Below are 288,358 nucleotides of genomic sequence, written 5' to 3'. Positions count from 1 at the left end.
AAAAAAAAATGAACTACTGATACAAAGAACATGGATGAATCTCTCCATAAATTAATCCAGCCAACAAAGAGTGCAGAGCAGTATGTTTTCATTTCTATAAAACTAGAAAATGCAAACCAATCTAAAGTATCAATGCAGACCAGGGTTTGCTGTGAAGTTAGGAATGTGAGGCAGGAGGGGGGCAAGGGAGGGTTTCAAAGGAACAGATGGAAAATTTTGGAACTGATGGAAACATTCACTCTCTTGATTGTGGTGGTGACTTTGTGGGTATACACATTTATCAAACTCCTGAGATCGGTCAATTTAAACATGGCAGTTTATTGCATGTCAATTATACCTCAAAAAGTTCTTTAAAAATCACTGGATATATCTTTCCAATTAAACAAGAATATTACCTGTTTGATTAAACTAAGTGAGCACAGTTGCAGAGGAGCAGTAAGATTCTCATGCTCTTCAAAAAGTGAAATGGGAATCTTATTCTAATGTTAGTAACTGTTATAGCATTTCTTTGGGACTAGCACTTTACTGCTCAGACCCAATACTTGGCTAGTAGCCAAATATTAAAAGTCATCTAAGGGAAAAATCCAGAGAACACAATTAGCAAACAAGAAGAGAATAGGATGCTGGTGAGAAAATAAGGGTAGCAATTTTATCTTAATTAATTTCAGAAAGTTCCTTTTACAGACACAGACACATGCACAAGACAGAAAAGCCATGTGAGATGGGGTTACTTTTAATACACTAAAATCGTGTTCAAACTGATTATTAAATATATTTAAAATGAAATGGAAAACCTGTAGAATGGTTGCAAGTGGCAATAAAATCAGAGCTTAAACAGTTAAATAGGTAGTTCATCTATTTCAGGAGTTGAACACAAAATACTAAAAAGAGAAGCTAGAAAGATTTAGATAAAAACACACAGCTGACAAGTCACATGAAACAAATTAACTGCATTTTAATGCCAGCTCTGCTTCTGCCTGAATGCAACAGTGTTCTCAGTATGATGAACAATGCTGCTGTTCACAAGCCAACAGGCTACTGCTGGCTTCCAGATTGAAGTCTCTATTCTAACCTTCTGAGCTCAATACATTAAACTCTTCTGCTGAAAGAGATATTTATGTAAATGATAATCTTTTGGCAGTGGGCCATCAAAATCATATGTGCCTTTATTTTTCAGATATTTTTCCAAAGGTTAGCATTTAAAGAATTTAAGTAACTTCACTTTTCAATTAAGAGTGAATTTAAATTTCCAGTATTATGAATCATGTGAATTAAAGTTGCCAGCAGTTAAATGGCCCAAAGAAAGCATTATAAAACCTCAGGCACCAATGAGCTCCTAGTAAGTCTAAATGCAACTTCCTTCTATGCTACCAATCTAGCAATACTTGTTAATGCCAACATCAATGTAAGTTAAAAGCATTTTGATTATAAATGACAGTGGTTTAAACAAAGTCCATATTAATTCCTTGGCAGAAATTGCATAAACTATTCATATCACTTCCATTCAAAATGAGGTTTTAAATTACATAAAAGACTTCTATTTTAAATCAAAATATAAACAGATTCTTAGAGCAGAATTTATGAAGAAGGTATTATTTATCACATTTTATCTAAAAGTAGCTGCCTAATAATGTCATTATTTAGTAGGGTGTTAAAAAATAAGACACATTCTCTTTAAAAATTTAAAGAGAAAACTCTTAAATGCCTTATAATTTTATTACCTTGAAACAAATTTACCTTCTAATAGTCTCTCAAATACTTTCTACCAGTGAATGCCCATTTATTAAATACTATCCATGCACAGAACACTTTGGAGATTCTGGGAGGCAGACAGAACACAGACAGAAAACAGCCACTTGGCATTGCAGCCAAAAGGTCAGAAACAAAGATAAAATGGAGTCCATTTATACGCCCACTGCCATCTGTGAAAAGGCAAAAACCCGGGCCGGGCGTGGTGGCTCACGCCTGTAATCCCAGTACTCTGGGAGGCCAAAGCGGGTGGATCACGAGGTCAGGAGATCCAAACCATCCTGGCTAGCTCGGTGAAACCCCGTCTCTAATAAAAATACCAAAAATTAGCCGAGCAGGAGGTATCTTGCAATTGCATATGAACTTAAGGATCAGTTTTCTGTTTCTGCAAAAAAAGGCCACTGGAATTTTGATAGGTATAATATTAAATCTGTAGATCACTTCAGGGAGTATTGACATCCTGACGTTTAGTCTTCCTACCCACAAGCACAAGATGTCTTCCCACTTATTTAGATCTTTCATTTCTTTTGGCAATGGTTTTTAGTTGTCAGTGTACAAGTCTTTAACTTTCTTGGTTAAAGTTATTCTGAGGTATTTTATTCTTTTAGATGCTACTGTAAAATGAACTGCCTCCTTAATTTCCTTTCAGATTGTTCACTGAAGGTGTACAGAAACACAACTGATTTTTGTGTGTTCATCTGTACCTGCTGATTAATTAGCTCTAACAGCTTTCTTGTGGGCTCGTTGGGATGTTTCTATATATAGAAGAATCATCCAGTTTGGATTCTTTTATTTATTTTACTAGTCCAATTGCAATGGCTAAAGCTTCTAGTGCAATGTTGAATAGCTGTGGTGAAAGTGGGTATTTTAGTTAGCTCAGGCTGCTATAGCAGAATACCATAGGCTGGATGGCTTAAAGATCAGACATTTATTTCTTGAAGTTACAGAGGCTGGAAGTCAGAGATCAAAGTGCCAGATGGTAAGATTCTGTTAAGGGCCTTCTTTTTGGTTTGCAGATGATCCCCTTCCTATGTCCTGACATCAAGGACACTACAGAGAGAGAGAGAGAGAAGCTCTCTAGTTTCTTCTTAGAAGGGCACTAATCCCATACGAGGATTCCACCCTCATGACCTCATCTAAACCTAATTATCTCCCAAAGGTACCAATTCTAAATAATGTCATACTGGGGGTTTGGGCTTCAACATAAAAAATTTTGGCAGGACACAAGCATTTGTTCATAGCAGCAGGCATCCTTGTCCTGTTCTTGTAACTTAGGAGGGATAATTTCAGTCTTTCACTATTGAGTACGATGTTAGCCGCAGATAAAAGTTAACCACTAAAATAATGATCTCAACATCAGGCCTACATCCAAAAGCTTTTAAATCAAACAGCTTAATATAAAGTAGTCAATTAAGAAAATGAAGACTATGCTACTACCCACTCTATTTCCTAGCCTATTCTATTTACTGCAATCTTTCAAAATTCATTTAATGAAAAAAAAAGTTAAGATATTTACTAGTGTTATACAAACAAGATGCAACCATTGGTTCAAAAAATAGGGTTTGTTTTTCCCCAATAAAAGTGCATACTTTAATAGGACTATTTGAATAAAAATCACACACAGATGGAATGTGTACTTAACATTAAGAAAGCAGGGAAGCAACATGTCCCACAACACAGAACACTCAATTGGCTCAATCAAGATGAATTACCCTTTCAACCAAATATCTTTTTTTTAATATTTATTTATTACAAATGTCACAGTCAGTTCAGTAAATGCCAACAGTCATACAGCTTTAACCTTTAGTCATGAGAAGTACACTTGACTGTTTCCAAAGGGATATGTGAGGCCGTCTTCATTTCAGAAGAGCAGAAGTGACTACTGTTGTTTGCTCTTTAATGTTTCAACTAATCATTCCGTTGTCTCATGAAGGCCAGTGCCTCTGATTGCTGAAGTTCTGAATATTTGCCTTTTCAGTCCTTTGAGGCAGATAATCCAAGTGAATGTGCATCTCTGAGGGAGTCATGGCCTGTTCCATGTCCTGCTTATTTGGAAATGACCCTAAAATGGCTTTGCTCAGCTCTCCATCAACATGGCAACTAACTCTGACTTGGAAATGCCAATTCGGTCTTGGTCACAACTGTCTGCACCACAGCATCTGTGTTTGAATACACACATCTGTGTTTGAATACACACATCTTCAGTATGGCTCTGTCCTCCTAAATCCCAGACTTGGAATTCTATGTTTTCTTAGTTGGTTTTGTTTTTGTTTTAAGATGGAGTTTCGCTCTTGTTGCCCAGGCTGGAGTGCAGTGGTGCGATCTCTTAGCTCACTGCAACCTCCGCCTCCTGGGTTCAAGCAATTCTCCTGCCACAGCCTCCCGAGTAGCTGGCAGTGCAGGCATTGGCCACCACGCCTGGTTAATTTTTGTATTTTTAGTAGAGACGAGGTTTCACCATGCTGGCCAGACTGGTCTCGAACTCCTGACCTCAGGTGATCTGCCTGCCTTGGCCTCCCAGAGTGCTGGGATTACAGGCATGAGCCACTGTGCCCAGCCGTGCATGGTTTTTATAAGTTACCATCTCAACATTAAATCTGATGATAGAAACGTTAGTAATGACTTTTCCAACCTGTAATCTGCATAAAATTGTGTTTTTTTCCTGTCTGTGTAATCCCCAAATTAAAACCCTCACTTCCCAGGTTCCAAACAGACTGGAAAAAAAATACTTGAGAAAAATCTACCGTGATTAAGCCCTGTTCACCCTCACCAATCCTTAGGAACAGGTCCTGGCCTCAGTAGCAACTCCAATTCGCGGCACCTCTGCTCACCTTGGCCTCTGACTCTGCCTCTGAGCCTGGACTTCCACATTGGATCTGTCAATTTGTTGATATGTTCAAGGAAAATACTTGTGGTTTCATTGCTTTTCTCTACTGTTATTCTATTCTCGATTTTATTTCTCTCTACTCGAACCTTTATTATTTCCTTCCTTCCGCTAGCTTGCGGTATAATTTGCTCTTCTTTTTCCAGTTCCTCAAGGTGTAAAGTTAGGTTATTAATTTAGTATCTTTCTCTTTTTTTAATGTAGGCATTTACAGCCATAAATTTCCCTCTGAGCACTGCCTTTGCTGCATCTGTAAGTTTTCATCATTCCTAATATTTTTGTAAAAGTATTTTCATAACTATTCCATGAGTCACCTTTCCCACCATGTTGGAAAGAACATTAGCTGAGGGGGTCAGAAAGTAGACACTTTGTCTGCCACAGCCGAAGTAATAAGGTACCAAGAGCTGAAGCTGTCCCCATGCAGAAGTCTGCATTAAATACATGATAGCTCTCTGTGGAGAAAAGAAGTCGCTGGAAGAGAAGAGAGACATCTGTGCTCCTGTGGTGGTCACAGAATAGTCTCAAGACAACAACGCGAACAGTGCCAGGTGTTCTCACTGACACTCATTTTTCAAGGTCTACAAAAGTAAGTCTGCATTTCATAGGCATCCTATTGAGTAACTACACTAGGAAACAATGAAGCGCTTATATACTCTGCAGGCCGAATAGATCATCATGGCATGGCTTCTTCAAGTGTGTTTGTCTGTTTATTTCTGGTTTAAAAGAAGACATTTGCAAGTATCTAATTTGTCTGACTTACGTGTTTAAGGATGGTGTGATTAGGGTTAAATGGTACAAACCATAAAAGCACTCATATAAGTTGCCATGGAAAACATCGGCAGAGCTAAACAAAGTTATTATCTCACTTACCAGAAGAGACTACTCTACATTAAACAAAAATTATTCCCACTGAGGGTGTATATCTCCAAGATGATCTACTTGGCCAGAACATCAGGGCTCAAGATTACGTTTTTATATGAAGGAAGGAAACTTGTATGTATGTAACTTAAAGGATTAAAAAAACCCTTAAACTCAGTAGAATGTCATCATGTACACAAACTGTCTTTGGCATTAAGGCTGCAATTCTGGCAACTAGATGGATGAAAAAAGAATCAACAACCAGGGAGGGTAAAATATAAAAACTCAAAGGGGTATCTGCCTAGGTTCAAGCACAATACTGGTAAGGCACTGTCTTCGTTCATGTCTATTATGTCAAATGTTCTGAGGAAGGTACATTTAGGGGCTCTGTATCCCTCTTCTTATATAAACTGTAACAGGGAAACTATATTTAAAAGTTATGAAGAATTGAGAAGGAAATTTAAAAAGAACTAATTGGCTGAATACCTACTGTCTGCCATTCTCTGAGGCAGTTGCTTTACCTAGTTTATCTAACTTCTCTCTCTGCATCCCATGAGGTATTTATTATTTCCATTTTTAGAATGAGGAAAGTAAGTCTCAGAGAGGTAAGCAACGGATGCAGCCCCATCATGGATACAGCGGCACAGCAGGTACCTGCTCCTGACTGCTTCAAAAGCTGCCGACTGCTCACTGCACCAGTTCAAACAGGAGCCACAGACATGGCTCAAAATCCCTCAGGTAATGACTTACACGTTTTTACTCCTTAAAACTATAATAGAAAAGAATGCTGTTACATATTACATTTTAACACATTGAAGAAGATCAACATATAAGCTGTGCTGATAAGTCATTCTGGATTTTTCTTTTAGTTTCAGTTTTTTGCAGACTTGGAAATAAAGCTTCTCCTCCATCTTTATGGACATATTTAATTTCCTTCATCATTTTTTCCGAATCCGGATCAGCACTTTTTTGTTTACAAAATTATGCAAACCATTCACTACACTACAGACTAGAAGCCTGAGCAAAGGCTGTAAAAATCATTAAAAAATTGCATGACATGACTTTCACCGAGTCAGAGAAGCAGATAGCACCTCAAATAATTATAAGAAATGTGAACAACTCCAAGATACTATTGGTGATTCACCTATAAAACAATATTCCCAATTAATCGTTCAAGTTTCTAGATCAGATTAAATGAAAACATCCTGTCATTGCAAAGAATGTTTAAACACTGGTAACATTTGTATCTTCTCATGATTTAGGATTTTCTTACTGTTACAGTCCCAAAACTAATTACAGAAACAAATAGATGTTTAAACCAATTTAGGATTGTAAGAGTCATCCACAATTCTCCAATTTTAATATTCTTCAGAATAGCTCATTTTTCTCATGAACTGAATTTATTAGGAAATGTTATAATTTGAATCAATAAACTTATGTTAATTCTGCTTTATTTATTGGACTTCTGCATAAGATTTGGAAAAGGGCTTCCACTGGGGTAAAAGTCTAAAAACCAGTGTATTACTGCGTGGTATCTACCCAGTTACGACCACGCAAGTAATCAGATATTAGTAATTCAGGTGACAAAGCAATACTGTCACCTTGGGTAATGAGAGAAGACTTTAGTAAAGTGATAAGAGAGGCAAAATAATTCATAACTGACTCCACGTGAAAATAGTGTCTATCATTAAAAAGCAAAGCCTGTTTTTTGGCATCAAGAGTTTATACTTGATATTTTAAAATGTTCCGACAAAAGTACATGAGATCAAATTTTCATAGCTGTTTTAGGCACCACTAGTAATATCATAAATTGCTACCAAGGGATGAATTGTCTATGCAATTGTCGCCTTTAAGAAATCTAAGTGTATTACATTAATCATATGTAGAACGCAAATGTTGGGTAATAAAACTGAATAACAGGCATAGAGAAAGGAGGCTCTGAACTCAAAGTAGATCTATGAATATGTTTCAGATTAAGGCAAAATCTTTATTATACAAGTTCTCTTAAAAGATTTAATGTTTAAAAAGTATAGAACTGAAGTTCTACAATGCTTAGGATTTAATATTTTTATAACTAAAGGCAAATTTGTAAGCAGATCAATTTCTTTACGCTCCTCTTTTTTCATAGCCACTATTTTCCCAAAAGTTAATTGAAACTAATTTGAGGAGACAAAAGTAGCACAACACTTAAAAACTATGTTATATGAATAGAAAACCATTCATTTGCCTATGATAGAGATTCTCAGTGCTGAAAAATGTCCTGAAGCCATTTTTTTTAAAACAACAACGAAAAAGGAAATTCAATCTTTCATTAAACTCTCACTTGTTTTTCTACGGAAGGGGAAAGCAAAATGTATTACATCCTATTTTTGGCCGAATGTGCTAATAATGTTTGTAGTGAAATGCTCCCATCTTGTGGACTTTTTGAATATTGCTAACAGGAGCCACTTCTGCAGCATGGTTTTACACCAGCAGCTCCACATCATCTTAGCATTTGAATTAGCTAGCATTTTTGTTACAAATCACTTTTGTTTATTCTTATATTTTAAAAAGTGTTTAAATATTTTGATTTGAAATTCTGAAATCACAAACCTTTACTGAAAAAATCAACTTCTGGAAAAAGTTGGCTACTTGATCTGCCAAGGCATATGTAATTTTTTTGGTAAACTGAATTCTTTTTTTTTTTTTTTTTCCAAGGAGAGCTTCAGTTCTTTATTGATTTCATAAAATGTGGGGTGAGGAGGGAGCTGACAAGAGAATCCAGGATTGGAAAGACAGTTACCCCTCAGAAAAGCATTTCTGTGCTCCTCTCCTCCCCCAGTAAAGGGAATAAGACCCTTTCGTGGACTTCCAGCCTCACTGAAGATAGAAGCAAGCAGCAACAATGCTGGCTCAGGTGGAGTCAGATGTGTGTAGTACTTGTAAAGATGATGGATGTTGCCAAATGGTAATTTTCTCTGTGTGGTGGCTATGATTGATCTGTGGCTTGATGTGATGGTTTAAGGCTTTCATATTCAATCTTTTTTTTTTTTTTTATACTTTAAGTTCTAGGGTACATGTGCATAACGTGTAGGTTTGTTACATATGTATACTTGTGCCATGTTGCTGTGCTGCACCCATCAACTCGTCAGCACCCATCAACTCGTCATTTACATCAGGTATAACTCCCAATGCAATCCCTCACTGAATTCTTTAATAATCAGACTTGTTTGAAAAATATAACTATACATAATGCTCTTACTATATTATAAAATAAACTGTAAACCTGCAAAAGTAATAATTTTTTTTACATATTAAACATATATTTCTTACATATTAAAACACCTATTTCAAGAAATTGTCTTTGGTGTTAGTTTCCAACAATTCCAAACATGTAGAACTTGGGTTCTATACTGTTTCAATGTTAAATATTTTAAGATAACTTATATAATAAGGGTTTTGGATAATGAAGATCTGGGTTAATATACCTGAGTTTTTCATGATGACGTCAGAAACACATGACTTTCGAACACTTAACACTTTTTCTTCATTCTACATTTGCATTAAACACTAAAAATGGCATTATGAGAGTAAAGGCTAAGAAAATACATTCAAAATCAAAAGTAAAAGAAAACCTATTGGCCGGGCGCGGTGGCTCACGCCTGTAATCCCAGCACTTTGGGAGGCTGAGGCGGGTAGATCACGAGGGTCAAAAGATTGAGACCATCCTGGCTAACACGGTGAAACCCTGTCTCTACTAAAAATACAAAAAAAATTAGCCAGGAGTGGTGGCAGATGCCTGTAGTCCCAGCTACTCAGGAGGCTGAGGCAGGAGAATGGCATGAACCCAGGAGGCGGAGCTTGCAGTGAGCCGAGATCATGCCACTGCACTCCAGCCTGGGCAACAGAGCGAGACTCCATCTCAAGGAAAAAAAAAAAGAAAACCTATTGAAAAAGTTACCTAAAAAAATTATAGTCATATAGTAGACATAAAAATGGTATAAAGGCTTAAACAAACAGATGTAGCAGATGTTTAAGTGCTAAATATCAGAAGTGATTTTTCAAAGCTTTCCACCCAAAACCTAGCACGGTTACTAGACACAATTAGAACTAATTAAAGCCTTTATCCGAGATTGTATATGTTGATAAGTTGTTCACATTTTTTAATAGAAAAGATAAATTCAACACTGCAGAAAAATTTCTCCCTGCTATAACGTTCCCATTGATACGTTATTCTAAATACTCACAGATATTTCAATGAAAAGTTAAAATCTATCTGGAAATTAAAATACTTAGTTCTATATTTCTCTATCTCAGACCCACTGCCCAGCTGGCAGCGACAGAGGACAGGCTCTTGGCCCCCAGAAAGACTTGGGGAAGCGCACAGTTACAGCTGTGAGGTCTCAGGTAACTCCTGCTCTCTGCCTCTTAGGGTTAGAAGTACAGGTTGAGAATTCCTTATCCGAAATGCTTGGGACCAGAAGTGTTTCAGATGTGGGAGTGTCGGCAGTACCAGCTGAACGTTCCTAATCCAAAAATCCCAAATGCCAAATGCTCCAGTGAGCATTTCCTTTGAACATCACGTCGGCACTCAGTTTCAGATTTGGGGGCATTTCAGATTTCAGATTTTCAGACTAGGGATATGCAACCTGCATTAAATGTGTTAATCTAGGTAAAGTGCTTAATCCAATGCATTGGACAGAATGAGGGCTCACAAAATACATTAGCTACTACTATCAGACTGTGCCCCACATATAATAAATTCTATAAATATTTGTTTAATAAATGAACACAATTAAAATGTTTAGCACAACAGAACTAGAGTCATCCTTTAAAAACAATTCTGACAAGTCTCTAAGAAGAAACTGAGTCCGTAAGAAGAATCTGAAGTGAGAGGAACCTGTCTGGAAGTAGCCAATCCAAAGCAACTCCACCAGAATGTAAATTAGTACAATCTCTATGGAAAACAGTATGGAGATTCCTCAAAGAGCTAAATGTAGATCCACCATTTGATGCAGCAAGACCACTACTGGTTATCTACCCAAAGGGAAAAAAGTCATTATATGAAAAAGACACTTGCACATACATGTTTATAGCAGCACAATTCACAATTGCAAAGACGTGGAACCAACCTAAATGCCCACTGACTAAGGAGTGGATGAAGAAAATGTGGTTTATATACACGAAGGAATACTATTCAGCCATTAAAAGGAACAAAATAACATATTCTGCAGCAACTCCGATGAAGCTTGAGACCATTATTCTAAGCGAAGTAACACAAGAGTGGAAAACCAACAACCATATGTTCTTACTTATAAGCGGGAGCCAAGTTATGAGTAAGCAAAGGCACACAGAGTAAAATAATAGACGTTAGAGACTCAGAAGGGACAGGATGGGAGGAAGGCTAGGGACAAAAAACTACACACTAGGTACAACCCACACTGCTTGGGTAATGGGTGCACTAAAATCTCAGAATGCACCACTATATAATCCATCCATGCAACAAAAACCACTTGTACTCCAAAAGCTATTGAAATAAACATTTTAAAAAACACAAAACAACTCCACCAGACCATGGCATTCAAAAATGGATTATGAATGTAAGAAACCTTAGAAACGCAGCTGAACTCAGAGTTACAGGGAATGCCTTCAAAAACACTGCTGTGATTTTAGCATCACCTGACATAAGGCAGAAACCACCAAGTGTTAGGTGAAATATACAGTCATCCTTCAGTCAATGTGTACTGAGACGTTCCTATGTGTCCGGCCCAGTGACATACTGGTATATAACAAAATAAACATTTTGCCTACATTTAAGCCTAAAGAATGAAGTATTTGTATTCTCTTCAAGATAAAGTGAGGCTTTTCATCTACTACCTCCCCAGTCCATGCCTTCCTCAATCCAAAAGTTATCATCAGATTTCTTTATTCTTTCAGAAATACCCACTACTGTCTAAATACCAATCACTTGTCTAGAAGCAAAAAAAATCAGCAATGTTTAAGAAAGTTACAGTTCATGAAGTGTATTCATTCAGGAGACAAATATTAAAGAAATAGCAATGCAAATACTTATAAGAAGGTAACTATGGCCAGTGCTATTAAAGAACATATTAGCACATAAAGGACTAACCTAATAAAGCCTCAAAGGATGGGGGGGCTTGGTAACAAAAGGCTTCCTAAGGTAGTAACATTTAAGATGAGACCAGAAGAATGAGGTGGGAGGGGCCAGAGAGAGAAGCACATGGAAAGTAAACAGTAAGAGGGAGGAGCCAGAACCAGGCTGAGGACACTGGGAACTCCAGCAGAAACCTGGTGCCTGCATACAGATTTTGACCAATTATGTCTTTTGGTCTTTAGAGCCCAATTTGAGATGCACAGACCATCATTTGCACTTTATACTATCTATAAGTCAAAATCAGTATTATTCTAAAAGCAACTCATTAGTTGCTCTCCTGCCCATGATATCTTTCCTACACCTAGCAGTCTTCAATGCCACAAAAATCACCTTTCATTCACTCTCAACCCGAGGTTTGTATATCAGAGAGCCAGACCATGTAGCTGGCAAGAAAACGGAAGGAAGGCAATTTTTTAAATGATACAAAAAGTTGGCTATAAATCCATCACTAAAAAATAAAGAATAAAACGATCCTAAGAAACAAGAAAGTATTGAGACAGGGGAGACACAAAGGGAAATTAGTCTTATAAATTCTTGCAGACGTTTAGAATAACTAGTTTTCTTTCAAAACCCTGCAACAGGACTGCAGGTTTGGCTATTTACTTCCTAGCTCACATAGAAAATGCCACAATGTGCTATTTCTATAACCCATCTTTTATTATTTTTGAAAGACAAGGTTTCACTATGTCACCCAGGCTGCAGTGTGGTGGCTATTCATAGGCACAGTCATGGCACGCTGCAGCCTCCAACTCCCAGGCTCAAGTGATCCTCCTACCTCAGCCTCCCGAGTAGCTGGGATTACAGGCATACTCCGCCATGCCTGACTCTATTCATCATTTCATCTTTACTGTGGGATAGCCAACTACTTTCTGAACTTTTCATTTACCTTAATTTTTCTACCCAGGTTCATTCCTATTCCCCTCCCACTGTGACAGTCTCAAAATAAGCTCCTTAAAATCAACAGGATTCCCTAGCTCAGGCCAAGCTGCACTGACACAGCAAATAGGCCCTGAAGCATCAGGGTAATGGCTACAAATTTTTCAAGACCCTGCAATGAATCCCCATCTTACTCAGGGTAAAAGCCAAAGTCCTTACCACAGTCCTCCAAAAGGGGTCCATGAACCCCACTGGTGACCCGACCTGACCTCCTACTCACTCGCTTCACTGCACCCCATCTCACCACATCAGCTCCCTTGTTGCTGTTCCTTCAACACTGATTCCAGGTGCTCTCTGGCCCGGAACTGTTCCCTCTGCCTGGAAATGCTTTCTCAGATACCTGCCTGGAAAACTCTCTTGCCTCCTTCAACCCTTCCTCAACTCTTCCCTTCTCCATGAGGACAATCCTGATCCCCTTACTTAATGCAGAACCTGCACTACTCTTCATCTCCTTAACTCTCTTCTACCTTTTATCCTTTCCTCCACACTTGCTGCCTTTTAACATGCTAATTATGTATTAAATATGTTGTTTATTACCCATCACTCTCTGACAGACTGCAAGCTCCTCGGGGCAGGGATCTTTGCTGGTTTTGTTCATGGATACACCCAAGCTCTTAGAACTGTGCCTGGTCCATAATAGGTGTCCAGTGAAGTGTTTTCTGAATAAATGAATGAATTTTAAGTTTTCTCCCCTTAATTTCTCTCACATCTTTGGATGTTGCTAGAAGTCTAGTAACAACAACAAAATAAATAAGTAGCAAAATACACAAATAGGTAAACTAAAAAAAAGCCAAACACGTCTACTTTAATGCATTTCACTGTTTTCTCCAAACAATGAAAGTAGGCATGATTTACAGATACGTCAAAATAAGCTAAAAAATTATGCCCTTCATCTTTATCTTTAGAAATCTGAATTGTCCAATTTTCACAAAGACTTGGAGAAAAATAATGCCAATCCAGAAATGCACACTGAATGGTCAACATTACATCTGATTATGGGCATCTTTATACAAGGTCTGCAGGCTCACTCTTCACACTGAACTTGGCAAATATACAAATCTCATTTATTTCTGTCCAGAAAAAATATGATTTCTATTATAGATGACACAATCTTTATTTCAGTAAAAACCTGCTTAAGTTTCCTCTCCTATATGGGGAATTATCTTGTAATTTTGCAAATAACTAGATCAGGCTTTCTCTTTAAAAAGATAAAGAGATGGATAAAATATTGAACCTCTGCAGTCAAAGCAAGTGTGTTTTGAGAATAAAGATGGAAACAATAATTATATAAAAGATAGTAATTTAATAAATTTTGAATGACGACAACACCAATACCTACAGATAAGTAATATATCAAAAACAAAGAATTTCATTAAGATTTTAAGCTATATATAAAAAACACCAAAAGTTTTTGGAAAAAATATTGCTAGTATCTTAAAAACTAAACAGAAAAATTATCAGTACAAAGGATGGACTTTGTACTACAAAGGAGATGAAGCGACAACTTCCTCTAAACTAACTAATGTTAAATTTTCATGCTATCCACATTCATAACTTAAGTCCACATGCAAAACAAACAAGCCTGTGCATAATCCAGGCCAAATGATGGCGGGGAAGAGAGGGAAGGAGAGCTGATCATCACCCGGAAAATGATGGAGAGAGCAAGCAGGTTAGTGAGAGCTACAAGAGGTATGAGATGACTAGATGTGATAAAATGAAGCTTATTAAAGTTTTGGGTGAGTATCAGGAGGGCTTATAAAATATGACATTTTATTATGAGAATGCCCTAAATAATGTATAGAAACACCATTACTTGAATAATTTAAAAATAACAGATAGGTCTATTAAAGTCATAAATTAGATGTCCATAGTGTCTGTACAGCAAACTGCTATTTCAATGAAATGGAAAATGGCTACCATTCTGAAGCACCCTTAGAACTTATTCAACTGTTCTTTAAACATCAAAATAAAGTACCAAAATAAAGAATGTTGTTATCCTTATTGCAAAATTATTCTGACCATATCATCCTGGGTAAAAGATTGACTGAGCAGTGTCAAAACAGAAATTTAAAACACTATCTTCATGAAAACTACTTAAATTCATTTTTTTAAAAACCACTATCATTCTGCTTTAAATGCCAGAAATAAAGTTTTAGACTAAAATCTTTCAATGGTTGCCTAAAATGCTGCAATAAAAACTAGACAGAAAATTTTTAGTTTTTATTTTACTCCCTTTCTTACTAAACGTATGTTTAAAAAAAAAAAAAAAAAAAAAAAACTCTCAAATGATCCAGACAAAAGCTTTCAGCTCAACACATAATTGCAAGAAAATTACAATAATTGTACCAATTAAAACCATCTTGAATGAACAGTGTGTCATCTTAATGTTCCTGTGGTTTACAGAGGGGTCTATTTAATTCGCTGAAATTGCTTTCCAGTGTTAGTATCAAATGTCATTTGTTAAAAGTTGAACAATTTAAAAAATAATTTAACAACGCAATTTCACCAAACACCAAGAACCAACATTTTCTTTTTCACCTGAATAAAGCCAGCAGATGTGTCATCAAATTGCTATAAAAATAAATGAGGCTTTTTATGGATTAAAAAAAAAATTTCACTACTAGCATTAAAAATACTATTTTCTGATTGTTTTTGCCAAATCAGATTTAATACAATAAATGAATATCAATTACATACTGCTGCTTTTTGTCGACTGTAAATAAAATTTTCTCTTTCAAATGACAAGCAATAGCATCAAAGAACTCAACTACAGTTAACTAGAAACATAATCATCTAGATTATTCTCACATACTTTAATATCTGGCTTTTCAATATGTTGATCAAAGTGTCTTCCTATAGTTTTTCATTCCAAATCCTTATTATATGTAATTATTTTAAGCCAATTCCTACGAATTATCAAAGACTGCTTACTATACTTTTTCTCTTCCTTAGACTAGCTACAAAATATTCTTTGTAAGTAGTTGCAGGCATTTAAGACTTAAATGTACTTATTTCACCAAAAAGAGAAGAACGGCATCTCAAAATCACCCCAAATCCAGCCCAGTCACAGTAACAAGCCTGCCAAAATGCCGAAGTTTAAAGTAATGAGTTGGTTTAATGGCAAAGCAAAGTTCACATCCCTCATTCTATCCCCGTCTAACACCTCCACACTTTCCAAAGCTACATAAGGCACCTAGCAGAGCACCTGATGGGAAGGAAGGAGGTCAGGAACACTAAGTGACCCAACCTCCTTAAGTCAGAACCCATGTGAGACAACTAGTTCTCCTGTGCCCAAGTTTACAAATTTCTTGAAATCTAGAAATACATTCCTGGAGTAATATACTTCTCCTAAACAATACCAGTTCAGACAGGGTCTAAGAATCTGAGGCAGCTGCAAATTCCTTCCACTACTGTTTCTTAAGCCATCAGTCCACAGTTCCTAAACGAAGGCTTATTCTTTTTTATGACATATTTTAATTTCACACAAATGATAACAACAACAATCTCAAGGACAGATGAGAGTGTCAAGGGATTACCTGTTTATATTAAATAGGGCTTTATGTATCAATATAACATGCAAAAAATAAACCTAATTATATTGGTATGAATTATTATGAAGCACTTAAATCTTTTTAAAAGTTAAGTTTTAACCGCTTAGTAATTACTGTTACTAGCAAGCATTCATAATTATACAGCACCTGTATTATAATACAAACGTTTATTCACAAAATAAAACCTTGTATGTACAATAAAATATTGTACTACAGAACCAAGAGAAAAACGAATCATGCATCTCACAATAAGATGATTTGTAAAACCTCAAAGACCAGATGCAATGCAGTACCACTTCTCAATAGGTAGACGGTAATTATTATCACTGCATCTACTGGAACACCTACTTGATACAGCACAGGTTTAAACCACTAAACTAATTTCACATAAACTAACCAGAAAAACCCAGAAGAGCTCAAATCTGTGGACTAATACAACCACCTCTATAATTCTAAAACCAGTTATTTACTTAGAAAACATTAAATGTGTACATAAAAAATAGGAACTAGAAAAATAAGAAAACCACATACTGACAATACTCTAAGGAAATAAAAGTTATCTGAAATCTCAGAAGTTTTAATATATAAACTATACACTAAGGCTGGGCACAGTGGTTCACGCCTGTAATCCCAGCACTTTGGGAGGCCAAGACAGGAGAACTGCTTGAGCCCAGGAGTTTAAGACCAGCCTGGGCAACACTGCAAGTCCCTGCCTCTACAAAAAATAAAAAGAAAGGCCAGGCGCGGTGGCTCAAGCCTGTAATCCCAGCACTTTGGGAGGCCGAGACAGGCGGATCACGAGGTCAGGAGATCGAGATCATCCTGGCTACCACAGTGAAACCCCGTCTCTACTAAAAAATACAAAAAACTAGCCGGGCGAGGTGGCAGGCGCCTGTAGTCCCAGCTACTCGGGAGGCTGAGGCAGGAGAATGGCGTGAACCCAGGAGGCGGAGCTTGCAGTGAGCTGAGATGCAGCCACTGCACTCCAGCCTGGGCGACAGAACGAGACTCCGTCTCAAAAAAAATAAAAAGAAAAAAATAAAAAGAAAGAGCCAGGCATCTTGGTGCACACCTACAGTCCCAGCTACTTGGGAGGCTGAGATGGGAGGATGACTTGAGTCCAGGAGTTTGAGGCTACAGTGAGCTATGATTATGCTACTGTGCTCCAACCTGGGTGACAGAGAGAGATCCTGTTCTAAAAAATTTAAAAAATTTTTAAATAAACTTTATATATCTGAAAAAGGAAAAGCATGTACAAATAAAGTCATAGATTTTTACATGATGGGATATATGCCTGTGCTAATACAACTCCAAAATTATAATGGAATTAATAAGAATGATTAAATCCAGAAGTATATATTTTATACATATTATTTTGTATTGTCTGCTTTATATGACTCAATCTAAAAGTAAAATATAAAGAGGTAAAAAAAGGTACCTTTCGTAGATGGTTTTTAATGTCATTTGATCTGGAATACCTTCAGTCTCTTCCAAATATAATATGAGCCATGAAGTCCGGTATGGCCACTGCTCGGTGAGGTTGATCCAGCTAGCAAGCCTGTCCCAGTTGAAACTAATCTGATTGGCTCTCAGTAATCGCCCTTTTAAAAAAATACAAAAACATTTTAAAATTAACAGATGTGCAATAGTATGTTAAGTAAAACAGGTAGTATATTCTCAAATATTTTAAATTTCTAAAATTTACCATTTAATTTATACTACAAATTCAAATCTAGTACTGCCACGGCTTCATTTTAGAAGAGCTGCACTAAGTAAAGCTTTTAGGGCTTAAACACAATTTCAATTCTAAAGCAATTTTTGGTTGTTTGATTTGCCACTGGTGAGATATACTTCTTCGACCACATACATGCAAGCAAACATCTTTCAGAATTGTGTTACACAGTTCACCACCACCCACAATCATTGAGCAGAACATCCATTTACCCACAATGGACCCCAGTCCTCTAAAGTGCCATCTGCTGAGATCCTACTGATGGACTATAAACAGATCCAAATATGCCAGTCCTTTCTCGTTGTATTACGGATGAATGGGCAATCCTATGCGCTTTCATTTTCACATACTAAGGGTCATCTATGTAAGTAACCTACCGACTGAGTTGTAATGTTTCCAATATTTATTATTTATGTATTTTAAAACAACCTTGTCTATTGCTGGGATTTTCTGAGGACTCTAATTCGCTGTTCTACCACTAGGCATCTGTACAGGTAGACTGTCGCAATCAAACTTTCAGAACAGAGGCCTTGTTTCATTGCATCATGTTTCACCGTGATTTGGTAGGAATTCTGAGCTGCTGATACTGTTGTTAAATTTTCAAACACCGTCAATTTTACTTCATCATTATCAATTTTGTTTGTATGTAGACTAAGATACCTACTTGTTTTAGTTCCAATATGAGTTATTTCTTTTCCTACTACTAATAGACATATAGATATAGATATATAGATAGATACAGATATATAGATATATAGCTATATAAGCCCCAATCTAATTCTTCCTATATCACCAGGCCCTCACTCCCTCAGCAAATCTGCTCATACACAGAATTTATATTTTCATGGCTGGATTCCTTTTCCCTGGAAGGTAAGATGTGAGCATTTGATGGAGATACGGCTATGTTGGAGATACACACACAGTGCTGTGTGAAAAGAGAAAAAGAGCACCAAATCCAGAAGCGGCAGTTAAGGGAAGGTTTCCTTAAGAATATAACCACTAAAAAGAAAAAGACACACACAAAAAAAAGAATATAACCAACCACTAGAACTAAGCTATGAAGAATGAACCTAAGTTAGTCTGGTGGGAAGGCACGGGCTGGCAGGGAAGGGAAGCAGAGTGAGGACATTCAGACAAAAGGAAGAGCAAATGCACCACGCATGCACGCAAAGTCATGAAGGAACTGGTAGACAGAGAGAACTGGAAAACTATTTTAAAAGTATGAGTGAATAGGCCAGGCGCGGAGGCTCACACCTATAATCCCAGCACTTTCGGAGGCAGAGGTGGGAGGATCATTTGAGGTCAGGAGTTCAAGAACAGCCTGGCCAATATGGTGAAATCTTGCCTCTACTGAAAATACAAAAATTAGCCAAGCATGGTGGCAGGTGGCTGTAGTCCCAGCTACTCGAGAGGCTGACGCAGAAGAATCACTTGAACCTGGGAGGTGGAGGTTACAGTGAGCCAAGATCACACCACCACACTCCAGCCTGGTGGACAGAGCGAGACTATCTCAAAAAAAAAAAAAAAAAAAGTATGAGTGAATAAAAATAAATATTCTATCCTAAGAATCTATCTAGCCTAGAATGAGTGACTAAAATTAAATATTCTATCCTAAGAATATATCTAGCCTATAATTAGCTAAAAAATAAAGCAATATCAAAAGAAAATTCTGAACAACGAATATGTCTAAGATAATTTTTTAATCTTATCTTCCAAAACAATCCAACAAAACAAGTTTGAAATAAAGTATATTTGATAAAGCACAATTTTTAATTAGGAAACCACTCAACTAAATACTTACCAATATTTATCTGCTAAAACCTCGAATTCTTTCCTGGTATTAATCTCTCTATTGCATGACTTTCCTAATAGCAACAACTATTTGCATGGTGTTCAGCCGGTAACATACACTTTTGCATACATGAGAATTGGGGATTCAAGAGGCTAAGTAACATGCCCAGGACTCAAACCCAAGTCTTTTGCCTTCAAATTCTATCCTTTCCAATAAAATATATTTCCCTACACACTTCCAACTAATGTTACCCAACGAAATGGAAAACATCACCAAAAAAGAAATCAAAATTTCATTAAAATACACAGATTTAAATCTGTGTATTATTTTTCAACACAGCACTTTTAAGCAATGAAACTAATGGCATTAGGGGCTTTTATAAAACGAAAATTTTACTTAGAAATTTTTCGGCCGGGCGCGGTGGCTCAAGCCTGTAATCCCAGCACTTTGGGAGGCCGAGACGGGCGGATCACGAGGTCAGGAGATCAAGACCATCCTGGCTAACACAGTGAAACCCCGTCTCTACTAAAAAACGCAAAAAACTAGCCGGGCAAGGTGGTGGGCGCCTGTAGTCCCAGCTACTTGGGAGGCTGAGGCAGGAGAATGGTGTGAACCCGGGAGGCGGAGCTTGCAGTGAGCCGAGATCCGGCCACTGCACTCCAGCCTGGGCGACAGAGCGAGACTCCGTCTTAAAAAAAGAAAAAGAAAAAGAAATTTTTCATGGGCAGAGCTACATTTGATGAGACATAAAAGACAAATATCTCTCATTTAACAATTAGAAAGTCTACTGTATAGTCAAAGACTAATATTAGAAAAATTCTTACATTTGAAATGTGGCTTTAGGAAGATATTTTCTTTCTATTCTGAAATGTGTAAACATCATTATTTTTAAAAATGTGTATCTCAGTATCAACTATTAAATGATGTTAACTTGGTCCTCTTTAGAGTGTCTGAAAATGTCTAAATATAATCCAAAATCCTTTCTATGGATTTGGGGCCTGTAAGGCTCAAAGTGAACTACCCAGGGGGGCTAGTTGTTTTTGTCTTTTTGTTTTTTTTAAGATGGAGTCTCACTCTGTCACTCAGGTTGGAGTGCCGTGGCACAGTCTCGGCTCACTGCAAACTCTGCCTCCTGGGTTCAAGCAATTCTCCTTCCTCAGCCTCCTGAGTAGCTGGGATTACAGGTGTGTACCACCACACCTGCTAATTTTTGTATTTTTAGTAGAGATGGGGTTTCATCATGTTGGCCAGGCTGGTCTTGAACTCCTGACCTCAAGTAATCCACCTGCCTCAGCCTCCCAAAGTGCTGGGATTAGAGGCGTGAGCCAGCACAACCAGCCAGTGGCTAGTTCTTTGACATCACTTCCCACCATTCTCTTTTGATCCCCAAAGTGCAACCACACTGGCCTCCAGCTGTTCCTGGATTTCCACCCCAGGGCCTCCACACTTGCTCTTCCTCTTGTTAAGATGCTTTTCTCAAGACAGATATAAAACTCAGTTCCCACTTCATTCAGGTCTCTTAGTCATTCAACAACAGCATCCCAGACATTGTTCTGGGTGCTGAGAAAACAGAAATAAGAAAGATAGATAGAAGGCCGGGCGCAGTGGCTCACACCTGTAATCCCAGCACTTTGGGAGGCCGAGGTGGGCGGATCAGGAGTTCGAGACCAGCCTGACCAACAAGGAGAAACCCTGTCTCTACTAAAAATACAAAAATTAGACAGGCGTGCTGGCACGTGCCTGTAATCCCAGCTACTTGGGAGGCTGGCGCAGGAGAATCGCTTGAACCTGGGAGGCGGAGGTTGCAGTGAGCTGAGATCACGCCACTGCACTCCAGTCTGGGCGACAGGGCGAGACTGTGTCTCAAAAAAAAAAAAAAAAGAAAGAAAAGTAGACAGATAGAAAACCTTTGCCAGGTGGATTTGAAATTCTACTGAGAGGAGACAGACAAAAACCAAAGAAACAAACAAACAAAAAAGTAAATGATGTAGTGAATTAGAGGTGATTTTTTTATGTTGAGTAAAGCAGGGAAGGGTAACACAAGGCATACCGAAGAAGATGTCATTTTATACAAGATGGTGAGGGAAGATCTTGTCGAAAAGCTGACATTTAAGCAAAGATTAAAAGGAAGTGAGAAACCCCATGATGCATATATCCAAAGAACAATCTGTACAGGCAGAAGAAATAGCAATCGCAGGAGCCTTTTGATGGAAGCATGTCTGACATTTTCAAGCAACAGCAAAGAAGTCAGTAAGGGATGGAGGAGGAGAATGGTGGGAGATGAGGTCAGAAGGGGGAAGGAGATGCAGAAAGGCAGATCATAAAGGGCTTTGTAGGAAACTATAAGGACTTAGATTTTTATTTTCAGTGAAATGAGGACACATTACGGAGTTCTGAGCAGAGACATAACATGACTGGCTTCTATTTTAAAAGAATCACTGTGGCTGCCGTATGGAGAATAGGCTGTAGAGAGAAAAAGACAGGAGTAGAGACCAGTCAGACTATTTCCATAATTAATAAAGGTAGAATACGAAAATGTATCTGATGAGGGTGGTATGCTAGAAATGGTGAACAGTGCTTATATTTTGGAAATAGACTGAAGACAGTGCTACAGAATATACTAGTAGATTGGTGGTGGTATACAAAAGGAAGATCAAGATTTTCTTACTTAAGGAACTGGAAGAGTTGGATTAATAGACAGGAAAGACATGGATGAAGTTTGAGTCAGAGAATCAAAAGTTCAATTGTAGACACATTATGTGTCAGATATATGTTGACACCATTAGATGTCAAACAAGCAACTGAAGAGCTATAGGGCTGAAAATACATATTTGAGAGTCGCTGGCATATAGATGGCATTTAAGCCTTTCAGAGTAAATGCGATCACCAGGTAGCAGGTCTAGATAGAAAAGGAGAACTCCAAGAAACACACTCAAGAGCATTGCAATGCTAAATGGGAAAGGGAGATGAAGACTCACCACCAGCACAGGAGGAGGAAATCCAGTCAGGGTGGCATTCTGGAAGCCAAAGGAAGAAAAGTTTTTCAAAGAGGAAGAGTGATCAACACACTGTCAAACGCCACTAATGGGGTCAAATAAGATGTGCGCTGGCCTGACCACTGAATTTTATAACACAGAAGCCACTGGTGACCTTGAAAATGCAATTTTACTGAACCAAGAGCAAGAGATTATTGGAATAGGTTAGAGAAAACAGAGGGAGATGAATATGAGACACAGGGACAGACAAGGCTTTTGAGGAGCTTTGCTGAGAAATGGGGTAGTAGCTAGAGGCAGAGGTGCGGTCAAGAGCAGCTTTTCTTGGGAAGGGAGAAACAATCTGTGTGTTGATGGGAGTAATTTTCGAGTGAGAGGGAGGGCTATATCCTGTTTACGGTGTGGTTTTCATGACACACATCATTCTGTGACATTATATCTTTTGGTCTTCTCTATTAGGGCAGAGACTTTATCTTGTTCACTGCTTATCTCCACAAAGGACAGAAATGTTACCTGGCATAAGGTAGACACTCACTACACATCTGTTAAATGAATATATATATGTTGATAACATACTAAAACATTCCCATTGTTGAACATAAATACAGTGAGGCTTGAGAACTCACTTAAAGGAATTTAAGTACCAAAAATATTGTAAGTATATTAGATACAACCTCACTTGGAATACAGTTCACAGCATGAACCCCAATAATATAAAACACAATTCTAGTATAACTATCATAATAGAGTTAACACTAGTAAATATTACAAAGTACCAATCAATACCTTGCAAAGAGACATATATTTTACAAACTAACTTACAAGTATTGATGTGGTTGCCCTGAAGCTATGAGCAAGCAGGAATTCACAAGGCAGGGAGCAGACTTCCATGCAGGGACTTCAGGCACAGGCAATAATCCTCAATTTTATTGTCAATATTTTTTATTCAAAAATATCATTTGAAAATTAAAACAATAATAGCATATAACATCTGAGTTTCAACATTGTAAATTGTAAGCTAATTTATACTCAGTAATACGAATTAGAATTAAATTATCTTTACAGCAAAAGAAAAATTAAACTTCAGATTAAGTGAAAGATTTTTTAAATCATAAAGTTTTAAAATAATGGTATACAGCTGATGGTTGATAATATCAGTTTTGACTTTTCATTGTCAAAACTAAAACTGACTTCATTAAGTGCACTTAATACAAATAAACCCAGTATTTAGCAATGTAAACATATACACACAATACATACCTACCTTTGTTTCTGAAATTAAATGGTTTTGTGAATGTTAAAGTTTATTATCGATCATAGACAATAAGAGTCAAAAGTCACCTGTCACAGAAACAATATTAAGTAATCTTCTCATGGTCTGGGGACTGATGTCACTGAACCAGTCCTCGGTAACCAGCAGTTTTGTAAGATCAAAGGACATCTGGCGAGTGATGGTCCTCTGCATCTGCCTTCTTCGGTAAGTGTCCTGAAACAGCACATCATCAGTGAGAAGGAACCCATGCGTCCAGTCTAGGAACTTAAGGCTTTCTGAGATGTTAATAAATTTTTATAGCAACAAAAAATCCAAAGTTTTAGTCAAAGAGGAATATCATACAGTAATAAATTATTATCCGTGAGGTAGAATCTTCACAAAGCAATTGTAAAGTCATATTCACAGCAACTGCATGAAATGCTACGGTTTAGCTTCAGATGCATTTTAAGTTACAGTGGTACAATTAGAGGAAGCTCAATGCCTTTAAGATTATAAGTAAGCAGAATTGTGTAAAGAGAATGATATTCAAACTCCATGGGGTCTGGCTATTTATAGGAACCCTTAAATAATAAAGCAAATAAGCCCTTGTCTGGTTTTAAGGATTCAGCATTTTGATTTTTAGGTTATTATTATTATTATTATTATTAGACAGGGTCTCTCTCTGCTACCCAGGCTGGAGTACAGTAGGGCAATCACAGCTCACTGCCACCTGGACGTTCTGAGCTTGGGCAATCCTCCCACCTCAGCCTTCTGAGTAGTTGGGACTACAGGCATGCACAACCACACCCATCTAATTTTTTATTTCTATTTTATGTAGAGGGTGTGACTATGTTGCCCAGGCTGGTATCGAACTCCTGGTCTCAAGTGATCCTCTCACTTCATCCTCCCAAAGTGCTAGGATTACAGGCATGAGCACTGCACCTGGCCTGATGTTTAGATATTTTAAAGCATGTGAAAACTGTGTCAAAGGGACCACCTCTCTAACTATCCTCACATCTCCATATGAACGAAAGGCACTCTACAGGGTGGATGGGCTAAAGGAATTCCATCTCATAAGAGGAGGAACAGGTACAACCAAGGTGTGCTCTTGTCTAAGGTCCTGATGCACAGGAAGGATGGATGCAACCATGCGGCACCCAAGGATGCCAGGCAAGAAATTAAAAATGATAAGTTATATATGCCTCTGAATTTAGTGCTGTCGATTGTCATTCATCATATTAACTTTGCATCCGTATCTGTAAAGGGTAGAGGCATAAAATCAAAATGTCACTGAAGACTTTTTTTTTAAAAGTAAAACATCCAAACTTAATGGTAGCAAATCAGAAAAAAACACAAGGCCAATAGTAGCTCAACTTCACTGAGTGTGAGTGGCACTATCACAACTGCCCTGCAAGTGATTATCTCCCTGTCATATGCATACAGACATATAAAGAGAACATGCCCTCGTCCCGTACAAACAAGATAGGGAGGTCAGGGAAACCAGTGTGTTGAAGGAGAAACCCCCAGTGGCTGGGAAGGACACAAGTCACTGTGTGGTAGAGAACAAAGAGTGAGCATCCCACAAGCATTTAGGGAAGGACGGCCAACAGGAAGGAAGACAAAGCCAGGAGTTTTCTCACACTACAAACCTTTCTCCCCTACTGCTATGGTGGCAACAGGCATAGCTCAACCTGACCAGGAATGAATACAGTGGTTCTCAACCCTGGATGAAATCATTTGGCAAGCTTTAAGATCTGAGGGATCAGGAGCAGCACCTGGGCTGAGAACAGGCTGGGACCCCTATACGAAGTACAGTTGTGAGGGTTCTAGGTGCGGACATTCCCTGAAACACATGAAGCTGAAAGGGAATTCAATGATAATGTTTATTTGAAGAGCTTAATGCAATATTTACAAAATATTATTTAAGTGGCATCATCTTAATTTTATTTGTATTCAAATAAATAGCAATACAAACATACAGATTGAAACCAATGGCATCTTACCCGTCTATTGAGAGCTGTCTTGCTACCAAGTTTTGTCATCTCCCCAAGGCTGTTCTGTGAAACTCTTCTGTCAGCATCTTCCTGTATCCCTTAAAGAATTTATCAAGACAGCATCACTTACACCAAAATTCTGTTGTATATTTAAAGAAATGTGAAATAACAACATTTTTCAAGGTAAAAAAGAGAGTCGCCATAAAGAAACAACGAAACTATTTCAAACTCAAAGTACTTTAGGAGCCTGAGCTTTACCTGTAGTATCTGAGCATGGAACGTCCCCATTTGTTGCTGAAGTTACGAGAAATTTTCTTGCATTGCTCAGTCCACGACTATTAAGGAACACAGGCAAATGCACTATGTTGCGCATGTAGTCATGGCCATTTATATTCGAATCCCGAAGCACACTATTGAGGTTCTGGTTAATTGCCTTTATGATAATATGTGGATCACTTGCAAAAATGGCAATGAAAGGGCCTTTTGAAAACAGAACTCGGACCTGTGGTAGAAGACATGTACAGCTGTGACACACATTTTAATTGTCCAAAAGAATAAGGCATCTCTTCAAAATATGTGCTATCTTTTGGTGACTCTATTTCTAAACTACTATTTCTTGTTCATCAAAACTTATTCTGTACAGAAGCAAAGTTTATTGACAGCTCAGTCTAGGTTTGTTGTCATCTAACATGGATAAAATCTGCAAAGAAAATTTATATTGTCCTTCTTTCAGACATTTACAGTCTGCTAAAGAGATAAATCAACACACATGAGAAACATTCACGAACACACATGAGGTACTGGGCACACTGGTCTCTGCCCAAAGTCAAATCACTATTGCTCATAACATACCTTACAGAGAGCCCCACTGATGTACTTGCTTTAATTAAAAAAAAGCTACAAATTCTGTGGGCTTCCTGTGTTATCTTGGATTCTAACCATAACTATCTGCAAAGAAAAGCTTGAGCCACACTGCAGACTTAAGAGATGCTCTATTCATTTTTTTCTCACAGTGCCATTAAGCTAAATTATTTAAATCTCTTTGTGACTAAACATTTACTCTTTCTATGTTTCTGCATAAAGAATGGTTGATTTTACAAAAGAAAAATCACAAAATGAATAGGAACTACTCAAATAAAAACAAATTCCATTCTATTTTTAGATATTTGTGAAGTCACACATTCTCTCAAGTGCCACAACATAACAACAGCGACTTTTGAGGTGGCGCAAACATACAGTGTCCAGCATCTGAAGGACTTTGTCCTGCTCACAGGCATCTAATCCATCGATGATGACGACCAGCCTTGTCTGATTCTGAGTGAAGCTGTCAATGGTTTTTGCCATCCTGGCCATCAATTCTACTTCACATTTAAGAACCTGTATTGCAAAGGAAGGTATAGAAAGCACTGAAGGAAGATCCAAGAAGCTTAAACATATTTCTTAGAAAATGTGATAGAAAGTCATCTAATAGGAACAGAAGACATTCGAAGTCCGTGCTGCCAGTTGTGGTTCCACTTAAAATAAGAGCAAGTACTTCACAATTTACCAAGTGACTACACATAAATTACAGCAGTTGATCCTCAGAATGACACTGTGGGATAGACACTACCATATCTGTTCTAAAAAGAACAAACTGGGTTGAGTGACTAACTTGCCAAGGTCAGAGGCTCTGACTGTCAAAAGATTCAGATCTGGATGCAAATCCAAATGATCGAAGCACTACACTGCTGCTGGCTCTCTGATGGCATCTGACCTTGACCACAGGAATGAGCTGCAGAATTCTATAAAGTCCCTTTCACTTTGAAAAACAAAATCCTGTATTATTTATTTTGGTGGTTCAATTTGCTATTTTCAAACACAGATCTCTTTACTGGGCTCTAGAGGAACTTATATTATTAGATAGTAGTTGCTAACTCTTTCAAATAACTTATAAAAGTCTATTTTATAAAAACATGCTATTGTTATAATGTTTCTCACTCCAAATATGTATTTCCACTGGAAAAATCTGAAATAGAACTCAAAATAAATAAAAGGACTGCTGGTTTCTGGTTCTACATATATGTAAACACTTTAGAAGTGGCCACTCCTTGATTATGTATGCTTATATATGTGTGTGTGGGTGTGTGTGTGTGGGGGGGTGTGCGTATAATGTGCATATTTAATATGTATGATTGTATATGTAAATGAAATTAAGGACAACAATGATACTGGAGATGGGAGAGAGAAATTAGGATTATTTTGCTTTTATAAGATAAACTACCTGAGAAGTGATACAGTATTACTTGAAAGTGGGCTTGGATTCGTTGTAAACGCATATTGCAAACTGTAGGGCAACCACTAAAAAAAAAGTTTAAAAAAAAGTACAATTGATATGCTAAGAAAGGTGAGAAAATGAAATCATATAAAATGCTCAATAAAAGCATAAAAGACAAAAAGTAGAAGACAAAAATAGGAACAAATAGAGCAACAAATAGAAAACAGTAGCAAATACAATAGATATTAATTCATCTAAATCAATTATCCCTCTGAATGTCAGTGTTCTAAAGATACCAATTAGAAGAAAGAGATGTCAGAGATGATCAAAAAACAAGAGCTAATTTTATGTTATCTACAAGAAACCCACCTTACATAAAAAGACACATGTAGATTAAAAGTAAATGAATGGAGAAAGATATACCAGCACCAATCAAAAGACAGTGGGAGTAACTATATTAATTTCAGACAGACAGAGTAGACTTCAAAGCAAGGAAAGTAACTGGGATTAAAGAGGGGCATTACATAACAACAAAGGAGCTGATTCTCTAAGGAGACATAACAATCCTAAACATTTACATATCTAAGAACAGAGAATCAAAATATATAAAACAAAAGCTGACAGAACTGCAAGAAGAAATAGATAAATACACTATCATAGCTGGAGACCTCAACACCATTCTACAAGGACAGATGCAGCAGTCAGAAAACCAGTAAGGACGCAGTTCAGCTCAATACCACCATCAATCAACTTGGTATGACAGACATCTACAGTTACTTCATCCAGAAAAAAATAATTCACATAAAGCATTCACCAAGATGGACCACATTCTGAGCCATAAAACACACCATAACAAAATTTTTTTTTTTTTTTTGAGACGGAGTCTCGCTCTGTCGCCCAGGCTGGAGTGCAGTGGCACAATCTCGGCTCACTACAAGCTCCGCTTCCTGGGTTCACGCCATTCTCCTGCCTCGGCCTCCCAAGTAGCTGGGGCTACAGGCGCCCACCACCACGCCTGGCTAATTTTTTGTATTTTTAGTAGAGACGGGTTTTCACCATGTTGGCCAGGATGGTCTCAATCTCCTGACCTCATGATTCACCTGCCTCGGCCTCCCAAAGTGCTGGGATTACAGGCGTGAGCCACCGCGCCCAGCAACAAATTTAAAATAGAAATCATGCATACAATGTCTACCCTCGGTGGAATTAAACTAGAAATCAAAAACAGAAAGATAATTGGAAAATCCCAAAACATGTACAGATTTTAAAACACACTTCCAAATAACACATGGGTCAAAGAAAAAAAATCTCAAGAGAAATTTTAAAATATTTTGAACTAAATAAAAATGGAAACACAACTTATCAAAATTTGTGGGATGCAGCAAAAGAACTGCTAAGAAGAAAATGTATAGCACTGAATGCATGTATTAGTAACGAATAAAGATATAAAATCAATAATCTGGCTGGGTGCAGTGGCTCATGCCTGTAATCCTAGCACTTTGGGAGGTCAAGCAGGGTGGAGCACTTGAGCTCAGGAGTTCGAGACCAGTGTGGGCAACACGATGAAACCCTATCTCTACAAAAATTAGCCAGGCGTGCTGGCATGTAGCCTGTGGTCCCAACTACTCAGCAGGCTGAGGTGGGAGGATTCCTTGAGCCCAGGGGGCAGAGGTTGCAGTGAGCTGGGACTGCACCACTGCACTACAGCCTGGGCAACAGAGTGAGATTCCATCTCAAAAAATAAATAAATAAAAATAAAATAAAATTAATAATCTAAGCTTCCACCTCAGGAAAGCAGAAAAAGAAGAGCAAATTAAATCCAAAGTAATCAGAAGAAAAGAAATAATAAAAACTAAAACAGAAATAAAACAATGAAACCAAAAGCTAGTTAGGTCAAAAGGTAAACACAACCAGTAAGCCTTGGACTAACTAAGATGAAAGAAGAGGGAACACAAATTCAGAATAACAGCACATGAAAGACAGGTTATCACTTTAGACCTCATGGAAAAAATAGGATAATAAAGGGATACCACGAACAACTCTATGCCCACAAATTTGATAACTTAGATAAACGGACCAGTTCTTTGAAAGACATAATTTGCCAAAATTCATAAGAACAGGCCTGTATCTATTGAAGAAATTGCATCAATAATAATTTTTCAAAACAGAAAGCACCAGGCTCAGAAGGGTTCATGAGTGAAGTCTACCAAGCACTTACAGAAGAAATTATACTAACTCTACATAGCATCTTTCAGAAGACAGAAGCAAAGGGAATGCTTCCTAACTCATTCTATGAAGTCAGCATCACCCTAATACCAAAACCAAAGTCATGACCAGAAAAGCAAACTACAGATCAATAAATATCTCATGGACATAGATACAAAAATCCTCAACAAAGTATTAGCAAATCATATGCAAATATATAAAAAGAATTATACACCACAATCAAGTGAGATTTATGCCAGGTAGGTAGGGCTGGTTCCACATTCAAAAATCAATTAATGTAATCCATCACATCAACAGACTAAGCTGGGCACAATGGCTCACACCTGTAATCCCAGCACTTTGGGAGGCCAAGGAAGGTGGGTCGCCTGAGGTCAGGAGTTCGAGACCAGCCTGATCAACATGGTGAAACCTCGTCTCTTCTAAAAATACAAAATTAGCTGGGCGTGGTGGTACATTCCTGTAATCTCACCGACTTGGGAGGCTGAGGCAGGAGAATCGCTTGAACCCGGGAGGCGGAGGTTGTAGTGAGCTGAGATGGCACCACTGCACTCCTGCACTCCAGCCTGGGCAACAAGAGTGAAACTCAGTCTCAAAAAAAAGAAAAACAGACTGAAGAAGAAAGATCACATGATTATATAAATAGATACAGAAAAAGCCAACACCCATTCATGGTAGAAACTCTCAGTAAACTAGAAACAGAGAGAAACTTCTTCAACTTGATAAAGAATATCCATAGTTAACATCATACTTAATGGTGAGAACATGAGAACATATACTAAGATCAGGAACGAGGCAAGGATGTCCCTTTTCTTACCACTCCTTTTCAACACAGTACTGGAAGTCCTAACTAACGCAATAAAACAAACAACAACAACAACAAAGGAAAAAAAAGGTATGAAGATTGGGAAGAAAGAAAACTGTCTTAGTTCACAGGTGACTTGACTCTCTATGTAGAAAAACTGAAAGAATCAACAACAAAAAAACCTCCTGGGACTAACAATTATAGCAAGGTTTCAGATTAATATACAAAATTTGATCACTTTCCTATATATCAGCAATGAACAAGTCAAACATGAAATTAAGAACACAATTACTATCTATATTAACACTGCAAAAAATGAAATAGGTATAAATCTAACAAAATATGTATAAGATCTATATGAGAAAACTACAAAACTCTTGAAAGAAATCAAGGAAGAACTAAATAAATGAGGAGATATTCCATGTTCATGGATAGGAAGACTCAATATTTGACCTATAGATTTAATGCAATCTCAATGAAAATCCCAGCAAGTTATTTAAGGTGAATCAAAAGTTCCTATGAGGAGAAAAAGACCCAGAATAGCTATCACAATATTGAAGGAGAAGAACAAAATAGGAGGACTGACACTACCCAACTTCAAGAAAATAAAGCTAGAGTAATCAAACAGTGTGGTATGGGCAAATGAATAGACAAAGAGAAAAGAGAGCCCAGAAACAGACCTACACAAATGTAGTCAATTGGTCTTTGACAAGCGGCAAAGGCAATACAATGGAAGAAATAGTCTTTTTAACAAATGGTTCTGGAACAACTGGAAACAAAAAAAGAAAAGAAAGGGTAGAGGAGAGGAGAGGAGAGGAGAAGAGAGAGGAGAAGAGAAGAAAAGAGAAGAGAAGAGAACAGAAGAAGAAGCAAAGAAGCCAGCAAGAAAGCAAGAAAGAAGAGAATCTAGACACATTCACACTTCACAAAAATTAACTCAAAATAGCTCACAGACCTAAATGTAAAAATATAAAACACCTACAAAATAACAGAGGATAAAATCTAGATGACTACAGGTTTGGTGTTAACTTTTTAGATAGTACACCACAGCAAGATCCATGAAAGAAAGAATTAATAAGCTAGACTTCATAAAAAATGTCTGCTCTGCAAAAGACACTGTCAAGTGAATGAAAAGCAACCCAAAGAATGGGAAAAAATATTTGCAAAAAGCATGTCTGATAAAGGACCATTATCCAAAATATACAAAGAACTTTTAAAACTCAACAATAAGAAAATGAACAACCTGATTGAAAAATAAGCCAAAGACTTTAACAGCGAATTCACCAAAGAAGACATACAGATAGCAAATAAGCACATGAAAATACGCTCCACAACACGTGTCATCAGGGAAATGCAAATTCAAACAATAAGATACCACTGCACACCTATCAGAATGGCCAAAATCCAGAACACCAAAAATACCAAACGCTGGTGAGGATGTGATGTGGAGCAACAGGAGCCTCATTCATTTCTGGTGGGAATGCAAAATAGTACAGCCACCTTGGAAGACAGTTTGGTTGTTTCTAACAAAACGAAACACCATACAAGCTAGCAATCACACTCCTTGGTATTTACCCAAAGAGTTTTCAACTCCTTTATGTTCATACAAAAGCCTGTACACAAAAGTTTATAGCAGCTTTATTCATACTTGCCAAAACCTGGAAGCAATAAAGATGTCCTTCAGTAGGTAAATGTATAAATGAACTGTGATATATCCAGACAATGGAATATTAGCCATGCTAAAAAGAAATGAGCTAGCAAGCCATGAAAAGACACAAAGGGAAACTAAATGCATATGACTATGTGAAAGAAGCCAATCTGAAAAGACTACACATGTATGATTCAACTAGATGACATTCTGGAAAGGGCAAAACTATGGTGATAGGAAAAAGAAATGGTAGCCAGGGATTAGGGAGGAGGGTGGAGGGAAGGGTGAACAGGTGTGAACAGGTGAAGCACAGAAGATTTTGAAGGCAATAAATCTACTCTGTATAAGACTATAATGGTGGATACATGTTACACATTTGTCCAAGCCCATAGAATGTACCACACCAAGAGCGAACCCTAACGTAAACTATGGATGCTGGGTGATTATGATGTGTCAACCTAAGTTCGTCAGTTGTAACAAATGTACTGCTCTGGTAGTAATGGTGCTAACTGGGGAGGCTCTGTATGTGTCGGGGAAGTGGGTATATGGGATATCTTTGCACCTCCCTCTAAATTTTGCTGTGAACTTAAAACTACCTTAAATTATAGTCTTGAATGAATGAATGAACAAATTAACTAACCTAAAATAAATGCAACACTTTAACACTTAGAGAGTATACTTTCTAAAGCCCAAATGAGCATGGCAGTGGCAGCACATTCACATTACAATTGTTTCTAATAACCAGTGGGTGCTTACTTTCATGAATCCTTCGCTTTTCAATTTGTGCAGTTTGGAGGCTGCATTATGGAGGCGCTTTCTTTGGGAATTCAGGAGGGAGTCCAGCACTTGCCACCATGTACGACAGTTCAACACAAAGGCCAATCCCACTATAGATGCGATTGATATGAGGACAGCATTTACAGTCAGATGCTTTGGGTCAACTCTAAATATAGCCAGAAGAGTAATTCCAGATATAATGCAGCCAATGATAAAAAGGAAGATGACAAAAGATGGGAGACAACATGTTTTTTTCCATTTCTTTTTACCTGTAATGCAACAAATGGTTTTAATGATTACTAATATATCAAGTATCTAGAAAATCCTAACATTATAGTCACAGTACCTGATGAGTCTAATGTTCAAGGTATGTTTCATGAAAATAAATTGAACATCCATCCCACCCCGACCCCTTACACACAAAGAAGGAAGGAAAGAAATCCTACCCTGAGTATCTTCAGTCTTGAATACTCGAAAAAGCCTGGTTGCCAAAAAGCCAAACTCTCTTTCACAAGCATCCGAGAGGGTTGCAATCATTTCAGCCAGAGAAGTTTCTCCACCTACACTGGACAGTCTATTGTAATCTGTAAACAAAAACCTTGAAGAAAAGAACAAATCAAACATTACTTTGGTATCTAAAGTAACAAATAACTTAAATGTATATATGTCATCTTTGCATCATTTACCCTTTATTTTATTTCTCTTTCAAAATATTGTTTTTTAAATTCCAAGGAGGGAAAAGAATTTGTAATTAGGTAGCTTCCACTTCTAAAATCTTACATACTTTTCTTAGGAAAAAAACAGTAATAAAAGTGAAATATACAGAGTCATATGAAGTAATTCTGACTAAGGACAGTCGGGGGAAAGTTATGCCAGAACTTAGATGTGAAGTACCGGACACCCCAGCAGACCTGATGACACAGTGGTTAAAAGGTGACACCCGTGTCATGATGTGACCACCAAGAGTTGCACAAAGAAAGTTTTCTAACACCAACGAAAGAGACTCTAACCCTGAAAAAATAGTAATTACATTCATTAAAGAATTTCAAGCCCAGTAATACCATTTAAAAACTCAAGTTTTAGAAAGGCTTATTTATAGCCTCAACATCTGCCAGGGATTGAGAAATAGTTGTAAAGTATTCTCTTCACAATTGTTCTTAAAAATTAAGTGAATTATTTGTATTCTGAGTCTCTGAATCATTATTATTTCTGTATTAGTTCCTTTCTCCCTTCCATCTGTAAATTAAACTCTCATCTCAGTCCAGTAGATAAGCATTGCTCTCAGAATACAATCTGCATTATACTGTGTGGTCTTGATGATGCTATTTTAATTGTTCTAACTGAAAAAAAAAATACCACCTCATTAATTTAGACTGGTTTCCTTATTTTCTGTAAAAACATTCTCCCAATTATTTTATTCTGTTTTCCTTTTAACTTTTTCACTTTTAAATCCTTTTCTTAATACTTAATTCTATATGCTAGTTACTTAAAAGTTTTCACCTTTATTTTTCTCTTATATTCAGTTTTAATATTTTATCTGATTTGGCCTATTTATTTTCATCTTAAATTACACTTATTTTTTCTTATAATTTAAAATTGTTTCATCTTTTAATGCTTTTTATTTATTTAGAGACAGGGTCTCCCTTTGTCGCCCAGGCTGGAGTGCAGTGGCATGATCTTGGCTCACTGTACCCTCAACCTCCCAAGCTTAAGCAGTCCTCCCGCTTCAGCCTCCCATGTAGCTAGAACTACAGGCGGGCCACCACACCCAGCTAATTTTTTTATTTTTTGTAGAGATGGGGTTTCGCCATTACCCAGGCTTGTTGTGAACTCCTGAGTGCAACCAATTGCCTGCTTCGGACTCCCACAGTGCTGGGATTACAGGTGTGAGCCACCACATCTGGCCTTAATACTATTTAAATTCTTACATTGCTTACTTCCATTGACTTTCTTTTGCTTTTAATTTTCTAGCCTTTTTTTTCTTTTTTTTTTCCATTTTACCTTCTTCTGGAGTCCTCTACCTTTCCTTTATTCCTGGACTTAAACATTTTTCATCTTTTCTGTTTTCTCATACATTTCCTACTTAGTATGAATAATAATTTTAGATAGACATGTGAATATATTTCCTGAGCTGAGAAAAGCACAGCTCAGAGAGGGGAGCTGGGTTTCCCCAGGTTAACTGCTCACATAAGGAGGGGCCAGGTCTCCAACCAGGAGCTCTCTGGGAACCAAGGCCATTGGCTGGACCCTTCCTCCATCCAGTGCTCTCTTCAAAGTGTGTTCCAAAGGACAGTAACAGGTGACATAACAGGGAGAAAAGGTTTATGCTCAAATAAAATTTGGTAAATAAAGGTTAAACAGCTTTCTTTATGGAAAGGTGCCTCTGATCCTTTAACGTACAAGAGGGACACATAATCTGAAGTGTTTCCCACAGTATTTGACCAGGGCATGTTTTTATTTTTGTATGTAAAAGGTTCCAGGTACCAATGTTTTTTGGAACATACATTGAGAAATTATACTCTATAAACTTTTTTTTTGAGACAGAGTTTCGTTCTTGTCACCCAGGCTGGAGTGCAATGGCACGATCCTGGCTCACTGCAATCTCTGCCTCCCTGGTTCAAGCGATTCTCCTGCTTCATCCTTCCAAGTAGCTGGGATTACAGGAATGCACCATGATGCCCCCTCTAGTTTTGTATTTTTAGTAGAGATGGGGTTTCACCATGTTGGGCAGGCTGGTCTCGAACTCCTGACCTCAGGTGATCTGCCCACCTCGGCCTCCCAAAGTGCTGGGATTGCAAGGGTGAGTCACCGCGCCCGGCCCCTATAAATTTTTTGAAGTGAAAAATATTTTTTTCTGAATCTCACTGAAGATTTCTTCTGTCAAATGGAACAACTCACCTCACAGGTAAAGCTTTAGTAGTCTGCTCTGGCAACTCAGGTGGATTCACAAACATCAATTTAAGGAGGAGTTCCAAATATCCAATATGTCTTGCCAATCTAGTGCTGAGGACCCAGGCCCAATTCCAACTCTCTCCTTCTCTTCGTCCACCAAAGTAAATGACAACTGAAATTCACAGTTTAAAAAAGTTATCCAAAGCAGTCATCAGTCAAGCAGATCTTTTCTCCAAAGATCAAATATCAAGCAATGACAGCTAAGCTTACATAGCTTTCTATGGTCCCATACTATTTCCTAACTACTCCTCAAAGAATTCCATTAACCTCCCCTAAGATACAGTAGATACAAAAAACGAAAAGTAAACTGACTAAAATATGCCTTAAACAGAAACATAACTGCAGTTCAGATTCAAATGCAAATGACTTTGGATTTATCACTATTTGCAACTGGTAAAGTTGGTTATCAGTTCCTCTTACAGTAAATCTATTTCTTTTCTTGCAACTGAAGACATCCCCAAGAATAGGGATTATATTTTTTTACTTTGCTTTTAGATAAAATTAAAAGTACAGACATGGTCAAAATGCTCAAGAGCACGCCGTGATGGCTCAGAAGCCCTCTTTTCAGAAAAAAGATTTAAATATAAATCATTAATTAAAGGAAGTATAATAATCTAGGGTCTTACTTCAAGATTAACAAGTAGTACATTAGTTTATAAGCTACTTCCGCCAAGTTGTGAGTTATGTTTCTTTAGGAAAATTTATGAAGTAGCAAAAAGGTCAATTTTCTCACCCTATTAGTGAAAATCACATACAGGTTTTCAAAGACAGATAATTTTTTTTCTTTATCTATGAATCTTAACATTTTCTCCATTTTTGAAAAAGATAAAAAGCAAAAACTTACTAAAGAATATATATAAGAGAGCCAAGAAGCTCAATGACACTGCTATTCCAAGATTCGGATGGACCGTGAAGGCAAACAATAAACCAAGCCCTCCACAAAGTAGCAGGGTAAGAAACACTATGAGCCACGAGAACTGAAAGAGAGGCTCAATCTGTTGTCCGGCGAAGGTTTTCATTTCATCTGAAAGATAATTTAGTATGAAACCTTATTCCTGTTTAAAGAAACACAACTTTTAACACGATTTGCAGTTTTCACATTTTCAATGTAAACATTTATTGGGCACTTTACTAGGTCCCTAGATAGAATACTGCTACTTAACCATTTTAACCAGTGTTCTCTTGCCAAGATGAACATCTCACCGCCAGGACCACAGCTAGGCCTGAATCACCACCCTCTCCTGCTTCACGTGGAGGATGTACGAAATCCCTTCTCATATACTCCCACCTGTCAAGATTTTCTTGAGATTTTTTGTGGTTTGCATTAACACAAACATTACGCATATGCATATTGTTTCCACATGCAAAAATAATACTCTGTATCTTCAAACTACATGTCACCACCATTCCACTGTGATCGTCCTCATCCCTTCTCCCTCCAATCACAATTGAGAATACTGTGCTTAAAGGTACATGTTGAGCCCAAAGGAGCCCCATACAAGTTATTCTTTGTGCAAAACTCTGGGAAATTTTTACAGGCAATACTGAAACCTATCCTTGAAGAACGAGCAAGATTTTGCCAAGCAAAAGGCATACGTGTTAGGTGGGTGGTAGTGAGGCCAGCTAAGAAGCTGCTTATAGAGGGAGCAACCTGGGAAACACGTCTGGTCTGTTCTTGCAAGAGCAAACAGTCCTCTGTGACTGAAGCTGGGGCACATGCCAGAGGTGGTACTGGCAGGTGGGACCATGCAAACTGACAAGTCTGTGAAGGGCCCAAAAAAACCTGCCAGCAAGGGTTTTCATGTAGGTTTATCACACAACTGGATCTGCTTTAGAAAGAGAACTCAAATGACCATGTGAAGGACCAACCAGAGGGGAGTTCATCTCAGTAAACCGTGTAACACACATGCTCATACAGAAAGCGGTCTTCCTCTTTATTTCAGAAAAATCCCCAGAGAAAAAAACCTTGTTTTACATATAGAGACTTTGTATAAGCAAGCTCTTTACCTTCTAGTTTCTTGAGTAAGAAAGATTTCCCACTTCCCCACTGTGCATATAACCCCACACAAATAGGTGGCTGCATGGTCGGCTCACTGAGAATATCTGCTAGGGCACTGCTATATAAATCATACCCAAGCATGTCACCATCTGTTTCAGTAGGAGACAAGTGTCCTGTAATTAAAACACATCATATCTTACGTTAAACAGTGGAATTACTATTAGAAAGGAACACTATTTTCATTTATTGTTTACTTGATTAGAAAGGAAAAAATTATTTCAAATGTTTATAACCATGTAAAGACAGTTTCAGGGAGTCTCTGAGCCTACTCTGACTTGGAAGGCTACCTGATTTAAAATTTAAAAAAAAAAGTTTCAGAGATTCTTAAATTACTATCATATTTCATAGAACTTAAGATACCTATTAATTATGAGATACATCTTTTTATATATAACTAAGAAAGAACAAAATGCTGCCAAATTGTGACATCATGCTTTCTTGTCCATCACTTACAAGACACATACCAATTTCAGAGATGTTAAATTATGGGAACAGTGTGCATTTCAGAATCAGTAACATATGATGATTAACACAAATGAGTATGTAAAATAAATTTAATATGTGTAATACCGATACAAAGAAAGTTACAAAATGTTACTGAAGAGCATAATAGATAAGAGAAAAAGAAACATTCTATGATTCCAAGCAGAAAGGTTCAGCAATTCTCCCAAATTATTCTGTCACTTCAAGGTAGTTCTAATTAAAAACCCATGAGAATTTTGTTTTAATTGAAAGGAAAGAAGAACATGTAAGAATAGGAAAAAAATAATAAAGACTACTGAAGGGTAGTTGTCACTGGAGAATAAAAATGTAAAACAATAATTTGAACATTCTGGAACTCATATAGGATATTAACATAAGTGGCATTTCAAATAAGGCAGGAAAGGATGAATTAGTAAGTGGTGTTGGGAAAGTTTAATCATTCATGAAAAAAATTAAATTAAAATGCTACATACCTCATAGCCTTAACAAAATTTTCTGAAACATTAAAAAATTAAGTAGAAAAAAGTAAAACCATAGAAGTAATAGAAGAAAATACAGGAGAAACTTTAAAAATCTTTGTTTAAAAAGGCTTTTCTTTCTCAATGTAATACTAAGGCCAGAACTGCAGGAAAAGACTAATGAATTAACTACAAAAATGTAAAACTTTTGAATGCGGAATAAAAATCCATGACCATCAACCAAGAGTGTGCTGAGGAGAGGGGAATGCAGCACATAGGACACACCCAGGATCAATATCCATAACACAGAAAGACTCTTACATCAATTTTTTTTTAATATTGAAAACTAAAAAGTGGACAAAGGATACTAAAAGGAAACTGGCAAGAATACAAGTAGCCTATGAATATATTACATATTATCTAAGCCAAAAGGCTCAGAAGCAATAGCCTGTAAATATATTACAAGATCTCAATTTCACTAATAATTTTAAAACACAAATTGAAATTAGATTTTTTTTTCTTATTTATCTGATTTGCAAAGAGTAAGAGGCTGGAAATACCCAGTGCTAGCAAACTTGTGGGGAATTGTGGTATCTTACACTGCCAGAGGGAGAAGAAATTTTTACAACCATTTTGGAAAGTGTATCGAAACTACTGGCATCCATTGACTTAGGAATTCTACTTGTGGGAATTTACCCTAAGAAAATAATCCTAATTGTACCCCCTGAATCTCTAATACTATTTTCAAAAGAAAGAAAAAAAATCCTAGAAATAAGAGTCAACGAATATATGTACAAAGGTGTTCGCTGCAGCACTAATTGTTAGCAAAACTAAATATTCACCAACAGAGAACTCAATGTACTATGATGAAAAATTATGCAATAATTAAAATATGATACGTTAAGCTTTTGTAACATAGTATAACTCAATTTTTATTTTTTAAAACTATATAGTATATAACATTTTTATAAGCATAAAGAAAAGCCTGGAGGGTCATTTAAACAATTACAAGTTGGGAGATAGGGGATAATGGGGAATTTTCACTTTCTGCTATACTTACATTTTCATTCCTGAAATGTAATTAGTGCACATTACTATTATAATAAGAAAAAATATTTTAAAATACAAAAATCTTAAAAAAATAGAATCATGGCCAGGCACAGTGGCTCATGTCTGTAATCCCAGCACTTTGGGAGGCCAAGGTGGGAGGATCGCTTGGCCCCAGACTAGGGAACATGGCAAGACCTCGTCTCTACAAAAAAAAATAAAAAATTAGCTGGGTGTGGTGGCATGGGCCTGTAGTTCCAAGTACTCAGGAGGCTGAGGTGGGAGGATCGCTTGAGCCCAGGAATTTGAGGTTGCCGTGAGCTATGACTGCATCACTGTACTCCAGCCTGGGCAACAGAGGGAGACCCAGTGTAGTGGTACGATCTTGGCTTACAGCAATCTCCATCTCCCTGGCTCAAGAGATCCTCCCACCTCAGCCTCCCAAGAAGCTAGGACTACAGGCACACCACCACACTCAGCTCTTTTTTAAATTTTTTGTAGAGATGAGGCCTCACTGTACCGCCCAGGCTTGTCTCAAACTCCTGCGCTCAGGCAATCCTCCTGCCTCGGCCTCCTCAAGTGCTGGGATTACAGGCATGAGTCACCATGCCTGGCCTTATTTTCCATACTTTTTAATGGAACATTCATTATTTAAAATCTCAGTTCAGAGAAAAACTCAATACTTACTGGCTCCAAATATTTGAGTTAAAATACTCTTCTGATGGCTACAGTCAATATTGTAAGGAGTCTCGCCTGCTTTGTTGGGCCTATAAAGTAATCGCCCATCTTTGGGATTTCTTAAAAGCAGTTCTGCCAGTTTCCGGCTCCTTCCACGAATAGCAATATGCAAGGGAGTGTCTCCTTTCTGTGAAATAATAGTAGGAAGCTTGAACGTTCTTATCTTTGTATACAGTGTGCAGAGTAACAACATCCATGTTTCTGTAAAATAAACTCTGAACTTTTCTTATTTTTCACATAAAGCACATATATAATATGAATTTTTATCTCTATCTTCCCCATAATTTCTTTCTGTAGCTCCTCACCCAGCTTTGCTCAGATATTATTTCTCCCACAGCCCTCTAGAATGAAGGTCATTCTTTTCTCCTTCCCTTAACTCAGTGAAAGAGGAGAAGCAACAGGCTTTCTCCCTGCAGCTCCTCCTAGGCCTTGGGTCCACTTCATTTGTATCCCTCCATCATCCAAATATTTACTGTCCAAGGATGTCAGCTACCTTCCTCAACTAATTTAAATTCTATTTCACAGCTCTCTTCATTTGTCTAGAAAGCCTTACAATCCATGCTGATAGCCATCTAACACAAGTAATCTTGCCAGCTCCAGTAACCTTTGTCAACCATTTGCCACAGTGAACCCTTAAATCTCATCACTCTACATTCTCAACCTGAGTCCTCTAGGTACAGCTATCCTCCTCCAACTCTCTCCTCAACTCTTCCATTCTCCTCACCTTTCCACTCTCCTCACCTTTCACTTTTCCCTATCAACCCACCTTCTCTCCATATTAGGATCTCCAATCACATGAGTGTTCACATCCAACACTAAATGAAAGCTAACATGTAAATTTCAAAAGCCCTCTTCGGGCTGCAAAGTGCTCTCCTACTGGTTGCTTCACAAACACCTTAACAAATTAAATTATTGGTTCTCATCCACACTGATCTCCAGGACACTAAATGAAAATGACCTACACATTCTTCCTGTGGCTTCCAAGGCACGACCTTATCTTGATCTTTTCATCTTCTAGACTCTCCTCCCATGTCCTAAAAAGTGTGGCACCATAACTATGCACGAAGTTCACTATACGCAAGGTTCTGTGCTTTGTACTTTAGAGGATATAAAGATGAAAGACAAAACAGTTGCTGACCTTAAGTAGCTTATGTTGTAATAGGAAGAGACCGAATAAACATGCACAATTTAAAAACTGCAGTATGACACACAGCATAAGAGAAGTCCATTTTTGACTGCAGCTTTCATCTTTCTTCACACTGATCATCTTAGTCACTCCCATGCAACTCTCTATCCTAGTAACTAACTGCCAAATTTCCATCACCGGCCTTGACTTCTTGCCCAGATTCCAATACTAGATTTCCCAATGTCTACTGGCCACAGACGACTGAATGTCTTATCAGCCCTCAAACTAAACATATCCAAACCCAATTTCATCTTATTTTCACATCTCAATTCTAATTCTCATCCCCAAACCTGTGAGAAGACAAAACAGCAGCAGCGGCATTTCTGCCAGATAAAAAAATTCTATAAATGCAGGGAGGATATCAGCACACTTGGCTGACAGGCTGAAAATAATCAGAAAGCAGTGATGGGCAAGGTAAAAATAACATTAATCATCACTTTTAAAATTGTTTTTATGAAATTCTCTATGAAGATCCAGGTTCAAGACTTTCATAAGTGTGTATCCCAAATTCTAGCAGGATAGTACTTTACCCATCCTCAGTAAGATGTGTTCATGAATGAACAACTGTTCCAACTATCATGTGTATTTGTCAACAAGTATCATGTGCTGACTCTGGGCACAGCAACACACAAAAGAATACCAAGGCAGAGGCCTTCAAGAAACTTATGAATTAGTATAAAGCAATTACTTAAAATAGCATATTATATAATTAACAAGGCTATATGGAACCTTGAAGAGTCTGGTGGTTCTATATCGCAAATTGGGGGACCAGTGTCAGATAAGTCAATGGCAGATTGAGAAAAACAGGCATTATAAGAAATTTTCTAGAAAGCTACACATACTCCATTTTGAAAACTCTTCTTTGACTTTATATCTTCTAATCTTTAATATTAAAGTTTCCTTTCTTTGATATGACATTATGTTAATATGGTAATGACAGGGGAGGTGCTTTCATGTTTTAAAATAATATTGTAACTTAGCAAAATGAAACACAAATGCATTGATTCTTGACTCTCTGTTTTTGTTTAACTGCCTTATAACTAACAGAAAAACAAACTTCAATCTGTTATTAATTAGTAAAGCCCTAATCATATTATTCATCAGAGGAGAAAATTTACAATATTATTTCTTACTTCATACATCAATTAGTTTACTCTGGGGGAAAATCAGTTTAAAGTACAGAAAGAAATAAGCTTGTTTAAAACAAAAAGAAACTAAAATGAAAAATCAAATCTATATGAAGTACTAAGTCACTTAGAGCTAAACTTATTATAGAAAATACAAAAATTTCTCTAAAAGGCTAAAGCAAGGACATGCAGCAGAACAAACACATTATCTCCTGTCAGTGAACATTAATGCCGTCTGCTTTGAGAGTCGGCCTCCTCCAGCCCCTGTGCATTCTTTCCTCCTGTTTATCTGCAACAAGCTCTACCCTGATGAAGGCGGAGCCTCCTCCTCATGTGGTGGTCAATGGCAGTGCCCCACAGCTGCTGTGAGCCATAGAAGGAAAATGGGAAGCAGCTGCATTAACAGCACACTGAGCCTGCCCACTCCTCAGCGTGCTACTGTGTGGGATCCAAATCCCACACAGACATCCCCAGCAAGTCATCTCTCCCCACACAACCTAAAATCAGATCCCCATTAAAGCCCCTCCATACAGAGGTCAGTCTACCAACAGCTGTCCATACAGTGTTCTCTCTGCACAGATGTTTCACCTTATCTACAGCAGACACTTTCGCGCCTTTATCTAGTAGCAGCTCCACCACTTCAATATTTCTCATCTTGGTAGCCTTTATAAGTGGCGTCTCACCATCCTGTGGGCACAAATAAGAACATTTGCCAGATTAATAGTTTGACTCCTGTGTTTATGTCATACAAATGCACATGTCAAGAAATATCTGACTCTGGTAACAGTCTATATTTAAAACCCCCTCAAGAAAACATAAAAGCAAACAACAAAAAAATGTTTTTCCTTTACAACCACTCATTTGTATCAAAGTGACTTTAAATCACGTAGCCAGGTGTGGGACCTGCCCCACCTGCTCGTAAGCTACAGCCGGCAGCAGTGGCTGCTTCTGCCCTTCCCCAGGTTCTACCACTGACCTGGGGCAGCTCCCCTCCAGAGGCTACTTCCCGTTCTCCCCACCAGCCAACCCATAGCCCAGCCTGTCAACATCCAGGTAAGCCAGTGTCCAGAGTTTTTCAGAAATGTATACCAATATCACTTCAGTTCTCAGTGAAACCTTTGAAACAAGCAGTATGCCTTCAGAAAACCTCAAAAAAGTTCATGATTGCTTTCAAAACCAAAGGAAGGGAAGCAAGAAGAGACCACAATTCAGCACTGAGTTAGACAAAAATCTCATCAGAAGCCACAGGTAGTCACCCTGGCTGACACCAAGGTCCAAAAGAAAAAGAAAAAAGAGGATTAAGGAGCCACCTGCAAACCAGAAGGTATCTCAGAAATTTTCTACCCTGAGGTACTAGAAGTACCATCATTGAGTTAGAAATTGGCTGGTCCTGATCTACAGCAGATGACATGGGATTGTCTTATGGGTGACTCTATAATTTTGCTTTATTCATTAAGAATTCCTGTCATATCAACCCAGAATTCCAAATATATTTTCCCCATAGAAAACTATTACACATAGGCTAAACAGGAGACCACAGTATTAGATAATTTTGTATTTTTTACATGATTTGAGTAAAATAGTTGAAAGTGGCTAGTGTAGGGAACCAACCACCAGTCACAATGGTTGTTTACATATTCATTTAAAGAGACAGGGTCTCACTCTATTGCCCAGGCTGGCCTGGAACTCCTGAGCACACGCAATCTCCCCACAAAGGAATGTGTTCTGCCTCTCAGGTAACAGCAGCATAAATGAATTTGGGGGAAATGATCTGTCCAAATAATAACAACTTATGAATAGCTGATATTGCACTTTCTGAAAAGTATTTAATTGAAATAACAAATATCACACTATATTTTGCTATGAATACACAAATCCTGCAAGGATACAAAGTTATTCCTCAATTTGACAGGGAATATTACCAGTAAAATCAGTGTAACTCTAACATCAAACAAAGACGACTGAAATAAAATGAGCAGTACTAACATTCAGCATGAGGTGCTGCTAATAACAGAATAGAAATGCCACTTATACCTTGGTGCATATTTCAGTGTCAGGATTGCACTGTAAGATATCTCTCACCATTGTTGCATTTCCTTTCTCAACAGCCCAATACAAAGCAGTTTTATTGTCCTAGATAATGAAAAAAACACAATCACTTCATGTAAGATACAATATTTAAAGCTGTCACTTGTAAATACAAAACATCATTTCTGTCAGAAAGCATTCCAACAGGCAGCATGGTAGGAAGTGCTATTAATCCTTATGCTATCTTGAAGTTACTTTTGGGAATTCTTTGTGAAAGAAGTCTAGGAAAACTTCATATTACTTAATCTAAAAAGTAGTAATCCCACATAGTTAATAAAGTAAACTATACTTTTGTAATGTTATCAGATTTCAGGAACACACACTGGATTAGGAGTCATCAATACCTGCACTCCGTAAACTTGGACAAGTCTTGGACCCTTAGATTTTCATCTGTAACATGCTGTAGGTATTGCCCAATTTTTCAAAAGATAATGCACGAAAATGTACTTCACAAATATAAGGCATTATCATTTTTAGCTTTCTTAATTTCCATCCATCCCATACCCCTATATTGCCTTGATGAGATCTTTAAAATCTTATCTAGCTCAAAACCCAAAAATCAATCCATATAGACCTTGAAAGTAGAACTAGAGAACAACAAAAACCAAATTCAAACACAGAAGAGGACTCCCAGACGAAAGGTAGTTAGGTAAAAGTCCAAATAGGTGACCTAGAATCCAACTTTTAGCGGCAATGTTATTTTAACCCAGGAGATAATGAATGACTTTTTGCAGCAGCCACATTAAGTTCCTAATACCAAAATTTCCCCAACAGTGTTTCTCTTCTAAAAAATGCACACTAGCTGCCCAACTCAAACTTGTCAGGCCCTACCTCCCTTCCCATTTCATTTCTCCACCTTTCCCCACCATGCCTACCTCCCCACTGCCCAATGCCAAATGATTCATTCGCCAGCTATGAAATGCAGTCTTTCACTTTCTAATTTTCTCATCCTATTACCACTCCCCTTGCCTGAAACACCTGGCTTTCCTTTTCTTTTTTCTTTTTTCTTTTTTTTTTTTAAGAGAAAAGGTCTTACTCTGTCACCCAGACTGGAGTGCAGTGGCATGGTCACAGCTCACTATAACCTCAAACTCCTGGGCTCAAGAGATCTTCCCACCTCAGCCTGGGATTACAGGCATCAGCCACCCGGCCAGGCTCTTCACCTATCTAAATCCAACTCATCTTCAAACTTAGCTCGAGTTCTACCTTCTTCCAAAAGCCCCTGACCTTAAGGCCTTCTTTCCCCACCTCAAGACTCATACTTGAACCTTATGCTAAGCAATCAATCATATATCATCTTGTGGCTTCACTTTTTATGTTAAATAAAAGCATAAAAATAAACAAACTAAAATCTTTCAAATTAAAATATATGTGTCTTAAAGACAAGGGGCCCTTGTTAATTCCCCCATAACATTTGGCATAATGGTTATAGTTTGATCCAAAAATGGATTTGGATACAAGAGATTTTTGGCCAAATACAAGAAAAAAATGAGCAGAAATGTATACTGTCCAACAACAAAATGAGACACCAAGAACTTTTTCTAAAGTCTAAAGCTCGTGAAGTATTTGATAAATTCACAACTGTGGGCAAGGCTTTTATCTAAAATTAATAACCTTTGTGGTTCTATGAACTATGATTGCCTTAAGCAATGTCCATAGGACTACCAAGTGGTCCTAGGAAAGGCAGGCACAGTGGAGAAAAAGGAGAAGAAAATAAAACAACAACAATAGAAGAACAGCAGATGGAGGAAGAAGACAAAACAGGGAGAAAACATTAAAGAAAATAAGTAAGTACCAGATATTCAAAGGGCCACTGACTCTCTCAGTATCACTAACTACTCATTATAGTTTTGAGGACTGAATCTATATATACACATTAGTAAGGACAGTATATTCTAAAAACATGAGCTTTTTTGGTTTACCTCTATCTACATTTAACTCGACATTAATATAGAAATTTTACAATAATGGCAGTGAAATTTAGTAATAATATACACCTGTTAAACGTACTAGGGTTTACAAGTTTATCTCCATAGGAAAGTGGGAAGAATAACATTATGATCAGTCAACATTTACATCCAATTATACTCTAAGATAGCAACTGCACTGTAATCACACATACCTGTCCTCTAATGTCTATATCAGCGTATTTTTGGAGAAGCGCTCGAACAATTTCAACATGACCACCTCTGACAGCGCCAATCAATACAGTATCCCCACTCTAAGAAGACAGAAAAAAAAAAAAAGTGAATTGACAACAAATAAGCACTCTTCTGAAGTTCAAATTAATCATGTTTTCATATTTTTTTCTAAAAATTTCTTGGAAAAAGTCTATCTCTAAATAAGAGAAAAATATTACTTAACCAATATGAATACCTGATATTAACAGACATCAGAGTAAGGGACAGAGGATTTTATGCCCCAAAATGAGGACTGAAATTCCTAAACAAAGTTTAGAAAGACCTGTTACCCAGAACAATAACCTATTCTCTTTGAAGGTAACCGCCTGTTACACATGTAAATGAACTACAATAACACTGTGGCTGTCAGTGAACCAGATGAACATTTTAAAATCACATAGTAAAAATCTCTTGGAATAATGCTATACGACGAAAGCCATGAACTCTAAAAAACGAAGCTATAAAGCTAAAACTATCAATGAATCCACAGCCACATTTAATTAAGGGAGACAGTTCCCCGAGCAGCATCTATGAAAACCTAGTGGATTTGGCAGTTACAGGCCAGTAGTGCATCAGGACTGACTCATTCCCCAGCATAAGACTAAGTTCACGACCTCATGAGGACATCGCTCTCCCCAGGAACTATATTCACCAAGCAACAATCATTTTTAGTTATACCTTCCTATACTTAAAATACTGGAAACAGCTATTTTGGAAATGGGCATAAATATTTTATTATTTACTGCTAACTTAAAAATCAGTTGTAGTCTTTTGAGTTGAATGAGCCCACGAGTTGCAGCTCAATTCAATCCTGAGTGGACCTCAAAAGTACTATGATATAAATCAGGATGCAGGTCCTTAGGGGTTATTAAGCTCAGCACCATGATGTAGTGTCTTAACTACCACATTTATAGCAGAAATAAACCCAAGGCAGACAAATTTTAGTTGGAAACATTAGCATTAACATGGGTGCAGACTAGTAAACCTCTAAATGTGCCATCCGCCTTTCTAGGTACTAGGAAACAAGACAGACAGGGTCCTACCTCTGGAAGAATTTATAGCCTGGCAGAGAAGACAACATACAATAAACAAAAAAATCACACAAACACTATGCAAATAAAATAAGGTAATGTTCTAGAAAGTGACTACCAGGTAGGCTGGGCATGATGGCCTATGCCTGTAATCTTACCTCTTTGAGAGGCCAAGGCAGGAGAATCACTAGAGGCCAGGAGTTCGAGACCAGCCTGGTCAACATAGTGAGACCCTGTCTCTCAAAACAAGAATTAGCCAGGCGTGGTGGCATGCACCTATAGTCCCAGCTACTTGGGAGGCTGAGGCAAGGAGGATCGCTTGAGTCTAGGAAGTTGAGGCCACAGTGAGCTGTGATCACACCATTGCACTCCAGCCTGCGTAAAAGAACAAGATCCTGTCTCAAAAAAAGTGATGAGGTAGCTACTTTGGATTGAGTAGTTGAAGACCCTTCCAAGGAGGTAACATTGAAGCCCAGGTGGGAAGGACAAGAAGGAGCCAACCACAAGATCAGCGTTCCAGACTAAGAGCATAGGTGTGGCAAAGGACCCACAGCAGGAACAAGCTCAGGGCATTCAAGAAAGGGAAAGAAGCAAACACAGCTGCAGGCTATGAAAACTGGCAGAAGAGGGGTACAAAGTTGGGAGACAGCTTAGGCAAAAACAATGTCATGTCATGTCTATAAACTAAAAAGATAACATTCATCCTCAGTGCAACAGGAAGTCTTGGATGGCTTTAAACAAAGAAGTACACACGAGATTTATTGTTTTAAAGATCACTCCAAGATTAGAGTGGAGAACCCAGTTGCAAAGCTGCTGCTTTAACAGTAGCACCACCAGAGACAGTGGCTTCAGCTGGGAGGTGATAGTGGAATGAAGACAGGTGGACAGATAAAGGATTTGTTTTGGAGTAAAGTCAACAAGAGCCTGCTAGAGAGCAGATGAGGAAAAGAGAGAAATCAAGGCTAAGGCACAGGATTTGGGGCTTCAACAAGAGGGGAATGGTGGTACCACTTGCTGAGACAGAGAATGAGGGAAAAGCAGGTTTGGGGTGAAAAAAACAAGGCATCTGTTTTGCTGTAAGTTTAAGAGGCCAATTAGACATTCAAGTGGAGAGTTCAGGTAGAGGTGGATCAGTAAATGTGAGCGCAGAGAAGTTAGGGCACAAGAAAGCACATCTACAGTGACACATCAAGGTCAGTTACAGACTAATAGTACATGTGACATTTTCGATAACAACATTATTTGACAAAAATTAAAAAGCATATTTTTCAGAACGATCAAACAGTTTTTAACTTACTAGTTTCAAAGGCAGAAATAAACTTGTCTTAAAACAAGTTTATGTGATGCATGAGAATTTTGAAAGGTAGTAAGACACTAGGGTCATCTTTCATCCACTTCGCCACTAGGAGACAAATATGAAACAGGTGACCTACCCTGTCAGGTATGTTCACATATGTTCCAGCATCTAGCAGATCCTGCACAATCTCCGTATGTCCCTCCTTTGATGCAATCATCAAAGCTGTATTTCCGTCTTTATCTGTTAAGTTTACATTTGGATTCCTCTTCAAAATTTCTTTTACTGACTGTGTGTAGCCTCCTTTCACTGCCACAATCAGTGCGGTCATTGAATTCTAAAAACAACAACAACAAAAACAAAACAAAATACAAGCCCAAGAAATTAAGTGTATTCTAGAAAATATATGATTTATGCCATAATCACAAAACTAATGTTTTCAAATAGGTGGCCTATTATTGTCATTTCCAATAATAAAATGCCAAAATAAATAGCAAGAAACATACCAAAAATGGCTAGGAGGTATCTTTTGTTTTTGAAAATACATTAATGATCTTCAGTCATTAGTGCTATTATGAAGTTCAGTTATTTAAATGATAATCTGAAATTGGATTCATTTACAATCAACAAACAAACTCACTAATGTAATGACGGATAAAATAGTGACAGGGTGACTAAACACATTCTAAATTAAATAATCCAAAGTCAGGTGAATCAGACTTCAAGAATTCTTTGTAATAAAACCCATAAAAAACACTAAAGTCAACAATGAATTAATAGCCATAAGCTATTTCAAGAAAAGTGTAATATACTCTTTGACTTTCATAGTGATCTAGAAACTACATTTTCAAAACCTCTTATTTTAAGTAATTATTGTAAAAACTGTACATCTATTTTATAACAATAAATCAGGCCAGGTATGATGGCCCACACCTATAATCTCAAAGCTTTAGGAGGCCAAGGCAGGAGAATCATTTGAGGCCAGGAGTTCAAGACCAGCCTAGGCAACATATGAGACTCTGTCTCTAAATAAACAAACAATAAATCAACTAAGAGAAGAATGTGACTCGCTACCAGAAGTAGTATTAAAATTGCTTCTCGAGATGTTCATCTACTTCAAGCTGTCATACAATTTCCTTATAGAAATATTTTAGGTCAGCCCCCAAAATTAAGCTGTCATTTTCCCACATATTAAAATAACACAGCCTTTCAAATTCTTGAGCCATCAATCATCATAGAAACAAGCCACTTGCTCACTTGACCAACTGTCCGGAGGAGGCAGATGGAAGGTACAGCATCTGCAGCTGCCTACGGACCATGCTGCCTCCACCAGCACGAAAACAGGGTCTACACCTTGAAGACTGGCAATGAGTCAGCTCCTACCAGTATGCAAACAGGAGGAACGGGTTGACAGTGTGCCACAAAGTATGACAGAAAGAGTTTACTCTTGTTTCACTACGACCCAAGATCCGGTACTATCTCCTCTCAGAATCCTTTACGATCCACTCACGTAATATACTAATTCTATAAATAGCTGTCTGCATTATTTTAACTGTTCTTATGCATAAATATTGCTTCCTTTAACCATATTCTTATAGGCTCAAGGGAAAAGCGATATTAGGCTTCTTCATCTCCCCAACACAACTGGCACAGGCTGGGGAACGAGGAATTAAAAACCGCTAATCGGTAAGATGTATCTAACCAGTTTTTAAGCTTTCTGGGTTCTATCAGCTGATTTCTGATTTTTTAAAATCTGTTCATTGAAGAGGGAAAATAAGGCACAGCTAAAAATATCCCCAAAATTACAATATTATTTTAAATTTTTTAAGAAAAAATATTTTAATGCAGCACAATATTTTTCCACAATATTAAAAACCATTTGATTTGAACAGTTTATTAAACAATTTGTACTACGTACAGGAAAAAACAAACTCCATTTCACATAAATTCTTACAACACTAAATACTTCTATGATCAGATGCGTGGGGTTTTTCCCCACCCATCAAGCAAGCAATCAGTTCTGCAGCGGACATCAGCTGGGTATTCTCCAACTCAATTCTGACACTACCTACCTGGAGATAGCATCAGACCCCACAGGCAAGTGCTCGGTGCCCAAGACTGCCCCCGCTTCCCATGCCAATGAAAGCTCAGGTTGTTTGACTGACTGGCTATAAATCAGAACTCCCACAATCCCCTCCTTGGGTTTGATTAATTTGCTAGAGCAGTTCACACAGTTCAGGGAAGCAATATTCACCAGTTTCCAAAAGGGATATTTTAAAGGATAGAAATGAGCAGGCAAATGAAGACATACATAGGATGAGGTCTGAAAGGGTCCTGAGTACAAGAGCTTCTGTCCCCACGGAGTTGCGGTATGCCACCCTCCCAGTACAGGGATGTGCTCTTGGTCATCTTCCTGGAAGCCCCCTGAACTCAGTCCTTTTGGGTTTTTATGTAGGCTTCATTATGAAGGCATGATTTATTAAATCATTGGTCAATGATGATCAATGCAACCTTCAGCTCCTCTCCCCTCCCCAGAGGTGTTGGGTTAGGGCTGTGAGTTCCAACCCTCTAAGCACATGGTTGGTGTACCTGGCAACCAGCACCTCAACCAGTGGGGTTATCTAGAAACTTTCCAAAAATAATCTCATTAACACAAGCTCAAGTGTGGTTAAAAGGGGCTTGTGATAAGTAACAAAAGACTGTATTTCATCTTTATCACTCTAGAACTGAACCAGAGCTGTTTCAAGAACCAAGGACAAAAGGCCAAATATAACCAAAGACACTCTTACTGCTGTAGTCACTTATGATATTACATAGGTTATAGGAGCAGTCAGCCAGGAACCATGGACAAACACCAAAATAGTCATGCACAGCACATTTTGATCAATGACAGACGGCATATATGACAGAAGTTCCGTAAGATTATGATACTGGACTTTCATTGTACTTTTTCTGTGTTTAGGTATGTTTAGATAAAGAAATAACCATTGTCTCACAACTGCCTACAGTACTCAGTACAGTAACACACTGCACAGGCTACAGCCTAGAAGCAACAGGCCATACCACAGAGCCTAGGTACGGAGTAGGCTACACCAGCCAGATGTGTGTAAGTGCACTCTGTGATGCTCCCACAGTGGCGGAATCACCGAAGGACACATTTCTCTGAATGTACCCCTGTCATTAAGCGACACATAACTCTCTATATATCACACTAGGATTACTGAAAGCTGTTCTTTATACTTTTAGCCTCCCCAATTGTGTGTGCATTAGCAACAGATCCTTAAAAGCATCTATTTATAGCATATATGTTTATAATATAACATACTTAGGGTAACAGAAAATGCTTGTTTTTCTGTTACTATCATTTTAGAACTAGAGGGAAATTTCTCTAGGCATATACTAAAGACATAAATTCTCTCCAAAATAAAAAACATGTTTCTATGGCCAAGCATGAAAATATAAGATACTTACAGCTCCTTCTTGATCCACATCAGCTCCCATGGCCAGTAAATGTTTCACACATTCCAAATGACCCTTTCGTGCAGCCCAAACTAAAGGGGTGGTTCCATACTATTAAAACAAACAATAAATTTAAAATTATTATAAAAAGTATACTCAAAGAAACTAGCTCTTAACATGAATTTTAATAAAAATCTTACTTATGATTCTTAGAAAACTGTATACATTTATCATAATTTTAATCTTAGATAAATCCTATTTTTCCCATTTTATTTCTCCTGAGTAGATGATTAACCAGTCCATGAAATGTCTTTTAACCAATCTTATTCAACCTTTTCTTGAGACAGAGTCTCACTCTATCGCCCAGGCTGGAATGCAGTAGTGCAATCTCGGTTCACTGCAATCTCTGCCTCCCGGCTCAAGCAATTCTCATGCCTCAGCCTCCTGAGTAGCTGGAATTACAGGTATGCACCACCACAACTGGCTCATTTTTTTGAATTTTCAGTAGAGACCGGTTTTGCCATGTTGGTCAGGCTGGTCTTGAACTCCTGACCTCAACTGATCTGCCTGCCTCAGCCTCCCCAAGTGCTGGGATTATAGACATGAGCCACTGAGCCAGGCTCTTATTTAACTTTTATAATGAGTGACAATGTTTCCATCACAAGGTAACACAGCCCCAAATTTTCAACAAGATTTCATTGCTTCCCATATCTTGTGAAACAGAATTTAAAGTCCAGCAGTCTGACTGTGAGCGGGAATAGCAACCAAGTGCCAAACAAACTAAAGCAGCCTAACCACTTTACATGGGTCTGCGTGTGTGATCCTTATCATAAGAACAATTCACAGTATCACATTTTCACAGATGACGACACTGAGGCCCTAAGAGCTTAATTCATAGGCTAAGGTCACAAAGTTATCACGAGATGGGACAAGACCCATGAGCCCTTGAAACTGCACTCAAAAGCACCTTTCCCTGAAACATGATTCAAAAGGCATCCAGGAATATAAATCATGCATTAAGGCATTGCCTGCCTTTGAGGAGGCTAGCGATCGGCAGACACATGAATGCCCACAGTGACCTTTCAGTACATGCAGCCCACAGGTGGAAATTAACATTTAATTTAATTTAATTTAATCTACTCTCTGCGACAGCCCTGTCCAGTAGAACTTTCTGTGTTGATGGAAATACTCTATAATTCTGTGCTGTGAGATACAGTAGTCACTCGTCAAATAATGACTATGAAGCACTTGAATGCTATGTGGCTACTGTGACTGTGAACTGAGTTTTTTTTGTTTTGGTTTTTTTAATTAATGTAAGTCTAAGTAGTCCTGTGCTAGTGGCTACTGTACGGAGCAGAGTTGCTCTATAAATCATGTCGGACACCACAGCAACCACACTGTTGAGGGCTGGAGCCCTGGACGGGCTTCCCAGATGGATGAAGACTCCATGACAGCCAGAATCAAAAGGCTGCCAATACAGCACATGGGAGCCAGAGCCTCACAAAACAAGGAAGAGAATGGAGGGGAAGCAGCTGCCACAGTCACTGCCTCAAAGCAGGCTTAGGGAGAACGAGTAAGAAATACAGGAGGAGCAGGCACTATGACTCACGCCTGTAATCCCAGCACTTTGGGAGGCTAAGCCAGGTGGATCACCTGAGGTCAGGAGTTCAAGAGCAGCCTGGCCAACATGGAGAAATCCCATCTAGACTAAAAACACAAAAAAATTAGTCAAGCATGGTGGTATATGCCTGTAGTCCCAGCTACTGGGGAGGCTGATGCAGGAGGATCACTTAAACCTGAGAGGTGGAGGTTGCAATGAGTCGTGATCACGCCACCGCACTCCAGCCTGGGCGACAGAGCGAGACTCTGTCTCAAAAAGAAAAAAAAAGAAAAGAAAAGAAATTCAGGAGGAGATTCCCAACTTCACTCCTGCATCTGTGGTTTTCTCCCCTAAAAAGAACTAAATTCTCTTTTCTAGCCTCCTTCTTTGTGGATAATACTTACTCTGGGTAAAATGCCTTTCCCAACTTTACAATATCAATATCTTAGACATCTTCAAACATAATACACATAGAAAATCACCCTTCATAAAGCCTTTTAAAAATATACTAATTGTAACTGAGCTCTCATCCTTTGAATACCTATTGCATTGGATTTCTGCCCTTCTTATGGAACTGAACTATCCACGATTATATGCTATGATTTCTGCTCCTTTCCCTGCCTCATCACATGAGCCAGCTAGTCCTCACCCACTCCCATTTGGGAGACAGTCCCACTCTCAACATTACAAAGAACTCCTAACATCCAGCAAGACCTTCCCTCACCTTGCATCCTGTCTGCTTCAAAACAGCTCTGCAGCCACACTCTGAACTATCTCAATAAGTCTCTCATCTCTTTCTCAAATTCTGCTCTCTACCCCTTCTCAATCTAATCCCTTTATGTATATTCTTGATCCTATGGTCCTCTTTCACCCAGGCCCTTACTCAATAATCTCCTGCCACATCATCAGTCTTTTCTTCTTACTCCCTCTTCCTATTAGTCTCTGACTGAAGTCCTTCCAATGTGGGTCTCTCCTATCCTAACAGATTTTTCCAACAGGCTACCCTCTGAAGATAATCACTGTCCTTTAAGCTTTTCAAGATAATTTATAACCCCTTACCAAACTCCCCTAAAAAACTAGTTTCTGCTACAAACATTACAAAACCACCATTGCAGAGGTCACCCAAATAGTCACCTAAACTCCAGATCTATGTATCTTTTTTTGGTTTGTTTTTTTGTTTGTTTGTTTTTTCTTTGAGAGGGAATCTCACTCTGCTGCCCAGCTTGGAGTGCAGTGGCACGATCTCAGCTCACTGCAATCTCCACACCTCCTGGGCTCAAGTGATTCACCTACTTTAGCCTCCCAAGTAGCTGGGATTACAGGCACCCACCATCATGCCCAGCTAATTTTTGTATTTTTAGTAGAGATAGGGTTTTACCATGTTGGCAAGGGTGGTTTTGAACTCTTGACCTCAGGTGATCCACCTGCCCTGGCCTCCCAAAGTGCTGGGATTACAAACATGAGCCACCACACTCAGCCACCTATGTATCTTTTACTAAGTTCTTTCTTTTCCTCCTGAAAGCTCTGCAGTATTTTTGAACTATACTGACTGTCCCTTCCAACTTGAATTTTTGATTCATTCACCACATTTGACGCTATACCAGCCAAGTTCTCCCAGCTCTGGAGATTAATAATAATTATATAAATAACTAGGTATTATAATTAAGAAAAAATAATTACTATTATTCCTAATAATCAGCCCTTTGCTCACCATATTCTGTTACTACTGATCTCAGCTGCCAAATCCGCACTCACAGCATTTCAAGAATCACCTCTAGGCAAGCCCTTTAGCACCAGCAACCCAAATCTCTATGTCCACTACCTAGTAGGACACCTTCAACTACAAGTTCCCACCACTTCAAGGTCAACACGTCTAAACAGACTGCCTTCCTTTCTCTAACAATTCCTTCCCATAGAAGCCTCCCTACTTCTGTCAGAAATAAAAATGCTCTCAACCTCCAATCCATCCCACTGTGGGCTATTAAACGTCAATGTTTTCAAAACATCACTTTGCGACCACCTACTACTTAAAATCCCCAGTGATTCTGAGTGTCTACAGGCCAGATGTCCAAGCTCCTCAGCCAAGTATCCAAGGCTCACCCAAAGGTGGCTTCGCCTGCAGCCCAGCTTCCTCCTCCCACCCCTCTCCTCACCACTGAGGGTGCACTCAACACTAGCTCAACAGGCCACCTGAAGCCGTTCCCTGGTACCTTGTGCTCTCCTTTCCCTGTGCCCAGTTCGTTTCTGCTCCTCCTCTCTCAGGGATGTAAACTCTACCCTTTCTTCAAGGTCTAGAGGAAGTCGCATTCTTTTACCAAATCTTGACTGACTGCTGCACCATCAGTGAATTCTCCCACCTCTACACTCCTAAGTCACCTGACCCTGGGCCTTTGCATTTTACGTGGCCCACTTATCTCCCTACTTCTCTAAACAGAGATCATCTTCTTTGTTTTTATATCTTCTGTGCTAAGTGCAGGTACAGGGTACTGCATAGTGGATACTAAACATTTTCTCAAAATGCTAATGAGTGACAGATTAGGTAGCATTATTACCTGATTCTTGAGGGCCTTGAAAGCCAAGCTATATATAAACATTTTATTATAGGCAAGGAGAAAATAAAGGCTTCTCTATTATAATTAAATTACATCACAGGCTGGGCGTGGTGGCTCACGCCTGTAATCCCAGCACTTTGGGAGGCCGAGGCAGGTGAATCACCTGAGCTCAGGAGGTCGAGACCAGCCTGGGCAACATGGTGAAACCCCGTCTCTACTAAAAATACAAAAATTAGACAGGTGTGGTGGTGCGCACCTGTAATCCCAGCTACTCAGGAGGCTGACACAGGAGAATCACTTGAACCCAGGAGACAGAGGTTGCAGTGAGCCAAGATCGTACCACTGCACTCCAGCCTGGGTGACAGAGCAAGACTCCATATAAAAAAAAAAATCCGGCCGGGCGCGGTGGCTCAAGCCTGTAATCCCAGCACTTTGGGAGGCCGAGACGGGTGGATCACGAGGTCAGGAGATCGAGACCATCCTGGCTAACACGGTGAAACCCCATCTCTATTAAGAAATACAAAAAAAAAACTAGCCGGGCGAGGTGGCGGGCTCCTGTAGTCCCAGCTACTCGGGAGGCTGAGGCCGGAGAATGGCGTGAACCCGGGAGGCGGAGCTTGCAGTGAGCTGAGATCCGGCCACTGCACTCCAGCCTGGGTGACAGAGTGAGACTCCGTCTCAAAAAAAAAAAAAAAAAAAAGAAAAAAAAAAATCCATCAACAGACAAAACTGTATCCATTTTAGACATACGTCAAACCTCAGTCAATCTGAATTAGCCAACAGTACAAATGCAATATTCTTAAATGCCATATTATAATATAAATATTTACAACAGCCTCCCTATGCTCCTCATTAAGCTATTATTTTGTGTAATATTTTTAAGTGAGGCATAACATGTACAAAGTACAAAAACTATACTGATTTTCACTGTACGACTTGATGATTTTTTACATATGTATACACTGGCATAACTACTGCCCAGATCAAGAGATGAATGATTTCCAGCAGCCCCATAAGGTTAAACAATACTGTTGTACTTAAAGAAATTTATGTGCAGAATCTATTTTAATGACAAAAAACAAATCTTAAAGTAATAGCTATTTCCCTATATTTAGCTACAATAAATGTGAAAAGATTACAGTTATCCCCACAATATGCCAAATACTAAGACCACTAATGGAAATAATGGAGGTACAAAATGGGAAAAAAAAAAAAAAAGGCAGTCCTTATCTACATGAAACGTACACTCTAGTGGTAAGAAGGATGTGGAAATCAATCATTACAAGGCAATAGGTTATGTGCCCTAATGGAAATGTGCAGAGTACCCAGGAAGGGGCACCCAGGGTAAGAAGACTTAACAAAGAAGCTAACACCTCAAATAAGCCTTGAGAAATAAACAGGAGTTCATCAGGCAGAGGAAGTAATAGCATGCCTAGCAGAGGGAACAGAATAAACACAGAAACAACGTTCACAGAACGTTAGACAATCTGTTGTATCTAAAACACAGCATATATGTAAAAAATGGCAAGAAGTGAGCCTCAGAGACAGGCTGAAGCCAAACTGAAAAGCCTGGGTTTTATCCCCAAACAGTGAAAGCCAATGAAGCTTTCCAAAAGTAAAGAAGAAAAAAAGATAATTAGGTAAGTATTTATGCAATAACTGAGGTAAGTGTTAAGTATTAAAAAAAAAAAAAAGAATAGCACATGATTCTGGAATGCTTTCTGGAGGTGCCGGCAAATAGGCAGAGCCTCAGAGATGAAGAGAAGCTGAGGAGGAAGAGGCGGGCACACTGCGAAGGAGCCCTGGACCATGGGTCGTTTGGTGGCTGGCATGTGAGGAAGCATGGGGGACAAGCAGCAAGAGAAGGGGAAAAAGGAAGGCAAGGCCCATCTTCACCCACCATACCAGAGACGGTCTTCAGGAATTTAAGCCCAAGAGAAAGACAACCAAACTTCAATTTTAGAAAGATCTCTCACACAACAATACAGAGAAAGCAGATAGGACTGAAGGTAGGAAGAAGAGTTACAGTCGAAAACTTCAAACAATGAAGACAGGGACTCTATCATCCCAGTCAGTTTTCTTGGGAATGATGAATGTGACATAAGAAAACATCAGAAGGATACTTACTACATAATATACCCAGGGAATCCATCTATGAGATATATATCTATATAAAATGCATTAATATACAAAAATATAAACTACATTAGAGAAGCCTCATGATATCATATAAAAATGTTTATAACTTAGACACTGAGTGGACACAACATGGACTGGAACCTGAAATGATGCTGCTGACCTACCTTATCAGAGCAGTTGACTTTGGCACCATTTTGCAGTAAAAGATGCACTATATCTGCATGTCCTCTCCCTGCTGCCCAAATGATGGGGTAAACACTGTACTGCTAGGATAGATTGGTAGGTAGGTAGGTAGATAAGCAGGAAGGAAGGAAAGAAAGCAAGCAAGGAGGGAGGGAGGGAAGGAAAAATAAAATCTTTTAGGTAGATATTTACAACACACATTTGCTAAGTAAAGTAAATATCAAAGGAAGTAACACAAAGCAATGTTTTTTTAATCAGATTACAAACCATTCTCCATTTTAAAAACAGATGAAACACTCGTAATACATAATTGGCAACTAAGATATAACAAATCTTAAATAATCATATATTATGAATACATTTATTTTTGTAAATTCAACACATTAAAATGTGGTTATCTGGTCAAAAGGCAATACTATTAAGAAGAAAGTGAAATAAGAGGAATGTAAATATATATAACAGAATGTATAGAAAAACAGCATAATTATTTGGTAAATGTCTCTTTTCTTTAAATAAGTTCAGATTAAGGATTCACACACAGAAAACAGGAAGATGACTAAAGATTTCAAAATTTCCTTTTGCAATGTTATATAGTTATAATTAACATTTAAGCTCTAAGAGCTGCCTTTTTGCTGACAACAATTGAAAAATAAACGTAGCTTTAGATAAAAATTCTCATTACTGTGTGTGTTTTGAAATCATATTCTACATTGTTTATTTAATAAGATAAAGAATATCTCTACCCACAATGAAGCCAAGTATAATCAACCTTAAGTATTCCCTAAGAAAACTTACCACTTATAATACAAACAAATTTGTTTGTTAATGCTTACCAGACCAGTGACACTTGGATTGGCACCATGAGAAAGAAGCAAATCTACTACGTCAGTACGGCCTTTGTAACATGCCCACATGAGAGCTGTCCATCCTCCCTACATAAAAAAAGTAGGGGTAAGGGAATCAAACGTTAGATCATCTCTGAGTATAAAAAATGTCACTAATGAAATTTCTTTAGTAAATATCTTTATAAACCATTGTTTCATGATGGTAGTATTATATAGTTTTAAATTCCCAGGCTCCCCAAATACAATAGTACATGAAGTAAGTCAAATCTCTTGCATCCACAAATGGTTAGTCCAAAGTTTATGCTATATAACGAAACCTGAATTAGAGAACATTCATTATGAACTCTTCCAAATTTCTAAGATTTATTTTGCCTGTCTAAAAATATTTCTTCAGGCTGGGCGTGGTGGCTCATGCCTGTAATCCCAGCACTTTGGGAGGCCAAGGCAGGCGGCTCATGAGCTCAGAAGTTTGAGACCAGCCTGACCAATATGGTGAAACTCCATCTCTACTAAAAGAATACAAAAATTAGCCAGGCAAGATGGCGTGCACCTGTAGTCCCAGCTACTTGGGAGGCTGAGGCAGAAGTCCCACTTGAACCTGGGAGGCGGAGGTTGCAGTAAGCCGAGATTGTGCCACTGCACTCCAGCCCAGGCGACAGTGCGAGACTCCATCTCAGAAAAAAACAATTTTTTTCTTCAGAAAACTTTCTATGTTCCTAGATATTCATTTCTTTATATGAATTTAAACTTTATCCAGAGAGAGATTCTAACAATCATATTCAACTCCTGCATTTAAACACATCCTTTAAACCCCAGATCATTATAGTACCTCTTGCTAAAAGAGAGAGGATGCTAAGGCATCTCATCCATGATCAGGATTTCCAGATGTAGGCAAGGTCATCAGGTATGAATTAACACCACACTTGATGAAGTTCTACTTACTAAGCTACAGGAGCAATCTTCTCCTTAACTATGATACAATTCAATAAAAAAAGACCAATGTAATCAAATCTTACTAAGGAATTTTTTTAAGTACGGAGCATCTTAAAAGGGCACAGAGCCAGCCTGAAAGAGCTTCTAATGGATAAAGTTGGAATAACTTGAGCAGTAATATTAGTACTGGACTATAACCCAAGGAATAAATATTTATAAGTCCATACTGAAATAGAAAGATATAGATAGATATATAGATGAATGGATGAATGGATGGATGGATGGACAGACAGACGACAGACAGAGTAGGGTATGGGGAAGGGAAGCAGGCACTCTTCCCTACAGAAGAATTCTAATTAATTAATGCAGAATATGAGGGCAGCAGAAACTCATCATTATACCACCACAGTTATGGTAATAACTGTTGCAGGTAAGATTCACTGATGAATGCTAAATCAAATAGGTGAAAGTTTAGTCAGAAGAAAGGTATTTTGTTTAGTCTCAAAGTATCTTCCCCCAAATATTAAGTAATTACAAACGGAAAAATAGTACCCTTACAGTAACAGACACTACCCTAATCAAGAGATGAAGGCTGACATCACCAGTGACACCAACTGAAATCACATTCCCCAAGGAGGTACACCAAGAAAAGCACATCGCCTCTGGGACATCCTTCCCTCTAAAGCACATCTGCATGTGAACACGAGAAACATCTACAAATCCAAACTGAGGAACAACCTAAAACTACTGATGAGTACTCTTCTAAAGTGTCAAGGCCGTGAAAGACACAACATATTTAGGTCAAATTACAGAGCTGGGCATTTGGTCAAGTAAAGTCTTACATCTATATTTTAACTTGTAAAATACTTGCCCGGAACTTTTTTTTTTTTTTTTTTTGAGACGGAGTCTCACTTGTCGCCCAGGCTGGAGGGCAGTGGTGCAATCTCAGCTCACTGCAAGCTCTGCCTCCCGGGTTCACGCCATTCTCCTGCCTCAGCCTCCTGAGTAGCTGGGACTACAGGCAGCCACCACGCCCAGCTAATTTTTTTGTATTTTTAGTACAGACAGGGTTTCACCATGTTAGCCAGGATGGTCTAGATCTCCTGACCGCAGGACCTGCCCACCTCCGCCTCCCAAAGTGCTGGGATTACAGGCATGAGCCACCGCACCCAGCCTTGCCCAGAACTTTTTATCATCATGCCCTCACTTCAATTTGAATAATGTCCCAGCCGGGCATGGTGGCTCACGCCTGTAATGCCAGCACTTTGGGAGCCCAAGACAGGCAGATCACTTGAGCTCAGGAGTTCAAGACCAGCCTGGGCAACATGGCAAAACCCTGACTCTACAAAAAATACAAAAATTAGCCAGCCACGGTGGTGTGCATCTGTAGTCCCAGCTACAAGGGGGGCTGAGGTGGGAAGATCACTCAAGCCTGGGGGATGGAGGTTGTAGTGAGGTGACAGAGACCCTGTCTCAAAAAAAAAAAAAAAAAAAAAAAAAAAATGAGGCCTAGGCAGAAGGATCACTTGAGGTCAGGAGTTTAACACCAGCCTGGCCAACATGGTGAAATCCTGTCTCTACTAAAAACACAAAAAGTGAGCCAGGGCCGGGCGCGGTGGCTCAAGCCTGTAATCCCAGCACTTTGGGAGGCCGAGACGGGCGGATCACTAGGTCAGGAGGTCGAGACCATCCTGGCTAACACGGTGAAACCCCGTCTCTACTAAAAAATACAAAAAACTAGCCGGGCGAGGTGGCGGGCGCCTGTGGTCCCAGCTACTCAGGAGGCTGAGACAGGAGAATGGCCCGAACCCGGGAGGCGGAGCTTGCAGTGAGCTGAGATCCGGCCACTGCACTCCAGCCTGGGCGACAGAGCGAGACTCCGTCTCAAAAAAAAAAAAAAAAAAAAAAAAAAAAAAAGTGAGCCAGGCGTGGTGGCACATACCTGTAATCCCAGCTCCTTAGGAGGCTGAGGCAGAAGAATTGTTTGAACTTGGGAGGCGGAGGTTGCAGTGAGCCAAGATTGTGCCACTGTGCTCCAGACTGGGTAAAGAGCGAGACTCCGTCTCAGGGGGAAAAAAAAAAAAAAGAATAATGTCCCTCTGGCCCCCTACGTAAGAAACTACGAGATAAAATTTTAATCTCAAGAAAATGAAGCTAAATTGGCAAAAGACTGAGACCAATTAACTATAGTATAGCTTTATATTTCATGAACTCTTTCTTTACTTTGGTGCCAGTAAAGGTCCTCACAGGAAGAGTCCCCACTAGACTTCTGATATTAAATCCTGGAATCCTTCCTGAGCCCCACAGGACCTCAGTGGTCACTCTCCTCTCCTTAAACAAGTCCCAGGGACTCTGTCTTCCCTCAACTTGGTAGTTACTACTGCCCACCCACCCAATCCTTTGAGGTTAAGGTCCCACAATACTGGTTACTGAGAGAGACATGGTCCTCAGTTTCCCCAATTTTCAGTGTTTTAAAGCCAAAATAAAGACCCTTTAAATGTTAAAGGTTTCCTGGTCATCACTTTGAAGAAATAGGGAGAACCAACAAAGTTTAAGAAATCAGTTTTTACAAATCTTAATGCACTTTTACACATTCATAATGTATATTTTATTGTTCCTAATTCCCTTGCTGATATATGTAAAACAATGATAGAGGAGAAAGTCTTTGGAGCAGGGAGACCTGGTTCAAAACCCAGCCTAATTGCTTACTAGCTGCGTGACTTAGGATAAAGATTCACCTCTTCCAGTCTCAATTTCCTCAATTATACATTGAGAATAAAATCTACCCTTAGTCCATAGGATTGTTCTGAGAAGTCAGTTAAATGACAGAGCAGCTATAAAGCACCTAACGAGGCCAGGCATGGAATAGCTACCTACTGGTATAGTACCTATTGGTATGGTACCTATTCCACACCTGGTCTCTTTAGGTGCTTTACAGCTGCTGTGTCATTAACCCATCTGATAATCTGGTAAGGTACCTTTAATAAAGTATTGAGAACTCGATAACTCCCTGCATTTCCCTTCTACCTTTCGTACCAACAAGGCAAGAACCACACTTCACTCTCAGCTGTCATATCCATCTTTGCCTCAGTTACTGACATCATTATCTTCTCTCCCTAAACTTTCACTGCAACGTACTTAAATTCTTTTTGGAAATATATAAGATACCAGCGGTTCCCTGTATCTTCCTATAAAAATAAGGATACCACCCATTGCACTTAGTTTTGAGAACAAATATAAGATTATACAGGTTGAACTACTGTGAAATTTTAATGTGTTATTAAGTGCAAAATGGTGAAATGCTAAGGCTTCTTAAAAACTCAGACCGTCTGTACTTCAAAAACCATCATCAGCTAAGTAATAAATATTTTATATATCACAGCAGATCATTTTCTTCCTTTCTTCTACTGTTTAAATCAACTTTTAAAAGGGCTGAACATTTTACAGAATTAGCCAGAAATGACCTCTCTCTTCACCTTATGCTTTAACCAGATGCCAAGCTCAAGTAAGAGCTAAGTAATAATTAAGGATCACATCTTGTTAAACTTCTGTCATGCACGGATAGCATGTCTGAAAATAACCACATTTTAAAAATAAATCTAAAATATTATTCTGAAAAGTGTAACTTTGAATACCTGGTAACAGTTTTAAAACCATACGCTGTCCCTCCTAAAGTCCTACCTAAAGGAAACAACTGTCTCAGAAGATCCAAAATGTTGATATATTAAAGAGTAATGAGTTATTTGTAACAATATGTCAGAATTTTAAACTCTGAAATAAACGAAAAATGACTAAGAATGTACTATGAGGTATATTATAACACCTGGGTTTTAAAACATTCTTGAGGGTCATTTCAATGTCCAATCCCAAATTCTAAAAACATTATTATAATATCATTTCACACATAAAAATACAAGATTTCACACATATCTATGATTATAAACAAGATTTCAGCTAATGAAGAACATATAAAAATGTCCATACCATATCACGGTGCTCCAGGTTAACCCCACATTTCAGCAGTTCCTCTACGATGTGTATATGCCCTTCTTTGGATGCGGATATAAGTGCTGTCCAATTATCCTTGAACACATATTTTAAAAGTTATCATTTTCAAACCAAAAATAACATTTCAAAGTAAGGAAAACTAAATTTCACCTTACATACCAAATGATCATACCAAGTTGACATGACGTGACCCATACTAACTAAACTACTCTACAGTCACACTGAAGCTCTCCTAAGAATCCATCTGTCCACTTGCATCACTAAGAATGGGGTAAACATGGTTTTATAACCGCTTGTTCAGTCTTCTCACTGGACTTCTAATCATATACTGTGCTTTTTAAAAATGAGAAAAAATGATCATCAAAACCTCAAAGCTAATCCTCATGGCTAGCCACCCTGACTATAATTTAAATTCAAATTAAAGAGACTGTAATCAGATTTAAAAGCACATTCACAGGCTACCAGACTACAGAGATCTCAAATGTTTAGATACAATGTGATAAAGAAAAGAACTATTCTCCTTTATTTTTTAAATAAAGGATATAAGCATCCTATGTTAACTTTTATTCCTAACTGTAATCATTCAATTAAGAAACAAAATAGATGTAGCTATGTGACCCTCAAAAGCAATTCCAAAAATACAGGGAGAATCAGAGGAAATGTAACTGTGTGGAATGTCGATTTACCCCTCAGAGGTGGTATCAGAAGGGACCATATATTCCTGGCCATTATCATATGTAATGATATTTATAATAAGTTACCATTATGGGGAGTTACTTAACATGACTCACACGTGGATATCTTCTAGGCGGACATTTAACTGTATGTACACATGCTCTCTATTCAGCCAGTCTCATCCATATAAAAAAACCAAAGAGCTGAGATCCTTCATTGAAAGTAAAAATTTCTCTCCTGTATTACTCTTTTAAAAAAACACTGATACAGCCCACTAGGCAAAGTTGAAATATATGTAAAAGTTTTAATTATTACTTTTGAATCACCTCTGAAAAACAAAAAACATAGCAAAGAAAAGAGTGAGCAAATGATGAGTAAATTATTTAATATATACCAAATCTTCCAGATTGCAGTTAGCTCCATTCTTAATTAATTCCTTCACTATTTCCAGATTGCCTTGTTCAGCAGCTATCATCAGTGGAGTCTGGCCACACTAGAAAATATAAAGGACACAGGGAACTTATCAAGATATGCTACTTTTACTAAAACATCACAGTTAAATATACCAAACATTTTCATGAATGTATGTTAAGCACTGGTTAGTTGTGTTTACTATATTTAATTTAGAAATAGCTTTGAACTTTAAGTTGCAGTTTAGTAGTAATTTAAAAGTCAAAGAAAAAATAAAACATAATTTTTCTTCCCACAGTATTAACAATCTGTTTTTGGCCCTGCAAATTCATTTAAAGCAAGTAAATATGAATAACACTAGGATTTGGAATGCAATTACTGAAATATACATAAAATTTCAGGATACTTATGGTAGCCAAATTCTCTAACAATACAGGTAGAATACGATCTAGAATGTGTTTTTAATTACATATAGATGTTTTGTCTGAAATAGGACCATAAGAAGAAAAGTAAAATAATGAATAAAGACAACCAGGTGCTATGTATAATACACATATGTAGTTTTTTTAAAGCCTTCTCTTAGAAACTTAGTTCACTAAACTAAATAAAGCTCCTACTAGTGAAATCAGTGTCCCAGCCTTCGGGTTAAGAATGAGTCACAGGAGTACAGAGACGATGCTCCCTCAAGCCCTGGAGACAAGGGCAGGGCTCAGGCAGCTAGGCACCTGGACAAGTCACCCCTACCAGCAAGCCTCATCTACTGCAAGTGCAGTCAAAAGTTATCATTTTCTGTAAGTGCCATGACAGGAAACAGATCGGCAAGTACCAGGTTAGGCCGGGCGCAGTGGCTCAAGCCTGTAATCCCAGCACTTTGGGAGGTCAAGATGGACGGATCACGTGAGGCCAGGAGTTCAAGACCAGCCTGACCAACATGGTGAAATCCCGTCTCTACTAAAAATACAAAACTAGAGGGAGCGTCATGGTGCATTCCTGTAATCCCAGCTACCTGGGAGGCTGAGACACGAGAATCGCTGGAACCTGGGAGGCAAAGGTTGCAGTGAACCAAGATCGTACCACTGAGCTCCAGCCTGTGTGACACAGCAAGACTTGTCCCAAAAAAAAATTAAAATTAAAATTTTTCAAAAAGGAAGTACCAGGTTAAAGAGGGATGATACTAAAGGTACTAAGACACACTAAGGCATATGAGAAAAATGTACACCAAAAATTAAGTTTAATTATGCAAACACTTAAACACCTACTTACTACATGTATATTAGTATGGGGGGAAATATCTATGATTCTTTTAAATGCCCACCTGACACTATTCCTCAGCTGAAAACGCTTTGATGTTTTCCCATAGTTCTTTTGGATAAGAACCAACATCCTTACCCATGCTGACACAAACCCTGAGTGATGCGGAGCAGGGCATGTGCCTGGCTCTCAACCCAGTCTGTGCCACCTCCAGCCTCAACGTGCCCTCCTGCTCATTCCCACCTCCTTACTGATCCCCTATAATTTACTTCTCCTATACTAATCCTCGTTTGTAACCACATTTTTATTGTGTGATTAACAACTGATCATTTCTGTCTCCCCTAAAGGCCGGGAAACATGTCTGTTTTGCTTATGGGTTTAAAACTATATACCCAGTGTGAGGGACAGTGACTGCCACACAGGTATCCAAATATTTGCTGAGTAAACGAGTGAGCAAAGTCTCAAAGAATTTAAAATTCTATTAGGCACAAAATCCAAATAAGCAAACAGTTATAATGATTAGCAAAATACAACAGATGCTATTATAAGAATAATACAAGTAAGGATTTAAACACAAACACTGGTTTAAAGTTCAAATATCGGTCACATTAAATACAGACATTCCTATGTAAGGATGGATGCTAAATTATATGTGGTAGCCACATGTCATCCAACCATGGTCATTAGGGAATGACGCATTACACATAAATAGATTTTCTGGGTGAAACAATTTATCTTCTCAACATTAAAGCTGATTATAACTTTTATGATAATCATCATTCTAAAAAGCTATGCACGTACTGCTACTTGTTAAACAGATTACCTGAAACATTACGTTTATAATTCTGAGTCATAACTACCAACATCAATTACTTTGCCATGCATGCCTCTGTCAGCTCTAGGTTCTTTGGTATACATTCTATAGAACTGTTCTCCCTTCTAATCTACTGGGACACAAAGTCAGGTATCAAAGTCATTGGTAAAATATATAAATTAAAGCAACAGACTCTAAATCCACAGTCCTGAGGATACATCAATTTTACATCACAGTTTTCAAAATTATAATTCCAAAGACTCAGGGAAGTTTTCTGTTTACTCTCTGGGTCACAGTTACATTTCAGATGTTCACATAGATAAGTGTTTCTAGATAATGAGAGAAAAACATAATATAAATGTTACAAATACATACAACACAAGTAGGAAAGATGGTATAAATTTGATAGCCTAGAAACATGCCAAATGAAAGACTCGAACTGTCATTCTCTTTTCTTGCAGAAACTATCAGTTGTCTACCCAGCATGTAGAAAGACAGGGCTTGTTGGGGGTGGCAGTGAGCTCAGCTGGAAAAAAAACGCCCAGTGTTCAGCCTCACTTGCAGCTGGAAATAATCTCACAATGGTGCCCTGGCTAGCTCTCCCAGGAAAGCTCTGTCAGGGACTAATTCTGCTGGTCTGTGCCTTTTCCTTCTTCTTGGCCAAACTGAGACACAGTGCTGGGGTTTTGAACATGACGGATGTGATGCAATAGGCACACAGTGACGACTGGAGAGAAAGGAAGGAGCCTGGGTTCTTGAGGATATCCTGAAGCCATCATATTAGCCTTGAAATGGCTCATCTAGCTTGTCATAATGACAGAAAAACAAAACCTTAATTTGTCTAAATCACTGTTTTGAGAGCTGTTCCATGCAGTACAAAGCAATTCTTAACTGATGCACCTTTTGTATCTACACTATCCAAAAAGATAATGACTTTCAGGAAAGGCTGCCATAAAGTTTTACAGGATCCCCAAAAATAGAACGATTGTTACTTTAAAAGTTCGCCCTGAAAACAAAGCCTATCTTTGGATTTTCCTAGTTCTTGCTTAACCAGTCCAGTAACTACAGTTGTAGAGATAAAGTAACTTATATCATGAGAACTTTCATTTTTCTACTTGAAAATGAATCAATAAAGATCCTTTCCATACCTGACCCCACACATCCCAGCAAATTCCATGCCTATCTCCTTCCAGAAAACACAGGATTACATAATCCACATAAACCCTGCTCTACTACTTACAGTGACCTCAAGCCAAAACACACCAAAAACAAAACAGAACACTATGCACCTACTGAAATACTGGACTTTATCTCAGCTTCCCAGAAGACTACAATGCAAAAACAGCTACTATTCAAGCATCTTTTTGCTCTTCCCAATTTCCAGGTTCCCATTTCTACTTATTTAAGTGTATGAAACCTAAATAACCACGGTTTTTTGGTTTTTTTTTAAAGCAGTCCTTCTGGAGGGTTTCTACTTCTTCCAATAACTATAGTGAAACTAAAATATTTCGAAATCCTCCTTTGAAATTTCCTTTAGTCTATTTACAGACCAGGCGCAGTGACTCTCATGCCTGTAATCCTAGCACTTTGGGAGGCTGAGGCAGGAGGATCACTTGAGCCTGGCAGTTGGAGAATAGCCTGGGCAACATTGTGAAACTTCATCTCTACAAAAAAAAAAAAAAAAAAAAATTTTAATGAGCCAGGCGTGGTAGCACACGCCTGTAGTCCTAGCTACTCGGGTGGCTGAGATGGGAGGATTGCTTAAGCCCAGCAGGTCAAGGCTGCAGTGAGCTGGATCATGCCATTACACTCCAGCCTGGGCAACAGAGCAAGATCCTGTCTCAAAAAAATAAAATAAAGTTTACTCATAAACATATAGCAAATTCCATTGCTTAAAGTCTCAGTTCATTTTCTTAAACAGGAGAAAAATGACCAGCCTCAACACTATTCCCTTATACCAAGGAGAGCTGAGAGTGACTGTTTGTTCCTTTCAAAAATAAAATAAAAATAAAAACATTTTGCTACTCTACAAAGGACAAAGATTTGCCATCACTGAAAATATTCATAGGCCAAAGATGTATCTAGTTTATAAATAAAGCAATAAAAGGAAACTAGAATTCACTGTTTGTGGCCAATTATGTGCTAATAAACACAGTATCAGGCAATTTTACCCCTTTTTAAATTTGTTTATATTTCTTAGAGATAGGGTCTCAGTCTGTCACCCAGGCTGGAGTGTAGTGGTGCAATCATAGCTCACTGCAGCCTTGAACTCCTGGGGTCAAGCGATCCTCCCACCTCAGCCTCCCAAGTAGCTAGGTCTAAAAGGTGCCACACATAGCTAATTTTTTTAGAAGTAGGGTCTCACTACAGTGCCCGGGCTGGTCTCAAACTCCTAGGCTCAAGAGACTCAGCCTCTCAAAGTGCTGGGATTACAGGTGTGAGCCACTGTATACAGCCTACCCACATTATTTTAATTGATCTAATACTTAAGAATCTTTCTCAAAACTGATAACCAAAACACATTAACATGAAGTTACATAAAAATAAAACGAGAGAAAAGGGGAAAAAATACAAACAACTTTTTGTAATTCTATAAAAATTACATTTTATCAGAAGTTGTAAAAGCAAAATGCTAAAAAAAAAAAAAAAAAAAAAATACCAGCTTTTACACTGAGCCATAACTGAACAAGCCTAGGTGGTTTCAAATTATCACTTTAAAACTCCAATTTAAATTGATACAATATTAAACTGGATATGTTAATATTCATTAAATGCTTATCTAGCATGATGCTAAACTAAGCTCTATGCCACTGTGCTTTACTCCTTACAGCAATAAGATTAATTTGACGCTTACTGATGTGCTATCTTTTCCTTCCGAGTGAAGCTGTTTTCTCAGCATTCCCTAGACAAGTGTCTCTGAAGTAAAATTTAATGTTTTCAAACTATCGTATGGTTATTCCAAATATGCTAATATATGCTAACAAAATGACTAATTCTGTAATAATTTTATAACAATTAACCTCCAATGATTAGTATCTTATCTATGTATAACAATTTTTGACTATTCATTATCATAGAAGGGGGTAATGATGTTAACTAATGAAAATATATTTTGTTCAATATAGAAACAGTGAAAATATAGGCATAATCATTAAATAAACTTTATTATGAAAACTCAAAGAAAAAACATAGAGCTTAAACAGATTATAATCTGTTTAAAGTCAAATTGAGCAAAGTTCAAATATGGACTCTACCAAATAATACATTGGATAGGAAACTGAGTAATTCAGTCATTTACCCATAAATAAAGATAAATAACAGTATTAATCTTTACACAGCTGCTATGCAAGTTAAATGAGCTAAGATATAGAAAATATATACCAGAATATTTGCATAAGTATTCAATAAAAACATTAGCTAGCATAATATTATTATAATAACAACATTTTTATATCAACATTTCCTTAACAACTGAGTTAACATTAAATGAAATTAGGTACCACAAGTCAGAAAAAGTAATAATGAAGTAATTACTAAGTCAATTTAGCAGCTTTAAAAACATTTATACATCAGGCATGATGCCTCACGCCTGTAATCCCAGCACTTTGGGAGGCTCAGGCGGGCAGATAGATTGAGTCAAGGAGTTCAAGACCAGCCTGGGCAACATGGCAAAACCCCATCTCAGCTAAAATACAAAAAATTAGCCAGGTATGGTGGTGCACACCTGTGCCCCAGCTACTTGGGGGGCTGAAGCAGAAGGATCGCTTAAGCCTGAGAGGTCAAGGCTGCAGTGACCCCTGATTCTGCCACTGCACTCCAGCCTGGCCAATGGAGTGAGATCCTGTCTAAAAACAAAAAACAAAAGCAAAAACATGTATAACATTTGCACACTCATGTTTATAGCAGCATTATTCACAATAACCAACAGATGGAAGCAACCCAAATTTCTAGCCACAGAAATGTGCTATGTACATACAATGAAATATTATTCAGCCTTAAAAGGAAGGAAATCCTGTTACATGCTATAACGTGAATGAACCTTGAGGATATTATGCTAACTGAAATAAGCCAGTCACAAAAAGACAAACAGTATGTAAGTCCAATTACATGAGGTATCTAAATAGTCATATTCATATAAACAGAAAGTAAAATAGTCACTGCCAGGGTTTAGAGAGAGGGGGAAAGGCAGAGCTGTTGTTTAATAGACAGAATTTTGATTTTGCAAGATGAAAAAGTTCTGGTAGGCTGGATGGAGTGGTCACGCCTGTAATCGCAGCACTTTTGGGAGGCCGAGGCGGGCGAATCACTTGAGGTCAGGAGTTCAAGACAAGCCTGACCAACATGGTGAAACCCCATATCTACTAAAAATACAAAAAATTAGCCAGGTGTGGTGGCGCACAACTGTAGTCCCAGTTAGGAGGCTGAGGCATGAGAATCACTTGAACTCAGGGGACGGAGGTTGCAGTGAGCTGAGATCACACTACTTCACTCCAGCCTGGGCGACAGCAAGACTCCGTCTCAAAAAAAATAAAAAAATAAAAAACAGAAAAAGTTCTGGAATCTATTGCCCCACAGTGGAGAAATACTTAATACTCCTAAACTGTATCCTTAAAAATGGTTAAGATGGTAAAGATGTAAAATTTTATATTATGTGTTTATCACAATAAAAAATAAATAAAACTTTTTATATGTCTACACAAGATATATATGTAAGCAAATATATACAAACACATAAGTATATATACATACATATATAGTGTAAAATAAAAAGTCACTCCTTATTCATCTTATCTACTGGCAAGAAATATCATACTCTTGAAAACACACACAGTTCTAAGAGACAAGGTTGTTTTCCTTAAGTTTTATAAACCAAACACATACCCTGACAGTCACAAAATTTACACAAAACCGTATTAGCACCTAAAATGTCCTGCCAAATAATAATAGCTTGGCTTGCCAGGCATGGTGGCTCACACCTGTAATCCCAGCACTTAGGAGGCTGAGGCGGGCGGATCACGAGGTCAGGAGATGGAGACTCATCCTGGCTAACATGGTGAAACCCTGTCTCTCCTAAAAAAAAAAAAATTAGCCAGGAGAGGTGGCGGGCACCTGTAGTCCCAGCTACTCGGGAGGCTGAGGCAGGAGAATGGCATGAACCCAGGAGGTGGAGCTTGCAGTGAGCCGAGATCGCGCCACTGCACTCCAGCCTGGGCGACAGAGCAAGACTTCGACTCAAATAATAATAATAATAATAATAGCTTGGCTTTTCATAATGAACTAAGATCCACATTTTTTAACTCATAACATTGAGGAGAAACATCTCACTTCAGTTAATGTTTATTAATGTGTTACTAAATATAATACCTAACCTATTTAACTCTCTAATAAAGATGTAGGGTTTTTAAAATCCCACAGTGTGTGGGACAAACAATGGAGGAAGATAGTGGGGGCTCATTAAAGAAAGTATTTCAACAATCCCTGATTTTGTCTGGTTAATCAAGATCAGGTCCAGATGATCTCTAAAGTTTCATAGAAGTACGTGATTTCAGTAATCAAGCTTCCTGAATATTAATTATTCCATCAGTGGGAAAAAAATCAATACATCTAAATTCAATAGTCAATCATTTATGTAAGTTAAAATGTACTCCAAAAACATGGATTTGAAGTACTTTTAACTATAAGACATTACATCGTAAGTACAGTGCAATATTACTAAGGGTTAGAACTACCTATTTCTTACACACTTCTATCCTATACGTAGTAGGTAGTCAACAAATATTTGTGAAAGAATGTAATTTTGCAAACTTGGTCTTACCTCATTTCTCTCATCTACGTCTTTGCATTTTTCAAGAAGAGCTTTCAGAGCAGGAATGTTTTCTTCCTCTACATAATTTATTACGCTCTGTGATATCAAAACTGACATTTTCACAGAAAGCTGCCGTTAACTTTCTTTGAATACCTGTTAAATTAGACAAAATACATATAATTTACAATCAGAAAAAAATTAAGTTACTATTAAATACAATATCCTTCTTAACATTAACCACATCCAAGGACACCTCCAGTGGCAGAAGTGAAGACACGGCTTCCGACGGCTCCCATAGCTCAGGTGTCAAAACGCTGCCACGACGTGTCTTGGGTTCACACTCAGCTCCGTCTTAACCTACCCGACACCCGACTCCAGATCCACCCCGGCCCTCCCCATCACCATCTAAAACGCTTCCCTGCTCCCCCTGCTCTCACCATCCCAGTCAACGGCAGCTGCAGGTCCATCCTTCCAAGGCCAAAAACCTTGGAAATGTTCACGACTTACCTCTTCCTCTTACACCCTACACTCAATCTATTAGCAGATCCTTTGGGCTCTACTTATAAAACACATTCCACATCTGACTACTACTCACCACTTCCATCACCGCCACCCTGGACAAGCCACCGTGACTCACCTGCACCACTGTCATCGCTTCCTAACTGGCCTCCCTGCCTCCACTTGACCTAGAAGAGTGGATTTTAAATGGTCTCACTGCAAATAAATAATTAAGTATGTGAGGTGATGAATATATTAATTAGCCTCATTTGATCATTCTACAATGGATACATGTATCAAAACATCACATTGTACCCCATAAATATATAAAATGTGTCAATTAAAATTACATTACTTTTTTAAAAACTTTAACATATATCAGAATCACCTGAAGAGCTTTTAAAGCGGATTCCTGGGCCCCACCGTCAGAGATTCTGACTCAGCAGGTCTGAGTGGGGCCCCTTACTCTGCATCTTTATCCAGCTCCCTGTGACACTGACACCACTGAGGAAGAACCACAATGTGGGCAGTACTAAGTCAGAGAATGACCTCTTTTATTCGAAGCCCTCTAAGGGCTTCTCAGAGTGCTCAAGATAAAATAAAATGTTTTTACCTTGGCCAAGATAACTCTAAGTGGCAAGCCTCTCACCTGTGTTACACCTGTGACTGTAGCTCCTACCAATCCTTCTCACCCTTCTAGCTGCCTGGCCACGCTGAGCACCTGTCCCCCCTCACCAGGCCTCTGTGCTACTTTTCTGTCTGCCTAAAATTCTCTTCCACAGGACATGCACATGGCTCACCCCCTGACCTCCGTCAGGTCACCTGGTCAGAAAGTCTCACCTGATGTGGGATGTCAGGGTACCGACCCCACACAGGCTTCACTGTCGCCCTGCACTCTCAACCCTTTGCCCTGCTTTCACCACTCTCCGTAGCACTTGCCATCATCCGAAAAATTCATATTGTTCACTGACTGTCTGTCTACCGTAACTACACTTTAAGTTTCAAAGGAGTAGAAATTTTATTACTGGACATCCAAATGCAAATAAACAAACCTCAATCCATACTTTTTACCACACACAGGTGCTAACTCAAAATTCACCTAAATATAATGTCTGAAAGTACAAAACTTCTAGAAGAAAACATAGATAACCTTAGTGACCTTAGATTAAGGAAGATTTGATATAACACTAAAAGCATGGTGCATAAAAAAAGAAAACTGATAGACCAGAGTTCGTCAAAATTGAAAACTTTTGCTGTTATGAAAATGAAATTGTTTGGGACTGGTGAATCCTTTTTTCCTTCCTTTTTCTCTACCCTTGAACAGGACTGTCTGTAACTGATATCCCATGCCCATTCCCCAACTCTATGTTGGAGCAAATAACTTGTTTCTTGGGTTTCCCAGGTGGAAAGGAATCATGCCTCCATATGGACTACACCCAGAGCCTCTCATACCTGATTTAGATGATGAGATTTAAATGAGACTGTGGACTTTGGGTTGATGCTGAAATGAACTGAGACTTTTGGGGAGGCCTTGGGATGGAATGAATATGTTTTGACATGGGAAGGAAATTTATCTCTGGGGGCCAGAGGGCAGAAACTATCACACTCTATGATTCTACTTACATAGCATTCTGGAAAAGGAAAACTGCAGGGGCAGAAAAAAGATCGGGGCTGCCAGGGTCTAAGGCAGGGGAATGAGGTGGCTACAAAAGAGTACAAGAGAATCTGGTACATTAATGGCTGTTCTATATCTTGACTGTGGTGGCAGTTACACAATCATTCATTTGTCAAAATTCAAATCTGTCCATTAAAAAGGGGGAATGTTATTATATGTAAACCACAAATCAGAATACCTTACTTTCAGGGAGTATCTATTCAGAGCAACTTGAATTCATACTCTTGGGTTGAAAAACTTTTATTTTAAAACATGATGTTATTTGATCCCATAGTTTCACTTCTAGGAATTATTCTAAAAACATGAGAAACATGAACAATATTTTAAGATTTTAAGTAAAACAATTTTATCCTTAAGAACAAAAATCTTAGAAATGGATATTATATAAACTATAAAATTATAAAAATGCACAAAGTAGGATAATATACAGTCATCAAAATGTCTCAAAAAATGTGTTACAGAAAAATACTCATGATAGCAGAAGTGGGATAAAAGATTAAGAGCTATATATACAGCATCTCAGCTATTTTAAATACATACATGTTTAAATACTGGAAATAAAAAAAGAATAAATGGTGATGGGCATCAGTGTAATTTTTATTTTCCTTAAAACCTTTATTTCCTACATGTTCTGGAATGTGATGCTTCTATCATTAGAAAGCAGTGAGGGTTTTTATTAGCAGTCATCACCAACACCCACCTTCATTTGTTCCTACTCCTTCTAGGATCAAGCCTAAGGCCTCAGCAGGGCTTGCAGGATCTGGCTCTCCCTCTATATCAGTCCCAGCTCACCCCACAGCCCAGCCAAGCAGAAGAACTCAAATTCACCACACCTCCCCAGTGCTGCTCCACACGCCTGCCTATGCTCTATGTGCTCCTTCCATGTAGAACACCATTCTCATCTTTACTCTACCAAGGCATCCATGGCCCTCTGAGTCACACAGCTACCATTTTTCATCTAGTTTACCCCCTAAAGTGTGAGATCACCCAACCCCACACTCAGTGCCTTAGTTTAGGTCTACACCATCTATACTAATCAAGACCCCTAAGGTTGCAAGAAACTAATTTAAACTAGCTTAAGCAAAACAGAAAAATGTATTTGAAGAATACTGGTTTATTTCCCATAACCACACTACGGGAAGAGTGGGTGCCACTGGACCTCAAATGCCAGGAGGATTCTCTTTCTCTACTGGCTTAATCTACTTTCATTCTAGACCAACTACTTCTACACAAAGGGAAATATGGCTTTCCACAACCATCCAGCCTCAAATTAGATTGTTTATCTATTTTTTGAGACAGGGTCTCACTCTGTCACTCAGACTGGAGTGCAATAGCACGATCATGGCTTACTGCAGCCTTGACCTCTGGGGCTCAAGCGATCCTCCCACCTCAGCCTCCTTAGTTGGGACTACAGGCGCACACCACCATGTCCAGCTAATTTTTGTATTTTTTTTAGAAATGAGGTTTCACCATGTTGCCCAGGCTGGTCTCAAACTCCTGGGCTCAAGAGATCCGCCTGCCTCTGCCTCCCAAAGTGTTGGGATTATAGGCGTGAGCCACCGCACCTGGCCTAAATCAGATAGTCTCTAACACCAGAGAAAGCAGGCTATTCTTTGTTCCCAGATCCAGAAGTCCCAGAAAAGGGCTATGCCTGCCCAGGCTGGATCTGATGCACCCCCAGAACCAATCAACAAGAGACACAAAGTTGGGAAGGGGTTACGAGGTCACACGGTATTGGCACTGTTTCCAGAAAAGAGTAAACAGTTGTGATCTAGGCAGCAATCCTGAAAACGTCTACTATGCCATCTCCCGCCCAGACCAACGTGACAGGCCAGCAACTTGTGCCTCCTCTCTCCAGTCCTGCCCCTGCAATCCATTTGCCACACTGAAGCAAGACTGAACCTACAATACATTTTTCTTAAAACCAAGGTTGGGAGGACAGATGACAGCTTTACTACTTACAAGTTATTCAAGGAACTTACACCTTCTAAGGCTTTTAAAGCCATTGTAAAGATGCAAATACGCAATTCCTATGGAAAGCTTCGCTCTCCACAGAGCAGAGTGAAAACTTCTTGATTATAATGAGGGCATGCAGATCCTTCACAATCTGGCCCCATCTTACCATTCCGGCCTCATCTCTTTCTCCCCTCCCCAGCCCCATCCCTCCCACCATTTACACAGTCACATCTAACTTCCGGCTCCAGCCAGACTGATCTACTTGCAGCTCCTTCACTGCCCCCCACTTTGTTCTTTCCAGACCTTCACACTTAATGCCCCCTCTGCTTAGAAAGTCCATTCTCCACGTATGTACGCCTGGACAGCTCCTACCAATCCTTAAGAACATGGCTCTAACAGATCTTCTAGAAGCCTTCACTGACTGGCTGCTTACCCCAAGCTGGGCCAGGCCCTGGGCTCCTCCACACCTGTGTATACATCTAGTCGTAGACTGCTCACATCACACTCAACTCTCCTCTTCATCTCATTTTACTTACTCTCTCCACATCTCCCTTAGACTAGAAGTTCTGGCAGCAGGATCTGCTTTATTTCTAGCACAATGCCCACACAACAGGGGGTGAGAGAGAAAAGCAGCCCCTGACTGTCGGGAACTGACCTGGCACGCACAGCCAGACTTGGTGTTCTAACGTAAATGCAACAATTTCAAAGAATGCCAACATCAAACAAGGTCACTCTGCCACCAGGATATGAAGACAAAAATAAGACTACTCTGGAATCATATCTGAACACAGACAAAAACATGAACACCACCCAAACCACAAAATGCTCAAACATCTTCCTATCCTGGCTAATATGAAGGATTGCTGCTTCTTTATCAATTACAGCTTTAGCCTTACTCCGTACCTCTCGCTTTTTTGTTAAGATTTTAAATATCCAATTGCAGAATTCCCAGTCCTCCTGCTTCCTGAAGCACCCAAGACTAAGCAAAGCTTTGCTTCCTTGAACTCTTCCCCGAATCACCTAACATCATCTCGAATCTTCTAAGTGCTTTCTAACAACCTCTTACAGAGACCCCCATCATTCCCTAGGACAGGCATTCTCCTTCATTGCAGGGAGTTAATAAGACCAACTTTGTTCAACTAGAGGTACGGTCCTGGCAGTCTTTGACTAGAAGGCATTGACAGTGTTTAATAAATTTCACTGAATAATCTATTATTCAATGTCATGTTTGTAAGCACATACGTAAGTACCTAGAAATTACAAAATAAAATTTGAACATTAAATCCACATCTGTTGATACATACAATAGTAAAACCAAGAGCACACTGTCATGTTAAAGAGTACCTGTGAAGTATAATGCTATTTGATAAAATAAATAAGACCCCCATATATGTATCTATCCAGTGTGTACACATGAACAAAAAGAAAAGTGTGGAAGGACACACACCTGGCTGTAAAATTCGTTATCTTACCACGTAGGACTAAAAGGAGAAGATAATTAGCTTTGCCTTTACGCATCTTTGTGCTATATTGTTTTACTTGATACGTCTACATTCATTTTCATTAGAAAAAAAATGTTTCATCACAGGTGGAAAACTACAGCTTCTCATCTTTCACATTTCAGTTTCAATGTTCACTTCAAAAAGGCCTTTCGGCTTAAAACGAAGCTGTCTAGTGGTCAAAAGTATGGACACACTGCCTTGGTTTGACTCCTGACTTTATTACTGACCATTGTATCATCTGGGGCTAGTTTCTTTTTTTCTTAATTTTTTAACTAATAGATAATAATTGTACATATTTACAGGGTATGTGTAATATTTGGATTACATGCATATGATATGTGATGATCAGAGTATTTAGGATATCCATCACCTCAAACATTTATCATTTCTTGGTGCTGGGAACATCTCAAATCTTATCTTCTAGCTACTTTAAAATATACAATAAAAAATTAAATCTACAATGAACTGTTAAGCATAGTACTGTGCTGCTGAACACTAGAGCTTATTCCTTCTACCTAACTGTATGTCTGTATTCATGAACCAATCTCTCTTTATCACTCCCTGTCCCCTGGGCTACTTTCATCATCTCGGTGTCTGAGTTTCCCCATCTTCAAATAACTGCACGATTACATGCAATGGGATTAAAATAATACCTTACCCATATGAAGCCAATAAATATTAGCTGTTTTACATAATAACAGAATATGATCATTTCTTAACCACCCTTTCTTGGTAGATTCTCAATACCTGGATTGTTCTCTATTATGGAATCAGTTTTATTCCTTCATAACACTTTACTAAACTTGTAACTTACATATTTACCTTTTTTACATTTGTCTTTTTTTTTTAAGCTACACCTGCTGGAATGGGACATATTTACCTGATTAATAGTTGTCTCTCCCACTAGAATATAAGCTTATAAAAAGAATGGATTATTTTCTTTTGTTCTATACCAAATACCCAACACTTAGCTTAATAGCTGGTTCATACAAGACACTATATTTCTTGAATAAATGGACATCAGTTGAATCTAATGTCCACAGCATTTCCTGTCTAATGGGAATATAAGGCTATACATTCTTTTGCACAATTAGCAAAAAAATGAATGTCTTGCCACCCGTTTTGAAAATGACAGAGGTAGCCAACAGCAATGGCAGAACAAAAAATTTATGTTGTAGTAAGCTCATTTTTAGAACTTGCCAATTTAATAGGCAAAATCTCTAAATGTATTCAAAATGCTTTCACCAAAAGGCCAATTGGTTAATAGATGCACCCTATAACTTTTCTCCAGTTACAGACACAGTGTATGAAAGCAACAACAGTGGCCATGCTGCCCAATGCTTACTTATTTATTATCCTCCAGATACGACACAGTAAGTTCTTGAATGTGGCCCCTCCCATGGTTCTCCTATCTCCAGCCCCTCTTTTCCTCCTCCCACTTAAGTCTCCAGCAATGACCATCCCTATGCAGTCCCCAGAGCCTACCCTGGTGCTGACATTCCTGGGCCTGGGTGGCAGCCCTTTGCCCCCTCCACACAGAGGCCTAAGCGGTCCTACTCAATCGTGTCCTCTTACAACCATTCTGTGCTCAAAACACCCCAACAGTTGTCTTCTCACTCAAAATAAAATCCCAGATCCCTACCACAGCCGACAAGGCCCTGCTTGATCTATTCCACCCCTTCCCCACCTCCCTAAGCTCAACTCTTCCTGCTCCTTCTCCTTGACTCTGCTCAGGCCACAATGACTTTCTGTACATACGTCACCTGGTCAGAGCTTCTCTGACCACCGTGTATAAGTGGTGTATAAAACAGCCCTCTCCCCTCTACTATATCCCCCTTCCATGGCCGTACTTTAAAGGTCTTCTTTATAGAACACCTAGCATCACTCCACATACCACAGACTTTGTTTTTGGTCTGCTTCCCCTAGCCAAACAAATGTAGCTCAATAAGAATAAAGACTATCTCTGTTTTGTCCACTGCTGAATCTCCAGCACTTAGAGAAGTGCCTGGTACACCACAGAACCCAGGATCGGTAGAATGAATGGACATGCCCACGCTGATCCAACTACCTGGAATGACTGACCCAACTTTAAGGTTCTTAACAAGCCAAAACATATCCTTCAAAACCCCACTCGCGGGTCACCTTTAAACTAACTTATGTATATATATGTATGTATGTATGTATTTAGTTATTTTTACTGAGACAGGGTCTGGCTCTATTGCCCAGGATGGAGTGCAGTGGCACATTCACAGCTCACTGCAGCCTCAAACTCCTGGACTCAAGTGATCCTCCTGCCTCACCCTCCCTGAGTAGCTGGGACTACAGGTGCACACCAACACACCCAGATAATTGTTTGTATTTTTAATTTTTGTAGAGACAGGTCTTGCTATATTGCCGAGGCTGCTCTTGAACTCCTAGCCTCAAGTGATCCTCTTGCCTTAGCCTCCCAAAGCACTGAGATGACAGGTGTGAGCCTGCACGCCCGGCCTTGAACTAATTTATTAAGGGCTGTCTCTCTCCTTCATTCTTATATCCCCAGAACCTACTACAGATCTAGAATAGGTAGAAACTTAATAGATAACTGTCAAATTGAATAACTGCGTAGGTATGCTAAGGATACCTCTTCTGGAGGACTTTGCCCACCCACAGCCCCTGCTACCCTCAACAGCCATGTTCTCTAGCATCAGCCATACCCAGGGATGGGCATATGATCTGTGGCATGAAACTGTTGAAAAAGATAAGCTGGGCCAATCAGACTCCTATCTCTAGAACTGGGAATTAGAAACCAGAGACTGGGCCAATCAATACGGGTCACACATAAAATGATACAGTTCTGAGACATCCAATCAGCAAAGAGAGAACACAACAGATATGAACAGAAAAGAGACTCCTCCTAAGTAAGAGAACAAATGTGGCCCCTAAAAGGAGGTCAGGGCTGCAGTGAGCCAAGATCACACCACTGCACTCCAGTCTGGGCAACAGGGCCAGACCCTGTCTCCAAAAAAAACCAAAAAAACAAAAAAGTTGCCCCAGGGAGATGTAGAAAATGGAGCTACCTGGGATCCTGACTTCTGACTCTCAATCCCATAATCTCCTTTTCCTTGAAGTAAAAGATTTAAGTTTCTGTTCTTTGTCTTCTAACAGTCCTGACAAATACAGCAGCACATAAAATGGAGAAACTGACAGTTCTTGAGCAAAAGCAGGAAGAAGGGGATGGCACATTCATACATGATCCTATAAAAATTAATCTGGCAGTGTACGTGACCCAGACTGGAAAAAAACGCGAAGAATCAGGGCCCTAGATGCCAGTCTAGGAACCAGCAAACAGACAGTACACAGGAGAGGCCGTGGGAATAGAGAAGAAACGAGAGATATTAACTTGAAAAATATAAAATCCCCAATATTTGAATTTTCTGACCTACCAAAATATCCAGAAGAGATATTCTGGATACAAAGATAAAAGTAACTATGTGACTGGATGGAAAAGAAAAGAACAGGTGGAAGATGACCAGATGCCCAGCATAAGTGACTGAAGAATGGAGGTGCCCTTAACAACAACAACAACAAAAAAAAAAACACAGGAGAAAGAGTAGACTTTCCTCTACTTAGTTATGCTTCCTCCCTCCCACCACCCCAGCTGGGTGAATGGGGCTATGGGGTGCTTTGGCCAGGCTGAATTTGAAGTGTCCCAAAAGAGCTAGGTTGGAGAAATCCACCCAATACTTGGAAAAATATATCGTTCACACTCTGTGTGAATGATCTCGAAATTATTCACCTAAAGGGTGTAGAACAAGGATTCTCAAACTTGTGTGCATCAAAATTATTTGGGAAGCTGCTCAAATACACATATTCCCTGAGCTCCTCCCCGGGAGAATCCCATTCCCTAGATCTGGGGTGGTGCCCAGAAACTGACATGTTAACTAACACCCCAAAATGATTCTGATGAAAGTAGTCCATGCTAGTAAAGCTAGAAGAGAACAAAGAACACACCTGGCCACGGCATTTCCCAACCTGGGCTCTGCACTCAACACACCACGGTGGTTTAAAAACGCCTGGTCCTCAGTGTTGTCAAAATGTGGACAGGAACGAACCTGAAGGGGTGATTCCCGAGCCACACCTCAGGCCGAAGGAATGGGAATCTCTAAAACGCTAAGAAATCTACATTTTTAACAAGCGCCCATAGGGAGCAGATACGACTGCATAAATAGTAATTCAAAAAAAAATTCTTCATCGGTTTAAACCTGTCAACTTGAAAGAATAAAAATTCCAACATTACAAAGTGATGAAGAAATTATTTCCCTATAAATAAACCCTGGAGGGGTGGACATCAATGGCTTGCACTATTTTGCCAGGCGTTTAAAAGCCTGCACAGGACAATGGAGCAATGGAGCCCACGATAAAAGCAAGGGAGAAAACAACACCTCCCGGCCCGTGGAAGCCTAGGAAGAGGAACCTAGAACGATTAGCGGTACCAGCTAAGGGGGCTCTCAAGGTGGTGGATGTGCCAGAGGCTGCTTGGCAAAAGAAAAAAAACGGTTTTACCAACACCCTTCACCCCAACCCACCCGAGGGGCTCCGAGGAGACAGACCACCTGAGACTCCAAGGTCGGAGACCTTCCCGGCGCTCCAGCAAAAGCGGACTCGCCCCGAAAACCGGGGCCCGAGCGTCCCGGGCCCGCGCCTGGCCCTCCCCGGGACCCCCGGCCCGAGCGCGCCCCTCCCGCGCACTCTCCAGTTGTCCCACCTCCCCGCCCGGATGCCCCAGCCCGGCCTCGCGCCCATCTCCTCCCCAATCCCGCGGAAAAGCCCCGCGGACCGGCCTTCACACTGACCGTCTCCCAACCTGGTCCTCGGCTGCGGCGGAACGGGCCCACTCGGCTGCAGGCGATGTCAGAGGACGGGAAAGCAAGAGACGGCGACTGCAAGCGCGTCGCCCTCACCACACCCGGCGGCCATATTCTTCTCTCCACGAACTGACAGATCACGTGCCCTGGGTAGGGGCGGGACTCCGGGTTGCCACGCCCCCTGGGCGTGAAGGGGTGGGGCGTAGAGCAGGCGGGGCTGGAGGGGCCGCGGGACGGGTACACCCGGGACCAGCGCCGCAGGCAATGTTTTTCACTGTCATTGTCACTCTTATTACAGTTAATTTATTATCCCTATTTGCCATTATAATCAACCTTATTCAGAGAAATAAACATCACTTAAACTTCAGAAGACACTGCACAGACATGAGAAGTGAAAGCCGGCTCAGCAGCCTTCTTCCGGATCCAGGAGCGAGACCTCCGCCTTCCACGGGGCCTGTGGTTCACACTCCCGGCCTTCCAGGTCTCCCACCACCTCCCCTCACCTCCTTCAGCCTCCACATTCCTAGGCCTTGCTGCCAATAAGCGTCAATCTTGATTTTTGAAAAAGTCCAAGGATGATTACGACGTGCGTGGGTTGGGAACCATCGAGAAGCACCCACTGATATGTCAACCTGGCAACTCAGGAAAAAGCCGGTGGGGAGCCCGACTTCATCAGAAGTTGGTGCGGGCTGGGGACAATGCCTCACACCTGTAATCCCAGCGCTTGTGAGGCCAAGGCGGAGGATCACTTGAGCTCAGGAGTTTGAAACCAGCCTGGGCAACATGGAGAGACCTCGTCTCTACAAAAAACAAAATACAAAACTACAAAACTTAGCCAGGCGTGGTGTTGCAGGACGGCTTCATCAGAAGTTGCCAGCGAGGAGCATGGAAGGCTTCATCAGAAGTTGACGTGACCCTTGTAAGCCAAAAATAAAATCCTAAGGCCTCCCAAACGTCTGCATGGACCCCTCTTCTCTGCCAAGGGCATTCCAGAGTTAACCTTAACATCTAGTTCAGGCCATGATGGAAGAGGGAGTCAGGCCTCTTTATATCCCTCCAGCATTAACATCAATGCAGACATAAAGTCCAGTAAGAAACATTGACAGTCTATTCTCTCTGAAGCCTGATACTTGAGGCTTCACCTGCATAATAAAACCTCGGTCTTAAAAAGTAAAGTCTTAAAAAGTAGAAAGTAAACCCCTTCTATTGCTAATAATTCTTTCCACCAATTGCCAATCAGAAAAATTTTAAAGCTACCTATGACCTGGAAGCACCCCCTCCCTTCCAGCTGTCCCGCCCTTCCAGATGGAACCAATGTAAATCTTACATGTATCGATTGATGTATTATGCATCCCTAAAATGTTTAAAAGCAAGCTGGACCCTGACCCCCTCGGGCACATGTCCTTAGGACTGCCTGAGAGTATGTCACGAGTGCTCCTTAGCATTGGCAGAATAAACTTTCTTAATTGACTGAGACTGTCTCAGATATTTTGGGTTCATACCCTCATGAAACAAGGAGAGAATACTCTCACACATACAACGAAGCCCTAAATGGTGTGATTTCTTTGGTAATGGCTTTGCTAAGGGCAGCCACTGTTGTAAACAGGGTGGGGTGGGGGAGGGGGTGTTGGAGGTATGGTGAGATATAAGGATGAAGTCGACCTTAGAGTAGGGGAGAGAACAAGGACACAGGTTAAATGTACCTTCTTTAACACAGCCTTTCTGAGTCCCGACACTGTCCCAGGCACTGTGCTGTATGAAGGTAAGCACGGAGAATGAAATGGCCAACTCTGTGGGGGCCCACTAGGAACGTTCACAGAAGAGGGGACCCCCTCAGCTGTATCTTAAATAGAATTTGCCCATCACAGTCGGTTGAATGGGGTTAGGAAGAATGTCCAGGTTGGGGAACAACACTTTGGAAAAGAATGGAGATGAGAAGGAGCATGGCCCAAAGTTCCAGGAACTGTAAATATTTGCCAGCCTTGGGGTGGGAGTAGCAGTGTGGGCGGGGGCAGGAGACAGAGCAGGGCCAGCCTCTGAAAGGCCTTGCGTGTTAGTACCACTTGGGAGTTTGTTCTGGGGAAACAGAAGGCCACTGAAGAGTTTAATGAAAGAAGTGGCATTAGCTGGCAAGTTTGTGGAGGAGTGGTTAGCAGGGCCACTGGGTTAGCAGGGAGAGTTGCTGGGGACTATTGGGATAGTCCTGGTTGGGAGCTCTGAGGCCTTTAAACAGATCCCTGGGATGAAAGTGGCTACAGTCAGGTGATGGGCTGATTAAATGACGATTTAATCAGGGGGAAGATGACTTCCGACTTCCTGTTTTGGTGGTTAGGGATGGAGCCCGGGCTCTGAAACTAGTGCTGCAGGAGGAAGGGTGGGTGGGAGGGGTATGGATGAGTCCAATGGGAACAGAACTCTGCAACCTCAACAGTTCATGGGAGGTGGAATCTGAGAAGGAGCCGCCAGAAGAATAGGATAGAAGTCCAGGAGGGAGTCCTAAACTGTGCTACCAAGAGAGGGAGGGAAGAGGATGAAGGAGGACAGAAAGAGGACTAGGGGAAGCGGTGGGAGGTTTAGGGAGGCTTGGGTGGCTGGAGGAAGACAGGGGAGGACAGAGGGAGGGGTGGGAGGAAGAGGGGGGTGGGGGGAATTGGGGGGGATGTGGGGGCAGAGGGTGGAGGAGGCGGTGACAGGATAAGAGGAGGATGGAGGGGATTGAGGGAAACAGCTGGAGACTGAGGAAAGATGGGGTTGGGGGGTGGTGGGAAGGGTAGGGAATGCTGGCGGAGGCAGCCTTCTATTTCCATAAGACAAATTCGATACTCTTCTAATCCCTTCAGTGGACTTCTGTTTCCCTAAAACGAATTCCCAAATGGTACTTCACACTCAAGGCCCTTCAGAGGCTGACCCCTGCTCTGTCTACTGTCCCCTCCCATGCTGCCACCCCAGCCCCAAGGCTGGCAAATATTGACAGTTCCTGGAACTTTGGACCACCCTCCTTCTCATCTCTATTCTTTTCCAAAGCATTGTTCCCCCACCCGGACATTCTTCCTAGCCCCATCCAACTGATTGTAATGGACAAACTCTACCTCAGATACAGCTGGGGGGGGGTCCCCTCTTTTGTGAACTTTCCTAGTGGACCCCAAGCAGAGTTGGTAACTCCATCCTCCATGCTTACCTCCTTACTGCATAGTGCCTAGGATATGGTCAGGACTCAGAAAAGCTGTGATGATAACGTACATTTAACCTGTTTCCTTGTCCTCTCCCCTACTCTAAGGTTGGCTTCATCCTTATATCCTACTGATATGGTTTGGCTCTGTGTCCCCACCCAAATCTCATCTCAAATTGTATTTCCCATAATCCCTGGTGTCAAGGGAGGGACTTGGTGGGGGGTGATTGGATCATGTCAGCGGTTGCCCCCATGCTGTTCTCGTGATAGTGAGTGAATTCTCACGAGATCTGTTGGATGTATAAGGGGCTTTTGACCCTTTTGCTCGGCACCTCTCTTCCTGCAGCCATGTGATGAAGGAAGTGTTTGCTTCCCTTTCCGCCATGATTTTAAGTTTCCTGAGGCCTCCCCAACCATGCGGAACTGTGAGTCAATCAAACCTCTTTTCTTTATAAATTACCCTGTCTCAGGCAGTTCTTTATAGCAGTGTGAAAACGGGCTAATAGGCCGGGCACGGTGGCTCAAGCCTATAATCCCAGCACTTTGGGAGGCCGAGACGGGCGGATCACGAGGTCAGGAGATCGAGACCATCCTGGCGAACACGGTGAAACCCCATCTCTACTAAAAAGTACAAAACAAGTAGCTGGGCGAGGTGGCGGGTGCCTGTAGTCCCAGCTACTCGGGAGGCTGAGGCAGGAGAATGGCGTGAACCCGGGAGGTGGAGCTTGCAGTGAGCTGAGATCCAGCCACTGCACTCCAGCCTAGGCAACAGAGTGAGACTCCGTCTCAAAAAAAAAAAAAAGAAAACGGGCTAATACACCTACCATACCCCCAACTCCTGACCCACCCTGCCGTGTTTACAACAGTGGCTGGCCTTAGCAAGCCATTATTGAAGAAATCACACCATTTAGGACTTCACTGTACACATTGCGGTATCTGCTCCTTGTTTCATGGGGGGCACACCAACTTCTGTTTTTGTTTGTTTGTTTGTTTGTTTTGAGACAGGATCTTGCTCTGTTGCCCTGGCTGAAGTGCAGTGGTGTGATCTCAGCTCACTGTAGCCTCGAACTCCTGGGCTCAAGTGATCCTTTCACTTCTCTACCCCACCTCACACCCCAAACCCCCTAGTGCCTCCGCCCTGGTAATTTCTGTAACTCCATCCCTCTACAACAAGCCCAGAACACTGGCTTTAAGCAGGTCCAGCTCATGCCTAGGCCGAGCTCTGCCCACCAGGTGTGAGCCACACTGGGTGTGAGTGAACCTGCACAACCGAAACACGTCTCTTGGAGGAACTTGGAACACAACAGTAAGCAAGGCAGGAGGAGAGGGAGGGAGTGCTGGGCTCTCCAGCTTAGGTGGTCCAAGCACTGCTGAACTATACTGGGGGTTCTCAGTAAGAACTCTGCAAATGTCCATCTCAGAAGACATGGGAGGTTCAGTCCCAGACACTGATAAGAATATGCCCACGCCACCTGAACCTCCTGCTCCTCTCCCCAGCAAAGCAAAACCCCTGAGAATATGCAGCATGCAACGTGTTCTTTCTTAGGAATGTTTTGGAAAGCAATCCAGATAACAGCCTGGAAAGAAGTTATTGGAAACAGGCTTGGCTATAGCCACATTTTGATGGAGGAGAGGAGGATCAGATGCTGGGCGTCGCAGGGGGCGGATGATGGAGAGCCGGCAAGGAGAAACCCTAGCCCCTTGCCCCTCTGCAGATCTGAACTGGAGACGGGAGACCCTTGGTTTCACTACTTTTGCTATTATACCGGGCCAGGCATTTAATTACTAAAATGATAATTTGTAATGACTAAAAGTGGCAAGATAACATTTTATGATGTAAAAGTGACAAGAAAAATTATGAAAATTATGAGACCTACTCAAAATTCCTCCAGGGACGGGAGCAAGAGGTCTATAGGCCCAGGCATTCGCAGGAGCGGTCCTGAGGACAAGGCAAGTTTCTTTGCAATTCTGCTGTACTGCATTCACCTGTCTCAAATGATGGTGACATTAGCCCAGGCGTGGTGGCTCACATCTGTAATCCCAGCACTTAGGGAGGCTGAGGCAGGCGGATCACCTGAGGTCAGGAGTTCGAGACCAGCCTACATAGCAAAACCCCATCTCTACTACAAATACAAAAATTAGCCAGGAGTGGTGGCATATGCCTGTAATCCCAGCTACTCGGGAGGCTGAGGCAGGAGAATCACTTGAACCCAGGAGGTGGAGGTTGCAGTGAGCTGAGATTGTACCTCTGCACTCCAGCCTGGGTGACAGAACGAGACTCTGTCTAAAAAAAAAAAAAAAAAAAAAAAAAAATTACAGTGATGGTGACATTTAGTAAATTATATCTATTTTAATAACAAATATGTCCTCAGTCATGCCAAATGCTGTTTATTTGTTTCATACTTATGAGCTCTAAAACTCATATTTTACAAAGATATAACTGTTGCAAAGTATAACAAAAATTATTTCTCCTCAGTTTTGTTTCAAATATATCCCTCTTTCCACATTCTTTGGTTTTTCTCATGGTTCCTGGAGCCTAAATCTTTTTGGCAAATTCATCCCCAGGGTTTCACTCCAGCAGAATTACTCAAATCAGTTTAAGGGTCTGGCTTCTCGACTTGCTCTGTGGTTTTTATGTAGAGGGAAAAATAGGAGTTATCTTTCCATTCCTCACCGCTCTCCCCATCAGGACTGTAATTTAATCGCCCTTTCATCTTTTTTACCAGGATCAGCACACTGAGATGATGACTTCAGCAGGTCAGGTTCAAGTTCATGGTGATCACATTTTCCATAGAAGTCTGAAGATGTTTTGCATACCATATCGCTTTAAACATTGTTCTTCTGTGATTATAAAAGGAGTATGTGTTCATTATAAAGAATTTGGAAAATACGTAACAGTTTGAAGAGATAGCTCCCCTAATCTTATCACTCTGACTTCTTAAACAGAGATTTAAAAAATAATTTTTATTGACTGGGTGCGGTGGCTCAAGACTGTAATCCCAGCAGTTTGGGAGTCTGAGGTGGGCAGATCACTTGAGGTCTGGAGTTTGAGACCAGCTCGGGCAACATGGCAAAAACCCCATCTCTACTACAAATACAAAAATTAGCCAGGTGTGGTGGCTCATGCCTGTAATGCCAGCTACTTGGGAGGCTTAGGCAGGAGAATCACTTGAACCCAGGAGGTGGGGGTTGCAGTGAGCCAAGATTGCATCACTGCACTCCAGCCTGGGCAACAGAACGAGACTCCATCTCAAACAAAACAAAACAAAACAAAAACCATAATCATTATTAACCCAATTCATTATTTTAAAGACTCATCATTGGAAAGGGGAGGGGTGGGAAGGATGCTCCTGAGATGTTATTTTTTGCGGGGTGTGATGTTGTCAATGTCACTTCTCTTGATATCTTTGCCAGCTGCCTCCCTGACCCCTTTGATCAGTATGATCCTTCTACAGAAAAAAGACGTAGAAGGAAGTTTGCTTAACTCTAGGATGGCAGCAGAAAGAAAAGGAATACACAAGAGGACAACGTTTAGAACAACTATGAGAGGCAAGAGGAGGGGCAAATGCACGATCCTGTGTTCAAAGGCCCAGTTCAAATGAGGAGACACGGAAAGCAAGAGACAGAGACAGGGAGAGACGGTTAGAGGACAAAGAAAGTGATAAGTGAGTTACCTGTTGTCTGCAGGTCACATTCATCAGTTCATGTGAAAAGATGTCGGGTTTCAGTGGCGTTTCGCAAGCTCAACATCAGGGCAGACCATGTCCATGTTGCACACCCACTGCCTGGCCACAGCTGCTTTACACTCTAGAGCTTTTTGCTTTTATTATTATTATTATTTGAGACAGGGTCTCACTCTGTCATCCAGGATGGAGTGCAGTGGTGCTATCAGGGCTCACTGCAGCCTCAACTCCCCAGGTTCAAGAGACTCTCCCACCTCAGCCTCCTAGGTAGCTGGGACCACAGGCATGCATCACCACGCCCAGCTAAATTCTTTTTTTGTAGAGATGGGGTCTTGCTATGTTGCCAGGGCTATAAAGTTGTTCTCATCACCAAATTCTTACTCGTTAATAGAGATGGAAGACTCAGAGTCCTTCTTCTTGAGAGTACAATCTAATTAGTGAGACAGGTGATATACTAATGGAAGATATTATCAGTACAAGATAGCATAGGTAAGAACCGAGGAAGTGGCAGCTCAGAAGAATGAGTGGCCTCTGGGGTTAGGAAGAGTTGAGTAAATGCCCTCAAAGAACGGGTGAGGTCTGGCAGGGGTCAGGTGAATGATAGCAACTGTAAGGTGAAATGGGCACCACACGGCCAGCAGTTCTGCTCAGGGTGGCTGTCCAACCCCACTGGCTCACAGTCTCAAACCGAAATTATTTTTAGGGCAACATCAAGTTAGCAAGAGGTTCAGTTCCTTCCTCTCTTTTCTTGAAAATTGGGACCTTTGCTCATTTCCAGGGTCTTGGCATCTCACCCAGTGTAGGTTGGCACCTTGAATCTCCATTAACCTCCAAAGCCAGAGTTCACTCACAGCACGGATTCCCATGAAAGGGAACAAGAACTGGAATAGAGATGGTTAATATTGCATTCAGTGCACTAGTGCGTTTTTTATCCCTTCAACTCTATGAGAACTATGGGTTAATATTAATTTTATTGTGCCAGAAAAAAATTGTAATTTGGATCTGCTAGTTAGGATGTTTTGAAATTTCACCTACCTCCTATCTTCATCATAAAATTTAGCTTCATTTTATCATATGTTAAATGATCAAACCATTTTTTCTTGCTAAAGATATGTTAATAATTTAGGTCAGCATGTCATTTAGCAGCAGCAGCTTCAGTTTATCTTATTAATGATTGAGTGGGGAGGATGTGCGGCAGATGGGATGAGAGAAGGTATTAAATCTTCTTCTAGGAGAAGGGAAAGCAGAGTGAGTGACATGGCCAGAACCACCTGGCACTGCTAGGCACTACCAAGGTGAAACTAGGCAGCATGACGATGTCAGCCACCCAGGTGCAGGAGCAGGTGCAGCACCGGACGCCAGTGGATTTCAGGAGGACTGGCTTAGCTTTGTCAGGTGAAGCTGATGAAGGGAAACAGGAAGGATTGGAAGGGATATGCAACTGATGATTAGAATTTCAGACCACTGAGTCTCAGTGGGGTCCTCAGTAGGACATGAACTAAGATCAATGGCATAGAAGTATGGTGGTGAGCTGATAGAGTCTGGATACTAGAGGGGGGGAGATGGAAAGTTGGGCGGTGGTCGAGAATAGAATGCTTGGAATGAAGACTACTGCTAACAACAAGGTCTAAAGCATGTCTATTGGTGGCTTACGTAGAAAGCGGGGAAGATCACCGGAGGACTGCAAATCAGGGAACTGAGAGGCCAGGGCATTGGAAGGTTTTCTACAGGGATACTGAAATCATTAAGAATCATGTGTTGTGTTGAAGACAGTGACAATAACCAGATTCTAATATTTTCTAGTAGGGGGTAACCCAGAAAAGTCCGTAGATGGTGGTAGCAAGGAGGAATGGGAGGTTTGATGTCAGCTAGCCTAAGCTGGACTCTGGCATCTTGGGAAGGAAAAAGAGACAGTCATTTACAGATAACATGGAGGAGGAAGGAGAGTGCCTGCCTCCTCTACAGGCCCAGCGATGAGAGGGTTGAGAGAGAAACTGTCACTTCAGAGGACTACAAGAGAAGCTATGTCCTCAGGTGAGATGTGGGTTTTCATTAGACCAAAAGGTGAATGGTAGAGTCTGAGGAAATGGGGATTGTTTTTGTTTTGGTTTTACTGGTCATGTGCCATGAATTTCCCAGGACAGTGGTCGTGTTTGGGGGAGTTGGAGGCAGGGGTGGTGGATGGACTGCATAGAGCTGCATGGGGATAGCAAGGTTTCAATTTAAATTTTTCTTTTTAAGAGACAAGGTCTCACTAGCAGACGGGCCTCAAACTCCTGGGCTTAAGCAATCCTCCTGCCTCAAATTAGGCATGACCTAGGCCTCACAGATCCCTATAGCTGGGATAGATGCCACCATGCCCAGCTCAATTTGAGTATTAATAAAAGTGGAGATGATTTGGCAAACCTAGGTATATTGAATGCTATGACTACAGACAAAGAAGAAAAATAAAAAATAGTCCCCGTGTTTACAACAACAGCATTAGGCTGATTGTTGAGCCATTCACACAGCAAGTTCCAACAGAGAGCACCGCCATCGTGTACTTAAAAAGCACTAACCACATTGTAGTTTATGGGTCCAAATTCCTTATGGAATAAAATGTCAGGAACACATGATTGCTGGTGCAACATTTCCTAGTTCTTCATCATTAGTCAGTTTTTATGTGAGTAGACTGACTCAGAAAGTCAGATGATAAGTCAGACAGGCTGTTTCCTTATATTGGGTATATCCTGAATTATTCCACTGTCTACCTTTCTATTATTCTGGACAAATTCATTTTTTTCTGTTATTAGCCTGGAAAAAAATTTTTCGGGAAAATATTGTGCACCAGGGTCAAGGAAGAGAAATACATATCATGGCCCCCATATCTGGAATCTGCTTACCGCTTCAGTCTGCAAATGTAACTTGACAGCTCATTTTCTGTCTTGATGGGTTGGAGTGGGGTTCATGCACATGTGGCTTATTTAATCTGCATATTAACTGCATCTATCATTTTGCTTTTGTCTGCTGTTGTCCTTTTAATTAAACTTAGGTGCAGCCTGGGCAACATGGCAAGGCCCCATCTCTATAAACAATTAAAAAATTAGCTGGGTGTGGTGGTGCACACCTGTAGTCACAGCTACCTGGGAGGCTGGGGTGGGAGGATTGCTTGAGCATAGGAGGTTGCGGCCACAGTGAGCCGTGTTCTTGCCCACTGCACTCCAGCCTGGGTGATAGAGTGAGATCTTGTTTCTGAAGGGGTGGCCCGGCCCTCCATGCCTGTGGGCGTTTCTCGTCAGGTGGGATGAGAAACTGAGAAAAGAAAGAGACAAAGTGTAGAGAAATAAAAGTGGGCCCAGGGGACCGGAGCTCAGCATACAGAGGACCCACACGGGCACTGGTCTCTGAGTTCCCTCAGTATTTATTGATCATTATCTCTCTACAGGGGGATGTGGCAGGACAATAGGGTAATAGTGGGAAGAGGGTCAGCAGGAAAACATGTAAACAAAGGCTTCTGTGTCATAAACAAGGTTAAGAAAAGGTGCACTGTGCTTTGATGTGCATGTACACAAACATCTCAGTGCATTAAAGAGCGGTATTGCTGCTAGCATGTCTCACCTCCAGGCTTAAGGCGGTTTTCTCCTATCTCAGTAAACAGAACATAGAAACCAAGACATTCTATTGCCTAAGGACCAGCAGGAGACAGATGCCTTCCTCTTTTACTGATCCTCCTCAGCACAGACCGTTTACGGGTGTCAGGCTGGGGGATGGTCAGGTCTTTCCCTTCCTAGGAGGCCATATCTCAGGCTATTACATGGAGAGAAACCTTGGACAATACCTGGCTTTCCTAGGCAAAGGTCCCTGTGGCCTTCCGCAGTGTATTGTGTCCCTGGGTACTTGAGATTAGAGAATGGTGATGACTTTTAACAAGCATACTGCCTTGAAGCACTTTTTAAACAAAGCACATTCTGCATAGCCCTAAATCCATTAAACCTTGGGTCAACACGTTTCTGCGAGCACAGGGTTGGGGCTAGGGTTACAGATTCACAGCATCTCAAGGTAAAAGAATTTTTCTTAGTACAGAACAAAATGGAGTCTCTTATGTCTACTTCTTTCTACATAGACACAGTAACAGTCTGATCTCTCTTCTCCCCACGTTTCAAAAACAAAACAAAAAATGTTCAGTGTAACAGGAAAAGAGAGGAACAAAATATGTTCAATTCAAAATGAAGTTCACAAAATTACTTTGTAAAACATATCTCCATCTTTTTATCTATCGATAGAAAAATGATTAGAAAGCAATGTACCAAAATGTTAAAGTTGTTTATCAGTGTTAGGACAATGGATCTATTTACTTGAATGCATCTTACTGCCCAGGTCATACCTAGTATAAACATCAGGGAGGGAGTCACCAATTTGTGTGTGTGGTGAACCGATTAATTCCTGATCTGAGGGTTTAGATGAAAAATATTTAATCTTGTCTACAGGACACCTTCAGTCTTAGTATTAAGCTTTTTTTTTTTTTTGCCTTACTGCAGATTTTCTAAAATTTATCAAATTTCACAACACTTTGTGGTTTGTGTGAATATGAAATGTATTTAAGAAGTATAGGTTATTTCAGTTTAGCAACTGTTTAACAATGACTGATTTTCTAAGTGATTCTGTTTATACCCCATTCCAATGTATGTGTTTTAAGTGTTTCTCATGCTTTAAACATAGCCTCCAGGACCTACACATGTTGACAAAACAGGGCTGGCTACCATGAATCAGTGTAGAGACTTTGGGAATTATATCTGCACGTCAACTATAACTAGTGGCTAGTAATGAAGGCCCTTGGCAATGGAGGTCCCGTAGCCAAGTGAATTAGGCTGAAGTAAACATTAGATAATTCATGAATTTGTGGACTGTTCTACATTTAGTACTCTATCTCCTTCTTTGGTCATGAAGTACTCTTGGACTTTCTACAAACAGATATTATATATTAACAATGACAACACCGTGTGGTTAGTGTGAGGCGCACGAGAATATCGAGCAGAGAACTTGTGTCTGGAAGGCTCAGGAAAAGTTGCCTGGAGAAAAACACCTTCTCTTTGAATGCCTAGGATGCATCACCGTGCTTGGAGCATAGTACAAGTTCATCAAACATTTCCTCATTAGTGACAAGGAACCCGAATCCTGGTGATGAAGCTGGAGCCAGCCAGGGAGAAGGGGTGGGGAGGATGCGGGGAGCAGGGGAGTTCTGGGCAAATGGAGCAGCAGCCACACAGGCTAGGAGGCAGGAGCAAGCCAGACAGTGAGGCAGGTCCAGCTACTCCGCATGGCTGGAGGATGCGAGTGAGCATGTGTGTACCGGCAGGGCGGCAAATCAGAGGGAAACATGACGAAGCAAAGGCAAACAGCTGCCAGACCACAAGTCTTTTATGTCACACTAAAAGTTTGCATTTACCACAAGCGTTTCAGAGTTTCACCATTTTTTTTTTTTTGAGACAGGGTCTCGCTATGTTGCCCAGGCTAGAGTGCAGTGGCAAGAACACAGTTCAACCTCCTGGGCTCAAGCGATTCTCCCTGCTCACACGGCTGAGTAGCTGGGACCACAGGCACACACTGCCAGGCCTGGCTAATTTATTTTTTGTAGAGGCAAGGTCTCACTGTGTGCCCAGGCTGGTCTCAAACTCCTGGGTTCAAGTGATCCTCCTACCTCGGCCTCCCAAAGTGCTGGGATTACAAACATAAGCCACTGTGCCCAGCCCAGTTTCACTTTTGAAGCAGGAGAATAAAAAATATCTTTAGAAAGATGACCACGTCCTGTATTGTAGAGAATGGACAAGGCAGGCATGACTGGAGAATGGAAGTCCGGTTAGGAAGCTGTTCCTATAAACTAGATGAACAATTGGGAGGGCAATGAGATGGAGTCGGTTATCCAGCGGGTGAGCAAACAGGGTTGATGAGGTCAAGATGGTACACAGGTCTCTGACTTGGGTAGCCAGGGAAATATTCATAATTAATGAGATAGGGACTACAAGAGTTATCACAAGCTTTGGGGCTGATGGAATGAGATAATGGGTTTCGTTTTAGATGTGATGAGCTGGAGGTGCCTGTGAGTTGTGGACGGAGATACTTAGCAGGGAGTTGCATACATATTGATCAGATACGGGAAAGGGAGGAAGGGCTTGCGGGAGGGGAGTTAGGCAGACAGATGTGTGCTGGAGGGAGGATCAGCACAGAGGAGCTGTAACAGTAGGTGTGTATGCACTGAGAGAAGGAACAGGAGTCTCAGGAGACTGAGAATGATTATCCGGAGAGGCAGGAAGAGAAGTAAGGAAGAATCGTTACACAGAGCCAAGAAAATAACTTCAAGAAGAGCATTTGACACGTCAATATAGTCAAATGCTACAGAGATAAAGTGACGTAAAGATTGAAAACCTTGAATTCAGCAACAAAGAGGCTGAAAATGACCTTTGTAAAAATGGTTCAGGCGAGCGCTGTGGACAAAAGGAACACCGAGGTGGTGTTGCCTGCTCCTCTGAGAAGCTCCGTTGGAAAGGCTGAGGGTTGCAGAATAGGTTGCTGTTCCTTTTTAATTGGTCCTCCCCTCCCATGAAAGAAGCTTGATCCTAAGGCAATGTGAATACAGTATTCTTCTTGAGGCGACTGACACATGCATTAAAAAAGGGTGGAGTGACAATCAGGATCTCAACTCTCCGGGCTCTGGTGCTGCGCAGCCGACTTTCCCAGTAATGGCTGAAAACAGCTGGCATCTAAGCTAAAATCTCAGGCCTGTCTTTTTAGGGCAGCTCTCATGTTCACCCCTCACAAAGGGATGGCACCCAGGGAATGGTCTCCCTGTCCCGGGCCACAGGGCATCCAGCTCCGCACTGCTGACCTATCAGGACCAGGGCCCCTGCTCATGGTGAGGCTCAGCCTGTGCCAAAAGATGCCACTGGGATCACTCAGGAGGATGTACCAAAAAAGAAGACTCAAGCACAAAACAAAGCAAACTTGAACAACAGATACACAGTCAGCAAACAGAAAAGCTTTTACCAGGAAAGAGACATGCAGTATTTATAGACTTAAAATCTGAGCTGACATCTGGCTCCAGCAACAAGCTGACTGAGCCAACACAACCCATCATGCCACAAAACACCGAGAAAAGCTATCGGAAATGTAACACAAAGTTATGTTTTAAAATCACAGTTAAGCCCACAAGAAAGGCAGCCAAAGGCAAAGCCTCCCCAAAGAGGCCCATGCTGACATAGCCGGTACCCCTCGGGAGGGAGAGAAGGCCAGGCCAGGCGCAGGCTGACATAGCCGGTACCCCTCGGGAGGGAGAGAAAGCCAGGACAGGTGGGTATGCTGTCCTTATGTGCAACATCCTTCTCACGCGAAAAAAGAAAATTGACCCCAATGTGGCAAAGCGGTAACATCTGTTTAGTCTGAGGGTGGGCACACAAGTGTCTATTATTATTGTTCTGTACTGAACTACCTGCGTGAAATATTTCATTGGCGTTTTAAAACATTGGCTAATTTCCTATTACTCGTTTTCCCAGTTGAGGGAAATGTTATCAAACAGATAGACATATTGTTGGTACATAATAGATCTAAACTTGCTTAACTCATTTATTATATTTGTGTGTAATAATTTATAAAATTCTTGGCATAGCTTTTCTTTCTTCCTCTAACTCCCCACCTCCTCTTTCTCAGCCCAGGAAAAGCCTTCCCCAGGAGTCCAGGAGCCAGCTCCTCTGTGGGGCTCTCCCACACTCAGCTCTGGGTCCTCACTCCTCCTCCTATTGCCACGGCCCCTGGTGAATGCCTCCAATAAAGCACTGATGGTGGCACATGGTCACTGTTCACTAACTCCTTGAGGCCAAGGGTAATGACTATTCTCCTTACCCAGCACGTGGGTAGGAATTCTGAGTCTGTACTGCTTTTGGTCATGGCCCAATTTCAACATGGTCTTGAATCTCAAAATGGGGTAAATCTGGCATGAAATTCTAAGGTCTTCCGGAGAGAAAGCACTATGACTGTATGTTCAGCCTGGCATCTCTACACAAGAGTAAAACAGAAGACGTTTCCCTACAATTGTTCACAACGGCATAAAGGAAGAGCCCCCAGGCACGCTCCGAAGTTCTTCTAGGTCTGTGATGGCACAGAAATGGAGTGTCTCGCAGAGTCCCAGCACTCTGCTTCCCAGCAGCCACACCCACGGCCTCCCACAGGAGTGCTGGGAACTGGCTAACTGCAGGGCCTGGGAGGTGGGCGTTCCCTTTCAGCTGAGCAAAGTCAGTATCTTCTTCGCTTGACAAGTCTGTTTTAGGAGAGAATATAGATACTATACACTAATTTAAGGTTGCTTAAATTACCTTCCAAAGTGTTTATAACATGACAATAGTTTCTTTTAAATAATCTTTAAGCAGCTAAAGAGTCAATGACTCTTTAGAATATTACTACCATATTGCTGAAGAATCCTTCAATAAAAATGACCGTTAACTCTCGTAACAGAGCCAGTATTGTTCTATAAGTGGAATTAAAAGCCTAAGATATTAGCAAACACACACACGCGTATTTTTAAACTACTGTTTAATCAGTTGTAAAGACACACAAATTAGAAAAAAAAAAACACTTATATGTAAGTTAAAAACACCTTTAAAACCCAGCAATAAGCCACCAGTACAGCTCTGACGGACTAGAAATGAGTGGTTATGAAATTAGCATATCAGTTTGACTGACACAGTGGGAGTTTTAATTTCCCATACATCAGGAACTAATTTATGAATCTGTTGAAAAATAACACTTCTTTAAAAAAATATTTCAGAATAATAAAAACAGAAAGTACAGAACACCACATTCTATTCTCAACTTGGGAAGGCAAATGTAAATACTAAATTCTGGCTGCTGGAGTTGGGTCTCTCCTCATGTTTGGGCGACTGTGGGCTTAACTACTACTAGGCAGAGATCAAGACACAAGGTTTAAAGGAAGGCAGGAATGAAATCACACATTTTCACTCTGTATATGGTAGAATTTCTCACTTCCCCTGAATGATTTTTACTTTAATTCCTATTGCCTTCTATCATGCCCCTTCTGGTTCAAAGGAGCAGTCACATAAAAGTGACAAGATGGACAAGACTGGTTTGGAACACATTTGTGTTCAATGTTTGATTCCTTTTTCCTTGTGATAAAGTCAGAGGCAAATGTACTTCATTGATAAATCTATGCACACAGAACCAAAAATACTTAAAATTGGGAAAGAGGCATATTTAAGTCTGTCAAACTCTGAACATATATTTTTGTCCTATAATGCAAAAGGACAGGGAGGAATATTCAAATTGATTTCCCAAGAAAATTAACCTAAAATAGTGAACATGAAACAGCTAAGACTCTAGTGAAAGGCAGTCAGTCACCTTTTCCATTTCAAACATGTTACTAGGAAACTGGTTAGTCATTTTACTTATGTTGCTCTGTAACTTTTGGTTTTTTTTTTTTTTTTTTTTTTTTTTTGAGACGGAGTCTCGCTCTGTCGCCCGGGCTGGAGTGCAGTGGCCGGATCTCAGCTCACTGCAAGCTCCGCCTCCCGGGTTCCCGCCATTCTCCTGCCTCAGCCTCCTGAGTAGCTGGGACTGCAGGCACCCGCCACTGGGCCCGGCTAGTTTTTTGTATTTTTTAGTAGAGACGGGGTTTCACCGTGTTAGCCAGGATGGTCTCGATTTCCTGACCTCGTGATCCACCCGTCTCGGCCTCCCAAAGTGCTGGGATTACAGGCTTGAGCCACCGCGCCCGGCCAACTTTTGGTTTTTCATTGTAGTATTTCCCTTTCTTTTTAGTGTGCAATTTGATACAACATGGCTGGAGAGATGGCTATGCATCACTGAGGAAGCTTCAGACAGCGGTTCTGCATGGGTCATTACACTGTAATTTATAGAACATACAGTCTTAGTGTTGTGTTTTTTCTTTATAAAAGTTGTACTTAAAGAGTTATAATCAGTTTTAAAGGCAAGACAAATTAGTTGGTGTAAAAACTGTGTATTTAGGCTGTGTTTCACAAAATTTCCCAGTCAATGGCCTGTGCAGCGTGTCAGTTCTTTATTGGGGTTTGCATAATGTTAAAAAACCTATTAAAATAAATATTATTTTAAAACGTACAAAAACATTATTCAGCAGCCTACCAATTAAAATGTAATTGGCTGCAACCTCTGTACAAGAAAAGCCTTAAAAAGCAGCTTAAGCATTGATTATAAGAGCTTTCCTACAAAATACTTATGTGGAAAATTTCATTTTAAAATTTCTGTTGTAATCAGAGTCTCTATAAATAGATTTGACATCCTAGTGTGGCAGAAAAACACTGTAGAGACCCTCTATGTTCTAATCTTTCACACTCAAATTTCAGCATGTACTTCTTTTCTTAAACACAAATCTTTTCCTTCAGCATTGGGAGCACGCATTGATCAAGAAACCCACTTTTACAAGGGCTAGCAGAACAGAAATTTCAGCATCTAAGATGAGTGTATCAATGACCAGCCACTCATTAAATGCACACTGGGTTAAGTGCAGCAGTTTTATAAGGTATGGAGGGCAGTTAAGATTACATCTCACAGTGTTATTTAGGATTCTGCACCTATATTAAATCTGATGTATTAAGTTTCAGCCAGGAAGAACTATTCATGCCTGGATAAAACTCCACAAAATACTAGCTTATATCTAAAACTCTGGACAAATTTGTAGCTGACACAGAAATAGTAGGCACTATTCTGAAACAATCAGTCGCTCAAGTAGTTTTTCTTTCAATTATAATGTAGAACTGTTAAAACCAATTAAGTAATAATTGTGAACAGTTGATAAGGAAACAAAAAAAAGTATAAATGTCCAGATTTGTTCATGAATATATAAACTAAATATTTACAAGGCATTAATTTTAAATAGGAAAGATTTTTGTCCTAAAATTGTGATCTAGTCCTCGAGTAAAAGTATACATTTATAATTATTTTAATGTCAAAAATTTTAAAGCTATTGTTTTCTGGAGTTTAAAATAAGGTGTAACTAAAGTAAATATGCTTTAAATATCCTTGAATAACTTTGAGATGTTGTGCAGTGTTAAACGCTGTCCAGTAGTCAGTAATCTGTATAAAATATTCCAGAGCATGTATCTTCTCCAGTGTTACACAGCACACACAGAAACCAACAAAGCAGAGAAAGCAAAAGGAAAACATGTTTTCTTCAGCAGAGACATTTCATTATGAAACACTCATTGTAAGAGCTATTGCCAGTAGAAAAAGTATTTGCCACGCCTTCTGATTTAAGGGATTCAGAGGTTTCACTGTTATCATGACAACCTTTTGAAATGTCAGGGCTTTGAGCTCAAGGAGTACAAGTCAGTAACCATGACAATAGAGTGGACTGTGAATTTGCCCAACTCCTTGAATCCTACAGACCTTGCTAATGGCTCCATTCACGACACCCAACTGGTCCTGAACTCTTAGGATGACCCCACTTGCTTATGGCTGAGGAACTTGGGGTTTACAGGACAGGTGGCTCCTCCAAGTCTTAAGTCTCATGAAAGGCAGAACCAGAATGAAAATCCAGGTCCCCTCCCAGGTCAGGTAGTGCTTAAATGTGAGTTACTGTCACTTTCTAGAAACCTCCTTTCTACTGCACATTTTTCTTAAAAGTGGTATGTTTGGAAATCCTGTGTGTGTCACACATGGTGGAGACCAATAAATTTATTTTTGAATCAAATGGGCAGTAGTGGCTAATAAAAGAAGGGGTCACCAGACATTTGTGAAGCCAAATAAATCTTCTCTACCCTGCTGGATATTTCAGAAGCTAAATAAATTCCCCCAATTACCCTGAGTTCCAATAAAAATACTTATTTTAAAAACAGAACAAGCCACTTATAAAATGGTGACAGCTGAGGCATACCAAATTAAACGAACTCTGTTTCAAGAAAATGAAATTGAAGGATGAATAATTATTTTTGTTCATTTTTTCCCTGAGTAGTATATAATTAACCAAAAGTATAAATATGATGTTGATTGATCATCTCTGGAGTGATTTCATGATACCTGAATAGTGGAAAATATATAACATAAATATGCATTGAATCTTATTCTATTGATTTAAAAAAAAGCAAGCACATAATACAATGAATCCCGTTTCTATTTAACAGGAGTAGACGTACTAGTTTAAAATTCTTCTACTGTAAGTACTAAAAGCAAAATATTAATCTTTGTTATTATTACTTCTCCAAACTAGAGGAGAGCTATCCAAAAACCATTTCATAAAAATAACTAGTTGATTCAGGGGTATGAAAATCAGTCAAACTGGACATGGAATTATTATCTTCAAAGGAACCGGAAAACAAATCAAATATCTTGCTTTCTAGATGACGGTGCTAAGATTATATTCACTGAGCAAGAAATAGGTAACAGTGACTAAGGTTTACAGGCTGAGAAATAAAGTAAATTCAAGTAACAGAAATGTGATTATTTGTAAGTGGCTAGATAGGCTGAACCAAAAAAAAACAAAAAAACAAAAACAAAAAAAAAAACCACACACACAAAAACAAAACCCAACAAGTTTGTATTAAGCCTTCTTGTTTTCACTTATGACATGCCTGAACCTATCTTTTATATTCTTAATTTGTTCACTTTCTCTTAATAGCAGTTGGATTCTCTGCAACATTAATGAAAATGATCAAACATTTTACAGGGCAGGTACTTTCCGTGAATATTCTTTCTATTCTCTCACATTAAACAGCTAGCATAATTTTTTTTTCTTTCTTTTTTTTTTGTGTGTGTGTGTGAGACGGAGTCTCCCTCTGTCGCCCAGGCTGGAGTGCAGTGGTGCAATTTCAGCCCACTGCAACCTCCACTTCCCAGGTTCAAGCAATTCTCCTGCCTCAGCCTCCCAAGTAGCTGGGATTACAGGTGTGCACCACCACACCCGTCTAATTTTTGTATTTTTAGTAGAGATGGGGTTTCACCATGTTAGTCAGGCTGGTCTCGAACTCCTGACCTCAAGTGATCCACCTGCCTCGGCCTCCCAAACTGCTGGGATTACAGGTGTGAGCCACTGCGCCCAGCCAACATAATTTCAATGCATGGGAAAACACAGGAAATTTATTTAGTTATCGATCTTTTCCTGAGAAGGAATGGTAGGGTTAGCCTTATCAGCTGGAAAACACTTACTTTTAGAGAAATAAAAATAGATCAGGATATTTCTAAACTTCAAAAAAGACACATTCCCATTTTTGCTGAGACCTCAAAAGCTGCAAGTGCATTTACTTTTCCTTTCTGCTTTAAATGAAGTATTATATAGCATAAGCCAGATGGTTGCCTTGTCCTTAACTTCATTTGCAAATTTATTAGTGACCCCAACCCCGAAAAAACAGAGAGAGAAACTCATCACAGAAAATTTGCATTTCATTAAAAATGTAAGGCAAAAAGTAAAAGTAAGCTCCATACATAGATCAAATAAAGGTGAGGTCAGAAGGCTTTGCCCCCTCCCCTCCCACAGGGCAGGAGGAACCATCTGGGGCTGAGGCCGCTGCACTGCCTGGCGTCAAATCCCGCTCTCCTGCCTTCAGCTCCTGTGGCCACCACAGTCCTCTGTGGGACTGCAGGAGACACCTAGTAATCCAAGGCAAGATTAATCATGGTAAAAATGGCCCATAAAATAAAAGCACATTTTTCCACTTACAGACCTAAAACTCATTTTAGTAAGAGATCACAGCAAAGTTTTAATATGAGAAGAGTTTGAAAATGAATTTGTATTATTCTCAAAAAATGTCACCCAGACTCAATGACTTTCAGTTTTCATTTCCCTAAAAGTTTCCCAAATATGAATTAAATTGTCAAAGATAAGAAATTGATTAGCCAGATAGTAACCTACCTGGCGGTTTCTCTTTCAAAACCTTTGAGCAACCTACCGATATTATTTTCAAAGCCTCTTTCTAATTCTACATAATTTATGCCTGATAAATTTAGTTTAGAAGTCCAAAGTATCACAAAGTCATTCCACTTTTTGTTTAAGTCTCACATGATGGTGCAGAGCCCTGGCGTGGGGGAGAAGCGGCCTTGCAGAGCTGTGGCTCCACCCTGTGCATTCCACTGGAGGCCAGGCAGTGCTTCTTCATTCCTGCCTTCCTTAGTCACCTCTCTCTTTTAAGAAAAAGAATAAGCTTAAAATATCACATTACCAAACCTTTCATTATGTTTTAAGAAATTCCTTCTGGAAGTGCTCTTTGACTGCACAAGGTAATTAAACTCTCCAGCAAAATCAGCTACCTATAATTTGGCGTCCATTAAATGTTTGCAGTTTCACTAAGGATTGTAGTCATTTGACATACTTTAAGAAAACCCTTCAAATACTGAGATGTTTATTGCATTTTTAAAAATCCACATTCTTAAATATCCTGTTTCAAATTCCTCCTAAAATCCTTTACAGCACACAACATCAACTACTGCAATAGTGTTCTCACAATATTACACTTGAAAATACCATTTGGGAACAATATTTTAGGAAATAAGAGGGTTTAAGGCAAGACATTCATTTGGAAAAGTTAATTTCTATCATCCAGATTGACACGATTATTTTTCCACCTCTTCAGTGCCTTGGGATACGCAACGTACATTCAGCAACAGGGCACGCATGTGACCCTAGGACAAGTGCTGAGGCTGGGAGTACCCACTGAAATATGGAAATATTCTTACATAAGGCGTGGCCCACGGGGATATGGCATGGGAGGGCTTGTTGCACTCCATTTCCGATCTGGTGTACAGGAAATTCCTTATCTATAACTGTCCATTTCCCCCCAGTCAATCGCTTTTCCAACAAACTCAAACCCCTTGAAAAGGTGCTAAGATTGGTTTCTGTTAACATCAAAAAAAAAACAGCCCTCGGAGCCTTGCCGATCACTGCTTTAGTGATGAATGTCTCGAGGCTATTTCTTGATTCTGATTGCAAACATTGTTTGTTGTAGAAAAACTGTTCTGTCCCAAAGAATTTTCTCCTTCATCAAACTTTTTGGATTGTGAGAGCTGAATGTTTTCATGTGTATTCTTTCTTCTTTGAGTTTTTTTCACCGGCAACAACAATAATACTAAGATACCAAGAATGTGCAGGCAGTAATACCAGGAGCTAAAAGAAAAAGGGAAAAAGCTTATTCAAATGTGATAATAATCCTTAATAACTGCCCGCTTGTCAAAATGTCCCGTGGCCCACCTTAGGATGTATTTGTTTACTACATTATTCTTTTATTCTTCCCCCTCAGGAGGAGAAACCTGATAGTGTAGGCCAGTGGGTATTTATAGCACTGGATAAACCCAGGCTGATTAGAAGCCTGATTTTCTAGATAGCATATTACATTCCTTTGTAAGGGTCATAAGGCCATGGTTAAACAGAATAAAAACAAAAAGGTACATATTAATACCGGTAGCCATCTGAAAATCTCCCCAATTCACAGAATCAAAAGTTGAGTCAACAAAGAAAATGTGGAGATAGTTAAGACTTTTACCAGTCTGGCCTCACCTGCTATTTACTGTCTCTAAGTTACAAATATTCTAATGAGGGGAGTGACAGAGAAGCAATATTGCTTCTTGATGGTTACTTCCATGAAGCAAAGAAAGGCGACATTATTAAAAATATTGAAAACATCATTTCTCAAATTATATAAATCGAATGTAACCTAAACTGTATCTATAGCTGTAAGTCCAAGTAATTCTGAACAAAGTACCTGGGATAGAAAATCTAACCAACAGCCCAATCACATTTTTAAACATATACTAACATTGTTAAAATGGAAACTTTAGCAGGACTTACTTAATGTCTTCCTGTATAATTATTGCCATATTTGAGTCAGTAATTTTTTGACTATATACTCTGTGCTAAGTGATTCTAAATGCTAGAGTAATAAAGAATTTATAAAAGAATAAAGTTTTTGATCTCTAAAATATCACCATCTAATATGGGGGAGTGGAATTTGGTGGGCAGGGAGAGGAGATAAGTAGATTATAAAAATACAGAATTCAAGACAAGACAATTTCTGTAACATACAGATCACCACAGTATCAATCAAACATAAAAGACACAGTGAAAAGGAACAAACAAAATATAATTTATTTTCCTTAGGCTGGGTGTGGTGGCTCATGCCTGTAATCCCAGCACTTTGGGAGGCCAAGGCGGGTGGATCACGAGGTCAAGAGCTCAAGACCAGCCTGGCCAAGATGGTGAAACCCCGTCTCTACTAAAAAAAAAACACAAAAATTAGCCTGGAGTAGTGGCGGGCGCCTGTAATCCCAGCTACTTGGGAGGCTGAGGCAGAGAATTGCTTGAACCTGGGAGGCGGAGGTTGCAGTGACCGAGACTGTACCACTGCACTCCAGCCTGGGTGACAGAGCGAGATTCCGTCCCCCCCCCAAAAAAAAAAAAAAAAAGATAATTAATAATTCTTTGGAAATAGCTAGTTTTTTCCCTAAAGAGGTTCAGGACAATTAAGCTAAGAAGCTTTCTGTTAAATTTAGGAGAGGTTTGAGGCAGTGGTTACCTGGCTGAATCAGTCATCTGAGGGGTGAGTAGTATGAGTCATTCCACAGAGAAACGCTGAGACTGCTTGATTCAGAATTAAAAAGTAACTGATAATGCATTTATCGGTAGGAAATGTGGCTGTGGTACTATTTTTCCATTCTATCCAATAGCAAGAACCTTATTAAAGTTATTCCCACTGACAAAGTTTTAAGAGTAACACTTACCTGTAAAACATGAATGACGGTTTTATAGAAAGAAGTACGAATGGCACAACTGTGTAACTTATTGCTACTTGAGTTACTATCCATGTTATAACATCATAAAATAATTTCAGTTGGGAAGGTTCAATGAAATAATGTCTAAAGTTATTTCTCATCTGAAATAAAGAAACAAAAATATTTGCTGTATCTTTAAATTAACATTACTTATGCAATTACACTGGTGATAGCAACTGTTGGAAGGATGTGGAGTGGAGTAACTGAAACTCTCCTATGTTGCTAGTGGGAATGTACACTGCTACTATGGAAAAAGTTGGTTCTAAAAAGGCTAATACACATTGTACACACTGTGTATAAAAGAGAGGAAGTCACAGGGAAAACATAAATGACTGGTGAGTCTGGGTAAAGGGCATATAGAAGTTCTTTGCAACTTTTCTGTAGATTAGATTCTGTAAAAGTTTCAAAAAAAAAGTTTAAGACAACACTGCCTAGAGATCCTTAAATCATATTTGGTAAAATATCGTATATAAATAAAGTTTGGTTTACCTTCATCCTTAACTCTTATTTAACCTCTGCATTTGTGAAAGACAAACTTGGCTTTGCTAATGTGCAAGTGCATGGTGTATTTGGGGAATGACAAGTCAATCTAATGGAAGCAGAGAATTCATGTATGCATAGACACTGGGTAATTCTAGAGAGGCAAATGGGGGAAGGGAGGAGGGCATTGGTAGAACTTGAACACCAAGTGGGGAAGAAGCCTATCCTATTCTGTCTGCAATGGGAGGGAGTTAGGTACAGTTTTTAAGCGCAAGAATGGAATGCTGAAAGCCCGTACCTCAGGACAAATGGATTTGTCATTGGTGAACAGGATGGAATCAAAAGCAGGTGACTGCCATGGCGGTGAGCTAGGCAAGAGATAGCAGAGCCTAGCCACTAAGAATTATGGGTTTTGCTAATGTCCTTCCCATGCCTAGAATGTCATTTTCTTCCCCATTGTACTTCACTCATTATTGAAATAACTTTCATCTCTCAAAGTCCAGATCCAAACACCTTCCTAATGGGGCCATCTCTAATTAACCCAACCCAAAGAGACTTCTTCCATCTCTAAACACCTATGCGACTTAGTATTTATAACACCCACGGAATCTGTCACACATGCCTTGTGATGCACATGTGTGTACACACACGCAAGCGTAAGGTATGTACACACACATACACCTTATCCCAAATTAGACTACAAACTACCGGAAGGTACCCTTAGTCAATACTTCTTGAAATTTCCCTCATATATCCCCAAAGTACCTCAAAATGGAATATAGTAAATATCTGCTAGTTTGTTAAATGAAACCCTCTTACCTGTAAGTGCCATTAGCAGCTTGTTCAAACGTGGTTTTTGTCACGTCACTTTCCTCTAACTGCTTTTCAAGGGCTTACACTAAATTATCCTTCTCCTCACCTCTCTCACATCACCAACCTAATTTCTCAATTGTTTCCCAAAATATTACTCTAGGTTCTATCTGGGCAAATACTTTAGAGAACTGTGCCCACTTCCAGTGTGGCTCATCCACTGTCTTGGCCTCGCACAGTCTACTCTTCGTCTCAGAGAGGATTCAAAGGTTACAGCTTTCAGGAAACATTTCTAAAATAAACCTACCCATTCTGATCATCTTTATTTAACTCAGTTTTTATCTCTCCTTCAGAAAATTCTGTAAAGACAAAGTAACATTTTGTGAGTGCCTCCTACCTGCCAGGCACATAGAAACATGTTTTCTCCTCACAGGAACTGGGCATGGAGCCTAGCCCACGGTGAGTGCTCAGCAAACACGCACACAGTTACACGCTTTGCTTCTAGTGGAAAGGACAATACTGACTATGGCCAAGGAAAGAGGGTCTACCTTGTAAGAGAGATGTACTCAGCCTTTTTAACAGTTCAAGTGGACCATTGAATTGTAAAATAAAATTCTTGATACTTACAGCTCGTGCTGCTAATGTCATTAACACCCCTGTTAGAAACGTTAGATAATATCCTGGGTATACCCCGTGCCAAATGGCAGAGAGAATGAACGTCTGGATAGTTGGACTGAAGGAGGTTCGTTCATAACACACCCTAGAAACCATGAAAAACATGGAGAGCCAAGCGGAGTGAGTGACCCGAGTTTACAAAGCCTGCAATGATCATTCTTTTATTACCTGACAGGATTTAGGGTAACTAGAAAAACAAATACAACTTATCTTAGGCAATCACTTCTCTATGATCTCAGGAAGGCTATAGCTATTAAGTGTCAAACTTAGGAACATAAAGTTAATTCCTATCTTCTTACTGGTATATATAGTAACTTAAATGGTCATTTCTAGTATTTGGGAGTCTATACAATTCACAAAAAGGATAAGGTTACTTTTATCCTACATTATTTTATTTAAAAAAAAAAACATCAATAACTTTCAAATGACCTAATAACACTACTCTTTCTGGCAGATAGACTGTGTGCTTAGTCTACAGTTTTCCTATAACAGAGATAGAGAACGCAGTGAAAATAAAGTTTCCCTAAGGTATCAAATTTAAATTATAACAATAACAAAAAATAACACAACAGATTAGCTCAGAGGATCTGCAGCCACTGGGGAGACTCTGCCAGGCACTGTGAAGAGATGCTAGCGTATGCTCGCCATCTCAAGGGACAAAGATGTTTCATTTGTCATTTTAAAAAGGACACTATAAAAGAAGGCTGCTTAGCGCCCTATCATTATAGGGGCCGTTTTTAATGAAGTAAGTTCAAGATAGGGCAATGTGCTCACAGGGACGGTAAGAGAACCCCTGGGCGAGTGCGCTGTTCCCCAGCTCTGTCCTTCGCACCTGTTACTCCACCCAGCCTCTCCTGCCTCTACCTTGCCCTGTTGAGGAGACACACTCCTGACACAAACCTCTGCTCAAGCATCCACACTCCAGGAATTTCTTCCTGCATCCCTCTGTGCCCTCACTGTTCCTGCTTTCCCTCTCCTAATCCTCACAACAGGGAACAGCACGTGTCTGATTACACCACCGTGTCTTTAACAAAACTGCAAACTCTTTCACTTTCAGGAGCTGAGTCTTTTTATCTTACTCGTCTTTTTATCCCTTGCCTAACAGATAAAGATTTGTTGAATTGAAATATTTAAAACCGGGACTGTTCTGGAGTACCCAGGCATAAGTATTGTGCTTGTGCAGGCACTTGTTAATTTAAACCACATCTCTACTGAACGGGATCAGGAGCTGCAAAGGAGGATACTGGTGACCTCTGACATTGGCAGAGGCCTTTAAAGGAGGCTGAGAGGGCAGGATAGCTGCACCTGCAGGATAGCTGCACCTGCAGGATAGCTACATTCATGACTCAAGCCAAAATAGTTCTCATTCGATACTGACTTGCTTAGGAGGAGGCTAACAGTGTTTCCTGGCTGACAGTGAGGTTACAATGTCACTCAACACTGTTAATTTAATCAAGAACCTGAATTCAATGAAGCTCAACCTCAAGAACTAGACGTCGAAGCACATCTAAAGATTGTTTTTGAAGGAACGCACCTTTTGAGCCAAAGAGCTGTCTGAATATTCCAATTATCAAGAAACATCTTGAAACTTGTTGACATCTGAAAAAAAAGGAAACTTTTTTCTTTGTGTCACAAAATAATGAAGCTTTAAATCTAAGTAATAATATATTATTATGCTAAAAAATTAAAACAAAAATTACTTAACAATGTTAAGTAATTGATTACTTATACTAATTGTATACTACCATTGATTACTTATACTAATCAATGGTAGTATACTGATTTCTCTTTCCTTAATCTTGTTTTTCTAATATGGTAACATCATTCTATATAAGACAAGTTTATTTACTGTTGGGAACATCTATGAGGTAGATGGATCATCACCATTTTCTCCTGTATGTTAACATTTACAAGGGATGTCATGGAATTCTTCCAGAGAAATTCCTGAGAGTGTGTACAAATGCCTGTCGATGGCCTCCCTCTCACACTGAAGACTGGGGCGCCTACCTCATTACCTCCTTCCCACCAAGCTCCGCCATGGTTCTGGGTGAAGCAGATGTCCACCGCAACATCCTGCCCTGCCATCGTCTCTCGATGCCCTGGCTACTCTCAATTCCAGTGCTGCCTGGCTGTGCTGCCCCTGAAAGAGTGGATCTGTACACCCAGATCTCGCAGGGCGTCCCACCTTCCCAGCTTCCTCTCTCAAGTTACTCCCACTAAAGCTATTCTTTGATCTCAGAGGGGCCCTTTCATCTCCTACCCTGCTTTTATCCTATGTAACTCTCTCTTCCTCTGGTCTTCACTTCTGACCATTTTAGATTTTGTGTTCCATTATTTACTATTCTTATGTCAGAATCTTCAATGCTTTTGTTTCTTTTTCCTTTCCATTCACCTCCCTATCAAAACCCTAATTCCAGATCAACCACACTGTCCACTCTCCCACTGGTAACATTTGCGCGCTGAGTGCAGAGTATCACCACAGTTCAGACCTTTGTCTGAAGTTCATGGTTCATGGTTCTCCACCACGACTGAGCCCTCAACCCACAATCCTGTTTTCCTAGACAGTTCATTCTCCTGTTCCTGAAAACAGCTACTGGACTGAACCATTTGAAATTTTCTTTTCTCTTTTTTTTTAAATAAAGTCAAGAAGAGGTAAGTGTCAGCAGTTTCACATGATTCAACCTAATACCCCATCTATATCTCTGGTCCTATCACCTCCTTTCTCCCTCACAACAGGTAAGTTGGCCTCCTACTTTACAGAGACGATATAAAATCATCAGACTCCAATTCTCACCATCAAACTACACACTCAGCTGCACACATACTTATCCTGCCCTCCTTCCTGTCTTTATAACAGGAGAAGTGGTCCTTCTCCTTCAGGGCCAATCTCTCCACTTCCATCTTCTCAGGGACTTCAATGATCAATAGGTCTCTCTCCTTCAACTGTAGGAGAAGCTTCACACTCTCCCCTCCAAATGGTCTCCTACTCAGTAAACATGTTTTAATCTCTCCATTTTAAAACAAAATTAAACAAACAGCTCTCCTTAATTCCCTGTTCCCCTCAGCTACTGCCCTATTTCTACCCTCTTCCCTTTATGGGGAATGAACTCCTAGGAGTTGTATAATCTGGCCTTTATGACAATCCCTCTCCTGAAACTGTTGTTCATAAAACTATAAACAAGGATGGGCACGGTGGCTCATGCCGGTAATCCCAGCCCTTTGGGAGGCCGAGATGGGTGGATTGCCTGAAGTCAGGAGTTTGAGACTAGCCTGGCCAACATGGTGAAACACCCTCTCTACTACAAATACAAACACTGGCCAGGTGTAGTGGCAGGCGCCTTGAATCCCAGTTACTCAGGAGGCTGAAGCAGGAGAATCGCTTGAACCCAGGAGGCAGAGGTTGCAGTGAACCGAAATCACGCCACTGCACTCCAGCCTGGGCAACATAGTGACACTTTGTCTCAGAAAATAGATAAATAAATAAATAATTAAGGCATTTGTATCCTTCTCTTACTTGGTATCTCAGTGACACTTAGCACTGATGACCATTTTTTCCTTCAGAAAAATTAACTCCTTTCTTTACTTTTTCTTACACTATGCACTCTCAGCAGGGGTGATATCGCCCCCAGGAGACGAAAATTGGTTCTTAAGGGGCAAAAATATCTTTTTTTAATGTAAGAAGAACATATATACAAACAGTAGTATATCAATAGGTATACAGATATACAGTGTATCTGTGGTATTAAAATTTTAGGGGGTAAATTATTAGGAAAAGAGTGTCTCAAAACTCCCCTTAAGGTGTTAATAATTAAAGGTCAGAAACACCGCTATATCCACCACTCAGCTTCAACAATGATCAATTTTTTCCTCTCCTTCTCCATTTTTATTGCCAACACTGTTGTTAAGAATATTTCAAAGCAAATACCAGACTTCTTATTCCACCTGCAATTAGTTCAGAATGTGTGTCCAATAAATAAAGACTTTTTAAAAGACCATGATCCGACAAAATTAATAATAATTCCTCAACATCATCTAATCCCCCTTTGTATTAAAATATTCCTGATGTTTACAAAAGTCCTTTCCAGTTGGTTTGGTCAATCAGGATTCCAAAAAAGGTTCATCCAGTGCATTTGGCCAAAGCCTTTTAATCTGTAATAGCTTGGGTCATATGTCCCATAGCACTTCCCCTTTTGATCCGACCTGGTGTTTAACCTACTCTCTATACTCCACATCCCCCCCTAAATTTAGAAGGATCTAGAAATCCGATTCGGATTTGGGTATCTCAGCACACTTCAGTGATGGCCTGCATTTCTTACATCATCCCATCTTGGGCACTTACTGCCTGACTGCCCACTTTTAGCAACATTAGGGCTCATCAGAAGATCCAGCTTGACCTCTTCACCTCAAGTTTTGGTGTTGGATTTGGAATGTTGGAATGATCCTTTTCATAGGCTGGCAAAACAATGTTGTTGTTTTTTTTTTTTTGAGACAGGGTTTTACTGTGTCACCCAGGCTACAGGGCAAGTGGCACAATCACGGCTCACTGAAGCCTGCTGAGCAGTTGGGACTACAGGTGCTCATCACCATGCCAGCTAGTTTTTGTATTTTTTGTAGAGATGGGGTTTTGCCATGTTGCCCAGGCTGGTCTAAAACTCCTGAGCTCAAGCGATCTGCCTGCCTCGGCCTCCCAAAGTGCTGGGATTACAGGTGTGAGCCACAGTGCCCAGTTAGTTTTCTCCTTTTTTCTTTCTGGCTACTCCTGAATTCCTTTGCCCAGCCTCTCAGTACTGGTGCTCTTTTAGAGACTCTCACCTCTTCTCGTTCTCATTCCAGGGCCTGAACTGCCAGGTGCTGACAGTTTCCAGATTTTACTCTCAAGCTCGGGTGCCTCTGCTGAGTGTCTGACCATGATCTGCCTGGTAGACAACTCACTAAGTCTGTGATTTGAAGATATTACCTCTCCCTTCAAACTCACGTCTATTCTCTGTTCCTTATCTAAGTGGAAGGTATCACCATAAACCTAGTTGTTTAAATCAGGTTTCTGGGCGTGATTCATAACTCATTCTCTCTTGCTGATCCCAATTTATCACCAAGTTCTGTCGAGTCTCTTACACGGCTCTCCAATATGTTTATATGTTTCTAGCCCTACTGGCAGTATGTGCTTTAGGGCACCATCATCTTGGATTAACAAAACATCCTCCTAACAGAACTCTCTGCCTCTTGAGGGAAATACATTCTACATGCCAGATTCTTCTAAAACACCTATATGATCACCTCACTTGGCTACACATATAATCCATCCACAGTGCCCCATTGCTCTTATAAGAAAGATCAAAACTCTTAATACGGCCTGTAAGAGTGTGGCTGCCTGGCCTCCACTTCCCCAACCTCATCCTTCATGGCTCCCTCAACTATGAAGCAACATGAGCCACATGAGCCACACAGCTTCTCTCAGCCCGCAGGCTGCTCCCTCTGCTTGGAGTGTCTGCCTGTCTTTTGGGACTCAGCTTAAGCATCATTTTCTTTAGGACCTTCTTCCCCCAAATACCTAAACTAACCTGGATTCCTATTTCATGGATACCCACATGCCTTACCCCTCTCTGATCACCACCTATTTTACCTTATTCTGTAACCTCTAGGAAACTAAAGCTCCATGAGGGCCTGAATTGTACCTATCTTATTCATTGTCTTCAGTGCCCAGGGCACATAGTTGGCGACCAATATATATTGGTTAAATGAAAGAATGAATGTTAATATTAAAAAACCTTCAACACCACTCCTAGGACATCACACCATAACTTATGAAAGCAAACTTGGTATTTAAAATATATACTAACTAACTTCTTAATGATTGACTCACCTCTATTTGTTGAATTCTCAAATTGGAAATTAAGTCCCAGCGAGCTGCTCCATTTTTGTCATACCCTCTGAAACCAAAGCCTGCAGCATTATTAATGGCATCAGCTATAGAAAACAAAATTCAAAAAAAAAACTATTAAGAATCCCCACAACAATCTACCATATTCTCCCAGAAGGTATGTGTTATTCTATTTTATTCTTAAACAGTAAAAGTAGATTTATTCTAATTTTTAGGTCAGAAACAACATCACATACAATGAAAATAACACATCCAGGACAATTTGGTTAGGCAGTAATACATGACACATTATGCATGAGTTGGGGGCAGATGGAGTTTAAAAGCTGCTGCGGACCAGCAGGTAAAGGTGAAGACTTGAACAGGAAATGCTCCCCAACATTAGCTGTGCCAGTGGAACACAGCAGAGTATGCTCAACCAGCTGCCAAGAAGTTGCTAAGGGAATGTTTTTGCTCTGGGAGCACCATGTTCTTTTTAATCATATATTTGAAGTTTAGTATAAACAATAATATATAAGTGAGGCCTAATATTTTCCTTCCATTTTCTTTCTTTCTTGGTTCACCAGAACCTACTCTGTGTATATGTCTCTAGAATTTTCAAAAAATAGAGACAGGGTCTCCCTCTGTCTCTCCCCAGGCTGGAGTGGCAGGATTATAGCTCACTGCAGCCTTGAACTCTTGGGCTCAAGCAATCCTCCTGCCTCAATCCTCCTGCCTCAGCCTCCTGCCTCAATCCTCCTGCCTCAATCCTCATGCCTCAATGATCCTCCCTCAGCCTCCTGCCTCAATCCTCCTGCTTCAGCCTCCTGCCTCAATTCTCCTGCCTCAATCCTGCCTCAGCCTCCTGCCTCAATCCTCCTGCCTTAGCCTCCTGCCTCAATCCTCCTGCCTCAGCCTCCTGCCTCGGCCTCCTGCCTCAGCCTCCCACCTCAATCCTCCCGTCTCAGCCTCCCGCCTCAGCCTCCTGCCTCAATCCTCCTGCCTTGGCCTCCTACCTCAATCCTCCTGCCTCAGCCTCTTGCCTCAATCCTCGTGCCTCGACCTCCTGCCTCAATCCTCCTGCCTTGGCCTCCTGCCTCAATCCTCTTGCCTCGGCCTCTTGCCTCAGCCCCCTGCCGCAATCCTCCTGCCTCAGCCTCCTGCCTCAATCCTCCTCCCCTGGCCTCCTGAGTAGCTGAGACTGCAGGTGCATATCATCATATCTAATTTTTTTTTTTTTTTTCTGTAGAGATGGGGGTCTCACTATGTTGCCAAGGCTGGTCTTGAACTCCTGGCCTCAAGTGATCTTCCCACTTTGGCCTCCCAAAGTGCTGGCATTTCAGGCATGAGCTACCGCACCCAACCCAGAATTTGTTTTCTAATCCTTTTCACCACAATGCTTGATTAGTCATTTTTGCTTTATGTACATGCTTGATTAAGCCGCAAAGAAAATTTCTGCCTCAAATGAGCCCTTTTCCAATCAACTGGAAAACTGTTTATGCTATTTGTATCATGACCAAAGAATAAACAAACAGAAATCCATCAAAGTCCAGCAAAATAATGTGCCTATACAGACATGTATCCTTAAACTGTTTTATTGTTTATTAGTGCATTTTAGTACATCAAACAAGATCCTTTAAAAATTACACTTTGGGGAAAAGAATAAACAAGATTTACTCCTTTGTCAGGTTTAATGAGGTCAGCCACCTTTGTTCAGTTCACATAAATACGAGCCTTAAAGGTAAGCCCCAGAATTAAAAATAAAAATCTGTTACCCACATGGGCAGCATACCCATATACATGGCTGCTGGGGAACTCCTTCCCTTCCTCATGGGTGCCTCCACTTCTGATTTGTTCATGTATTCATCCTCTCCATCTTTTTTAGCCCTACTGTGATCTAAGAGCAATGAAACTCCTAACCAACTTCACACTTGACAACGAGATTGGCCCAGGGGATGGTCAACAAAACGAGAACTAGGGATATCAAACTGCAGGAGTCCACCTTCCATGTTTCCCTGCCCCCCAGTCTCCCACCACAGACCCTGCCTAATCTTTACCTCAGGTAATGTAACCCCTGAGAGAGCTTCCAAGTTGTTATTATATAGAGATATTCCAAATAACTGACCATTAACATCAATTTAAACTTTAATCTGTCCCTACATGGGCTAAATGTTTTTCAAACTTGAATTAAAGGGGAAAAAAACTGCTCAGATCCCAATACATCATTTTTTTGAGGTGTTAAGGAGAAAAGGGCAGGGCCACATGGCTGTGGAGATGAGAAGCCTGATTCCCATTTTCAGAACCCTGAATTAAGGAATTAAATATAGTCTGCCTAGCCACTAGTATCCATGAAATCATAATTTGAAAAATGTACATGTGGATACAAAAATTGGAAAGTAACTGTCCATATGATCCAGAATACATTCATACTATTTTATAAATTATTAACAAAATACAAAAAATTAAAGAATTTTGGAACTCTTGGATTTCCCAAAAAACAGATTTTTGGACCTCCAGAGATCATTAAACTCCAATTTTACAACCAAATGAACAATTTAAAAAAGGTAGTGGGGGTGGAGATGAACGTGGGCACATGCATGCTGAGCCTCAGCTGGCGACTCCACTGACAGAGTCGAAACCTGAACCTCAGGGCTGAACCATTACCAGGGACTCAACCATTACTTGTGTTAAGACAGTACAGACATAGTATAATATTTTTTGAATGGAATAACTTTACTGTCTTATAGCTAAAAATTCTTTAAATTCTTTAAATACAGTTCAATTTCAAATTGTCATTCATATATATTCTAATATGATTATTTCTTTAAGAAAGAATCAGGGAAAAGGAATTAACTCACCTTTGCTTTGGTTTGTAAATATGTAAAAATGCACAAGATTCATTTTTCAAACCAAATATTGGGGTTGGAAGATCGGAAGTACCCAAATAATCATTTTAATTGTCATAATTGCAAATAAAAAATTAATGATAATTTTTTTTTTTTTTCCTGAGGCAGGGTCTCACTCTTACCCAGGCTGGAGTGTAATGGTGCGATCACAGCTCACTGCAGCCTCAACTTCCCTGGCTAAAGCAATACTTCCACCTCAGACTTCTGAGTAGCTGGGACCACAGGCATGTAACACCACACCTGACTAATTTAAAAAAATTTTTTTGAAGAGATGGGGTCTCACCATGTTGCCAGGCTGGTCTCAAACTCCTGCCTCAGCCTCCCAACATGCTGGGATTACAGGTGTGAGCCACTGTGCCCGGCCTAATGATAAATCTTGTATATTTTTACGTATTTACAGAGATCTTGTGATTTTTCTCAAAAGCCTTATAAATTCAATGCCCTTGTTCTATTGATAAGATTTTCAACAATTAGATGTCCAACCAAATCCAAAAACATGCAGAACTCTTATATTCTATAAATCTAGTGATTCAACCAATAGGTCACAATTCTTATAAACCCCTAAAAGTACCAGGTTTGTTTGGGAAAGTTCTCAGTCTCAATTTAAAGTCAGAATTTAAGTAGTACAGGAATTTAATTTGGTATTATTGATGTCTAAATTTGGCTACAATAAAAATGTTCAATCCTTAAATCTTAGATTAAAATCCATAAAGTAACATTATATTTTAATTGGCCATTAACTTACCAGGTTAAAGCAACTTTTAATGATGCTACTGTGCACAGCTATATGATGAAAGACTGAAAATAATGATTCCAGCCCCAAACTCTATTTCATTGTAATCAAAATAAAACCGACAGTAAAATGCTAATCCTCAGAGGCCTAATTATTGGCTGGTGTTTCTTCATGCATTCATTCAAATATTTGTTGAGTAACAAATATAAGGCAAGCAGAACACAATCTTAAGAATAAAGGAGTTTATAATCTTGTGAGATAAAAAAGGCAACACATATATAAAAGAGGTTTCAATTTATCCAATGAAGCATTCTCTCTACTTCAGTCCCACCGTCAAAACATGGCCAGAATCATCTTCTTCTGCCACAGGATCAGGCTGTCAGCCTACCTGAAGCCTCTTGTGGCTCATTCAGCAGAGCAGGCAAGGTCCTGTGAAAGCCCATTTCACCTGACCAGGTCCTTCCTTCCCACATGCCCCTGCTAACATCTGCCATGCAAAGCGAGGTACCTTCATCTCTCTTTGCTCATGAGTGAAAAACTAGCCATTTTCCACTTTGTGAAATCACATTTAATCTTTTTGTTTTTGTTTTTGAGACTACCTAGGGGTTATTGCTCAACTCATACTAAAACCTCACTATGGGCCGGGCGCGGTGGCTCAAGCCTGTAATCCCAGCACTTTGGGAGGCCGAGACGGGTGGATCACGAGGTCAGGAGATCGAGACCATCCTGGCTGACACGGTGAAACCCTGTCTCTACTAAAAAATACAAAAAACTAGCCGGGCGAGGTGGCGGGCGCCTGTAGTCCCAGCTACTCGGGAGGCTGAGGCAGGAGAATGGCGTGAACCCGGGAGGCGGAGCTTGCAGTGAGCTGAGATCCGGCCACTGCACTCCAGCCTGGGTGGCAGAGCGAGACTCCGTCTCAAAAAAAAAAAAAAACAAAAACAAAAAACAAAAAACAAAAAACCTCACTATGTTGCTCAGGCTGGAGTGCAGGGGTGCAATTACAGCCTCAAACTCCTAGGCTCAAGCGGTCCTCCCACCCCAGCCTCTCAAGTAGCTGGGAATACAGGCACACGCCACCAGGCCTAGTTGATTTTTAAAAATCTTTTTGTAGAGAGAGGGATCTCACCATGTTGCCCAGGCTGGTCTTGAACTCCTGGCCTCAAGTGATCCTCCCACCTTCAACTCCCAAAGTGCTGGGATTATAGACGTGAGCTACCATAACTGGCCCACATTCAATTAAAGGCATGATTGCATGTTATCTTTTCTCTAAAATTTGCTCTACCTGCCCAGCATAACTGATGACCCCCTATCAGTGTGCCAATATCATTTTATTCACTTTGCTGATAAACTACTGATCATATTATACTAAATGGTCTATTTAACAGGTATCAAAATGGTAAGCTGAATACAATCATACTAAATTATAACCATCTGGAGGATAAGGACTATGTCTTATACATACTTATATCTATCCTGGCTAGCACTGAATCTAGAATACAATAGGCATTTAACAAATATCTGTTGTCTTTTCATTGATCCATTTACTTTTATTTTGTATTATAATAAAATTGATTCAGTTTTTAGAATATCCTTACATACGAGTTGTGAGGGCTGTTTTTTCTACACAGATGACTTAATTTTTCCAATTGGTCTTTATGTATCCTCAAGAGGGCGCACTAATAGCAATCTACCAACAAGGTAAGAAACGCTTCAACACAGACACAGGGAAGTCTATTTACATGTTACTTACCTAGCGTCCATGCAAAATAGTATTTGGGTCTGGCAGCCAAAAGAGAGATATATAGATAGATAATCTTTGTTGGCCATGAAGCTGTAGCTTGAAAATGCTCATCGATGTTGTACTCCACAGGTAATGTTGTACAGATGGTCAAGTGAAATAACAAGGACAGCCCACAAATTAAGAGCTTCTGAATAACTGCAGTCTGAAAAGTGCAAGGCGAGACTTCATCAACTTTATCCACGCTCCTTTTCATTCATTCTATGTATTATTGACAGATTAACCTTCCTGAACGATCATCAGTCCTACAATTCTCCTGGTCAAAATTCAAGAGCTGCATTGCACTTGGCATTTAAAGTCTTCCATAGTCTCATGGTATGAACTTTTCCAACTGTATCTGTAAGTACTACCTAGGGGTTATTGCTCAACTCATACTAAAACCTCCATTTTGTATTCAGAACTTTCAGGAAATAAAAAAAATCTAAAAGCAAGCATAAGTGTATTGGTGTGAATGGAAGTGAATACAAAAAAATTAACATTAATTACTTCTGGCAGTAAATTTTATACGGATATATATATTTTTCCATTGCATCTTTTCTATATTTTCCAAATTCTAGGCATCTCATGGATGTTATTTTTACAATAAACAATCTATGCATCTCTGTACATCTGAAAGTTAACACAACTTTGTTCAAGAATAATAAAAACCAAAAGAGCTATACACCTGAGAAGAATAAGAATTTGCATAAAATTGGCGAAAAGAAGACGCTTTTCTCAGCTATGCTGCGGTAAGGTCACATTACCAACTCATGGTGTTTTGTATTTTTACAACTCGTGCTGTTTTTATATTTGTAGAAGGCCAGAATATTTCAACTTCATTTGGTATGAAAGAGATTATATAGGCTATGAAGAAAAAGAAACAAGCAAAGAGAAGGCTGGATTCAGATGAAGTATGCCACAAAATACCTGGATTTAGAAATGCTCTATATAGTAACCAAACAGTACTCAAATTAACTGAAGTAATTTATCAATCAAGCTCCACATTTTAACACTTTATATAATAGTGCCAAAAGAAAAGCTCCAAGGCAAGAGCCAAAGCATATGCCAGATGCACTGCACTTCTGAGAACAGTATTTTATTATTGGTTGCTCCTGCAAGGTGGAACTCAGTGTTCAAAGACTCCTTGCAGCAGTAGTTATTCTCATTTTCCGTTGTCTTTTATCCCTTTCTTTAATAAAATAAGGCTACTCTTTCTTCAATGCCTCCCAAATATCTTACCTATACATTTGAATTATGAGATTTTAAAATGGAAGAGAAAAAAATTGTAATTATAAATGAAGCAAGATGAAATAAATGGCCCCATACTTTAATTTTAAAATGAGGCATATCATTTTAGTAATGTAATAAGAAGTACTGTGGCCACAAGACTATATGGTTCTGAAGCAGGGCAGGGATGTTTACATTAACATCCCTGCAATGAAAATGTAGAGAATACCAGGACAGCCTGTATCCTGAGAGGTGACATCCTCAGCCCCCTTTCCCTGCCTAGACCCAGAGTCCCAGCAGTCAAGTTTGTATGCCCCAGGCAGAAGACTGGAGAATCCTTCACTCAAAAAACCAAAGAGCCCCAGAGAAATGGCTACAGACATCATGACAGAGACTGCCAAGTGTTACCCAGGAGCCCTCCTCCTCTTCCTGCACAGAAAAGGAAATTTCTCTTGAGTGCTTAGAAGTCTAGCTAAAGATGACACATCATAGCCTTTGGTGCACCTGAGTGTGGCTTATGATTAGGTTCTGGCCAACAGGATGCGAGCAAAAGTAGTATGCACAGGGAAGATGGAGCTTCGATCTCTTAACACCTTGGGGCCCCCCTATTATCAATGCACTGCTTACAGGTGAGCTGTCCCACATGTAACATAAAAACAAATTTCCACCTTGTTTAATTCCTGTTATTTTGGTCCTTGTTTCAGCAGCCAAACCCATATCCTAACTGATGCAGATAGAGGAGAGGACAGTGGAGAGGTCCCCGACAGAAGAGCCAGTGGGCTCCATGAGCATCCTCCTTAGGATCCTGAGCATCTACGCACTCCACTGATGCAAAAGGAGCTTCCAAATGCCCCTTGAGGGACTTATGACTACCTACCACTATTTGACTTTCTAAAGTATATGCATGTGAAATTTAAATAAAATATATTATTAAAATGGTGGGAAAAAACATTAAGAATATTTGCCATTATCAACACCCTCTGATTTAGGATGTCTATAACCCAAAAGAGGAAAGTGACATTTTAAGAGAGTAAAACCCATAAAAACTCGGTGAAGTGACAGAATATATACATTTGTATTATTCTTTGTCAAGTTTGATTTACTACTATCACATGTTTATAACATTGGATATTTTCAAGTATTTTACAAAATCATTTGATCTTCGTATAGTCTCTAAAATGGGGAATACATTAAGATTCTCCTTTTGCAGACAAGGACTCATACACATTAAGTGATGTGCCGAAATGATGAGCCAAACTGGCCACTGACAGTCCAGCATCTTGATTCCTAGGTTTTTCTTCTCCTTCTAGCATTCCCAAATAAACTTCTAAGAAGCTGTCTACAATTGTCTTTACCTTCGCTAAAAGATTGAGTGGTCATCCTGGAGATACAAAACAGTCAATGAACAGACATCAATTTCAAGTCTGGAATCCCACTCAGTTTGATATGACATTTCTCAACACTTAACCAGTAATAGAAAATATGAAGACAAAAACACCTTTTTGGTATAAAATACAATGAGCCACATGGTAGGAAAGAGATCATATATTATCTTTTGCGAGTGCATGTACATTTCTACATTCACTCTTTGTTGCCCACACGGTAGAGGGTGGTAGATTGCAGGAGAAAGAAGGTGACCCCTTGCTCTAAGCCCTACGTTCAGAGAAAACACACTAGCCCCTTTCCTTCATCTCACAGACTTCCTGATTGGCCTATTCTTTTTCATGGAAACTATACATTTTACCAGATGAAATCTAACAGAAACTTAGCCTATACAGAGCCTCCCTGCCTTTCTTTACGAAGGAGCATCCCAGCAATTTCAAGTGCCCCAATGGCTTAAAGAAAGTAAAAATTATGTTTGGTTGTAAGGCAACTTAGCATAGACTTGAAACCAGACTGCACTGGTGTGAATTCCAGTTCTACTGCCAACCTGGGAAATCTTCATCAAATCACTTAGCCTATGAGTCTCAGTTTCCTCATCTGTTAGATGGTGAGAAAAACAGCACCTACCTTGTATGAATGCTGTGAGGGCTGAAAGAGTAACTATGTGTGAGGTCCACACCACAGTGCCTGGCACATGGTGAGCACTGTCAAAGCGTTAGCTACTATTAATATCTTTATAATATTACTAATCTCTTCATTGTGGGAATCAGGAGCTGTTTTGTGGAAAAAGGTGATATTTGAAGTAGGCTTTTAAAGAGAAGAAAGATTTCAACTGGCAATAATTAAGAAGAGGAGAGGAAAAGCAAAAAAGAAATGGAGGATACAGAGTGTTTACAATCTGCTGGAACACAAGGCCTAGGTAAGAAAGAAATAAGAAAGAAAGAAAAGGAAGGGAAGCGGGAAGCAGGAAGCGGGAAGGGGGAAGGAGGAAGGGGTAAAGAGGAAAGGGGGAAGGGGAAAGGGGGCCTGGAAAATTATTAGGCTGGCCAATTCCATGATAAGAGCTTTCTTGTAAAATCCCCTGTAACTATAAAGCATTATTCTCATTGAGGAATTCGGCACATAGTTTCTGAAGTGACCTTATTTGTGTTCTTAATCATGACTGTACTTCTACTAGGTACGGTGTGAAGAGTCATTTATCTTGAAAAGTATTTTTAAAGAAACAGATGGGTAAGTTCCCAATGTGAAAGTATTTGTATTTTTAAATAAGACTAACCAATACATGCTATAAAGGCTCCAGATAGGCCGGGCGCGGTGGCTCAAGCCTGTAATCCCAGCACTTTGGGAGGCCGAGACGGGCGGATCACGAGGTCAGGAGATTGAGACCATCCTGGCTAACCCGGTGAAACCCCGTCTCTACTAAAAAATACAAAAAACTAGCCGGGCGAGGTGGCGGGCGCCTGTAGTCCCAGCTACTCAGGAGGCTGAGGCAGGAGAATGGCGTGAACCCGGGAGGCGGAGCTTGCAGTGAGCTGAGATCCGGCCACTGCACTTCAGCCTGGGCGACAGAGCGGGACTCCGTCTCAAAAAATAAATAAATAAATAAAGGCTCCAGATAAATATCATGACCTTACATTTGGAGATGGCTCTGTTCTTTCATACTGTGTCTCTTCTTTTCCATTTTCACCAGCTTGTGTCATATGGTAAGATCTGCCTTCAATGAAAGTAATGTAGTCTTTGTAAGAGCAAAGTGGGCCTGCCAGGATCCCCATGAAGTTACAGTTGTAACTCAAATACTCCAGTAGGCTTGGCATGCGCCTGCAATGAAAAGACATGCAACCAGTGAGATGCAGCATAAGCTTCAGAACATTTGATAGAATAACAATCCACCTCACTGCTCTCCATTTCCAAAACAAGACAAGCTTTCATTTTCATTTGTACCCATACAATAGGAATTTTAAGGATCAGGATGTAGTCATGTTCAAAAGTATGTCTGAATAAGAGTTTCTACACAGATCCTTATGAGCAAATATGAAGGTTTCGACTTAGATTTCTCATGATGAGACAAATCAAAGACGGATGCACTATCCACACTGCTGTCTCCTCCTCAGCAATCATTTGCTCTTGTAACAAACACGTGCTGCGCACTGTGTGCCCCGCCTGCTGCAGGGCCTGGATACGGCAGTAAACAAAGAGGGGACAATCCTGCATCCACGGAGCTTGCACACCGGGTGCAGAAAACAATAATAAAATACATAAAACATATTTTCAGAGGTGCTAAGTGCTACAAAAAGAAGGAACTCTTTTATTCTATTAAGAAGTCAGAAAAGGCCTCTCTGGTAAGGTTACAGTTGAGCAGAGACCAGGAAGAAGTGAGAGGAGCTGTGTGGATGTTGGTGACAGGGGTTCCAGGCAGAGGGAATGATGCGTGAAGACCCCTGAGCTGGGCATAGCTGGCAGCAAGGCAGCCGTGGGGCTGGAGCAAAGTGGACCCAGGGGAAGAGGTGGGAGCAGGCAAGACAGCTGAGGTGGAATCAGACAGGGCCTGCCTTACAAGCCATGGCAGGAACTTCAGATTTTACTCTGACTGAAATGAAAAAACACAGTAGGTGTTTAAAAGACCTATGTCTCAATGCATCACTCCAGCCCATGTGTGGGGCTCCTGCAGTCTCCAGGCAGAAAGTGACAATGGCTGGAGGAGGGGGCAGATGCTCTGCATGCATCCTGGCAGTGGAGCCTGAAGGCTGCAGAGGGATTGGCTGTGAGGTGGAGGAGAAAAGGGAGTCAAGGACATCTCAAAACATTTTTAATTCCGCTCCTTAGAGGTCTGTCCAAATGATACATGGTACCTATGGGTAACACGGTGAAAATGGGTAGTTAACACAGATTATTTAGACTATTTATATTATCATATAAATGAATAAGGAGTGTATTTTTTTTTAAACAGCTCCATTAAGAAAGTCTACCGTCCACTGTCAATTATAAACCATCGCAAAGAAAGCACAACTGCACCTGGGGACAGCAGGCAGGCTTCTTGAACATGTTACAGTCCCTTCTCCTCTCTGAATATGATAAGCTGTCTCCTTAAAAAATACAAACACTCTTGTGGACAAGAGAGGTTGAGAGAACACCCTCATAAACAGTTTTTTAAAGAGCTAAGTCTTGTTATGTTGCCCAGGCTGAACTCAAAAGTCCTGAGCTCAAGCAATCCTTCTGCCTTGGCCTTCTGAGTAGCTGGGATGACAGACACACACCACCCTGCCTAGCTTAGCATATATTATTTTTCTTTGAGAAATTAAATAGAACAAAATAGTGATTCCTGTTCATCTGATACTATCTGGGTTACCACTCAGCCCAAACTATTTTTCTAACTTTTCCAGAATTATTTTTCCACTTTTAAAAATGTCTTGAACCTTAAGTATTTTCTTTTTAGGGTTTGAAATTGATGACAGAAAATGTTTCTGGCAGATTTTCTCTTTTAGTTCTTTCTACTTAATGATGAAACAGCATGCTTTCTCACTGTATCAAAGACCAGGGTAAGTACCCTGCAGTCACAAGGTTATAAAAGAACTCCTTGTACTCCAGCAGCAGAGCTCCATTCTCAATACCAATTATTTTAACACCAAGTCAAACTATGTATCACCATTAGCAAGGACAGGAGATAGTTCTAAACCATGAAACTTACTTAAGTAATTTTTGGCTCAACTGTCATATCAAACAACAAGTCATTTTAGGTACTGAAGTAAATAACTATATTTATTTATAAAATGAGAACTTAAGTCTAATTGTAGTGTATAATATCAAACAAAAGATTCATTCATTCATTCCACTGATATTTGGTATCAACTATGTGTTGCCTCAAGTTTGGGCTTCTCATCTGCAGAATTATTGACACTTTGGACCCATAATTCTCTGTTGTGGGGTCCTCGTGTGCAGTGCAGGGTGTTTAGCAGCACCCCCTAGGTGCTACCCACCAGATGCCAGTAGCACCACCTCCCTCAGCAGTAACAACCAAAAATGTCTAGACATTGTCAGCTGACTCTTGGAGGCGAAATCACTCCAAATAATGATCACAGTTTGGATGATGGGGACAATAAATGAGACAAAGTTCCTGTCCTCAATGACAGGGGCAGGGGGAAGGACAAATAAAACAAATGTCTTGTATAACATCAGACAGTAATACCTACTATGAAGAAAACAAAGCAGAGTAAAGGGATAGAAAGTGATGGCACGAAGGGAGGGTATTTGTGACAGAGTGGTCTGCACAGTTAAGAATGGACTGAGTGAGGAAGCGGGGTCGAGCTCTGGGCTCTTGCTGGGCCTTATATGCTATGGTCGGGGGTTTGTAATTCTATTCTAAATTACAGTGGAAGCCACTGGAGGATTTTCATCAGGGGACAGGAATAATATAATCCAATGCACATTAAAAGCTTCTCTGGCTGCTAGCTGAAAAGTAGGCTGCACAGGGCATGGGAGAAAATAGGGAAGCCAGGAAGGAAAGCTACCACAGCAGACCAAGTAGAAAATGAGGGTTTGTACTGGGATGTGACCAGTGGAAGCGGTGAAAATCAGTCAGATTAGAGACTAATTTTAAAGGAAGGGCTAACTTGACTTGCTGGTGAAGTGGATTTGCTGTAAGAAAATGGAAGTCCCCCCAGGCCACCAGTGATAATGGTACTGCTATTAACTAACTGGGTGATAATGGTGGAGGAACAGATGAGGTGGGAGGAAAGAAGAGGGAGACAAATCAGAAGTTCTGTTTTGAACATGTTCTGTTTGAGCTGCCTGTCACTATCCATGGAAGACCTTAAAATGGCAGTTGGATAAATGAGGCTGGAGCCGAGGGGAGTGGATTGGGCGGGAATATAAATTTAGGAGACTTCGAACATGAAGATGGCCTTTAAAGCCAACGGATGTGACCACCTGGAGAAAACGGAGAAGTCCAGGGCTGAGCCCAGGCTAGTGGTAAGGCAGAAGCAGGGGCAGAGGATTCAGCAGAAGAGACAGAGACAAAGAGCCAGTGAAGGACGAGAAAAACTGAAAGAAGGGAACGTCCTGGAAGGAAGTGAAGAAGGTATTTCAGAAGAGTGGCCAACTGGCCAGTGCTGCTGAGGTTCAGCATCATGCAAACAAGCTGACAATGAAATCGGCCAAGATTAAGGGCAATCTTGAAAGAATGATTTCAGACCAAGAATGGGCACAAAAACTTGAATGCAGGGGGCTGAGGAGAGAATGGGGGGAGACACTGAATGTCCACAAAGCCTTCAAGAAGTGCTCCTCTAAAGGAGTGTGCAGTAATGGGGTGATGGCCAGAAGGGAATGAGAGGTGTCATGAGCTTGTTCTGTTCAGGTGTGGGGACGGCCCAACAGAGAGGGAGAAATCGGTGAGTGAACAGGCAGGAGTAACTGATGCAGCAAAATCCTTGAGAAGGAAGTGAACTCTGTGCAGCAGTGAGAAGCTGGCCTTCAATTAGATTATGCACAGCTAGCACCTGACACCAGGAAAGAAAGTAGAGCACTGTGTTATAGATTCAGGCAGCATGGTAGATTTGGTGGTTGCAGAATCAAAGCAGGATTGCTTTTTTTTCTCTCCAAAAAATAAAATTTTGCTACCAACACAAGTATGGGGGACAGCGTGTTAGCAGTCTGGCAGGAAGGAGAATATATCATCTTAGAAGAGTGTGGGCAAGTGAGTGGACTGAGGAAATGCAGAACCACTGGCAATACTAAGGATCCTAATTTTAAATTTGGGGTAACAAATTTAAAATGAGTCCAGTGAGCAAGACAGTGTTTTTCCACTCAGCTTTCTTCCACTGTTCAGGTAGGTGAGAGGTGCGGTTACCTAGGTCTGGGGATTTGCTCTCGATGTGAGAGGCATAGGGGAAATGGCAGCTGAGTGTCTGTAAATGAGTAGCTACTGGGATGGTGCAAGGGCTCCTAAAGATCAAAGAACCAAGACCAAATTAACCTCTCGTCAGGAAAGCTACTCAAGTGTCTATTTATTGATACATAAAGACTGACTATAGGGGCTATCGGAATAGAACATTTTTAAAGATGGGAAAATACAAAAAGACCCCCAAGACACGCTACCTGGGATGAAAGATGAATACTTAGTTTAGTTCTAAATAATATCACAAACAATCTCATTCTTCTAGCAGCTATGCACTTATTTGTTCTAGTTTTGGAAACAAGGTAATCCATGGGAAACTTTTCTGTAAGTATAATGAGTATTCCATCTCAAATTATATTAGTTGAGATAGACCCTGTGAAATTAAGCCATTCCTTAGTCATCAGAGTGCCTTCAGTAAATGAAGTAGAAGCCTATCCCAGAATGAACTCCTCAAATAATAATGAGAATTATCTGACTAGTTCTTTATGATTTCAAAATACGGCATCGATATGCTATATTAATGTATTGTATCTTAGCCCTGTACCTGCCATCAAGTTATTGGCCTGTAAATGGTAGCTGCTATTATTACCGGTAATTACTACATGGCAGACATGAAGACAATACTATCCTCCTGTCTTCAAGGAACTCAAGAGTCTCACAGGAACGAAAACTTTAGCAGCTAACCTTGTGGCCCATAGGAGGCGCACATGTACAATCACAGAGGCAGGGTGCTACAGGAGCCAGAAGGGATGCCCAGCCCCACCCAGCAGGCTTTGGCAGGAGGGAGGTGCATGGAGGGAGGGAGGCTTGATTTTCAGAAGTAAGTACCTCTAGAAGAACTAATCAGCCTCAGTCACAGAAGGAACGTGGGTCCCAGGCAGGGGTGCAGGAAGCATGGCAGAATAGGATGCAAAGGCACGTACCTTACAGCTAAATCCCTCTGTGAGGAAGTCAGTTCTTCATCCTTCCGAAACATCCCTGAGAAACAAAAATAGGTACTCTTCTTACCAATTAAGATTTCCCCCCAAAATGGCATTTTTGCCCAGGCACACTTTCATTACTTTCCTCATTTGAAATTCATGCTATTATATTCCCAATTTTGATATAATGACTCTTCTTTTCCTTCTCATGGCAACACAGCTTCGATCATGTGAAAAGTCTCTATAAAATAACACATGGTTGGGTATCTAACTCCACTCTAAGGGGAGTTATAATTAAATAATTCCCAAATGTTGGCACTTTTTAAATTATAATGTTATTATCCTTAATTCTAAATGCTATGACTTTTCAAAAACGGGCATTACAATTTTTCTATTACTGGATGACTTAAATGACTACACATGAGTACTATAAACTAGAAGCTCAACATAAAGCAAGGAGCAATTTCCTTACTCCTCCATGACTCCAATACATGAAAACCAAACTCAAATACATCATCTTCTTTCATCTATTTACCTTTCTCTTCAAAGAGGAGGATATATTATTTAAGATTACACATCAACTTACTAGATCCATATGCTTTAAAAATATATACCTCAAATCCAATTTAAAGACGAAAGGGGAATGAAAGTAAAAAGCAAATAGCAACATTAATATTAATAAATTAATATAAGTAAAGTAGTAACATTCCCCCAAAGAACCAAAGCTAAAGCAATTAAAAAACAGTGAAATAAATAGACAAACCTAAAAACATGAAAAGACAAATCGTAGAAGAAATACATGTAGCCAACTAACATGAAATGTTAATTTCACGATTAATAACGTTATCATTATAAATCATTAAATGTACATTAAAAGAGCAAGATGCCATTTTCACCTATTATAAGTATGCAGAAATTTTAAAGGGCTCTTACTCACATAATATAAATTATGTAAAACACACATTTTATGTATTTTATATGTATATAAAACAAAGATGAGAAGAAAATAATTACCGCCTTAAAATGCCTCAGGAACTATTCTATGCACTGAGGAAAGAGCAGAGGAAAAACAAACTCCCTGGTTTTATAGCACTTATATTCTAGTACGGAGACAGAAGATAAACAAATAAATGAGGTACCAAGAGGAACTCACATCATCTTTCTGTAAACCAGTATAGCAAACACTTTAGAAATCTTTCTACCCTTTATTCCTAAAACTCTAGCCCTAAGGAAATAACTGAAGGTGCGATTCAAAATTTATGACAAGGATCATCACAACTTTATACATAATAGTTGAAAAAAAAAGTAACAGCCTATATATGCAACAATTGGGGAAAGGGAATATATTACATATTCCACTTTTGACAATTATGTAAAAAGAAAACTATACCTCATAAGATGATAAAGGAAATATTAATAAAAAAGAAGGGGCCGGGCACAGACTGGCTCATACCTGTAATACCAGTACTTCGGGAGGCCAAGGTGGGTGGATCACCTGAGGTCAGGAGTTTGAGACCAGCCTGGCCAACATGGTAAAACCTTGTCTTTACTAAAGAAAAAAAAAAATTAGTTGGGTGTGGCAGCAGGCGCCTATAATCCCAACTACTCAGGAGGCTGAAGCAGGAGAATCACTTGAATCTGGGAAGTGGAGGTTTCAGTGAGCTAAGACTCTGCCTCAAAAAAAAAAAAAAAAAGAAAGAAAGAAAGAAAGAAAAAAAAAGTCTGGCTCTGAGAAATGTCTGGGGAGGGACATGGAAGATTATTTTTCTTCATATTTCCAATTTGTATTTTTCAAATTTTCCTCAATGATCACATACCTACTTTTTATAAGCAGGAGGAAAAAAAAACACTTAAAAAAAAGATGATAGAAGAAGAGAAAACGGTAAAACATTATCAGGATTTAAACCCCCGAAAAGGATAATTCCTACTCGTGACAATTCTACTTTCTTCCCCCATATCAGATATATGCTGTCCACCCTTTCCTTAAAAAAAAAAAAAAACCCTCTTTAGAAATGAGGATAAGTATTCAATTTTTAAAAACTTCTTATCCTTTTTCCCTCATGCTTTTACCAGGCAAGTTACATGTTAACAGCCTTCTTTGTGATTTCAAGCTTTGCCATACATAAACTGTGTTGTTATGTTTAGTCAGCACGTCCAAGTGTTTGGCATAGGGTGGGCCTCTACACCAGTTCAGTCTGCCATGTTACTCAAAGAAGCAATTACTGCTTTCGAAGTATAAACTAGGCAAGAAAAGTGGACGCAGAGCTTAAAGGACAGAGTTTCATAGAACAAACTTGTGTCAAAAGTCTACATGCACAACAAGCCCAGCCTCCCTTCTCAGTTCACAACTTGGGAACTTGCCAAAATAATCACCAAAAACCAATTAAAGACAAGATACCATTTTTTTAAGCTAGAAGTCTAACCAAGTACAAGTGAGGCGGTCCAGCAAACAATGGGGTATGAGAAGATGTCTGAGCCCCGGTGCGACACCACGTTGCAGGTGGAGACGGAAAGCCTGCCACTGCTGCTGTGTCTAACAGCTGACACGGGTGGTCCAGTGATTCTACTGTGCTGCTTAGTTCCCCTGAACACACCATTTTTTCACTGAATTAATGGAATGGCGTATCTTCCACTGTTTAGTACTTATGTATGAATAGGTATAATAAAATGATTACTTATCATTTTCATGTAAATTCAGAGTCAGGAATCATGGTGATGCCAAACAACTACTGATTATCTACATGGGTGGCTGAGATAGTGGTACCTTGGTTTCTGATGGTTCAGTGTACACACATTTTGTTTTATGCACAAAATTATTAAAAATAATGTATAAATTACCTTCAGTCTATGTGTATAAGGTATATATAAAACATCAATTAATTGTGTTTAGACTTGGGTCCCAAGATATCTCATTATATGTATGCAAATATTCCAAAATCCAAATAAATCCAAAATCAGAAACACTTCTGTTCTCAAGCATTTCATATAAGAGATATTCAACCTGTACAAGCATTCCTTTAGGTTGAAGTATTTCTACCGTGAGGTGACATCAATGACGCCGCCAGCAAGACAACCAGCTACACTATCCCTACAGGCCACAATATAAGCCAGACTTCATGAGCAAACATGCCAGCAGGTTATTTTAGTCATTCATCCTCAGCCCTCAGCAATCTCATATACACAATTCAAAGCCAGAAGGGTAAGTAGGCTCTATTATATAAGGGTGATGAAATGTCTTAAAAACCATGCCTACAAATACCCAAGGATAAAATAACACCTGCTTCCTGAAGATACAAATATGAATGATGACAGTGGATTGATAGTTGAGAAACACAGTTGTAGGTAATTTATTTGGTTTCATCTAGGAGTGGTCCAGAACCAGGCTGTGCAGAAACAAATTAACACAGTTCTGAGACTGCTATCCTTAGAAAGGCCTGCTTATAAGGTGTGCCCATGGCTGCTGTGCGAGAACTTGGCTGGTTCACAGTCCCCTACACCAATAGGAAATGTCCCCTATGCCTAGCCTATTTGTGCTAAAGATGTGGTTTATTCTGAACACCTGCTTTCCTTCTAGGAGCCTGGAATTTTGGTGTGTGCTAGGGGGCCTATGTGACCAGTCCCCAATAAAAGCTTTGGGTGCTGAGAGTCTAAAGAGCTTGCCTGATGGACGCTTCACAGGTGTTGTCACAATTTGTTGCTGGGGGAATTAAGTACATTCTGTGACTCCCTTGGGAGAGGACTTCTGGAAACTTGTGCCTGGTTTCTTCCAGACTTCATGACAGGCACCTTTGTACTTTACTGACTTTGCTTGGAATCTTTTCGCTGTAATAAATGTTAGTCATGAATTCAACCACATGCTAAGTCCTGTGAATCACCAAACTGGGAGTGGTCTTGGGGTCCCCCGATACACAGATAATAAGGCCCTTCTCTGAAAGACTAGCTGATAAAATATGGGTTAGACAGGGTTCAGTCTATCCCTGGGAATAAAGGGGTGGGTGGTATGGGGTGTGGAAGACCTGCAGCAGACTGTCTCGGAGGATGTCTGAAGCAAACTGGAAGAGGAACGCAGTTTGAAAAGTTAAAGTGTATGAACTCCTCTAACACTGCTAAGACTAATCAAAATCTAAACTGTTCTAAAGAGATAATTACCATTAAATCCATTTAAAAGAACAGGTCACAAAATGAGGTTTGTTGTTCTTCTGAGTTGAATATATATTGTCATCAGATACTTCTAGACCTATAGACAAAATTATATCCCTGATCCACAGCTTCCCTATATTCTCTTTCCAGTGTCACAGGAGTAATCTGTTACTAGCATACTACAGAAGTTTCAGCACCTGAAGGTAACTGTACGCTTTTACCTCTAGTGTTTCCTAGCATAAGTTTTATAACTCCAGTCTAGTATGAGAGTCTGGTGAGTTTCACCCACTTCATTATCAGGATGCAAGAACTACAAGACACTGTGCATAAATTATAATCCACAAAAAAACCCTCCAAGCTGAATCATACTGTTAATTGACAAAGGAGAAAACTGAAGCAGTAAGAAGCTGAACTGGAATCTGAGCGTATGTTTGCCTATCCATCAAAACCCACACTCTAGCCACATCCTCATGTTCCCTCCTGTATGCAGAATTTTCCCTCAGTGGTGTTTCTTTCTCTGAAGGGCAGAAAGAGAGTTGCTGTTTAACCTGCAGACTTGATTAAACAAGTAGCAGAGATTTTTTAATCTACCTCCTTCCCTCCACCACCCACCCCAAAAAAACTAAGCGCTAATTTTGCTTGTTAGTAGCCAGAGGGAAGAAGAGGACAAATTCTCTCTCTCTCTCTCTCTCTCTCGCTCGCTCTTCACAGTACTGTTAAGGCTGGTCCTCTGACAATAATTGAGGGAAAACCTGCGCGGGGAGTGGGCACAGGATGGGTGGAGACACAGTGGGGCTCAAACTCATCTCAAAAGCTCCCCATGCTACATACAAATGACCGTTCTAACAGGGATGCTTGGCTTTTTCAGTCTTTGAAGGAATCAGAACCCAAATCTCATGACTCGGAGTCCTGTTAGGCCAGGACTAGATGTCCACTCACTGAAGACAGAAATTATTCATAATAAAAATACATGGAAACATGTAATTATGAATGTGTGTATATAAAGGAGAAGAGGTGGGGAAAACACATAAATTATAATAAAAATTTAATGAAGAGCTGAAGCAGGAAATAATAAAACTTGATCTAGACCAAACGTCTCTTTCCTTTATATGTCAAATTATCACTACTGTGGGCCACATGACTAAATCACACTATTCTACTTTCTGTCACTGCACTGAATTAAAAATGAAGATAAAACACTGAAGGAAAGCAAGCATTTTTCATAACCCTAAGCACAGTTTAGTATATTTCCCTATCTTACCTCCCTCCATTTCCTTACTCTAATAGCAGAAAGTTATGGTAATATCTCAAGCAAAATATTATTGGAATTAAATTTTTTCAGCAATAAAAATTAATTTCAGAATTCTTACCATCATGAATTTCGCAAGCCAAACTAGTGATCTTCTGAGTAATGATCATCATTGGGCTGTGACAAGATAAAAAAAATTAGTGTTTTAAAAGAAGAAAGTTAAAACAATACTTATGACATATGAGTTAAGAGTTTGTTCTGCTTTTATCACTACAAAGCCTGAAATTTTTAACATAAAAAAGACCTCCAAGGGATTTCAGCAATAACTCAGGAGTTATGTATTTGAGGACAGCATAGGAGATGGGGATCTGGGCTTTCTCCAAAGCTTCAAAAAACAAAAAAGAAAAGAAAAAGGCTCCACCCCTAAAAGAAATCTCTGGTGACCCAGTGATCTAACCTGGCCTCCTCATCTCACACATTAGAAAACAAGGCCCGGAGATTTTGAGAAGTGCGCAGGCATGAGATGTGGCCCCAGTCTCCTGCTTTCGGCTCAGTACTTTCTTCAACAAATCATGGACAGACTCTCAACTCCCTATTCTAAAAACTAGGCACCCAGGGGTTACGGACTCTACACACAGCCATCTAAGGAACCAAAATCATGATGTATTTGAAAGGAAAAATGACTTTAAAATCATTTTAAAAATGGCATTATTCTCCCATACTTTATAGTCATTATAATTGAATGAGTAACTTGGAAAGGAAAAAAATATATCCACATAAGAAAACCACTAGGATGCATCTTATCCTTTAAGGATTACATTAGCTTACAGACAGTGTTAAAAAACAGTTAAGGCTGGGCGTGGTGGCTCATGCCTATAATCCCAGCACTTTGGGAGGCTGAGGTGGGAGAATTGCTTGAACCCAGCAGTCTGAGACCACCCTGGTCAACAGAGCAAGACCCCATCTCTATAAAAATAAACAAATAAAAAAATAAAACCACCAGCAAGGCTTTTATCCTTTAACTATTACATTAGCTTACAGACTGTATTGAAGAACAATTGACAAGAAGTTATTTAACTTTTTGAAACAATAATATAATAAAACCAGGAAATTGTGTTTTGACCCAAGGTAGACTGTGCTCTATACATGCAGAGGAGAACATGTTTCACAGAACCTGAGGACACTGTGGCGCACACAGCATCACCCCATGCACCGCCAACGAAAGGGGCCAGGAGGGGAGGGGGCTCCAGGCTCCAGGCTTAGACCCCTGGGGGTCTAGTTCTGACCTGCTCTCTTCCAGCAGCCCACACCGCTCAGTGCAGAAACTCAAACTGCTGCCTCTGGCAAACAGAGGTGTCTTTCTCACAACATCAGCAAACTGGCAGCAAGGGTTTGCTTTAAACATTCCTACCACTGGAACTTTGATTCACAGACCTGGGCCCTTGAGAAGCTACAGCTCATTCTCCTCAACTAACAGGAAGGTCTTATCAATGACAAATGTTCTTAAACTGGAAGTACTTAAGGGAGGAGATTTCTCTCAGGTTCCCTTAAAAGTCAGTTCTTACATTTACATACTCACTTCTCAAGGAATCATGCTTCAACCAACCTAAATCCCCCAGGTGGCTTGAAACACCTGATTGCTATTTCTGCTTTGCAAGATACCCAGGAGGGGGCCTTGCCCAGCCTGGAGGCCGCAAGGATGAGAAGCAGTGTGTGCCCGGGAGGTCACGTGGGCACCACAGACAGAAGTGGAGCCGGGGGAGAGATGTCCTGGGATGCACCAGGCACTCGTGCAAACCAAGTGGTGAGCAGAGAGCAGCCTGAAAGAGAAGGGGGGCTGCCCCGAGTGGCTTGGGTGGCCGGGCGTGTGGGAGACCTTGGGTTTGCTGTCAGGAGGGACAATGAACGCAGGCGCCTCCGTCTCCACTTCATGTCCGTCCTCACAGACGTCCTCACAAGGGCTTTATCGTTTTCAAGTCCTTGAAAATGATAAAAATGCCCTATAATTTCCATTTCCCTGGGGGAGAGAATCACTTTTCTCATTCTGCCTAATTCTTTTCATAGTTTAGCTCACTAGTGAGTTACAACATTCTCTTCAGTTCTAAATTCTAATTTCCATGCCACCTTAAAACATAGTAACAACTGATAAAACAACTATTACATTTATTTTGTCAATTCAGTGACACAGTAAGCTGTCAGGTATATACAGACAAGATGTTAACAAAAATGTAAATAAGTGCTCTGAATGTCCTTCTTGTGCCCACTTGGGCCCCTGAACCCACATGCAACTTTTATTCCATCAGGTGCAAAGGACACAGAAGCTCCTGTGAAAGTAAGCTGTGTTGGAAGGACAGGTGATGTATGGCTGGGAGGACAGATAAGGTGTGGCTGGGAGGATGGGTGACGTATACCTGAGAGGATGGGTGACGTGTGGCTGGGAGGACAGGTGACGTGTAGCTGTACTGCTGATTCCAAGAATCATGCCCTAACAGAGCGGGAAGGAAGGCAGGAAACAGACCTGAATACTCCAGCCTCTCTCCAAATGCTACTCCCTCCACCCAGACTACTCTTCCTGGAACCGTTTCACAAGGATAAGTTATTCCTCCCTCTTCACGAATCAGCTGAAGAATCCCTTCGCACACGAAGCCCACCGGACAACTCGACCTCAAGCAGCTTCCCTCTGCCCACAAAAACACACACACATGCACGCAAATACCCTTCATTTCATCTTAGTCCTTGGTTGTTTCCTTCAAGGTGTTTTAACATTCATAGTTGTTTTCTTTATTAAATCTCAGTGGTTGTTTTAAAATCTCTCCCTTGTTTAGAAAGTCCATGAGGCAAGGAACCTAACAGTCCTGTTTGCCACTGAATCTCCAGCATGTAGCACAGTGTCTGGCACAAAATATGTGCTAAATAAATTTTTTAAAAAATTTCTTCAGGGTCTTCCTCTGTCACCCAGGCTGGAGTGCAGAGGTGCAATCTCAGCTAACTGAAGCCTCGATCTTCTGGGCTCAAGCGATCCTCCCACCTCAGCCTCCCAAGCAGCTGACACTACAGGCACGTGCCACCACACATGGGTAATTTTTAAATTTTTTGTAGACATGGGGTTTTGCCATGTTTCCCAGGCTGGTCTCAAACTCCTGGGCTCAAGCGATCCACCTGTCTCAGCCTCTCAAAGTACTGAAATTACAGGTGTGAGCCACCATGCCTGGCCAATAAATATATTTAAAATATAAAATAAACTGAATCTAAGTGTCCAGTCAAGATCTATTACTCCTTCTGTAGGTTAATTATACTCTCTCCCATTTGTTCTTTCTTATCTGTGCTTGAAAGCATTTATTATATATTGTAATGATTCATTTATTTTCCTATTACTACAAAAAACCCATGAGCTACTTAACAGGAACACTGCTTTAATTATTTCTGTGCCTTCAGTACCTGGCACCTAATACACTGTCAGTGTGCTGACGGATTTATAGAAATGCCTCGTCAAGTTTTGGTTTCATTTCCTGATGGTCATTAGCTCCATACATTCCCTTTGTTTTAAGAGGATGGCAGTCCCAATGCCTCTGGTCCAACCTGTCAGCCGGGGTGTAGCACATGGAGAAACAGAAAGACAGAAGACAAAATTATCATAGGGAACTATGCAGGAGTATGTTGTGGATGAAAATAAGAAAGGATTATAGGAAAAGTTCAGTAAGGGATGAGCAGATTAAAGAGAGCTCAGAAATGCAAACTGGAGGCCAAAACAGACAGATGAGTCCAATGCAGCAGGTACACGGCTGGAAGACAAGAAAGACTGATGGGAAAGGGCACACCTCACCCTTCTGCAGCAGGAACGACTGTGCAGGAAGCATTTACAAATGAAAACAGTGCAATGGTGCACAGGACGTAACCGCAGTGGGCTTTCTTAACAGCATATTTTGTTCATAAATATCTGTTTCAGGACAATTAGGGTGATTCACACAACTATTTCACTTACATCTTTACTGACACTTTAACTATTAAATATCTGTTGACTTTGTATTAATGGAGCCTCAGTATCTAACCACTTCCTGGGCCCTAGGAAAGTCTGGGATACCTCGACATGAATTGGAAAGAACCTCCTGTTTCCCTAGTATGGAAACGGGAACCTGGAGAAGGTAGGGGAAGCAGAAGGCTTTGGAACTTCCAGAGTGAGGTCAGGGCCTCAGGATGGAGCTTCCCTTTCCTTCTATAGGACAACATCAGTATATTTAAGTGGCATTACTGAAATTTCCTCCCAATGATCCTCTGCTAAGAATGTGGGAAAATATGAAATGTAACTGTTCATAGTAATACTTCAACTGATGTAACAGTTTCAGCTAATATTAAAAAATTCAGCTGAGGTAAAAACTCTAGACTTCCTGAAATAAAACAAAGGATGAAAAAGTTAAAAAATATATTCACACATTTTTTTTCTCTACAAAGAACAAGAATAGTAGGATTTGGTTCTATTACACAGTAAAACTCAAATGTAGTTAAACATTACAAGAGAATGAATGCTAAAAATGAACAATTACTTTCATGATCCATTATCTCTGGGAGACCACTAAGCTTAAGAGAAGTCTGTATATTAATGCTACAAATCAACTAAAAGCATCCACTAGGTAACAGCTTGCCACCAGGACATGTGTTACCCAGCAACAGAGGCAAACTGTTAACTGTTCACCTCAGTTATCCTAAGTGTACAAGTACCCTGGCATCCAAACAAAATCCACTGACACCAAGTAACCCCACTTACCTAACACCAAATGAATACAAAGTGAGAGGTAATGGAAAAGGCCATTCGTCTTAGTCATCCATTCATTCATTTTCTTACAGCTTCATTCAGAAAAAACAAGTACTTAATTAATGAGCACCTACGATTGACCAAGTACTGTTCTATGTGCCAAAGACACAGTGTGAACAAGACAGGCCAAGTCCTCGCTGTTATGAAATGTATACTGCACTGGAGAGAGACAGATTATAAACAAATAAACAGGTAAAGATACAGTGTGTCAGATGCTGCAAGTCCTGGGCAGTGAAATGAAGCAGAGTAAGGGGCCTAAGGAATACAGAACAAAGGTGGGAACCGGCCTCACCCAGAAGATGACAGTGAAATAGAGGACAAGCTCTGTGGAGGCCTGGGGTAAAAATGTTCTAGGAAGAGAGAAAAGTAAGTTCAACAGTCCCAGGAAGAAGTGTGACTGGCATGTTTGAGGATCAGTACAGAGGCCAATGTGACGAGCAAGGAGGACAGGAACAGAAGCTAAAGATGGCAAGCAGGATGCCGGATCCGGCAGGCTCTGCAGAGTGAGGACAGAGGCTTGAATCTGAGCGAGACAGGAAACTACTGGAGGATTTTAGGCAAAAGAGTGACTTTAAAGGAATATATTCTGACTCTAGGTTGAAAAAAGACTGTGGGGGCACCAGAGGTAGGGGGAGGGGTCAGGGGGAGGAGGCAGGGGAGGTGGGCAGGGGAAGACGGTGGCTCAGACTAAGGTAACAGCACAGGAGGTCTGAAGTCACCTCTAGATCTATGCTGAAGGGAAAGTCAACAGGATTTGATAATGCATCCAATGCAGGGTTTCACACCTGGCACCACCAAGGTTTTTGACCAGGATAACTAACTAGGAGGAGAAAAATGACTGAGAAGGGAAATCAGGACTGCAGCTTTAGGCACACTTGGCACAAGAGGCCCTAGACAGCAGAGTGCATAGGCAGCTGGACATACGGGTCAGAACACTTAATCCTGACCCCACTTCACATCAGTTGTGGAAGACAAGGAAGTTATTTAACTTTTCTCAAAACGGTTATCTATAAAACACGGATAATAATGCCACTGTGTGGATTAAATTTAATAGTATCTGAGACACAGCAGATGTTTAATAGGAGCTGGGTCCTTTCTCCCATTCACACCTTTGCATAGTAACTGCCAGAACTGCCATGAAGCCAATGGCGCTGAAGAGACATAATAATCAAAAGGGAAGTGCTGTTTCTGGAGAAGCTCTCTCTTGAGAACAGGAAATGAAAAATGAAAGGTATGTGAATAACTACATAACAAAGTATCCACTGCCCAGTGAGCTATTTGAAGATCTGCACAGAGACAGCTGAGGGAACGCATTTCAAACAAGAGTCATTTAGTCTGGGCCTTTAAGACTGTGGAGGTTTGGACATGTAGATATGGCTGAGACAGACATTGGGATGAGCAACAGAACTAAAACAGAAAGAACAGGTGAGAAGGCACACACCAAGGGGGCCCTGCAGGTCCGTCACCAGCTTCTCAGCCTCAGGAAAACACTGCATTTTTTTTTTTTAATACTCTTAAGTTCTGGGATCCATGTGCAGATCATGCAGGTTTGTGATATAGGTATACACGTGCCATGGTGGTTTGCTGCACCCATCAACCCCTCATCTACATTAGGTATTTCTCCTAATGCTATCCCTCCCCTAACCCTCACCCCACAACAGGCCCCAATATGTGATGTTCCCCTCCCTGTGTCCAAATGTTCTCGTTGTTCAACTTCCACTTATGAGTGAGAACAACACTGCATGTTTCTGACGAATCTTGTGCCACACTGCTTGGTGAACACACATATGTTCAGGGAGAAAGGCTTGGTTGGGTAGGGTGGGGAACAGACAAAGCAAACCACAAATGGATCCATCTCTGTTTACTCCCGGTAACTTGAATTACATTAGTGGCAGCCAAACGGAATGTTTCCTGTAATCAAACGTAGGTCAAGGGGCTGGGAGACACTCCCACAGAATGGGCCAGGATAAAGGCCCACTACTCGCAGGCAGTCTAATGATTCACATCAACCCTATTTGCAACACAGCTGCTGGGCGCCATGTGCGGGGAAGATAATGAAGGGCCAAGGGGGGCCTTCCATGACTCATTTCAGAACACAGAAACACATCTACGATTAGACTCTGAGCATGAATAATGCTTTCTAAAAAGGACTGATGGACATGACAAGCACACTTGTGGCTATCAGATCACATGCTCTATCACTTCTTCTTATACCTGAAAAAAATGCTGCCTACAAAAGTACCCAGCTCAGCCTTCAAGAACCTATCAAAACGCACAACGCATGCTTAATAAACCTTAGTGAAGGAGCACACACGACTGAGCAGTAATAAACATTTACCAAGCCTCTGATACAGTTCAGTTAGCTCTAAGATATATTCTTGACGTGAATGAAAAATTATTTCACATACATATTTTTTTGGTGGGTGCACTAAAAGCAACTCTTTCAGTACCACAGAAACAACATATTCTTTTGCCAAAAAACCTGTTCTTGCTTCCATCTACAATCTATTATCTATACGTGGGGCAAGGATTCACCTTTCTCTTCTCTTTCCAAACATCCCAATACCATTTACTGAAGAGTAGAGCCTGGCTTTCCCCACAGATTTCTGATCCCACCACTGCTGTTCTGTATTTTTATTTCTTAGATCCATGAGTCTCTTTCTCGGTCCTTCATCCTGGTTTCCTTGGTTTGTCTATTCCTGTCAGTCCAGAATATTTTAATGACTCCTGCTTTACAGACAGTAGTATGTCTTTATATCAACTTCACTACACTCAAGCATTTATTCTTCTAGAGAAAATTTTCAATTTATTTATCTAATTTCCCTCAAAACTCCAATTTTACCTGCATTACACCAACAGATTAACTTGGGGGAATCAGTATTTTTTTTTTCTTTATTTTTTATTTTTTTGAGACAGCTCTGTCGCCCAGGCTGGAGTGCAATGGTTTGATCTCAGCTCACTGCATCCTCCACCTCCTGGATTCCAGTGATTCTCATGCCTCAGTCTCCCAAGAAGCTGCAATTACAGTTGTGTACTACCATGCCTGGCTAATTTTTCTATTTTTAGTAGAGATGAGTTTTGCTATATTGGTCAGGCTGCTCTCAAATTCCTGGCCTCAAGTGATCCACTCGCCTCAGTTTCCCAAAGTGCTAAGATTGCAGGCATGAGCCACCACGCCCAGCCCCATTCGTATCTTTATAATACTGAGGGTTGTTTTCTTTTTTTCTTTTTTTTTTTTTTTTTGAGACAGGGTCTTGCTCTGTTACCCAGGCTGGAGTACAGTTGTGCGAACATGGCTTACTGCAGCCTCAACCTCCCAAGCTCATGCGATCCTCCCACTTCAGCCTCCTGAGTAGCTGGGACTACAGGCACACAGCACCATGCCCAGCTAATTTTTAAATTTTTTGTAGAGATGGGTTTCACCATGTTGCCCAGGCTGGTCTTGAACGCCTGAGCTCAAGTGATCCTCCCACCTTGGCCTCCCAAAGTGTTGGTATTATAGGTGTGAGCCACTGCACCCAGTCACAATACTGAGTTTTATTATTCAAACAAACGGGTTGAATTTTTTTCCCAATTACTCTATGTTCTACAGTAAAAATTTATAGTTTTCTGCATAGAGGTTCTGTACATTTATTTTTACACATATTACCAGATATTTCATGGTTTTTCTTGCTTTTGAAAAAGGATGCTTTTTCTATCATATTTTCTAACTGATTACTGCTGACATGAAGAAAGCTATTTAGTTGTTTTATACTTCTCTTGTATCTATTATCTGAGGCTAACATGAGATCAAACAACTTCAGTAGCTTTTCAACCTCTCTATAAATAGAAACTTGTATTATGGTATAAGTTTATCTTTACCTAATCAACATTTTAAATGTATCTTAAACCTAACAATTACACATACACCCACACGCAGTTTCTCCATACTCTTGTGCAAGTAAAACTGTCCCATACAAGCGAGATTTCAGGTTGATTCCCCAGCAGGAGTCTGGGCTTTGCTTCTTGCGCTTTCTAGCATCAGAGCAACGGGCCAGCTCAGCACGAAGGGTGAGTCACTATCCAGTTCACCTTCTTAACCATCTGACACTCTGAACAGCTACGATATTCACTCTAATTAGGATCCAGTCAGGATCTTTTCTGCTCATGTATTATAACACATTCAAGGGGTCCCTCTGCCCAAATACTTCATCAAGGGGAGAGTCTGTCTCTAGGTGGCTTTTTTCTCTCCTGTGTCCATTAAAAAACAAAAAACAAAAAACCAAGAGCCTTCAAGTTCATTCTGCCACAATGGTCTCCTTCAGCTAATTCGACTGTCTAATCTTTATCAGTTCACTGATAATGGTCAAAAGTTTTCTCCTGTACTATGCAGCCATAAAAAAAGATGAGTTCACGTCCTTTGCAGGGACATGGATAAAGCTGGAAACCACCATTCTCAGTAAACTATCAGAAGGACAGAAAACCAAACACTTTTCACTTATAGGTGGGAATTGAACAATGAGAACACTTGGACACAGGGAGGGGAACATCATACACTGGGGCCTGTCGGGAGGTGGGGGGCTGGAAGAGGGATAGCATTAGGAGATATACTAATATAAATGACAAGTTGATGGGTGCAGCAAACCAACATGGCACATGTATACCTATGTAACAAACCTGCACGGTGTGTACATGTACTCTAGAACTTAAAGTATAATAATAATAATAAAAAGTTTTCTCCTAATGGATTAAAAGGTATTCTTTAAACTTGGAGTTTTATAAACAGGTTTTCTATCTTAAAAAGGCCAGGTTGTTTTTCTCCTACATATTTAAACATTTAAAACTGCATTTAAGTGTTTAAATGGCTTTATTTTATTTTATTTTATTTTATTTTATTTTATTTTATTTCTGAGACAGGGTCTCTGTCACCTGGGCTGGAGTGCAGTGGTGCAATCTCAGCTCACTGCAACCCCTGCCCCCAGGGCTCAAGCGACTCTCCCACTTTAGCCTCCTGAGTATCTGGGGCTACAGGTATGTGCCACCATGCCTATCTAATTTTTTCTGTTTTTAGTAGATACAGGGTTTTGCCATGTTGCCCAAACTCCTGAGCTCAGGTGATCCACCTGCCTTGGCCTCCCAAAGTGCTGGGATTACAGGGGTGAGCCACCACACTCAGCCTTCAATGACATTTTAGAGGTCAGCAAAATACTTCTAAAGTCATGTCCTATACAGCTGTTTTTTAAACATGCGCTATGCTCTTAATGTCAATTGTCCTCTGATCTGTGAGGCCATGTGACTAACGCTTGCCGACAGGATGCAGGCAGAAGTGCTGCGTAGGCACACCCTCGCTTTGCTCATACTCACCACCCCGCCCTCAACTTAACCTAGAGGATTCCAGAGCCTGAAGGAGGTGGAACCACAAGAAGGAAGGAGTCTGGTTCCCTAAATGACTGTGGAGCAGAGACTCCATCCTCAATGAACTGTAATGTGAATGAGAAATAAACTCTTACTATGCTAAGCCACTGAAATAAAGTTACTGTTTTAAATGTAGTAAGCCTATCCCTAGATAATACAGAAATGTTAGGTAAAGGCCTTGAGACTGACAATAATTTGGAATAGCTGACCAGGGAAATAAAAAGGGTAATGATAATGACCAAGATCAAACTGATGGAGGGGCTGTGAGAGCCCAGCAAAGACTGGGCCACACAAATCCATACTAACACCAATCCACATGGTTGTATAATAAATTCAATTTGGCTATGTTAAATCACTATTTAAATCGAATGGTTAAAAGAGCAACAAAATATTTTTAATGAAATATTATACGGGATCCCAAAATACAAACTAGAGAAACACAGAGCAGATGTGGCTGAAGCAAGACTGGAAGACCTAGAACCTCATCTGCTGAGCTCCTAAGACACCTGCAGAACCTGCCTGCAGAGTCCCAGGACTCTAAAGGTCAATGTGAAAACTCATGATTTTATGGTATCGCTAAGCTTAAGTTGCTAATGTTAATATTTCTGTTATCAACATTAAACTAAATTATTTAAAAGTATGTTTTTTGTTTCTATTTTCTACTATGAATAAATGCTTATTTCTCACTTACTATAATTCAAGTATTCAAAGCTCTTAATTTCTCTTTCAGATGGCACAGCCTTTGCCCACATGGCTCTAGTTTCTCCATTTGTGTTGTCTGTTACTTTCCCCCATTTTTCTCACTGTATTTTCAACTTTCTTCTGTACTGAAGTATTATTCCTGACTCAATATATATTTAATGCCACCACGTGCTAAGCACTAGGATGCATGATGAACAAGACCAATATGGTTGCAAATTCTCAGGAGAATTAAATTTTCTAAGTGATTGCAATTCTTTTAAACTTATATAACTATTTCCTAATTTCATTACACTATGATGACAATGTGACCTGGGCTACTTCCTCAAGCTCATGAAGGTTTTCACAGTGGTCCAGCATCTACTGATCCTGCCCATGAGGTCATGTTCTCCAGGAATACCTACTATCCATAAACCAGATTGCCAACATCTGCTCTCCTTTTCTGCCCTTCCAGGTGTATTTCCCAATTCCATTCGACAGCTTTGATTAACTGGCTTTTTAGTGCATTTAAACTGTTTTGTTTTGACCTGGGCTTTATTTGTTTTTGATGTAATTTCCTTTCATCTGAACCTATTTTTAAGATCTGTGTAGTAAAATATACTTCAATCTCATTAGGGAGAAAAAGTTATTTCCTCTTTCTCTTCTAAAATTCTCTTGTTTCATAGAAGTGACTTTTTTCCCTGAGCTCATACAACTTTGGTCCATTTCTATCGCTGAACAATTTTTTTGTCAGAGGTACCGTGATTTTTCCAATACACGTATCCTTAAATTGGATTTATTGCTCATTACTTATGCTGTCCAGATGACTCAAGACTAGTCCAAAGCAGGCCTACTGTATCTTGTTCACTGGAGAAAGCAGTCAAGCCTGACATAAAAAAACATATATAAAGGTTTATCTTCAACTTCCCCATCTGGTACCAAAGTGTTAGCAGATGTCACTTTATAAAGATGGAAAGCAAGTTACTTTATAAGAGCTTGTGCATTTATTTCACAACAGACATATTGTTGTGGGAAGTCAGGGACCCTGAACGGAGGGATGGGCTGGAGCCACGGCAGAGGAACATAAATTGTGAAGATTTCATGGACATATATCAGTCCCCAAAATTGGTACTTTTATAATTTCTTACGCCTGTCTTTACTGCAATCTCTGAACATAAATTGTGAAGATTTCATTTTAATGTGGACATTTATCATTTCCCTAATAATACTCTTACAATTTCTTACGCCTGTCTTACTTTAATCTCTTAATCCTGTTATCTTCGTAAGCTGAGGATGTATGTCACCTCAGGACCACTACTGTACAAATTGATTGTAAAACGTGTGTTTGAACAATATGAAATCAGTGTACCTTGAAAAATATCAGAATAACAGTGATTTTAAGGAACAAGGGGAGACAACCATAAGGTCTGACTGCCTGTGGGGTTGGGCAGAATAGAGCCACATTTTCTTCAGACATGCAAGTAGGAGAGATATTGCTAAATTCTTCTCCCGGCAAGGAATATTAAATATTAAGACCCTAGGAAAAGAATTGCATTCCTGGGGAGGTCTATAAATGGCCGCTGTGGGAGTCTCTGTCTTATGTGGTTGAGATAAGGACTGAAATATGCCCTGGTCTCCTGCAGTACCCTCAGGCTTATTAGGGTGAAAAAAATCCCACCCTGGTGAATTTGAGGTCAGACCGGTTCTCTGTTCTCGAACTCTGTTTTCTGTTGTTTAACATGTTTATCAAGACAATACGTGCACAGCCGAACACAGACCCTCATCAGTAATTCTAATTTTGCCCTTGCCTTGTGATCTTGCTTTGCCCTTTGCCTTGTGATCTTTATTGGCCTCAGAAGCATGTGAACTTTGTTCTCCTTTTTTGCCCTTTGAAGCATGTGATCTTTATGACCTACTCCCTGTTCGTACACCCCCTCCCCTTTTGAAATCCCTAACAAAAACTTGCTGGTTTTGCAGCTCAGGGGGCTTCATGGACCTACCGATACGTGATGTCAACCCCAGCAGCCCAGCTGTAAAATTCCTCTCTTTGTACTCTTTCTCTTTATTTCTCAGACTGGTTGACACTTGGGGAAAATAAAAAGAACCTACATTGAAATATTGGGGGCTAGTTCCCCTGATAACATATAATCAGTTTTGTTACAGGACAAAAAGACTCATCTAGCACCAGGAAGAAAATAAATTCCCTTCGAAGGAACAAATACTAGAAGTTATTTCCACTGCTCAACTGAATACTGGTGTTGAATGGAGAACACTGCAAAGAGGTGAAATGCATAGAAGTAAAATGCATCCTTGAGCATCTTCTCTAGGAAACTCAGACTGACCTAGCCCAAGGACCTAAGAACCAAAGGAAGACCCATTAGGTAGGAAGAAGCAGAACAAGGCTCTTACTGACTTAGACAGTACTATAAAAGACTACTTACAAGAGGGAAATTCTAAATTTAGAAAGAAATTTTCAACTAAAATATTTAATAATAGCTTTTCACTTGAACTACTAAATGCAAATATATTTTGTTCTTTAACCACCTTGTTAGAATGGATAAACAGGCCACTGAATCAGTTTTCATCTTACCCTGAAAAATCAGCAGAATATTGTCCATAGTCAAAGATATAGACTCGAGTAACTTGGCACACTGTGAGGTATCCCAGAGCAAACACAAAGCAGTAACTGCAAAACAAAAATAAGCTACATTAATGAAGATAAAAGACTCATTTTGTTAAAGAGTACATTTTAAAGTAATTTATTAGCTAAATGACATGGTTCAGAAATTAAATATTACTAGATCTACTCTACAAACAGCCTTCTTTAATAAATTAGGAAAACTCTTTTCTAGCATCTGCTTCAGTTTACTTGACTATCACCTTCAATGGTAAATTCATTTTATTCATTTCCTTGTGAGAGACATACACACACTAATTTATATATCTGAAAGTCATGATCATGAACATAAATACGTGGTTAGTATGTGTTCCATTTATTCCTCCTTTCTAGGACACAAAAGTTAGCACAAAAATATTTGGCTAAGGTATACATTAAACAAATTCTTAATAGAATTTTGAAAAAAACTTGTCTTCGATAGTCTAAAAGCATACCTTCTTAGTATGAGTCGGGTGGCATTTACACACATTTCATAGCCATGAACACTTAGTGATTTCTACAAACTTAAGATGCTTGGAATATAGTTAAAATTAAAAACACAGCATGGGAAAAAGAACTTATATATCAACAGGAGAGAAGAGAAACCCAGAAACAGACTTCAGAATACTTAACATTGAATAGGATGAAGGCTGCAATGCAAATTATCAGGGAATGGATGAGTTGTTATCTAATTGGTTCAAAATCTGGGTGGGGAAAAGAAAGCTATGCCTTCATCTCACACCAAAACAATTCTATGCAGATTAATGAATTACATGTAAAATATACAAGTACAACAAATAGGAACTGTGACTAAATATTCAAATGTTCTGAAATTGGGGAAAGACTTTCTAAACATATATGATATAGAAGAAATCAAGGGGGGAAAAAACCTTTAACTAAAAAAAAAATTTGACCAAATAAAAATCTTTGTCATGTAGGCAGTTCAGGTGGTTTTATGAAAGTTGTTTCAAACTTTTGACAAATAGTTAATTATAATCTTTTGAATTATTCCTGAGCAAAGAACAGGGAAGGAGAGCTTCTTAATCCAAATGTTTAACAAAGTTAATATATTCATGATTGCTATATCTGACAAAAATAGCATATATGGATACCCATACACAAAGCGTTGAGAAATCACATTTAAAATAATTTCTAAAAATTATGTGGCTGCACTTTCCAAAGATGCCCAAAACAGTATCTCCCATTTCATACGCTCTTCTGCAGCCTGTGCTGCTCCCTGTCAAGAGGAGGAGGCTACCTCTCTGCCCACTTCGAGTGTGGGCTGGCCTTCTAACTGCACAGACCAGCGGATTACAGAAGCAGCATTTTGCTAGTTCCAGGTGCGAACCATAATTAACCTGGCAGTTTCTACTTTTTGCCTTTTAGAATTTGGTTGTCGGGAAGAAGTGTGACTATCCTGAGACCACTACATGTAGAGATTCTGGAGGATGAGAGACCATGCACAGAAAGAGAGAGAGAGAAAGAACAAGAGAGAAAAGGTGGGATAAAGGAAGGGTTGGGGATTGGGTTGGGTCTAGGCCCTAATCAAGGAACTGATCACACACATCTAGGAGAGAAGGAAGGAAGGAAAAAGGGGTGAAGGAGAGAGGAGCAGGGTGGAGATGGAGAGTGAGGCACCAAGGAGCACCAAGTGGTTAGACATGTGAGTGAGGAAGCTAATTCCACATGGAAAAAAGATGATGCTATCCAGTGGAACCCTTCCTGAACTGCTTACCCATAGTCATAAGCAACCTAATACAGAGTATCACTTTGTTTTAAGCCACTATGTTTTCATGTAATGACATAATCAAAACAGAAACTGGTAACTGAAAATGGGGTGCTACTGCAACCAAACACCTTCATGGAATATGTCAGATAAGAAGCCGTTTCTAAGAATCCTAAGGGCATGCCTCTTAGACATTCTCTTATGATAGACTTAAAAAAAGTTTTTAAGAAGCTCAAGGGTGTTGTCACACAGCACCCCGACTCTCAAAGTAGAAAGGAGGCTGTCTAAAAGAGATTTGTGGGTGTAGTTTCTGTCTAATGTAGAGGATTACAATTAGATACACAGGAAGCCCACATAGTTCTCTAATGGGCTTATAAAAGATTAGACTGAAAAGGAGAGACAGTTCAAAATGAAAAGAGAAGTTTAGGTCCCCAAATTTTACCCATAGGAAGCAGTCTAGCAAAGCTATTCAAATGCAAAACCTGGCCATTTCTTATGAAAAAGGACGACTAGTCCATGGTGTGGAGTCAAGAGCTCAGAGGATGAAGCCAAAAGCCACACAGATGCACTAAAGGGACTGGGTCTGGGCCCTAATCAAGGAACTGATCATACATATCTGTCTGGATTTCACAACCACCGTGGACTAGGGCTGAGAAGCATCTTACAGTCCGATAGTTTTCATTAACAATAGTGTCTCCTACAGCTGTCCTATTGCTGATCATCCCTGGATACTAGGTGTGTGAGGGGCAAAAAGCTTGCCTGTTAGTCCGCTGGCCTTCAGATCAAAAAGAACTGTACTTGGGGACCTACCCCAAGAAGCCTCATCCAGGCCTGACTTAGACGACAAGATCAAGAACTTGAGCTTGATGTCCTAATGAGATGAGACTTTGGGGATCCTGGGAGGAAAGTGAGTAAACTTTCATGTAGGATTCATGTGAACTGTGGGGGCCAGAGGACTGGCTGTCTTTCAAGACTGCTGCCATCAATAACATCCCTCCCTGTTGTACATGTCTAACTCTTTACATCAAGAGCTGAAAGAAAATTCTTGCTATAGTTTGGATGATTGCCTCCTCTAAAACTTCATGTAGAAATCTAATCTCTAACGCTGGAGGTGGGGTCTAATGGGAGGTGTCTGGGTCATGGGGGCAGATCCCTCATGTAGATGAATGCCTTCCCTGGGGGATGAGGAGGTGAGTGAGTTGTCACTCTGTTTATTCTCTTGAGAGCTGGTTGTTAAAAAGAGCCTGGCACCTCCCTGCTCTTTCTTCCGCTCTGGCCACATGGTCTCTGCACACACTGGCTCCCCTTCACCTTCTGCCACACGGAGAAGCAGCCTGAGGCCCTCACCAGAGGCAGATGCTCAATGTTGAACTTTCTAATCATCAGAACCATAAGCCAAATAAACTTTTTCTCTTTATAAATTACCCAGTCTCAGGTATTTCTTTATAGAAACACTAAATTAAGACACTTTCCTGTCCCACCCCCCTTGAATCTATGCTAGACTTAATAACTTGTTTTTACCAATAGAATACAGTGCAAATCATAGACAGAATTAAAAATCACATGATATCTCAACAGATGCAGAAAAAGGATTTGGCAAATATCCTGAATGCCTCTATGATTAAAACCCACAGCAAATTGGTATACAAGGGACATACCTTAATGTAATAAAAGCCATCTATGACAAACCCACAGCCAACATAACACCGAATGGGGAAAAGCTGAAAGCATTCTTGCTGAGAACAGGAACAAGACAAGGATGCCCACTCTCAGCACTCCTCTTCAACACAGTACTGGAAGTCCTAGCTAAAGCAATAAGAAAGACAGAAAGACAGAAAGAAAGAGAGAAAGAGAGAGAGAGGAGAAAAGAAAAGAAAAGGGCATCCACATCAGTAAAAAGGAAGTCAATTTACCTTGAAAACCCTAAGGACTCCTCCAGAAAGCTCCTAGAACTTATTGATAAAAGAATTCAGCAAAGTTTTCTGGATACAAGATTAATGTACAGAAATCCATAGCTCTTCCATACACCAAACAGCAACAAAGTGGATAATCAAATCAGTAATTCAACCCCTTTTACAAGAGCTACAAAAAAATAAAATACTAAGGAATACACCTAACCAAGGAGTCAAAAGATCACTACAAGGAGAACTACAAAACACTGCTGAAGGAAATCATAGATGACACAAACAAATGGAAAACACATCCTATGCTCATGGATGGGTAGAATCAGTATTATGGAAATGACCATACTGCCAAAAGCAATTTACAAATTCAATGCAATCCCCATCAAAATACCACCATCATTCTTCACAGAGTTAGAAAAAGCAGTTCTAAAATTCATATGGAACCAAAAAAGAGCCCGCATAGCCAAAGTAAGACTAAGCAAAAAGGACAAATCTGGAAGCATCACACTACCTGATTTCAAACTATACTATAAGGCCATAGTCACAAAAACAGCATGGTACTGGTATAAAAAATAGGCACACAGACCAGTGGAACAGAATACAGAACACATAAATAAACCCAAATACTTAGAGCCAACTGATCTTCAACAAAGCAAACAAAAAAGTAAAATGGGGAAAGGACACCCTTTTCAACAAATGGATAATTGGCTAGCCACATGTAGGAGAATGAAACTGGATCCTCATCTCTCACTTTATACAAAAATCAACTCAAGATGGGTTAAAGACTTAAACCTAAGACCTGAAACTATAAAAATCCTAGAAGATAACATTGGAAAAACCCTTCTAGACTTTGGCTTAGGCAAGGATTTCATGACCAAGAACCCAAAAGCAAATGCAATAAAAACGAAGATAAATAGTTGGGACCTAATTAAACTGGAGAGCTTTTGCATAGCAAAAGGAACAGTCAGCAGAGTAAACAGACAATCCACAGAGTGGGAGAAAATCTTTACAACCTGTACATCTAACAAAGGACTAATATCCAGAATCTACAACAAACTCAATCAGTAAGAAAAAAAACAAACAATCCCATCAAAAAGTGGGCTAAGGACATGAATAGACAGTTCTCAAAAGAAGATATACAAATGGCCAACAAACATATGAAAAAATGCTCACATCACTAATGATCAGGGAAATGCAAATCAAAACCACAATGCGATACCACCTCACTCCTGCAAGAATGGTCATAATAAAAAAACTGTAGATAATAGTGTGGATGCAGTCATCAGGGAACACTTCTACACTGCTGGTGGGAATGTAAACTAGTACAGTCACTATGGAAAGCAGTGTGGAGATTCCTTTAAGAATTAAAAGTAGAACTATCATTTGATCCAGCAATCCCACTACTGGGTATCTACCCAGAGGAAAAAAAAGGTCATTATTTGAAAAAGATACTTGCACATGCATGTTTATAGCGCACAATTCACGACTGCAAAACCGTGGAACCAACCCAAATGCCCATCAATCAACAAGTGAATAAAGAAACTGTGGTGTATATATATATGATGGAATACTACTCAGCCATAAAAAGGAACAGCATTTGCAGTGACCTGGATGAGACTGGAGACTATTACTGTAAGTGAAGTAACTCATGAATGGAAAACCAAACATCGTATGTTGTGATATGTGGGAACTAAGCTATGAGGATGCAAAGGCATAAGAATGATACAATGGACTTTGGGGACTTGGGAGGAAGAGTGGGAGGGGGGCAAGGGATAAAAGATTACAAATATGGTACAGTGTATACTGCTTGGGTGATGGGTGCACCTCGATACAGCGTATCATGACTGTAGCCAGTACAGCTTAAACAGAAAACAAACAAAAAACCAAAAATCTCATTAACATAAGCAAAAATATTAACCAACGTTCATATTGGAACTACATTCATTTGCCAATAATGTGAGCAACTACTTTACTAAACAGGATAGTAACCAAGCATTTATTCATAGTCATTTTGGTCAGATTACAGTTGAATTGCAGCCATAAGTTAGCTATGAGAGTTCAGAAACAAAGAAGCAAAAAAAAAATCAATGAAAGTGTTTTGTGAGAATCAACGAGCTACACAGAATTGAAAATAAAGGATATTCTATTCTCATTATTATTTGTAAATTGTGCACTGTCTGTTAAATTTGTAAAATTTACAATAAACTCACGTATGCATATTTATGCATTTTTTTCTAGAAAGCCAGTTAGTTGGTACTCACCAATATACCCCTACTAGCCACATGTAGTTACTGAGCTCTTGAAATGTGGCTAGTATAAACTAAGATAAGCTGCAATTGTAAAATACACCCCAGATTTTGAAGACTAAGTATAAAAACAAAAATTGTTTTCATTGATTATACTTTGAAACATTATTTTGGCTATATTGGGTAAAACGGAATGTTATTACTAAAATATATTAATGTGCTTTTTTTTTCAGTTTTTAAACTGTGACTACTGGAATTTTTTTTTTTCTGAGACTGAGTCTAGCTCTGCCGCCCAGGCTGGAGTGCAGTGGCACAATCTCAGCTCACTGCAACCTCTACCTCCCAGGTTCAAGCGATTCTCCTGCCTCGGCCTCTTGAGTAGCTGGGACTATAGGTACCCGCCATCACACCCAGCTAATTTTTGTAATTTTAGTAGAGATAAGGTTTCACCACATTGGCCAGGCTGGTCTTGAACTCCTGACCTCAAGTGATCCACCTGCCTCAGCCTCCCAAAGTGCTGGAATTACAAGCATGAGCCACCATGCCCAGCCAGAAACCTTTAAATTATATCTGTGGCTTGCATTGTATTTCTATCACACAGTGCTAGACGGTTTTCCTGAAAAAAGGAAAACAGACACAGCGGGTGGGGCTTTTCACATTTTTGCCACTCTCTCTACCTAGAATATGGATCTGACGGCTGCTGTAGCAGCCATCTTGCACCCATGAGGTAATAAGCTAACAGGCAGAACAAGGCGGGAAACCTGGTTCTTTAATGACACTGTTGAGCTGCTATTCCAGCTCTGGACAATCTAACTTGAGAAAGAATTCTAGGTGGTGGGGGTTTTTCTGTTTTGTTTTGTTTACTGTCTGTACTCCTCCAAAAGCACATCAAACTTTTGTTGCTATCTTGTCTTTCGAATTAGACTGCAGGGAAGGGTGTTGGGGAAAGCCTTTGATTTTTCAAGTTCACACATCAGCAGAGAAAGCAGACATATAAGCCACTATGTGCACAAATTATTTTAAGTGCAACAGTCCATTTATGAATTTCACTGAATGTCTTCAAATAGAAGAATATACATGCAAATAAAATCCAGACCGACCTGGGCTGGATTTAAATAACAGTCCCAATCACTTTTTATTATTCCTACCTGTGTGACCTTAGAAAGTGACTATCCTTCTGCATTCTGGTTCTCTCACTTCTAAAAGGTGGACGCACTATTCCAGGGATCCTGGCTACGGTAACCCCATCACTGTCATCTCACCCTCCTTGCAATTGACTGGTTTATGGGAGGCAGAAAACTTAGGTCTGGTTGATGAAGCCTGACACAGAGCTTTTGGAAAGGCCTTTCTTACTCTTAGTGTGACACTTGCTGTTGGCACGTCTGTATGTGCAGTGTCCATCTTTAGCTTACAAGGAGCTAGCCTGAGGACAAAGTCAATATGCTGAGATGGCAAAATAAGTGTTTTGATGTCCTCATCAACACTGAGCTGCTGAACTAATGAAAACGAGGTGCCTTGTCTCATGACTTCTAGCTTCGAGAGGTAACCTTTCTCTGCTGTTTACACCATTCAGATACTACTATAAGTTGGGATTTCTGCTCTTCACAGCCAAAAGAATTCAGATATGATTATTACTAATATCAAAATAAAATCAACAGCTTCTGAAGAGTTCCAGAACAGAACATTTTCTTATTAATTGAATAAGAACTGTTGAATTGCTGCCTTATTTCAAAAGGTGAAACCACATCTAAAATATCTGTTCACTTAGGTGTTAGATACAGAGTGGAAATTGCTCAGGGAAATTGCTAATTCCCATGTAGCAGCAACTATGGGAATTAATGAACTAGAAAGGCTGAAGAGAACTAAAAACGAATTGTTTTCAAAAAAGGAAAACAGGTGATGTCACCAAAAGGTTCAAAATCCTGATGGGAATGAAAACAAAAACTAACAAATGAGTGTTTGTTTTAACACGATGAAATCAAATTAAACTGTTTACTCTCCAAGGTTCTCAGGCTTAGACGGCTTTGGTTGTAGCCCAACTGCACAGAAGGCTTGCACATTTGAATACTAACTTTTTTCTCTCTATTCTGCCTTCCCCTCTGTTTATATTTTCCAAGACTGTTTACTATGTACTTTTTGTTTTATAGTGTTTTATGCATTTTTTTGAAAAGTTAGAGGAATTACATTACCTGATTTAAAGACTAAGTATGAAGCTTCAGTAACCAAGACAGTATGACATTGGCCTAAAGTTAGACACATAGATCAATGAACAGAATAAAGAGTACAGAAATAAAGCCATACGTAGATGGTAAACTGCAATTCAAAAGAAAGAAGTATTTGCAACAAACAGTGCTGGGACAAATGAACATACATATAGAAAAAATAAATTCCAACCCTTGTCTCTTAACATACACAAAAATTAACTCAATATGGATCACTGATCTAGGCACAAAAACAAGAACTGTAAAACTTCTAGGAGAAACTATTCATAAACCAAGGGCAGACACAGATTTCTCAGTAAAAGATAAAAAGCTCCTAACTAAAAAATGAAATTCACTTCATCAAAATTTAAAAGTTCTGCTCTTCAAAACTCACCACTAAGGAAATGAAAAGGCAAACATAGGTTGAAAACATTTTTTCATAATTTATCTATCTGACAAAGGACTTACATCCAAAACAGAAATAATGAATTATAACAAAAATTAAACCCAACAGTCAACAGATATGAACAAAATGTCCCAAAAGAAGATATACAATTCGTCAAACAGCACAGGAAAAAATGTTTGACATCATTAATCATCAGAGAAATCTAAATTAAAATCACAGTGAAATATCACTATATCCGTCAGACTGAGCACCATGGAAAAGGCTGAGAACACCGACTGCTGGCAGGAACGGAAAGGAACTGGCACTCGTATACATTGCCAGTGGGAGTGTAGAATGGTACAATCACTTTGGGAAGTCTGGCAATTTCTTACTGGATTAAAACATTTTTATCTGATTCCCCAGCAATTCCTCTCCTAGGTGTTTACACAAGAGAAAAGAAAATATGTATCAACAAAAAGACTTGAAGAATGTTTCAGAAGTTTTACTCCTAATAGCCCATTCTTGAATTTTTAAACGACTCAATGTCCACTAATAGGTGAAAGGATACATAAATTGAGATATATTCATACTGTGGAAGAAAAAGGAACAAACTGTGAAACACAACAACAGGGCTGAGTTTTTTAAACATTAAGCTGACTAAAAAATGCCAGACACAAAAGATTACAGAACGTATGATTCCGTTGCTATGAAATTCTAGAGCGAGCTAAATTGATCTATGGTGACAGAAAGCAGATCATTGGTTGCAGAAGACAGGATGGACTGACTGCAAAAGATCACGAAGGAACTTTCTGGGACAAGTGAAATGTGCTATATCTAGATTTAGAGTGGTAGTCACACTAGTCTATACATTTGTCCAAGCTCATGGAACAGGCAGCTTTATTTTATTTTGGATAAGTTGTACTTAAATAAAACTGATTAAGAAATTATTTGGAAACAAACAATTTTTGCACAAGCCCTTTGCAGATTCCTTCTTATCCTGGGGTCCCAGGGTTCAGTTTGCATCTTTGCTCCATTTACATTCATTTTCAAGAGGAAATGGACACAGTGTGCAGTGCCCCTAAACAATTACAATAGTAACATCAAAGATCACTGATCTCAGATCACCATAACAGAGACAATAATGTTTGACGTGTTGTCAGAACTATCAAATGTAACACAGAGTCGCTAAGTGAACACATGTTGCTGGAAACCAGCATTGATGGATTTGCTGGGTGCAGGGATGTCATAAACTTTCTGTTTGTTTAACAAAAAGAAAAAAGGCAGTATCTATGGTGCACAATAAAATGGAATGCAATAAAACAGGTGTGCCCATATTTGTTTAACCTGAATTATAGTTCCTACCGGAAAGGCAGAAGGAATACTGAATTAAGGAGCTGTTACTGCTCCAGGCCTAAAAGGCTTGCAAGCCTCACTGAAATAGGCTTTTTATTAAACAGCTTTATTGATGTATAATTTACACACTATGAAATTTACTTATTGTATGTGTACAATTCAACAATTTTTAGTAAATGTGTAGAGTTGTGTGACCATACTGCAAGACCACTGCCCCAAGAGTTCCCTTGTGGTTACTTGCCGTAATCCCTAATTGTACCCTCAACCCTAGGCAACCACCAATCATTTTCTGTCTCTAGATCTGTCTTTTCTGGGAATCTCATATAAATAAAATAATACAATATGTAGTCTTTTGTATCTGGCTTCTTCCACTTAGCATGCTCTTGAGGTTCATCCATGTTGCAGCATACCTCAGCAGTTTGTTCTTTGTAAACTGCTGAATAGTATTCCACTGCATGAACATGCCACATTTCGTTTATCCTTTCACCAGCCAGTGAATATCTGTGCTGTTTGAAGCTTTTGGCTATTAATGAATAATGCTACTTGATGTGGACATATGTTTTTACCTTGGGTAGAAACCTAACAACAGACTTTTCAGGGCATATGGTAAGTTAATGTTTAACTTTCAACCAAAATGTTTTCCAAAGTGACTATAATTTTTATGCTCCTGTAAGCAACGTATGAAGATTCCAGTTTCTTCATATCCTCACTAATGCTGGGTATTGTCAGTCTTTTAAACTACATCCATTCTAATGGATATATAGTGGTTATTATATATCATAGTTTTAATTTCATTATAGTTTTAATTTGCAATTCACTAATGACTAGTGATCTTGAGCATCTTTTAATTTGCATATTAGCCATGAAATGTCTAACCAGCAGTTTTGTCCATCTTTAAATTGGGTGGTCTTCTTGGTATTGATTGTACGAGTTCTGTACATCTTCTGGATCCAAGTCCTATATCAGACACATGTTTTGCAAGTATTTTTCTCCTGTGGCTTATCTCTTCATTTTCTTAAAGGTGTCTTTTGAATAGTAAAAGTTTTAAATTCTGAAAAACGAGTATTCAATTTTTTTATTTTATTATGATTTATTTTTAATTTTTTTTTGAGACAGGTTCTCACTGTTTCTCAGGCTGGAGCACAGTGGTACAATCATAGCTCAATGTACCTTGGACTCCTGGGTTCAAGTGATCTTCCTGCCTTAGCCTTCCAAGCAGCTAGGACTACAGGTGTGCACCACCACATTGGGGTACTTTTCTACTTAAAAACAATTGGGTCTCACTATGTTGCCCAGGCTGGTCTCAAACTCCTGGCCTCAAGTAATCCTCTTCCCTCAGCTTCCCAAAGTGCTGGGATCATAGGCATGTGCTACCACACCCAGCCAATTTTATTCTTTATGGACAATTCCTTGGTTGTCATACCTAAGAAGTCTTTGCCCAACCAAAAAGTCACAGAGAGTTTCTCCCATATTGTCTTCTGAAGTTTTAAAGGTTTAGCTGCTACATTTAGGACTACGATGCATTTTAAGTTGATTTTTATGTACGATGTGAGGTAAGGATCAGGTTCATTTCTGTGCATATAGAAACCTGAGTGTCCCAGCACTGTGTATTGAAAAAACTATCCTTTTCCAACTGCCTTGGCACTTTTGTCAAAACTCAACTGACCATAAAGGTTTATTTTGGAACTCTCAATTTTGTTGCAAAGATTTATATGTCTATCCTTATGCCAATAGCACAATGTCTTGATCACAGTAGTATTAGTTTTGAAACTCAGGAGTATAAATCCTCAAACTCTGTTGTTCTTTTTCAAAATTATCTCGGTTATTTAAGGTCCTTAGTATTTCCATATAAATTTTAGGAAAAGCTTAAAACCTGCCAGTGTTTCTGTTAGGAATTGCATTAAATCTACAGATGAATTTGTGAAGAAATTCCATCTTAACAATGTAAAGTCTTCCAACTCATAAGTATAAAATACTTCTCCATTTAATCTTCCTTCTCTCAGGCATGTTTTATAGTTTTCAAGTGCAATTGCAATTATTTTATTAAATTTATTCCTAAGTATTTTATTCTTTTTGATGTTGCTGTGATGGAATTTTTTTTTTTTTTTTTTTTTTTTTTTTTTGAGACGGAGTCTCGCTCTGTCTCCCTGGCTGGAGTGCAGTGGCGCGATCTCGGCTCACTGCAAGCTCCGCCTCCCGGGTTCCTGCCATTCTCCTGCCTCAGCCTCCTGTGTAGCTGGGACTACAGGCGCCCGCCACCTCGCCCGGCTCGTTTTTTGTATTTTTTTAGTAGAGACGGGGTTTCACCGTGTTCGCCAGGATGGTCTCGATCTCCTGACCTCGTGATCCGCCCGTCTCGGCCTCCCAAAGTGCTGGGATTACAGGCTTGAGCCACCGCGCCCGGCCTGGAATTGTTTTTATACCTGCATTTCTGGACTCTCAATTTGTAATATATAGAAATATAACTGATTTTGCACACTGGTCTTATAAACTGCAACCTTGCCAGCCTCATTTATTAGTCCCAAGAGTATTTTTCTCTGGCTATTCTAACACTCATCTGGTTTCTGTTTGCATAGCTTACATCTTTTCTACTCTTTTACCTTCAACCTATTCATGTCTTTAAAGTGTTTTTCTTGTAGACAACAAACATATGGTTAGATTTTTTTTTTCATCCAGTCTGACAACTTCTGACTTCTGATTGATATTTACTGTAAGTATTTATATGGTTAGATTTAACTGCTATTTGTTTTAGCTATGTCTCAGGCCTTTTTTGTTCCTCCTTTAGTGCCTTCTTTTGTATTAAACAAATACTTGGCAGTGAACTATTTTAATTCCTCTGTTGATTCTTTCAATGTATACTTTTTAGTTATTTAGCAATTGCTCTAGGAATTACCATGTGTCTCATTTCATCACAATCTATTTCAGATTAATACTGACTTAATTCTGATAAAATATGGCCAGCTTGCTCCAATACAGCTTCATTTTCTGTCATCCTTTGAGCTACTACTGTCATATATACGGCATCTACTAATTTTACAATACCAATAATACAGCATTATAGTTATTGCTTTAAACACTGTTTTGTCCTTTAAAAACTCAAGAAAAGAGAGATGCATACAGACTTCCACATTTACCCACCTGTTTACCATTTCTGGAGCTTCTCATTCCTTCCTATGGACTTCCTTTCAACCTTAAGGACTTCCTTTGGAATTTCTTATAAAGCAGGTCTTTGTTTCTCTTGGAATGTCTTTACTAAACCTTCATTTCTGAAGGATAATTTTGCTGGATATAGAACTTGTAATTGAAAATTTTTCCTTCAGCATTTTGAATATGTCATTCTATTTCCTTCTGGCCTCCACTGTTCTGATAAGAATTTTATCATTGCTGTCTCTAAAATGAGTTGTTTTTCCCTCACTGCTCTCAAGATATTCTCCTCATCTTTGTCTTTCAGCAGTATGACTTAGTGAAGATCTGTTTGTGTTTATCCTACTTGAGGTCTGTTGAGCTTCTTGGATCCACAGATTAATGTTTTACATCAAATTTGGGATATCAATGGCCATCATTTCCTCAAATGCTTTTTCTGTCCCTTTCTCTCTCCCCTCTCTTTTGTAACTCACATTAAACACTGTTGGTGCATAGGATATTATTCCATAGGTCTCTGAAGCTCTGTTTATTTTTCTTCAATATTTTTTATACCTTTTTTCTTCAGATTGGCTAATACCTTTGACATACCCTTAAGTTCACTGATTCTTTGGCCATTGCAAATCACTTTGTAGCACTTATCGTGAACTTTTCATTTCGGTTCATTACTTTTCAGCTCTAGGACTTTCATTTGTTTCCTTTTCAAAGTTTCTATTTCTTTATATTCCCTATTTGTTAAATCATGATCCTCCTTATCTTAGTTCTTTAAATGTATTTATAACAGTTGTTTTGTCTGGTAAACCCAACATCTGGGTCCATTTAGAGGCGGTTTCAGTTGACTGCTTTTTTCCTCATTTCTTATAATTTTTTAAACTGGACATGTTAGATAATACATGACAGTAACTCTGGATTTTAATCAACTTTTTCTTGAGCACTGCTGGGCTGTTTTTGTTTCTTAGCCTGAAGTTAATCCACTGAATCTTTCTCACTCACAGTGAGAACTGATGCAGCAGCTGATGTCTCTACTCAGTTTTTTAAAGCCTCAGTGTTATCTTTTAGCCTCACTCTAGAGGTTTCCCCCATGTCTGCATATCTGAGTGGTCAGTCAATGATTAGTCGGAGCTTATGCTCAAACACCCGAAGCAAGTAAGAGAGTTGTTCAAAGTTCCATCTTTTTCCAGTCAGCCCCAGCTTTTACTTTCCCCCAGGTCCTCTCAGGCCTCATCTGTGCTGAGATGCAGCCATCATCAGCCAGGGGTGTATGGAGATCTCATCAAGTCCCTCGATGGCTCTCTCACTTCCAAGATCTCCCTGTTAAATGATGGACCACCCTTAGGCTAGGAAAGCTGGAGGCGTTCTGTTAGCTACTGCATGGGGTTCTCTGCCTTTCACTCCAAATCAAGTCAGCTGGTTTTCACGGCCAGCCTTGCCCTTGAAACCACGTTTGCAAACATTACAGTGGTAAGGGAGGTCTGACATAACTGACTCAAGCTGGCTTCTATCAGGCTAAACTGCTTTTGGAGGGGTTATAATAAACCTTTCTTGAACTGATCCTGCCCTTGTTCAAAAGTTGAAAGGGGACTGAGATTCCGAGATGGCCGAACAGGAACAGCTCCAGGCTACATCTCCCAGCGTGAGCGACACAGAAGACGGGTGATTTCTGCATTTCCAACTGAGGTACCGGGTTCATCTCACTGGGGCATGTTGGACAGTGGGTGCGGGACAGTGGGTGCAGCCCACCAAGCGAGAACCAAAGCAGGGCAAGGCATCGCCTCACCCGGGAAGCACAAGGAGTAAGGGAATTCCCTTTCCTAGCCAAGGGAAACTGTGACACACAGTACCTGGAAAATCGAGTCACTCCCACCCTAATACTGTGCTTTTCCAAGGGTCTTAGCAAACGGTACACCAGGATATTATATCCCGCGCCAGGCTTGGAGGATCCCATGCCCACGGGGCCTCCCTCATTGCTAGCACAGCAATCTGAGGTCTAACTGCAAGATGGCAGCGAGGCTGGGGGAGGGGCATCCGCCATTGCTGAGGCTTGAGTAGGTAAACAAAGTGGCCTGGAAGCTGGAACCGGGTGGAGCCCAACGCAGCTCAAGAAGGCCTGCCTGCCTCTGTAGACTCCATCTCTGGGGACAGGGCAAAGCCAAACAAAAGGCAGCAGAAACCTCTGCAGATTTAAATGTCCCTCTCTGATAGCTTTGAAGAGAGTAGTGGTTCTCTCAGCATGGAGTTTGAGATCTGAGAACGGACAGACTGCCTCCTCAAGTGGGTCCCTGACTCCCGAGTAGCCTAACTGGGAGGCACCCCCCAGTAAGGGCAGACTGACACCTCACATGGCCAAGTACCCCTCTGAGATAAAGCTTCCAGAGGAACGATTAGGCAGCAACATTTGCTGTTCAGCAATATTCACTCTAATGCAGCCTCTGCTGCTAACACCCAGGCAAACAGGGTCTGGAGTGGACCTCTAGCAAAAACTCCAACAGACCTTCAGCTGAGGGTCCTGACTGTTAGAAGGAAAACTAACAAACAGAAAGGACATCCACACCAAAACCCCATCTGTACGTCACCATCATCAAAGACCAAAGGTAGATAAAACCACAAAGAGGGGAAAAAACAGAGCAGAAAAGCTGAAAATTCTAAAAATCAGAGCACCTCTCCCCCTTCAAAGGAATGCAGCTCCTCACCAGCAGCAGAACAAAGCTGGACGGAGAACGACTTTGACGAGTTGAGAGAAGGCTTCAGACGATCAAAATTCTCCAAGCTAAAGGAGGAAGTTTGAACACATCACAAACAAGCTAAAAACCTTGAACAAAGATTAGATGAATGGCTAACTAGAACAACCAATGTAGAGAAGTCCTTAAATGACCTGATAGAGCTGAAAACCATGGCACGAGAACTACATGACAAATGCACAAGCTTCAATAAGCGATTTGATCAACTGAAGAAAGGGTATCAGTGACTGAAGATCAAATGATGAAATGAAACTAGAAGAGAAGTTTGGAGGAAAAAAGAGTAAAAAGAAACAAACAAAGCTCCCGAGAAATATGGGACTATGGGAAAAGACCAAATCTACATCTGATTGGTATACCTGAAAGTGATAGGGAGAATGGAACCAAGCTGGAAAACACTCTGCAGGATATTATCCAGGAGAACTTCCCCAACCTAGCAAGGCAGGCCAACATTCAAATTCTGGAAATACAGAGAATGCCACAAAGATACTCCTCAAGAAGAGCAACCCCAAGACACATAATTGTCAGATTCACCAAAGTTGAAATGAAGGAAAAAATGTTAAGGACAGCCAGAGAGAAAGGTTGGGTTACCCACAAAGGGAAGCCCATCAGACTAACAGCGGATCTCTCAGCAGAAACTCTACAAGCCAGAAGAGTGTGGGGGCCAATATTCAACATTCTTAAAGAAAGGAATTTTCAACCCAGAATATCATATCCAGCCAAACTAAGTTTCATAAGTGAAGGAGAAATAAAATCCTTTACAGACAACCAAATGCTGAGAGATTTTGTCACCACCAGGCCTGCCCCACAAGAGCTCCTAAAGGAAGCACAAACATGGAAAGGAACAACTGGTACCAGCCACTGCAAAAACATACCAAAATGTAAAGACCATTGATGCTAGGAAGAAACTGCATCAACTAATGAGCAAAATAACCAGCTAACATCATAATGACAGGATCAAATGCACACATAACAATATTAACCTTAAATGTAAATGGGCTAAATGCTCCAATTAAAAGACACAGACTGGCAAATTGGATAAAGAGTCAAGACCCATCAGTGTGCTGTATTCAGGAGACCCATCTCATGTGCCGAGACACACACATAGGCTCAAAATAAAGAGATGGAGGAAGATCTACCAAGCAAATAGAAAACAAAAAAAGGCAGGGGTTGCAATCCTAGTCTCTGATAAAACAGACTTTATTTATTTATTTATTTATTTTGAGATGGAGTCTCACTCTGTTGCTCAGGCTGGAGTGCAGTGGTATGATCTCAGCTCACTGCAAACTCTGCCTCCTGGGTTCATGACATTCTCCTGCCTCAGTCTCCCCAATAGCTGGAACTACAGGAGCCTGCCACCACGCCCAGCTAATTTTTTGTATTTTTAGTAGAGACGGGGTTTCACCATGTTAGTCAGGATGGTCTCAATCTCCTAACCTTGTGATCCTCCTGCCTCAGCCTCCCAAAGTGCTGGGATTACAGGCATGAGCCACTGTGCCTGACTGATAAAACAGACTTTAAACCAACAAAGATTAAAAGAGGCAAAGAAGGCCATTACATAATGGTAAAGGGATCAATTCAACAAGAAGAGCTAATTATCCTAAATATATATGCACCTAATACAGGAGCACCCAGACTCATAAAGCAAGTCCTTAGAGATTTACAAAGAGACTTCTTAGACTGCCACACAATAATAATGGGAGACATTAACACCCCACTGTCAACATTAGACAGATCAACGAGACAGAAAGTTAACAAGGATATCCAGGAATTGAACTCAGCTCTGCACCAAGCAGACCTAATAGACATCTACAGAACACTCCACCCCAAAGCAACAGAATATACATTCTTCTCAGCACCACATCACACTTATTCCAAAACTGACCATATAGTTGGAAGTAAAGCACTCCTCAGCAAATGTACAAGTACAGAAATTATAACAAACTGTCTCTCAGACCACAGTGCAATCAAACTAGAACTCAGGATTAAGAAACTCACTCAAAACTGCTCAACGACATGGAAACTGAACAACCTGCTCCTGAATGACTACTGGGTACATAATGAAAGGAAGGCAGAAATGAAGATGTTCTTTGAAACCAATGAGAACAAAGATACAACATACCAGAATCTCTGGGACACATTTAAAGCACTGTGTAGAGGGAAATTTATAGCACTAAATGCCCACAAGAGAAAGCAGGAAAGATCTAAAATTGACACCCTAACATCACAATTAAAAGAACTAGAGAAGCAAGAGCAAACACATTCAAACGCTAGCAGAAGGCAAGAAATAACTAAGATCAGAGCAGAACTGAAGGTGATAGAGACACAAAAAATCCTTCAAAAAAATCAATGAATCCAGGAGCTGGGTTTTTGAAAAGATCAACAAAATTGATAGACCGCTAGCAAGACTAATAAAGAAGAAAAGAGAGATGAATTAAATAAAAAAATGATAAAGGGGATATCACCACCAACCCACAGAAATACAAACTACCATCAGAGAATACTATGAACACCTCCACGCAAATAAACTAGAAAACCTAGAAGAAATGGATAAATTCCTGGACACATACACTCTCCCAAGACTAAACTAGGAAGAAGTTGAATCCCTGAATAGACCAATAACAGGCTCTGAAATTGAGGCAATAATTAATAGCCTACCAACCAAAAAAAGTCCAGGACCAGATGAATTCACAGCCGAATTCTACCAGACGTACAAGGAGGAGTTTCCTTCTGAAACTATTCCAATCAATAGAAAAAGAGGGAATCCTCCCTAACTCATTTTATGAGGCCAACATGATCCTGATACCAAAGCCTGGCAGAGACACAACAACAAAAAAGAGAATTTTAGACCAATATCACTGATGAACATTGATGTAAAAATCCTCAATAAAATACTGGCAAACTGAATCCAGTAGTACATCAAAAAGCTTATCCACCATGATCAAGTGGGCTTCATCCCTGGGATGCAAGTCTGGCTCAACATATGCAAATCAATAAACATAATCCAGCATATAAACAGAACCAAAGACAAAAACCACATGATTATCTCAATAGATGCAGAAAAGGCCTTTGACAAAATTCAACAGCCCTTCATGCTAAAAACTCTCAATAAATTCGGTATTGATGGAACGTATCTCAAAATAATAAGAGCTATTTATGACAAACCCACAGTCAATATCATACTGAATGGGCAAAAACTGGAAGCATTCCCTTTGAAACTGGCACAAGACAGGGATGCCCTCTCCCACCACTCCTATTTAACATAGTGTTGGAAGTTCTGGCCAGGGCAATCAGGCAGGAGAAAGAAATAAAGGGTATTCAATTAGGAAAAGAGGAAGTCAAATTGTCCCTGTTTGCAGATGACATGATTGTATATTTAGAAAACCCCATCATCTCAGCCCAAAATCTCCTTAAGCTGATAAGAAACTTCAGCAAAATCTCAGGATACAAAATCAATGTGCAAAAATCACAAGCATTCTTACACACCAATAACAGACAAACAGAGAGCCAAATCACAAGTGAACTCCCATTCACAATTGCTTCAAAGAGAATAAAATACCTAGGAATCCAACTTACAAGGGATGTGAAGGACCTCTTCAAGGAGAACTACAAACCACTGTTCAATGAAATAAAAGAGGACACAAACAAACAGAAGAACATTCCATGCTCATGGATAGAAAGAATCAGTGTCATGAAAATGGCCATACTGCCCAAGGTAATTTACAGATTCAATGCCATCCCCATTAAGCTACCAATGACTTTCTTCACAGAATTGGAAAAAACTACTTTAGAGTTCATATGGAACCAAAAAAGAGCCCCCATTGCCAAGACAATCCTAAGCCAAAAGAACAAAGCTGGAGGCATCATGCTACCTGACTTCAAACTATACTACAAGGCTACGGTAACCAAAACAGCATGGCATTGGTACCAAAACAGAGATATAGACCAATGGAACAGAACAGAGCCCTCAGAAATAATACCACACATCTACAGCCATCTGATCTTTGACAAAACTGACAAAAACAAGAAATGGGGAAAGGATTCTCTATTTAATAAATGGTGCTGGGAAAACTGGCTAGCCATATGTGGAAAGTTGAAACTGGATCCCTTCCTTACACCTTATACAAAAATTAATTCAAGATGGATTAGAGACTTAAGTGTTAGACCTAAAACCATAAAAACCCTAGAAGAAAACCTAGGCAATACCATTCAGGTCATAGGCATGGGCAAGGACTTCATGTCTAAAACACCAAAAGCAATGGCAACAAAAGCCAAAACTGACAAATGGGATCTAATTAAACTAAAGAGCTTCCACACAGCAAAGGAAACTACCATCAGAGTGAACAGGCAACCTACAGAATGGGAGAAAATTTTTGCAATCTACTCATCTGACGAAGGGTTAATATCCAGAACCTACAAAGAACACAAACAAATTTACAAGAAAAAAACAAACAACCCCATCAGAAAGTGGGCAAAGGGTATGAACAGATACTTCTCAAAAGAAGACATTTATGCAGCCAACAGACACATGAAAAAATGCTCATCATCACTGGCCATCAGAGACATGCAAATCAAAACCACAATGAGATACCATCTTATACCAGTTAGAATGGTGATCATTAAAAACTCAGGAAACAAGAGGTGCTGGAGAGGATGTGCAGAAATAGGAACACTTTTACGCTGTTGGTGGGACTGTAAACTAGTTCAACCATTGTGGAAAACAGTGTGGCCATTCCTCAAGGATCTAGAACCAGAAATATCATTTGACCCAGCCATCCCAATACTGGGTATATACCAAAAGGATTATAAATCATGCTGCTATAAAGACACATGTACACGTATGTTTATTGCAGCACTATTCACAATGGCAAAGACTTGGAACCAACCCAAATGTCCATCAATGACAGACTGGATTAAGAAAATGTGGCACATATACACCATGGAATACTATGCAGCCATAAAAAAAGATGAGTTCATGTCCTTTGTAGGGACATGGATGCAGCTGGAAACCATCATTCTCAGCAAACGATCGCAAGAACAGAAAACCAAACACCGCATGTTCTCACTCATAGGCAGGAATTGAACGAGAACATTTGGACACAGGAAAGGGAACATCACACACCAGGGCCTGTTGTGGGGTTGGGAGAGTGGGGAGGATAGCATTAGGAGAGATACCTAATGTAAATGATGAGTTAATGGGTGCAGCACACCAACATGGCACATGGATACATATGTAACAAACCTGCATATTGTGCACATGTACCCTAGAACTTTAAGTATAATAATAATTTAAAAAAAAGAAATAATAATAGCCATGGGTAATTTACATGTGAAGGGAGACAGAGAGTTTGGGAAAAAATATTAAAATTAGAGATTTTCCAAATAATTATGCAACATTCTGCATTGTATAATTAAAATGTTGTCTGCAGGGATGGGAGGAGTCATTAAGCATTGCATTAACTATTATTAAACAAAAAACTAGCCCCTTATAAGTAATAACCTTCTTTGATTAAAAAAGTCTAAAGCCTAATGCTTTTTGAATACAAATAAAATCACATTCTTTTGTTTAAAAAAAAAAAAGTTGAAACCATATTTGTAAAGACTAACAAAAGGTCACAAGGTTAGAATTATGGTAGGGACTACATCTTTGCTAAAGAATAGGCACACCTGACCATGACCTGCCATTGCTTAGCTTGCTTTTCTCTAAATTGCTTACTGTTTCAGAGTCATGTAACCAGGGATTGCAAGATTTATAACTTCCTCAACTACTCCTACAGAAAACATCACTATTGCCAAACCTAAAGAACTGCTCTTTGAGATATTTTTCAGAGTAGCACTTTGGCAGATCAGGAGACACCACCTGAGACCTCCTCCCAGGAACTGACTCAGCTATGCAAAAACAGTTTTAGACACCCCTATGCTTTCATCCCCAGTCAATCATTACAGTTCTCCAGGCCCCTGCCAACCAAAGCACCCTTAATTTGAATTCTCAGAGAGGCAGATTTGTGAAATACCTCCTCTGTCCCTCTGTTTGGCTGACCCTGCAATTATTAAACTCTTTCTTTGCTGCAATATCTGCTGTTCTCAGTGCATTGGTTTTTCTGGGCAGTAGTCAAGAAGAACCCATCAGGCTGAGACCCTGGTAGATTTACTTTGCCAAGGAATGGGAAACAGGCTAACTGCAAGCAAGAATACCATCAATTCCCACTGTTTTTATCTAAAAGTCAGCAGTTTTTCATTAATTAATGCTTCTCAAATTGTTGTTTGCTTTTGGTCAATTTCCAGAGCCCAAAAGTGTTTCTGACAAGTTCATCCAGTTTTACAGCCATTTCAGGTGGAAGAACATTCATTGACCCCTTCACTATTCAATAGCTGGCAGGTGCATCAATTAAAATGGGTTTTTTGTAAATCAGGAGGAAACATTATTTCTGTGGGAGGTAAACTAGGATTCCAACATAGATCCAGAAAACCAGAAACATCTATACTTAGTAAAGTGCTGGTAGTAAGAACAGACAGCCAACCCTCACTAGGAAGAGTAAACTGAGTTCTTTAAATGAGAAATTGTCTCTACATTTCCTACTTGAATAGAAGAATTTTTTAAACCACCTGCCTTATCAGCACAAGATAGGCATGCCATCTTCACACAAGATTCAGAGATCCCTCCTTTTCTTCCCACTCACTTTAAAACACTTGGGGTCCTCTGTAGGGGAAATTCACCAATCCTCTAGGATCCCATTTCACTGATTAATAGCCTCACTAGGCTTTTCCTTGAATACAGACTCACCAGATTCTGGTGTCTGGCGACCAGAACACCCACTTCCTTCCTTCCTAGAGACCTGCACATAATCTTATGATCCTCAATAAAAACTCTGCTGTTCCACGAAGTGTGGGCTTGCTTGGTGATCTGCCCTGTCTCTCCTGGCCAGGTGTCCTCTTAGTTAGAACAAAGGGATCTCAATGAGTTACAGATGTAATAAAAGTCGTGAGGGATTTTGTTTGTTCTTTTACAAAGCCCTATTCATAACAAAGAGGAAAGGACCTTCGATGTATTCACTATGCCAGACACAAATAGTGACACTGAACATGAAGTCACTCGATTCTTTCCCGTTCTCACTTTGTTTACGGATGACAAAAATGAACCAACCCCCCCGCCCAGCTATTGTTCAGCTGCTTTTTTTTTTAAAACAAAATCTAACTTTTGTTCCCACACCTGGTTCAGTAAGATAATGAAGTCACTTAATTGTTCTTCACTAAGAAAATTTCAAAGTTAGCTAAAATATACAAATAAATTGGTCTTTGGCTGTTGGTATTAAGCAAGATTATCTTTCAAAATACAAGGAATAATATTGTAGTTTACATTAAGACCTTCAACAAATCACCTGATTAACAGTCCCCAATTCAAGCTCTCCTAGTATCTCAATAAGTACACATAAAAACAAATTTAAAGCTTTTTAATAACATCAAAAACTACCAATGTAATGGCAGAATCACAGAGCAACTGAGAAAGACAATTATCCATGAAAACACATCCAGATTTCAGCCTATTCTAGTCACTAATAAAACCAGGACTTTGAAAAAAAAAAGTATGGAAAAGACTTCATATCACCCCTCTCACACCCCAATGCCAAGATCTTGGTTTTTACACCAAGATTAGAACCTATCACTGACTGTTCCTCAGGGGCCACATTTTAATAAAGGGTGCCACCTGCCCGCACACAAGATCACTCATCATTCTTTTATTGAATTCAGGAGAAAAACCTTTAGGCGGAAAGTAGGAAAAGAAAAAAAAAAAGAAATTCAAATAATTCTGAAAACCACTTAAAAGCAAGGGCAACAAGACTATGTGGGTTACAGTTCTTTATATCCCATATTTTGGTTCATAACACAACTGAACCAGTAAGTGGGAACAAGATGAAGACACCACCATGGTTGAACAACAGATGAGCTGCCATACCCTCTTAGAAATGAGGCCCTGAAGAAAAGGTACACTGTCCAGTCTGCTCTTTGATTGCAGATAGGAGAAAATGGTTAGCTGTGAGCAGAGTCTGTTATCAGCTCTGCTAGAATATACATGTTAATCATCTAAAATTGTCTGGCAGGGTTCTGAGGACACAATATTGAACGAGACTCACAGTCCCCATCCTGCGTTTGAAGTCCAGTACAGGAGGCGAAGGCAAATGTGTGCTGGCTCACAAACACATGGCCACCCCACTGAATATGATGCATGTGTGTTTTCACATTTTAACATCTCTGAAATCAAGAATCCTCTTCATAATTGATGGCATGTAAACCTTTTTAGTGGCACATAAAATAACGGTACATTTTACCATCAATGGCATCTCACATTTAATGAAATACAGCATTTCATTTAATCTTCACTACAATCTTATGAAGTAGGTATTATTGCTCCAATTTACAAATGAGGAAACTGAGCATGGAGAGGGTAAGTAACTTGGATAATGTGACAAAGATACTGGGCAGGAGAGCAAGGATGAGAAGGCAGTGTGGCTCTGAAGTCTGGATCTTAGCAGCAGGTTTCTTTTGTTTGTTTGTTTGTTTGTTTGTTTTGTCTGATTTGAGACAGGGTCTCACTCTGTCGCCCAGGCTGGAGTACAGTGGTGTGATCATGGCTCACTGAAGCCTTAACCTCCTGGGCTCAAGCGATTCCCCTACCTCAGCCTGCTGCATAGCTGGGACTGCAGGCACACAGCACCACACACTGACCACTTGCAGTGTTAAACCACCTGAATACAAGTATGAGTAATACAGTGCAATAAGTGAAGTATACAAGATGTACAAGGTAAAGTACAACTCTAGGTAGAAAACTCAAGATAGAGTACAAGGCTGACTTATTTTATTAAGAGGGAAAAGGCCTCACCACAGAGGTCACAGGCTAACAGGGCTCTGAAAAACCAGCCAGAATTCAGTTGGGGGCAGGGGGCTCCCTGCAAATACAAAGGAACCAAGTGTCAAACAGTAGAGCATGTGTGTACTACTACAAATGGTTCATTATGGCTGGGCCCGGCTCAGTCGAGGAGCGAGTGCTGTGAACTGAGAGTGGAAAGGAAGGCAGGGGCAGTCACAACGGGCGCTGCAAAGCTGCCAAGCTAACAAAGTCTGAAGCAGAAAAGAGGCATGGTCAGACAGATACTGTAAAAATCATCTGGGCAGCAAAGCACAGCACAGACCAGAGGCCAGAGGGACTGGTTGGCAAAGTAACGTGAGATGCAGGTACCAGATGGTAAACAGCAGAAATGGGTAGAGCTGAAGACCAACAGTGGATCTGACATGGGTTGGGGGGTAACAAGAGCTAAGGGTCACCACCACCCATTTAGTGCTTACTACATGCCCTGGGCTGCTTTAAATGCTTTACAAACGTCAAGTCCTCAAAACAACTCAATAGGAAACCAAAGCACAGATAGTTCTTAGTGATGGCTAGATATGGAGGTGAGAAGAAAGAAGGGATGATTTATTCCAGTTACCTGGGCACGTCAGAGAGAGAATGATGCCACAGAAAGCATAAGCGAGGAAGAGATCTGAGGCCAAGATGAGTGTGGCGTTAGGCATGCTGGGGTGGACGCAGAAATGAGCAGGGCGAGAAACGCGGCAGGAACATTTTCTGCCCAGGGACACCTGCGGACCATCAACCCCCATCTCCTTCTTCCAACGGCCATTTCTCTGCCTTCTTTTTCTTCCTTTATGTTACTTCTTAAAAATGTTACCCTATATCTTTAAGGATTATCTCCCAAGAATTATCTTCATTTTAAAACTTTCCATTATAAATTCATATTGTCTGCTAAGTGTGGGGACAGAGATAAAGTGAATGGATTTAATAAGGTAACTAAGATTTAGATTAACCTTTGAAAAGAATGGAATGGAAACTGAAACCCATCAATTAAAACAATTTTCAAGAGAACTGAAGACTTAAGTGAGGTAAGAAATCATAACTGCAGTAGCTCCATCAAGTTGCGTTTCTCTCAAACAACAGGCAGCCCAAGTACAATAGACAGCTGTGTCCAACTGAGGCTGGGAAAGCAGCCGGTGGTGCATGGAGTGCCAGTGAGGCAAGGGAGATGAGGGCGCAGGCAGGAGAGGTAGAGCTGGTGTTCAAGGAAGGGCAGGGTAGGAAGGCACAGCCAGGAGAACTGGGGAAGGGGAAAGAGGAGGAGCATCACCTCTAGCACACTTCCTAGGCCCTCAACTCTTGAGTCTCTCCATCACCCACCACAGTGTCAGGCAGACATCCAAATGTGGGTGGTCCTGTGGGAGTAAGACTGTGTGATCAGGCTGTTCTCATGCTGCTACAAAGAAATATCTCTGAGTAATTTACAAAGAAATAGGGTTAATTGGCTCAAGTTCTGCAGACTCTACAGGAAGCATGGTACTGACATCTGTTTGGCTTCTGGGGAGGTCTCAGGAAGCTTATAATCATGGCAGAAGGCGAAGGGGGAGCAGGCACATCACATGGCTAGAGCAGGAGTAAGAAAGCAGGGGAAGATGTCACACACCTTTAAATGACTAGATCTCACAAGAACTCACTCACTATTGTGAGAACAGTACCAAACGGATGCTGCTAAACCATTCATGAGAACCTGCCCCCTGATCCAATCACCTCCCACCAGGTTCCACCTCCAACACTGGGGATTACATTTCAACATGAGATCTGGGAGGGGACACAGATCCAAACCATATCAGTAAGCAAGCCTGACTCCAGAAGAGGGGTCTCAGCCAGTTCCAGGAGTTACAGATTTCAGATAGAGCAGCACTAGACAAGAGAGTGAATAGTGAGGGTGCAGAAACATGACGGACGCTAACGAGGGGCTAAGGTGACCCCTGGCACAGAGGCTGATAGGACGTCCGCCATCCAGATGATTGGGGAAGACTACAGAGCCAGCTACCCAAGAGGCATGAATTAATTCTAGAGCAGCTGTTCTTAAATTTTTTGGTCTCAGGACCTTTTTCACCCTTAAAAATTATTGAGGAAACCAAAGAAACATAACTTACATAAATAATAGCCATTGATATATACCATATTAGGAATTAAAACTGAGCATTTAAAAAAATCTATTAATTCAAGAATAATTATAATAAAGTTTTAATGAAAAATATATTTCCAAAACAAAAAAATTAGTGAGAAGAGTGGTACTGTCCTATATTTTTACAACTCTATTGAATGTCTGACTTAATAGTAGACCAACAGATCCTCAAATGTTTCTACTACAATATCACACATCATACAGACTCTGGAAAGCCCACATATGCTCTTGAGAGAATGAAAATGAAAAAGGCAAATAATGTCTAAGTGTTATTATTATGAAAATAGTTTTGACTTTACCACCTCCCACCTAAAAAGATCTCAGGGACTCTCAGAGATCTCCAGATCAGATTTTGCAAATGACTGATCCAGAGGATGGTAAATGACAGCAATTTAGAGAGACACAAAGAACAGAACAGCCAGATAAGCCCCCAAACTGAAACAGCGGTAAATGGAAAAGGTAGTGGGGAGGTGTGAAATTTTCTACTTGATATGTCAGCAGACACAAAAATAGATCTCAAAATTGGCTGGCACCTTTTTTGTAAGCCAGGGATAAAAGAGTATAACAACATATCAGAATCACTGTCCCAGTCCCGCAAAATCTGGTATAACCCTTTACTTCAAAGAGGTAAAAATTACTGCTATAGAAAGTACTACTACTAATTAAACTATGTTCTGTTAGATACATTGGGGGTAAGAAAAACCACTGATTTACCCATGGCTCTAACATTTTATTTATTTGTTCATTCATTCGAGAAAGGGTCTCACTTTGTCATCCAGGCTGAAGTGCAGTGGCACGATCTCAGCTCACTGCAGCCTCGACCTCCTAGGCTCAAGCAATTCTCCCGCCTCAGCCCCCCAAGTAGCTGGGACTGCAGGCCTACGCCACTATGCCCAGCTAATCTTTTGTATTTTTTGTAGAGGCTGGGTTTTGCCACGTGGCCTAGGCTAGTCTTGAACTCTTGAGCTCAAGCGATCTGCCTGCGTTGGCCTCTCAAAGTGTTAGGATTACAGGCATGAGCCACCACACCTGGCTAGCTCTAACATTTTATAGGAGGCATCTAACATATGCATGCATGTATCTTTATAACAGAATGATTTATATTCCTTTGAGTATATACCCAGTAATGGGATTGCTAGGTCAAATGGTATTTGAGAGGGGGTTCCAACTGGGCTTCCTGGGTCGAGTAGGGGCTCAGAAAGCTGTGAAACTCACTCATTTCCTGCATCAGGACTTGGTCCTGGAAGAATAATATTGAAGATATATGCTTAAAATATTCCTAACGTCAGAATTTGTGCACGTGTTTTCTTCCCCAAAAAAGCTATAAACAGCGAAAATTTTGTTGTAAGCTTCCCTGTGTCCTCTCTCCCTCTCTCCCTTCCCCTCCCCTGAAACTAAAAGGAATGTTAAAAGTTCGTTTTTCTGTGACCAGCAGACCTTATCTATGTCCCAATTCCAATTCCTTGTAAACACAATTTGTAAAATCCTGTGAGATCCTGTCTCCTTTGCCATGTCGCTGCAAGGTTATAAAGTAGATAAAACTTAAGTTACAATTCCAGTTTTCCTCAAGATCTGAGACATGTTAATTGTCTTTGTTTCTTGCTCTGGTAACATCTTCCCGCTGCACATACTTCTCGCCTTAAATAGTTTAAAAGGTGATCAAAAAATCTAACACTGGCTACCCGCTGGGGACCCCTTCAATGCTGCAGAAGCTTTGTACTTTGTGCTGTCACTCTGCTCAATAAAGCCTACAGTTTTTTTTCTCTCGGTCCGATCTGTCTCTCTCTCACCACGGGCTGCCGCCACACCAAATCTTTGGTGTGGCTAAGGCAAGAACCTTTGGCGTTACAGGAATGCTGGGTCAAATGGTATTTCTGGTTCTAGATCTTTGAGGAATCGCCACACTGTCTTCCACAATGGTTGACTAATTTACGTTCCCACCAACAGTGTAAAAGCATTATTATTTCTCCACAGCCTCGCCAGCATGTCGTTTCTTGACTTTTTAATAATCGCCATTCTGACTGGTGTGAGATGATATCTCAAATTGGTTTTGATGTGCATTTCTCTAATCAGTGATATTGAGCTTTTTTACATACGTTTGTTGGCCGCATAAATGCTATCTTTTGAGAAGTGTCAGTATAGGAAGCATGATGCTGACATCTGCTTGGCTTCTGGGGAGGTCTCAAGAACCTCAGGAGGTTCCTGTCCTTTGCCCACTTTTTGATGTGTTTTTTTTTTCTTGTAAATTTGTTAAAGTTCCTTGTAGATTCCAGATATTACACCTTTGTCAGATGGTTAGACTGCAAAAATTTTCTCCCACTCTGTAGGTGGCCTGATTACTCTGATGATAGTTTCTTTTGCTGTGCAGAAGCTCTTTAGTTTAACTAGATCCCATTTGTCAATTTTTGCTTTTGTTGCAATTGCTTTTGATGTTTTTGTCATGAAATCTTTGCCTGTGCCTATTTCCTGAATGGTATTGCCTAGATTTTCTTCTAGGTTTCTATCATTTTGGGTTTTATATTTAAGTCTTTAAATCCATCTTCAGTTAATTTTTGTATAAGGTGTAAGGAAGGGATCCAGTTTCAATTTTTTGCACATGGCTAGCCAGTTTTTCAAGCACCATTTACTAAATAGGGAATCCTTTCCCCATTGCTTGCTTTTGTCAGTCCGTTGAAGATCAGATGGTTGTAGATGTATGGTATTATTTCTGAGATCTCTATTCTGTTCCATTGGTCTGTGTGTCTGTTTCTGTACCTGTACCATAAATGTTCAATTTTCACCATGAGAAATAAATGCCAGGCTCAATTGTTCTAATATCCTTCCACTAAAATGCCTGGCAGTTTTTCAGGTTCTTAGATATTGCCTCTGTTACCTTTTATCTGTCTTTTCCATAACTACTCTAAATAAGGACTGTTTAATAAGCTAGCAACAAGTAGGAGGAAGTCATGTTTTCCCTACAGTTAATTTATCTAAAAGATTCTAAAATTATATTTTTAGTCAGCTGACATTAAAATACTATTTTGAAGTCTATATTTATTAGCATTTTAATAAATACCAACTGCAAGCACTTACAGAAGGCTGAACAATTTTAAATAGAGAGATTCTAGAGAATAAAATCACTATTATACTCAGATATTTATTTAAAGGTTGAAATATTTTTTTAAAGACTCCCAATACTACATGCTAAAGAAGAAGACAGACAACAAGCCAGTCACAATACAATGTCTCAATGGTGCCTGCTATTCTTTCAAAAAGTAAACCAAGATTTTTATGCTAGCAGGTAAGCAAGTAAAAATATCTTTGTTTCTCCAACTTAAATAAAACATTCTTTACAAGAATCTCAGTAAATAAACAATCTAACAACCCTCGAAAAGACTAATGAATTTTACAGACTTCTAGAGCCGCCAGTTACTGGTTTTGCGACCTTGTTGAAGTGATTTAATCTTCTGGAACCTCAGTATCCCCATCTGTACAAGTAGACAGTAACACTTCCTATACAGGATTGTTTCAACGGTCAAATGGGATACCGTATTTAGGAGGAAAAATAAAAAAAATTCAGCAAAGTAGCACATAGAAATCACTCCATCATTCAAATTCCAAAGTCAAAGGCCAAAAGCTCTTTTAATTAAACCATACTCTTTCTAACACAGTGACTACAGAACGTGCACATGTCAAGTCTATATACTTATAACAACACACCACATCATAGGTAGAGTTCATCATTTAGCAAGTCTCAACTGTCTAAGACAATTTCCTCATTTACTAACCAAAAGTTGAAAAAATACCCCTTTCACTTATGCTTCTTTTATGATAAAACTTCAACATGAACCACAATTTTTTATATAAATGGCATGGTATTATAACAACTGAATAATTTTGTTCGTCATTCTAATGGATGGTTGCATGGGCTCTTAATTTTTCTTTCAGTGTTCTGGCAAGGATTAGGATCTTGGTGTAAAAGTAAGATTAGTTTCTAGAAGTTCCCAAATGCAAAAGATGCATCCTTGTACTTTATCATAAAGAGTAATATTCTTATTTTAAGTTACTACAACTACCCAGTTATGTTTCAGTAATATATAATTATTTTCAAGATCAGATATATCATCAAATTGGATGATATCTTGAAAATGTTTTGGGTAGAAGAGAGGGAGGAAACAGGGTCTTGCTCTGTTGCCCAGGCTGGAGTGAAGTGGCACAATCACAGCTCACTGCTGGCTTGAACTCTTGGGTTCAGCAATTCTCCTGCCCTCCTCAAGTAGCTGATACTACAGGTATATCACCAAACCTGGCTAAGTTATACAATTTTTGTAGAGGCAGGGTTTCACTATATTGCACAGGCTGGTTTTGAACTCCTGCCCTCAAGCAATCCTCCCACCTCAGTCTCCCAAAGCGCTTGGGGTTACAGGCATGAGCCATCATGAATGACATCTTTTGATTTTTAATTGATTAATTTGGGGCATTAACTATCAAACTGACCTTTTAGACAGTCCTGACCTGGCAGGGCCCCATTTTATGAGCAATCTATGTGAACTTCTTTTTACTCTAATAGGTTCAGAATGTCCAAAGTAATGCCTTTATTTACCAAACATGTGTGTTAGTCTTACCATCCCTCTAATTAACAGAATCCCCCTACTTCATATAAAAGCCCTCGATCCAAGAAAAAAAAGTGCTTCCCTTACTTGCTCAAGAATGACTGAAACCTCAACAGGGATTCAGTTTACAATTTGAAATAAAGTTAATTCAAACATAACACCTCCAAAAGAGACACGACATTGACTTACCAGTATTCAGAGGAATCTCAATCACAGCCTTTCCTGAGTGTAGGATTTGATGGCATAATGCCATGTTCTGAAAATCTTTCAGAAATCCAACAGGACCTGGACATCCTATTACCTATTACCAAGTAACTCCCTACGGGAACTGAGAATATTTTAAAACCCTTACATCCTAAGCACAATATGCCAAAAGGCAACCACATTCTTGTGGATAGAGATATATGCATATTTGCTCTGATGAATAATCACAAACACCTACAACCCCCGCTTTTGTTCGGAGACCCTGTTGGCTCCACAAACTCTCCTCAATCTATTTAGAGTATTTCTTTTTAATGACACAATCTCATAATCTAATGGTTACTGCTTAGAAATAATAATAAAAAGCCCTGGGTGGAATGGGACACAACTAATTCAAATCCCAGATCACCATTTACTAACTTCTGTTTCTTGGTGAAAGAGGCATAACACACAAACCTGTAAGTGCTGTTGCTAGGATGCAATCACATGTGCTTATCACAGTGACTGATACATGGTAATTACTGAAACATTAACTCTTAGGAGGATAAGATAATATCAAAAAATCAATTTTAGAATTACTCATAGTTTCCCAAATGAAATGCAATTTTTATCTCGGGTTAGCACAGCAATACCAAGAGGGCCTGTACCTTTATTCCAAACCCCTGAAAGGCTGGCGAATATGGTCCACAGAGAACATACAAGAAAACAATCTAAAGTCCACTTTCCTTGCTGCCACATTTTATTCTCTCTTGTGGGATCATGGGATTGTCCTCAGTGAAGTTAGTATTCTCCCCACAGAGTTCCTGCCAAGCCACTAACCACTGCTAATTAACTCCATGAGGACACATTTTCAAACGACTTGAGCCTTCTGCCTGCCAGATGGCACTTCCAAGATCATCATTCATTCCCAGTAGAGTTAAGGCAGTTCCTGATGACACTTCTATCTAGGAAGCCACTGTAGGAGTGCTGTGAGTACTGACAGATGACAGATAACACGGACCCCAGGACAGTCTGCTCTTCAGGGTCATGGTGGATTGAGATAGAGACCACAGCAGCCCAAGCTGCCTCTTCCTGCCCCGACTCCACCCCACTTTGCCAGTTACCATGTCTGCTGACCCTATGGAGAGCCTAAGAGGAAGAAAAGCAAGAGGGAAGAGAAGCAGAGAACACCAAGAGACTATGGCAAGTCAACCCATCAAGTGTGGCATTCAAGGCCAAGAGCATAGTGAAAAGAATTTGGAAATCTCTTACACCAGGAACCAATATCCAGCCAAAAAAATGTTAAAAAGAGTCAAAGGCAAGAACTCACAAATACTCATTTGATAGAACAGAATACAACAGGTAACTTCACTTACTGAGCTATCATCTGTATGCTCAACAGTGGGATTTTAAAGAGTAAAATATCCCTGCCAAGGAGTTCACACTCTGGGGAGAAGAAAATGAACTGCAGTACACGGTGGTAAATACGACAAGTATGAATGCTTTAAAATAAGCTTTAATATCACATAATCAGGAGAGAGAAAAAAAACCAGCAAATACTTCAGAACTAAAAATGACCTCTGAAAGGATTTGATCTAGAAGTTTGAACACCTCTCCTTGGTAGCTGAACCCATTATTCCAAGAAAAGTTTACCTACATGCCCACAATACAAAGCATGCAGGTACCCTGCTCCTCATCTAAGTTACTGATTTAATCCAATTTAAGCCTGGAAAGGCAAAGTGACTTAGCCAAGGTTCTGAAGGTAATGGAAACTTAGCAGAGCTTGAATTCAAACCCATATATATCTGACTCCAACCAGTGCTCATAAAAATCAATCACTAAGGCCACCCAGTGGGAATCAGAGTTTAAATTCAACCTTTTTTCATGTCTGCTGTTCAATTTTATCATCAATAAAGTAGACTTCTGAAGAAAATATATTTCCCAATATTTTAAAATAAGTATATGTTGGCATCATTCTACTTAACACCAAATATCTGTAAACCGTTTGTACCTTTTTTATTCTACTGAATACAGTCAGTGGCTGACACATAGTTTTACTACTTTCCACCACAGCTGTTCCCTCCAGGATGTCCCCCCGCTTTGGTACACCCTTCTTTTGTAACAGTAATTGCCTGTGGTGGGTAGTTAGACTGTAAGCTTCATGAGGGGACAGAGTCTGTCTTTTTTATTCATCACTAGATGAATCCAGCATCAGCATCAGCATAATAAACATTTGTTGCAGGAATGACGTTGTAATATTCCCAACTTAACTGTTCATTTCAGAGGGTAAGGAGCCCATCTCCTTTATCTTTGAGTTCCTGGAAATACTGTGGCCCACAATAAGTGTTTGTTCAAATTGGTGGGCAGCGGAACCATATGATGGGAGCTTTAAAATCACTTTCCTACAGCTTTTACAATATAATTCCACACACAGCAAAGCAACCCATTAGATCTATGCAATAATTTATTGCATATACTTACATCTTTTACATTTTTCTTCAGGTCATGTATCTTGTTGAAAATTACTTGCCTGTAATCCCAGCACTTTGGGAGGCCAAGGCAGGCAGATCACAAGGTCAGAAGTTCAAGATCAGCCTGGACAATATGGTGAAATCCCGTCTCTATTAAAAATACAAAAATTAGCTAGGCGTAGAGGCGCATGCCTGTAATCCCAGCTACTCGGGCAGCTGAGGCAGGAGAACTGCTTGAACCAGGACCCGGGAGACAGAGGTTGCACTGAGCCAAGATTGCGCCACTGCACTCAGCCTGAGCTAGAGAGGGAGACTCCGTCAGGAAGGAAAGAAGGAAAGAAGGAAGGAAGGAAGGAAGGAAGGAAAGAAGGAAGGAAGGAAGGGAGGGAGGGAGGGAGGGAGGGAGGAAGAGAGGAGGAGGGAGGGAGGGACGGAGGAAATTACTTGCCAAGTTATAAAGAAAATTTTCAGCTTAACTTCTCAAGGTTAACAGGTTTCCACTCTTGAATATCACAGAACACGGCCACATTGTGCTGCCTTCTCCAGGGAAAATACCTTTCAAATTCCAATTAGGTACGCCTGAAACACATTTTTCTTCCCCTTCCTCCACAGCCTAAGTGGAGAGGCTCCCTATGTTCGGCCCTTCCCTCATTTCCACCCCTCTGCTTCTTTCCTGGGAACAGAGAGAGTACAGTCTGGCAAGAGCTGCTGCAGGTACAAGAATCAGAGATGAGACTTGCTCCAGGGGCACAGAGAAGGAGACAGGGAGTCTACAGTGGCTTTCATGAGCCCCTCATGGGGCAGGCCCTGAGGAGGATCCCGGTGTTCCAAATGAGGCAGGGCTATGGCTAGGAAGCAGGAGCTTGAGGGAGCTCCTTGGACAAGGTGTGCTGTGATGCAGAAGTCATGTCATCAGTCATCTATTCACCAGTGAACACTCACTGAGAGCATACAGTCTCTTAGGTACTGACTATATTCAGAAAACAAAACAGGCACAGCATAATGGCCATCACAGAATTTGCAGTCAATGAGGGCAAAACACATTCCTCAAGTTAACTCTCTCAAACATTTATCATCAAGAACTGAGATAGATTCTCTGAAGGAAAGGAACACAATTCCACGAGAGGGTGTGTAACGAATCATTTGTCCTAGATTGAGACATCTCAGCAAGACTCGCTAGGGATGTAATACAGTGAAATCTGAGAGTCAGGAGGAGAGGGAGGATGAAGAACACTACAAACAGAAGGAACACAGGGAACCATACCTGCTAGAAAAGAGACATTTCCCAGGAAGGAAGGAAGCGCAGTCATAGAGAACAAGGCAAAGGAGTCAGTAGAGGGTGGATAAAACCAGGCTGTACCCTAAACGCACTCTTTTAATAAGTATTGACTGAGACCGTACCATGTGCCAGGCACTCTGCGAGGCCCTGGGGATGAAGCGGTGTGTGAGACAGGCAGGGCGTGCTCCTGCCCCTCCGTCACTCACACTCGCCAGGGAGACACAGACCAAGATGTACACAAGCAAGATCACATCAAACGGTGCTATGTGCATGTGACTGCCACCATGGTGCTGAATTTCTATGAGAGGGAAGTCCAAGTACACAGATTGTACCTACCCCAGGGCCTGGTTTAAATGGTGCTGGTTGTGGCACACATCAAGACGCATGTAGGGATTGTTTCCATAGCCAGATCATACAGTTTTTTATAGGCAAGGCACACGTGTGTCTATTTTTAAATTGTATATACTAAATAAATGCTAGATAAAAGAGAAATTTAGCCCTCTCTGTGTACATGAAACACATTTGATGCATTTGTTTCTCATTTGAGAGGACAAGGGGACTATTACACAAACCATATACTTTGGCCAAAGGGAAATGGCTGGGAAAGCATGCCTTGAGATGTAACGGTGTCACCCCTCCCCCACCAAGCTCATATGCTTGGGCATACGCTCTCTCTGCCATATACACACACACACACTCACACCTCACCACCCCCTATAGTCAGGTTACTTATTAAGCTGCCAGTGCTTCCATGCTGTTTTATGCCGCCGTGTTTCATGCCACCGTGTTTCATGCCGCCACATTTCATGCCGCCATGTTTCACGCTGCCATGTTTCATGCCATGTTTCATGCCACCGTGTTTCATGCCACCATGTTTCATGTTGCCACATTTCATGCCTCCACGCCTCTGCTTGTGCTGTCTACCCTGCAGTAAAGTCTGCCCTTGCTACCTCTTCAGCTACTTAAGAGTCCTCATATCTAATTCACATACCATTCCCCCCAGGAAGCTCTGCCCTGAGTTGCTTGCTCCTAGCTAGGTTAGCTATTTTTGTAAACTCTCTCCAACCAGAGCTCTTAGCACACAATATTAAAATGTGCTCACATGCCTCCTGCCATACTGAACTCCGCGGAGGAGAAGCGGAGGACAGTGTCCTAGGAGAGGACAGTCCTCTCCTAGGACACAGGAGGGGGGTGTGAAGTTGGTCTTATAGATAAGACAAACGAATGAATGAACCAATAAAACAGCCTGATTTCATGATTCATCGCCCTTACTGGAATTTTGTCTACCACAAAACAGTGAAGGAATCTTTCTACTAAATGGAGACTGGTATTCGTGTATCTCAGGAATTTAATCTCAATTCTGTCCCTTTGCACTCTGGCAGAGTCACTTGTCCCCCATATCCATGTCCTGTGCCTGGGGAACACACTCCACAGCTGAACCTGATGGAGGCCCAAAGCCCCAACAAGGTGGCACTAGAGTAAATCCTGCTGCTCACTCCTCCTGGCCTAGAATCAGAGGACCTGGGACCACTGGGGCCAAAGAAAACGGCAGGACAGAGTCCAATGGCATCAACTGCAGCGGGAGCATGGGGGAAAGATGTCTTGTGACAGGGATGAAGGGAGGTTCTAGGACAAGGAGATCAGGGTTGGGGCACAGCTTCAGGACTTATGCTGAAGCAAGCAAGCTTATGCTAGGCTAGAGGGTCAGAGACACAGTCAGGCCAAAGACGCTCTCAGACCCTCCACACCACACCGGTCCTAGGAAACAGGCTTCCGCGGCTGCTGTCCAGAGCACACAATCCCTGGGAAGCAGGGAGGTCATCTGAGGCCAGAAAAGACACACGGCCAATCCTTTCCCTGGAGCAATCTTCAAACACATACACACACAGAATAAACTTTGGAAATGGTTCTAAAACATCACATGATGTCAAAATTACTAGAAAGAAACTCACTTGAACTTTCTCATCCCATATCTCAAGAAAGATTCTCCTCTGTCTGCTGATATCTGTAATTCCTTTAACAGCAATAGTTTTTCGTTTCATAAAAAGAGATAAAGGGCAAATTACCTGTGACAGATCGTGCAAATAAATTTCGGTCAAATGAAAATAGATTATTTAAAACAGCATGCTCAGAACAGAACAGATACTGGTTCATACCCACTGTTTTCCAGCCACACTTCCTCAGTTACCCAATAACTCAGTCTCTGCTTTCTCACTTATACAATGAGGTGCCACCACCTCTCAAGCAGTAAAACTGCCAATAGGGCACACAATCAGCCCCCTCTTCCCTTCTATGTCTTAATGGGGGATAGAAAACAAGGTAGTGGGAATATAAAGAGAAGGAACGGATGTACTAAGGCATAAAAGGCAGAGAACAGGGAGAAAGTCAATGCTGCAACGATAGAACTTTTCCATTTTCTTTTTTTTTCTCTTCTTTTCTTTTTTTCTTTTTTTTTTTTTTTTGAGAAGGAGTCTCGCTCTGTTGCTCAGGCTGGAGTGCAGTGGTGCAATATTGCCTCACTGCCATCTCCGCCTCCCCAGTTCAAGCGATTCTCCTGCCTCAGCCTCCTGAGTAGCTGGGATTACAGGCACCTGCCACCACACCCAGCTAATTTTTGTATTTTTAGTAGAGGCGGGGTTTTGCCATGTTGGGCAGGCTGTTCTCAAACTCCTGACCTCGTGATCTACCTGCCTCGGCCTCCCAAAGTGCTGGGATTACAGGTGTAAGCCACTGCACCCAGCTGACTCTTCCATTTTCTTAGTTCTTTATGGATTTAAGGGGAAGGCACTCGTGAACAGCTTATATCATTGCTCAGCAGCTCCTGCCATGGCTTGTCAGGAACGCCCACGAGAAGGGAATGTAGAAGGCACCTGACACAATCTCCCACAGCATCCAAACCAAAATGTCCCCTCAGCATCAATTTACAGATCTCCAATGACAAATGCAATATTCCACAAACCATACTGTTAAACATTCTCACTGTACCTGAGGCCATCCTTCCTTGGGCCATGTGTGCCTTTTCACATTTCATCTGGCTACTAGTATTCCATCTGAGCACGCCAAAGAATGAGCACATCTACTCCCTTCCAGCATCTGAAGACAGTTACCATGCCTCCCCTTCAACTCTAGACCTCCTTCCTTCAAGGGCACCTTCGAGGGTCAGTGCTCCTTCTGATGTTTCATTCTTTTCAGCTCAGAAAAATACAGATATATATAAACACCCATACATTTGCTTCAATGAGAAAATATACAAAATCCTTAAACCAACATTCAAGCTGTGCCTTTTTAATATTGACCTTCCTTGTTACATTTTCCTTTATAGCGTTTATCTTTTTTAAACAGCTTTGAGGTAGACTTACATGACATAAAACTTACCTAATTTAAGTGTACAAGTCAATGTGTTTCAGTGAATTCACACTACAGTGCAGGTTTAGAATCCTTCCATCACTGGAAAGTTCCTTCATTCCCATCTGCAGTGAATCCTCACTCCCATCCCCTGCCCCTGGGCAGCCATTGATGCTTTCTGTCATTCTGGCTTCGCCTTGCATAGAAATTTCATACAAATGGCATCCTATAAGCTAGCCTCTTGTGGCTGGCTTCCTCACTCAGCATGTGGACTCGGGGTTTACTCATGCTGTGGCACGTGCACATTCCTTGTCACTGCTCAGTAGTATTTCACTGCGTGGATGTACCATGGTTCACTCACTGCTGATCAACACTTGGGTTATATCCAGTTTGGGCTATGATGAATAACACGGCCATAAGCTTTCACAGACAGGTGGCCATGAGGGTATGTTTCCATTTCTTTTGGAGTAGAATTACTAGGTTTTATGGGAAGTGTATGTTTAACATTTTAAGGAACCACAAACTCTTTCCCTCAGCGGCTGCCCCATTTTATATTCCCAGCAGCGATGTGTGAAGTTTCCACCCTCCCCACAGCATCACCCACACTTCGTGCTGCTGCTCTTTGTGCGTGTGAACTGGTACCTCACTGCTGTTTGCATTTGCATTTTGCTAATCACTAATGATGCTGAGTATCTTTCATATGCTCACTTTGCATTTATGTATCTTTTTTGATGAAATGCCTATTCAAATCTTTTGCCCCTTTCTTAACTGGGTAGCTTGTTTTCTTAATATGGAGTTGTAAGAGTTCTTTAAATATTCTGGATAAAATCCTTTATCAGATACATATTTTGCAAGTATTTTATTTTAGTCTGTGGCTTTTCATTAAGTCCAAACTACACTTTTGTTTTTATTTTGTGCTTTTAATGTCATACCTTTGCCTAATCCAATGTCAAATATATTTACTTCTATTTTTTCCTAGAGGTTGTATAGTTTTTTCTCACATGTAGGTCTCTGGTCTATTTTGAGTTAATTTGTGTGTACACTCTGAGGCAGGGCTCAAGATTTATTATTTACTTGTTTCCATGCATATAACTTTTATTTTCTAGAGATAGGGTCTCACTATGTTGCCCAGGCTGCTCTTGAACTCCTGGGCTCAAGCAGTCCTCCCACCTCAGTCGGCCAAAGTGCTGGGATTGCAGGCGAGAGCCACCATGCCTGGCCTGAGTGTGTATATCTAATTTATGGCATCATTTGTAGAAAAGATAATCCCTTCCCTAGTGCCTTGCCCTCACACATTTGTCAACAATCATTTGACCATATTTTGTTCAACTGATTTACATGTCTATCTCTACAGTGTCTTGATTACTGTAGCTTTGTGGTAAGTTTTGTAATGAGATAGTCTAGGCCTTTGACTTTTTTCTTTTTGGGGGGCTATCTTAAATTCTTTTTATTTCCATTTAAATTTTAGGATCAGCTTGCCAATTTCTACAAAACAGCTCGCTGGAATTCTGACAGGGATTGCACTGAACCTGTTGCTCAAATGTGGAAGTGAAAGCACTGCCATCTTAACAAGAACTGACTCTCCCTATCCATAACATGGTGTCTCTCCCATTTATTTAGGTCTTCTTTCATTTCTCTCAGCAATGCTTCTTCCTTCCAGTGTAGTGATCTTGCACTTCTTTTGCTAATTCCTAAGCATATTGTTCTTTTTCGTGCTACTGTGAGTGAATTTTTACAATTTTACTTGGACTATTCATTTCTGACATACAGAAATAACACTGATTTTTGTATACTGATCTTACATCCTGTGATTTAACTATCTCTTTTACATTGTTTTGAATAATAGTTCTCACTTCAACTGTTAAATATCAGGCCTTACATTATTTTACTTCCCTTTTACACAACAGCTATACCAAGGGAAAGGCAAACAGTTCAATCAGCATTTAAAAAATCAACTGCTTCAGAACAATAATCCATGATAAGTCATTTTTTTTATTTTTATTTTTTTGAGACGGAGTCTCGCTCTGTCACCCAGACTGGAATGCAGTGGCGCCATCTTGGCTTACTGCAAGCTCTGCCTCCTGGGTTCATGCCATTCTCCTGCCTCAGCCTCCCGAGTAGCTGGGACTACAGGCGCCCGCCACCACACCTGGCTAATTTTTTTATATTTTTTAGTAGAGACGGAGTTTCACCGTGTTAGTCAGGATGGTCTCGATCTCCTGACTTTGTGATCCACCTGCCTCAGCCTCCCAAAGTGCTGGGATTACAGACGTGAACCACCACCCCCGACTGTAAGTCATTAATTTTTAAAAGTTCACATATTTCATTATTTGTGCTCTAGCAAGTTTAAAATTACCACTTAGCAAACTTAAACTTCTAGTTTTGAAGCTAGTAGCAAAGGTTTCTCTCTGCCTCCTGCTCTTTTTAAAAATCCCTGTTAGAATACAAGTTAGCTTAGAATACAAGTTAGCCAAATCCAGTCCACCACCTGTTTTTGTAAATAAAGTTTTCCTGAAGCACAGCCACACTTCTCGCTTACATGTTGTCTATGGATACCTTTGCACGACGCCAGCAGAGTGGAATAGCGACAGAGGCTGTATGTCCTGCAAGCTGAAAGTTCACTATCTGGATCTTTATAAAGATAATCTGTCAAATCTGCTCTCAGAAGTGCTGGGTGAATATGGTGAAACTTAAATTCCTGCTATGTCAAATAAGGGGAATTAATATCATAATATATAGTGCTATAGAGTGTCCCAAAATTCGTATGTTGAAACCTAATCCCCAATATGAGGATATTTGGAGGTGAGTCCTTTTGGAGTTGATTAGGTCATGAGGATAGAACCCTCATGTGTGGGATTAGTGCCTTCTAGAAGACATCTAGATCTCTCCTGCCCCTTCCACCATGTGAGGTTAGAGAGAAGATCGTTGACTACGAACCAGGAAGCAGGTCCTTGCCAGATGCCAAATCTATCAGCACCTTGATCTTGGACAGCCCAGACTCCAGAACTGGGAAAAATAAACTTCTGTTATCAGACATGCAGCTTAAGGTGTATCATTACCGCACTTCAAAGTAAGACATATAGGATACTCCATCCCCAACACTCTTTTCTTTGTCTCTATTACCTCAACTGTTCAATGTTTTCCTCAAAAATTTCAAAGCTTATATGCAGACTAGGAAAAAGCACTGAATTTTAGAATAGATTACATTTTATTTTACTTTATTTTTTGAGACAAGGTCTCACTCTGTCACCCAGGCTGGAATGCAGTGGCACAATCTCGGCTCACTGCAACCTCCACCTGCGGGTTCAAGTGATTCTCCTGCCTCAACCTCCCGAGTAGTTGGGATTACAGGCATGCCACCACATCTGGCTAATTTTTTGTATTTTTAGTAGAGATGGGGTTTCCCCATGTTGGCCAGGCTCGTCTCAAACTCCTGGCTTCAAGTGATCCACCTGCCTCGGCCTCCCTAAGAGCTGGATTACAGGTGTGAGCCTGTAGATTACATTTTAAAGGTGCCCGGCCTAGATTACATTTTAAAGGTGAAATATCTAGATATGAATCAGAATAATGAAACATACTATAGAGGCATTAAAGGGAATTACAAAAATAAAGTATGTATGTGCATGTGTATATATACATATATAATATATATTATATATATTTGTATTTATACATGGGTCAATCAAAGCAAGTACAATAACTACATTATGAATATCTCATAAAGAGTATAAAGCAAAAAAAAATCATAAAGCAGAGAGAGGTAAGAATTTAAAAACTGTTCAGTACTCAGATAAGTTCAAATCTTTCATTTTAAAGACTGAAACTCTAGCTAGTCAAAGAAATATATTAAAATATAATATAAGAAATATATACCATGTAAAACTAGAAATAAACAGATTGTATTGCACATAAACAATCACTTTGGACAACACATAAAAATGCTCTAAGTCCCATTTAGTGTATTTGGTCTGACCCATTAAACATTTCTAATTACTATAAAGGCCTAAGCAAAAAAAAAAAAAAAAAAAGACCGTATTCAGATAATAAGAAAAAAAGTAAAAAAGTAAATTCATAGAAAAATATATATGGATATAAGCTGAATAGAAGGGAGCTAAAAAAGAAATCAAAATACGTACTTTTCAAATTAATTATCCACCTACTATTTACTGCCAACCCTAGCAATTTACTCACATGGCAAATCTTACTTACCTGCCCTAATCTTCTACACTAATAGTGTCAAATTACAACACCAAGATTCTAACCTAAATATCAGCATCATATAAGCAAGTAGCATTATCTCCCTGAATACTTACTGTAAAAGAGTAACGTTACTAATTTTATACAACTGTATGTCTCTAAAGCAGCACTATCCAATATCATTTTCTGCAATGACAGAAATGTTCTCTATCCGCACTGTCCAATGTAGCCCCTAGCCATATGTGGCTAGTGAGCACTTGAAATGTGGCTGGTGTAACTAAGGAACTGAATTTTAAATTTTAATTAATTTAAACTTACACAGTCACATGTGCACTAGTAGCTGTCACACTGAACAATGCAGGTCTAAAGTATCACAAAGTTTACTTCACAGACTGCAACTAAGAAACAGTGACAGACTGGATTAAGAAAATGTGGCACATATACACCATGGAATACTATGCAGCCATAAAAAAGGATGAGTTTGTGTCCTTTGTAGGGACACGGATGCAGCTGGAAACCATCATTCTCAGCAAACTATCGCAAGAACAGAAAACCAAACACCGCATGTTCTCACTCATAGGTGGGAACTGAACAATGAGATCACTTGGACTCGGGAAGGGGAACATCATACACCAGGGCCTATCATGGGGACGGGGGAGGGGGCAGGGATTGCATTGGGAGTTATACCTGATATAAATGACGAGTTGATGGGTGCTGACGAGTTGATGGGTGCAGCACGCCAACATGGCACAAGTATACATATGTAACAAACCTGCACGTTATGCACATGTACCCTAGAACTTAAAGTATAATAATAAAAAAAAGAAAAAAAAAAAAGAAAAAGAAACAATTTCCCATTGCTAAACATGAATTGACTAACCTTCCAACTGAAAAGCATATTACTTTTGCTTTAGCCAAAATGTATGTAAGTCCCTTCTTTTCTGTAATCTAATGTAATCTAAACCTGATTAATATCTTCTGCATCAGATATTAATTGTAGCATCACTTTGAACCCGTCAGAGGTACAAGTTTTTTTAAAAATAGGGTCATAAGCCTATAAAAATTGCTTCATCTGAAACACTATCTAAATACCCTTTCTCCTCTTATAAAAATTAAAATCAAAACATCAGGTACTTGTAAGGGCTGGTTTACAGAGGAAAAAGAAAAGTCAGTGCAGGCGATGTCAATGGAAATGGAGAAGACAGTGCACATCACAACAGAGGTAGTGACTGACAGTGCCAAACACGGAAAATGCAAAATAAAATGAGACTTAGAAAAAAGCTAATAAAAGCCATAGGTTTGATTCCTTATACAAAGTTTTTGCAGACATATGTGATTCAGAATTCAGAAATATGGTACATATGTCACACATCATAGCTCAGATATTGCAGAACACCCAGCAGGATCTGCTGATAGACTCTGTCCCTGGGTTTTCAGTCAAGTACATTTTATCCATCTCTATTCCCAAATTTCCACCTCTAGCCCAGCTACTCAGCTCCTACTATATGTCTCCTTAGTTACCTATCTCCTATTACACGTCTTACAGATATCTTAAAGTCAGCATCCACTTACACAGCAAAAATCCATTGAGTGTTTACTATATACCAACCACTGTTTAGGGGCTGAAATGCTTGAAATGCTCTATGCCACCCTCAACATGCTCCCCACTTTCAGGGCTCCCCACCTCAGAAGACAGTGCTGCCATCTACCCTACTGTTTAAGCCAGAAACACAGAAGTCATCCTTGACACCTTATCTCCTACCGGTCCTTCTAAATCTCTCTCCAGTCTACTCACTTCACTGCATCTCTCCACAGCTATCACCTACCGACTAAGCCAGTGGTTCTTAACAGTAGGCAATTTCACTCCTCCAAGAGACATGTGAAAATATCTGGAAACATTTATGGTTGTCACAGCTCAAGGGGTGCTACTGGCATCTAGGGGGTGAAAGCCAGGAATGCTACCTAACATCCTACAAAGAAAGCACGGGTTAGTCCTGAACGCCAATGAATCATCCATCCCAAAATGTCAACGGTGCTTTAAGTAAAAAGAAGAATGATGCATACCAATGATTTTATTTTTGTATTTATGACAATTCTTCTTTAAAAAGTTATCACAATTCAGAATTACTTTTAATGTAATGAATAAAATTCTATTCTGATGCAATTCTATTCAAGTGAAATATCTATTTGCATGTGAATAAAGTGAATACTTACTTGTGCATGTTCTCCACTCCTATGATGATCATGATACAGTAGGAAATTCCACTTTGTACAAGAAAGTGTAAGGCATACCTATAAAAAGTAAGAGCACTATTAGAAGAGGGATGCCAAGTCACAAACATCAAGCTGAAGTGAATTAAGCTAAAAAATACTTACGCACAACACAGAATATTCCCAGAAAAAAATAAGGAATGAAATCTCAGAAGACTAAAATCCTGTGGATACCCTAAAGAGGGAGTCACATACCACAGGCTCCAGAAGAGCTGGGGGGAAAAAAACAAGGCCTAAAGCCATGCCCAGTGCCCAGCACTCCATGTCTCCTGGCTGCATGGAAGCTATGTGGGATTACGTGGCTCAGGATTATAGCTTTCTTTATAACTCAAGGCACAATTATTTTAAAAAGTAATTAATATGAATTTCAGGATCATCCTGACAGAACATCAATTGTTTTCCCAAGCTAGTTTCTCCAATACCAACTTTGTACTCCGCCTCTACCTTTTTAACAGTATGACTGACAAAACAACAAAAAAGTACTAAATATTAGAATTTACAAAAGAAAAGGGTATACTCAAATCCACTTCTTCTGAATACATGATGGCTCAAGTCAAATAAACTTCCTTATATAAATTGAATTCACTAATTTTAATTTGCTGTAACATATCTACAAACATTCTGGCTAACATGACACAGTCTTTTCTTTTCTTTTTTGAGACAGTCTCACACTGTCGCCTGGGCTGGAGTGCAATGGCGTGATCTCGGCTCACTGCAACCTCGGCCTCCCGGGTTCAAGCAATTCTCCTATCTCAGCCTCCCAAGTAGCTGGGATTACAGGCGCCCACCACCACACCCAGCTAATTTTTTGTATTTTCAGTAGAGACAGGGATTCACTATGTTGGCCAGGCAGGTCTCAAACTCCTGACCTCGTGATCCGCCCAGCTCGGCCTACCAAAGTACTGGGATTACAGGCATGAACCACCGCACCCAGCCCATGACACAGTATTTTCTAATATTCCAGTATTCTTGAAATCCACCATTAAATGAGGATTTCAAGAATATTGGAATATTATATAAATATACTCATTTCACAAAATTCAGGCAAAATATGATCAGCATGTCTGTGACTAAAATCCATCAAAACCATCCCTAATTTATGCATGTCCATGCATGCGCACACACTCTTTCTAATTTCTTTCCCCTTTGGTGGCACGAACAATTTAAAATAAAATTTTCAAATCATCAGGCACAATTTAAAGTATTTTCTGTTTTCTCTTGAATCTCTAAATCTACTTTAATTTTAAACTACTACTGAGGGTGTTAACCTATAATCAAAATAACTTTTAAACTTAATCCATATGGAATAACAGGCACCTCCAATGTGGAAAAGTTACGCAAAATTTTGAACACATTTTTCCATAGAAATATTATAAATCAGTAATAGTCTCCAAGGCAGGCCCGTAGGAGAAACTTATTTGACCTGTTGTACAGAAGAGGTCAGTCTACGTGTTTGACTGACACGCACACACACACACACGCAATGAAAAAATGGTGGCCTTTTTTAAAAAAACTATTATAATCAGAGGAAGCAGAAAAACCTAAATGAGTATAAAAGGAAATAGAAGAAAGTTTTTTTAAAAAACAATTAAAACACACACTTTTCAAATTAATGATCTACTTCTTATTTGTTGCCAACACTAGCAGTTCACTGGCTGACTTCTGACTTCGTGGGAAAAGGTGACAAGGGCTGCTAGAACACCTTCAAGGGCTTCTTAAATTGAGAGTAGAACTCAATAGAGGTACTTATCTTAAACACGGAAAACACATTTTTAAGGACTCTTGGGGGAAAAAAGTGCTCCTTTGCTATGTTAAATTTCTTGAAACATGAGGGATATATCACAACTTGAGAAGCTACGAGTCTTCTCAAACGGTGATATGGTGTCTCATATCACCTTAAGGTGGCCCCTCCTCTCCGGACATAGCCATTCAGGTGATATGTTTGGCCCTCTTTGGAGTGCAGTTTAACATTTGGGCAGCCTCCTGCTGTGTAAGCCTTCGTTGTTGCAACAATCCAAGTTTAGCAGTAGAAGATGAATCTGCATTTACCTCTATCTCACTGACCTCCGCAACAAGCATTCAGTTGCTTTTCTACTCAGTGAATGCACTGTTGATATTCTTCATAATTTTCTGTACTGAGCTACTCTGCTTGTTCTCATTTGTAAAGTGACCATAATAAACACAGTAGCCACTTGAGATTTTTCAGGATTAAGGGATAATACATGAAAAGCATTGGCAGGGTTATCTAGCACGTAGTAAGCACTCAACTATTAAGTATTATTAGTAAACTAAAAATTAAAGACAGATATGTTAAAAGTCTATTACAATCCAACCCTCATAATTTCAGAACTGAGGAAACTAAGATCATATATCTAGTCAGTATATTCCAACTCACATCAAAACTCAAGTTGTTTCAGGGCAATTTATCCACTGGCTGATTCTCCAGGGAATGCAGTCAGGTAGAATGGAACCCCATAAGCTGTATATCATAATCTTTTAAGCTACCTAATAAGCACTTGGAAAATAAAACAATGCTTTGTCACAAAACATTAGTTTGTTTTCAGATACCACATTTTAAGTCTTCTGAATTTCAAGTCACACTAAAGGCAAGTATAAGGTTTATTTTTAGCAAAAAAAAAAAAAACAAAAAAAAAACAGTTTTAAAAAAAGGTTGAAAACACCTCAATTGTTCCACTAATCTTTACCGAATGTCCACCATCTGAAAGGCACTGTACTGAACACTAGAAATACAAGAATCAATGAGACACAGTTTATGTCCTCATAGAGCTCCCAGTCTAGACAGAAAGACAAGAATAGATTACTTCAATACTGTACGATATATGCTAAAAAAGAGATAAACACAAAAATTTCCAACCTGCATCACTCTGGATGATGGTAATAACAGATGAATGACTCTGAGTAACTTTCCATGTTCATAATAACTAGCTATCACACCATGTTCTTTCCGTAGTTTTACAGATTTACTTCTCACAGTAATCATTGGTTCTATTTCACAGATGAGGAAAGTGAAGCTCAGAGTGGCTAATAACATGTCCAAAGTCATACAGCCACCAGACCAAGGCAGCCACACTGGAATACAGGTTTGCCTGACTTCAGAGTTTAAGCTCTATCCCATTACCATATGGTGTTATTATGAAAGACATTTAAATAAATAATTGAAGTCTAAATTAATTCTCACTTAAAAGGAACTTGCAGATGATCTTTCTCTTTTTTTTTTTTTTTTTTAAAAAAAAACTAAGACCAAAGAGAAGGAGGTAAATGATAAGTTACAGGCATGACTTGTTTTACTATACTTTGCCTTACTGTGCTTTGCAGATACTGAGATTTTTTCCAACTTGAAGGTTTGTGGCAACCCTGCATCGTGTCAGCCTCTTGGCACCATTTTTCCAATAGCACGTGCTGGGACTTCATGTCTCTTTGTCGCAGTTTGGTAATTCTCAACAATAGTTCAAACTTTTTCAATATTATTTTACCTGCTACAGTGATCTGTGATCAGCAATCTTTGATGTTACTACTGTAATCGTTTGGGGCACCACACACTGTGCCCACATAAGAACTTAATTGATAAATGTTAGGTGTGTTCTGACTGCTCCACTGACCAGCAGTCTCTGTCTTCCTCTGTCTTTCTCCCTCTCCTGAGGCTTCCCCATTCCGGAGAGACAACAATTATTTAAATTAGGCCAATTAATTAACCTACAATGGCCTCTAAGTGTTCAAGTGAAAGGAAAAGTTGTATGTCTCTCACCGTTAAATCAAAAGCCAAAAATGATTAAGCTTAGTGATGATGGTATGTCAAAAGCCAAGACAGGCTGAAAGCTAAGCTTCTTACACCAGTTGTAAATACAAAGAAAAAGTTATGGGAGGAAACTGAGAGTGCTACTCCACTGAACACACACAAATGATAAGAAAGCACAACAGCATTGCTGCTAACATAGAGAAAGTTTAATTGTCTGGACAGAAGCTTAAACCAGCCAAACATTCCTTAAGTCAAAGCCCAGTCCAGATCAAGACCCTAACTCTCTTCAATTCTAGTAAGGTGGAGAGAGGTGAAGCTGTAAAAGAAAATTTTGAAAGTAGCAGATACTGGCTCATGATGTTTAAGGAAAGAAGCCATCTCCATACCTGCTAACACAATACCCATTATGCAGCCTGCAGCTCAGGGAGTAATTCTGACTTTCAAGTCTCGTTATTTAAGAAATGCACTTCGTAGGGCTATAGCTGCCATAGATAGTGATTCCTCTGATGGATCTAGGCAAACTAAATTGAAAACTTTCTGGAAAGGATTCACCATTCTAGATGCCACTAAATACATTTGTGATTCATGGGAGGAGGTCAAAACATAAACATTAGCAACAGTTTGGAAGAGGTTGATTCCAACTCTCATGGATGTCATTGAGGGGTTCGAGACTTCAGTGGAGTAAGTAACCGCAGATGTGGTGGAAAATAGCAGGAAAACTAGAAGTTAAGCCTAAAGATGTGACTGATTACTGCAATCTCATGACAAAACTTCATGAGCAAAGAAAGTGATTTCTTCAGATGGAGTCTACTCCTGGTAAAGATACTGTGAACATTGTTGGAATAACAACAAAAACATTTTCTTTCCAACTTCTATTTTAGATTCAGGGGATACATGTGCAGTACCTGGGTATATTCCATAATGATGAGGTTTTAGGGTATGAATGATCCCATCACCCAGGTACTAAGCATAGTACCCAACAGTCAGTTTTTTAACTATTGCTCCCCTCCTTATCTCCCATCTCTAGTAGTCCCTAGTGACTATTGTTGCCATCTCTATGTCCATGAGTACCCAATGTTTAGCTCCCACTTATAAGTGAGACCATGCAATATTTGGTTTTGTGTTCCTATGTTAATTTGCATAGGATAATGGCCTCCAACTCCATGTTGCCACAAAGGGCATGATTTCATTCTTTTTTATAGCTGTGTGGTATTCCATGGTATATATGTACGACATTTTCTTTGTCCAGTCCAGCATTGATGAGCATCTAGGTTGATTCCATGTCTTTGCTATTGTGAATAGTGCTGTGATTAACAGGGAAAAGCATGTGTCTTTTTGGCAGAATAATTCGTTTTCCTTGGGGTATATACCCAGTAATGGAATTGCTGGGTCAAACTGTAGTTGTTTTAAGTTCTTTAAGAAATCTGCAAACCGCTTTCCACAGTGGCCGAACTAACTTACTTTCCCAACGTTGTATGAAGCATTCCCTTTTCTCCACAGCCTTGCCAATATCCATTGTGTTTTGACTTTTTAATAATAACTATTCTGACTGGTATGAGATGGTATCTTGTCATGGTTTTGATTTGCATTTCTCTGATGATTAATAATGCGGAGTAATTTTTCATGTTTGTTGAACACTTGTATGTCTTCTTTTGAAAAGTGTCTTTTCATGCCTTTTGCCCATTTTTAATGGGATTATTTGCTTTTTGCCTGTTCAACTGTTTAAATTCCTTATAGATTCTGGATATTAAACCTTTGTCAAATCTATAGTTAGCAAATATTTTCTCCCATTCTGTAGGTGGTCTGTTTACTCTGTTGATAGTTTCTTTTGCTGTGCAGAAGCTTTTTGGTTCTAATTAGGTTCCACTTGTCAATTTTTGTTTTTCTTGCAATTGCTTTTGAGGACTTTAATCATAAATCCTTTCCCAAGGTCAATGCCCAGATAAAATGATGTTCTTTACTTTTTTTTTTCCAGGATTCCTATAGTTTGAGGTCTTACATTTAAATCTTTAATCCATCTTGAGTTAATTTTTGTACATGGTGAAAGGCAGGGGTCTAGTTTCTTTCTTCTGCATATGACTAGCCAATTATACCAGCACCATTTATTGACTAGGGAGTCCTTTCCCCACTCTTTATTTTTGTCAATTTTGTTGACGATTAGATGGCTGTAGGTGTGTGGCTTTATTTTGCAGTCCTCTATTCTGTTCCATTGGTTTATATCTGTTTTGTACCACTATCATGCTGTTTTGGTTACTGTATCCTTATAGTATAGTTTTAAGTTATGTAGTGTGATGCCTCCAACTTTGTTCATTTTGCTTAAGATTGTTTTGGCTATTTGGGCTCTTTTTTGGTTCCATATGAATTTTAGCATAGTTTTTTCCAATTCTGTGAAAAATGACGTTGGTAGTTTGATAGGAATTGCTTTGGGCAGTATGGCCATTTTAGTGGCATTGACTCTTCCAATCCATAAGCTGAGAGGTTTTTCCATTTGTTGTGTCATCTATGATTTATTTTAGTGGTGTTTTGAAGCTTTCCTTGTAAAGATCTTTCACCTCCCTAGTTAGATGTATTCCTAGGTATTTTTTTTTTGTCTGTGTGGCTATTGTAAATGAGATTACATTCTTGATTTGGCTCTCAGCTTGAACATTATTGGTATATAGAAAAGCTGCTGATTTCTGTACATCGATCTTGTAGCCTGAAATCTTGCTACAATCATTTATCAGTTCTAACAGCCTTATTTATCAGTTCTAACTCTTCCTAAGGAGGAGTCCTTAGGGTTTTCTAAGTATAGAATCATATCATCAGCAAAGACCAAGAGTTTGATTTCTTCTTTTCCTATTTGGATGCCTTCTATTTCTTTCTCTTGTCTAATTGCTGTGGCTAGCACTTCCAGAACTATGTTGAACAGGAGTGGTGAGAGGGGATATCCTTCTCTCATTCCTGTTCTCAATAAAACGATTCCAGTTTTTTTTTGAGACTGAGTCTCACTCTGTTGCCCAGGCTGGAGTGCAGTGGCATGATCTTGGCTCACTGCAACCTCTGTCTCCCGAGCTCAAGCCTCCTCAGCCTCCCAAGTAGCTGGGATTACAGACGTGTGCCACCACGCCTGGCTAATTTTTGTATTTTTAATAGAGATGGGGTTTTCCCATGTTGGCCAGGCTGTTCTCAAACTCCTGAGCTCAGGTAATACACCCGCCTTGGCCTCCCAAAGTACAGGGATAACAAGTGTGAGCCACCATGCCCGGCCACCAGCTCTTCTTTATACATCTAATAGAAATCAGCTGTGAATCTATCTGGTCAAGGGCTTTTTTTGTGGTTGGTAGGTTTTTCATTACAGGTTCAATTTTAGAACTCAATATTAGTCTGTTCAGTGTTTCAATTTCTTCCTGATTCAATCTTACAAGACTGTGTATTTCCAGGAATTTATCCATTTCCCCTAGATTTTCTAGTTTGTGTGCACAGAGATGTTTATAATAGTCTCTGAGGATCTTTTTGTATTTCTGTGGGATCAGCTGTAATGTCACCTTTGTCATTTCTGATTGTGCTTATTTGGATTTCCTCTCTTTGTTAATCTAGCTTGCAATCTATTGGCCCTGTTTATCCTTTTAAAGAACAAACTTTTGGTTTTGTTGGGTCTTTGGTTGGATTTTTGGGTCTCAATTTCATTCAGTTCAGCTCTGATTTTAGTGACTTCTTTTCTTCTGCTAGCTTTGGGGTTAGTTTGTTCTCGTTTTTCTAGCTCCTCTAGGTGTGATGTTAGATCATTATTTTGAGATCTAACTTTTTGAAGTGATGTTTATCACTGTGTACTTTCCTCTTAACACGCTTTTGCTGCATCCCAGAGCTTTTGGTATATTGTGTCTCTGTTTTCATTTATTTCAAAGAATTTTTAAGCTTCTGCCTTGATTTCATTGTTTATTCAAAAGCAATTCAGGAGCAAATTGTTTAATTTCCATGTAATTGTGTGGTTTTGAGAGATCTTCTTGGTATTGATTTCCATTTTTACTCAACTGTGGTCCAAGAGCATAGACGGTATCGTTTCAGTTTTTCTGAAGGTATTGAGACTTGCTTTATGCCTGAGCATGTGGTCGATCTTGAAGTACATTCCATGTGCAGATAAGAACATATATCCTGTGGCTGATGGGTGGAGCATTCTGTAATGTTTATTAGGTCCGCTTAGTCAAGTGATGACTATAAGTCCAGAGTTAATTTATTAGTTTTCTGCCTCATTGATCTGTCTAATGCTGTCAGTGGGAGTTAAAGTTCCCCACTATTATTGTGTGGCTAAGTCTTTTCATAGGTCTAGAAGTACCTGTCTTATCAATCTAAGTGCTCCAATGCTGCGCATGTACATACTTAGGATAGTTAAGTCTTCTTCTTGAGTTGAACCCTTGAGAGGTAGAATTTTATGTAATTTTATTCAGGTAGAATTGTACGTAATTTTATGATTTTATGCATGTAGGATTCATTATGTAATACCCCCCCTTTTTTTTTTTAACTGCTGCTGGTTTAAAGTCTGTTTTATCATATATAAGAATAGCAAGCAACCTCTGCGTTTTTTTTCCACCCCCCATTTGCATGGTAGATCTTTCTCCAACCCTTTACTTTGAGCCTATGGGTGTCATTATGTGTGAGATGGGTCTCTTGAAGACTGCACAAGAATGAGTCTTTTGTTTTTATTCCACCTGCCACTCTGTGCCTTTTAAGTGGAGCATGTAGGTCATTTATATTCAAAGTTAATATTGATATGTGAGGTTTTCATTCTATCATGACATTGTTAGCTGGTTGCTTTGTAGTTTCTATTGTGTGGCTGCTTTACAGGGTCTGTGGGCTACATATTTATGTTGTTATTGTGGTAGCAGGTATTGTTCTTTTGTTTCTGTGTTAGAACTCCCTTAAGGAGCTAAGGCTGGTCTGATAGTAACAAATTCCCTTAGTGCTTGCTTGTCTAGAAGAGAGTCTAGTTCTCCTTCACTTAAGAAGTTTAGTTTGGTGGGTTGAGAAATTCTTAGTTGGAATGTCTTTAAGAATGCTGAAAATAGCTCTCCAATCTGTCCTGGCTTGTAAGGTTAGCCCTGATGGGGTTCCCTTTGTATATGGCTTGCCCTTTTTCTCAAGCTACTTTTAAGATTTTTTTCCTTAGCACTGACCTTGGACAGTCTGGTGACTATACGCCTTGGTGTTACTCATTTTATATACTATCTTGCAGATGTTTTCTGGATTTCTTATATATGGATGGCTACTTCTAGCAAGATTAGGGAAGTTTTCTTGAATTATTTCCTCAAATACATTTTCCAGGTTGTTTACTTTTTCTCCTTCTCTCTCAGGAATGCTAATAATTTGTACATTTGGTTGCTTCACATAATCCCATATTTCTTGAAGATTTTGTTCATTTATTAAAATTCTTTTCTATTTTTGTCTGATTGGGTTAGTTCCAAAGACTGGTCTTCAAGCTCTGAAATTCTTTTCTCTGCTTGGTCCAGTCTATTGATAGAGCTTTCAACTGTATTTTGAAATTCCTTGAGTGAGTTTTTCAATTCCAAAAGCTCTGACTGATTTCTTTTACAGATGTTTATCTCTTCCTTCATTTCCTGGATTGCCTTAGAAGTTTCTTTGTGTTGACTTTCAACTTTGTCTTGGATCTCACTGAGCTTCCTTGCAATCCATGATTTGATTCTTTATCTGTCATTTCTGAGTTTCCATTTTGGTTAGGGTCCATTGTTGGAGATCTAGTGCAATCATTTGGTGGTGTCACTACATAACGCCAAAATTCTTGCACTGGTTCTTTCTCATCTAGAGATGCTGGCACTTCTAATTTCTGTAATTATTTTCATGCAGGTAAGTTTTTTTCTTTTTCTTTCTTTCCCTGTCATGTTATTTTTTCTTTCCTTTTTCCTTTTTCTCCCTCCTTAATGAGATTGGGCTGTGAAGTTCAACCTACAAGCCCACAGATGGTGCTTATAAGTGAAAGCTGGCTGCAGCCAACACAGAGTATATACTTGATCCTTGTTTATTGGCAGAAGCTCTCTACTGCCTCAGGCAATAAGCTGGTTTGTGGAGTATACAGTGGTCTGAGCTCCCTACTCAGCCCCAGGGGGACAGGGGCCACAAACAGCAGGGCCAAACAGAGCAGGCTGGCCTACAGATCCCCCAGTGGCAAGCACAGACACTAGTGCCAAGGGAGAATCCAGAGGGCAGCCACCAAGAACGCAGGATTGTGCCTAGACATGCAGCTGGGAAACCATCTGGGCTCCATGTTCTCTACACAGGAATGGGAGATGGCTTAAACTTCTAATCTAGAAGAGTTGCCATTCCATATGCTTGGAAACCTGCCTGGGCATGGAACACAGAGGGTCCCCTTGAACCACAATCTACGTCCAGGAAGAGTGGGGCGGCTCAGGCTGCTGAACCAGAGAAGCAGAAGGTCTAAATGCCTGTAGATTTGCCTGGGTGTGGAGCAGAGAGAGCCTCACTGCACCACAATCTATGTCCAGGAGGGATGGGGTGGCTCAGTCTGCTGGTCCAGGCAAACAGGTGCTCTCAAATGTCTGGATTTCTGCCTGCAGGTGGAGTAGAGAGGGCCTGTCATACCACAGTATCAGTAGAACAGAGTGGGGCACCCAATAATGGCACACATGGATCAGTTTCAGGTCACCAAGCTGGCCTTGGCTGCAAGTCTTGCTGCCCAGGAGAAACTGCAACTTAGCAGCTCTCCTCCTGACCCAGTCTTGCAGTGGAGGAAAGCACAATTCTAGCCCTACAGCTGAGGCGCTTTCCACAGTTCTAGCTGTGGAGGCCCCTACCCCACTCCAGAGCAGGTGCTCTAATCTCTGGCCCAAGACTGAAATGCCTGCACGGCCATGCTGCTGAGTCACCAAGGAATGGCTGGCTTCATACGTGCCTGGATTAAAAATTGTGTCCTGTTTTCCATCTCAGGTCTGGGAGAATGTCTGCAGCTTTTCATGATGTCTGTTTCTCACAGTGTCTCAAACCCTCTTCCCAAGTTGGCTCCAGGGCTTGGGAGAAACAAAGTGCTCTCCCTCAGAGTGGGTTGCTCAGATCCTCAGTGGAAAAGTGAGCAACAGAGAAGGGCTCCCTGCCTCTCTCACTTACTGGGGCTTCACTCACTTTTATCAACTGGATGCTATCACAGGGGCTGTTTGCCAGCATTCCCTTCAGGATCTGAGGTGTCCTTCACAATTCTGGTGAATTTCTGTTTTCCTTCTTGAATTAAAGTTCAGAGAGTTGATCTTTATGTACTACCATGCTATTTCCAAGTGGCTGAGGCACACTGAAAGTCTCTAATCAGCCATCTTGGACTCTACTTTTAATTCAGAATTTAGAATATTACAGAAACTTAGCTGACAAAGCAGCAGCAGGGTTTGACTCCGATTTTGAAAGTTCTACTGTGGGTAAAAGGCTATCAAACAGCATCACATGCTACAGAGAAATCTTTTGTGAAAAGAAGAGTCGATCACTATGGTAAAGTTCATTGTTGCCTTTTTAGAATTTGCCACAGCAACCCAAACCTTCAGCAGACAACACTGATAAGCGAGCAGCCATCAACATCAAACAAGATCTTCTACCAACAAAAAGATTACAACCCACTGAAGGTCCAGATGATCCTTAGTATTATTTACTAATAAAAAATTTTTCAATTAAGGTATGTACATTTTTTTAGACATAATTATATTGCATACTTAATAGACTAGAATATAGGGTAAATATAACTTTTAAATGCACTGGGAAACCAAAAAAGTTTATGTGACTTGCTTTATTATGATATTCACTATATTGTTGTGGTCTGGAATCAAATCTGCAATATCTCTGAGGCATGCCTGTATACTTACAGAGTACTAACATGTTTTCCAAAAGACAAGTTGTCAAAATCAATAGCAGATACAATTGTTTTTGAGCCTACAAAAGAAAATACTGAAATGCAAATCAAAATAATATATCCCTATTAGTTAATTCCAATTAACAAAGAGTGATCTTACACATGGTACAGAGGCATAAACAATTCCTCTTTCCAAAGAAAGAATACAGAAAGCTTTCTCCTTTAAGAAAAAAATAGAGAACTCATTTGAAAAATAAAAATAAAAATCCTGGCTGGGCACAGTGGCTCACGCCTATAATCCCAACACTTTGGGAAGTCAAGGTGGGCAGACTGCTTGAGTCTGGGAGTTCAAGACCAGTTTAGATAACATGGCAAAACTCCACCTCTACAAAAAATTAGCCAGGTGTGGTGGCACACGCCTATAATCCCAGCTGCCCAGGAGGCTGAGGTGGGAGGATCGATCACCTGAGCCCAGGAGATTGAGGCTGCAGTGAGCTGTGATCACGTCACTGCACTCCAGCATGGGCAACAAAGTGAGACCCTGTCTTAAAAAATTGAAAAAAGAAGAAATCCTGGTTATCACATATAATTTGAAGTACTTCAGACTACCTGACATTAACAACATCGGGTTACTTGTGACATTGTGTTACAAGGCATCCAAGAAGGCTTCACAGCAAGAGAACACTTCTTTAGTAAAAGATTTTTAAGTAAAGAGATGCCTCCTCATCTTTGGCAGTACCTCCATGTTATACAACTGTAGGAGATACTATTTATATTTTTATCTTCTACTCTGTCTCCATAGACCACAGAGTGAATGGTGTCCCCTGGAGTTGGCCAATATGAACTATAAGCCTTTCCCAATGCATTATGGAAATATGCTACCCAAATATATACTGAATATCAAAGTTATTTGTGGATGAAATGCGTAGACTGGGATATGCTTTAAAATACTCTACAAAAATAAGTTGAAAAAGATAAAACAAGAATGGTAGAATTTTAGTAACTGTTGAAGCTGAGTGATGGGCATATGAGGGCTCACTATATTGTTCTTTGTGCCTTTATGTTTGAAAAGCTCCATAATCAAAAGTTTGAAAAATATATACTACTCCATGGCATGATTTATGAAAAGTTTAAATAGTATCACCTGAGAAACCTTAAAAAACTGTGATGATATAAATGTGATATCAATGAAGCAAAAAAGACCAGACTTGGGTCTTATTTAAGAGGTCATATTTAAATCTCAATACTAAACACTGTCTACCAAGGCAGTGCCTATCAGAGATAATATGGTAGAGACTGAATAAATTATCCCTAATTAATTTTTCATGAGTTTCTAGGAAACACTTGCAATTGCCAGAGGCAAAAATTAGATTAAGAAATATCAGTGTATTCCAATCCTCATAACCATCAAAAAACAACATTCTAGAACAAACACAAAAGCGTCATTAAAGTCCCAGATTCTACAACCCACAACAGAAACTACTAAGGCACAGACCGAGTGAGTGCATTTTCATCCTCTCAGGGAATTCTGATATCAAACAACAATCTGCAGAAGAGCAAGTCTAGAAGTCCTTCACTGTCACTACAGCAGATGAGCATGCAGCACAAGTGCTCACATAAGAAAGCAAGCTCAGGAAGAGACCACAAAGAGACTGCCACTGAGAGTTTCTGCTGTTTTGCCAAGACAGTGTGCCCTTCTGATTTCTTCTGCATGCACAGCTAACATTTGTTTGTTACTTCCTGTAACAAACAGGAAGTACAGTATTTCTGTATTTAAGACTCTCAGGGTAGCCCTGAGGACTGAGAAAGAGACCTAATGAAAGAAAATACCAACATCCATCTGAAAAGTCAGAAATAAAAGCTTTCCACCATAAATAATTCTTCCCCATGAAGAACAGATAAATGAACAAACAAAAAGCCTCTTTTTGCTAATGGCAGAATCTAAAAAATAGCAATAAAGTTCTATCAATAGGCTTTATCAGGCTCTTAAAAGCTACTTGCCCAGAGAAAAAACAGCCAAACAAAAACACATTTTAAATGGCTTTTCTGTCAGTATAAAAGATTTGCAAAATAGGTGTAAAGAACTACTCATGACAGGATAAAATGCTTTTATATACTTTTCATCTGTCTTTTCATAAATTATAAATAGTAAATTTTCCTCTAAGACTAAACTAAAGAGAGAGGGAGAGAGCCCATTTCCCATTCGTTGTTTTTTGTTTTAAAAATAGAAATTTAAAAGTTGGCCTGGAAAAAAAACGTTTTAAGTAAATGTAAGAACAACACCCTACATACTGTATCTTTCCACATACTCAATTCTCAAATATATCCAAATAGTCTTCATTTTAAAAGGATCAAAATAGTTACTTACCATCCAAAGCAAAAAAGTGCAAGATAAAGGCCCAAAAGGGTAGCAACTACATGTCTTATAAAAGAGCTAGTTTTGCTTGAATGTAGATAAGTTCGAAACCAAATGGCTGCTAGCAAGGCAAAGAGTTGGCACACTACAAAGTTGACCTGTAAAGAAAAATTAAAATTTTGTATTAGCAACACAGACCTGAATTTTTCATGTCATGTTACATTGAAATTCTCAGGACAAAAACACAAAGGTTACACAAAAATTAAGACCTTCCAAATTTACAAACAAAAACAAAAATTAAGGGAAATCCCAAGGATGAGCCTCAAGTTCCAAGTGATGGGCCAATGCCCACCAATACTGTCTCTGCTACACCTGGCAGGGAACAGGTGTGGCCACGTGGGGAGAGGTGTAGAAGGACACCTGGAAAAATCTGGTTGACACTGGTTTGCAGACACAGAAACAAAAAGCCCAGGGCACCTATGGGTTAAGGGGAAGAGAAACTTGTTTTAATGACTGAAGGAACCCTGTAACTGGTGAAAAAGAGGAGCACTAAATTTCTTCGCAAAAGCTCTAGGAGGGGTCAAAGTCCCCAAGCACCCTGAGACTATAAGGGCACCAGGGGCTGGAGGATCTGGTGGGATGCAAGACAGTCTGTGGCAACGGGAATAAAGGGGAGTCTACTGTGGCCTAAACATCACCACTGTGGACAGTGGGAACCTGCAGCTAAGCTCTGAGGCATCTCAAGGATCGGCTCCCAAGGGGAAGGAATGAATTAGATACGGGACAAAGCAGCCTTCGAAAAGCTCAAGTCCACCAACCTCAATTTTTAAATTTCCTCATAGTTCACTAGGAACTAAACTGTTCTTGACTTATAGAAGTGAAATACACTCTGGTAAGACTGCTGCTGCTCTTTTCTACCCAAACAAAAAGACAGAAAATAAGAATGTCTCATGGTAAGTAAAGACAGACTGGAGAAAAATCTCCATTTCCTTTTCCTTTTTTTTTTTAAGACAGGGTCTTGCTCTGTGGCCAAGGCTGCACTGCAGTGGTGAAATCATAGCTCACTGCAGCCTCTACCTCCCAGGCTTGGGCAATTCTCCCATCTCAGCCTTCCAAGTAGCTGGGACTACAGGCACACACCACCATGCCAAGCTAATTTGTGCATTTTTTTGGAAAGACAAAGTTTCACTATGTTGCTCAAGATGGTCTTGAACTCCTGGGCTCAAACAATCTGCCTGCCTCTGCCTCCCAAAGGGCTGGGATTATAGGCATGAACCATCACACCTGGCCAAAAATCTCCATTTCTCTCTTACGAAACACATTCTCATAGAATCTTAGGAATAATAGGCCTTAAAGTCTATAAATAAAAGAAAAAATCCATTGACGTTAGGAACTTGCAAAAAAATACATAACAAAACAATCAGTGTTTCAGGCACCTACATTGTGAACAAATCACACTATCTACATGTAGCTATCTCCACAGACCCATAGAGATATCTCTGCCTAAGACACAGACAAGTATGTTCTCTTTCTCACATTTCAAGGAGAAAAACAGTAGAACATTGTTGTACATTGTCTAAGAAACAATTGTTCTTTAAAACAGACTCAATAAAAGCAAAATGTCTTTCCAAAAGTTCTAACACTTCTTGCCTTCTAAAGGATTCTAACAGCATTTTTTTAATTAAGCAAAAAGTGAATAAAATGGAAAAATCAGTATTCTTCATATTAACTACTCACATCTATATGGTTTCTTACAGTTTAAAACTTTGTTTCAAATATCTCTTATTTCTTTCTTTTTCAGATAGCTCCTAATTTAATTATAGCAAACATTTACCAAGCATCTACTATGCGCAAACATGGGAAATCTAAAAATGCACGAGTCCCAGTCCTAGCTCAGGATGACTTTAGAACCTAATGGAAAACATAAACATATACAGAAGGAACGTCAACCCAACATCAGAATCTTCTTAATGGTTACATAGAACATCCTTCAAGACACCACAAAAGAGCGAGCCTGAAGGGGTGCGTGCCACAAAGCATGTGAGGGGCGAGCTAGGCGGGCACTGCTTCCCAATCCCGCTCATCTCCACAACCATCGGAGGGGGCAGCTTCCCCTCCCCTGTTCCATATCAATCTATTCATACATTACAAGACAAAGTATGATTCTTGCCAAGAAAGAGTATGTCAAGGACAACACACATATAGGATTGTACAGAATTTTTGAAATCTCTTTTCAACATTGTCATCATTCAGATAAAGAAAATGAGATCAGGTCTCACTCTGGACACTGAATCAAAATCCTTGGGGGGATAGGCCCAAAAATATACATAAAAAATAAAATGAAAACATAGGTTCTCATGATCCTCAAGGTGTGAGAAGCACTGTGTTGCAGAAAAAGGGAAATGGCATTTTAAGGAAGAAAACAACATGAAGGAAGCACACAGACAGGAAAGCGCCAACGCACCGCATGGCCAGGGATCATGGGAGATGAGGTCGGAAGTGGGGTGGTTCAGAAGTGAGGGCTTTGAATGCCATGCCAAGGTGTTTGAGCCCATAGTGACGACAAAACCATGGAAGATTTTTAAAACAAGAAAGTGATGAGATTGACCCTCCACCTCTACATATCCAGAACTCTTGGATATCCATGAGAAACTATGAACCACTCAATAGAAAACTGGGCAAAAGGAAAGAACAATTTACAAATATCAATGTCCAATAAAATCTGAAAAATATTCTCTCTCAACTATAAGTAACGAAGTGTGAAATAAACCATCAGTGAGGCACTATCTTCCACCTCTCAGTGCTGCTGGGGACATGAGGAAGCTGGTGCTCTATACTGTTAATCTGACTGTACCTTGGGACAGCTCTTTAAAGAAAATTGGACAACGGCCACCAAAACTTAAAACATAATATTCCTTACCAAGAAATTCAACATTTACAACTTTACCCCAGATAAAGTGGCACAAAAGCACAAGAGCTTACGCACACACGAAGATCCACTACACACTGTCAGAGCACACATGCACAGGGCCATCCACAGGAGACTGTTACACAAATAGAGCATCTCACATCTACAGAAAAGCAGCATTTCCATTTCCCGTCAGTAGGAAAAAAAAAAAAAAAGCTAGATTATCCAATTAATGTAGCTGGGGTAACTGGTTTTCCTTTTGGAAAAACCAAGTTACACTCCCGTTTGATAAGCCACGTTGCTAATATTAATCGTGTGCTTATATGGCAGGTATGAGTACACGCCCCTCAGATCTCCACCCGCAGGGGGCATAACTGACTGGCAGCATCATCTGCAGCACACTTGATACCCATCACCAGGCTCATGCCAAGGCCATGCTGGGACCTCCTTAGAACTTCATTTCCCCACAGCCAGGCTCCCTGCCCAGACTCATGCCAAGGCCATACTACTGACAGCCTGTGCCTCCACCTGCCCAGCCTTCCTTCCTTCCCCCTCTCCTCCAGAGGGGCCGGTCCTGCAGTCCACAGCTCTCCCTCCCTCTGCCAGCTCCCCAGAGCATTGTCTCACAGACAACTTCCCCAGCTCATCACTTGCTCTCTAATTGCTCCTTGGCACCTGCTCCTCAGAGGACCCAAGCTGACACAACATTCTAAGCACCTTACATTTATAATCTATTTAATCTTTACAATAACCCTATGAGGAGAACTCTACTATTATCTCCACTTACCAAGTCTGAAACAGTTTAACTAGTGTAACTTGTTACTCATCAGGTAGTCTAGATCTAGAACTTGAATTCCTGACCACTACATTATACTGCCTACCACATTTAAAAACAAACCCCAAACAGAATAAAGGTCCATACACAACTGTAATAGTCTTTAGTACCAGTCACCTATATCTGGTTCTCCTCCCCTTCTGGGTAGACAGAGGATGTATTTCCTACTCCCTTGTGGGGACAAGTTTTGGTTGGTGAATTGTTAGCAGAAGTGATGTGTGTTGCTTCTCGGCCAGGACACTTAACTGCCAGAACAAGAATCTTCAGAGTTGTGCTATCTGCAATGTTCCAGAAATGATGAGGAGCAAATTACCCTGCCAGTCCATGAGTGGGCAAGTAGCAAGAGGGACCTTTGGTGTTTTGAGCCTGTGAGATTTGGGGATAGTTTATTACTGCAGCATAACCTAACTATGAAAACTAACACTATATATATATATATATATATATATATATATATATAGAGTACATATATATACGTATGTATGTATATCCTAGACAAGAATGTAAGAGATTATAATCTTATGTGATATAACAATAATTTAATATAAATTTTATATATTGAATGGATTTACTACATAAAAATAAAAAACTTCTACAAACAACAAAAAAATACTAAAGACATCCTAAGTAACAACGTGGAAGGAAAAAGAACCTATATACACACATGAGATACGTAACAGACAGTTAGTATTCAAAAGGTAGAAAGAACTCTGAAAAGTCAGTAAGAGAAAGATAAACATCAGTTCAAAAATCAGGGCCAAGCGAGGTGGCTCATACCTATAGTCCCAACACTTTGGGAGGCCAAGGCAGGAGGATCACTTGAATCCAGGAGTTCGCGCCTGGGCAACATGGCGAAACCCCATCTCTACAAAAAAATACAAAAATTAGCTGGGCATGGTGGTGCAGACCAGTAGTCCCAGCTACTGGGGAGGCTGAGGTGGAAGGATTGCTTGAGCCTTGGAAGTCAAGGTTGCAGTGAGCTGTGATCACGCCACTGCATTCCAGTCAAGGCGACAGAGCGAGAGCCTTTCTCAAAAAAAAAAAAAAAAAAAAAAATAGTGGGAGGAGGGAAGAAACTAACAAGTCACAAAAAGAAACTAAATTTCCTTTTTTTTTTTTTTTTTTTTTTGAGACGGAGTTTTGCTCTTGTTGCCCAGGCTGGAGTGCAGGGGCACAATCTCAGCTCACTGCAACCTCCGCCTCCCGGGTTCAAGCGATTCTCCTGCCTCAGCCTCCCAAGCAGCTGGGATTATAGGCATACACTACCACGCCTGGCTAATTTTTGTATTTTTAGTAAAGACGGGGTTTCTCCATGTTGGTCAGGCTGGTCTTGAACTCCTGACCTCAGGGGATCCACCCACCTCGGCCTCCCAAAGTGCTGGGATTACAGGCATGAGTCACCACGCCCAACCTGAAACTAAAAATTAAAATCAGATTTTTTAAAATGTGGCGAAAATAATTTTATAAATCTGTATATTTCGATATGGAAGATTACCAAGAAATACTAGTAAGTGAAAGGTACGAGTTATAGAAGAAAAATCCAAACTATGTATATACATTCATTTATTAAATATGCATTTATTCTGTACTTATTATGAGCCCACTATGTGCTAGACATTAACATAGTCTCCATATAGTCCATTTATATATCATACTTCACTAATTGTAGGTGCTCAGTAGATACCAGATGTGTGCCAGGCAGTGCAGCACACTGTGCTTTACAAGGAGGGGTTCATGTAATAATCATAGCCACCTTGCACAACCAGGCACCCTTACCCCAGAGCCCATGCTATTCTACTTCCATATGCACAGGCCCAGAAACACTAGACACTAAACCATTAGATGCTGTCACCTCTAGGAAGGAGGTATTGGAGAACGACAGGGACTTGAAATATTCCAGTATTTCTAATACTACACATACAATGAAGCCTCCTGTGCAAACCCCTCCTCTGGCCCTACTCCTTCCATCCCTCCCACAAAGATTACTAGCCTTAAGTTTGTTGTAGCATTCTCGTGCATATTTTTATACTTTTGCTACTTGTGTATTTTACATATGGTATTGCTTTGAATATTTTAAACTAAAAATGGTATAAAACTGAATGTAAGCTTCTGCAATTTTTTTCACTTAGTATTACATTGCTGACATTTATCTATGTTGATACACATGGCTCTACCTTATTTACTCACCTTGTGTATTGTATTTCATTATGTTAATACCCAGAGTAGAAGCTCTAAGTCAAGCAACATCCACTTGACTAAGTATTGCTAAATTGCTCTCCTAATTAAGTATTTATCAGCAATGTGAGTTCCACTGCTCCACATTCTTGACAACAGTTGGTACTGTCAAGACTACTAATTTTTGCCAAGCTAATAAATGTAAAACATTATTTCTCTATTTTTTAAATGTGTATTTCTCCCGATTACTAGCCCGGATGAATATTTTTCTTATGTCTATTGGACATTTAGTTTTCCCTTTAGAGCCTTTGCCCATTATTCTATCAGCTTGTCTTTTTCTCATTGATTTCTTTAAAAAGAATTCTTTATATATCTGAAACTGACCTTTTGCAAATAGCATCTCTGTCAGTCTATGGCTTAGTCTTGTATCTTTTTTTATGGTGTCTTTTCCAATAGTGATTTCCATTATGGTCTGCGAGCTCTTTAGCTTTTTATTTTTGCAGTATACATACAACTGTATTACATGAATACATGGACACGCATCAATGTACTTTTTGGGTTAGTTTTTTAAAAAAACAGAACAGTTCAAGTGTAGTTATATCATTGAGTTAAGAGAAACCAGGAATTCTGAATTTCCCACTTATGGCATTAAAACATTTATCTATACCTATTTCCTGCTTAAACCAAATACCTTAGTGCTCCCAGTGCTAACATTTTCCATTTCTGTATAACAAATGTTATTACATTTCAGGAAACCTAAGCTATCCTCAATGCTCATGTGAGACCAGTGTTACCTCTACTTTAAAAGGAAACAGCAAGTATGGCAGATGTAGGACCTCAACCTCTGCGATCTCCTCCATCTTACACTTTTTTCCTTTTAGTTCCAAAGTTGAACCTGATCTTATCATCTTTAAATTTTTACTAAGGGTGCTTACACTTTAATTAATGTGTGGTTAAAAAATATAAAAATGTTATTCACAAATTTACATTCTGTCTCCACAATAGATTGTATATTTTCTCCAGCTTTACATGCTTTAAATTTCCTCCCTCTTACTAGAACACGAGAAAGGAGTTTCTGGGGTATTTAAAATGCATATCAAACCATACACTTACATGTAACTGAGCGATTTTCTGAAAAGATCTGCACCGTTCAATATGATAGCCACTAGCCACATGCCCATCAACTGTCACACGTGCCCAACAAAAGCTTGTTAATTACCTCCACATCAGAATTAAGCATTCTACACTAAGCCAAAAATTAACCTATAATAATTTTGGAGTAAAAAAACCTTAAATTTTAAGATAGTGCAAAGTGATTACAATCTTCAACGAATCAATAAAAACAGCCCCCAAAAATCAATTGTTACATCCACATCTCTACTGATGGAATACAAAATATGTTCTAATTTTTAAAAATAATATAAATGGATTTTCGGTAACATATTCTTAACCAGTCCCTCCCAAGGCGAACAGCCAGTCTTTGTGAGACCCTGCATTGATAGAAAGGGGCGTGGGGAGGCGTGAAGTATACAACCTGATGGGAAAGATCAAAGTGTATATCAAAGTTCAAAATGCGTATCAAACTATACACTTATTGCTGAGCAGTTTACTGAATAGATCTGCATTGTTCAATATAACAGTCACTGGCCCCATGTGGCTATGAGCAATTATATGTGGCTATTCCAAATTGAGGTGTGTTTTAAATGCCAAACACTCACCAGACTAGGAAGACACAGTACAGACAGACAGAACAACCTTCAGTTTCAAGGACCCTGTGCTGGGATCTTATCTGTGGAAGTTTAGCTGTGTAGTAATCATCTGACAGCTAGTTAGAAACAGATTCTTGGACTCTAGCTCCATAACTTTTTATTCCCCAGTTTGAAATGGGACCTTGAATTTTTTTTTAATTTCCCAGGCAAAACTTATGTGCAGCTATGTTTGGAAAGTAAGTGTCCTCATCAACCAACCTCGCAGCGACAAACCAACTTCAAAGTTAAGTAGAGATGACAGGGCCCAAAGGCAAAGGAAAGAACCATTTTTTTTACATCTTTATGAGATAAAACAAAGCCAAATAAGACACCATTATACACCTACCAGATTGCCAAAAGTTTAGTCTCACAATACCAAATACAATGTAGAGCAATGGGATTTCTCATACATGGTCAACAAGTGCTTTAGAAAAAAAATTCAGTATTTTCTTACAGGATTGAAAATAGTCCTATCCATGACAGAGCACTCAATACCCATGTGTCTAACATGGGGACTAGGAGAGGCATGTACAAGAATGTTCAATACAATGTTGTTCATAATAGCCAAATGCTAAGGAAAAATAAAACCTTTAACAGCAAAATGGCTACATACATTCTGGTTTATCTGTACAATGGGAAATTACACAAAACAATGAAGATGAAGAAACTAACTTCTAGAAGAAACCATACATCTCAAGTCAATTCAGAGGAATATATACAATATACAAATGTATTTCACAAAAAGTTCCAAACAGCAAGCAATAAACCATATTGTCTGGGAACGCCTACATAATTGATAAAACTATAAAGAAGAACATGAAAATGACTATCACTGAAGTCACTAAAGTGTTTACCTATGAAGGGAGAGAACAGGTTATAATAGTGACAGACAACAAGGGGCTTTTGTGGGCTGAGTATTTCTACTTTTTGCCCAGGGTGGTTATACAGATACTGACTTTTAGTTTTTTGTTAAACCTTATTATTAATAGTAACACCATGTACTGTAATAAATAGACACAAAAAATACGTAATGGCTCTAATGAAACAGAGGTTCACATAACTGTCCAAAGGAGATACCCTGCTCAAAGAGCTTCACTCGAATAAATGGAAACGCAAAACTTTCTTGGATGAGAAGACTCAGAATCATAAAGATGTTACTTTCTCTCTATGTTAATCATTAAGTCCATACAATAAAAATGTCAATAGGATTTTAAAAAAAGAAAACTTGATTTTAAAACTAATATAGAAATATAATCGGCCGGGCGCGGTGGCTCAAGCCTGTAATCCCAGCACTTTGGGAGGCCGAGACAGGCGGATCACAAGGTCAGGAGATCGAGACCATCCTGGCTAACACAGCGAAACCCCGTCTCTACTAAAAACACAAAAAATTAGCCGGGCGAGGTGGCGGCGCCTGTGGTCCCAGCTACTCGGGAGGCTGAGGCAGGAGAATGGTGGGAACCCGGGAGGCGGAGCTTGCAGTGAGCTGAGATCTGGCCACTGCACTCCAGCCTGGGCGACAGAGCGAGACTCCGTCTCAAAAAAAAAAAAAAAAAAGAAATATAATCATGTGAGATAGCCAGAAAATTTATGACTTTCCTTTCAGAGACTAGAACACATTTTTTAAAACCTAGAATGATGAACAGATGAACAGATGAACAGACAGATCAGTGAAACATAACTAGAATTCCAGTGATAGATCCAAACGCATACTGGGTATTCAGAATATGATAAAGGTAATATCTGAAATATTTTGAGTATAACACAAACTTTGGAAGCAATAAAAAAATAGATACAATTTCATCACATAAATATAAAAAATTCCTTCATGGCAAAACACCATAAGCAAAGTCAAAGGACAAACAACAAACTTAAAAGCCGTAACATAAGTCATATCACCAAGAGCTGATTTCTTTAATCTATCTAAAGCTCCTACATGTCAATAATAAACACAGTAACCACCTAATAGAAAAGTAGGCAGAGCACAGGCATAGTCAGGTCTCAGAAAAAGATTCACAAATGATTCATTCATAAGAAAAAATGCCCAAACCCTATAATAAGAGAAACGGAAATTAAAATAAGAGTAAAATAACATTTTCACCTATCAGATGGACTTCAGCAGTACTCTGCACTGTCAAGTGTATAAGGAAACAGGCAGACTGAACACTGTTGGTGGAAGTATTTAATATATACTGATATAATGTTAATAGGGAACAATTTGGAAATAGGGAAGATGATGTATTTACATTTATAAACATGTACTGCAGCATGGTGATAATAGAAAAATTGGAAAAGACAGAGACTGCTAAAGCATGTACATGAAGTGAATGGAATGAATGTTCTCTAGCCATTACAAAGAATGAGGCAGCCCTGTACCAAGTACAAAGCACTAAGATGTAATGATCTTTTAGATACCCCATAGCAGTAATCTTTTTCCCTGCTAAGAGAAACCAGATTTTGTTCAGTAACCAGACCAGGCAGCCATGTGTTTTAAGAAAAGCTAGACTCTTCCCTAGTTTCACGGGATGAATAGTCACTGGTCTCAACCAATCATCACCAACAACTAATTCTGGGACTGTAACTGTGCTGCAATTTTGTTCAATGAGAAATATGGCTAGGGATTATTAGGAAAGTCTTCCTCACTCTTAAAAAGGGATACAACAAAGATACTTGCTTTTCGCCTGTGGACTTTGCCATGTACATGAGACACACGGAAGGGGAAAGGCACCTGGGAATCCAGAGGATGGGGTAAAAGGGAGAGTTATTTTTCATTACGTACCCATCTCCCTTGATATTTTGCAACATGGGCATTTATTATCTACTCCCAAATAGATGATTTTTTAAGAAATACATGCTTGTTTTCAAATTTCTCAACAAGAAACTGAGCACCAGCATTTAAGATAGTAATTACCTCATCTCCCTATACTGAATCTGCCAGTTTCATCCCAGTACATTTTATGCAATGGCAACCACACCCTAAAGGATGCAAGCATTTTCAAACATTTCTAGGTCACTGTCATAGAAAAAACACTTTTTCCAAGCATAACGTAAGCAGACAGTTGGCTCAACTACTTAGAGCCAACTTTGGTAAGGTAACGGGGAATATCTAATCCAAAAAGTATAGCCTCCTCACAAATAACGAAGACGAATTCAAAGCTACCAACGGGGGAAAGCGCTTTTTATAAACCAACACAAAAATCTACAGATTATCTAAAAAGAACAACACTGCACAAAATTCAAACTGAGAACATCCCAAAACTGAATTATTTACTGTACTTGTACCTGACCAATGTCACCATCTTGCCAAATCTGCCTCGTTTCCTCCTGGATCTCCTGTTTTACTTAATGGGGTCACTTCTACCCACCTCTTGAACCTAGAAAGTAGAACCTTTATTCATACTTTTTGGGATCCCAAAATACTTTTAAAGTAATTTCTGTATGTGCTTATATTAAACTGTAACTTACTGGCCTATGAGTCTGACTTTCCTTTTTGATTGTGAGCTTCTGATGGCTTGGGAACAAACTGTATTCATCTATGCATTCCTACCAATCCCTGAGTGCAAGGCCTGGCTCCATCTGTGCCTTTCATTCACTGAAAGGAAAATGGGGGTGAGGGGGTGGGGGCCAGAATCATGCCTCGAGAGTTTGCTTAAAATCAAGGAGAGCAGACTAATAAAACAGCTCATATTTATCTTCCATCTTTCCTAAAGGGCTTAAAACTCTTAACATTAATTGCTACAACTAGAAACTTTATAACCACAAATGTAAAATAAATACAAGAAGCATAAGGACACATTCTAACAACATTCTGTAAACACTTCTTGTATAGGTACAATGGATGAACAACACAACCATGGTTTTCCTTGTACTCACAAAACTTACAGGCCAGTAAAAGAAGACAATTAAATGAACAATACAAAAAAAATGATGGCCACTAAGTCTTATGTTAGGCAGAGAAACAGCATCATGAGAACACAAAGTAGAGAGATTTATTTGGCATGCCTCTCTTAAGGCTATTTCTTATCTCCTGAATTATATGGCCACTGCCCATTCTAATCCCACCTACACCAAACACACTGGGTTCAGCCAGCAAGAAGCCCTGTTCTGCCAGGACAAGCCTGTACATCAGACACAACATCCTCTCGTCTTCCTCCCCAGACAACAGCACAGAGAACTGCCAATCTACAGCCCAGACATCCATAAACTCCACGCTAAAGCTGATGTTGTTAAAAACAGCCAGACTCCCAAAGGTTGATTAACTCACAAATCCCTAAATATATTCTCAGATCATCCATACAAACCAAAAAGCAGTGAGTTTTTCCAAATGCACTGAAACAGAAGCAGAAAGCGAGTGATTTAATCAAAGCACCACAGAGATTAAAGGTAGGCACCTACCTACCAGGCTAATGAGTGCTTGTCTCATTTTGATCTCTGTCTTAACCAACTATAAAAAATTCCAATGAACTGAGAAGGAATTTATTTACACTTCCTATGAAATTAAAAGGCACTAGATTAACTGCATCCACAAGTGCTAAACAATGAAGCCTAAAGAAGGGTTAAACTATGAAGCTTCAGTAGGCGACCTACTGAAATAAATACAAGCCAGATAAAAAATAAGTAAGGCTCAACAACATACACATCCCAAAACACCACGCAGAACACAGATGCACAGAAAGGATGGGCCTGCTTCCTCTCCAAACACTGTCAAGCTTGCTCTGACAAATGAAAAGCCAAGCAGCCCATCCCTGAATGGCTAGAAGGGGGATGAATACAAGAACAAGGAAGCCCTTCCATAAAGCAAGTTCGGAGCGTGTCTGTGTGTGTGCACATTTACACATTTAACCTCTTAGGTGGTTACAAACAATACCAGCAAATCAGAAGACCTGCTGAAGGGAAAAAGAAAGTAGTCTAACTTCACAATGACTGCACAAGTGAATCTGGTATAGCCATGCAATAGGATATGACTTACTTAGCAACAAAAAGGAAAGAACTATTGACACACACAACAGCATGGATGAATCTCAAAATAATTATGTGGAGTCAAAGAAGCCAGAAGAAGAGAAGAGTGCCTACTGCATAATTCTATTTATATGAATTTCTAGAAAACCCAAACTAATCTACAGTGACAAAAAGCTTATCAGTGGTTGCCTGAGGATGGAGGCCAGGGAGAGGCAGAAGGGAGACAGTACTGAAGGGCACAAGGAAACTGTTGGGTGTCAGATATGTCTATCATCTTTATTGTGGTGACAGCCTTATGGGTGGATACCTATGTCAAAACACCAAATTTTACACTTGTAGTATGTACAGCTTGGGTTTCACTTATACCTCAATGAAGCTGTTTACATTTTTTCTAACAAAAATAAGTTCACATTGACCACCACTGGGTTCAACTGAAAACCTTGCAATGTGACTGATATTACTTTCCCTCTCAGAAGGGTATTTCATTGAAGTTACATATCACACTTTGTGGACAAGCAATTGTGGAATGAATACAGATGTGGAATACTGAAATGTCTATATTTCTTCCCCATTCATCCTTTCCATGGCTTAAAAGAAGCTAGAGCATTTTAGAGAAAATTCTCATCACTTCAAGTTTCTTACAAAGGCTCCTAGAACTCGATGAATATCTAATTTTTTTGGGGAAAAAAAGGGACCTTAAAGACCATCACGTCCAACTTTCTCAGTTTAAGGAAGTAAACTGCAGAGCCCACTCCCTAATGGGGAGTTCGTCCAGTCCTATGGCTCTGAAGTGAGCTCTATGTTGCTGACACCATCCTCTGTCATTTTAGTTTTGACCTCTCCGCTGAACTTCAGACATTTATTCGACTGCCCATTAAACCACTTCACTTGAATATCTAATAAGTATCTAAAATTTATTGTGGCCAAAAGGGAGCTGCTGATTCCCCTCACCACCAACCTCTCCTCCAAGTTGACCCATCTCAGTAACTGCACCATCACACTTCGACCAACACCTAGCAATCAACCCCTGACTCCTCATCACCTGCCTTCCACAAGGAATCCACACTTACGTTTCTTAGCTCTGTCTTCAAAGCACATCACAAAGCTGGGCCGGGCTCTGTCTCCACGACTGTGATGGCTTCTTGTCTGGACAACAGCTCTTTCAGGTCCCCATTTCCTCTCCTGCCTCTACCAGTCAGTCCCTACACAGAAGCCACAGACATGAGGCCACCAATCCCCAGACCTAAAACACTCTACAGACTGCCATGATTAAAATAAAATCTCCACTCCTTATTCTGCCCTAAAAGGCCAAGGCCCCTTCCACCTCTCCAGCCTCATCTCACACAGTTTCTCTCACTGGCTATATTCCAACATATTGACCATCTCCAACACACTCAACTCACTTCCAACCCAAAGTTGACACTTCCCCACCACCACACCTGGAGTGCACACAGATGTTTCACCATTCACAACTCACATAACATCTTCCAAAGCTTCACAGACCTTACAATCTAAAGCAGCATCCCCAATCACTTGTTATGGACCCCATGTTACTGACTTTACAGTATTTTTCGTCATCTAAAATTATCTTGTAAACAATTACTTATTTATAATAATAAGTAAATTTACTAATTTATCTTAAAAAATTAGATAAAATTTATTCACTCATTCATTTATTTATGCTAATAAAATTTATCTATTCACTCATTCATTCCTGCTATGACCATCAGAAACATTAGCCCAAATAAGAGTTGTGATCCTTTCCTAATTTAACTTGAAAGCATTCCTCTCCAAGTGCCTAGGTACTACGGGGTAAAAGGCATCCATCCACCTGAGTTGAGCAATGAGAACACATAGACACAGGGAGGGGAACAACACACACTGGGGCCAGTCAGGGGGTGGGGAATGAGGGGAGAGAGAGCATTAGGACAAATAGCTAATGCATTGGGGCCTAAAACCTAAATGACGGGTTGACAGGTGCAGCAAACTACCATGGCACACATATACCTATGTAACAAACCTGCATATTCTACACTTGCATCCCAGAACTTAAAGTAAAATAAAAATTTAAAAAGCACCCATCTTAAAAAAAAAAAAAGGGGCGGGGGAGCGGACATCTATTTTGACCCTTTTTAAATTCCTAAGTGTGATGATTGGGTTTCCACACTCATGTGTGAGATGTGCTTTCCTCAAACCTTTTTTACAACATCAGCACACTACCTAATATTTAAAAATAAAGATCAATTTCCAGAGTGCTAATTTTACACGTCTTCAAATTATGCTTCTATAAAACAAAAAAAACTCCTCTACTGGCCTGCCTCATTATCATCAGATTTCCATTAGATACAATATCAACTTAGCAACTTATGGATATGATGATGTGATTTTGAAATTATACTGCTTCCCACTAAAATAGTACACTCTTCAAGAAGGATCGGGTCAATACAAAAGGTACTAACTTTTAATGGATAGATTGGGATCTGTGGTATCTTGTCTTTGGGATATTTAACCAATAATCACTTACATAATACACTATCTAAATGAATCAATTTAGGCATTTTTAATTTCTTATTTTTCTTTTTTAGAATTTTAAAGTTTCCAGAAACTGCTACCAAAAAGAAATCACAATTGATTATTTTGCCTGAATGTCACATATGATGAATTGATCTTTTAGGAAATCATTAAATTAATCACTGGGATGTACATTTTATAAGGACAGGGATTTTTATCTGTTTTGTTTATTGTGTCCTCCAGCATGCAGTCCCAGCACATTATCAGCTTAACAAGTATGTGTTAAGATACTTGCAAGCTCATGTTCCCTTTTATCTTATGCAGATCACTGTATTATTCCAAATTTAGGGGGTGCAGCCAATATGTGTAATCTCTTCTTGCTACTGCTTGATGCCATTATAATATTAAGCATGAGCTGAACAGCAATTCTAAATCACAAGTTTTTGACTTCCAAACTATACAGTGGCATGTGGCAAATCGATGGCAAGAGATCAACATAGATTCTTGCATAAGGTGTGATCAACATAGATTCTTTCATGTTGTGCTGACAACACAAGACTCAACATGGAGTCCTGGAATGCAGACTCCACTACTAATACGCCTAACAATAGAGTCTCTTTAGGGCCAGGGAGAAAGCCACAGATGGAAAACCATCTGTGCATCCCAGACTATGGACTGCCAGAATATCACATTTTATACCAACCCCAAGGTGAATGTTAAATAGCCCTACACAGCCGATAAAAGTCATCATAACTAAGTAGTCAAAGGCACCAATTGTGAATCATAGAAAAATGGTTCAGTTCTGGTGTGCTGCAAGTAATTTATACTAATGAAAATTAAAGTAGTCAAGTTTGTGAACAATTTAATAAAGATTATTCCTAAAACATTACTCTTGCCCTCACATTTCTAGGGAAAAAAGCAGTAGAGATGCAACTAGGTTGTGGGAACTACATATAACACAGTGAACACAGTGGGAATGTGTGCCACAGGAATGCACCTACCACATCACAGCAGGAGGACAACAGCAGATCTGAGGCAAGCAACTCAACACCACTCAATCAACCCTAACGACAAACCCTTGTTTCAGCCCTGACCAAATAACCTCTGGCATTTACAACCTCTTTACGCCATAGTTTCTTAATATGAAAATAAGAATAATCCCTATCTGTACTTGTAGATTATGAAGTTTATAAAGAAAAAGAAAAACAAGCAAACATGCACTTCTGATCCTTTGAGTGACATGGTCTGCCTACCTGGCCACCTGGACTGAGGTGGAAAAGGTTCAGGGAGACAACTGGGAGAGCTCCAACACAAGGCAAAAAAACAAACAAACCAAAAAAAACAAGTAAACAGGCAAGTGTTTAAAAAACAAAACAACCTTTTCATAAAATATTATAAATTATACCACTTCACATGCACCAAGAGGCCTACAATCAAAAAGATCGTAAGCGTTGACAAAAATGTGGAGAAACTGGAACTCTCACACACCACTGATGGGAATATAAAATGGTACAGCCACTTTGGAAAACAGTTCCTCAAAATGTGAGACACGGTTAGCATATGATCCAGCAGTTCCACCCCTAGGTATATATATGAGAGAACTGAAAACTTAAATCTGCACAAAGACTTCTACAAAAATGTTCACAGCAGCATTATTCATAATAACCAAAATGTGAAAACACCCTAAATGTCCATCAACAGATGGATAAAATGTGGTATATCCACATAATGAAATATTATTTAGCAATATGAAATGTACACTGATATGCAAAGATAAACCTTGAAAACATTATGATAATGAAGGAAGCCAGACACAAAAGACCACATATTGTATGATTCCACTTACATGAAACTGGCAAACCTATAGAGACCGAAAGTAGACGAGTGGTTGCTTAGGGCTGAGGGGTTTGGGGAAATGGGGAGTGACTGCTAATGGTATAAGGTTTCTTTTAGGGATGAAAATGTTCCAGGTTAGACAGCAGTGATAGGTGCACAGCTGAGTACATTAAAACCATTGAATTGTACACTTTAAATGGGCGAGTTGTATGGTACATGAATTATATCTTGATAAATCTATTAAAATATACTGTGCATTATCTTCACATAATAATTATAGCTTTCAGCCATCGAATATGTCTTATTAAGATGAAATAAGGATATTCTGTCACCCCCAACAGCCCCATTCCATGTAGTTTCACAAAGTCCTGTCACAGCCCCAGGCCCCAGGAACAAGAGTCTTCCCTAGGGCATTTCTGCCAGAGCCTCAGAGAAGACGATGATCTCCCTTCCCAGGATCACAAGTGGAACTGGTTTCAAATGAGCTGCTTCTATGACAGGAGGGAATGGGCCAACACTCAAAGAAAAGCAGGATGAGAGAGGGAGTGGGGCAGTGGGATAAGGAGGGAGGGGGAAATAGGAAAGAAAAAAAGAGGGAAGACAGAGACGAAGAACACAGTGTTTACTGCTGGACTATCTGCATCCAGCCATGTTGGCTAGCTGAAGTGGGTTTCTGTAATTTGCTTTAGGGGTGTCCTAATATGTTACTTCATTACAAACTATTTCCCTATTTAACTGATGAACTTTCTAAAGATCTGTACCCAAAACTAAATCCCAGGTCTTTTTTATTTAATAAAAAGACATATGAAACCTTGGAAAGAGCACACAAAACTCAATGGTTAATGAAGACAGACTTAGATCCAAACACGAGTAGTGGGCTTATCAAAGTGACGCTGGGTACACACCACTTAACTTCCCCAAACCTTAGTTACTTCTGTAAAGTGGGAGTGAACCCAGGTTTGGTTTCCTCTCGGATAGGCTGCTGTCCGGATTAAGTGAGGTAACCCACAGCAGGGTCTCAATACAGTACCTGGCACATGAAAATGCTCATGTATGACCCACCAGTATGAGCAGTCAACTCATGATTTATCACAGACATACTTACAGCATAGGAAAGGTTTGTTTTCGAGCAAAGACAGTCTGAGTAAGATGATTAGGTAAGACCTGGAGAAAGCTGTACCACATTTCACAAAAAAATATTTCTCATTCATTTGGGAAGCATTATTCTTAAGGTATATTAGAAACTAAACTTAACAATGGTAAACAACAGCCAGAACCAAAAATGCTAATCCATAAAAATCAATTTTAGTTCTTCGCTAACCTTGTCCAATATACACTTTGGTCAGAGTAACTTCTTCTTAGTCCTCCGTCTGTAATCACTTTTGGAAACCACTCCTCACTTGCAAATAGTCACCTCTAGACAACTGTTTAGATCGCTAAGCTTTCTTTGCTTCTATGACACTGCGTACCATTGCACCCACCTGGGAGAATTCCCTCTATCCATCTACTTCCAGTGGATATCACTAACTTAGCTCAGACGTAAGATCTCCCCAAAAGTGACCATGCAATCAACCCACCTCTGAGTTTATTCATTCATTCAACAAAGATTTAGTGAGAACCTACTATGTGCCAAGTACTGTACCCGGTGCTAGAGACGCAGAGGAGAATAAAACATGTACCTCTTCTCTGTGTTCTCATAAGGACCTGTCCCTTCCTCATCAGAACACAAACCACTCTGATTCCCAGTTTCCTAATTACTTCTCCATAACCCCTCAGAGACTCTAAGCAACCTGGGGGCAGGGACCATAGCAAATCTGATTTTCACTGTATCACACTGTTTTGAAGGAAAAAAATTGAAATAGAATGAGGTGTGTGCACAGAATAGCCACAGTACAACTATCTGCACGGTCAGAAGACTCACGCATAGCAAATTCTGAAGTGTGTAAAGGCACAGACTTTACAGGTCACTGAGACTCCCATCTGTGCAGAATACGGCCTGCCACTGAGGTCCTGACTGCATCCAGAGCTTGATCCAAATTATATGATACAGATATAAAAGTATATGACACAGATGTAAAATACATATTTATTTTCATAAATACATATTGTATTTTCATTATAAATATATCTATATAAAGTAAGGAAGAATAAAACTGCACACAGATTAGCTAAAATGGAAACTTCTTAGGTGAAATGCACCAATTCCATACTCAAACTACTATAACTCACCCGATATGAAATAGATAATTTAAATAGCCCTGTAACTGTTAACAAAACACTTTGGAATTTAAAATCTCCTAGAAAAAAACATCTCTAGGCCCAGATGGTTTTACTGGAGAATTCTATCAAATGTTTAAAAAAGAATTAATACCAGTTTTACACAATCCCTTCCAGAAAACAGAAGAAGAAGGAATACTTCTCAATTCAATAAAGGGAGTGTTCCAGACTTAAGGAGACTAAAGAGACACGCAAACTAAATGCAACCTGTGATTCTAAACTGGATGCTGTTGCTAAAAAGGACTTTATGTGATAACTGGTAAAACTTAAAATCTGAAGACTTGATTATAGAAATGTATTAATTTCCTAATTTTGATAGTCATTTTGAGATTACACAGAAAAATGTCCTTTTTTGTAGGAAATCTCACAAATGTATTCAGAAGTGATGGGGCAACGAGTCAGCAACTTACTCTCAAATGGTTCAGGAAAACGTTCTCTAAACTGTACTTGGAACTTTTCTGTGAGTTTAATATTGTTTTAAAATAAAAATTATTTCTTAAAAAGATAATATACGAAGATATCTTTATGATCTCAGCATACAGAAGATTTTCCTAAACTAAGTACAAAAATATCACAAATCATGAATAAAATGTTATAATTTCAATCACATGGAAATTAAGAACTATAAATAGAATGTTATTAAGCTTTTAAAAGGAAGGAAATTCTGGCTTTTATGAGGTCCCATAACATACCTCCTATGTGAAAATACAAGTGAACCTTGAAAACATATGCTACGTGAAATTAAACCAGTCACAAAAAGACAAACACTATAGGTTTCCACTTACACTAAGTATCTAGAACAGTCAACTTCATAAAAACAAAAGGCCAGGAGCTGGGACGTGGGGAAAACAAGGAGTTGCTTAATGAATATGCAATTTCAGTTCTGCAAGATGAAAAAGTTCTGGGGATCTACTGCTCAACACTGTGAATATACTTATCACTATTGAGCTGTGCATTTAAAGATGGTTAGGATGGTAAATTTCATGTTTATTACCACATACATATAAACATTTGTGGTTAACATTACGAAGAAGGCAAGGAAATGATTAACACAATATTCCAGAAGTCATTCCTCTCTGGGATGGGGTCTAGATAGGGCATGCAGGGAGCTGAAAAGGGTTTTCCTTAAGTTGCAGTGCAAGTTGCTTTCATCATCCTCTAAAAGCATACATTCTCTTGCAAATCTAATTTTTCAAATCAACTCCCCAGAAAAGGGAGGATGTACTAGTACAAAAACCTCTAAAAATAAATAAAGAACTAGGGGGGAGGGAAGGGAAGAGAAAAAAACCCATAAATTCTTCCAGTATTATTAACTTAAAATTATCTTTTGTGAATAATAATGAATCAATTTCTACAACAACTTAAAGTTGTAAGTGGTATTGGCCAAATTTTATTTAATTTTATATAACTACCTTCTAAACAGGGAGCCAAATAATATCAATCCTTCAGCCTCCCTATCTTCATTACCAGAACAGGAGGAGTCAGACAGGAAAGCCAGTCGCCCCCACTGGTCTGAACGAGGGGAAGCAGAAAGAGGCGCTGAAGGCCAGCGTTCTCCTGGATAAAGAAAAAGAAAAGCTGGCGGCTACACAGAATGCAGCTTGTTCAGAGGCCTCCCACTCCTGACTAGTTTCCCTCTAAGAAAAAAAATGTAACGCTCAAAATATATGCATATAGTTCCTTAGGGAAAAAAAAAAAAAAACCTAAAATGTCTAGTTCCTTTTCTCAACGGCTTTAAGACATGCAAATCAAATTCTTAATCTTCCACTGCTCAACTGGATATATTAGCTGAGACTTAGGTCAGACACAGACAGGTCACACTGATGCTGATTGAAAATCATCTACATTTTACCCTTTTTTCACAATGCTTTCAGGGGGGAAAAAAGTTTGATTTAAATTTTTTTCATAATTCGAGTCGAATTACCACAAGCTCTTTATTCTATCAAACTAAATTTTTATTCTGAAAATACATGGAATTCTTTAAAGACAAAATGTGTGACCCCCAAATAGAATATTGAGACCTGATCTATACCTGAACTCCAGATTCACATCTTCAATGGTCTACATGTTTATACCTCAAAGTCTAACAAGCATCTGAAACTTAATACAGCCCAAAGGAAAACCTTTCACATCCACCCCTTCCCATGCTCCAAAAGCCACTTCTCTTCCAGTCCTCCCCACCCTCTCCCCTAGCTCCCCACAATTATCTGTCTGAGCTGCTTAGGACAAAAACTTAGGAAGCGTCATCCTTGAGTCTTCTCTTTTTCTCATAACCACATTCAATCCACCAGTAAGTCATATCAGTTCTACCTTCAAGTATATCCCAAATGAGGCCACTCTTCACCACACCCACCATAACCACCATCACCAAGCCTAGACTACTGTGATCACAAGCCAACTCCCCTCCCTGATTCAACTCTTGCCCTCCACACAGTAATGAGAGCTTCTTCAGACGTAAACCAGAGTAGCTAATTCCTCTATTCAAAGCATCCACAGTTTATCCCTATGCATAGGCTGCTCAGAATGGCTTCTTCCAAAGAGTGCAATATGGAAAGTGGGAGTAAAAAGAGAAACTTTACAGTGGAGAAATCTGACAGACACTGCCTCAGCCAGGTGATCAAATTAACATCAAGAGTGATCAGTCACACTGAAAGTACATAGCCTGGAATGATGTGATGAAAACAACACTTCATCTTTGTGGTCTTCCTCTCAAACACCAATAAGCACAGACTCATGAGAAAAACATTCGATAAATCCCACTGGAGAGATTCTACAAAATCCATGACCAGTAATCCTCAAAGCTGACAAGGTCACCAAAAAAAAGTAAAGTCTGAGAAACTGCCACAGTCTGGAGGAAGCTACGGAGACACAATGACTAAATGTAATATGGGCCAGGCATGGTGGCTCACATATGTAATCCCAGCACTTTGGGAGGCTGAGGCAGGTCTTGCGAGACCAGCCTGGGCGACAAAGTGAAATCCCCTCTCTACAAAAAATACATTATTCGTGCCTCGTGACGCACGTAGTCTGCAGTCCCAGCTACTCAGGAGGCTGAGGTGGGAGGATCACTTAAGCCCAAGAGGTCAAGGTTGTGGTGAGCCATGATCACATGACTGTACTCTAGGCTGGGGGCGACAGGGTGAGATTCTGTCTTAAAAAAAAAAAAAAAAAGAAAGAAAGAAAAAGGTAATACAGTAACCTGCATAAGATCCAGGAACACAAAAGGACTCTATAGACTGAATGTCTGTTTCCCCCCAAAATTCATATGTTGAAGTCCTCACTCCCAATGTGATGCATTTGGAGATGGGGGCCTTTGGAAGTTAATTTGGATTAGATGAGGTTGTGAGGATAGGTAGGACCCTGGCCTGACTGGATTAGTGCCGTTATAAAAAGAGACACAGAGGGCTTGCTCTCTCTTTCACCAAGAACACATCTAGAAAAGACCAGGAGGGGTGGCCATCTGCAAGGCAGGAAGAGAGCCCTCACCAGAACCCAACCGTGCTGGCACCTGGATCTCAGACTTCCAGCCTCTGGATCTGTGAGAAAATAAATTTCTGTTGTTTAATCCACGCAGTCTATGGTTTTTGTTATGAAAGCTAACTAATACAGACCTTAACGTTAAGTAAAAACTAAAGAAATCTATCAAATAACGTATAGAGTTTAGTCAACAATAATGTATCAATATTGTTTCACCAGCTGTGACAAATGACCATCCTAATGAAACATGTTAACGAGAGGAAAAACTGGACATGGGGTATGTGGAAACTCTCTGTACTATCTTCACAACTTTCTGCAAATTTAAAACTATTCTAAAATTAAAAGTATATTTTCAAAAATCTCATGGCTTCCTATCATATTTATATTATGACCAAAGTCCTCCCAGTCTTTTCCACTCATCATCGAACACTTACACCTTGCTCACTCTGGCCTACCATGTTCACCTTTACTAGGGTTACACAGGATAGGAGTTACACAAGTGTACATATTTGTCAAAATTGGTCAAACTGCACAATTAACGTCTATGCATTTCACCATATTTAAGTTAGATTCAATTAAAATTTTTAAAATATATATGATTGCCAAATGAAAACGGTGATGACCTAAAAAGTACCCTTGAATTTGGCAGCTGAAAACACTCACATTTCTTTTGCTCTAGAATCTGGAATTTGGGCAAGGTTCAGCATGGATACCTCATTGTTTCTCTATTTGGCATAAGAGACTGGAATTATCTAAAGGCTTGCTCACTCACATGTCAGACAGTGGATGCTGGCTGTCATCTGGACTTCAGCTGGGCCTGTAGGTTCAAACACCTACACAAGGCATCTTTATATAACCTGGGATTCCTCACAACGTGGTGGCTGGGTTACAAAAATTTTATGTTCAGTATAAGCCCAATTTTGTTTCAACATACACACATACTCTAATATAAATATATTAACAAAAGTTGTCTCTGGACTAAAGGGTAATGGGTGATTTTTAAATTTTCTATTCATACTTTTTTTATTTTATAAGTTTCATATGATAAAGATGTATTACTTTCTAAATCAGATGAGAAACATACAAACTAAATTCAGTTCCCTACTAGGGTATGTAACACATTACTGAAAACACAAATGAAATTAGAAAAGCAAAAATGTTAAATATATTTGCATGTTATAAGAGAAGAATTAGCTCTCAAACAGCAAAAACATTATGAAGTACCTCATTTCATCTCCCTTTTTAAGGTACAGATGAACTGAACTTTGGCTTTATCCGTGGTTACGCCCAAATCCCTGCTATTTTGCTTTGGTTTGGGTTTTGGCCTAATGTCTGCTTGCTGGTCATTTGTAGCATCCTTAAATTGGTGGAGGTCAGTGACCATCTGACAGCCTAAACTACCATCATTTCTGATCAGCAAAGTAACATCAAAAATACAAACAATGCATGTCATTCATATTTACTGTTACTATATGAACATCAACTTTCAAATACATATAAACACTCTACAGTTACCTTGGAGTGTAAAGAATAAATGACTTTATATGATTTATATATTACTATTGTATCAGTTTAAATATTTATTACAAAAATAAAATACTATAACTGAGACTAGGGAAACAAGTTAATGTGAGTATTGAGAAAGCTTCATTATATGACAACTTTTAGAACATTAGATCCTTTGAGCCAAATTTTTAAACAAGTCATTAAGAGATTCGATTATTTCACAATATGTTATTTGCAAGCTTGGTTAGTGTGCCAACATTAAACAAAACAACCCTTAGGAGCTGTATTTGATTTTGAGTTATTTAGTTCCATTCAAGTAACGAAAAACAGCCTTTTTCATGAAAAAGCTCTATCTGTGAATTCTACACATCCTGTGAGAATGAATTAAAAGGAGAACATTTAGCTCTGACATCTCAATATGGCAAGGAGAAAAAAATCCTAAACTCATACATAATAATATCCATAATGAATCATACACAATAAAATACATAAAGTATATGAAGAAAAAAGGAAAGTGTTAAAGAAAACTGGAGTATCTAAAACATGTATTGTTCTCACTAATCAAACCTGAAATTAAGTCTTAAAATGTTTTAATAAGATAGTTCCTATTGTTTTGAATCTACGGAGGGAAACAAATGTTTGCAGAAATGATTAGATGACATTGTTGATCATTTTCAGGAGTTGAAGACAAAGAAATCTTTGAGATTTGAGTGGATGATATTCAGCTTTAACTCAACATTGATTTTAACACTATCATTAAGACATTTGACCAAAAATGTGTTTGATGAGCCCCTATCTCAGTGCAATCTTAGGTAACACATTTCCAGCATGCCACCTGCGTCCTTCAGTTATGCTCCTTTCTCACTCCTGACACACTATCAGCCAGCTAACGTCAAATAAGTCTACTGTGTCTAAAGAAATGGTATTCTGGGCATGCCTCCTGGGTTCTATCATTGACTCAACAGGATAATTTATGAGAACATGCTTATTATAAATTAGTCATTTTTATTTTCAGTACATTTTAGTAAATAATGGAGGCAAAAAAAAAACAACAACAAAAACATATCTTCAAATAAGTACACCAACACTGCAAAACTCTAGAGAGGACAAAACTTAGAAAGTGAACTTTCAAGATATGGGGCTGTATCATCCCAGGAGAGCTAGAAATGTTCAATCATGAGCCCATGGATTTCACAGAAGACTGAGGGTTACTGAGGCCTAATGTACAAATACGCAGTTGTTCATAAGCCAGTCATGTGAAAAAAGAATAGGAAGCGTCCAATTCTCTGAAAGGTAACCACGAAGAAATGGGCTTATTCAGACCACTTCTGGGTTACTCCAGAAAGTTTGCAAGCACATAAACGACAAACTCTCTAGCAACTACAACTATCCAGAAATGAAACTGGCTGCCCTAATGAAGGGAGCAAGCTCTGCACCAGCAGAAGTGTTCAAGTACAATCCAGATGACCATCACCTGATAAAATTTTATTTCACACAAGCAGTTTGCACAAAAGGTACAATGGCAGCCATGGCTACCATTTATAGAGTACTCATTACACACTACGCTCCTGTGCACCCAGATAAACTCACACAGCTTGTAAGGGATGCTATGTTGCAGAACCAAAACTGGAACAGAGGTTAACTCCTGAATCCATGATCTTAGTCACTATAATCTAAATATATGAAACACGTTTGTTTTTTCATTTGCTATATCATCCAACCCTGCCAACTCGACCCTCTGCTCTCTGAAATTTGAGGCTTAGAAAAAAGCCTGGCAATCAATAAATACTCAATGAGCTAAGCTGTCCCTTCTTTACACTGCAGTTTCCTTAACTAGAAGTTGCACCTTTGCTACAGGATTCCAAGAAAATGTATACTTTCTCCTTCATTTCACAAGGGCTAAACTCCAGTGTCACACCAAATCTGGAGATAGAGACAAAATAGGGAAAGTAGTTTAATATTTTTATATTATTTTCTAGTGGTTCCTGCTTTCAATAAAATACAAAAAGGAAAGCAATCCAAGTCCAGCCTCTGGCACTATTTCAATCTTTTCTGTCTTTGCTGACATAGTACCAACATCCTTTTATCTTTAATATACTCTTTTAATATTAATTTTTAAGAATTTTTTAATCTACTGAAGCATTTCCTACTCAATGCAATATTCATTCAAAAATTATTTAACAGATCACTTTATAATCCTATAAAGTAAAACTCTGAGTCTATGCCAAAAACCTTCTTGGAATATTTCTCCATTAATTTATATTTCTTATACCTTAAAAAGAAACTTGAGTGCTTAGAAATGAATTCCCTCAATTCATATAAAAATTGCAACAATACTTAGAATTAATTTTGATTAGTGTATCAGAATTTCCATTCAAGTCTAATAGACAGCTGAGGCTCAATATTTGATGCCAAGTTTACCAAAATTTTCCTTTACTATGTGGCTTTAAAAGTATTTTCCAAGAACAAAAGGTGAAGACATAACTAGTCTCATTGTACAGGAAATATATAAGGGCTATAATTACAGCACCCAACATTATAAGCTTATACTAAGAACCCCTTAACTATCTCCAAAGATACTAAGTACTAGTTCAACAAACCTCTGCCTTGTCCTCTACCTTCATCTTCTTGGCTCTACTTGCAAACCAAAAATCTCCGTCACTGCTATTCTTGGGATATAGCTAATAAGAACAGCTGTGTCAGTCCTAGTATTAGAAAAGGCATGCTGACACAGTGAAGCACACTGCAGATTAAACCTAAACTCCAAAGCTGGTAACTCCAGAGTTACCACAAAATAAAACATTTTGGCCAAAAATCAATACACATTCTAGAAAAACAAAAAACTGACAGGGACTTATCAAGACCTTTCCAAGTATTACTTTATTCCCCTCCAGCTAGACATTTATTTTAATGTCACATACCATAAAATAGCCTTGACAATGTAAACCAATTAATAATAGTAATACTGGATCTGCAAAAAGAATAAAATGCTAGTAGTGTGAAATTCCAACCTTCCACTGTAACGGGGTATTAACTTTCAAGATTATTTCCAAGATGTGATCTTCTCCAAATGAAAAGAACTAGTCAGATAAAATTTGAAACTCTTTCAGTCAATTTAAGGATGAAATTACTGAATGGTGAAATATAAGAACTGTATCTTCAACTACTGTTTGACATGGTTTCTAAGCATTCTGTAGTCCTCAGTGCCCTGCTCTGGTTATAATCCCATTTGTGAATGTTCCTTTTAAGTTGCAAAACACAAGTGTACTTCAGATGGACTGAACACCATAAACTGTAACAGAAACTGTTACCTAACTCCTGGTGGCCAATCAACTAAATCTAGCCTTAGATGTGTTATCAGGGCTCAAAAAGGAGAAAACTTAAAATTTTACCCAAAATTTTAAAAATCCTATTTTCACAAGAAATCGAAATTTCCATCTTCCCTTGACAAATCAGCTTTGGTCGCATCAAGCCAACATTCCTTTACGGTCACCATTAGCAAAAGTGAGTAGGGGCTTTCCCTTTAGACTGGACATGGGCTTTCCCTTTAGACTGGACATGGGCTTTCGGACGGTCATGCTGTCCACACCTCAGAAAACCCATGCATCTGCCTTTCCATTTATGTTCCTTCCCTGGTACCCTCCAGACATGTGAACTTGGAATTTATGTTGGGATTAGCTATTTCACCTAACCTCACGATCCGGTCAGCTAAGCAATACCATACAATAAACAAAAACTCCCAGGGCTTGTTGATAAAATGTACTTCTGGTCTCAAGTCACTTTCTGTCTACAATTAATTTCTAGACCTTTATTGCAGGTCTTTACATCTATCTTGAAATTTAATATTGTTAAATTAGATATATCCAATTTTACTATTTATTGAGCACCCAGTAGATAAATAGTTTTGTAACTACTTGTTATGTAACAGGCAGCAAGCACCTCTCTCCATTCGTTCTTTTTGTTTGTTTTAATATAGAGATGAAGGGTCTTGCTACATTGCTTGGGCTGGTCTCAAACTCCTGGACTCAAGGGATCCTCCTGCTTTAGCCTCCCAAAGTGCTAGGATTACAGGCATGAGTCACCGTGCCCAGCCTCTACATTGAGTTTTAACAAGGAAAGCATCACTTAGATGTTTTTCATGTATATTATTGTAGTTTCAGCTATAATTTAGTTTCAAAAAGAAGATTAAAGGAACCAGAATGTTTTGTCTGTATAAGCAGGGAGCTATCTATTTTATTTTAACATACACTATACATGTAACTGAACAACTTAAATATATCTAAAATTATATATTATGTATCACTCTGACCTTCCACTAACACACCTAAATCTGGCACAGAAAATCTCCAAAACCTAAAAAAGTTTATAAGAGATAATGGATTAAAATGGGATGTTACATCTTTGTCCAATGCCTAGAGAGAAGCAAGGCATGCTGGTCAGAGCCTGGGACTTCCCAGAAGAATGTGGTCCACAGGGTTGGCAGCTGGCTGGTCGCCTGGCTCAGCAGAGCTTTCCCCACTCCACAGGGACACGAGTTTACCTGTTCCTTTGAGCTGATCTGGGAGGATCTGTCGATGACTCATCCGCTGCTGCCCAAAAGCCAGGCTTCCCTGGACTGGATGGATGGTTGGAGGACATGGAGGGTGGGTGAGATATCCCAAAGGAGTCTTTCTAGAGGGCCCTACTAAAGGGACACTAAAAGTGGCAGTCCTTTGTTCTCCATCGATAAAGACAATTGTGCAACTGCAGGCTTCTTTTATCCGAATCTCTTGATTAAAATGCTCATAAAGCTTCTTTTTCCAACCACACCTGACATTGTAATCATCCAGCTGAAAATACTGGTACCTCTCAGAGTTATATTCAATTGTTTTTGAATAATCCAGCCAAAATCCCCCAAAATTCTTCAATGCTTTGCATGTCCCCAGCCTCCTTTTAAGTAACCCATTTGAAAAAGGTTTCTATCCCTCACTTCTTACCTAAGAGAGACCTGCTGCTCAGTCCTTCAGTAAGCTTAACCACCAAAGGCATCAGAATGCTCAAGACTCCACAGTGGTAAGAGGCACAGTCCAGCTGCAAGAGAAAGCAGCTGCAGAATGACCAGAAGTTGATTTGGGGAGCTCAGTCTGTGTAGAAGCTTGTCGGCCAGTGAAGTGAGTGTCCACAGATTCCCCAGCCCTTAACCTGCCTTCTACCTAGCCCAGGAGGCGTGAGTGCCAGTGAAAGACAGGAAAAGTGCACAGTTACCAGGAAAAGTCCCCTGGGAACACCTAGCACGACCCCACCAGACCGCACCTCTCAGAACCTGGCCTTCCTAACTTCCTCGACAGGACCTGGCCCTCTCTACCAGGCTAGGTGCTCCAAGGAGCTGTGGTGTTATAAGTCTGAAAATCACTGCATTCAACTGCAGTACTTCCGCTGTACCCTGTGTCTTGTTCACCACCTGGCATATATAAGACATTCCACTTCCTGTAAAATGGATGACAGAGAACACTCTGCTAGGCTCTGAAAAATGTGAAGACTTAAACAGCATGGTGACCTCCTCAGCCCCCGGAAAAGCACTTAAAGTCAGTAACACCCAAAGCACCAGGTTCCGACTCTGTGTGCATCATCTCCTCAGTGCTAACCACAACTCCGTGGGGAGGGACCCACTATGTGCCCTATTTGATAGATGAGGAAACTGAAGCGAATAAAAGATCAGCACCTTGCCAAGAGCACCCAGCTAATAAGTGACACTCAGAAGCTGAGCCAGTCTATGTTTCATCACACCAGCCCTGCAGACTCCAAACATGCTCCATGCCAAGAATGGTCCTAGGCAGACGGGACACAAAGATGAGTAAGTGGAGGTCCTTATTCTTAAGAAATTTAGTTTGGGAGGGAGACTTGTAAAGCAAGCAAAAAAAATTCAATGCTCCAGGTGTTATCAGAGTAGAATACAGTGAAAGTGGGGCATGAGGGGACTGTTCAGAGGACCCTAATCAACAGGGCGGCCCAGTCACCTGGAAACATCAGGCACTCTCTCACAGCACTGCCTCCTGGAGTTGGAGGGCTACTCACACATGACAGGGAGCCAGTGGAGAGGGGTGAGGACCCCGCATGGGATCTTGCCATTAACTCTTTCCTAAGAAAGAGAGAAAGACTGGATGACACTGGGCTTCTGCTGTACAGAAATGGGACACGCTGGTTAGTCCAGAGCACAGGCGAGAGGCGGATCAGGACCACCAGGGGCCTCTCTTCTCTCAGTCCTTCTCCAGAACACCGGCCTCATGACATAAATGCTGCATGGGATGTGAGACAGCTGTCTGAAGGGGTCCCAAGTCATGGGTCCACCCGGGATGCCTGCAGCCTGAGGCTGAAGTATTACAAATACTTATGGCATGTAGGTGTAGTACGCATGAACATATGATGCACACAAGAGACCGAAAAAGGGAGGAAAGGATGGGCAAATCTCAAAACGCTTCATTAAGGAGGCACAGGCTTTAGCTGACTATTGAAAACCATGGATCTGCCAAGCCAGAAAGTGTAGCAGGGATTTCAAGAGGAAACAGCTTAATCAAAGGCAAGGAGTTAAAAGAAAATGTATCGAGGAGCATTTTAAGTAATTGAGTATGCAAGTACTTGAAGCAGCAGAAAGCCAGGATTTAAATTCCAGCTCGCCACTTCTGCATGCATTGCTCTAAGCAATTTACTTGGCATGTGTGGAAAGAGTGTGAGAGTTTGCCAGGGGTCGGGGGTTGAATAAGCCATCCTTCGGAAGGTCTAAGCCTACCCCATCAGACAGAGGCTCTCAAAGGTAAGCTCACGGTAAGAAAAGAACTGCCACATAGTCCAGCAATTTCATTACTGGCTGCAGTGAGCTGAGATTGAGCCACTGCACTCCAGCCTATCTCAATTAATCAATCAATAAAATTTTTAAAGGAGGGAAAAAAGATCCACATGGAGCAGGCTCTCTCATAGAGCAGGCCAAAAGGGACACTTGGCCCAGGCCTCCCCTTCGGGGAGGACCCCAAATGTAGACTTTCAACATTTCTGCACATGAGATTATACGTACAGTCACCAGAGACGCAGTGACAGGATTGCAGGGAGATGTGTACATCATCCAACTCCAGTCTTGTCTTGTTTCAGGGCCAAACTGCCTACAGTAGAGTCCACTATGAATTTTATTTTTCCCTTGTGACTATATTGTCAATAGCATAATTATACTGCCTTATATTTTGGTGAGTACATGTTAATGTGTTAAATATAAACATTTTTTAAAAATACATTCCATTTTAATAAACTTTTAATAACACGAAGAGCCTAAAAACTTTGGTCCAAGTCTCTTACCTGTGATGGTGGCGGGAGGTGGGGGGAAGGAACCCTGTCAAAAAGGCAGACTCCCTGGCCCTCACTGGGTGTAGCCTGAGTACAGCCTGGGAATGTACACTTTTAGTAACAATCCCCAGTGATTTTTGACACAAGTGGTCTCAGAGCCACACTTTAAAAAAGCACCACAATGGCTCAGCAACATGGAAGCTGTGAAGAGTTTAAGCAAGGAAGTAACTGATGAGTGCTGCGTGTCTCAACATTTGCCACTGGATTCAGCTCCGAGTATCAGAGACAGAAGCCTGATTATAATGGTTTTAAGAGTGAACTGGAATTAGGAAATCAACTATTCTTTCAAAATGTATGACTAAGAAGAAAGAGACAAAATAAGAATGCGCATAAAGCAGTCTGACAACGGGTTTTTTATTTGTATTCATCGGGTAGAGAAATAAGTAATACTGAAGTAACCCTAATGTTCTGGATTGTATTTAAATGCCCCTTCAGATCCACTCTCCTCTCTATTCTGTGCCCCCAAAGCACCAACTTGTCCTCTGAAGTAGACTCCAGCAGGAGACGAGAGGATGGGAGAAGCGAAAGGCAGGGGCATGCTCTCCCGGCCGCAGCCCTCACTCAGCTTCGCTGGAGGCTGACTGAGTCCTTCAACTGGAGGCCATCGCTCTTCCTCCCCTGCTGCGAAGAAGCCCCTGCTCCACAGCCACTATCTTGGGGTTCTGCTCCTTCCTTCCCCCTTGACCCTCCACGTCTAGTACAGCTGGCTTGGGAACTTCGCTATTCCTTGCTATTTCCCAAGACCTGCCCACATCTTTGTAAATAGCTCTTTAAGTTACCTGGTTGCCTTAGTTACCTACTTCAATCTGTCTCTCTTACCAGAACCCTGAATGACACGTACAACATTAAGCAGAATGCAAATGCCAGAACAACGCCAAATCCAAAATACTCTCGTGGCTCAAATAAGGAAGCGGTCACATCAGATGGGATTCAGAAAAAGATTTGTATGGAGGGTGCAGTGGATACAGGAAGGATGGTTAGGATTGGGAAGCCATGGTAGAAGGGGCACGTCACCAGTGCCTGTTCCTATCTCCTGAATCCTGAGCCTACCTTTCCACCCATCAGCTGCCCCACTTGCCACACACCACATACTGACAAAAGCCTGCTTCAATCACTCATAGCACACATAAAAATCATTAAAAGACCACTCTGCTGAGGGTAATATTTATGGCTGGTTTTATTTTAAAGGAATCTTACCAAGTGCTATCATTGTAGAGTCCCACCTGTTAAACCAACTGGAGCCAAAAGCTGAGTGTGAGTTGTTTTATTTCCCTAGAAAGTTGGCCCTGATGGACCCAATAAACAGAGATGAGGGCTATTTGCACCTACAGAGGCAGAAACAACATAGGAAGCATTTTTAAAGCAGGGAGACAAAGAGCTCTTGAGCAGTGAGGAAGCAGAAAAACCACTTTTGACTCCAAATTCAAAACTAGATTTTAATCCTAGTTTAATCACTGTGTGGGCATATGACCCAACCCAAGCCTTGTATTTCCCTTCCTAAAAAGGAAGTCCTAAAGATTAAAAATGAAATACATATGAACAGATGTTAACTTCTCAAAATAAAAACAAATTCCAGAAATTTGATAATTTGTAAAGAGGAAGAAACTGTGCATCGAATATCTACTAGTGGCCTGCCATTTTACAAAGATTACGGTTTCAATCTTCACGATAACCTACAAGTAGGTACTACTACTTATTATTATCCTTATTCTACAGATAAGGAAATCAGGGCTTAAAGAAAAACATAGTGTTTTACCAAAGAGCACAAGGTTGGCAGAGTCTGGCTGCCAACCTAATCATGCCATTTCCACTACACCACTGCCCTACTACTTCCTCTTAATGAAGGACAATGAAATACAGGGAAACCTATATTAGCTGCAGTTGTTGTCAGGGCTTGTGGTATTTTGCTTAGCTGCTCTGAATTAAACAGAGGGGCAGTTTCAACTCTCTTTACTATTGAAAACATCTTCAAAATTTAGTAGTTCACTTTCCTCCTCTAAATTTTTATTTATTTTCTCTCCAACTTGGTCCAAAAAGAATTTGGGCAGCTTCATCAGTTAATAAGACAAACAGAGAATCATGGAATTTTAAAACTAAGACCAACACACACAGAGGAGAAAACTCATTCATGTATAGTAACATATCTAAAACTGTTAACTGTGACAGGGGCTAAAATACAGATTCGAGATTCTCAGTCCCATATGGCTTCCTGATGAAAAGGAATCGTCCACAGCAGACTGTCGGGATTTTCATGCTCTCGTGATGAAGACTAATGCTCATTATGAGTGTAAAAGTAGACAGGAGAGAGATATGAGTTAAATATTTATGTTCTAAACCTAGAGCATTCAAATGGCAAGTTGAAAATAAATCTTTGATCTGCTTGTTTTGTTGCCATTCATTCACCTTCTCTTCCTAAAAGTCACACTCTTAAGAAGGCTCAATACTGAGAACTTCACCTGTTTCTTCACCTATGAAATGGAATTCATCATAGTATAGACCTGCAGAAAGATTAAAGAAGTGAATGTTTTAAACTACTCTTTTCCCTAACATCAACTTCACTGGTTACAGTGCGGCGGGGGGAATATACAGAAAAGATCAGTCAATGAACTGTCCAAAAAGGAAACAAAGATCTCGTAAGCCCACAATGCTTTCTCTCCCTTACACGCATCATTATTTTCCCTGTGTCAACCACAACCCCTAGCCCTTCAGTGTTGACTTCAGGCACCTTCAGTTGCTCTCCACCTTTCCCTCCAAAAATATGATCTAAAATAATGATCTACCAAAAATACTTGCCGTATATTACTAAGACTATAAACTAAAATTGACCTTTTTTATTCAAATAGTAAATACCATACATGCATGCACACACACCCGTGAAGCTAAATACTTCAGGCCTTGAACTTTATCTGACTTCACAAGGTGCTGTGAGGATTTGATTAAATAATATAATCTGTATGAAACAGCTTTGAAAACTGTATTAAGTGTTAGACATTATAATTATTATCTGACTTTGCAGGATTAGTAACATATAACCGTTCCTCCTTCCCCTTCCCCCTCCAAACCTTTCAAAAGATCCTGAGTCTCCATCTTGCCCCTCTCCCTGCCCAGAATTCAGCACATTATCTCTAAAACAATGACCCCTGTCCCTAAACACGGCTGCTCAATGACTTTATACAGGCCAGTTTCATCCCTAACTGGCCTTCTGCCAAGTATGCCATCCTGGATATCACATCACTAGAGAAATTTACTCTAGTTTCATAGCAGTAATTACAGCATCATGAGAAATAAGGACAGAAAATGGTTAAAAAGGCAAGAAAGAGGTGGGAGGGAGGGAGGAAGAGGGAAAAGGCTAGATAGCAACCTCAGTCTGGTAACCGGGAGTTAGGCAAATCAAATGTAATAGAGTATAGGGTATGTTAAGATTGAAAAATAAAAACTCTAAAAAATAGGTTGATCTGGGACATTTAATTATTTTCTTGTTTCATTTTGGTACTCGCTTTCGAGTCTTAAAAATCCAGCACATCAGCAACTATTAATAATAAAGAACACAGATACCTTCAGTGATTCCTGATGTCGTCTAAATAGCACATTTGGGCCTTTTCTTGGCACAGCTCTTTCTCAGTACAATTCCCTCTTCAAAACCCACTCTCCATACATTCCTTTAATCATAACCACCTACCAAACATTACCCTAGAAATAAAGTCATCTGGAAAACAAGGCCTAGAAAGGCAAACATCAGATGCTGGATACTTCCTCTCTTAAAGCATCAGGTAACCTCACTTAATAGATTCTATATTGTTATTAAAATTTAAGGCCTACTGAACAAATACTATGGCTACCTAAATTCCAATACCTCTGGAATTCTCAGTAAAGATGAAACAGCACAGGAGTCTACGGCAAAGTAGTCTTTTGCTTCTTTTCCTTCCCTGGCCTCAGCCTAACCACAAAACACTTCCTCCTTTCTGCTACCTTGCCCTGCAAGGTGCATTCTTACATTCCATGCAGACCCATAATTTCTATCATCTCATAAATTCCACACTTACCTAGTAAAAAGTCAATTGTTTTTCTTACACTAAAATCCTTTTCTTCCTCAGACATCAAACAACTGCTTTTATAATTTCCTAATTTTTCAAAACACTGTTAATTAGCACATACCAAATTAACATACTAACAAGTTATATTTTTACACTCTTCATTTCCTGATTTGTCTTTTTCCTATTGAATCACACTATCCGATTATAACAAATTCATAAGCCTTCTCTCAACTTGGAATAAATTATTTACATTATAAAAATTTTCTATTTTGCTCAATTTAAAAATAATAGATAAATGACTTCAGTCATCCAATTTTACAAAATTGAGATTTAGTTATTCCAACGGCTTCATCAACAAGAAAGTCAACTCTTAAGTGCTTCAAAGAAACAATTTATTATCACTACAAAAAGTTAATCCAGTATTTTAAAGCCTTGCTCAAAGAGAAAACAACTCAAAGTACAGTCACGTGTCACTAAATGATGGTGCTATATTCTGAAAAATCATTAGGCAATTTTGTTGCTGTGTGGATACCATAGTGTACTTACGCAAACCTAGATGGCATAGCCTGCTACACACCTAGACCAGATGGTACAGCTATTGCTCCTGGGCTACAAACCTATACAGCAGCATACTGTACTGAATACCATAGTAAGTAACACAATAGTAGGTATGTATGTATCTAAACATAGAAAAGGTAGAGTAAAAATACAGCATAAAAGATTTAAAATGGTACAGCTGCATGGGGCACTCACCATGAAGGACTAGAAATCACTCTGGGTGAGTGAGTAGTGTGTGAATGCGAAGGTCCAGGACTTTACCGTACACCACTGTAGACTTCATAAATACTCTACATTTAGGCTACACTGAAGTTATAAAATACATTTTCCTTTCTTCAATAATAAATTAACCTTGGCTTACAGTAACTTTTTTACTTTATTAACTTTTTAATTCTTTTATAATAGCATAAAACACACTGCACAGTTGCACAAAAATATTCTTTTTGTATATTGTTATTCTATCAGCTTTTTTCTAATTTTTTTTAAATTTAAAAAACAATTAAAAGCTAAGACACAAACACACACACTAGCCTAGGCCCACACAGGGTCAGGATCATTAACATCACTGTCTTCCACCTCCACAGCCTGTCCCACTGGAAGGTCTTCAGGGGCAATAACACACATGGAGCTGCCATGTCCTATAATAACAATGCCTTCTGGAATATTTCCTGAAGGCCCTGCCTCGGGCTGTTCCACAGTTAACTTTTTTTTTTTTTTTTAATAAATAGGAGTATACTCTAAAACAACAATAAAAAGTATAGTAAATACATAAAGCAGTGATGCACTTAGCATTATCAAATATTATGTACTGTACCTAACTGTGTAGTTTTATACACAATGTGCTAGATTTCTATAGGACTGGCAGCACAGTAGGTTTGTTTACACTGGCATCATCCCAAACACCTAAGTAATGCGTGGTGCTATGACATGACAATGACTACAGCTTTACTAGGCAACAGGAATTGTTCGGCTCCATCATAATCTTATAGGACCACCATCAGACATACGGTCTGATGACCAAAATGTCACTATGCAGTGCACGACTGTGCTACACAAAGTCAGGGTTACACATGGCTGTACAAATTTAGAGTAGTCCCACGATACCAACTTAAGACCTTTAGCTAATAAAGAAGGATGCCAAAACTTTTAAGTCCTGTCACTTTCCCTTGATTCTCCTGCTTATTTCAGTACTGAAAAGAACTTTCTCTGGATGCTTAAATGAGTTCATTAATATAAAATCACTCTAAAAAGTTATAAGCATTATATAAATGAATAGGTATTATTAGCATATTTAAGAAAATATTTCAGCATAGCAGGGACAGGCAGGGCTACAGCAGACATGGAGTGAAAGGGAAAGAAAGGGGGGAGAGAAAAAGAGAACGTGAATATGTGCCCATCTCTCTGAAAGAAATGTAAGTGTATAAACCTATCTCCCTTGCTCCTCATCAGCAAGGAACTTTTCAACAGACACCCACCCTGCATTTGCTGATACACTGGAAGCAGCCTATTTCAGGCAGGAGTGTGATACGCTAAAAGGTCATACACTGCACACCAGTGCGGAAACGTCAGCAAGAATCCTCCGCAGGGCCGAGAGGATGAAAAACCCTAAATTCTGGTCAATTTACTAATAAAGAGAGAAGAATATTTTCTTCAAATACACGATCAATTTCACTACCATACTTCATTAGCAAGACACACATTAGAACTGTTGTTCAAGACAGGTGGGGGATAGGTACTTTACTATTAATCAGAAGTTATGGCTGCGATGTGGAATTTCAACAGAAGCCACAATTGTTTAACACTCCTTCGACATACTTAAGGCGACTTTATTTAAAACAGTAAAGCACAAAGCAGCTAGTATCCTAATGTCAGGTTTCCAGCTTGCTGCTATGGAAAGCCGTCTGGACAAGAAGGAGTCCCATATCGAAATGAAATCCCTGAAGACTAAATGACAGCAGCACCTTCAAGTTCAAGACAGTGAACCTGTATCCCGTGTGAAGTGCAAACACTTCCAGGTTAAGTACACTTGAAATAATTGTAAGCAAAATTTCCAAAGTTAACTACCTTTAGACTGGGGCTAGAGCAATCACCTAACTATACCCCCGCCCGCCCCCCAGCCCCATTAACAACTTCCCTAAATCTCACTCTCACAACAAAATACTTCCAAACTTTCTTTTCTCAGTGAAAATGGCGCTGCTTTTCCCATCACAATGCTGTTTATTTCTCAGTAATCCTTAGGCCCTTTAAACCATCAAACTCGATTGGCCTCATTTAAATGCCACCCTTCCCTAGACACTGTCAAGAGCTTTTTTGAGGGTTGAGCAAGGAGGTAAGGTGGTTGTATCAATCTACAGGGTTGCCACTTTCTCAGCTAGAATCCTGGGATTAACTCCCTCTGACTTTTCTTCATAACCTGTCTGCCTTCCCCCAAACTGTTGCCTCTGTCTCTCTTAAGCCACAATCCAACGCAAACTGTCCCCAAAGTGCAGTAGCGCTTAAGCCTCTCCGGGCCCCTCGCACCCATCGACGCCGTCTATAAGGCACCCAGCACACCCAGACCCATGCATCAGCCTCTCCAGGGGTCGCTCAGAGGCGCGCGCGGGGCAGGCAGCACCACGCCGGGCTCACCAAAGCCCAGCCTTCCGCACCCTTTCTACACCCCGGTCCATGCACACCGGGGGCTGCTCCGGGACCCGACCACCGAATCCGAGCGCCGCTGCCGCGGAGGGCAGGGACGGCATGCACACCCGCATGCCCATACGACCACCTTCCCCGGGGGCTGTCTCTGGCAACAATGCCCAGCCCACCCCCGCCAGGCCCGGGGCTGGAGGGCTGGGGGGCCGGGGGCGCACTGACGAGGGAGGGGGCTCTGGGACAATAACCGGCTTGTTGCCCCCTCCCTTCCAGGGAGCGGCGGGCAGGGGGGCAACGGGCGCCCGGCCCCAGCCCCCACCCTCCTCCCGGGCCCCCGGTCGGGTGGCACCACGGCAGGGAGGAGGGGCGGCGAGGGCGCGACGCCCGGCGCCAGGGCGCCTCGGGGTACCTGGTCGATGGGCAGCTGCACGGCGTTGCTCAGGGGCTGCAGCAGGGTGGAGCCCGTGGTGCTGGTGGTGGCCATGGCCGGGCCTCGGCGCTCCGGCCGCCCGCGCCGCTCGCCCGCTCGCGCTGTGCCGGGCGACGACTAGGATGGGGATGCAGCGGCGCGCCCGCCCCTGGGCCGCCCGCGGTCTGAGCGCTGAGCGGGGAGGGCCCGGGAGGGGCCGGGGGCGGCGCCCGGCTCGCACCTCCCCCTCCGCCGCCACCGCCTCCCGCGCCTGTCGCCCCCGACCGCCCTGCACAGGCGCGGCCCCTCCTGCCGTAGCCCCAGTCGTCCCCGCCCCGGCGCCCCCGCCGCATCCCCCGCCCCCGACTTCCAGCAGCTTCCAGCGGCCCCCTCCCCACCTCGCGCGCTCTCGCTCCAGACAGCTGCGCGACCCAATCGCGGCGCGGCGCCCTGACGCCCGCAGCCAATCAGAGAGCGCCGGCCGCGCCACGCCCCTCCTCTGTGCCGAGGACCCGGGCGAGGGCGCTGAGGCGCGGCCGGGGCTGCCGACGGAGGGCGGCTGGCGAGCGTCGTGGGGCGCGCTCCTCGGGTGGGAGCATGTAAGAGCGTCTTTGCCCTCACTTCTCGGTTTCTCCTCCATGGAATGTCGCGGCCCCCCACCCCTCTCTAGGAGAGACGGCAGACAACAAAGGGGCCCGGGGTGGCGGCCAAAGGGGCGATGTGAGGGACGCCGCCGAGTCGGCGCCGGGGGAAGTTGGGGACCAAGGTGGGGGCTGGGAGGACGACAAACCAGAACAGCGACCTGGCTGAGAAGCCCCTTTGTCTGTGAGACTGCCGGGTGAAAGCCCAAAGCTGAGAGCGGCCCCGGGGTCTGACGCTTTCGTCACCCTCCAGCCGCACCCGGGCCTTTGGGTGGTGAGAGCCGGGCCTGGATTCGACGCCCCCGGGCGCAGGGAGACCGGCTCCGCTTTGCTGTGTGAAAGTTTAGTTCTTTGGTAGCCAGCCGCCCTCGTTGAAGGCCTCATCTTCTTCCCGAGAAAGACAGTTTCTAAGCATCCCTTCACCCCCTGAGCGCAGTCACCCCCAGACTGTTGAAGTCCGCCAGGTTTACATGCCCTGGCGGGTCTCGTGTATATAGGATCCATTTGCCCCAAACTTCGTAAAAGTAAGCCATTTGAGCTCCTTTAAAATGCAAACGTCAACTTCTGTTCAGAAGACTTTAAAAGAGGAGGAATGCCACAGCAGTTATGAGGACAAATCAAGACTCAAGGATTTGGCAGTTTAACTTTGGTAGAAATAACTAATGTTTAATGAGAGTTTAACCACAGCTTTAATACTTTTGGTAGAATAGCTCATTTAATCCTCACAATAACCGTGTGAAATAGATACTATTATACGCCCTCCTTAAAGGAAATTGTGTCACAGAAAAGTTACGTAACTTGCCCAGGGGCACACAGCTGATCAGTAGATTGGAATCCAAGTAAAAATACATTTAGAGCTGACTTACCACTTCATGTCTCTCACACTTAACACCCATTCCCGAAACTCCCGTCAGCTATCAGTTATACCATTGGCTTGATGACTAGCTTAGAGTCTCGAATAAGAAGACAGCACAGATAAAAATACACCTGCTTTAGTAATCAGTCTGTGGGCTTACATTTGCCTCTCTGAAAAAGAGGCAGTGGAACTCATCAGTGCAATCCCTTCTTGCTTAGAATTCTTTCACTGGTTGACTCAATCCTAGTTTGGTGGATTCTCAGCTGAAACGGAATAGAAGATAAAAGGAAGAGTAAAAAAACCGGGACCTTCATTCCCCGGGGGAGTGTTCCAGTGGGATTTGTAATCAATTAGCTGCTTCTTACAGTATATTAATCCAAAAATCCAGACCTCTCTACTAACATTATATTGGAAAGAAACTATTTTTTTTTCCTTTTCTTCACTTTAGAGAAGTAGAGGAAGCGCACAGGTGGCTGAGCATACAAACTGAAGAAAAAATTGAAATGCCATTTTAAAAACTTGAAAGGTGGGTGTTGGGAACATATTGCAACCTAAAGTAAGCAGCATGGAGATACAATCTCGGAGCTAGAACAAATAATGTCTGCAGAAAGGAGTTTCCTTAAGCTAAATTTTTATTTTAGTCAGACATGACAGAACATAGTCTGTATTTGGAGTAACTACACAAAATTATTTAATATCTAGAATGGTAGGGTGCAGTGGCTCATGCCTGTAATCCCAGCACTTTGGGAGGCTGAGGCAGGGGGATCACCTGAGCCCAGGAGCTCCAGACCAGCCTGGCAACATGGTGAAACCCCACTTCTACAAAAACTACAAAAATTAGATGGGTGTGGTGGCACATACCTATAGGCCCAGCTACTCAGAAAGCTGAGGTGGGAGGATGGCCTGAGCCCAGGGAGGTTGAGGCTGCAGTGATCTGTGATCGCACCACTGCACCCCAGCCTGGGTGACAGAGTGAGACCCTGTCTCAAAAAAATAAATAAGTCAGGCATGGTGGCTCACGCCTGTAATCCCAGCACTGTGGGAGGTCAAGGCCAGTGGATCACTTGAGATCAGGAGTTCGAGACCAGCCAACATGGTGAAACCCCGTCTCTACTAAAAATACAAAAAAATTAGACAGGCATGGTGGCAGGCATCTGTAGTCCCAGCTACTCAGGAGGCTGAGGCAGGAGAATTGCTTGAACCCAGAAGGAGGAGGTTGCAGTGAGCCATGATCACACCACTGCACTCCAGACTGGGCGAAAGAGCGAGACTCTGTCTCAAAAAAATATGAATAAATAAATAAATTACATATATATATATATATAGAGAGAGAGAGAGAGAGAATAGGGAGTATTTTAGCCATCTGGGAAAATTTTGCTGTGTCAGAGTTACAAAACTATAGGTAAAATATAGTATAGTAGTAATAGTAGCTTAGATTTTGGAATCAGACGGACCTAGTCTCTTCCATTTATTAGCAGCAAGATCTTGGGCAAGTTATTTAACCTTTTCTAAGTCTCCATTTCCTCATGTAAAAATGAGCATAATAACAGCACCAACTCCAAGTTTATGAGGTTATAAAGGTGTGCTTATATGAAGAGCTCAGAACATTGCTTGGTGCATGATAAAACTTAAGAAAGATTATATTAGAGTTCTCCAGAGAAACAAAAACAATAGGAGATAGATATGGTTTTGTTTCTCTAGAGAACTCTAGATATAATAGATAGATAGATATGTAATAGATAGATATAGATAAATAGATGATAGAGACAGAGAGAGAGAGAGAGAGAGAGAGAGAAGTTTATTACAAGAGATTGGGTTGAGATTATGAAGGCTGAGAAGTCCCACGATCTGCCATCTGTAAACTAAAGGCCCAGGAAAGCCAGTAGTGTAGGTCCAGTCCAAGCCCAAAGGCCTGAGAACCACAGGAGCCAACAGTGTAATTCAGTTTATGCCCGAAAGCCTGAGAACCAGGAGCAGTGATATCCGAGGGCAGGAGATGATGGATGTCCCAATTCAAACAGAATGAATTCACCCTTCCTCCACCTTTTTGTTCTATTTGGGCCCTCAACAGATGTAATGATGCCAGGGTACGTGGGTGAGAGAATCTTCTTTACTTAGTCTACCAGTTCTAATGCTGATCTCTCCTGGAAACATGCTCAAATACATATTGAGAAATAATGTTTCAACAGCTCTATCTGGGCACCTTTTAGCCTAGTCAAGTTGACACATAATATTAATCCAAGAAATTTAGTATAATTCTGAAAATGGAAACCATTTGTTTCATATTAAAAATACTATCTCTTCATGTTTTTAATGAAGAATTGAAGCTGGCATTTTAAGCTGATAACTCAGTGATGGTTGCATAAACTGTATGCAGGCCATACAATTAGCCTGACCAGTATCTGCTAATTATACCAGAAGCTCTGCAGTGGAGACAAAAGAGAAAGAATTAAACTAATTGTATATAATGCCTCACCGCCCTACCTTGGATAACATCCATCCTATAAAGAGCAATTCTTGTGTTAAAACATTTATTAACCGCTTACTATGTTCAAGGAACTATGTGAGGTGATGTAAAGGATAAATGATGCCTATAATCAAAAGAAGAAACAGTCATATTCACAAATTCATATGTTACAAGAAAAGTACCAAGGAAGGTTCTTTTTTTAATGTTAAAATCAAAGGAACATGTCTATAAGAAAGAAGTTTAGCTTGAAGTTGAAAGACCTGAATTTTAACCCTAACTTTTCCATCAGATAGCTGTGAACTTTAGAAATTGGCTCAACTTCTGTGTGCCTTAAGTTTCCCATTGTTACATGTGAATAATGGTAACTGTTCATCCTACCTCAGGAGTGTTGTGGCTATGAGCATGAACTTAATCATAGACTCAATTATTTTTAAAGTTACTAGTACTATGAGTCTGAGGAATAATAACCAGTAGTAAGGGATTTCAGTATAGCAGCCACGTTGTTAACAAGAGTTACTTAGACAAAGGCGCAGGAGCACCAGGCAGTGTCCACGTGTGGTAAGATGGCAGTGCGGCAGTGTGCTTGTCCTGGGTTCATTGTCCTTGCCTCCCAAAATCGCTGTGATCATTAAAGATTGCTAAAATGACATTTTTCCTTCCCAACTTATTTTTAGCTTTGAAGAAACCACTGAGAAGAAATGAAGAATCTGCCAAGCGGCTCTTGTTTTGTAAAAAATAGTATGTGCCATGGAATTTGAGCTCTCAGGCAATTATTTTGCCTATTCTATGCTCCTTTACCCTGGAATAATTTTGATAGATGAAGAACATTGAACCATACACATAATAACACCCAAGTTAACCAGAGGGGCATCTTTAAGCACTTACAAGCTAACCCTAGCCTGAGACTGGAAAATGGAACTAGAATGTCACCCTTTTAAGATCTAACTAGGCTAAACAAGAGGTAGCAAACACAGTAGGAGAAGTCCTGGCTCCACTGTGTTCTGGCTTCACCACTGACGTGGACTGTACCAGCAAACAAATCACTTATCTTCAATTTCATTGAGAATGTTAAGAGATTTTTAAAATAAATGATTTCAATGGTCCCCTGTTCCTCTAAAATTATATGATTCCCAAGAATTTTTGGTACTTTCTCTGTGAGACCACAGTCTAGGTTTAAATTAGGCTAAAAGATGCAAATGAAACTAATGATTACTCATCAGTTTGGGAATAGCATTGCTTTCTAATTACTTCACAGGTTCCAGAACTACCTCGAATTTATTACGTCTCTAATCAATCATTCTTCTTAAAAATGCCTATTATTTCTCAGTGGCCTGCAAAGATTTCTGTTTTAAATCTGTGCATCTTGGGGAAGCATTCTATTTTCCTCATAGCTTTATTTGGCGTTTTTATCTTTATGTGAATGAGTCAAATCTCAATACAAAGAACACCCCTTTCATGCTTATTTATTACAACATGAGCATGCAACCTGCAACCCCTGATCCCTACGTACAGAAAAATAAAGTTCAATCTCTTTCATGTCTGCATAATAGTTTTCGTGTCCAAATTACGAAACATCTTAAATATAAATTGCTGTAGCCTCCCCAGGTTTCATCATAAGCACTGCCACTACTAGCAGCATTTATTGCATCTGCTTGGGGCGCTGCACTGGGGAAGAAGGTCTCATTTTCCCAGTTCACCTAATATTCCAGGTTCTTTCTGTTTATCTATAATTGTAAGAAGAGTTGCCTTTCTGATACATGTTGACATATCACTGTTCTTCTCAACAGTGTAGTCTGGCTACTAGGGGAGGAGTTACACCCACCCTCTTCTGCTGCCAGCTCTGTGACAAAGAGAAAGCTGTAAGTTATTCTCCAGCCTGCTGAAGAGTTTTGCATAGTCCCCAGAAGCCTATCACTTTGAGCAGAATTCCCCCTTTGTAAGTAAATGTGTCAAACTGCATGTTTTGTTGTGTGTTATTTTATGTCTAAACCCTTTCTCCCTTATTGTCATTTTATAGATGCTGGGTTTTGGTCCACAGGTTACAATACCAGTGTCCTAACTAATGTCAGGGTTCCAGCCAGTGAAAAATTAGAAATGAGAGTCATCTCTTTCCATAATGTCTGGGGTTACCACATCTAACCTTGTTCTCTTGCCAAAGAACTTGCTCTCCAGGATGGGTGACTCTGGATAAACATGAGGTACCTGCTAAGGAATGACCTTATAATCAGATAATAGTCTAGTTTCGATCTCATCAAATTATATCTTAATTTATTTTCCATTTGAAATCAGATAGTTATTCCCTCTTATTTAGATTTTTTTGTGTGTACATTTTGATGTAGGCCTAAAATACTGTATGTCACAAGACAGTTGTTATTAAAATCACAAAACATTAAGTTTAAAGGAAAACCTATCATGAAAGAGATACTGTTCCCAAGGAAGCTTAAACCAATTTATTATTAAATTTACAAATAATGGGTTACCACTTCCAAAGTGAAGATGTAGGTCAGGTGGAAATAAACACGAAAGGAGGGTCCTTTATTAGATACTTCATCTGAAATGTTGTCCTTAGCTTTGTTGAGGCACTGGGTGGTGAGGGTTATGTTAATATAAAACAACAGATAAAGAAGAGCACTGGAATGAGACTGCCTTAAGTTTGAGGCCTACTTATTTGATTTGGGGAAAGTTACTTAACCTCCTCGGGCCTCAATCTTGTCATCTATAAAATGGAAGTAATAATGATTTGTTGTGGTGTTCAAATAACTTAATACACTTAATGCTTGTCATATTGTAAGTGCTCAATAAATATTAGCCATCATCACCTTCATCAGCAGCACCAGCACCTTCATCATCATCATCACCATTATGTCTTACAGCATATGGTTACATTTATCATCATAAGTACCATATGCTAGATAGAAGGGTAGATTAAAAACAAGTTGTTACATGGACACAGGGAGGGGAACAGCACACACTTGAGCCTGTTGGGGGTTGGGGGGTGGGAGGGGGGAGCATCAGGATAAATAGCTAACACCTGCTGGCCTTAATACCTAGGTGATGGGTTGATAGGTGCAGCAAACCACCATGGCACACATTTACCTATGTAACAAACCTGCATGTCCTGTACATGTATCCCATAAGTTAAAACAAAATCTAACAAACAAACAAAAAACACAAGTTGTTGCTTTAGTCAGCTTATTCCTCCAGATTGAGGGAAAAAAACCACTGAGGGCTAAAATTTAGGGTATAAAGAGTACATTAAGTAATTTAATAAATTCCTGGCCTACCTCACCTGAAAGCATTAACAGAATTTTGCACTTACAGAAATAAATTGGGCAACAACTAGTTTTGAACTTTTTCTTCTTAAATGCTGGAATATACTGTGGTTAGATATTTTGCTTTTAACTGTTAGTATCTCTTCTGAGTCTTTACAACCTACACAGTAGGAAAGGGATTTTAAAAAGACAAACAGTAATTCATATAAAAATTTCATGGATAAGAACTAGGCAAATGAATGCATAATTTATAATTTGCAGTATCATATTACTTTGTGGCACATTTAAAATTATTACTCTGATTGATTATTTTGAAAATGCCAGGCACCATTAGATTTCATCCTTCTGCACAGTATTTCTCTAAATACCATCTCTGAATCCACAAATATTTATCTCTTTTTGGTTGGCGTCCAGCTGGTAACCAGTAAAATGATCCTACATTATTATAGGACAGGAGCCAGGAACTTGGTTTTATTGCATAAAGCCACTCTATTCCTCTTTGTGTGAAATATATTCCACTACTGGTCCCTAGATACTTATTTAAGAGAGCACTTAAAATTGCTCCCTTTGGAGTTGCCTGAGTGTCATTGAGAAATAAATCAAAAGACAAAATCAACTCAAGTATGTCTGATACAACTCAACAAGACAGTGTGTCTCAGTGGGGTCCCAGGATCATCTTTATTAGAATCACTCAGTATGCTTATTTAAAGTCCAGATTCCTGAGCAATAGTCAACACATAAAGAATCAGCGTTTTCTACGTCAGAGCCCTAGAATCTGCATTTTATTAGTGTTCATGGGTAATTCCTAAGTACCCGCTGAAGTTTAAGAACTATTGCCCTGGGCCCTTAATATATCGTATTCTATTAAGAACTTCATTATAATTAAGCAAATACAAAAATAATTGGTATATGCTGATTCATATGCCATAATAAATTAACAAGGTTTTACTGTGTCTTTCCAATTTACAAATAATCCACAATCCTTTCTGTATGTTAAAATGTTAATTAAATTCACTAACATTACATCAGTACTAATAACTATGACAACTAACATTACTATATCCATTTTATTATGTAAATAAAATAAAAATCAAATGTCCAAGGTTCTTGCTGAATATGTGTAATAAAGATGTAAATATTCTTGTATCTTTCTGAGTAGCTATGGTTTTTACAAATTTCAGAAACCTGCTAGCTTTGAGATCCTGCGTTTGAGAGCCAGCATTGGCTAGATACACCATGCAAGTGATAGAGTATTTGGACCAGGAAGAGAATTTGGAAGTAAAGGGAATTCGTGTAGCACAGTGTTCAGTTTTAAGAGCTTCATCTAGGTGAAGACTCATAAGTAATATACATATGGTATAGCCAAGGTCTTTTATGAAGAAAAAGTAATCACAGACAAAAACTGTCAAAGAAGGAAATGAAAAAAAGAAGCAATTAAGAAGTTTTAGAACAGGGCAGACATTTTTCTCTTGTTTTTATTTTTTGGATTTCACTTTATTTGTATTAAACAATTTTAAAAGGCAAATAACACTATAAGATTTTAACAAAAAAGAGAAGTCCCTGTTCTATGTTTTCTCCTAAATTTTGCTTCCTATAGTTAACACTATGAACTCTTTTTTTTTTTTTTCTTTTTTGAGGCAGAGTCTCACTCTGTCGCCCAGGCTGGAGTGCACTGGCGCGATCTCGGCTCACTGCAACCTCAGCCTCCCAGGTTCAAGCTGTTCTCCTGCCTCAGCCTCCCAAGTAGCTGGGATTACAGGCACCCGCCATCACACCCGGCTAATTTTTTTTTTTTTTTTTTTTTTTTTTAGTAAAGACGGAGTTTCACCGTGTTGGCCAGGCTGGTCTTGAACTCCTGACCTCAAGTGATCCGCCTCTGTCTCCCAAAATGCTGGGATTACAGGCATAAGCCACTGTACCCGGCCAACATTTTCATCTCTTTTAACTATTTCTATATGAATTGGCCTTCACATTTTCTGGGGTTGGGGGGGAAGATGTTTATAGTGCTCCTTCAGGACTTTTCCATTTTAAACATTGTACATTGACAACCTAACTGTGGATGATGAGAATAGAAGTATTTTCCCATTCTCCCTTCAACCTGATTCTCCCAATATAATTATATTACTACTTTGGGCTAAACAAATATTTGGTGTTTCCATTTTTATGAACTCATAAATATTTTTCGGAGAGGAGCCACATAGTATATTATGATTATGTTTTCATTCCTCTACAACTTTGTGTTTTTCCTGGAGCTAACAGTTGCCTTTCCTTCATCACTCAGTTTTCTACATAACTATCGAATTCATTTCCAAATCCTACCACAGAACTCTAGAACTCCTATCAACATGGCCATGTGCACAGAGTGACCTATTAGTTCTGTGTTTTTCTGGGTATCCTGGCCCCCTGTGTTCTTCTGCTTCATTCTGTCCTGGCTACTCTTAAGCCCCAAAGCAAGCCTGCAGCCTAGGATTTTCCTTTGGTGTGTTGGAGGGATTCCTTTCACTCCTCTGCCATAATGGGACACCTGGATGTTACACAACCAGGAACAACACCCAGTTCCGCCGTAGGACTGCTCTAATAGTAATCCCACAGCCCCCGCCACCTGCTGTTTGGTGCTTAACTCTAGGGACCAGATAGTACATGCATTCTCAATGGCAGTGAAAATTGGTTTTAGGAGATTGGGGGTAATAGATATTTACATAGTACATAAATAGGTAAACAATATATCTATGATATTCAGATTTCATGGATGGGGTAAAGGAAAATATGTCTAAAAAGGCTCCACAGAGGGGCAATAATAAAAAGAAAAAAGGATGAGAAACACAGATAGCAGAGCCTTTGCCACAATGCCCCAGAATATGTGCTACCTCTGTGTAGTTACCATTTCTTGTCTCCAATGCCCAAATCTCTCCTGGGTGAGTTTACCTGATGGACCTCAGTGACATGCAAAACTGCTGCTGCAAGGGAGCCTGGGAAATACAGTTTTTTTCTTTCTAGTGTCTAAAGTAGAGGAAAGCTGTTAGGAAGGGGATGGAAGAGTGGGTGCTGAGTGCCCCAGTCTGTGATATCTGCCCAAGATGGGTCTAGAATTTTCAGACCAAAACCTTTATCACTTAGAATTTTGAAGGCATTGCTCCATTTTCTTATAAGTTCCAATGATGCTATTAAGAAATGCCATTTTAATTCCTGATTCTTTAGATGTGACCTGGTTTTTAATTTTTCTTCCCTCTCTAGAGATATTCTTTTTTATCACTGATGTTCTGAAATTGTAGTGATCTGTCTTAGGGTGGGTCTTTGCTATTCATTGGGCTGGGTATTTTGTGGACTCTTTGGATGTAGAAACACAAGACCTTCAGTTCAGGAAGTTTTTCGTGTTTCTTTGATAATTGTCTTCTCTTCATTTTTACTGTTCTCTCTTTGTGGAATTCTTATTTGTAGGATATTGGACTTTCTGGATTAATCCTCCAACTTAATTTTTGTCTCTATTTTCCAGCTTTGTCTTTTCTTCTATATAACTTTCTCGACTTTATCTTCCAACCTTCTCCTGATTTGCTATTATTTTCTCTAGATATTTTTCATTAAATTGTTCACAAAAATATATACATTCTCCTCATTGAAAATTCCTGCAATGGGCCGGGCGCGGTGGCTCAAGCCTTTAATCCCAGCACTTTGGGAGGCCGAGACGGGCGGATCACGAGGTCAGGAGATCGAGACCATCCTGGCTAACACGGTGAAACCCCGTCTCTACTAAAAAAATACAAAAAAAACTAGCCGGGCGAGGTGGCGGGTGCCTGTAGTCCCAGCTGCTCGGGAGGCTGAGGCAGGAGAATGGCGTGAACCCAGGAGGCGGAGCTTGCAGTGAGCTGAGATCCGGCCACTGCACTCCAGCCTGGGCGACAGAGCGAGACTCCGTCTCAAAAAAAAAAAAAAAAAAAGAAATTCCTGCAATGAATAAGAGTAACAAAATGAAATAACAATGAAATATGTTTCGTACACTTAAAAAGTTTAAGTTATGAGAAAGGGGTTTGTACAATAAAAGAAACAATAAACAAATGTGAACAAGCACCCAGAACACATCCAAATGTCTGTGCAAAGACTGTTCCCATCAACTAGCCCACTGCACGTTACAGTTTATGTAACTCCTCAATCAATCACTTATGAAATGTAAGTGAGAACATTAAGAAATACGAGATCTACCTCATGTTTCTGATTTTCACAATATCAGTGCCAAACTCATACCATCTTCACTAACTCTAAATGGTGAATATTTCCAAAGTAAAAAGCAAGCACTTCTTGTAACCTGCTGAGCAGGTTTTGCTGAAATAGTGAATTTCACTATACTGAAGAAGAATTTGTCAGCCGGGCGTGGTGGCTCATGCCTGTAATCCCAGCACTTTGGGAGGCCAAGGTGGGTGAATTACTTGAGGTCAGGAGTTCAAGACCAGCCTAGCCAACATGGTGAAACCCCGTCTACTAAAAATTAGCCAAATGTGATGCCATATGCCTGTAATCGCAGCTACTCAGGAGGCTGAGGCAGGAGAATGGCTTGAACCCAGGAGTTGGAGGTTGCAGTGAGCTGAGATCACACCACTGGACTCTAGCCTGGGCAATAGAATGAAACTCCATCTAAAAAAAAAAAGAAGAAGAATTTGTCACAACTTATGTTAAAATAGCATGAATAACAAAGAACACCAAATAAATATCAGCAAGAGTAATGTCTATACATATTAAAGTATCCACTTAAACCATGTTCTAATTAAATAGAATGTCCACTAAGTCAATTTTATATATCATTACACATAACATGATATCAAAGAATATGACTTCATCTATCAGACCTTTCCAAATACCTATTCCCAAATTAATATTTATGCACTTGTTAAGACTTAGTTTACTTAGAAAAGAAAAACAAACACACATGCATTTTTATAATTTAAAATATTTCATGTTACACATGAGCAATGTTCAGATTTAAGTTTTAAACCAAGTTTACTTTTTCCTAAGTTGTATTTATGCCAAGGCTTTCTTACAAAAATTTATCTTAAATGCATAAATTGGACAAACTTACAGTAGTATTTCTAATGTTCGATTTGAAATGTGAAAACATAAACCTATTCTGAATAAAGATATTGTCAAGGTTTGGGGTGTAAACATTTTGTTAGGCAAACAACTTAGTAAAAAAAAAAAAATTGACCTTCACTTAAAAATATACACAATCTCATAATAAGCCCCTGGGCTTCCAAGTTGAAATACAGCTTGCATTTCTAGTGAAGACATATGCTTTATTTAAAGGGAGGGTTGAGTTACAAATTCACCAACATGTTGAAAACGCATTCGTTTTTTGAAAAAAGCCAATACTGCTTGTGAAAATGTAGGCAGTGGGTTATAATGTGGACACAAATTTCAGAAAATATTGCTTCTCCCCTTCAATGGTGTTCCTGTAGTAAGTAAAATACATCTTTGACCCTGGTCAGTGGTCTCATTTGATGGCCGGGGTAATATATTTGGTTTTATATATACAAACCAAGCATTTCCTCCCCAGATGTCCTATTCACAAGAGTCAAAAAGTAGAGTTCTATTTAGAAATAATAGTGATAGAGCCAGATGAACCATCACTCCTTGTTGCTAACGAAGTAGAAATTCTGAACAATGTTTTCTCCCATGGCTGTTTTGATATCTATAAGAGCTTTGGCACAAGCTAAAATTCTCATCAACTTTTAAAAAATGGCAATGAAGGCCGGGCACAGTGGCTCACGCCTGTAATCCCAGCACTTTGGGAGGCTGAGGCAGGTGGATCACGAGGTCAGGAGATAGAGACCATCCTAGCTGTTGCAGTGAAACCCCGTCTCTACTAAAAAAAAAAAAATACAAAAAGATTAGCCGGGCGTGGTGGCAGGTGCCTGTAGTCCCTGCTACTTGGGAGGCTGAGGTAGGAGAACGGCGTGAACCCGGGAGGCAGAGCTTGCAGTGGGTGGAGATCACGCCACTGCACTACAGCCTGGGTGACACAGCAAGACTTCGTCTCAAAATAAATAAATAAATAAAAATAAAAAATGACAATGAAAACAACAACAAGATCAATCATGGAAAGTTCTCCACTATTCCCGATATACGTTCAATCAACCAATACAAAGCAAAGCTCAGTGATGCAGTAGAGAGAGACCAGGGCTCAAGAGTGGTGCAGAATTATGCAGAAGAAGAAGATTCCTTCTGTGGTCATGACTATTCCAATTTACTAGCGTGTCCCCATCTGGAGAACAAAACAAACCTGATTCAACCAGAATGGATAAGCAGAGTTAGCTTTCATGGTCCTAATATTAGAAATTTTAGGTGACACAGCTTTGGTCTTTAAAATTTGCACAGATGACAAAATAAAAATAAAATAAACTCATCAGTATAACCAGATGGCTCATGCAGTTGTTGGAGAATAGTTTTAAATGCATGTAAAATTTATTAAATTAAGATTTCTTTAAGTATCGGTTATTATTCACTGATTCATTTGTTCACAAAATATTTATTGAATTCCTAAAATATCAGATACTGTATTAATCACTGGTACTATCAGAGTGAACAAGAATGTCAGGCCTCCAAAGAGTGGAATATCTTTATGTTTACTGAGGAGATTATAGAAACATATCGAACAGCGTTTCTGTGAACTGCAAACCTTATTTATCACATGTTTAACCACCACACACATGCCACTTTCACTTCATTCTAATACACACTCTGAAAGATTTGACAATTGGGAAGCATGGTGCTCCAACACAATTTTTATTATCTAAAATGTTTCTAAAGATCATAAATAGAACATAAGGTACATTTTATTCCTACATCAGCGGGTCAAATCTTTTCAAAAACAGCTGAAATCTTTTAAAATTTTCATGTGATAGTACATTAAATAAGTACTATTTTAATAATGATCAAATTAAAAGAGAACAATTTGATAATTTAATCAATTAAAGAGAAGGACTCCTTTTATGTCCATTGTTTTGTTTATTTTTTTTCTTTTTTCTTTTCTTTTTTTTACCCTTCCTCTGTTGCCCAGGCTGAAATGAAGTAGTAAAATCATAGCTCACTGTAACCTCAAACTCGTGGGCTCAAGTGATCCTCCCGCCTCAGCCTCCTGAGTATCTGGGACTACAGGTAGGCACCACAGTGCCTGGCTAAGCTTTTAATTTTTTTTTTCTTTTTTTGTAGAGACGGGGTCTCTTACTGTTGCCCAGGCTGGTCTGAACTTCTGGCCTCAAGTTACCCTCCTGTCTGGGCCTCCCAAAGCACTGGGATTATAGGTGTGAACCACCACACCAATCCCCCATTATTTTCATATTTCAGTAACAAAATGTGTATTTGAACCAGACTTCTTCTTATAGCTTCAATCTGAAAACACAATTTTGACTACTCTCTCACTATATTTCAACAATTTTTAGCCCTGAAGGGGAGGGAGAAAGAAGATTGAAACTCTATAGGCCTTTGTTCAAAATCATTAGTGGCAAAAATAAGGTAAGACATAAGAAGTGAAGAATTATTAAATGAACTTTAAACTACTAGGAACCCTGGGCACACTTAATTACCTTCACCAAGTATCTTGCAAATGTATTTCACGAGCCACAAGGGAAACTGGCAGAGTGTGGATAGACTGATATAAAACCAACTTAACTGCTGAAAAAGACAACCCAAGCGTCTGGGGTCCCGGGTCTCAGCTTTCTCTGTGCCTCCATCCAAAGTCATTATCATGACATCTATGGTACAGAAAAATGTTGTCAAATGAAACAAGGAAAGGATCTATGAATGTTCAACAAATGTGTGCAAAATGTCACTTCTAAGACTCTTGGACCCCCTGCCCCCAAATTATTGTTTTTCTAAATTTAAAAAATGACTTGTATTTACTTAGAAGCATTTGGAATGTCAACCAAATAGTTACAACTTTTTTCTGCAGTTATAGAGTGGTATTCAGAACAACAATGCTAACAGAACAACAATTATTTCCTATAAGCTGCATCAAGGACAACTGAAAATGAAAAAGCTACCATTCCTGTATATAACTAATTTGTGCTGTACACCAACAAGAACCTGCTTTACATTTCCATGTCAATTTACAATCCCCATACTGTACCAGGCAAGGTTAGTGGCTATTGAAAATAGCACCAGAACAGGGTTATTTAAAGACATATTTGGTAATGTAACTGTACAAAAAAAGACACTGTACAGTTTAAAAACGTATCTTACACAGCCTTATATTTCAGAGTTTTTTTCTTTAAAAGGAGTGAATTATGTGCAGGGTGGTTGAATGCTTTATAGACGAGGAAAAACTGCCCTAAAACCAACTTAGCCATCATCATCTTTTTCATCTTCCTCATCATCATCATCCTTTTCATCTTCCTCCTCTTCCTTCTTTGCTTTTTTCGGTTGTGATGACTCTTTTTTTTTTTCTGCTGCATCCGGTTTTCCTCTAGCTGGGTATGCAGCAGTAAGCAATGTCCTTTTTGTATTTTTCCTTCAGCTTTGCAGTCTTCTTTTTACAAGGCTGCCTGTCACCAGCAGCACTGTTATTCCACACCTCTCTGTTTCTTTGCAGCATCACCAATGGACATACCAGGATGTTCTCCTTTAATGTTGGGGTGCAGAACAAGAAAAAGGCGGAAGGAGGCCTCTTGAATGCATTGGGATCCTTGAGCTTCTTTTTTATTTCTTCTTTGGGAGAGATGTAGGTTTCATTTCTCTTTCATTTCACAGGCCTGGTCTGCCTGTGCCATGTCCTCAAATTTTGCTTTCTCTTTAGCTGACATGGTCTTCCACTTCCCTGAGCACTTCTTAGAAGGCTCTGAGAAGCTGACGGAACCATCTGGGTGCTGTTTCTTGTGCTCCTCCTGGCCAGTTTGCACAAAGGATGCCTATGATGACATTTTGCCTCTCAGCTTTTTAGGATCACCTTTGCCCATGGTTAGTTATGTTTCCTTGGTGAGGCACAGCCTTGCCCCGTGCTTGTCCAGCTCTCATGCGCTCCTGGCACAGTCTCTATGGAACTCGATGTACTGCAATGGCTGTTGAATCACTTTTAATAGCTGCAACCTGTTATCATATCAATCGACACGTATACACACATTAAAAATCTCAAAATTGGCTGGGCGCAGTGGCTCAAGCCTGTAATCCTAGCATTTTGGGAGGCCAAGGTGGACAGATCACCTGAGGTCAGGAGTTTGAGACCAGCCTGGCCAACATGGTGAAACCCTATTTCTGCTAAAAATACAAAAATTAGCCAGGTGTGGTGGTGCACGCCTGTAATCCCAGCTACTCAGGAGGCTGAGGCAGGAGACTTACTTGAACCAGGGAGGTGGAGGTTGCAGCAAGCCGGGATGGTGCCGTTGCATTCCAGCCTGGGCAACAGAGCTAGACTCTGTCTTAAAAAAAAAAAAAATCTCAAAATTGTTGACTAATCCAAAGTTGTTTACATTTTCATCTAGAACATTAAACTGCTGAAACATAACCACACAAATACTGAACCACTGATTTTAGAACAGGAAAAGCCACCTACTGTTTAACAAGCAGGAAAACTCCAGTTTAACAAACAGGAAAACTGAGGCACAGAGTCTTATGTTAATTTGCCACGCTCACGGAGCAATTGAGCGGCAGAGCAAAGACTTCAAGCCAAATCTTGGTATCCAGAGCTTTCCACACCCCATTAGAGCGCCTACCCTATGCCAGCATTCTACAAGGGACACGAGAGAGTTACAAAGAGCATGCGGGGGACTTCCTATGAAACCAAGAAGCCAAAATCCAGACTTCTACACCCCAAACAACCTGCGACAACTAACAATACAAAGCTGTGTGTGATAATTAAACGAAAACAAACAAAACAGTAAAGTGCCATGGGATTTAGAGAGGAGAGATGATTTAGGTCTGAGAATTAAACAGTTTCATGGTCTATATCTTAGAATGGTAGAACTTCTTAACTTTTGTTTGAAAATAATTTCAGCCTTAAAATCATTACGAAAATAGAAATAGTATAAGGAACGTTTGTATACCCTTTATCCAGATTTGGATTCACCTGTTGTTGACATTTTACCTCATTCGCTTTATCACTGGTGCTTGCTCTTTATTTATTTATTTATTTTACACACACTTTAAAAAAATTATTTAAGGGTAAGTTACATACATTATAGCCCGTTACCACTAAATACTTCAGTGTATATTTTTTAAGATTAGGATTTTTTTCTTAAGTAACCACAGTACAGTTATCAACTTCATAAATTATGTTGATACATAATGCATTTCTCTAATCTATCAATCTACAATCCATTTTCCAATTTTTTCCTTTGATCTAGTAGCATTTTTTAAGGCATTTTTCCCAGTACAGGATCCAGGTCAAATATTGCATTTGTTATTGAGACTCTTTAGCCTCCTTGAAACCACAACCTTTCTTTGCCCTTTATGGCATTAATGCTTTTGGAGACTATGGTTTTAGTTCCCACTATTTTTTTCTTTTTACCTTGATAACAGTATTTATTTGTGCTTATCTGCTGTTCCTTTGTGGTTACACTGGGGTTATGTGTTCTTGACCAGAAGACGGTACAGGCAGGGTTGTGTTCTTTTCAGGGTATCACATCTGGTAGCACGTGATATCCACCTGTCCTTCGTAAGCAATGCTCATTTTGATCATCTGGTTAAGGTGTTGTCTGATCTTTCCAGTCTATAATTATGATTTATTTTTCTCCCTTGTAACTAATAATGAGTTTTATTAGAGACTGGCACATTAAGAACTTACGAATATCCTGCTTCTCATCAATATTTCCCTTACACTTAGCAGCTGTTAATTGCTGGAGCCAACATTTAACATGATGGTTACAAAATTAGGATTTTCCAACTCCAACACTCCCATCATATTTTCCATTTGGCTTTGGCATTTTGGGATAAGCAAGAGCCCTCCCTTCTTCTCCTCTATATCTATCTATCTATTTATCTATCTATCTATCTATCTATCTATCTATCTATCTGTCTGTCTATCTATCTATCTATCTATCTATCTATCTATATGTCTGTCTACCTACCTGTCTATCATCTATCAATATATCCTTCTCTCTTTTTTCCTTCTTCCTCCTTTTGCTTCATATATATTTATTTTTGGTCTAAACTCATTAATTCCTGTATTATTTATAATTCATTACTATACTTTTTAATTTTGGTGGCAATAGTGTAACAGATGTGACCCGTGAGATCCCCTTGAATATCCCTGTAATTTGTGTGTGTGTGTGCATGCTTTCTTACTTCCTAGCGCATGGGCCACTTCTGGAACAATAAGTTCCAGGCCCATCTTGAAGATACTGTGCCTCAGTCCTGGGGGAGGAAATAATCTGGAAAAAACCAATCTTCTATGCTTGGATCTTTGTGTAGTTTCTAAAGACGGGTAGAATTTTGATAGATAGGGAGAATAGAAACTAGCATTGTAGCATATGCAGACAAGGAATATAGATGCTAAGCACAGGGAAAGGGTTTCCCTTTTCCCTCTAGATTAATAAGGGTTCTCCAGAGTAACAGAATCAATGGAATACATAGAGATATACTAGAGGAGATTTATTATGGGAATTGGTTCATGTGACTATGAAGGCCAAGAAGTCCCATGATCTGCCCTCAAGCTGGAGACCCAGGGAGGCCAGTGTGTCTGAGTCCAAAGGCCTCCGAACCAGGAGTGCCAATGTCTGAGGGCAGGAGAAAATGGATGTTCTGGCTCAGGAAGGAGAGAGATTTCACCCTTCCTCTGCCTTTTTCTTCTATTTGGGCCCTTAATGGAGTGGATGATGCCAGCCCAATTGGTGAGAGAGGAGGTTTTTTACTGGGTCTACTGATCTCTTCTGGAAATACTGATCTCTTCTGGAAATACCCTCACAGACTCACCCAGAAACAATGTTTTGCCTGCCATCTGAGCATCCTTTAACCCAGTCACATTGACACATATGATTTAACCACCACACCTCCTTTGTATCAGTTTTCCAAAGCTGTGTAACAAACTATCCCCAAACATATGGACTTAACCATTCTGTAGATCTTCAGTTGGGGGAAGTCTCAGTGGAATGTTTTCTCTCTGATCCACATGGTGGCAGCTGGGCTGAATTAAGGCTAGAGGATGCCAGATGACCTGACTCATATATCTGGGACCATGGCATTGCCTGTTGGCTGGGGCATCTCAGCGTTCCTCCATGCGGCCTCTCTCTCCAACAGGGTAGCCTGGCTTCCTCACATTGCGGTTCAGGGATCCAAGAGAAAGAAAGTAGAAGGCTGCCAGGCTTTTTACACCCTTGGCTTAGAACTAGTACAGTGTCACTTCATTGATCAAAATATCACAGGTTAGTCCAATTTCAAGGGAGGGGAAACGCACTGCACCTCTTGGTAGAAGGAGAAGCATGCATGCGTAGGGATGGGCAGGATTCTTGTGGCCATCTTTACAGTCAGCCACACCCTCCTTTTACCCTTTCCATTTCTGCAAGTAAGTTAGTAGTTTTTGAGTTCCAACATACGAGGGAAAACATGGGGATTTTCACACAGCTGAGTGAGAAAGACTTACGTAAATTTTATTTGACCTCTAATAGAACAGTGCCCTCAGTGATCAATAAATTCTTGTTCACTACATTGAATGAAAGTTTTCAACATGAAAGATGAAGATAAATATTCAAAAGTTATTGGAATAATTTGTACAGGTATCTTAAAAAACAAAAATTTAAAACTCCAAACTAAAGAAAATTGAGGATCTGGACAAGTTCCGAGGTAGATACACAGTAATGATTTTTTAAGAAGAAATTATCCATAAGGAAAGCTTGAAAAATCAGAGATTGGGGGCAGAAAGGTAAGTAGCTAGGGAAAGGAATTTAATTATTCTGTTTTTGATTCTTTATAACATTGTTTCCCATTTTTATTAAGGGCAGAATAACAACAGCAATAAAACAACCAGTACTGTATTTCAACATAAATAGAATATTGATTAAAGTGACAAATGAGGAAAATAATCTTCCTGAAAATCCATTTTTTATTTAGTGGGCAAAAAATACCGTGCTATGGACCACTAATGGGAAAATGAAATAAGACATAGCCCTTCCCTTAAGGAGCTCAAAGTTAGATGCTAACAGATCATTATCATACAAAGTGCATAACAGAGGCATGGCAGCACTTTAAGAATGCCAGCGATACCAACCCATCTGGCAATATTTGAATGCTATTCAGCAAAGATATCAGAATATAACTTTATGTAGAAACATCATAAACTTGATGGTTCTTTTAATCCTATAAAAATCTTTTTGGGCTGGGCGTGGTGGCTTACGGCTGTAATCCCAGCACTTTGGGAGGCCGAGGTGGGTGAATCACCTGAAGTCATAAGTTTAAGACCAGCCTGGTCAACATGGTGAAATCCCGTCCCTACTAAAAATACAAAAATTAGCTGGGAGTGGTGGCAGACACCACTTAGAAGTGGGAGCTAAGCTATGAGAATGCAAAAGCATAAGAATGATATGATGGAATTTGGGGACTCGGGGAGAAGGGTGGGAGGGGGGTGAGGGGTAAAAGTGTACCCTGCTCGGGTGAGGGGTGCACCAAAATCTCAGAAATCACCACTATAGAACTTATCCATGTAACCAAACACCCTGTTCCCCAAAAGCCTATTGAAATAAAAAAAATTAAATTAAAACGATTAAAAAAGAAATCTTGGGCTTAAAACAACACATGAAAAAATGCTCAACGTCACTAATCACCAGAGAAATGCAAATTAAAACCATAATGAAATATCATCTTACTTCAGTCAGAATGGCCATTATTGAACAGTCAAGAAACAACAGATGTTGGTGTGGATGTAGAGAAGAGGGGACATTTATACACTGTTGGTGGGAATGTAAATTAGTTCAATCTCTATGGAAAAGAATATGGATATTTTTCAAAGAACTAGAAATAAAACTACCATTTGACCCAGCAATCCTATTAATCCTATTACTGGGTACCTACCCAAAGGAAAAGAAATCATTATATAAAAACAACATCTGCACATGTATATTCATCACAGCACCATTCACAATAGCAAAGCCATGGAACCAACCTATGTATCCATCAATGGTTGACTGGATAAAGAAAATGTGGTATATATAAACCATGGGATACTGTGCAGCCATAAAAAGGAATGACATCATGTCCTTTGCAGCAACATGGATGGAGCTGGAGGCCATTATCTTAAGTGAACTAACTCAGAAATAGAAAATCGAATACCTCATGTTCTCACTTAAAAATGAGAGTGAACCACTGGGTACACAGGGACAAAGAGATAGAAATAATAGACACGAGACACTGGGGACTCCAAAAGAGGGGAGGGTTGTGGGGGGTGAGGGTTGAAAAATTACCTATTGGGTACAATGTTCACTGCTTGGGTGATGAGTATACAAGAGGCCCAATCCCACCATGACACAATATACCCATGTAACAAACATGCACATGGGCTCCTGAATCTAAAATAAAACACAGTTTTTTCAAAAAGTGGAAAATTTGAAAATTTGAACATTGAAATCCTAGGTCATTCTTTTGTGAGGAAACGTTATTGTATCTATGTGCTTTGGGAATTTGACATTAGTCATTTGGTTGACCCTAGGAAAGGACATAAACTGAATCTTCTTAAATGAGATCATTTTTATGATTAAATTTTTTGGTATTCTCTGTGTAAAACTGATTTAAAAGATTCTATCTACTCTGATTATTTTTTTGCTCTATAAGGAAGTACGTCTATTTCAAAGTTATCAATTCCTGTAACTATTGGTAACATTTCCTTAAATGTGTTTTCTCCAGATGTTGGAGTGAAAAAAAAAAGGGGGGGGCCTTGTTAAAACAAGAAAAAAGACGAAGAAAAAAGAAATCTTGGACTGAGAAAATCTGCAAATAAGCACGTAAGTGGCTCTGAGTTTCTTGGGGATGAAGACAAAGAGGGAAACACACTGGTTATGTATTTTTCATTGTCTTAGAAAATGAAACACTCCAGTCCATCATGAAACAATCGTTTTCTGGCTCTCATGTCTGTGAGCAACTTCTCAAGAGGGTGGATTTAGTGAGTAGCATGCCGGACAATGTCCCCCCAGTCTCACAAGAAAGGCCCAAAAGTTCTACTCGTGACTGTTTCTTGTGAAGCTGAGCCATGCTGTGAAGTTTTTCTTCTGCGATGAGGGTGCCAAGGGAATACAAGTTGGGTCCAAGTTTTCTAGAGACTCATCTTGACACAGGGCTGAAACTCAGGGAACCTTAAGGAACAGGATCCTTGGAAAATGACATTTGTCTCAGCTGGAGTTTTGAAATGAGCTATGTTCAGACAGTTCATAAGTTGAGTCTCTAACATGTAGCTGAGGGTCAGATAACCAATATTGTAACTGAAGGGAGAGCCGCATGCTCCCTTTACCAGATATGTAAGCAGCAGAGCACCCTTTCGTGAACACTGAGGCGTCTGCATTGCACTCTAACCATAGGGAGGCCACCCCCTCCACTCTGGAGGTGGCCATAGACACCCAAAGATACTTTAGTCATATGGATTTCTTATATTTCAGATTTGACTTTTTCCACTGGAACATTTGAAAGTCAATTTTACATCAGAGTGGATCCACATTGAATATTCCTGGCGGTTATTTCCAACCTTTCCATCATTATTTAAAGTGTATCTTTCCAAAAATTCTCTTTAGTCTAATAATATTAGCTTTGCCAATAAGTGGTTTCATTTATTATACTCCAATAGTGCTTTTTCTCTATGTTATTCGCTATATTATACAAAAAATTATCTATGTTTTTGTTATTTAAAATTATACAAATGGTACATCAAGAGAATATTCAACATTGTATGTTTTGAAGAGATGATTGGTGATCAGCAATGTTTTGTGCCTTGTAGGGGTTGTGGCTTTATCTGATTCACGTGACTTCTAACTATTATCTTATTTCTCTCCTGGATGCAGATACATATATATACAGGATCTAGTAAGATTGCTGTTGTGAAAATGTATTCTGGGTATGTGGCCACAATGTGAGTTGTAGGATAGAGCAACCGGTGGAACAAGATAACTGCTTCCCCCTGAAACAGCCCTATTTAGGAATGCTGACCAGATTATAGGGAACTCAACCAGTCCCTTTAAGTAGAAAGTAAATAGATTAGGAAAACAGCCAGGAGGTTTGACACACCACAGTGACTTTTTCCCCCTTTCCCTTTTATTTGCATGGTGTAAGAGAATAGACAGCATGCATTGCAAGATCTGCCTTGTCTTGCTGCCACCCTGGACTGCCTCACATGTAAGTTCCCCCTGAATAAATCTTTGATGACCTCCCAGACTGGAGTGGTCCACCTCTTTCTTTAGTCTGAGCTTGCTCTCTGCATAAAGAGGGCAGTTTTCTGTTCTGGCAGGGAGTTTTCCCAACAATTTCCGATATGACAGTGATTACCCACATGTGGCTATCTAAATTTAAATTGATTAAAATAAAAAATTCCATTCTACTAAGATTCAGTTGCACTAGCCACATAAAGTGCTCAATAGTTCCCCGTGGCTAGTGCTAGAGTATTGGACACGGTGGAGAGAGAGAGGGGAGAGATTTCCATTTTCATCATCACGGGAAATTCTATTGGACAGCACTGCTCTAAGAAATAAAATCGATAAGCTATTGGCATAAGAAATAATATCTATATAGTCATAGCTGTGCAGATTAATGGAACTGATGACAACTGGAATATACCTGAGACTCAAAGAGAAAGGATTTTGGTCTAACAAGAAAACGAAAAATGGTAGTTCATTTGGAGGTAGAGGTAGAAGTAATGTGTGTTAATTGCAAGGACTGTAACCATCAAGATCAAGGTCCAGGAGAAGGACAATAATCTGACCAAATTGCAGTGGAACAGGCAGTGCCTGGAAGCAGGTATTTGGTGCGGGTTTTCTACTTATTGCTCCAAAATGTGTTCTGTGGCCCCTATACTCAGGAGAGTATGGGTTTAACAGAGCCAGAAGGGTTTCTTTACTTTCAGATCTCCTCCGAGTCTTTAGTATCTTGAGAGCCCTACGATTTATCCAGGGTCTCCCAGTCCTTTTTGAATTTGGGGTCTTTTTCTAATGTGGATCATGTTCTGGGGAAACCCTTTGGTTTAGGACATAGCTGAGGTCAGGCTCCTCTTTCAATCCCCCCTCATACCACACTGACTCACCCTACCCCTGTTCATCCCCAAACATCTGTGTAACTTACAACATGACAGAGGCTCCATGGCACTCTGCCCATCAAGGAGATTTCCTTGTTTTGAAATGTGCTCACCTATCTGCTCATGACATGGCTGTGATCTCGCCTTCCACCAATATTTCATGTTCTGGTGAACACATTTGCCCACAAATGGGGTCAGTGCTGCACCTGTTTCCAAAGTGTCATGGAAGCATTTCAAGCTGGATGTCAAAAATCAAGTTTTAGGCCAGCACCGTGGCTCATACCTGTAATCCCAGCACTTTGGGAAGCCAAGGCGGGTGGATCACCTGAGCTCAGGAGCTCGAGACCAGCCTGGCCAATGTGGTGAAACCCCATCTCTAGTAAAAATACAAAAATTAGCTGGGTATGGTGGAGGGTGCCTGTAATCCCAGCTACTCAGGAGGCTGAGGCAGGAGAATTGCTTAGACCTGGAAGGTGGAGGTTGCAGTGAGCCGAGATCACACCATTGCACTCCAGCCTGGGCAACAGGAGCAAAACTCTATTTCAAAAAACAAAAATCAAGTTTATATCGAGGAGGAAAAATATGGTGGAGAGGAGAGAGTTTAATGATAAGCAGGTAATTAATGATCATTGGAAATCCTGTAAAATCTTCAAGGCTATCGTAAAGTAGCCTGGGAGGAATGATCAAGCACATGAATAGTGGCTGGAGGTGCCCATGGCCTGAGCACGCAGTGACTTCTAAGGGTTTGAAGAGAACAAAACAGTGGTTGCCGATGTATAATTCCAAAACTCATCTTCACAGGGAATATGCAATACTGCCCACAATCCCTAACAGTCCTGTTTTACTTACAGTTCCCACTTCCAGGAATGCATCTCCTGGCCTAAGTGTGGGACAAGTAGAACTCGTGGGATATACTTGCTCCCATTTACTGGATGTTTACCATGTGCCAGGACCTAGGCTGTGCACTTTTCATGAACCATCTCATTTAATCACTGTGGAGAATTTTCGTTACACACATTTTACAGAGAAGAAAACCGAGGTTCAGCCAGACTAACTTGACCATGGCCATACCTTTGGTAGACTGTAGAGCCAGGATTCAAGCAACATTCACCTTCGGAATCTGAGCTCTCAACACTATACCACAGCATCCGGTATATTGTTCAACCTTTATTTTTTATTTTATTTTATTTTCTGTATGTATGTATGTATTTATTTATTTAGAGATGGAGTCTCACTCTATCGTGCTGAGACCAGCTTGGTTGGGGAGACCCTAACCCAGCAGCGCTAGAGGAATTAAAGACACACACACAGAAATATAGAGATGTGAAGTGGGAAATCAGGGGTCTTACAGCCTTCAGAGCTGAGAGCCCCAAATAGAGATTTACCCACGTATTTATTAACAGCAAGCCAGTCGTTAGCATTGTTTCTATAGATATTAGATTAACTAAAAGTATCCCTTATGGGAAACAAAGGGATGGGCTGAATTAAAGGAATAGGTTGAGCTAGTTAACAGCAGCAGGAGCATGTCCTTAAGACACAGATTGCTCATGCTATTGTTTGTGGCTTAAGAATGCCTTTAAGTGGTTTTCCATCGTGGATGGGCCAGGTGTTCCTTGCCCTCATTCCCATAAACCCACAACCTTCCAGAGTGGGCGTTATGGCCATCATGAACATGTCACAGTGCTGCAGAGATTTTGTTTATGGCCAGTTTTGGGGCCAGTTTATGGCCAGATTTTGGGGGGCTTGTTCCCAACACTATCGCCCAGGCTGGAGTGCAGTGGAGCAATCTCAGGTCATTGCAACCTCCACCTCCTGGATTCAAGCGATTCTCCTGCCTCAGTCCCCCAAGTAGTTGGGACTAAAGGACTGTGCTACCATGCCCTGCTAATTTTTTTTTATTTTTAGTGGAGACAGGGTTTCACCATGTTGGCCAAGCTGGTCTTGAACTCCTGGCCTCAGATGATTCACCTGCCTTGGCCTCCCAGAGTGCTGGAATTACAGGCGTGAGCCACTGTGCTCAGCCTCGTTCAACTTTTACAGTGATACCGTCTAACTTCCTTTATAGCATAGAGGTGCATTTTAACAAACTATTTGAATTGGATTGCGGTGGGCATAGTGAGAAGAAGGTCTGCCTAAGAAGGGGTAGCTGGGAAAAGCAAAGACGTTGGGTCTTTGAAGTATTTATCTTTTTTCTAAGCATGTGAGATGGTTGATGGCAGCAGAATGACCCTGAGGAGACAGAGATAGGGAAATGCTTGGGACCTATTTTATCATATCTCAACTCTCCTCTGGAATATCTGCATTTGAATGTGTCTCTGACGCCTGAAACTTCACACTTAGAAAACCAGGCTCATTGTACTAGAAACGCTCGATTCTCCACTGTTCCACACTTCCAGAAAATTTCTATGCTAACTTGACCTTTTGACAACACCTTCCAAATTCTCCAACTCATCTATCATTTTGTCAATTTCCTTATCATTAATAAGATGAAAATGTTTCTTCTTTACCATTTCCATGTTATCAACTTAGCCCAGGTCTAATCAGAGGTATATCAGTCTGTTTTTGAACATAAGATAAAAAGACAAAGCACCATTTTACGTGCTGATGGCAGGAACTTACTGTGTCGCAGAACTGGCTTCTAGAAGCTGCTTATACTCTTGGTTCCTTCCTAGAAGAACAGTGTGCTATCAGTTACCTCAAAATCAAAAACTATCTATTTAGCATTCAGATAGTGAAGGCCAACAATTCTACTTCACAAAGTGAAATGATCGACTTCACTTATTCAAATGATTGGGAGGTTGGTTTGTGAATAACTTATTGTGCTAAACCCTCCCAAATGAAGTCTGGCTCAAAGTTACATGTTTTACAAATGTAGGGCCGAGGTGGGCGGATCACTTGAGGTCAGGAGTTCGAGACCAGCCTGGCCAATATGGTGAAACTCCGTCTCTACTAAAAATACAAAAAAAGTTAACTGAATGTAGTAGCACGCACCTGTAATCCCAGCTACTCAGGAGGCTGAGGCAGGAGGATGTCTTGAGCCCAGGAGTTAGAGGTTACTGTGAGCTAGGATCATGCCACTGTGAGCAAGACCCTGTCTCGGGGAAAACAACAACAACAACAACAAAACCAAACTTTTTTTTTATGTTAAATGGCTTTGGCTTATGAACAGCTTAAAAAAAAATCTAATTTTCAAAAATGGTTGATTTAATTCCTCAATTCCCTGGGGATTTAGGGCTTATAACTCTCCCTCCAAGGTAGGTGATAATTTTAAAGCAATGAAGTCAGGTCCCCTGGTATACGTTTATCCTTTAGCTGCCCGTAGGAACACCATGACAACAACGAATCACACCTCACTAGCCCTGCAGGTGGGACCGTTGGTGGTTATTAATTTTATGAGAGCTCCTAGGTTGTTTACTACTATAGTTGGTGGGCACCTGGCTGTGCAGGGTCAACTCTGGGCAGTAAAACAAAAATACCTCTCCCTAATCCTGTGTTTTGGTAGCTCAGGACAATTTCACTCGCAGCCCCTCATATAATATGTGGCACAAAGACTGAATCACTCTAGTGAACCCTGAAAGGCAATTGATACTTTAGGCAATTATAAAATAATAGAATTTTATAACTGGATAAGAATGTAGAGGTTATCTAGTTCAACCCCTCATTAGAGACAAAGAAATCGAGGCTCAGCAACTTCCTAAAGGTTACATAAGGGGTTGGCAAACCAAATTCAGGTGCAACTTGAGGTCTCCTGATCCAAGTCAGGCATTCTTCCCACCATGCCATGTGGCGCTCCCCGATGATGTAACCAACATGGGACAAGTCCCCAAGGACCACACCTTTTACAGAGTTTTTACCTTGGCTTTAGCAGGTAGAGCAGTAGGAAACGTTCTCTGGATTCTCAAGCTTTGACAATACAACTAGTAAAGGGCACAATAATAGTATTTGTATAAGGTTTTTGACACAATTGAAAATTATTTTACATACACTATGTTTACTAATAATTCCTTATGTGTTTATAATATGTTATAATTTGTGAAGTGCTTTTAAATGTATCATCTCATGATTATTAAACTTATTAAGTAGCCAGGAATTATTATTCCCATTTTATAGATGAGGAAACTAAGTTAGAACCCACTGCTACACAGTACGCGACAAAGACGGTACCAGAGCCTGAAGGTCTGACTCCTGAAGCAGTGTTCTTTTCTGACAATATCTAAGAGGATTCGGAGTAGCAGATTTTGATAGGTTCATTTCAAAAGCACAGAGCTCTAATTTTATTTAGGGATTTTATCCAAAATTATATATACAATCTACAGCAATTGGTCCAAGACCTAAATATTTCACAAGATATTCTTTCATCTGCAACATAGGACTTCCCCAGGCTTTGTCAATCCTGTGAACAATACAGTATTCACATATACTAAAAACATACTGGTCTCTCCAAGTTTGGCAGCTCTCACTCTGCTAGGCAGTGCAACTGGAAAATCTAATATCTCAAAGGCGTTTTGTGCTCCTGCCAGATTCAAATCCCGTGCGTCTGTAGGTTTTTCCATCCTTTGTGTAATGGGTTTAAATCTTTCTTGAAGGTGCCTCTCCAAAGCAGGGGTAATAGACATTCCTTCTCTTGTGAGCCTTATGATGAAATAATTACTTGGTGGTTAACAAACAAAATCTTTCCTGCCAATTTGGAATCTCACCAAGAAAAGAGTCAGGGGAAATTCCAAGATACAGTTCAGAATCTGACCCTCAAAATATGACCTAAAAGATGAAAGACTCTGGTTAAAGGAGGACATTTGATTTTCTTATAAAGGTGGGGCAGTGCATGTTCTATAGAGTATGTGATTTTCTCTTTCGTGTCTGGAGAGAAGATGAGATTTCTAATATTTACCTTTAGGAAATCATCACATAATTGAGGGTAGAATGACTAAGTTAAATATCAGAAGAACGTCTTGTTATTTTTAACTAGATGATGTTTATTTGTTTTACTCTCTGTGAGTGTACTGGAAATATTTACTGTTGTAAATTCCCAAAAATTCATTGATATCTTTTGAATTATAAGGGATTCAAAGCAGAATCCATTTTTCCTAATGTAATCATGAAGGAAATACATGGACATTATATAATATGTGGAAATATAGAAAGACAAAAAAGAAAAATATCGCCCAAAGGCATCTGATGTATTTTAAGGATACAATTAAAAACAGTTGGATAAACACTCTTCCCTTTTGGTTAGATACTTTTTAGAGGTAGAATTTTTCTCTGGGCCAGCTATGTTATAGAAGTATAATCATTCTAACCTTCTTCTAAATCCAAATTGTGTAGCATCTGCCATCCAGTATCTCAACATAGCTCAGCACCCTGGCTGCATAATATATAAAGTGTTTACCTCATAGGTCAAGTTATGTTTATGGCATTCCTACAGAAAATTTAGTTTTTAGACTATGACAGTCACACAACCAGTATAGTAAGTAAATACAGGATTTTATCCTCCTGGGAGAGCAGTCTAGCACATTTCACAAATCTTTCTTGAATCAGAAATCACTCTGAACTGCAGGTGAAAATGCCACTGGGTTTTCAGTATCTCGGGCAGAGTTTCACATTGTAGCAAAAAGAGACAGATCTTTCTGGATCACACACACACATATTATATCTAAATACACACACACATATATGTGTGTGTATGTATGTGTATATATATATATATATAATTCTGCCTTTGGAAAATTTCCTCATAAAGCACATAGAATCCCCAGAGACGCCTTGACTAACTTAGGAAGTGACATCACGGATCTGTTCTGACGGGGACAAATCTGCAAAAGTCACTTTTACTGGCATAAGTCTGAAGCTCACACACATTTCTTAGTACAAAAACTCTGTAAATAGTCAAGGGAACTGCAAGGTTTACTAAGTAGATGAGATTATCTTGATGAAGCCTGCAAATATTACCTCTGAAATGAATGTATGAGGCTAACCAATAACCTAATTAAATAATAACTATAATCCATGGTTTTAAGTGGACGATATTTGGAGACACATTATGCTACCATCTGGACTACTTTGGAAACTCAAACTATTATACCAAGAGAAATAATTCTCAAACCTGCAGAGAAAGTTGGCACTTGAATGGACTCTGCATGCCAGAAAGCAGCCCTGCTTGTCTCAACGCTTTGTTGAATTACACAGCCTCTTTCTCCTTGCCAGTTTGTTTGCCAAGTTTTATTGATTACTTGGGACAGTCATTTTAAACTCTAGCTTTTGAGGTTTTCCTGTCTATAATACTATCTGACCTTCCAAGTACTTCATTCCACGTTTCAGATGTCATCAGTTGTCAGGAGTTTGTGACTCAAAAGACTCAGAAAGATCTGTCTCTTTTTGCTACAATGTGAAACTCTGCCCGAGATAACTGAAAACCCAGTGGCATTTTCACCTGCAGTTCAGAGTGATTTCTGATTCAAGAAAGATTTGTGAAATGTGCTAGACTGCTCTCCCAGGAGGATAAAAATCATGTATTTACTCATTATACTGGTTGTGTGACTGTCATTTACGCTAACATAGTCTTGAAAATAGACACCAGAAAATTCACAGCTTTTTGTATACTGATTTTCTTCCATTGGGCCTCTATTCTCTTTTGCCAGTCTCCTCACTTTAGGAAACACTAGAAAACAAATTGGCAGGGAATTTCCTGTTTTAAGATGGTAAACTAAAAGACATTCCTACCTCCTTCTCCTCTTGAAAATTAACCAGAACCAAACAAAGGAAAATAAAAATTGGAAACACAAATTCCATCTTTCATAAAGTCAGGAGACTTCTGAAACCCCAAACCTTAATATATGAAGCCTGATAGTGCAGAGAGGAGTGTTGGTTCCTTAGCAGTGTGGAGGAAGGTGAGACTTGGAAGGGGATAGTGGTGTGAAATAGCCCTGCTTCCCTGCAGAGCATTGGGAAGGACCCAGGAACCGAATGCCAGAGGTGGGGGGCAGTCAGGGAGCTGTGAGCCATCTGGCTGCTGCTGTTCTGAAAACTGCTCAGGAAATGGTGGTGGGGCTTGTAATCATGCAGTGTACAGATTTTAATCAATTACCCCACCTTCCCCTGTGTGTGGTCTCCTAGAGTCCGGAGCCGCTGTCATCCGGGTGGATAGGGGCAAGGGGGGACCTGAGGATCTATTTGTGTTTTTTCAAACTTCTCAATGAGCACTGTTTTAGCAGAACTCTCCAGCTACTCGCTGCTGTTCCTCACAGGAAATTAGATGGTTCTTTACTGGGAAATTCAGCCACTCTAGCAAAAAGTATAGATATCAGTATTTTGTTCTTCCCTGTCCCCCCACATCCCCCCCAAAAATAGCTTGCCCCCTGATCACACTATTGTGAGGTCCAACCATCCACAACTCCTACTCCCAGGCCTACCCCACCCTAGCGTGCATGCAAGCACGCACACACACGCACACCCTGCTTCCATTCAGTTTTTCTGTGTCTCACTCTTAAATATGAGATCTGAGGGTTGCTGGACATTTGAGGAAATATTTCCACATGAAAACATGAGGCTAAAAGCTAACCAAGAAAAAAAAAGTAAACATCATCCAAATACATCTGATCTATTAGTAAGGGTGCAATTAAAACAGTTGGATAACAATCTTTCTTTTTGATTATCTGCTTTTTGGAGCTAGCGTTTTTCTCTGGGCCAGCTATGTTATAGAAGTAACTCCAACCTTACAGGTTAAAGGAAACGAGGAAATAAGTCAATTTTAACATGAAGATATCACATTATGTTAATATCCTCAGAGAGATGAGAAAAGATTTTGTATCCACAAAACAAGAACAGAAATTTAATCTTTTAAAACAGGCATAGGCAGAGAACAAGAAAGACTTCAACTCTTGGGAATTAAAAATAGTTTAAAAATGTGTTTAATAGGCCAGGCATGGTGGCTCACGCCTGTAATCCCAGCACTTTGGGAGGCCGAAGCAGGTGGATCACCTGAGGTCAGCAGTTCGCAACCAACCGACCAACATGGAGAAACCCTGTCTCTACTAAAAGTACCAAAAAAATAGCCGGGCATGGTGGCGGATGCCTGTAACCCAGCTATTCAGGAGGCTGAGACTGGAGAATCGCTTGAACCTGGGAGGCAGAGGTTGCGGTGAGCCAAGAGCGTGCCATTGCACTCCAGCCTGAGCAACAAGAGTGAAACTCCATTTAAAAAAAAAAAATGTGTTTCATATCAGTGGAAGGACTGGAAGATAAAGTTGAAGAAATCCCTCTGAAAGGAAAATGAAGAGATAAAGATGGACAAGAAGAGAAGAGAGTAAGAGATGTAAGAGATCATCTGGGAAGTCCAACAGCTGGATAACAGAAATTCTACAAAGAGAAAAGAGTGAGGAAGACATTATTAGATAAGTAACATAAAGAAATTTCCTCAAACTAAAACACATTGGTCAGCTGGGCGTGGTGTCTTGCATCTGTAATCCCAGCACTTTGGGAGGCCGAGGTAGGTGGATCACCTGAGGTCAGGAGTTTGAGACCAGCCTGACCAACATGGTGAAACTCTGTCTCTACTAAAAATACAAAAAAAAATTAGCCTGGCGTGGTGGTGTGGGCCTGTAATCCCAGCTACTCAGGAGGCTGAGGCAGGATAATTGCTTGAACCTGGGAGTTGGAGGTTGCAGTGAGGCGACATCATGCCATTGCACTCCAGCCTGGGCAACAGAGCAAGACTCTGTCTCAAAATAAATAAATAAATAAACTAATTAATTAATTAGTTTAATTAATTAAACTAATTAATTAATAATAAAACACATTGGTCCCTGAATGAAAGGAGTCATTAAGTATTCAGCACAATATACACCAAATTCAGAGCAATACATTTTATAATGAAAGTTCAGAACATCAGGTCTGATGGTGGCTCACGCCTGTAATCCCAGCACTTTGGGAGGCCGAGGCAGACAGATCACGAGGTCAGGAGATCAAGACCATCCTGGCTAACACGGTGAAACCCCGTCTCTACTAAAAATACAAAAAAATTAACCGGGCATGGTGGCAGGCACCTGTAGTCCCAGCTACTCGGGAGGCTGAGGCAGGAGAATGGCGTGAACCCGGGAGGCAGAGCTTGCAGTGAGCCACTGCACTCCAGCCTGGGCGACAGAGTGAGACTCCGTCTCAAAAAAACAAAAAAACAAAAAAAACTTTCGGAGAGATGAAATGGAGCAGATACCAAGGACTCAGACCACGTATCAGAATGACACAGATTTCTCAAATGCAGCACTGAAAGCCAGAAGGCAGTGGAAGAATGCCTTAAAGTGCTGAGTGAGGAGGATATCTAAACTTGAATTCTAATCCCAGCCAAACTATTTATGTGAGGGCAGAAATAAAGAATCACATAAAGTAAAAAATAACAATTTCCTATGCATTTTCTCAGAAAGTTCCCGGAGTCTGTAGTCCACCAAAATAAGGGAGTAAATTAAAACAAAGGAGAAACTAGATCCAGGAACCAACAGACAAGAGAGAGGCAATGGTAATTCTGAGGACTTGTTGAAGAGAGGTCCTAGCCAACATAGACAGGAGCAAGAGGACTGAGGGCTCAAGGAACATCTGCAACAAAAAACAAGCAGACGAACAAACAAACACAACAAGGAGATTATGTGTTTAAGCAACCAGAGTTCTGCAGAGAATCTGAGTAGGAATTATTCTTAGGAGCAAGAAGTGTAGATTGGTGTAGGGAAACAGACACCCCAAAGGAAAGTCTCCAGAAGAAACTGGGAAGTGATAGATCAACTGATAGGTTTGCCCTTGTGAAAAGAGAGATTATTGGAGAACGTGGAAAGATATAGGCACAAGTTCAAAGAAATTAAAGAAACAGCAACAATTAAAATGAGGCAATGAGGCTATTGTTAACTCTTGGAAAAGCAAGATTTGTGTTTTTTTGTTTTTTTGGTTTTTTTTACAAGAAAGGAAACAATATACTGTTTGGTTCAGCACAGAATACATTTACACATACATAAGAGTGTGAATACTGAATAGGGATGTAATAACAATTTGTTGTAAAACTATATAAAAGGTTTACAACAAACTGTTCTGGGACAACTGGATATACACATATAAGAGGATAAAGTTGGACCTCCTTCCTAATACTATATACAAAAAAAATTAAGTGGAAATTGTTCATAGTCCTAAATGTAAGGGCTAAAATTATAAAGCTCTGACGATCTTGGATTGAGCCAAGCTTTCTAAGATATAACACCAAAAGCACAAACAACAGAAGAAAAAATCGATAAATTGGATTATATCAAAATTTTAAAACCTTGTGTGCCTCAAGAAACAACAAAATAACAATATTATCAGATAAATTATTTACAAATATTTTCTCCCATTCTACAAATTGTTATTTACAGAATAAGACAATTTATAGTAAGACAATTTACAGAATGGGAGAAAATATTTACAAATAATTTATCTGATAATGGACTTGTAACCAAAATATATAAAGAACTCTTACCACTCATACAACTCATAACAAAAGACAAGTAACCCAATTTAAAAATGAGTAAGGGAGATGAATAGACATTTCTCCAAAGAAATATATGAGTGGCCAATAAGAACATGAAAAGATGCTCACCATCATGGGCATTAAGGAAATGCAAATCAAAACCATGGTGAGATACAACTGCATACCCAATGAGAAGATTAAAATTAAAAAAAAAAAAAGATGAATGCTGGCAAAGACATGGAGAAATTGGAACCTTCATTCATTGCAAGTTGAAATATAAAATGGTGCAGCTGCTGTGGAAAACAGTTTGGCAGTTCCACAAAAAGCTAAACATAGTTAATGTATGACCCATCAATTTCCCTCCTAGGTATATATCCAAGAGAATTGAAAACATATGCTCACACAAAAACCTATACACAAATGTTCATACCGGTAATATTCAAAATAGCCAAAAAGTGGAAATAAGCCTGTATTAGTTCGTTCTCACACTGCTAATAAAGATATACCTGACAGTGGATAATTTATAAAAGAAAAATGTTTAATGGACTCACAGCTCCACATGGCTGGGGAGGCCTCACATTCATGGTGGAAGATGAAGGAAGAACAAAGCGACGCCTTACGTGGCAGCAGGCAAGAGAGAGCTGTGCCCGGCAACTGCCCTTTATAAAACCATCAGATCTCATGAGACTTATTCACTACCACAACAACAGCATGGGAAAGACCCACCCTCATAATTCAATTACCTCGCACTGTGTTCCTCCTACGACATGTGGGAATTACGGGAGCTATAATTCAAGATGAGATTTGGGTGGGGACACAGCCAAACCATATCAGAGCCAAATGCTCATCAACTGATGAATGGATAAACAAAAATGTAGTATATCTGTGCAATGGAATATTACTGAGTTGTGGAAAGGAATAAAATTCTGATACATGAATGAACCTTGAAAACATTATGGTCAGCGAAAGAAGCAATACAGAGAGTGTCACATATTGTTTGATTCTATTTATATGAAAACTCCAGAACAGGCAAATCCATGGAGACTGAAAGTAGATGACTGGGTGCCTAGGGCGGAAAGGAGGGAAGAATGGGGAGTGACTGCTAAAGGGTACAATGTTTCTTGTTGGGGTGATGAAAATGATCTAAAACTGGAAGTGGTGATAGTTGTATATCTCTGTGAATATACTGAAAACCATTGAATTGTAGACCTCAAAAGGGTGAGTTGCTTAGTATGTGAATTATTTCTCAACAAAACTGATACATAAAAAATTAACCGGCTGTGGTGGCTCATGCCTATAATCCCAGCACTTTGGGAGGCCAACGCAGGTGGATCACGAGGTCAGGAGTTCAAGACCAGCCTGGCCAACATGGTAAAACCCCGTCCCTACTAAAAATACAAAAATTAGCCGGGCGTGGTGGTGGATGCCTGTAATCCCAGCTACTCAGGAGACTGAGGCAGATAATTGCTTGAACCCAGGAGGCGGAGGTTATAGGTGAGCCAAGACTGTGCCGCTGCACTCCAGCCTGGGCAACAGAGTGAGACTCCATCTCAAAAAGAAAGAAAAAAAAGTATATTAGGAAGATGAAAAGGTGGGAGAGATGATAACAGAGCTAAATCCTTATCTACCACTGTTGATCCTCAATGCAGTCTGTCTAAAATTTATGGATCAAAAGAATGCAGGTTTGCAAATTATTTTTAAACATGGAACTATATGGCAGAAGGCACAGCCAGAAGGATACAGCAGTTCCTTCTGGGAACAGGACTGTCGAGGGAAGATAGGCAAGAGACTGTTCTCTTTGATTATGAACGTTTTAAGCCTTTTGGAAACATTTAACTATGTACCTGTATTACTTCAATAAAAGTAAAAATGTTGAATTCATGCTTGAAATGACTACCATTACAATAGTAATAATATGAATAATTCCACTATTGCTTAAGCCTGGCTTCTAAAGCAGCAGGCAATGGTTCATCAGGAAGGGGCAATGCCAGCAAAATATGTGGGCAGCGTGCAAAACGCTTGTTGGAAGCCTTCAATGAGCAGCAGGCAGTGTGGTTTCTCCTCACAAAGGAGAGCTTTGCAGCCCCTAAAAATTTACAAGTATTTCAAAGTCAGCTTAAGGTCTTATCCTAAGAATGGTTGGTTAACAATTGTCCAAAAGCATAACATGAAAAAGCCAGATAGGCCTGAGTTGGAAATAGCACGCGCACCCCTTGCTGGGTCACTCTGGGTAAGTCTCTTCTGACTTCTGAGCCTTCATTGCTTCATCTGTAAAATGGGGGTGATAAAAAAAAATCCCTCAAACAATTGCCGTGATGATTGGATGAGGTCATGTGTAAGAAGGCATCTAGCACAGCACAGAGAAGTGCTCGACAAATGTCCTTTTCATCCATTCTCTAGTTCAAAATTAAATGAAACATGGTTCAAAGAAAAAAACAAGATCAAGATTCTCCCAAAAGGCAGATGTGATCAGTGTGATTATTTTATTCTGCTAAACAAAAACGGAGTTATATTCCACACATTGCAACTAATGTTCTAATCGAGGGGAAATTGCTTGACCGTGATGAAACTTCATGTTTCATAAAGTTTCTCATATACAGTCAGCATTAATTTATGAGAATTAATTTGTGGCGGCTCTAGAATTCTTTGAACCCCTCAGTTACTGTAAATACGAAGTATCATTAAAGAGAAATGCTGTGTCTTCCAATCTCTTCTCTTTGTGTTCCCTACTCCTTAGGAGGCACACATAGAATCGAATAGTGCAAATCTCTCTTGAGTCAAGAAGACTTGGACTCAAAGTCGGCTTCCTGTGTGTACTTATCCTGGGCCCCCCTCTGAGCTCTGATTTGCTCATCTGTAAATTTGAGATAATGTATTATGATCCCAAAAGCTATGTATTACACCTTGCTGGGTTCTGTATAGGTTCAGTAAAATATTGTATGAGATAGTGTCAACCACGTAAGAACCATCCAGTAAATATTCGTTTCCTTCTTCTGACTTTTTAATAAGTACCTCAACCACCTTCTGGTTCTAAGCAATTCCTTCCGGAAGGAATTGCTTCTCAAAGAACCTAGAATCTTCCATGGCATGATTTCATATTATTGTGTGCTCTTTCTTCTTGCTTCAAGGGATCTTTGATAATCTGTTCAGATAATTATTCCATCTCTAATAATTACCTAATTAACCTTCATTCTCTCCTTCCTTCCTCTTCTGTACTCAAATACATAGAAAAGAATAGTAACAATTACCTTTATACCCCCACAAAATCTTAATATTTTCACATATTTATCTCAGATATATATTTTTTAAAATATCCATATAGTAGAGTGGAAACCTTCTATCTTGAAGTTGGAATACATCATTCCCAGGAATGTTTTTAAGCTTTCATTACACATACATGGATGTATGCATGTTACATGTTACATGAAATTGTTTTGCAACTCTGTGATCCAGGCTGGTGTGCAGTGGTGTGATCTCAGCTTACTGCAACCTCCACCCGCCAGGTTCAAGTGATCTCCCACCTCAGCCTCCCAAGTCTGGGACCACAGATGTGCACCATCACGCCTGGCTAAGATTTTGTAATTTTGCTAGAGATGGGGTTTCACCATGTTGCCCAGGCTGGTCTTGAACTCCTGAGCTCAAGCAATTCACCCGCCTCAACCTCGCAAAGTGCTGAGATTACAGGCATGAGGCACTGTGCCTTTGAAAATTTTTGAAGTTAAAGAAAATGTGTCATACTCCATGCAACATTCTGTGACTTGTTTTGTTCATGCAGCATGGTTTTTGAGATTTATCCAAGTTGATTCATTTTAGTTTCTATATAACATTCCATTGTATGAATATGCAGCACTCCATTTGTCTGTGCTCTCATGGTGGACATTTGTGTTCACATTTTCACTATTATCAACAATCTGACAATATTTTTAAACAATTCTCCTTGTGTGCATATTTCAGCATTCCTCTAGGACAGCAGTTTGAAAACATTTTTGTCTCAGTACCTCTTCATGCTCCTGATGTTTATTTAGGACCACAGTGAAATTTGTGTATGTGTGTTATAGCTATCAACACTTACCATATTATAGATTAAAACTGAGAAAATTTTAAAATATATGTTAACTTATTTATTTTAAAAAGTACTAATAAACCCACTAAATATTAATTATATTAAAGCTATGTATAGCCTTAAATTTCTAGAATATTGCCAAATTGTTCTCCAAAGTGATTGACTGAATCCATCCTCCCCTCAACAGTATATAAGCATTTCTATTTCTTTATGTCCTCCTCAACACTGGGTATAGTCAGACTTTTTAATTGTGGCCAATCTGATGGTTAGGAAAGAGTGTCTCATTGTTCTAGTTTCTACTTGCCTACAACAACAAGGTCCTTTACTAACTCCTCTCAAATTACCAAGCTGGAACACACTCAGGACCCTGATGTAGGATACTTTACTAAATTTTGTTTTAGTGATTGTTTAGAACTCAGAACACATTATTATTAGCATTAAACCTAGAGACATGTTATAAATAGTGGTCACCATTCCAGACTAGCCCACAAACACTGAATTACCTTAAGACATAGACCGGGGTCCCCAACCCCCAACCCCCCAGCCACAGACCGAT

General features: G+C 39.9%; 2 protein-coding genes and 1 non-coding gene across 20 annotated transcripts in view; 1 reads left to right on the top strand and 2 right to left on the bottom strand.

Moving 5' to 3' along the window:
• Nucleotides 1-85,524, bottom strand: part of KIDINS220 (kinase D interacting substrate 220) — a 110,406-nt gene extending 24,882 nt beyond the window's left edge. For 2 of the 12 annotated variants that reach the window (XM_077960176.1, XM_077960182.1), the window contains exons 1-23: nucleotides 85,382-85,524; nucleotides 75,556-75,604; nucleotides 74,928-75,071; nucleotides 67,031-67,129; nucleotides 65,938-66,036; nucleotides 61,009-61,107; nucleotides 60,157-60,258; nucleotides 53,714-53,812; nucleotides 50,382-50,579; nucleotides 47,860-47,958; nucleotides 45,684-45,782; nucleotides 44,238-44,336; nucleotides 41,286-41,463; nucleotides 38,559-38,723; nucleotides 37,396-37,575; nucleotides 36,498-36,663; nucleotides 34,046-34,197; nucleotides 33,579-33,868; nucleotides 27,132-27,272; nucleotides 26,154-26,397; nucleotides 25,905-25,993; nucleotides 23,991-24,135; nucleotides 17,571-17,733 (exon numbers count right to left, since the gene is read on the bottom strand). In XM_077960176.1, the coding sequence (XP_077816302.1) occupies nucleotides 17,571-17,733; nucleotides 23,991-24,135; nucleotides 25,905-25,993; nucleotides 26,154-26,397; nucleotides 27,132-27,272; nucleotides 33,579-33,868; nucleotides 34,046-34,197; nucleotides 36,498-36,663; nucleotides 37,396-37,575; nucleotides 38,559-38,723; nucleotides 41,286-41,463; nucleotides 44,238-44,336; nucleotides 45,684-45,782; nucleotides 47,860-47,958; nucleotides 50,382-50,579; nucleotides 53,714-53,812; nucleotides 60,157-60,258; nucleotides 61,009-61,107; nucleotides 65,938-66,036; nucleotides 67,031-67,129; nucleotides 74,928-75,035 (3,014 nt within the window). In that variant the 5' untranslated portion in view covers nucleotides 75,036-75,071; nucleotides 75,556-75,604; nucleotides 85,382-85,524. The remainder of the gene's footprint in view (nucleotides 1-17,570; nucleotides 17,734-23,990; nucleotides 24,136-25,904; nucleotides 25,994-26,153; nucleotides 26,398-27,131; nucleotides 27,273-33,578; nucleotides 33,869-34,045; nucleotides 34,198-36,497; nucleotides 36,664-37,395; nucleotides 37,576-38,558; nucleotides 38,724-41,285; nucleotides 41,464-44,237; nucleotides 44,337-45,683; nucleotides 45,783-47,859; nucleotides 47,959-50,381; nucleotides 50,580-53,713; nucleotides 53,813-60,156; nucleotides 60,259-61,008; nucleotides 61,108-65,937; nucleotides 66,037-67,030; nucleotides 67,130-74,927; nucleotides 75,072-75,555; nucleotides 75,605-85,381) is intronic. The other 10 variants (XM_077960179.1, XM_077960185.1, XM_077960173.1 and 7 more) reach the window with 5 other exon arrangements.
• Nucleotides 85,525-106,579: 21,055 nt separating this feature from the next.
• Nucleotides 106,580-249,495, bottom strand: MBOAT2 (membrane bound O-acyltransferase domain containing 2). Of its 7 annotated transcripts, none has more exons than XR_013403073.1 (13): nucleotides 248,851-249,037; nucleotides 209,628-209,773; nucleotides 195,609-195,686; nucleotides 150,538-150,633; nucleotides 137,187-137,242; nucleotides 131,680-131,734; nucleotides 126,501-126,684; nucleotides 122,230-122,422; nucleotides 116,844-116,947; nucleotides 112,518-112,582; nucleotides 110,616-111,068; nucleotides 108,968-109,119; nucleotides 106,580-107,357 (listed from the first exon to the last, which is right to left on the bottom strand). XR_013403073.1 is itself a non-coding variant. In XM_077960169.1 (13 exons), the coding sequence occupies exons 3-13, from the start codon at nucleotides 195,638-195,640 to the stop codon at nucleotides 107,132-107,134; spliced, it is 1,296 nt and encodes a 431-aa protein (XP_077816295.1). In that variant the 5' UTR covers nucleotides 195,641-195,686; nucleotides 209,628-209,773; nucleotides 249,249-249,495; the 3' UTR covers nucleotides 106,580-107,131. The 7 variants fall into 7 exon arrangements, 6 of the variants coding, with proteins under 6 accessions (XP_077816295.1, XP_014967146.1, XP_077816296.1 ...); XM_077960169.1 differs by lacking the exon at nucleotides 248,851-249,037 and adding an exon at nucleotides 249,249-249,495 and having other exon boundaries at nucleotides 110,936-111,068; XM_015111660.3 differs by having other exon boundaries at nucleotides 110,936-111,068.
• LOC114672049 (small nucleolar RNA U13) lies at nucleotides 224,363-224,463 on the top strand. The gene has a single exon (XR_003722247.1). It is a non-coding gene; the product is annotated as a small nucleolar RNA U13 (small nucleolar RNA).
• Nucleotides 249,496-288,358: the final 38,863 nt, after the last annotated feature.

This window comes from Macaca mulatta, chromosome 13 (assembly GCF_049350105.2).
Source record: "Macaca mulatta isolate MMU2019108-1 chromosome 13, T2T-MMU8v2.0, whole genome shotgun sequence".
NCBI classification, from domain to species: Eukaryota; Metazoa; Chordata; class Mammalia; order Primates; family Cercopithecidae; genus Macaca; species Macaca mulatta.
The sequence above is the reverse complement of the archived record's forward strand: the minus strand, read 5'-3'. Positions and strand labels throughout refer to the sequence as shown.

Excerpts from the sequence above, each read along its gene's own strand:
- MBOAT2 (XM_015111660.3), bottom strand. The coding sequence starts at position 248,925 with ATGGCCACCACCAGCACCACGGGCTCCACCCTGCTGCAGCCCCTGAGC. Across the intron at positions 195,687-209,627 it reads GCACTTTTTTGCTTTGGATG|GTATGCCTTACACTTTCTTG; the intron begins GTAAGTAACTAT and ends TACTTTTTATAG. Across the intron at positions 116,948-122,229 it reads CTATTTTGCATGGACGCTAG|CTGATGCCATTAATAATGCT; the intron begins GTAAGTAACATG and ends TGTTTTCTATAG.